Source organism: Phoxinus phoxinus, assembly GCF_949152265.1.
Source record: "Phoxinus phoxinus genome assembly, chromosome: 2".
In the NCBI taxonomy this organism is placed as follows: domain Eukaryota; kingdom Metazoa; phylum Chordata; class Actinopteri; order Cypriniformes; family Leuciscidae; genus Phoxinus; species Phoxinus phoxinus.
In genome coordinates, this window is record NC_136877.1 from 13,667,202 (window position 1) to 13,955,559 (window position 288,358).

General features: G+C 39.2%; 2 protein-coding genes and 1 long non-coding RNA gene across 12 annotated transcripts; 2 read left to right on the plus strand and 1 right to left on the minus strand.

Annotated features, from left to right (window-relative positions):
- Positions 1-4,213: 4,213 nt before the first annotated feature.
- On the minus strand, positions 4,214-163,125 carry LOC306991567 (receptor-type tyrosine-protein phosphatase delta). Of its 9 annotated transcripts, none has more exons than XM_079599540.1 (35): positions 162,810-163,125; positions 134,709-134,860; positions 104,630-104,775; positions 99,004-99,145; positions 74,175-74,363; positions 70,326-70,436; positions 64,722-64,991; positions 63,070-63,651; positions 62,106-62,251; positions 61,837-61,981; positions 60,159-60,464; positions 59,118-59,311; positions 55,863-55,889; positions 54,300-54,417; positions 48,703-49,290; positions 48,294-48,391; positions 47,772-48,028; positions 42,735-42,828; positions 41,264-41,473; positions 38,021-38,181; positions 36,643-36,657; positions 36,345-36,457; positions 33,076-33,117; positions 32,543-32,640; positions 26,889-27,012; positions 23,842-24,017; positions 21,883-22,002; positions 21,648-21,802; positions 18,116-18,401; positions 16,825-17,003; positions 16,609-16,735; positions 13,940-14,065; positions 12,905-13,059; positions 11,033-11,168; positions 4,214-6,976 (listed from the first exon to the last, which is right to left on the minus strand). In XM_079599540.1, the coding sequence occupies exons 2-35, from the start codon at positions 134,797-134,799 to the stop codon at positions 6,908-6,910; spliced, it is 5,796 nt and encodes a 1,931-aa protein (XP_079455666.1). In that variant the 5' UTR covers positions 134,800-134,860; positions 162,810-163,125; the 3' UTR covers positions 4,214-6,907. The 9 variants fall into 9 exon arrangements, with proteins under 9 accessions (XP_079455666.1, XP_079455665.1, XP_079455668.1 ...); XM_079599539.1 differs by having other exon boundaries at positions 48,294-48,394; XM_079599542.1 differs by lacking the exon at positions 36,643-36,657.
- LOC306991600 lies at positions 64,297-78,226 on the plus strand. Of its 2 annotated transcripts, XR_013796128.1 has the most exons (4): positions 64,297-64,366; positions 70,568-70,692; positions 70,793-70,893; positions 76,803-78,226. It is a non-coding gene; the product is annotated as an uncharacterized lncRNA (long non-coding RNA). The 2 variants fall into 2 exon arrangements; XR_013796129.1 differs by lacking the exon at positions 64,297-64,366 and having other exon boundaries at positions 70,448-70,692.
- A 21,376-nt stretch (positions 163,126-184,501) lies between the features above and the next one.
- Positions 184,502-188,636, plus strand: LOC306987757 (uncharacterized protein; the record flags this gene model as incomplete). Its single annotated transcript, XM_079592290.1, has 2 exons — positions 184,502-186,051; positions 186,184-188,636. Exons 1-2 carry the CDS (start codon positions 185,733-185,735, stop codon positions 188,634-188,636), a joined length of 2,772 nt encoding a protein of 923 aa, XP_079448416.1. The 5' UTR covers positions 184,502-185,732.
- Positions 188,637-288,358: the final 99,722 nt, after the last annotated feature.

Here is a 288,358-nt window from a genome sequence, read left to right on the forward strand (position 1 = left end):
ATTAAATGACTTTATCTGCAAATGTTTAAGTACTAGGCCTAAACAAAAAAATAGAGTTGGTAAAAAAAAAGTTATATTTTTATCTCAAAATCTGTTTTAAGTGATCATTTTCACAAAACTTGCATGGCCCCCAGAATATTTTGTTGTATGAATATCTGAACGTACAATATATCAAAGAAAGAACAGAGCCTCTGTTTAAAATAAAATAAATTGTATTCTAGCTTCATGCATTCTTTTTTTTTTTTTTTACCAACACTTGAATATGGGTACGTTTCATAAAAAAAGCAACATTTATAACAAAAAGCAGAGAAAATAATTTTTTTGTCAAAGACTACCTCCAGATCGGATTCAGATCAATGATCAAAATAAGCTACGTTTTCATGGACACTTTTTGTTTCAATTGGAAGGAAATCATTGCTATTGATAAATCTGAACATAGTGGTTACATGAACGCTAAATAAAGTGATCGGGTTGATCACAAACTTTGTTTTGATCTTTTGACATGCCCACACTGATATACAGAGTTTCCCTGCTGTTCGCGCATAACCATCATGCTGCCATCGCTTCTTTTCTTTGTTTTAAAAATAACAGATTTAATATTTATCTAATTCGGGTTCTGACTAGGAGACGATGACCATATGAAGCTTTGTGCCGTGGTGGTTATATACTGTATATCAAACAGTAAAAACACCCCATCCTGTGCCCAAAACAAGCATCTTTGGATGAGAGTCCGAAGCCAGGACTGCTGGGATGACATTGTAAGTTTCGTTTCTCAATCAGATAGTGTTTACATGTACTATCGAACAAACTAGAAAAGGTTTAAACCACCCCTCACAATCCTAATGGAATTTTAATCAGATTTGGCCAATTAAATCCGATCGACAATGTTACATGACTTTTTTTACTCCGACTGTGCAGCTAGTCAGATTACAAATGGATTATTAGGATCCATGTAAACTCAGATAATGATCGAGTAGATTCCATCAGCACAGTCCTATACCTCTTGAGGGTTCAACATTTCATTCTGTGACGTTACAGTTTTGATTTATATTGCTTGTTTCTGCTTCTTCTTCACTTTTTTTCTGGATCCGGATATGTTGTACTGTATAAGAAGATGTGTAATAACGCCACTACCATACAACAATGCAAACATGGATTGCTGGAAAATTCAGTAAATGGGGGAGAAGCGTTGTTTCATAAATGATGGGAAATTCCGTCGGTAGTGTGGAAAGAGTTAAATATAAATGAATATTACACATTTAAGTTCAAACAATTGCTTTTAAAATAAGAGTTCTTTTTTTGACCCACTTAAGTAGGCCTACATCTTTATCATTTCTTAATTGTTGGTTAGATTGAAATATGATTAAAGTGTAGAGAAAATGTACTGACAAGCATGGTAAACTAAAATCTAGCCTACTTTAATGTCAGAAATGATATTAAAAATATATTTAAATTCATGCTATACAAGTTTCAGTAGAAAAACTGAAACGTAGCATGAATTGAAATATATTTGTAATTAAACATTTATACAGACAATACTTTAAAACAAGACATAACTTCTGCAGGTTTGTTGAAGGTAAATTTAAAGAAATTGAATGTCAATAATGTTCTTTAAATGTAATTGTCCATGGAGAAACACAAGTTGAATTAGCAACACTTCAGAGTTTGAAAATACAACTTCTATCAAATAAAACAATTTTTTCAAGATACATATTTACTTGAAATGTAACATGACATAAAATATGAAGTCTTGTTTTCTGTGAAACTGATCAAAATGAAATATGATTCAAACAAGAACAAAGCCTAAATCAACTTATTGCTTTTAAAATCAACTCACTGACAGATATTTGTTCATGTTTAAGCATAAACTTATTTTGTTTAAAACTTTATCTTACATTTGCATCTAAAGTCAATGTATTTTGGATGTAAAGCAAGAAATTGGAAAGCTGAACAAAAATTCTGAAGAAGATATTGTATTTTTTTTTGCGGTGCATGCAACATTTAATGCCATAACTTTATGAATTGAAGACTTTCTGCTCTGATTTATGACTTTTTAAAGGCATTCATTTGTGTAAGGGCTAATTGAGACATTTTAAGACCCCCAGAAACCCTGTAACTAGAGAGATTAAATCACTTACCTCGTCTCTTTCAAGTTTACTGTATATCTGACTTTCAGCCGGTTGTCATGACAGCATAACTACAGAAAACCGGGTAACCTTCAAATGATACATATAAGGATTCCTGAAAGGAACATGACGTTCCTCTCTTCAAAGCTGTTTACATGCAGTGAACTTGCTGCAATCACGAATACATGACTAGTCTTTCATCCACCTCTTTACCGATTTAGACACTTCGCAGAGCAAATTATAAATGACGTTTAACTGAATAATACATACTCACAGAAATACAAACTTCACACATTAAACTTGGAGCGCTTCCACTACAGTAGATGTGACTGTGATTTTCTTTTCTGCTAGACAACCTGAAGGAGAGCAAGAGTTTTTTTAAACACAGAACAGAGGCATTGTGGGATTTGTGCACATGGCAGTGGGGAATCATTAACCTTCATTCCAGTTACTGCACTATACACTTATAGGGGGCAATTACACTCACTTCATGCATCTTGATCCATTGGATTTCTTTCAGACTGAATCCATTTACGCTCAGCTTCGTAAAAAACAAACGTAAATGTTTATTGTGCAACATTCCAAAAGGTGGTTAAAAATATGCTTCTTAAAACAAATATAAATGTGCACTAGGCTATTCTTGTGCAACATTCCAAGGTTAAAAATATGACAATGAATGAAATATGAAAAATCATAAGGCCCCGATACACTCCCGCAGTTCTGTTATTCACGTTGGGGTAAAACATGGTTTGAAATACGTGACCAGCAATACACTGTCAGCGTTTAGCGAACATACGACGCCGCCCACAGCTGAGAGCGGCGTTTAGATGAATGTGTAAATCTGTCCTTTCGTTCTTGTACGCTTTCCTCTCAAACTAAATTGAGAAATAACAAGCATTTTTTAAATTAAACATGAGAAAAAGTATCTAATCATTCGATCAACGTGGATTGCATTAGCGCTGCAATTCGGCATTCCAGTAAAGTAACATTTATTTACCTAGCACTTATAAAATAGGCTACATTTCTTAAAATCAATCAGCTTTACCATATTAAACAGGAAAAACAGTGTCAGTGTCTAATTTCATCAGAAGTACAACTTTATTTTTTATTATAAAGCAGCTTTCCCGTGTTTTCATGTTTTCACTCGCAGACGTCTGACCGTGACCGACTGAACAGGAGAAATTAAAGGGATAGTTCCCTTTGAAATTAAATTTTGGTATGTTTTAGCTTACCTGAAGTGCATCCAAGATGTAGGTGTCTTTGTCTCCGCAGTAGTTTCAAGCTTAGGCCATCAATGTGCACTTACGATGGGGAATTTTTTTTATTTGGACTTTTCTCTGCATGCTATTAGAGACATCTCTGCATGCTTTTGGAGACAGTACCTATATACCTGCATTATATGACTGACAGACAAGAACGGTTTGACCTAAAAATATCAATATTGAAAGCACTGCGGAGACAAAGACACCTACATCTTGGATGCACTTCAGGTAAGCTAAAACATACCAAAATTTAATTTCAAAGTGAACTATCCCTTTAACCCTTAAAGTTTTCCACGTGAAAGAAGGCGGAGCCTCCGTGCAAATCTGCCTCACCAAATCGCCACAAACCAATGGTAGTACAAGGGTGTTTAGCAGCCATAGAGAACTGTTCCGGAAAGTTTGCATTGGTAAGCAGTTTCAAACTCTCAAAACAAACTCCAAACGAACCTCATTTTTGTCTGATTTTGTTCAAAATGACGTCACATCATTGTTCTAAGTATTTCGGGGCCTTTAGGCATCCTTTTTTTTTTTGCCAAACGGCAGAATATGATTGCAAACAACAAATCAGCTTACAATAGACATGTTTAACTGTTTCCCCCACCCCATCTTGACATCAAAACATGCTTAACTGAATAACCCAACAGAATGCAAATGTAGATATGCACAGTAAAATCATGGTGTGTCAGTAGGATTTTCTGAAAACTGTGACCTAATACTAATAAAATAAAAAATCCCACTGTGTTTTTTTTACCCTATAACAGTGTTGAAGTATTGAGCAATTAAGTCCCATTGATCACCAATGCCCAGAGGAGAGAAGGAAGGAAACGCATATGCATAACACTTACATTTTTTAATAGAATTCATTTATAACAAATGGAACTTGTGTCAGCAAAGTACAGAAGGACGGCTTCTCGTACAGATGTGTCTTTTCACCAATGTCATCTAAGTATGAAAATAAAAAGCACTCCATTCATTCAGAGGAACAAAAAAAAATCAAATCAAAAAACATTTTACATTTACAACTAATTAGAGGTAATTTTATGATTCTTTTTTTAACAAGCCATTTTTTCTTTACAACTGAATTGAATTAATTTCAGTCTATGCATCCAGATGTGAGTAACAGGGAGCTTAGAAACACCACGTGCATGTTTGCGTTCGTGACGCTTCAGTCTTTCAACCGGCTGAACGGGGGAAGAAGTGACACTTCGAAATCACCTGCTAAAGATGCTCTTTTCGCCACCGATTAGCTTTTTCTTAATCTTTTTTTTTCTTTTTCTCTTTTTACTTGGGTAGTCTCTTTTCTGTGTTATTTACATACACACCCAGTGAAGTTTGAAGGAGATTCGTACAGTTGGGTTCAAGTAAAATCCGTAATGGGTGCGGAATCAGTAGGGCAGTGCATAGAGATAAAGAGATACAAAGTGCAATTCTTCCTACTCGCCCCCACTGCAGTTGAACTCATGCATATTCAAATAAGATCCAGAACAGTGAAAGAAAAGCCGATGTGTAACAGATTGCACATTGAAGCGCTGAACACTAGGTGGCGCTGACAGTTGCATTAGGCTATGCAACAGATGCTTGCTGCTCGACATAGTGACCCAAGTGAGACAATGAAAACATTTGAAATGAACAACAAAATAAGCAAAACTATTGATTTCGGACTGATAACAAAGCGCTTTATCTATTTGAAACAAGAATAAGGGGGAGGGGGGAATTGGGGGGAAAAGCATCTGGAATGCACATCCACAAAGCCAGTGAGGTTCAAGTGTAAAATAATAATATTCTTGTCTCAGAATTCGCACGTTAAAATACTTTGTACCTTATCGGCTAGAGCTCTGCAGTATTTTCAGAATAACTTGGTTCTTTGAACAAGAGGTTTTGAGGTTCATTTTCCACTGCCGAAAAATTGCAAAGATGACGGGACATTTGATGCTAAAGCTTGGCCTTTAAAAAGACAGAAAGTCATTAATTTTTCCCAGGATTCTGCTTGTGCCATTTGGGAACTCAAAAGTTTATAATGAGTAATACAAAAGAAATGATTTAACAGTATCGGGCCTGGCGGTTATCGAACGCTTTTCTTTCTTTTCGTACCCTTGTCGTTTTTTTTCGTCTTCTCTGAGCCTAATTAAGGCCACAGAAAATTAAACAGTAATGATGGAATTACGTATTTGCATATATAATTTCATACAATATAAATCCGTACGAGTGGGAAATCATTCGATAAATACTCATAGTCATACATGAACTAATGAAACTATACACGTCGTTAAATGAATATCGTAAAAAAGAACAGGCATAAATATAAGGCACTCTAAATGCAAAAGAATGAACACGTGGACGTCTTATGGCCTAACAGATGCACGACGATGACCTTTGACCTATGAGGTTGTGAATATGACGACAATCACCCCGTCCTCGTTAAACAAACGAGAATCGAACCCTCTGGCTGTAAAACACCGATTTATTGCACAAGAAAAGATGCGTTAAACGTAGTCTGTGTCCGTCTGTCCATCCGTCTGATGTGCATTCCAGCGGAAAACGTCCCTCCAACGGATGTACAGAAACCCACCATCACTTCCATATATTATTATATTTATATATCTATATCTCCTCGCATTTTAGTCATGTTTTGTGAATATACATTTCAACGTTATATAAATAAAGACATCATCTCTTTTAATATCTCTCTCTGGAAGAACTGAGATATCTTCTAACCTTTATACTCTGCCCACCCCATGATTCAATGTGTGTGTGTGTGTGTGTGTGTGTGTGTGTTCACAAAACAAAATGCCACAAACCACCGGCAAAACAATGAAATTAAGTAGGGCACAGAGGTGCGAACATCAGGACATCAGAAAAAAATAATAAAAAGAAACATTGTTTAAAAAAAAAAAAATACAGTTAGTTTGAACTGATTTCTGAAACACAGTCACAGAACTTAAAACAAAAGCTGTGTTATTTGTGTCATTTCTCCAGACATCTAACCTACCGATCAGTGTGTCGTAGTTATTACTTTCAGCTCTGTCCGTTTGTTTAGTTTTCTTTTATGATGATGATGTCACTCTTCATCAGTGACGCATCTCCTCGTATTGATTGTGGAACAAAACCAACTCTCTTTACAATGTGTGTCGAGCTCCCCGTCTCACAGCGTCTCTGCATTCGTTGACTCCACAATGTTCCTTTATGATTTGTGTTCATGAATCCTCGAAGCAACCATTATTTCTGCGCGATGCTTCAGCAGTCTAGATTCACCTGTCTGAAATTATTATTATTATTATTACTATTTATTTATTTATTCATTATTCACTTTTTGAAATCAGATCGGGGTGATTTTTCTTGGTCCACCTGGATATTTGTCTTTTATTGTCATTTAAGTATTTCTAGGTTTACGTTGCACATCCAACATGTAATCGAAGAGTTTAAGTTCTTTTCACAAGCAGGTATTTATGGCTCAGAAGAATTAAATGACCGCTGGATGTCTGATGGCCGATCCGTCTCCCTGACAGCGTGACGAAGATCTTATGTTGCATAGTGGTCGAAGCTCCCGAGATACTCCAACCCGGCTCTGTAACAAAACTGGTACTGATCCTGAGAGACAGAGAGAAACGGGTGAAATCTCTGCCACATCAAACACTCCAATAGATCCATTATGTGCATTTATTTACACTATTTTGAATAAAGATTTATTAAGAATCTTAATGTACTGTATATGTTGGACATAATTCAGAAAGATAACAGGGTTGAGGGTTGTTTTAACCGCGGAAGGGCGTCAGTACACTCCGTTTTTCAAGTTTAAATCCTCCCATGTTAATCTACTAACTCTCCTGACTGCTTTGTCGGACAAAATGGCGGATGGCGAAGTATGACTGGTCAGATCACCTGTCAATCAAGCTCCCTGCGAAGGGTCAATTGCATTGAATGTGCACTTCAAATCTTAAAAGGATTAAAAAAAGGAAAAAAGAAAAGCAAACTGTATTTGCAGATACTATTACCGGTAATGAAATAAAAGGCCACTTAAGTGTACATAAAGTGGATCAAAAAACACTCCAAATTTCAGCTGATTGCATTTAATATAAATTAATTGATTTGATTGCAATTAACATGCATTTTAGTGTCTGGAAACATTAATTCATTTAGCACATAACTATATTCAGTAACACTTTACTATAAGGTTCCATTTGTTAACATTAGTTAACCACAATAGTAGTACAAAAGGCACATCCAAGGTAGTATCCAAAAACCACTAGAACAATGTTCTATGAACTGTTATATTTTGTTGACTTGTGTACTTACCTTATCCCAAATGTTTCTAAATATGTTTAAATCCAGAGAAATCAGCGTTTTAACCAGGACACGGAACGTGAGTCAACTATCAATGACATCATACCCACGTCACCCTCGATTTCCGTTTTTATTTTGTAGAAACCATGGAAACACCAAAGACGCTTTAATATATTATCTGTTTTATTAGACAGGTGAGCAACTGTTTGGACACAAAACGAATCATTGTTATACAGCTCAACACAATTAGTCTTTTTGTTTAAATCTCATTTTCTTGATTTACCGCGAGTACCATTTTTACCTTGCCTAATATTGATCTAGTTCGCTGCAGTGTGCAACAAGTGTCTCATATAGTATCCGCCGAGCAAACGCACAGAGTAGCATTATAACAACTTTCATCACACTCAAATGCATCTAATATAATAAAAGAGCGCTGTTACCCCACATTCGCATGAACGGAAGAAGCGGAAGCGGTCTGTGGCATAATAAAAGCTCCACTGCTCTCGAGCTGAGTGTCGTGCTTTTCTCTCATTAGCAAATCACTCCAGCGGCCTCGTTCCGCTCCAACGGCTTTCGTAACGTTAATAAATCGTTAATACATTACCGGTCATCCATGAATATGATTTCTGCCCGAGTCCTGTAGTATTCTCCACCGGCTATAGAGTTGAAGACAACAACTTCCATGATTCCGCAAAATCAAGCTATGCGCCTTTGTAATGAAAAAACGACCTCTAGTGGCGAACAATTACATAGTGTGCCTTTAACAAGGACTAATAATGAAAATACTTCCAAAGCATTTATTAATCTTACTTCATGTTAATTTTAACATTTAACATACTAATACATTATGAAAATCAAAAGTTGTATCCGTTAATATCAATGCAACTAATGTGACAAAGTATTACCATATTCTTGTAATATTATTATTTTATATGTTATTTCCATAATGTAGCCGTTTAAAATTATTCTAAAGTGTATTTCTTTCTCAGAAGAAAAAAAAAAGATGTGCTGGTACTCTGAGAGTTTACATCTCAAAATAATAATGGTTAAATGTTTTGTTTGTTTTTCAATGTATGATTATCGTACCTATATTAATATACGTATGGTGTTAACAGGGCTGATGTGTAACCTGAGAATGCGACTTTAGGTCTTTTTAATAATGCATTGTTAACTACAGTTGTGGTCAGAATTATTGGCACCCCTGGTAAATATGATCAAAGATGGCTGTAAAAATAAATCTGCATTGTTTATCCTTTTTATCTTTCATTAAAATAATTAGCAAAAATCCAACCTTTCATTGAAGTAAAATAATTGAAAGTGGGGGTTAAATCACATTATGAAATATAGCCATAATTATTGGCACCCTTTTATGAAATATTTTTTTTTGCAACCTCCTTTTCCCAAGACAACAGCTCAGAGTTTTCTTCTTTAATGCCTGATGAGTTTGGAGAACACCATACAGAATCTCTCCAGATCCTTCAGATCCCCAGATCCATGTTGGTGCTTCTTTTCAGTTCACCCCCACTCACTTTCTATAGGGTTGAGGTCAGGGGACTGGGACGGTCATGGCAGAAGCTTCATTTTGTGTCCAGTGACACATTTTTGTGTTGATTTTGATATTTGTTTTGGATCATTGTCCTGATGGAAGATCCAACCAGGTTTTGATTTTATATCTGTTGGTATTTTCTAGAATCAATGATACCATGCTTTTTTATCCCTTTTTGCACCAAACTCATTTGGTGGGTTTTCTGCCAAAAAGCTATTTTCTTTTTTTTCATCTGACCATAGAATCCAGTCCCCTTTGAAGTTCCAGTCATGTCTGACAGCTGAATATGCTGGAGTTTGTTTTTGGATGAGCGAGGAGGATTTTTCTTGGGCTTTTTTTACCCCAAAAAACTCAACGCAAAACTCAGCTTCTCTGACCTCAAGACTCAACTAATCTCTGCAATTCTCCATCTATGATCCTTGGAGAGTTTTTGGCCACTCAAACTTTCCTCCTCGCTGTGCATTAAGACAATATAGACACAGTATGTATCATTGTATCATGACAATATAATTCTGACCACAACTGTATCTAATATTATTTATAGATAATTAATAAAGACAAAATACTAGATTATATGGTCATACATTTTGTTCTTAATAAATGTGCATTCACTGATATAACAGAAAGTTTGGAAACAGAAAACTCTATGTGGAAGTTCACTAGACTTCATAGGGGATTAACTGAGAAGTGTATATGATAGGCAGTTAAAAAAAAATACAATGACATTATTATTATTGCAAAATGAAAACCTAAGCAGGATTTAAACAGAAATAAACTGACTCGACGTTTGAATTGCAATCTTTTGGTAAAGCACATCAGTGATGTAATGTGACATCTTCTGAGCAGATTTTATGGATTTCTCGGTGAATTCACGGATGCGTGGCTCCTCTCATCTCCATAGCAACACATCAGCTCAGCGGTCTGCGACGTGAAGGCTTGCGCGCGCAGCTCTAATGTCGCCGCTTTTGTGTCGCGCATCTCGCTGGTGCTCTGAGGTGAAAAGGAGGGATTGTGTTGTGCCAAGCGTGATATTCGAGCCTCATCACTTCGCTGTCGCATTGAACGCGGAAAATAATTTTACCCCATTGACGCTGGAAAAGGCCATTGTGTGGGTTAGCTGTGAAATTGCTTATCTGAACCAATTTGCATGGCTAACCTGAAGGGTTTGTAGTTATAAATGAGAATGAGCGTTTGCGGGCCGAACAAAGTCACGTTCTTTTCCTCATCAGTGTCACAAACTCAATTCACACGTGTCTCTTCTTCTAACTAAAATTACAGAGGACATCTGAAAGATGAATCACTAAACTGAACTGCATGTTATTAGCCGTTTTAATTTAATACGATGCTGAATGCTTGAGGAAGAGAAAGTATTTTTTGATCCTGAGTTAACTGTCTTAAACTGAACTTAATTGTAATTTATGAATGCTTTGGAACAGATCTAATGATGGATTCTTTTTAAAGAGGATACTCATTATTTGCAAAAGTGAAATCATAAAAAGTAATGCAAGTTTAAGTTTATTGTGAAGCAAATGTTCTGAACTAAAAATGTACTTTATACAAAATATATATTTTACAAAATAATTCGAAATTATCGAAAGTGTTCGAAATTTGAAGTTGATATCACAAAAAATAAGTACATTTTTTTTTTTGAAAGTAGCCTAAAGTTTCCATAGTTCAATTTCAAAACGGTTTTCACATGATGAATTCAGAGAGCTTAATATTTTGAATGAAAGGCAATAAAAAGTGTGGCAACTGTACCGGGACACTGACAGTTAACAAGTTTGTACTTTAAGTCAAAGTGTGAATATGTTACGTACTTCGGTCTGGACCATCGCCGGCCGCTGTGTTCTTAACATCTTGACCGTCTGGAAGATGTCCACCACGCCTTCATAACGCATCCGCTCCAGAACAATACTAAGCGTGATGAAGACTCCTGTCCGGCCCACGCCAGCACTGCCGAGACATTCAACAAACCAATCAAAACACAGAGTAATCTGTTTCATAATCTGAACAGTTTTGTACCACATGACCTTCAGATTATGCCTCACAACATTTGTCCACTGGATTTTGGATATTTCAAACCGTTTTCTTGTAACATACAATTGAGTTCTGTTTTGCTTTATAACATGTCTTCTTTCAGACTAGTGGAAAGAAAACATCCAAAATAGACATTTAGATGTTTATTTTAGTACACTTATATATTTGTGTTAGTAGATTTCAATTCAAATTCATTTTTAAAAGGCGGTGAGTTCCCTTTCTCCGACTCTGCGTCATGGTGTTGCCGCTATGGAAAAGCCTTCAGCATGTTCTATTGGCCGACGGAGGTCATGTGAAGAAGCGTAGCATGCCATCAAGGCCATAAAGGGTCCCAAAATCACCAGCATCAGTTTGTCAAAATTGTATGTCGTGATCGTCTGATTTTATTTAGATAGGAGAACTATAGGAATGGCAAGCAAAGAAATTTAGGAGGTGTGTGCCGCGGTGCCCCACTTTCTAACAGGTGATGACTCACACGATCTCTGTGTTGTTTGTTTGGGAGCGCAGAACACTCAGACAGTTTTCGAGGGGGCTGACTGTGTAAATTGTGCATAGCATATATAGCATATTGAAGCATACCAATATGGAGTTCTTCCTTTCGGTCCTTACACCTTCACAAAGTGCATGGATGTGATTAAGCTTGCTGCACATGAGACCATTCCAGTGGTATTTGGTGAGCAGGGGTCTGTGCACTTTGAACCCCCTACGCGCAGAGGTCTTCTTACCATGTATATGTGGGAAGACCCGGGTTTCTAACTCAGGGTCCTGCACTGGGGCAAATTACCATCGCAAAATGTTTGCTTTGGTCACCTCTCTTACAGACTGGGGGAATGTCCTGGATGGTCATCCAGCTTGGGATCTATGAAAAGGCCTTCATCTTTACGGCACATGGAATGCCTGGAGATCAGGGCAGTGTTTCTAGGATTGAAGGACTTTCTTACAGACCTGAGGTGCTACCATGGGTGTGGATGGATAACACATTGGTAGTCTCGTGCATAAATCACCAGGGGAGGTTGAGTTTGCGTCCCCTGTTCAGGTTGGCGCAGCAGACCTTGATCTGGGCCAAGGTGTAGATATCCTGTAGAGGAACTATGTGGACAGACTCTAGCTTCAACCTTGAGTCCCACACTTGAGGCACGTTGTCGTTGGACGCTTTACTCATAGTGGCCCTAGATGACCATCTAGTGTCTTACCCTAAGGGACTATCCTTTTTGGGTCACAGGGTCATGCACAGTTACTTGTGGACAGACTTGGCTTCATGGCTTCATGGCTTCATCCTTTGGTTCCCATGCTTGGGGCATTTTGCTATCGCAAGGGTTACGTTGAAAAGGAACCTTTGGGGTTACGTACGTGTTCCCTACGTGAGAAGGGAGCGAGATGCTGTGTCTCTTTGCCATACTTCACGCATGCCTGGACGGTTTCTTCAGACAAAATTAATCTGGGTAATCAGTGACGTAGGTGCCCTTTCATGGTTTATTTATTTTATAAGAATTATATAAAATGTATAATATAAAATTTTAAATATAGAAAATTAGGTATTTGTTATTAGATAATTTTTTGTCATTAAATAGAACAAAAGACAAGAGTTTTGTGTACTGATGGAAAATTACAATCTGCTAGGCTTTTCTCACATAGACTCGTGTCTTTCTTACCTACAGTGGACCGATATGGGTCCATCCTGACCAAACTGCTCTTTTGTTTTATGCACTTGGCCGATGAAGTCGATGAAGCCTTCCCCTGACTTTGGCACGCCTTGTTCTGGCCAGTCTGTGAACTGGAACTGCCTGACGGTCCGTGACTGTCCGTCCTAAAAGAAGAGAGAGACACAAACCAACATAAAGGAGCTGCAGCTGCTCCCTGACGCATAACACCAATCCATTACATTCACATTTATGTGTGGCAAACGCTGCGCTTGTCAAACACTGATGAGAACATCACCCATGCTGCATGAGGGTTGAAAAGCCCAAGAAACATTAATAATTTAAAAATATATGCTGAAAACAAAAACAAGCATTCAAAATTTGGGGTCAGTACGATGTTACTTTTTTATTTTTATAAATTGATGCATTTAATCAGTAAGGACACATTAAAGTGCCCCTATTATGGTTTTTCGAATATTCCCTTTCATGCAAGCGTGTAATATAGCTGTTTGTGAATGTAAACATCCTGCAAAGTTGTAAAGTCGAAAGTGCTAGTCCTTCTAATGTTTTATCATCGCGTTCGGATTGATATGGTACAATCGACGTCATCGTTACTGTCTTTACAGTGCATTTACATGGTACACCAAAAACACCATGGTATTACCATAAAACGTTTCAAAATCATATCACCAGTTTTCAGTGTTTGTCTGTTAGCGGGATATGAGGCTTCAGCCACCCACAGCTCAGACGTGTGTGCTTCACCTGAGCGTGCGAATGAGTGATTTCCAGACACTAATTCCTCCGATGTGGGCGGCTGAAAAAGCTTCTCCTGATGAGAAGCTCAGAGAGTTCGCCTTTCTTTAGTGATTTTGTATATCCAAGATAAGCAACGCAAAAGACTGAGACATATATAAAATGGCAAGAAGGTACGAGTGAGGGCGTTTATCAAAATAAACGCATTGAAGGAATTAGACTCCTGAACACAGATGCTCTCAGACTGAACATGCACTATAACACACACATCACAGTAGGGTTTTGCCATCTTACCCTGGCGTCCGTCACTTTGAACTCTCTCAGGATGTACTGGGGCATGTTGTATTCAGCCATTGGATCCACAACAAAGTACTGATACCTGGCTGAACGCTCTGCTGGCCAGTACTGATGGCATTTTTCCTGATGGACAGACAGAATACAACAGTCTGTAAGCCTGGGTACAAATAACAGCATGGCAGGAGTAATCATTGAGTGAAAAAAGTGACCAAATTTATTTAAAAAAATAAAATAAAAATTGCGTTGCTGTTTTCTCAATGGTGTCACAATCACAAGGACCACGACATTTCTAAACAGAGAAAATTTAGATTTTTTTTTGGCAGACGGCTCTATAGGCATTCATATTGTTCTCGTGGTATTTTGATGTTTAAATAAATTTGAAGATGAAATCATGTGGCCATTTTGAATTGTGATTGTAGCCTGTAGAATTGGCGAGATAGAACAATTTACACATTTTTTTTGTACAATACAATTTACAAGTATTTTTGTCATTTTATGTCCTTAAAAAAGGGTACATTTACTTTTAGTCTTTAGAGTGGCTGAGATAGAAAACATATACTTCAAAGTTTGTTTTTCATCTCCATTTTTGCTTTTTGTCTTCAGAAAATGTATTTAATTTTTTTTACTTCAAAATATGTTACTTACCATCTCTTTGTAATTATTAGTTAAACTCACTAGCAATCATTGAGTGAACATTGTTTCTACACCAAATTTAGTTTCAGTGTACTTCACAAAAACTTTTTTTTTCTTTACAGAGTTCATATTTTCAATTTAGTTTATCTTCCCCCATTTGCTCAATGTCCAGTTGCAAGCACAAACCTTTAGCCAAGTTGCAAGGACAACATTTAGCCTGATTGTGATACAGATTTAGATGTTTAGATCAGTGTTTCCCAACCTTTTTTCAGTCATGGCACCCTTTGAAAATGTTCAAAAATGTGTGGCACCCTACACTAGTGTTGTCACGATACTCCTTTGTTATGATACCTTGAAATGTATAGATTTTCAATACCACAGGGGAGAACCACCTACTGTCATATAGATATTTTTAATAATATCTCATTTGTTTTGTCCATCCATTGAAAGTCTAGCCTGGCTCCGCCCTCCTACGTACTTCCGCTCAATTTTAATTTTCCTTCAGATCTACGTCTGGGATTGTGGTATATTCTTGGGTTTTCTCCTATACATTTTTTACCGGTCCAATCATCGAACAGAGGGAGTGGCTGAGAACGATGACGTTGAGGTCGTGCGCTAGTTTGAGTTGAAGTTTCGTCACGACCAAACGTTAGCGATTGGTTATGGCAGGTCCAGAGTGGCTCTGGGCAGATCCAATAGTTTTAAACTTCAACAGAGTACTTCTTCAAGGAAGTTAACGCTTGTCAATGGAGAGAGGCCAGACTCTATATACAAATGAAATGTACGAGAGTCTGGTAGGTCCAGGCTATTGAAAGTCTAGGAATCAGTCATTTCTTCTGAAGAGATCACTTTATATGATGACATATTTTATTATTAAGGCTTTTATCCAAATATAAACATTACTCAATTACCATTGCAAATATTACCTAAATGTTTGCTCACTCAGTGTATTTGTGTTTTTATATTGGCATAATTTTGTTGTAATTGCACAAGATAGCTTGTTTTTAATATATTTTATAATGTAATCATTTCACAGTTAATCTCCAAATTAACGAAGAAACAACATAAAGACAGTATATTTTAAATAATTGTTTAATGGCATCTTTTTATGAATGAAGGCCAGTATCACTGATACTTATCTCTTCAAAAAAAATTTTTCTTCAATTTTAAACATTACGGTAATTATCACCATTCAACATTACAGTATAATTGAAAGCTATCTATTTTATTAGGCTGCAAACAATATAACAACATTTAATTTGAGTGAACTTAAAAGCCCATGATAAATGTCATATTTACCTGTGCCTTTTTTGTCGCAACTCTTTACGTTCATTTAAGACTTTATTTAACTAATTTAAGACTGCTCATGAGGATACTCTTTTGGCATAATTGTGTGTTACTATTCGTTCAAGCGCGAAAGAGAAGCGCGCCTCTTTCTGTGTGTCCTGTGTCAGCACAGCAGGTCATTAACAGACAGCACGTTCTCTTTTGTCATGTCGCGCATTTGCATGAAGAGGAACGTGATCATATAGTGTAACGCTAGCCAAAGGATTACAGAAAAAAACGGATGCTGCGTTAATTGCGCTAAATAGTTTAAAGCGTTTTAACTGAAAAACATTAAATCGCATGCGTTACTGTTGACAGCACGGAGATAATCGATGTGTTTATGTGAATACGCGGCAAGACGGATGTTGTGACAATATTTTTGGGTGATTTGACCGTAAGCGCAACAAGCCATGAAAAAGTGGCAGCTTTATGTGGACGCACTGGGAATGAAGCACAGGGATGAAATCATGTGCAACCTCCGCAAGTCAATGCCGAAAACTTACGATTTGGATTTTTATTATAAATTCGTGTGCGTTATTTGTTGTTATTAGAGGCATCCGAGATTGATGGTAGCCTACATAATGTTTTTTACACATTTTAGCAATTTTATAAAGTTTAAAGGAGTTTTTACACGGCACCCCTGCTCTCGCCAGACGGCACCCCGGTTGGGAAACGCTGGTTTAGATGAGCAGTTGTCAAATACTCACTCTGCCCATCTCTCTGAGTTTGGTCAGCATCACTACGATGGTTGAGTTGTGTTCCCAAAGCATCCTCCAGAAGTCTTCTGTGGTTTCGGCTAAAGGACCCTGCGTTGCAATGTAAGCCTTCTGTTGCCTGACGATACAGCGAGAGAGGAAACACATTTACCATTACATTCACATGCACACACAGACAGACAGACAGATCTAGGCTTTTCTGCTCACCTGTATCCATCAATAAAGCTGGCGTTGATGTAATCGGAGCCCTCAACTCCTCTGATTGGCTGCAGACAGACGCGCGTGGACTCGTAGGGCATGATGTTAACCAGTCGGTTTTTGAATTTGTTGCAGGGCAGGTTGGCACTGATGAACCGTGAGGTGTGAGCTTTTGTGTTAGCTAACCGCTGCATGGAACAACATAAAAAACAACATAAAAAAAACTAAGTTTGTCTAGATAGTGATTTGATATGATGCTAAAGACATATGACGTTTATTAAGGCTTTGTGGATATGCGAGTGTTTAAAGAGTAATTTGAGATGCAGACTGAATGCTTTCAGATGTACTACTATTTACTAGACAGACACACTTTTCTAGGTTGTTGCTAGGGCTTTTTTAGATTTACAGACAGACAGATAGATAGATAGACAGAAAGATTTTGAGTATGTTGACATTAAACCAGTGCACGAACACAAAGACGATTTCAGCAGATGTTTAATGTCTTTAACGGTTTTGAACTTGGTCATGAAAACAAGAGAGTGAAAGCAAATGTGAGCGAAGTAATGTTTAGCACTAGTGTGAGAACGGCACAGGGATCTCTGGGCTCCTGAAGGAGAAACCACAGGCCCCGCATTGTCTCTGCGGATGGTGGAGAGAGAGCTGGAGAGCCGGCGTGTGGTGGCCTGAGACGGTCCAAACACCAGCAGCCAAGCCTCACCAGCGGGGTCAACTCCAGGGCCGGGGCTTTGCTCGCTGAGTGATCATGATGTGGCATGACATTCGATCACCTTCTTACTCTGGGTAAATAGATTTCTGTTTGACAAACTGCAGGCCGTGTAAAATGTGGCGGGGTTGAATAACAGAAGAGAGACAAGCAGCTTCCTGTGGCAAAGCTGGCGGTTCTACTGCAGTCTTTCCAGAAAGGAGGAGCCAGAGCTTGTGGTCGGATGTCTGTAAATATGTGACATGATCACACCGTTTCAAGGCCCCTTCTGTTCAGATGTGAGTTTGATCTAGAGTAATCAGATGAATCAGTGGATTGGACACTAGACGGATAAACTAACAAGATACTGCACTATTTTAACAACCGCTCTTTGCTTGTAGTGATGAGAAGGGCAACCCTTTTTTGTGAACCGATTCATCCAAACAGTTTGCTTCTATGACTAAGTATAAAGACAGACAGACAGACCGATAAAATGATAGACAGACAGATTTATAGATAGAACGATAGGACGGACGGACGGATGGATAGACAGACAGACAGAGCTTCCGAGATTGAGTTTGGTAACATCCATCTTACCTTAAACTCCAGCTCCATTCCGGTAACATTATCTCCGGACTCGATCTGCGTGAGCTTCTGGATGTAGGCGTACAAGTTTCGGGCGGGAACCTCAGTGGTCCCGCAAGTGACGGCCTCCTGGAGCGCGTCGTGAATGAAGACGTACTGGTCTTCCGTCTGGACCATGTAGTTCCTCTGTGCACGCATGAGCGTCACGTGACCGTAGATGTCCACCGTCTTCTCATGTTTAATTCGCTCCAGCATGGCGTCGATGACGATGAAGCAGCCAGTCCGACCCACGCCGGCACTGTCAGCCGCAACGGATGAGAAACAAGAGGACAGGATTTGTGTGTTGTGTAGTTTGTGTTAAGGTGCTTTGATTGGTTTAGTTGTCAAAGATCATGTTTAAATGGTTACATAATGCAATTATAAAGAGATTTAGGCAATATAATAGTAGAAAAACGTGGTGTATGATTAATTTAATCTCAATAAACAGGCATGTAAACACTTTAAATCACATCTATTTGACATGAATATAATGCAGTATTTTGTTGGTCCAAAACATAGAAATGGAGACTTTTTAAGCATTTAATAGAAAAAAATCCAATACATCCATAGAAATGTGTTCTGCATTTGTCACTAGTAGATTAAAACATAGGCCAGTAACACTCAGTGTGTGAATTGCAGTGCAGTGCATTGGTGTTATGTGAAAAATGGCGGTAAAAATAACCACAATTCTTAGTGAATCATCAGAAGAATGAAAATTGCTTATGTCATGCCAACATCTTACTGCTATTAAGTCCTTACGCTGATTATTGGACATAATCACATTGTTGGTGCACATGTAAACATAGTCAGTGAGTAATGTGCCAAAGTTGCACTGTATTTCTGTCATAAACGCAAAACATTTGCCGCAGTAAAACAGTATTTAATGGCAGAGATTCTGCCGAGTGGATGAAGCCGTTCTTGACTCGGTTTGATTGCCGTACACTTGTGCTCGCTATCACAGGAAAACAAGCCCTCCATTTAGCCTCTCACCCTCTCTAACCTCCATCCACAGACTCTAAAAGCCTCCATCTACTTTCCTCTTTCCATCACTTTGAAGAGGCCAAAGCTTTGCTAACTTCCTGAAGCGCCGCAGCTGACGTCAACCACCAACACCTGAGATCAGAGCCCTTCATTAAAGACTACATACGCTCATATTAGTGCTCTTCCTGCATGAAGACGTGAGCACAGTGAGACTGATAAAGCAACAACACACTTTAGCAGGAATAACACACACAGAACCTCATTAATGCATACATAAAGTTTCCAAAACCCATTTTGAGGAGCTCCCGACAGACCATTCACAAAGTCTTATTCCGGATTCTTATTATTATTTCAGCTCTTTTTGGCCAAATTCCAAAGCAGCATCACATGTATTATAACCAGATAAGGCAAATCCAGAATGAATTGCAACAAGCATAAACCCATCCACTCGTTCTTACAGACAATTTAGTGTCTCCAATAGACAACTGTATTTGGATTGTGGGGAAACCAGAGCTGATCTATCTATCTATCTATCTATCTATCTATCTATCTATCTATCTATCTATCTATCTATCTATCTATCTATCTATCTATCTATCTATCTATCTATCTATCTATCTATCTATCTATCTATCTATCTATCTATCTATCGCAACAAAACCATGCTGAATAATAAAGAGAATAACTCCCGTTGTGCTTTGTAACTTTACAGACCTTTTTCATGCTCAAACAGCAGCATTACACACTAAAGAAAGTTTAACGTAAAAGCATAGTAGCATATGACCACTTTAAATAAACTAAAGGAACTGACTTCAACTTAAACTGCCCTGAGATATCCACTGATTTTTGCAAGACTTTATTTTCTTTATGCAACATTAATTTCAGTGGTGAAATGTGATGAGGGTGTGTTCTTGACAGGTTTTCATGAGATTCATTCAAACATACTTTAGAAATCACTGCTGTGTCAGATTTACCCCTCACAAGCCCTTCGTCTGTGTCTCGGTCAGTGATCTCTGTGACATTCAATCATGCGATTGGATGGACTTTCTCCTTTGTTGCAATAACGGCTGACTGGCTGTGTGTCTGCGGCGACCCGTGGGTTACAGGTGACAGGGGTAAACACCCTCTTTACGGCTAACACTGCCCAGAGCGAGAGCACACGCGTGGCTATCAGCATCGATTCGCCAGATTTCACGAAAGCATTAAGCGTATGCACTATGAATGTTCATTCTGTGCTGGGCGAATCGTTTAACAGCGACAAATTCTTCCAGTGAGGTTAATTACCCACAAGTGCTTTTGTTTTGCCTGACAAACAGCACATATAATCTCCTGCCCACACGTTAGCACATCATATGCGAAGCTTAAAACTTTCTCTGCTCTTCCCGAAGGATGCGTCAACTTTCTGACACCAGCCACGAAATGAAAGAATGAGGTTTTTTAATGGTCAGGCAAGAGCTCGCGGAGGGGGACGGTGTTTTGGAAAGGATTAAAGTCTCGCTGTCGTGCCGTTATCTGATCTGAGCCGAAAGGAATTCAAAGTCTCCGTCCCAATGAATGATATTAATTCCCGTATTCAGCACGCAAGCCAGCTAGAGAAAAGAGGGGAAATAAGGATTTTTTCAATTTCAAGCGCTCGCTGGGAGCTCTAATTAACTGCCGTATGTGTTATTTTTAAGGGTTTACTAATCCTTGTTTTCTATCTGGCAGTTTTCCGATGGAAGCTCGTGGCTTGTCTTTTTTGCATGCCTCTTGCTGCCTGATGTTTTTTGTGCTGCTTTCGCTTTGAGGGGAATTTAACAGATGGTTTCATATCTGGGTTTTCCATAAATGCAAGAGTGCCTCATGTTCTGCCATGCACCAAAATCATGTTTCTTTGTACAGAGACACACAGACGAAGAGCGTGTTTAAAACTCGAGACCAAGAATGGGATTGACCGATACATTTTTTCCCTCAGTTTCCTACTTCAGATATCAGTACATTAATATGAGTTCTGCTGATCAATGAAAAGCACCCGACGCGTCTTCAACACCACCTGTGAGTCTTTTGTAAGATACTGCTTGCTTGAGTTATTAAATGTTTTACATAAAATTCATTAAGTGGTTAGCAGACAAACAGTGGCCTAAAAAAATAATAATATGAAATCTAGATTTGGAAACACAGCCATTTAAATTCTCTTCTGTTCAGCAAAGCTGCAATTATTTTATAAAAAATACAGTAAAAACAGTTAAATATTATAACAATTTAAAATATATATATTTTTTATGGGAAAGCATTTTAAAATGTAATTTATTCCTAACTTTTTTTTCTTGCTAAATATTTTTGTGGAAAAAAAAAATACAAGACCCCACATTTTTTAATGGTGTACTATACGTAACAATAAAATATTTACACATTACCAACAATATATAATGCATATTACAATCATTGTTGGAGTTTCATGATCATTTTCATTGTGTTACTAATAATATACTGTAAATATAAATAAAACAATAATGTAAAAACAATGAAAGAGATCTATTCAGACCTGCAATGCACCACCATTGGTCCAGCGTCTGGCGGGTTGCATGATTTGACCCTGCGCAGGAAGGCCAGGAATGGCGTGGGATGTTCCGGGACGCCGTGATCCGGCCACGCCGTGAACTGGAACTGCCGCACCTCCCGCTTCTCGCTGGAGCCGTTCTGAATTGAAGAGTAAAACGCTCACAGCACAGATGAAATATTTCAGTTTTGGGTGAACGATCCCTGAAACACCCACATACCTTGTAAAGTGCAAACGTTCGGACGCAGTACGTCGCCAACTCGACCGTGTCTAGCAGCGTGACCTGAATGAGTCCGTACGTCTCTGTCCCTCTGTTTGGCCAGTACTGGTCACACTTCACCTGCAAACACACACACACATCTCCATCAAACCAGCAGCAGCAAACATACATCAAGTCCATTTAAAGCAAGAGAATAACTGCAGCGAGCAACACAATTCCCATTTCCTGCTGACAAGCGGATTTCTCAACACACGAGCGGGTTTTCCATGAGCCTGACAGACGCTATAATTACTATCTCAAGCGCTCTGTCGCAATCACATTAAAGCTGGGGCCTTATTACCATTATAGATGTTGGTTGCATTGTGAGTCGCTATAAAATAGCGTCACATTACTGTACGGCAGCCGCCCTGTCAGGAGGAAAAGAATAAAAAAGACGGAACACACGGTTACAAGAAGGAAATCGACGTGCATTGCATATTCAATGCAGGTCTGTCTAAATGCAAACAAGAGCCGGATCTGAAAGATTATATTCTGCTGATAACATATTCGTAAAGACATTGTTTAGCTGAGAATTTCCTGACACTGTGCTCATTAAAATGCATCAAGACGTTCAAGCACTACATGACTGAAACCATGAGAGGCTGCATGTTACGGCCACACAAAGACCGCAGGAGAGCTGCTTTATGTGACCCCCCAGTCCATCTTTAAAGATTAGACCAGAGACAGAGCAGAAGCATCAGTCCATGGATTCATGCAAAGGACAATTCACATCACAAAGACTAAATGCAGGAAAGCCAAGAATTTAAATTCTGCAACTCATAATGGCAGCTGAAGACGACATGATGCTCTGTCTTGCCTTAGAGAAGAAATTAGAAGGAATCTGAAAAAACACACACACACACGCACACACACATCAATGGTGCAAATGAGGAAAAGATGAAATGAAATGTGGGTAAAATCTGCACAAATTGTGGATGACATGGATTGTAATATTAATTAGACCAGCAATCAGTTTGACAAAAATGACAAAAGCTTTTAAACCTCTGTTTGAAAACAGTTCAATTTGCCAATAATTTATGTAATTTGTTAAAAATAATGCTGTTATAGCTGTGCGCTTTTCACAAATACGGTATGGACAAGGGCCAGAACAAACAGTTAGTACAAAAATATGCTTTACCATCAGAAAAACATCAGGAAGAGAAAAACAAAATATTTGAGCTGTTCATTTTGTTTATATGACGTTTGCAATTTTTCCAACCCTGTTACCAAAGTTTAAGACATACAGTTTAACACCCCGGTTTGTGTGATTGTCAGTTATTTGCCAATAAATCTTAGTTTGTTCATTTATTTCCCATAGCATTTAGATTTATAAGATCTGTATTTCCATGATATATGTTTTTCATTAAAAACGTATATGCAAAATGTGTGACAGTTAACTTTACAGTTAATATGTCTTTACAACAATTATTTGAATATACATTTAACACGTCAAAAATCATGGCTTTGTTGTATAATTTTAGATTAGGTTTATTTTATGTGAGATAATAATTTGTTAAGTTATTAGTAAATATTCTAATAGTAAACAAATAAAAAATGGGACACCACTGTACAACATTCATTACAAGTTCCATTTCTAATATTAATAATAAAAAATAATAAAAAAATAAAAACGGTACTGCATATTGAAACTGAATCCGGTATTGATTAACTGACACATTCTAATAGCAACAAACACATGACAAAGATTCTAGTATGTGATAATGTATTTTAAATAATGTCAAAATGTTATTAATTTAAACACTTATCACTCATTGTGAGACAGCAGTACGCTCGCAGAGAGACTCCGTCCACACGCTCTCCTGACTGATTTGTGATAGATTTGTCACGTCGGGTGTGAACAGACAACAGTGTAAGCTAATCAAATCAACAGATGAGTAGTGAGGTCGCAGCAAATCGTACCCTGGATCTTTCCTCCAGTTTGGTCATCATGACAATATTTGCACTCCGCTGCTCCCAGATCATACGCCAAAAATCGCCGAAGGTCTCCGGCAGCGCGCCTTGTGTGGCAATGTAGGCGTTCTGTTTGCGGTAACCATCAATGTAGTTTGAGTTGATGTAATCGCTCCCTGGAATACCTGCGGAAACAACACAACATACAGAACACACTGAGAACAAGACGACTACGGAACACTGTGAGCTGTGTTTTTAGCACATGCTAAAGCATTCAATTCAATTTTGAGATGTTGCTCTATTTTGCTTCCATAACATGTCTTCTTTTTGGCTAGTGGGGAAAAAACATACAAAATACATATTTAAGTGTTCATCTATTTGCGTCTGTATATTTCAATTACAATGCATATCTTTAAAGTCTGTGCTCATTTACAGCACTTACATAGACCAAACTTTACAGTTTCATACCTATCTATATTTTGAAGGTTTTTACAGAGGTGTTTGTTCATATAACATTCACCTGATTTTATGAAAAATTGTAATCCTAAAAAAAAAAAAAAACATTGTGAAAATGTGTTTTTCTCTCTGTTGACAGTGTTTTGAGGTCGCCTCGAAACAGAGATGTCACATCTCAATGTGTTTTCCTCTTTATAATAAATGTAAAATTTGAAACATGTTTTCTGATTTATGGAGTGATAAAAAGAGATATGCAAAAGCCCTTCTGTAAAACAACTGTGCCTCTAATATGTTAACCAAATCAAACAAATCATTTTGAACCTGGCTTTCAGATTTCTGTTCTAGAAATGTATGCAACTTAGTGCATATTCAAGTAGATACTGTCTTGTCTTGTTTGCATATATTAGCATAACATTTTCAGAAAACTTGTAATACAAAACAACTGTTTTCATGTACTGGGATTAATCAACTGGGTAAGTATAATGATCTTTAGTTATAATTCATATATGTTCACCTGTAAAAAAAAACAAAACAAAAAACACGCTCTAGATTGACTTTCATTTACAGACTTTCAGCATGTTGACTTTTTGTTCAACAAATGTTTAGTTATCAAAAAAAAAAAAAAAAAAGTTTATAAACATAACAGTTTTTCAATATGATAATGTTGCCCATATTAGAATGACAGACCAGTGAGATTGTCAAACTTCAGATGGGAAGTTTCTGCATAATGGCCACAAATCTTCATCTAATATATGCTGTGTGATTTCTGATGAGCAGACCTTCATTCTCCATTAGAAAAAACAAAAACCAGTGGAATAAACTGAATCTAAGTGAAGAAGTGTGAGAAATCTGGAGAAAACAGAGCAAGGCTTGATTTCTGCTGTTAAAGGGCTGACAGCGTGTCAATGCTGCAGCTCCAGCTCAGCTCACACATGCAATAGAGAGATAAAACTCATCCCAGCGTTCTCTCGTCCGCCCGACGCCTCCTCTCACTCGCTGTCCCTCCCTCTCTCTGTCTGTCTGTCTCTCTTCCATGTGAATTATTTCACTAAGAATTAATAAATAAATTAAAACTCCATGTTTTTCATTTTCTCGTTCATTCTGTGACTGACAGGATAGAAAGACAATTAATCCTGCATTTCCTTCCCTCTTTTGGAGACAAAAGAGGCCAAAATGACACATAGATATAAAAAAATAGTAATGAACAGTGTGTGTGTGTGTGTGTTTGACCAGATGTGTACTTGACACGTTATGACTCTGTTCCAAAATCTAGTGAGCTGCCAACATTTTAAGGCTTCATAGAAAGGACAACATGAACCAATAATCTATATTTTGTCTTGTTGTTGAGTAAAAATAAATAAATAAATATCTGAACATAATTAAAACAAGAAGCAAACTGTTTTTCTTAACACATTCAGTGTTGTTTTCACTAATAAAACTTTTAAAAACTTTCAGAAATTGAAAGCATAAATAGAATAAAATTAAAATGTTACAATATATATATATATATATATATTAAATAATATTCAATATTACAATATATGTATAATTAAAACAATATATATATATATATATATATATATATATACACACACATGTGTGTGTGTGTGTGAAACGACAAAAGCACATACAATTACAAATAATACTAATTACTACACGTAAAATATTAATAAGTACTGAAATGTTAAGCAAATGATAGATATTAAAATCCAAATATTAATAAATATAATAATAGAATATAAAGAATACTAAAACAACTCGGAAAATAACAAAAAATATTGGTACCGAAAGTGATTTCTTGCAGATTATTGCGAATGTCAAACTCCATTGGAATCAACTGTGCATTGAGTCAATGATGTTCCATTAGCATTAGGATGCTTCCTTACACTATAGCTCCCTACACAGGCAGTAAACGTCAAGGGAATTCACTAGGTTTAAGAACACAGCCACTATTTCTCCACTGTGTGTCTCAGATTGTCTTGTTTCTTGTCTCAGACTGAATGTGAGCAGGCCGGTGGAGAAGCCGCTCCATCAGTGTTTGTGGTGTGTGAATGAAGCGGGTATAGGTTTGATGAGGATTTTCTGCAGCAGTTCATCACTCTATTTAATTTCTCATTGTGAAACACAAAGCAGGCGCGTTTATCAGGCCTGGACACGGCAGATGGGCATTTACTTGTTTCATTGTTCGCTGGTTGAATTTGTTATTTGACAGTTTGGAGGGAAATTAGATGTTTTATTTTTGTTGAGTTGAAAATGTTCAATATGAATGTGTAATGTTGCTATATCAGTATTTTTGCCTGTTTTTTAATGGTAGGAACATCCTAAACACAAGATTCATTTACATGAGAAACAACAGCATAACATATCAAGACTTGTGTTATACTGTATATATCTTGAATTAAGTTTATTTTTCTTCATTTCTTGTTTTAAGCATAAATCTGATTAAATTATGTGTGTTTAGACATATAATTTGTAAATTAATTAATTAATCGATTTGTAAATTTTTAGACATTTGTCATAACTATTATACTTTTATTAATTTAATGAATTGTTCTGAAATGACACTATGATCAAACACTAATGAGAAGAGAAGATCGTACCATCGATGGCGGAGAGCAGGACCCTGGAGTGATCGTAGGCGATGACGTTAGCGTATCTGTTCTTTGGTTTATTCACCTCCAGGTTTGAATGCTCCCATGTGAACTGCTGACCAGGATCAATTGACTAAGGAAAAGTGAGGAAAACAGATTCATTAATGAGCACACATTAACCACCAGAGCTAAACAAAGTCACACAGATGTGTTTCATTTGCACCCTGCATATGTTAGCCGTTGGCTCAGACACAACATACTCTAAGCACATCATGGCCAAAAATATCCATCTAAAATAGAGATGCGTCCTGACCCGTGCGGGTATGATCAGCATTCAGTGTCTGTAAAAATAGAGCGGTGACTGTAACGCGTCATATAACGAGAACGTTCAGAAATAAACGCTGGTGATGGGCGGGGAAACATGGGGAAAAGCTTTATCACAAACTTATATCCTAGTATATATATAAATGTGCAATGAATTACTGACACTGTCATTGCAGATGACATCAGTGCACATATGAATGAATGAATGAATGAATGAACGAATGAATGAATGAATGAAAGAATGAATGAACGAATGCATGCATGCATGAATGAATTAAACAAATGAACAATCCATTGAGTAGCAAATGGACAAAATTTGACAGAAATGAACATATTAATACACAAATGAATGCATGCATTAATCCATATATTTATTTGAATGAAATAATTATAAATAATTAACGAAAATGGTTATGACAAATGTCTAGGAAATTTACACATTAATAATTTAACAGATTAATGAATAAATGGACATATAAAGTTAAACAGATGAATGGAGTAACTTTGGAAAAAATGATGCACAAATGAATGAATGCATGAAAGCATATAATACACATATGAGTAAATCATTAAAGTGATGAATATATGAGTAAATAACTAATTTTTTATATTTATTTTATTTAATCATTTATTTTTAATACATTTATAGGCAAATCAATTAAATACAAATGATTGGATACAATTAACTGACACAATTTTTACAAAAAGAATGAATGAATGAATAAATGCATGAATTAATGCATGAATGAATGAATGAATGAATGAATGAATGAATGAATGAAAGAACATAAAATTGGACAAATGAATGAACACATTAATAAGGACAGGGAAATGAATTAATTGTCGAAAAACATAATGGATGAAATGAAATGACAAAAATATAGGAATGAACAAAGGACATAATGAATGAATGAATGAACACACAGTTTACACAATGCAGTCCATCTCCACATATGACTCTTCCTGCAGTGATGCTCCTCTATACATTTCGTCAGGAAGTCACACGATTGAAGGTTTCAGCACTAAGCATTAAAAACAGGTGTCGGCATGAAAGCGCTGGAGAACGCGGGATGAGCCTGCAAGTGAAAGAGCTTTTGTGCACAATATGACCTCAGCGTCAGTCTTATGTGCAGTTTGCAATTTTTTCCCATTTACTTTAATAATGAAATTATTCAGTCTCCGCAGTGTCTTTTGAAAATGAAAAGATGATACGCATCTGCCTGCGAGCCAGCTCTCCGCGTTGACAAATTTCAAATTACAGTTTTCAGAGGAGCGTTGAATGAATGAAAATTGGTCCCGTAAGCGTAGAGGGGAAAGTAATGTCTTCATGCCTTGAATAGATTTTAAAGGATCACACAGAGATGTGCTCCCTTTCAAACGGCGCTTTTGTCCACTGATGTGCCCTTTCAAACGAGAGCCGACGACTGCAAACAAATCGCAGCCCCACTTGGACAAATTACACTCCAAAATAGCAAAACGATAAACGCTCTGAGATTGTCAATAGCCAAGACAGATATTCCACATTTGCAGTCTGAGTTTGGCTGTTGAGAGAAGAGGAGAACGCTGCTGTTTTCGCAGTAAAGTGCTTGCGCTTGTTTGTGTAACAACCGGGGCCCAATATGAAGAAACGTAAATTGACAGTGGTGCTATTTTTCTACCATGGCGAGTCGCCGCGCTGCACCATAAAACGTCACTAAAGATGACAAATCTCCAGTTAAGCCGCGTCATTCTGCCCAAATCTTTTGAAACATTGCTTGTGAACTCGCCCGCTTCATTGTGCTGCTGAAATTACTTTCCGTGCCCATGCAAAACCACCCCAGAATGACAATCCCGTGTGTTTTAGCTCAGCTCTGGCAGTCGTCTTGGCGGAGCTCCACGTCTGACCTCATGCTCAGTAACCGCAGACTGAGGGGCCTGAAGAAAGTGACGAAACCTTGCTCTCACGGCCCCGCTCCACTCAAATAGCAACCCGTCGGAAAACAAAACAGAGCATAATGTTGCGATCTCAACGACACGTCTCTCCCAAACTACAGTAGATAACAAGATTACACCGTGAAACATCATGACCTTTTCCTACGCTGGCGTGTTAAATGACAGCTGATAAGTGGCGGGAGATACGGACAGGAAATGTTTCATTGTGGTTGGCGGGGAGCTGTGAGCGTGACCGATACAATCGATATCGACTGCGAGCGTCGAACGTTCATCGGGTCAAAACCAAATAGGGATGGTGTGCTTGCCAGGGAGTTTATTATCAAATCAGTGCGAGTAACATTGATAGCGATGCTTGGCCTTAAAACTACCAGCAATAATGTTGAAAAACATTCGATTTGTTGTTTTAAAGCCGTTTAACATTTCAAATAATCTTAAATAAATATGGAATTCAAAAGAAAAAAAGATTTGAAAACTGCAAAATCATGCCCAAGAACATGACCATCTGTTTTTGTTCATGTAGTTGCTTCTGTCATGTATGTATGAAGAGTCAAACAAGCCATTATTCATTCTGGCACTCTAACACACTTACATTCTCTTTTCACACACATATATTCTACTCTCACACACTTACATTCTCCTTTCACATATATTTTTGCTTTCACACACTTACATTCTCCTTTCATGGTACATATAATATTGCCCTAATAGTCACATACTTTAATGCACGCATTCATACATTTTGCTTTTATGCAAATGTATTCAAATACATTTCATATTATAAATAATAAATGTATGTAAGAAGAAAATGTATGTCTGAAGAAATATGTGTACGTAAGAAAAGAAAGTATGCATGTGTGAGAGAGAGAATAGTGGAAACGAAAGGCAGGTGAGGCGCGATCACGTTCAGCTTTGGTGCATTTTTGCGCGGCCAAATTGGTGCATTTTTTTCAATAAAATACAGGTTTGTGTATGTTTTATTTCATCTATAAAATCGTTGCTTTGCTGTAAATAATTTAATTGAATGCAAAGCAGACTACAGGGATGCGATGTCATTCAACTAAACGCATCTGTCCTTTTAGATGATGGAAACTTGCATAAAATGTATGATTTATTGCTAAAGATACTGAATATAATTACTTTGGATATTGAAATATGTTCTTAGAACTGTGCACTGATTGTTCATGGGCAGGTTATGGAAGCAGCCACAGCATCTTGTGGCTATGAGTGAACTGCAGGGTGGCGATCTGAAATTAGCAGTTCCGCCGCCGAACGCAAGCACATTTCCAGCACGTGCATAATTTTTACTTCTACAATATTTGTTAAATGAGTTTAAATGTAGGCAATATGGATTTTTTTTATAAAATAAGCTGTATTAAGAACGAAATAACAAAGAACGGAAATAAAGGAGGTTATGATAAATCAGTGGTTGTTTGGATTATTTTACAAAGCTTTAGATCAGTGATTCCCAACCGTGAGTACTTGTGTGGGTTCCAGGCGGTATGCGAAAATATTTAGATTTTGCTTGGGTTTGTGCAGGGCTGTGGCATAGGCGTAATAGGCTTGCTAGGTGCTGTCAGTCGCTCCAGCTTCACCCCCAACCTGGCGTGTTAATCGCTGCAATTGTGTCTTTTTACAATGTGATTTTGCAGCATTGAGTATTGTAGCCAATAACAGGCATTATTGTTGAAAATAATGGCCAATCAGAGGTGTTTAAGTTACCAGTTGGTTGTGAGGCTCAATATCCCTCAAAACACTGAATACGTTTCTGTTTAGAGCCAGATTAAGTCCTATGTGCTCACAAATCCTCTCATTATAACAAAGCGATTAGACACATTGTAATTTAAAGATTTATTGTGTACTTTAGTCAGATTCGTTGATTAAAATGGGAGTTTTTGCAAGTGTGCCAACCGTCAGCTTCAGTGATTGCTTGTTATTTGCTCGCTTTCTATGTAATTCATTCGTAATCTATGTAAAATCTATTATTTTTCACTAAACTTCGTTACTTTTCCTACTTCAGTACAAAAGTGCTGAACTTTGACAACAGATTTTTAAATCTAGTGATTTTATAATGTCTAATTATAAATTCAAAAGCAAAACAGGTTGTGGAGTGCAACTTACTAATTTGAGCCAATAAGTGATCCTCTGCTGCCATCTACTGGTTATAGTTATATTTTTTGTGTCTTTTTTATTTTTAAATAAAAGTGTTTTCCATCAAATGTTGGATTTCCTACATCTTAAAACTTTCAGTTTTACAAATGGGGACAATCTCTGAAGGATACATGAATAATGTGTTTTGTCATCATATTCAAAATAACATTTGAAGAGCTGGAATGTCCAATTACAAACACTATGTTTCTTATTCAAATGTTCCCATTATCTTCAAGTCTGAATTGCAATCAATAAAACTAGCAAATTAGATAAATTGTGATAACTGCATTAAACTATAGGTTTAAGTGCCGATGAAGGAGTACTTGAGTCTTATTGATGGAGTTGTGGGGGGTACTTGAAGCTAAAAAAAGGTTGGGAACCACTGGTTTAGACGATTTAATCTGTAAGGACTAAATAAGTTATACTGTATCATAGAAAATAAATAATTACATCAACCCTTTAAGCTGGGTTAAATAAACAACCCAATTTGCTTGGTAAAATTTGCCCAACCTGTGTTCTGTCCTATATTTACCCAGCCCTTGGGCTAAAAACAACCCAAATATGTATGTGAAAGGATAATTTGTGTGTGTAAGAGTAGAAATATATACACGTGAAAGGAAAAAGTGTGTGAGAGAGTAGAAATATATGTGAAAGGAGAATTTAAGTGTGTGTGAGTAGAGATACATGCATGTGAAAGGAGAATGTATGGTTGTGAGAGTGCCAGAATGAATTATGGCTTGTACGGCCCCCTATATATAAAATGACAAATGATGAGAAAGGTCATGTAAATTAGTTGAGAATAAAATAAGGAGAAGTTATTGAAACTTATGGAATTATTTAATTTTTTTATCATTTTAATATATTACCCCTCCTACACTCTTAAAAATAAAGTTTTTTGTTTATTTGGCATTTCATGAAGAACCTTTAACATCCATGTAACCTTTCAATTGCTCAAAAGGTTCTTAAAAATGGGAAAGGTGCTTTACTTATTAGAATTGTTCATTGAAAGGTTCTTCGGGGAACCAAAAATGGTTCTTCTATCTATATCAACACTGCAAAAAAAAAAAAAAAAAACTTTTATGAAACTTTATTTTTAATAGTGTAGCTTCTGTGAAAAAAATACGTTTGACAACTTTGCCAATACAGCAGAAAATACCGGAAATATTGCCTTTGACAACGGGGGGGCCTTGGAGTAAAAGGGGTTGAGAACAAAAAGGCTTTTTTCCCCTGCAGAAAGTAACAAAACAGCTGATGATTACCTCATATTCCTGTGAAAACTTCAGGTTGTCGTTTGCTTTCAGGCGCTCAATATGATCAGCCAGCTCCATGACCGGAATGGGAGGGTGACTGGCCATCCCTACGGACAGGAGACAAACAAAGAGTCCTGATGTAAGCGCTAGCGAATCTGAGCATACACTGAGAGATGAGCATTATAGGAGATGGAGAATGTGAGGTTTTTATTTGGCCTGTATGATTGGACGAAGCAGCCACATGCTTGAAGAAAATGGACACAAAAGCCGCACAGAGCATTCCTAATGAAGAGAAGAATGTTATTCGTCCGCAAGCTTTAACATGGTGGAAAGATGGAATAGAGGAGAACGTTAGGGGCTGGATATTAAAGTCTGAGCCGGCCATGAGTCTAAAGAATGCGACATATCAAACCCCGCCTCCTGCGCTGGAGTGAGGCAAAGCGGTGTGAGTCGATGAACGCATAAATAAATGAGACAATCAAGAGAGCAATCGGAGAAAATGAACAGACACAGTGGCATATGTAGAAACAAGAACGACTAACTTGACAAATGGAGGTTACTGGGGTAAACCGATGTGGCTGAACCTGCAAAGGAAAAGGGTACGGGGATAAATCATACTAGCTGACGTTAAAACAAGCAAATGTGATGATCGATCACTACCGGAACTAAAAAAAGGCAGTAGAAACACAGTCTGAAATGACAATAGACAGTTTGGAACAACGCTTCAACTTTATATTTAAGTTTGTTAGTAAAAACAAATTCACGCATGCCAACGGCTAACATAGGACAAGCATGCGGAAATGAGGATAACAAGTTTGGAAGGGAAACCAAGAAAAAGAAAAAAACAAAAACAAATGTCAAAACAAACAAACAAATGTAACAAGGAGAAAGAAGATGGCGTGCACGTTTATCATGCGCGTGTTTGCTTGTTCTCTTCAGTAACGAAGGCGCATGTCTGTGAGAGAAAGAGCTTGTGTTTGCACTGCAGAGGATGCTTTTGAATAGTCGAGGAGCAGAAGCTGCTCTCTGATAACCGGTTTGCATAACAACAGCCTGCGTGCCACAGAAAAAGAGTCCGTACGCTTGGACGTGGCACTGCGGTTCTTTCATCTCTGGGCTGATAGAAGAGGGCATTAGCTAATGGAAGCAGCAGGAGAGAGCTGCCATCCACCGCCTCTCAAGACCCATTACCAGCCTCGGTGACAATGAAACTGCCATTCGGAGAAACGCGTCGGAGCGACATCAAGCACCCTCAAGATGAAAATTGAGATGGGGGGAGGGTTGGGTGACCGCACGACGGCATCAAGGGTTTGAAGAGAGGAGGGCTAATGCAGAGGCCGTTCTCACTGAAGAGAGGGATCTTCAACTGTCGAGAGCCTACGTTCCCCTGCCTGAAGGGAAAATGGAGGATGCAAAGCTTCTCTAAGAGGCTGTTTGCGAAAGAGGGGCATGAGTCCACTAATAAAGAGCTGCGGAGAGGATTGAGTGCATGGAACATCGCTCTTGAAACCATGTTGCAATGCAAACCCGACACGTGAATACAGTACGAGTCCTGCCATGTTTGTGTTGTAGATGAATATCTAACCTAACACAGGCTGCGGAGCATGGATGGGAATCAAGTTAAAGATTTGGATCCTCAACAACTTTTTTTCTGCCACTTGATGAATGGTTCAAGAAGAAAACTGAGCTTGAACCAGCTTGAGGTGGCTGACTAGTCTCCCAGACTACCCTGATGATGAGCACAAAACCACTGAATCACAGAACCTGAAATCAGACCAGCTAAACACAGGCTTTTAAGCGGTTTTGCTTCTACCAGGTTTTTCATCAGGATCAACAGTCGTGTTGACCTCGCAACACTTCCCACATTCCTCATTCATGCTTGTGTGCTTCCAAACACAATGGGAAGCCTACATGTGTATGCATTGATTCCCCCAAAAACTGTATAATAACCAATGGCACTTTTAAGGGTTTTGGTTATCAACAAATGTCAATCCTCGGAATAAACTCACTAGCTATGTTTACATGCACCCACATAATCCATTTATAATTGGATTGAGGAAATCCAATTGAGGGAAATTAGTAAACATACCTTGTGAGCTGTTATGAATTGTGTGTTGTGGGGGAAGTGAGTTTTTGGGGTTGGCTGGTTGGCCTCCCAAACCTCTCTAAAACCATCAAAACAGACCAGTAGTGTGAAAAGTGTTGGAAGCAAGCTAACACCAGCAAATGCTGGTCTAAGCTGTTTTTTATTAGAAAGGTGAACTGTTTCCCTCCAGTCCATCTGTCTTGCACTTGCAGCCCAGGTGTTTCTGACAGACAGACAGATGGACTCCGGTTCAGTGTGTTTAGAGCTAGTCTCGCTGGCACCAGGTTCTCCTCTGAGAAACTAATGGAGCAACTGTTGTCACCGCCGTTCTGCCCCTCAGAAAATAAATCTATAGGTCTTCACGGCTGGCCGCTCTAGAACCGAGTGTACTTCACCTTGTTCAGCAAGGTCAGAAGGGAGCAGCGCTTCACCGCTCGACAATTTCCAGATTCCTCTACACCTCGTTCACACTCCGCTGACTTCAAGCACAATGGCCTGCCTACATGTGTGTGTGTGTGTGTGTGTGTGTGTTTGTGTGTGTGTGTGTGTGTGTGTGTGTGTATATGTGTGTCTTGATTCACCAATGGAATATACAATCACCAACAGAGGTTGTATTGAATATATATCGCCATGGTCTTCTTACGCTGGCTTCGGTTAGCGACAGGCTTTGCTCTTCAGGTAAACTCACTGAGCTGCTATGAATGTGTTGCTAGGAGTACTTGGGTCAGCGGGAAAAGCTGCAATTCCTGAGTCCAGAGGGATTTCCTGCCCTTTTGTCTGTCCTAAAGCCACCTGTCCTGTGTGTTTGTGAGCACTCCGGATGGTTCCTCAAGAGGTCTGCTCTCTATTTTCAGCTCCATATGGCTAACAGACCTTCGCATTACATCTTAAATATGCTAAGAAAAACAACCTTTCTACTCTGTTTGTGTCCAAGGACTCATTTAAGACTGTGTTTCTGAATGACACAGAGCCGCCTACAAGCTGACCGAGACGGTATCTCTGCTCCCAAAACCAATGAGCTGCCTTGTTGTCTACATAGGTAGAATCTATAATTGATCCACTTGAGTCACTGATTTGACATATTCCTCATAGGCAGCACCACACAATTTGATGTTATCTTGCTGAAAAGCTAGCAAAGATATATACAGAAATATCGGGTAAAACAGACCTTGTAATCTCCCTTATGGATGACATGTTTCTGAGCATGTCGCAATGGATTTTGTAAAGGCAAAATGCAATGCTGCCATACAATTTTAGTGAGGTGTTGCTCCAAGCATTTTGAGCAGCCTTCAAGTCTGGAGTGCACCAATGACATCATCCAAAAGTCTGTCTAAGTAGGCAGCTCACTGGGTTTTGGAACAGAGCTAGTGTGTTCTAGACCAGTGGTTCCCAAATTTGATCATGGAGTTCCCAAAAAATGCACATTTTGTTAGTCTCACTAATCAAACATATCTGATTCAACTCATCAGCTTGTTAGTTATTATAGACACCCAATCCTGAAATAAGATCAGATAACGGAGGCATCCGGAATTGAGGGTACCAGGGTTGGGATGCACTGCTCTAGACTATCACGCTCCTCATGATTCAAGATATTATACTTCACTTTTTATATTATACTTCACTTCATGGAAAAATAGCAGGAATCAAAACATTTTGTTGAAACTTCTTAGGGCAATATAGTTGAGGATTTGTGTTTAGTTTGTGTTTGTGTAAAGCAGCTCTTACCAGGAGTCTGAAAGTTCAGACGGCGTAGCTCTACGGGGTCGGTGGGGTGATGGGAAGGCATTTCTTTACCACTGGGCAGACTGCCTTTCCTGGCCTCTGACTCGGCCCGTTTCCTGAAAGAACAAAAAACAAAAACATAATATACTTAAAGACAAAATTTACTTTGCTTGGACTATCAGAGCATCACTGCAAGTGGTCAAGCAAACACGTTTGTGATCGAAATTGAAATGAGTGTTCAGTGCCCTCTGTGCCATAACCACTGCATGAGTCTCAGGTACAGTTCTTCTAATGCTCTCACCTGTCTGGTTGACTGCTCCAGTGAAAGCAGCAGAAAGGGAGAACAGAGGTTAGTATACAAGACAAACACAGATCTCCTCATCAGTTCTACTGATATTCAGAGGGGGTTTTGCATTGTTCATTTTCATCTGATACGTTGTGTTAAGACATAGATCCACTGTGCAACTGAACCTAACTAAGTGGTGTGAGAAAAAATGTCTTGATCTCACAAAGTCTTGTTTCTCAATTAATTGTGTGTTTTTGAAGTGTGCCAACAGAACTTTGGGTCACGAAGGAACCATTCGAAATACGTTGAGAAGCCCTGACCTATCTGATGAGCAAAACTAATGATAAAACTAATAATGAATACTGTTCAAAAGGTTGGGGTCTGTAAGATTTTTAATGTAGCATCATGACTCCAGTCTTCATTGTCAAATGATCCTTTAGAAATCATTCCAATGTGCTGATTTGCTGCTCAAGAAACATTTCTTCTTATTATCAATGTTGAAAACAGCTGTGCTGCTTTTTTTAAAACCGTGATACTTTTATAAATATTCATTAATACATGGAATGGATTAAAATAACAGCATTTATTTAAAATATAAATTTTTGTAATGTTTTCACTGTCTCTTTTAAACATATTAATGTTCTTTCTGAATAAAAGTATTAGTTTATTGGTAATATAATATAATATAACTAAAAAATGTTGTTCCTTTTCCAAGCCTGGCTGAAAAATCAGTTAATACCCTGATATTTACAGGTTTGTACTTCACTTTGTACATGTCTTGACAGCAGGAATTGCTCATGTGAAACTGTTTGTTCGGATTGAATTGGTGCATCATGGGCAGCGAGTGTGTTGTGTTGTTGACATTGTAATATTACACTATGAGATGTGTGCATGAGCCCGTGACATTGATTCTGTGATTAACAAATAAATCTGCCATCAGAAGACATCAAATAACCCTGGATATATGAAGGACCTCATCACAATAGATGTTCAACTCAATGCCTGACTGTAATTTTCAGCAGATGATCAGATCAGTCTATATTCAAATGAGGGCCACAGATTATTGAAGATACGTACTATGCATAACTGCATAAACACACATACACACACAATGGCTTAAAGTCAACAATCCAAATTACTTTCTTAACCCAAGTTTCAGCTCTTATTGAGAACAATTCATCAGTAAATGTTATTCCAACGATCAGCTTGTATTCATAATCTTTCACCCTAATAGCTCTACAATTGAGTCCTTTGGTTAATGTTAACCAACAGCCACCATACTTTCTTTTTTTTTTCACTGTTTCACTGAGAATACTGAAATACTGTACATCACATTTGAAGTCAGATAATGTGCAAAGGTTATTGAGAGTGTGCGTTTCTCCACGGTTTCTACCTCTTGTACAGCAAGATGGCGATGACAATACAGATGATGAAGATGACGGCCAGCACGGGCCCCACGACCCAGATCAGACCCTCCTCTTCATCGATTATGGGCTGTGGGTCGATATCTGCAAACACCACCGGATCAGAGTAGGGACTTGCCGCGTACAACATCTGAAAGAAAACCCAAAAAACGACAGTGTCATCTGAATCGCTTGATCAAGAAACCCTGAATTCACACTTTCACACCAAATACTCTGTTTAATGAAACCCATTGTTGTTGTTTTTTATGTCAAATACCACATAAAACAATCGTTTCGTGTCTCTTGGCTTGTAAAAAGAGTTGAAATATTATTTAAAGTAACGCATACAATGGGCATCTATAGTACGAGAGTAGCAGAGGGTTTCAAAGTAGGGCTGTAAACGATTAATTGCGATTAATCGAATCCAAAATAAAAGTTTGTTTACATAATATATGTGTGTGTATTGTGTATAATTATTTTGTATATATAAATACACACACATGCATGCATGTATATATTTGAGAAATATTTGCATGTATATACTGCATATATATTTTTATATGATTTATATTATATATAAATAGAACTATTTTATATATAAATAACACATTTGTCTTAGATATATACAATACATGCATGGGTTGTGTATATAATATATTGTAAAAATATATTGAACATTTAGAGAACATTCAGAAATAAAATTTTCATAACTTAAAGGGATAGTTTAAGTAGTTTAGTTAAGTAGAACATTTGCTGTTAATTTAATCGCCCTCAGGCCATCCAAGATGATGATGTATTTTTGAATCTCAAAGTGACGGCACCATTATGACTTCCATTATAAGAATCACCAAGGACCACTGTTTCAGCTAAAAAAACCTTCTTTACTGTTCTACTGAAGAAAAAAATGTCATCTACATCTTAGATGGCTGAGGACGAGTAAATGAACAGCACATTTTCATTTGTGTGTGAACTATCCCTTTAATGGGAATGTTAGCAAAACCTTCTTGGAACATTTTTGTTAGCTTGGAAAGTGCCATTATTCAACTGTGTAAAATTCAGAAGCAGAAATTTGAAGCTTGTAGTTTTGTTAAAGCACTTGAACATGAATTATTCAGTAGAACAAAAGAGTTTGTAATTTGATCTGTAAAGTGCCTAAATCATTCCTTTAAGGAGAAACTGCTTTTCTTTATGTGAATGAATGAATTATTCTCACATTAGTTTCACATAAACCATACATATAACAGTAAGTACGTATGGATGCGTTTCTGCTATGTTTCTTTAAAGCAGGTTCCTTGCAATCAATGGCAACATATTGTTATTCAAGTACACAGTCAAACAGCCTGGATGTGCTGGAAACAATTAACGGAAACAATTAAACGGAACTATATAAATACGATTATATAAAAACACTGTCAGAGGTCTCAAATCCTGTTATGACTCTGATTAATGCAAAATTCATCAGTGTGTGTTGCGATGTGTTCAGTGATGTGAGTTACGAACTACATTCAGTGATTAGCATCTAATTTACTCTCAAATCATCAGCACAAGCAGATAAACAGAGACATTAGACGCAACACACTCACGCACACACAAATGCTTCTCAGGCATTATATTCACAAATAGTATGAGACATATACTGCCAAACAGTTCATAAGTTTAAAATTATTAAAATGTTTTAATTATTTTGAAAGAATTCTCTTCTGCTCACCAAGGCTGAATTTATTTAATCAAATATACAGTAAAAACAGTAATATTGTGAAATATTAAGTAACTGTTTTCCATGTTAATACTGTATTTTGTAAAATGTAAATGTATTCCTGTGATGCAAAGTTGAATTTTTTGCATCATTACTCCAGTCTTCAGTGTCACAAGACCTTTCAGAAATCATTCTGATTTGCGGCTCAAGGGACATTTCTTATTATTATCAATGTTAATGACATTTGTGCTAGTTAATATTTTTGTGGAAACCGTGATACTTGTCAGGATTCTTTGATGAGTAGAAACAGGATTTTTTTTAAATAGAAACTTTAGTAAAAATACAAAATGTCTTTACTGTCACTTTTGATCAATTCAAAGCATCCTTGCTGAATAAAAGTGTTCATTTCTTTTCATTGTTACCAGCTGTGCATAACTGCTTCATCCAATTTATACATGAGATTGACAAAGAAACATGGAGGAAAGTGAAAACACAGAGCGGGACGTGTCGCATATGAGCGATATGAGGTTTGGTCACTGCATCTAGCTCTAATGTCTGAGTTTTTGTCTTCCCAGTGCACAGTGAATGCAGTCTCACTGCTTTCACAGAGCTAATCATTCCTCAGTCTGTCTGTCTGTCTGTATGTGTGTGTGTGTGTGTGTGTGTCTGTCTCTCTGCAGTGCAGTTGATAAGACTCTGCTGCTATTAAAGAGAAGGCGTTTATCTCACAGTCCCGCCGCTGACAGCTCTTCAGGGCTTTCCCAGTGAGATACAGACAGACAGCTCTTATTCCCAGCAGGCTGTGTGCTGATAGAGTTCAGCCTGGTGTTCTCGCTCTGACCGCATCATGTGACTCTGACACCAATGTCAGCGATCGTTTGGACAAAAGACAAAGGAGATTTGGCCCCAGGCATAAAACAATTTTATTCATCAGTATTTTTGATAAATATTTATATATCCTTAAAACAGGATATATTTAGTTGAGAATAAAAATGTGAACGATAATAAGCCTGGTGTTAATAAGCTTAAGCATAAATACAGTTGAGTTTAGTGTGGTTTATGCTTAGAAAAATTTGATGTATTCACAGTGTTATAACTGCATCTTGTTTTAAGGATATTATCATATTGATAACACTTTACAATAAGGTTCCAACAGTTACAATTAGTTAATGCATTAACTAACATTAATAAACAATACATATTTCACAGTATGCACCTCTGTTAACGTTAATAAAACACAACTTTTATTAGCTAAGATTAATAAATGCTTTAGAACAATTTTTATCGTAAGTTCACGTTAACCAATATAGTTATAATGTTAACAAATGAAACCTTGAAGAATATCATACAATGAAGAATATAACTGCATACTTATAAGTTTATTTTTATAATATATTCTCCTTTACAAAGTAATTTCCCCTAACTTGCAAAAATCATAAGGTGTGCAATCGCTTTAATGCTTTGTTAAAATAATAATAATAATTTATTTATTAATTTTTTACCATAAGAGCAATAGAAAGTGGAGGATGAGACTCACGTTGTCTGAGATCTCCAGCACAGCCAGCACGAAGAACACATACTCCTGTCCATTCAGCAGCTGTTTGTTCTCGAAGTCTCCGTACGTCTTGGCATCACCCAGCGTGAACTCCGTCGGCAACTCGTGGAAATATGCGGCGATGTACGGCTTTAGCTCCAGCTGCCTGCGGAACCGAAGAGCGAGACTCGTTCGGTTGATTTCTCGCAACAACTATAAAAGAAACAGAGACAAATGCTTGATCAGTTCAGCACACAATCACAAACATTTTAATCAGTGCTGAATTTAGTCTGATTGTGAACAGACCAGTGTTATTTTAGTAGTATTTATATTCAATATTGTATCATTTTCATTAGCTTTTATTTTCATATGTTCCATGTTGGTTTTAATTTTAGCTATTTTTTGATGTTCTTTTGTCAGTATTATTAGTTTTTGCAGTAACACTTTACATGAAAACTTTGTGTAACACATTATAAAGGTATAGGTTTAGGGTCAGGTTTATGGATAGAGTATACAGTTTAAACAGTATAAAAAAGCATTATGTCTATGCAATAGCCCCATAAAACATGAAAACCCAACATGTGTGTGCGTGCATGTACGTGTATTTATCCGCAGGCATTTGCTGTGAGATGGAGGGCCGCTTTGATAAAGCTTTCTATCAATCCTGTTCAAGCTGTCAAAACTGCTTCAGTTCTTCTGCCCTTGAGCCACTTTGAACAGGCTACTTCAAATATTGACAGTAAAATAAATTGAGTGTGTGTGTGTGTACACTAGAGAGAACTGGAGGGACTTTTTTTGTTAAATATACAAATATATATATATATATATATATATATATATATATATATATATATATATATACACACACACAACAACAAATCCATGTCATTCTTTTGTTTGATGATGCTGGTCGCAATGCTAACGGTGTGTTTTCTTTATTAACAGAACTATCAGCTTCATCGCAACCAGTTTTGCTGAACCGCCTCAGGCCAGCTGGTGGGGGGGGGGGGGGGGGGGGGGGGGTTCCAGCCGTCAGCAAATCAGAAAGGAGATCCCTGCATGGTGCCGTGCCTTCCCGAGCTGCAGCTTAGCGTACGTGCCGCGGTTGGCAGTTCGACTGGCACAATTCTGGGGAAAAAACTTGCCGTCTTTCGCCTCGCCACATAAAAGCCTTTTAAATATTTACTATGGCTAAAAATAATATTGTTCGGCTCTATCTCTCGCCCACTCGTCCTGCCCTTCAGAGGAGAATGTCTTTTGTTCCCATCTCCATTAGCGGGCAGAAACAGATTTGCATATGAAGGGAGCTGGTAGAACTGCGAGGTCTTGCTGCTTTCTTTTCAAATCAACTGCTTGTAGTTGTATTGGGACTGATGTCCTTACATGGGCCGCTGCCATGATCAATAATGTTTGTAAAGTGGGCCTAATTTATCGATGCAGTGACTCCAGTGTTGATGTGTAATGTGTCTGTTACCTCTTCCAGATTCATCTCATCCGGATTGTCCCAGAGTTTGATGAATTTTCCGGGCCGTTGTTTCTTCAGCGGCACCACCACGATGTAGTATCCCCTACAGAGAGAGCAAGAAAGAGTCTATGAGCGTCTCAGCGGTCGAGATTCGGCCGCCAGCAAAGGCGTTAGGACATCTATCAAGATTAGCGCCGATCAATCTGGACTTTCCAATCCACTTCGGATGACACTGGATTAACGACATGTTTGACGAAAGAGAGAAACCCTCGGTAAACACATCAATAATCTGCCAACTTCCTCTCACTTTAGTCTGGTTTCACTCCGAGGCTGGTGCTTCAGACACACTAATGAGGGTCTCTCTGGTAGAGATGATGGCTGCTTTACTGAAAAAAAACACATTTTACTCACTCTTATTTTGTTCCAAACCTGTATGACTTATTTCTCCCAAGAAACTCAAACAGAGATATTTTGAATAAAGCGATTTGGGGGAACTTTCACCCACATCTAAGGTGAACACCCAACCTAAAAATTGTGAAATACCATCTAAATCTTACCATGTCATGTCAACAAAGCCAGCTATTTATTATCATGTTAAATATTGTGCCTTTATCACCAACAGCCCCAGATACCATACTTTTGCATATTTTTCCGTTATTGAAAACTGAAAATCATTAAGATATTTGTCCCAAAATATGGTAAATGATTTTATCGATTCTCATTTGCTACATAAATCTAAGGGTGTATTCACACCTGCCTTGTTTGGTTCGATTGAATCGAACTCTAGTTCGTTTTCCCCCTTGGTGCGGACCTTTTGGGCAGGTGTGAATACAGCAATCGAACTCGGGTGCGGACCAAACAATCGAACCGAGACCCAGCTGAAGAGGTGGTCTCGGTACGGTTCCAAACGAACTCTGGTACGGTTCGTTTACGATGTGAACATGAACCGACCCAATATCGGCCCAATATCAATATCGACCCAATATTGTTCATTCAAGTGCGAAAGAGAATTCCATTCCGGCGCGCTGTCTGGCCACACGATACTGTTCGTTGCGCGTCATTCTGCCCGTCGTGTGTGCATCATTGGCAGTGTTGTGCATGAACGTGTTCACTGAACGCGTTCATATTTTCGCTGAACGAATCACTTTTAATACAATGAACGTGAACGAGAGATTTTTCGAGAGAACTCATCTGATTTTTTGTACATAGCATAGCCTATTTGTTAGGATTTTAGTATCATAATGATTAGGCTAATAAATGCATGCACAATTATCCGTGAACTTGATTTGAACAAATGCCTTTCAACTTGTGAGTGCAAAATTCAGAATTAAATTAATGTGCAGAAATTTGTACAAATAGAGAGTAGGATATGTAGGCCTACTATACTGTTGTAGCCATTTAAAAAAGCGCGTTTCATATTTGTTAAAATATTATAATGTTTTTTTTTTTTTTCATTTATGTTGATTTATGAAAAGTGAACAGCACGACCGAGATAGGACGCGCAATATGAGACATGAAGCGGGTCAGACATGATTTTGACCGTTGAAGTTGAAGTTGTTATAGAAAGCCTTTCTTTAAAGTGAATTTCGTTTTGTATAAATTGTATCTTAATTTTAATACATTTTTCATCAACCAATTGCCTGTATTTAATGAATAGGCCGACAAAACAAATATAACGGAGGGAGGCGCCCGCGCGCTCCCTTGCATTGCACGTGAACTAGAGCACATCCTAACTTAACGAATCTCAGTGTATGCCTCACACAGACATGACAAATACATCAAATACACAAAGCTTGAAATGTCTTTAAACGAAATAATTCAAAACGAAAAACGAAAAAGGCTACTCTCTGATTATGTAATCCATTATTAGGCTTAGCCTATTTATGTGCATTTCTCTCTAAGCGCGTTCTCACGGAGATGGCGATCGTCAACTTCATCTTTGCAGCCGAGTCGACACTTTTAGAGAAAACACTTGTTTATTAATAAAAATCAATACACGCGTCACCGGATTTACAGATGCACGCACACATATTATTTCGAAATAACGAGACAGTAAAAGAACAAATATTGCAGTAGCCTACGAAATATCTCCAAATTTATTTTTAATTTATTTTTATATTTTTTATATCTCCGAGCCTTTTTTTTGTTGCACTTCCTGATTTCCCTACTTGAGAATCCTTGTCCAATGAATGGACGACCTTAGCACACGTGTGGTTTTGTTTACACATTTTGGTTCACTTGCAAAAAGAGCAGTGTGAAAGCGAACCGTACCAAACAAAAAAACTAAAAAAATTATTTGGTCCGGACCAAAGCAAGTGAACTATCGGACTTTCCTGGTGTGAATACACCCTAAAACATTTTTAAAAACAATAAATATTAGATCAAATTAGCACAGACTCAACTTTGCATTTCTGTCTGCGATCGCATCAAGGTTCAGTCCTACGCTGGATCGCCAGTCTCTCGTAAACACGCGTATGACAGCTAGTGGAAGTTAGTTTCACAGTTATAGTTTTAAATATGGATATTTTTCTTACACAAACACAGGTGTAACACAAGCTTCAGAAGGCCTTTATTAACCCCACGGAGCCGTGTGGAGCACTTTTATGATGGATAGATACTAGGATTTATTATGGACTTCAAAACAGAAACAGCCATTCACTTCCATTATAAAGCTGGGAGGAGCCAGGATGTTTTTTAATATAACTCGGATTATATTCGTCTGAAAGAAGAATGTCCTACACCTAGAATGACTTGAGGGTGAGTAAATCATGGGCTAATTTTAATTTTTGGGTGAACTATCCATAAGACACTGAATGCGATCAGCCTAATAATAGAATTTGGTGGAAACAGGAGTCGAGGTGCGCATTTAATTCTGCAGGGGTTTTATGTTTTTTGGAAACAATCCAGGTAAGTACCTGGGCATCCCTTTCAGACAGCTTCCTCTTGTGTCGACAGTTACTCCTGGATGTGGTTCATCCTACGTAGAGGTATGCTGACATTACCTGGGATACCATAGCTCTAAATTTTGAACTCTGATACGTCTCCCGTTGTGTTGTGTGGATTGCAATATTTGATGTACCGCTGTACTTTTGCTCTGCTAATTCAACCTTCACACTCTGCTATTACTGATGGAATGTAAAATCAGTGATGGCCGGCAATCATATTTAGGCGTGAAACCTCAAACACTATATTGGACAGTGTTTCAGTTTTATTGTCCAACCCCAGAAAAACGTATCGGCTGATGCCAATAATAAAAAAAAAGCCAAATATCAGTTGATATTTATTGGCCTTGGCAAAATTTCAGTCAACCACAAGTTCAAGAAGAATGCAAAAGCACACTTAAGAAAAAAAAGGTTTTGTTACTTATAACTTCAGAAGACATGGATTACAAAGAATGAGAAGTATATACTAGTTAATGATTATCATATATCATATTATCATTTTCGTTTAAAGTACTAAAATAACTAAAACTATATAAACTAAAAAAAACTAAAAACTAAAACTTTAAAAAACGATATAGACATAAAAATACTACAAATTAAACAAAAATAAAATGAGAATCTACAAATAAAATATAATTCACTCTAGTGGTAAATTGTGTTTTTTGTGCTAACAAAGAACTGACATGGATTACTTTTATGATGTCTTTACTACATTTCTGTACCTTGAAAGTGGTAGTTGCATGGCCTGTCAATGGAAGGAAAGATTCATTCACAGCTCTCAGATTTCATTAAAATATCTTCATTTGTGTTCCGATTTGTGTAACGAACGTCTACAGGTTTGGAACGACATGAGGGTGAGTAATTAATTACATACTTTTCATTTTTGGGGGATATAACCACTTAAGCAGACAGTCTACAAATACTCTATTAAGAGTATTTGACATGTAGTTGCAAATATACTTCTAGTTAGAAGAATGTCTAAAGTGGACCATTAAAATAAAGTGTTATACATGTTAAAAATATATATACCGTGAGGCTAATAAAAATTACAAAAACAAACAAATAAAAATAACTACAACTTTAACTAAAATGATGAGAATTTCCAAATTCAATCTAATACAAAATATTAACAAAAACTATAATGGTATATCGATAGTACAAAAATAACACTGTAACACACATTACAAGCTACTACATGCACATATATAAATATTTTGCACATTGGAGTTCCTTAGATTTGGATTTTAAGACTTTATGTCCCCATTAGAAGTTTTCCAAGGTCTCCTAGTTGAGAACGACTGTTTTAGACCTCATAGATCATAATATAAACATAATTACTGTAAAATAATGTTCATTTTTATTATGCGTTATGCTTAAACACATCTGTTCATTTCTGAAAACATGAACAAAGTAGGTTTTTTTCCTGCGATTTCTACTAGCTCTAGCTCTGTAAGAGAGGAATCTCAAAATCATATTTTTTTTACAGCAGAATGCTGCCAGAGGAAATTTCAGGTTAATATCTGCTCCCAAACCAGAGATATTCCATCCCAAAGTCTTATAAAAAAAAAAAAAAGAAGGCAATATTCAATCTAAATTGTTCTGCATGCACACTATACTTATTTAGGTACCCACTAAAAACATTAGTCTAAAACTTGAACCCTTCCCATTATAAACTGACAGTTTAAACAGCAAAAATGTGCAAAATATTTGTATATGTACATGTACCTTGTAATATTAATTAGAGATCAGTTCTTGTTCAATGATCTCAGACCATCCTAGCTCGAGATATTGAGGTTTCCAAAAACTTCCCACAATCTATTGTGTGCCATGTCACAAAAACCTACACTTTGGTTAAACCAAGGGAAATAAATAAAATAAACACCAAAACATAGTTGATCATTTAAAAAAATGATGGAAACTAAAAATGGTTAAGCAACCAATTTTACAATTTATGGACCACTTGAGATCGATGACCTTACATAATTATTAGTAAATGTGATTTAATCTTAGAGGTGAGATGAAATGATTAACTACATAGATCACTCTGCAAAGCCCAGGGTGATTCTCTCAATGAAACCAAACGCAAAGAAGAACTCTTACTCACTTGATTTTCTCTGCTGTCTGCACCGTCGGCAGCTCAACCGTGACCGTGCCGTCCGAATTGGTCTTGCCAATCAGGTACGGTTTGGTGCGAAGTATGTCAGGTGCTGTCATGGTGGAGACGCGGTGCTGCAGACCTCCGGCGCTGTTCCCACGGTTGGTGAGCAGGAATGAATACTGAGTCTCCGGCTGAAGGTTGGTGATGAGCTTCTGCGTCAGCTTCCCATCCACCTCCACACTTTGACCGTTATCATACAAGATCTGGAAGGAACACATTACGCCAAAGCATTAATGTGATAGATAGAGCATTTTAATGGATGCAAAGGCTGCTCCCAACGGTAGGCAAAATACCATGTACATCATTCAGAAAACAAGCTTTGTACTACAGTGTCTTTAGCATACTTTATTATTTCCATAATAAGCACTCTTTTTTTATAGTATAAAAAATAAAGAAAACAATTTCAACCCGCTTTGTATTGTTATCCAGACTGCATTTGCAGGTTAAATGTTTCTCATAGTCTCTTACCGTAAACGGCTGCGCAGGGTTGTAGTTCTCGGGAATCTCCCACGTCAGCAGCACAGAGGTCTTCATGGCAGCTCTCACGTGGAAATTTTTTGCAAACACTGCTAAAAGAAATTTGGGGCAGATGAATTAGACACAGAGCTGGAGCGGTTCTCTTACCACCTTTTAGGAAGGCAGCTAGTCATCAGCAGTCTTACCTGCGAAGCATTTCACCTGCTACCTCATGAGGACTAGGCCAGAACTAGAACCTTACCTTGCGGCTTACCATTGACTCTCCATAGGGTGCTATTTGACATGAGCTAGTTATGCTAGGGGTATTTTTACATTCGATTTGGTCCTGAGAACCACACTCTTTCTCAAAGGTTGAAGAAGGAGGCAAACGTGGGCAGAGAGGGTGTTTTGAGCCCCCTACCTTGGTTGACGGGTTGCGTTCTGAACTGGACGCTAGGACTGTAAGGACCGGGGCCCTTACTGGTGAAGGCACACATTTTAATATCGTAAGTCGTGTCTGCTTTAAGGCCGTACAGCGTGGCAGTGGACTCAGGTGCTGTGATGAACAGTTCTGAGGGACTGCTAGGGCTGTTGATGTCTTTGTATTGAAGGGCATATTTGATAATGGCTCCGTTGCGCTCGGCTAACGCCACCAGCTGCCAGCTGACCTGCATGGTGGTCGTTGTGCTACTTTCGGCTATGATGCCTTGCGGGTAACCGGACGGCGTGTCCTCGGGTGTTGTGATCTCCTTCACCGTCTCCTCTCCGAATCCCACCTTATTGCGGGCCGAGAGGCGGAACGTGTAGGACGCCCCCTTGTGGATCTCTTTGGTGGTGTAGTGGTTCTCGCGCTCCGAGAACTCAATCACCGTCAGCGGCTCCACGTCCTTACGCCCGAATCGGAGGCGGTAGCCTAGCAGTGCGCCGTGGGTGTTAGGCGGCGGGTGCCACTGCAGGAGCGCTGTGCCCATGTTTGTCGGACTCACCATGAGACGAGGCTTTTCCGGAACTGAGGATGGACAGATGACAAACCAGGGTTATTATACTTTACTAAAACTATGGCTGAAACTATTAAGAAAAATTATGTTAATTCAAAAAAATCTCTATCTCTGAGCTGGTGCGGGGCTCATTTGCATATTCATAGAACCGCGTATATTAAATGAGGTTAGGGTGTAGAGTTACATTCAAGCTATTTTATGGCATGATTTTTTTTAAATGTTATGTTGGTGATCAAAGATGAGTTAAAGGTTAGTGTTAATGTTGCTAAATTATTGTCGTTATTCAGCACAATTTAGTTGATCTGATAATCTGATAAAGTCAGCGCAGTTAAAACAATAATATTACTGAAAATTAATTGTCAATACAGCAAAGATGCAAATGTAATTAAGTGTGCTTTATGCTCTTCAAGTAGGCCTACCTAATTATACATATGTAATCAAATGTAAAAAAATAAATAAATAACAATAATAAAAAAAAAAACTGCATAGCCTTCACTGAATTAATTTAATAGTGTTTCTTAATAGGCTACTGTCACTTTAAGAAGGATATTTTAATCTAATATACCGACACACATGCGGTTTCCTCCCAACCGTTTATGTTTATGTGAGACATAATATATTTTTACATCATTACTCACCAAGCCAGAAATTGTTGCGTGAGTTTCACCGTTTGTGCAAAAATAAGCAGTGAAAAAGAACTCAATGGCCCTGTCCCAAATAGCACCGTAAGCACTTGCAGTCTTTCCCTGAGGGCACACTTTCGTGACGTAACGCAGCTTTGACTGTCGGGAAGAAGTCTGCTGCGGACATAGACAGTATATAAGGGATGCGGAGTGCGCATCAGTGCGGGCTCGACAAAAGTGTGTATCGAGGCCGCAAATCGACCACAGAGGGGGGCGCTCGCGAGCACCCTTCTGAGAGGTAAAATGACAAATGGGACACCCTACGGTCTCACGGACACGCGCACGCCATTGTAAGTCCTCAAGACCGAAAGTGCATATGAAGTGTGCCATTTGGGACAGGGCCAATTTAGTAGTCACACACTGAGTAAATGCAGCTTTATTTACATGCGTTAGTACCGCAATTAGTTTCCTTCATGTCTTATTGAGATTGAACGGTTTCAAATCGCTTAGATGTAACTGGCAATGTCACATGCAATTAGTCCTGTCACGATTATTGATTAATCGCCTGGTTGTGGTTATTCGATCTAATCGCATTTGTTTGAGATAACCGCAATAATTTTGCACTTTAAATTTCAATCACATTTTGCCATCTAAAGGCGCTTAAAGAAATTACATAAAATGTGCAATATCTTCTTGTCTACTTTTCCAGTGAGGGAGAAGCAGGAGAGTCATAATCTAGCAGAGAGTAAAGAATAAATAATACATATAAAAACGTGTAAAAAAGTATATACAGATAGTCAAAGGTATTCCTTTATACAATACAATATTATATTAATTATATTATATCATATTATACTTAATTTTCACTCTAAAAATAAATATGCATTGTTTATCTTTTTAATCTTTCATTCAAAAAATTCGAAAAAATCTAACCTTTCATTGAAGTAAAATAATTGAAAGTGAAAAAAAAAAAAAAAAAATCACATTATGAAATAAATGTTTTTCTCCAAAACTCATTGGTCCAATAATTATCTCTGAAGTATATTCCCATTCATATTTACATTTTTTAGCACACCAGGGTGACTAGGAACATGAAATTGTCTAGCTATGACTTCTTGTTTCACAGGAGTATAAATATGAGGAAACACAAAGGCCAAATTCCCTTAATCATCCATTACAATGAGTAAAACCAAAGAATATACACACTACCAGTCAAAAGTTTTGGATCGGTAAAATGTTTAATGTTTTTAAAATAAGTATATTCTGCTTACCAAGGCTGCATTTATTTGATTAAAACAATCACATAAAACCAACAACAGTAATATTGTTCATTATTATAACAATTTAAAATAACTGTTTTGTATTTTAATATATTTAAAAATGTAATTTATTCATGTGTTCAAAGCTGAATTTTCAGAATCATTACTCCAGTCATCAGTGTCACATGATCCTTCAGGAATCATTCTAATGCGGATTTGATGCTCAAGCAACATTTAATTAAAATAAATTAACAATTAAAATAAATAATTCATTATTATTAATAATGTTGAAACCAGTTGTCTACAATTTTTTTCAGGGTTCTTTGATGAATAGAAAGTTCAAAAGAACAGCATTTATTTGAAATAGAATCTTTTGTAACATTATAAATGTCTTTACTGTAGCTTTTGGTGAATAAATGGATGAATCCTTGATGAATAAAAGTATTTAATTATTTTCATTTTTTTCCACCCCAAAATATAAAATACAAATTATTACTACTGACCCCAAACTTTTGAACGGTAGTGTTTAATATTACAAAAGCTTTCTATTTCAGATAAATGCTGTTTATATTCATCAAAGCATCCTGAAAAAAAAATGTAAATAACTGTTTTCAACATTGATAATAATGAGAAATGTTTCTTGAGCATCAAATCATCATATTAGAATGATTTCTGAAGAATAATTTGACACTGAAGACTGGAGTAATGATGCTGAAAATTCAGCTTTTATCACATGGATAAATAACACTTTACTATATATTAAATTAGAAAACAGCTGTTTTAAATAGTAATAATATTTTACAATATTACGTTTTTTTATTTTTATAAATGCAGCCTTGGTGAGCAGAAGAGACTTCTTTTAAAAAACATTAAAAATCTTACCAATCCAAAACTTTTGACTGGTAGTGTAGTTGTGATGTGAAGCAGAAGCATTGACAAGTTCCCATTTCCACCATCAGAGCAATAATTAACAAGTTCCAATCAACTAAAGATGTTACAAATCTGCCTGGAGGAGGACGTGTGTCTTATATAGTCTTATATATTGTATACACAGCGAGGAGGATAGTTTAAGTGGCCAAAGACTCTCCAAGGATCACAGATGGAGAATTGCAGAGATTAGTTGAGTCTTGGGGTCAGACAGCCAAAATAATAATACAAATTCAAACAACCCCTACATCACCGCATGTTGTTTGGGAGGGTTTCAAGAAAAAGCCTCCTCACTCTACCAAAAACAAACTCCAGCATATTCAGATGAGTTTGGTGCAAACAGGGATAAAAAAAACATGACCACGGTTGTATACTGCTGTATACACTTGCTGGATCTTTAATGTTGTGGGCCTTTTTTTTTCCTGGAGGTCCTGGACATCTTGTTCAGAAGATACATGGTATCATGTATTCTAGAAAATATAAAAAATGTAAAACCTGACTCCCTCTGCTAGAAATCGTATAATGGGCCATGGTTGGATCTTCCAATAGGACAACGATACAAAACAAATATAAAAAACAACACAAAAATGTGTCACCGAGCACAAAATTAAGCTTTAGACTTTCAACTTTCAAATATTTTACTTCAATGAAACGTTGGATTTTTGCTAATTTGTTGAATGAAAGATAAATATGATAAACAATGCAGATTTATTTTTACAGCCATCTTTGATCATATTTACCCAGGCACAACTGTATAATATATATGTGTGTGTGTGTGTGTGTGTGTGTGTGTGTGTGTGTGTGTGTGTGTGTGTGTGTGTGTGTGTGTGTGTGTGTGTGTGTGTCGTGCCGGGAAAATGAGTAGCAATGAGCATATTTTCACAATCAACCTCCAAAAATATTTATGATTTGTTGGAACTAGACAAAAAAATACTGAGCTACATCAAGTTAACGTTTTCTGAAGGTTCAAAAACAAAAACACCTCGCAATCATACCTTAAAATCCCTGGTAATTACATATAATTTGGTTCACACCAAGTCAAAACCAAATATCTATAGGAGTTGAATAATATCTAAATATATTCAACTTTATTTTCCATTATACCACAATTGTTTGATTAACACTAATGAAACACAGCCTATGTTCATTAGGTTACATTAGTTAATGTATTAACTAACATGAACAGTTCTAACAATGAGCAATACATTTGTTACAGTGTTTATTAATTTTTGTTCATGTTAGTTCACAGTCCATTAACTAATGTTAAAAAATACAACCTTTGATTTTAATAACGTATTAGTAAATGTTGAAATTAATATTGACTAAGATTAATAAATGCTGAAGAAGTCTTGTTCATTCTTAGTTCATGTTAACTAAGGTACTTAATTGATGTTAACTAATGAACCTTATTGTAAAGTGTTACCGACCTATTACAATTTTCATGGACAAGGCAAATGTACTCCTCTCAGAAAACGTACAAATAAAGATACTTTTAGATGTTTAACTGCTATTTGGAGCATTGGGATCGATAGACGAGGGCTTAATGAACACATTTTGTGAAAACCTCATATCAAAACGTCAAAATTAATTGTCAGCATAAAATTCCCGATCGTGACAGGCCTGTGTGCAATGTGAGCACGGTAAGGACAATAGTCCAAAATGTCTACCGACTGGTAATGTGTCGTCTCCGAAAACTACATTGAAATTCACTGATCTAACACACTTTAATGGATCCTCTTAATATTTTACCAGCACTGCAGTATCTATTCTCCAAATTATCCAGTCAAAAACGCAGCGAGTTTGACAATTTGTAATGATACAATATCAAATAGACATCAACAGTGATCGTATACCTTTACACAGTTGCACATGACAAAAGTGAAATAAAGAGCCTTTCAGGGAGCTGAACAACAGCACAATTAGAGGTACAACAGAAAGCGCCTGTACTTATAAGTGATTGTGCGTTTCAAGACTTTCAGTGATAATCCATACAGTACGCAGTATTCTTTTCTTTTGAAAAAGTCTATTTTCCTGACAGATTTTTCCATTATTTCCTTAACTCCTGCGAGCATTTCAAAGTGAGAGCTGTAGGTGAGTGGAATTACAATCGCCTTCATCACTGCGAGGGCAATTATAGGCATTCACTGGTAATGGCTGCAGGGAGAGACCTGCTGAATACTACAGAGTCCACAGGAACTGCTCTAAACCTACCGGCTCCGGTGGTGGTGACCAGCTTGGGTTTGCTGCGTGCTCCGTCACCCTTGGTGGTGTAAGCGGCAACGGTAACTGAGTATGTGGTCTCAGCGAGCAAATCAAAGAGGACTAATTCCTGGAAAAACACAAGAACATTTTTAACACTGACTGGAAAATAAAAACTTTTTTAAATCACACCGAAAAATAAGCTAAAGAATATGTTTCTTACAAAAGTTGTAGTATAAGGAACATCATTAATTTTTTTTAAGAAAATGGATCTGTACACATTAGGTCTCATTCAGTAATACAATAAAAAAAAATGTTTTACCCTTGTTCTAATGTTCATGAATCTGGATTGTTCTAAATAAACATATCTGTGTCTGTAGGTAGTAATTTGCATAATAAATGCAATACATAATCATGTAGGGCAGTGGTTCTCAACGTTTCTGACTCCAAGGCCCCCACATTGTCAAATATAATATTTGAAGGCCCCCAAGATTTTTCGGGTACTTCTTCTATGAAGAAATACCTGTTCATATTTTAAACTTTATTATTTACAGAAATGAGAGGCAATATACCTTAATATAATTAAATATTTATAATAACATTTACATTTACTTTAATTATGGAATTGAATTTAGTTTTAATTTTTATAATTGTATTTTTTTTTTTTACAACAGTTTTAATAACTAAATGTTTTTCAGGGTTTACATTTCATTTTTATATTTTACATTTGATTACTGTTTTTTTTTATGATTTTTCTCTCTCTCTCAAATAGCAACTTCTCAGCAATTTTTTTTTTACCAGATACAATATTTTAGAATTTGACAATAACTAGAAAAAAATATTTTTGTTATGGAAATATCTATGATTTTTTTATATTATATATATATATATATTGAAAATTCCTCACGTATCCACGTTTTCCAAGACTGTGGTAACACTGGTTCTTAAATAAAAATGACAGGGGTTGAGAGAATTAAGGGGTTAACCCCTTATTAACCCCTTATTAGGGGTTGTCAATAAGACAACATGACCGCAGGTTATATCTTGAGTTTTAGCCGTTTTAGTTTATTTTATAGTGCATTTGGTCTTAATTTAAATACATTTTAAGCTGTCCCCTATTGGGCCCCGTCCCCCTGGATGAAAACCACTGATATAAAGCCTTTCATCCATCCATGTAAAGGCCATTCATTACTCATAGATCCAACTATAATGCACATTATTTTGTTTAAATAAGAAAGTATTTCTGGGTATTCACTATTTCATTTCTTATGATAATATTATGCATAAACATTTTCAATTAACACACTGCATGTTTCAGTTTCTGTCCTTTTAATTAACTGCAAACTAATTGATAAATCATGATTTCTATGTAATAACAAATCCAGGTATACAAGTGTCATTATTCACACAATGCACACTTTTAATGAATGAGATCCAATCTTGTCTTCAGATGGTTATGGTTAAATAACATTAAACATCTAGCAAATGAGGTGTATGTATGCAAATCATGCATGGAATACAGTAATACAGTGAATGTGTAGAATTGAATGCAGCTGTTTTCTCAAATGTACTCACATGTTCAGCTGAATCATCATATTCCCACTGACGCCCAGACCAGAGACCAGGAGGAGGAAAACACAAACAGACAGACAAGAAAAGATGTTCAATTACACATGAAGACACGAGAGTCTTGATGAACATGAGGAGTGTCTCTTATGTTTCTGTGAGTGAGCAGATGTTGGAATGATGAATGATTCATAATTCTGGAGGATTCAAACAGAGTGTCCGTGTCTCTACATTGCACTTTGAGGTCAGGGTGTTACAGTATGTGTCGTGTGAAATCAGATCTCAATGTCATCTCATTGTCTAACATTAAATCACATATAATCAAACAGATAACAGGTATATGCTGTGTATGTAAATCGTGGCTGATTATGGCACATCATCATTCACCTCACATGGGGAAATTAATGTCTAGGGAAAGTCTTCATGTCAATCTTGAAGATATGAAAAGGCGGCTATATAAAATTGTGCATGTCGTAAGAATACATTTACTGCCTACGTTCTTACAGTTAATAGGGTCATTCAGTGAAAATATACCCCTCATCTACTAAAAGTATGTGCAAATAATGACTTTAATAATGAATAGCTGAATAGCACATTATCCAAATATCCATCAATTTTATTTTAGCTGTCTTCTTTCTCCATGGACATGTTTTTGTTTCTTCGGTTAGTCCCCAGCACTGTTATCTGGATACTCAATATTGATCGGGTGGATGCAGTTTTTGAACAGTTTATTTTACATTCTAAACTGATGTGCTGCTACATTGTAGCATACGCACGGACAGACAGACAGACAGCCAGCCAGCCAGCCAGACAGACAGACAGACAGACAGACAGCCAGACAGACAGACAGCCAGCCAGCCAGACAGACAGACAGAAACGCACGCACGCACACACACACGCAGTAGCTCGCACAAGTCGCGTGCACACATTCAGGAGCCCAGAACCTTACTGTCAATACTGTCCTTTGATGTACAGTTGTGGTCAGAATTATTGGCACCTCTGGTAAATATGATCAAAGATGGCTGTAAAAATAAATCTGCATTGTTTATCCTTTTGATCATTCATTCAACAAATGTGCAAAAATATATCATTTCCTTGAAGTAAAATAATTGAAAGTGGGGGGTAAATCACAAAATAAATGCTTTTCTACTAAACATTTTGGCCACAATTATATTTTGCAACCTCCTTTTGCCAAGACAACAGCTCAATAGTTTTCTTCTTTAATGCCTGATGAGTTTGGAGAACACCTGACCATTGGTCAGAGACCATTCCTCCATACAGAATCTCTCCTGATCCTTCAGATCCCCAGCTTCATGTTGGTGCTTCTTCTCTTCAGTAATCCACTCATTTTCTATAGGGTTGAGGTCAGGGGACTGTGGACAGGGGAAGCTTCGTGGCAGAAGCTTCATTTTGTGCTCAGTGACACATTTTTGTGTTGTTTTTTATATTTGTTTTGTATCATTGTCCCATTATACGATTTCTAGCAGATTCTGTCAGGTTTAGCTTTTTTATCTGTTGGTATTTGCTAGAATCCATAATACCATGCATCTGAACAAGATGTCCAGGACCTCCAGTTAAAACAAATAGGCCCACAACATTAAAGATCTAGTGGTATATGTAACCATGGCGTACTTTTTATCACTGTTTGCACCAAACTCATCTGGTGGGGTTTTTGCCAAAAAGCTATTTTTCTTTTGTTTCACCTGACCATAGAATTCAGTCCCATTTGAAGGTCCAGTCATGTCTGACATCTGAATATGCTGGAGTTTTTTTTTTTTTCTTGAAACCTTCCAAAATAACATGTGCTGAAGAAGGGGTTGTTTGATTTTTTTTTTCTTCTTTAGGCTTTCTGACCCCGAGACTCAACTAATCTCTGCAATTCTCCATATGTGATCCTTGGAGAGTCTTTGGCCACTCAAACTTTCCTCCTCGCTGTGCATTAAGACAATATAGACACACGTCCTCTTCCAGGCAGATTTGTAGCATCTCAAGTTGATTGGAACTTCTTAATTATTGCTCTGGTGGTGGAAGTGGGACATTTTAAATGCTTTAGCTATTTTCTTACAGCCACATTCTATTTTGTGATGCTCAACAATCTTTTGCTGCACATCAGAACTATATTTTTTGGTTTTACTCATTGTGATGGATGATTAAGGGAATTTGGCCTTTGTGTTTCCTCAAATTTATACTCCTGTGAAACAAGAAGCTAGGAACTAGGAACAATTGTATGTTCCTAGTCACCCTGGTGTGCTTAAAAAAATTATATATATATATATATATATATATATATATATATTAGTGGGAATATACTTCAGATATATTTTACTAAGTTCTAGGACTGGCAATCATTCTAGCCAACATGTTTAGGAGAAAAGAAAAACATTTACCCACACTTTCAATTATTTTACTTCAAGGAAAGGTTAGATTTTTGCTATTTTTTTAAATGAAAGAACAAAATGATAAACAATGCAGTTTTTTACAGCCATCTTTTATCATATTTACCAGGGGTGCCAATAAGTCTGACCACAACTGTATCAATACAATAGTTGACAAACTGAAAAGTTATAGCAAATGTTTCTTTTTTTTAAAGTAAATAATTTTTTTTGGTAATTTAACCTTATCCAGAGTTATTTATTATTTTGTTCAAAAATGAATTAAACAATAATTGTAATGTAGACTTGGGCTAATGTTAGTGTTTCAATATAAACTTTTCTCCTAGAATTGTGTAATTATTTTTCATTATACATTTGGACATGCAGCCAGTCTAGTATCACTCTGATGAGTGCTTATCTCAACATACTGTAAAAAAACATTATCGACCTAGAAACCATATAGGACCATGCAGAGCCCATTTCTGTGCACAGTAATAACATATGTCCTTACAAACTTTCACTCTTCTAAATCTAAAAATAATTTTACAAAGTTTGTTCACAATTTTTAGCCTTTAGTTTACACTTGGCATCACTGCAGTAAAAGCTGGTAGCTGGTTTCCACCTGCTCTGAGCTGGTCCAAAATGGTAGACCATCTTAGATTAGAAACAAACCAGCTATCAGCTGAAATTCTGTTTCCATCTAGAAACCACCTTCCATGTTCCAAACCAGCAGGGATCTCTTTTAATTTGCTGTTTTTTTCTTCTTCCAGTGAACATATTGAAATGCATTCTGGGATTGCCAAAACATGACATAGACCAAAATCAAAATAGTTGCCAAAAGCTTGTAAAGATTTACTTTAGAAACGGTGCAGCTGTGCAGGTGGGTGCCTACCTGAGCGTCATCGATCAAGATGTCCTTGATGACAGGGTGCCCAATGGGTTCCCCATTAACCATCCTCACATAGTGCACCTGGTACCCACGGATCTGCCCGTGCTGTCTGCTCGGCACCGGCGACCGCCACAGCACTTTAACAGATGTGGAGTTGACAGCCTCCACCTCGACTTTACGAGGAGGGCCACTGGGCACTGAGAGAATTATGGGATAAAAGACAAAAAGGTCAAGCTTAAAGAGGACACTTCCCGTCCGACTGGACCTCTCTCAAGAGAAAGTGGTGAAGCAGACAAAAATCTACAAAATGGGTGTATACCACTAACAAGTACTGGATAACACTAATATCTCAACAATGGGAAGTCAAAAACAAAAAAACAAAAAGAGAGGAAAAAAAACAAAAACAATCCCCAAAAACAGGTCACACAACTGACCAAATTTTTTTTTCTGAAAAATGGGGTTAGTGGAGTCAAAATATGGAATAAAAATAACAAGCAAAAAAGCCAAGAGGAGTGTTTCAGAGGTTTGAAGCACTCGAAAGGAGTTTGGCTATGATAGAGTGAAGACAAAAAGAAAAAACAAATGGGAAAAATTTAAGAAAAATGTCATTGGCGTGGGACATTTGAGAAAAAAGCCCCATTTTTTGAGGATTCACAGTTGATTTTAGGCGTCTTTTCTCATGTATGAAAATGAGTTTAACTCCATAAAATAAAACAAAAAACATTTCATTGATCTTAAGAAAATGGGGGAAAAACAGCAAAATATTTGGGATTGTTGAAAGTTTAAGGTTGTCAGAAGAACATTTCCAAGAAAGTCTCGTCACGAAAAAAGACTCAAAAATTATCTCGAACATTCTCCCAAAATAAATGTTGGCTCAGTGAAAGGTCACAAAAAATCCTGGTTAGTAGAGTTAGTGTAAATACAGGGGACTAGAGGGGCGAGTGGGTTTTAGGGTGCCTTGGGCAGAAGTCTGCCAGAAGTGGGTCATGTTTTAAGGGTAAAGACATTAGAATAGGGTCACAGTGGCGTGTGGGTAAGACATACCATCTTCCTCTGTACGGATTAGCTGAGGTAAACTCTCAGGGCCTTCCCCCGCTTCTGTGTGGGCGCTCACTGTCACACGGTATTCTGTCCATTTGTCCAAGTTTTCCAATAGATAATGGTACTTTTCAGGCGGTATGTCTGATATTTGTTGCAACGAGGTATCGTCGCCTTCAATCGCCGCATACTGGACGGTGAATTTGGTCATGATTCCATTTTGTAGCTCCACTGGTGGCGGTTTCCAACTTACCAGAATGCTGGTAGAACTGGGACTAGTACACTTGACTTCCTGGGGCGGAGCTGAGGGCTCTGATTGGAGGATCAGAGGATTGTGGGAGGAGTATAGTTATTAAAGTGATTTTGGAGTTTGGTTGGATCCAGGTGAGGTTCACGGGGTTGAGGTAAGAGGATTTTTTTGTTTTTGTGGTGGATGTGTAGATGATGTTGATGGACAAAACAAAAACAAAAAAAGGAACATAAAATGAGGATGGACCAAAAGGACTACATTTATTTAAAAAAAAATGATGACAAGAAAATAAATTTAAATGAAGCTTAAAAAGATGAACAGAAACGGGCAGACATGTCACAGATTTCTCATAAAGGAGGTATAAAACAATAAATAAATCACAAATAGTGTGGGTGGGACAGGTGCAGACACAAAGTAAAGAACCTACCTTCGTAATTCTACATATGTTATTTTTTCCTAAATATATTCTAAAATTCAGGGCACAAATTTCATTTTCTCTCATCATACTTCAAAAGCATTTTCCAAACATGTGAAATATCTAAATGAGTTGCAATTTACTGGGCCCTGTTTCCTCCAAGCAGTTACCATCAATCCAAAATTTCAAAGGTTGATGTGTCAGCTCTGTACAAACAGTAAATGCATTGCTCACCAACCTTTCCGAGGCCTGTTGGTTTGAGGTAAAAGCCTGGATGGTCCAAGAGTTCATGACTGACGTTTCTAGACTTGGACATGCAAACACTCTACCGGATAAACAGCCCTCCAAGATACTTACCTGGCATGTTCTCAGAGGACCTCATATTTATTCAGATTACCTCAAATTGTGAGTATGAAGTGAAGCAGAGTCAAGCTTGTCAACATCAATTATGCATCAAATTATGCAAGATTAATGAACGGGTTGATCTAAAGGTTTGGTTACAGTTCAACTTGAATGAATGGATAATAAATATGAGGTCTTCTGGGAATGCAATTCTCTTTTCTAGCTATGTATCATTGCATTTGAGCTTACAACAAGGCTCCAGGAAAAGGAACCTTTCCAAATTCGGTAAATCTTTCAAATGCAGTGTGGTATACTATAGCCAAAGTCAAAAAACAAGGCACCCTGAAGCTGAACGACTGCAGCCAAACAGATGAATAATACACTCTCATCTCCTTCTTGGCTTACTTATACGACACCAAATTTAACAAAGTGACCTTGTCATTTGACATTTCCCACAGGTCGGCTTTCATTAAAACAAGATGTGCGCTAACAAGTTGTTTGCAGAAATGCCTCCATCTCTCAAAAATCTCTCAGTGTAAACCACTGTTCAAACAAATCCAGGATTTACATTAGCAAACGCTGTTAAGAAATGGAGGATTTCTGCTTCAAGCAAGTGCTGCTCCTGTTCTTGGACTGCATGGGTTTAGGATAGACAGTAAAGACAGAAGAGGACCTACGTGTCTGAGGTGTTTCGGCTGAGATTTCGTTGGTGTATGCGCCAACGCCGTGTTTGCTGCGAGCAGCCAGCTGAAATGTGTATGTAGTAAATGGCTTCAGTTCTTTCAGCAAATAGGTGGTTGTAGGCTCAAAGCTTACACGTTTCTGAGGAAAGGAACAACAAAATGAAGGTTAACATCCTAGAAAATACAGTTCATACAATCACCCTGACCAATGACAATGATGGAAATTCTGGGAGGCGTTTTCCAATGACTGTTGACATTCAGACCTCCTCTTTGTCATCTCCTTTCTTATAGAGCAGCTCATATCCGATGATTTGATTGTCCTGGCCCGTCTGAGTGGGGGGATTCCATGACAACAGGATGCTCGTCTCAGATTTGGCTTCACCTTTGAAGTCCGTAGGTTGAGAGGGCACTATAAAATGTTAGAATAAATAACAGAAATTATTTAAAAAAAAACTGTCATTTTCAAAGTGTAATTACAGTAATGTTTATGTTTGTATTGTGGGAATACAATACATATGAGGGGATAAGCAGACATTTATCTCACTACAGGCTTAGTTCTCCTGGAATAATCTGAGGTTGTGTGGTAGTTCACAGTATGTAACTACAGTCCCATAACATATTCAATTGCAACTCAATTATGTACATTGGCTACATGTATGAATGAAGCTCATCCAATCAGAATGCAGGATCTGTTTTGAGTTTTAAATTTAAGTTTTAGTAACAGTTTATTTTAAGGTGATGTAGTTACACGTTACTACATGTACGCATTATAATAACAACCCTAGTAACTAAACCAAACCCAAACTGTAACTCTATAGTAAGTAAATGTAGTTAATTAATATTACTCAGTACTTATTTGAGTAAGTACAATGTAACTACAATAAAGTGTAACCACATTTTTTCATTAAGTGGTTTCACTTTGTGTCTATAAAAGTGTTACAATGTTACAAATAAAAACATAAAATAAATCAAAGCATTTGATTTACAAAAATTCACATTAACCTCTGATTATTAAAATATAAAACATCTTTATGTTACATTTCCAGCAAAATAACAAAAAAAATAGTTGATACAAAAAGTGTGATATAAAAGAAAATGTAAACAAATTATTCATTTTCATGGTTATTCATAAGTTTTTGTTTAAATTAAACTTATTTTTTTTAACACATGGTAAAAAGCAAACTGGACATTGTCCTCTTTGTAATTGATTTAATTCCCAGTACCCACCTCCAGTTTTAGCTATGATCTGCAAATCAGATGAGAGCGGTCCATCTCCTACAGAGGTGAAGGCCAGGACCTTGATGTAGTAAGTCTTATTGGGCGTCAGGCCCGGAATGGTGAGAAAGTTCGCAGTCCTTACAATCTGTTTTTCCCATTGGTTGACTTGCTGGCTGGGATCGGTGGTGTAGTAAACCCTGTAGCCCGTAATCTGCCCGTTAGCCTCCTCAGGTTCGTCCCAGTGGATTATAGCGGTCGTGGCACTTAGCATGCGCCCTCTGACTTGGCGCGGGGCGGTACTTGGTGCTTGCTCTGCCGTTTTGGCCTCAATGGCTTCACTGGGAGGCCCACGCCCAATGTTGTTTACGGCGACCACTCTAAATTGGTAGTCGGAGTAAGGGCTCAGCCCACCCACACTGTATCGAGTGGTGGCGACTCCATCAATCTCTTTATAAGAGTCCTCAGAGTTTTTGGGCTTGTGCTGGATAATGTAATAAGAAACAGGTTCGGGATTTCCAGAATCCCATGTGAGCGTGATGCTTGTTGCCGTGCGTTCCGTTACCTGGGGAACACCTGGCGGCTTCGGTAAAGCTGGAGCGTCAATAAAGAAACTTGAATCAGTGAATTTCAATTACTTGTAAAATGGAAAATCCACTGCAATTAGTTAATGATTATTGGAGACTGTGGGAGGAATTCCCTAAGATTGAATGGTGCCTGCTGATAGTTTATTTGCACATGTTGTCTACTATGTTTTAGTGCCTGATTCACTGAAGGAAATATGCAAATCAGGTAAACTACTTGTCCCGGACAAGTGTTAATGTCGAGCCCTGAGGTGCATTTTATAATGAGCCTAATTTACTTACAAAAGGTAGTATTTTAGCACTTTTAGTGCCTGGACTGCAAATGGTTTGTGACTGCAAGTTGTTGCACTGAAAATCCGCACCTTCGTTAATTTAGGACATAAACATGTATTGTCAATAAAGTAAATTCTAACTATTTGAAAACTAACATTCAAATGTGAAATGATTCTTCTCTTGGTTTAGAGAAAATGCATTAATTGTGTGTGCATTTGTACTGGTAAGCTAAGCAGTATCATCACGGCTTTGTCATCAGCATTCATGGACCATGTGCTTTTCCCCTGGGATACTAGCCGAAGGTTAAAGTGTCAGCTTGCTCTGCCAACACACGAACAGTAGGCGTGTGTTATAGCACCATTAACTGCTAATGTAATACAGCAAAAGAGCTGCCTAGTACAGTCTTGACAGTACCTCCGCGATAAGGAGGAAACCAAGTTCCCCCAGAGGAAGTGAGTCTTTGCAGTTTGTTTAGAACATGTCTTAAATATTTCAAATGCTGTAATTTATTGCTTTAATTCAGAGCGCATTAGGTGAGGTTGGCGATAGGACAGATACTGTTTAGTCTTTGCATGCTATCTCCTGGGGCATATTATGACTAATGTGGTTTTGTTGTGTCTGCAAGAGACAAAGGCTTTGTGTGTGTGGATATAAACAGCTGTAAGTGTGTCGGCATGTTTGAGCAAACAAGTGTGGCAGCAGTAGGAGCTCATGTATTCATCTGCAGAATGTGATAATACAGATCAAATAACAGCAGCTTGGTGCCGATTGGAATGTTACATTTCGAATCGTCTCTTGAATTCTCACCTTTGACCGTAATCTGTGCGACTGCCTCTATAACGCCCAGCGTTGACATAGCGACGCACGTATAGTTGGCCGACTGTCGGACGTCAGTAAGTTCCAGCACGTTTCGCCCAATGGGCATGTCATCTTCAGGGGTCAAATCCTCCGACCCCAGCATCCATTTGACATAGGGCATTGGTGACCCCACGGCCACGCAGGTGATGTTAACGCTGCCCCCGGGCATGATTTCATTGTCCGTTGGGGGAATGGAGAACCGGGGTGGAACCCGTCTCACTGCAAGAGAACACAAGTACTGGTAACTTACCGCACAAGCATAGGAAGACGGAACATTCGGGAACATTTAACAGATGAAGAACTGACAAAGAATTATCATCAGGTGGATTTCACCGATACACTGTTTCAACTGGCTGATATATGGCAGGATCCAACAGGAAACTAATGCACATGTAGAAGACACAAACATTCCGCCTCACTCCCTTTGGATTGGGACATTGAAACAGACACCATGCACAGGTGACCCACGCGTGACAGACGGACGGCAGCACAAGGGGGAACTGGAGGGCCACAGCATGCAGGAGTTGTGTGTGATTGTACAACTTCGATGCTGCGTTCTCTTCCAGTTGATGTGAAGGAATGTGCCGAATCACATTGCCACATCTCACACACACAGCGACAAGCCCCACGAGAGGGACCCTGCTAAACTAACAACAGGTAGAGACCAGCTGTGACTGTCCGTCTGTGACTGGCTGCCATTCAAAAAGTGGACGCACGTGTCAATGGCAATGGTTGTGAAACCATTGGTAAACAATGCAATAACAATGAAAGGGTGAATTTGAAAATGATTTAAAATTGAAATATGAACAGATGCAGTAAACAAATTCATATACGACCAAAATATATACCCAAATGGGGCATGGGGGGGGGGGCATTCCTGAATCTGTCATGCAAACAAGCACATTGCTCATTACACAGGAAAACAATTGTGAATTACAGAGAAAAGAACAGGAGAGAAGAGGAAAGGAGACGAGGATAAGAGGGGAGAAGTAGTAGAGTCAGATAACAGTAAATCAACAGGGCTATTAAAAGCAGGAGTCTCCAAGACAGAAAGGGAGAGAGAAAGAGACAGGATACTATCCACCAGCTTCTCAGAAGAGAGTTTATGGGACAGCAGAAGGGTGGGAGAAGATTCAAGAGTCCAAAATAACTGAACCGATGTCAGTGTTACTGCTTACATACTGTCAGTCTCAGATGGCATTGGCTGATGTATAATGCACACAACAGTGGCAGGGGCTTTCTCGAAGCGACAGGCTCCGTCTGCTTTAAGCAGCTTCTGGGAGTCAGTGTGCAGCGGTTTATATCAGTCCTGCTACAAAGCGTGCGTCTAAAGACAATGAATCACTGGATTTGAGAAAGGGTTCATCACAACAAATCTTTCAAGGTTTTCGTAGAGTTTTGATTGAAACCGTAAACTAGAGCAGTGTTTGCGAGGCATACATATTCAAACTTTTCTTAAAGAGATTGCATTCTCTTTTAAGACTCTAAGACCTAAAACGGATGGGTCAGATAAGGGAGATGTCTAAAAGGTGTATTGTTGGTGTGTAAACATGAACAGGATTGGGAAAAATATTAAATAGTAGGGGTGTGACGAGATCTCGTGCCACGAGATCTCGCGAGACTAAAATGTGACGAGATGTCTCGTCGACTGAAAAGCTGTCTCGCGATATCGCCATAATTAGAATAGAATATGCCACCGCAACATTCACATTACGGTGTACACCGGCCGCCTCCACTGTCGTTTTGCGATTGTAAACGTCTACTCTGCTCATCCAGCACGAGTTGCAGTCGCAGTTCACTGATCGCGTTACGATGGCGGAGGATTTGTTGCGCAACAGAGAGTCGATCTGAGATGTCTTAGGGCGGTTCACACAGAACCTTTTTTTCCATTCCAGTGCGGTACTTTTCCATTGTTTTTCTATGTAAACGCGCTAGACGGATGTGTAACCTTGCGCTCGCGTCTTGCATCTTTTGCAGCGTCTCGCGCATGACACAGCGTTCTAAAAACGCGGCGCTCAAGTTAAAATCAGTTCCCCCATTCTACGTAGTATCGCATTTTACAAAGCAAAAACGCACTCTGTGTGAATGGCCCCTTATCTTGTAGAACGCGCGTTCAGCACCGTCACTATCGAGTGAAAGTGAAAGTAAACACGATGCGCGCAAATTAGACTGCATACAATAATAACCCGTCTCCCAATAGACTGCATACAATAGCCCGTCTCCCAATATCAAACCTATCTCTGGACATTGTAGTTGTGGCTCTGGTCTCTGTTTTGGTCTCTGTTTGCTCTTTGAATACAGAGAGAGTTGGCCTACTTTGATTATGGTTGCACTTGCACTTAATTATCGTTTGCACTAATAAGACTAAGAAAAACTGTTGTTTTATACTGTTTTTATTTCTATTTTCAATTTGTGGAAAGTAGTTTCATTTGGAGGTCACACACAGCCTCAATCAGAAGTTCTGGAAGCTCATAATGTACAGTAAGGTCTGAAGAGACTCGTGTGAAATCATACTTGAGAGAAGCCAGTCAGTTGAGTTTGTGGTAAAACCTTTACAGTGCTTCTATATTGTTGTATTTCAATGTATTTGATAATTCATACTCATAAAGTAGAACTGAAATGACATTCATTACAAGATGATTTAGTTAAAACATTTCAAAATCCACCTGCAGACTATTTTTCCAGTCATGAATTTTGTCATTGAGGATTTCTATCAAATATTGTGTAAAAATCTCGTCTCGTCTCTTTCTTGTGAACCCAATCTCGTGTCTCGTCTTGTCTCGTGAGATAAGGGTCTCGTCACACCCCTATTAAATAGACATCTTAGTAGAATGTTACATTCCACTATAGCAAGGATCCTCAAATCCCTCACTGATTTGCATAGTTTAGTTCAAACCCTAATCAAAGACATTTGAGCAAGCTAATCAATGTCTTCAAAATTACAGGGAGGTGAGTTGATCAGGGTTTGGGCTAAACCATGTAAGGCCGATTTGAGGAACCCTGCACTATGGTCATTATCCATTAATCCCATTTACCTGCTCCTATTCGAGCTAGTCCAACCATGTCCTCCTGTTTAAGACCATAGGTGTTCCTTGGCTAGGATTTTTATTGTACCACTTACAATTAAAATGACAAAAGGATTAACCAAAACAAACGTTCCTTGAGGACTTGGCATCTATTTAAGTCTCTGCGATAAACCACCAGAAATGGAAGAAAAAGAAGGAAAGACACGAATTTCAGCGACTGGTTGTATGCATTCGACCGGAGATGTCGCGCTTCTCTGGAGATGAAATCTCTAATTATTGCGAACAGATTTTCAATCCTATCGCAATTAATTTCCAATTGAAACGCTGTTCCAGGAGACATGATGTTTTTCCTTTCATCTGAATACCGTTCCATTTGTCGAGTCTTGAGAACAACGCTCTACATGCATCAATTGTCCTTTATTAGCAGCTCATTAGGTGGAAAGGAAAGAAAATATCTGATCTCACAGACCTACGGAGCATGTCTCATTGCAGTTTGTACCGTGCAAGGTCAGAGCATGGAGTTTTTTCTAGGTGTTAGGAAGGCACAAGTCGGTCAAAGTAATGAAGCAGGACCACTGACATGTGGGTGAGGACAGACAACTTTAGCATGACCAATCCACCATGCAAACCCCCCAACAAACTGTGCACATTCTGACCAACATGCACCACTTTTTGGTCAAGCAGTACAGCGGAGAACAGGGAATTCATTCAGACCATAACAAAAAGAAATGAAGAAGAAACTGTCCAAAACTAAAAACATAAGGAACCAAAAGCAGAATTTGATCATAGACACGCAAATGCAGCTACAATAATAAAAAGAAAAATCGTTCTGTTGGGAGTTATAACTAGCGTTTGTATCGTGTTTTTTTTTTTTTTTTGAAGTTTGAAGATGGTTAGAAAGAAAAAACACACCAACCTTCTCGCAGCTCTGAGGGATGTAGGGAATTGATGCGGAAACAAAATAAAATGAGGAGAAAAACAAGGGAAAATACAGAGAGAGTAAAACAGGCCACATTCAACCCAGAGAATTGCTGCTAGAGACAGAATGTCTAGGAAAAGAAAAGTGTGCTGTATTTTACAGGCCTTTTAATGCGCTGCCCATTAAACAATATGACACAGGTCCAGTTATGAGCTTTACATGCCATCAGCAGTTACTGTGGTTTGGACTGACTTTCCTCTGGAGTTTTGTTCATAATTTACATATATATTTTTTGGTTCCTCATGTAAACCACATGACTGAGACCTGTGCATGAATTTAGCCACACTCCTTAAAGCAGTAGTTGACATCTGGCCTCTAAGATTTATAAGATGGAACATATTTTGGCAGCTGATTATGATACATTTGCGGTTAAAGTCAACATGAAATCAAAAGCACTCTGTTTGCTGACCAATATGAGATATTTAGTGGTGTACAGGGTGGCTGTTGACCTACAGTGACCAGTCACTCTTATTTTAATTTGTTATCTTAAATCAATTTCTTCTGGATAAGATCAAGACATTTTGAATAAAGCCCTAGGTTTCATTATGAATAAAGTAAATAAAGTAAAATGGGTTGGGAAAGCAGTTTCATGTTGACTTTACGGTGCCAGATTATATAGATGTAAACTTTGAACTAAATAATGCACATAAAGGCACATGCTCCATCATAAGTCAATATCAATAAACATTTTATATTTATACATTGGAGTGAATCTTCAGTTAGTGGACCTTCTCACTGCTTGAAAAAAAAAGAAAGAAAAAAAAATCCTTAAATTAAATTGGAAGTTATAATATATTATATATGTATATAAGTAAAAAAAAAAGGATTGTCAGCTCTCAAATACTGACAAATTAGGTATCATTTCTTGGATACCCACATATATACCCAAATGTACAAGGCTATTAGGTAATTATATTGTAACTTAATTACAACATTTAAGGCTGATAGTCTGTACATTAAAACACAATTTTTTGTTTGTATGTTTGTTTTTACTGAACATTTAATTTATTTATTTAATCATCCTAGGGCACAGAAGGGTTCACTTAATTGAAGAATCACCCATACACATTAAATTTAAGTATTTTAGACTACATTACAGATTAAAGATCGCACTGACATTTGTTACGTTTACACAAATAAACTGATAAAATAATAACATAAAACTCTTCTTTTGTTTCAAAATAAATGAAAATAGTTTTATTCCGTTTGCCAGTATAAAGAGGGATGAAAAACAGAGCTGTCAGACATTTGCTGTAGAGAGGAAAGAGGTTAGACTCAATCAATCATTCCTGTTATCTTAAGAGTCAGTCATATAACATACACAACAAGCAGTCGAGTCAATAAAGGTTAAATCGAAATTAAACACCAGACAGGCAGAAAATCAAGGCGGCAGCAAATGTCATACTTGCAAAAATTCTCAGGAAACCAGAGGGATCCAAACAACAAAACTGACCAGCTAACTGGGTCTATTTGATTCAAATGTGTGTGCGTCTAGAGTTATTATATGCTCTTTTGTTGGTTTTCTTTACCACCATGAGCTGTTCCTACCTCTGACATACAGGTTAGCAGGTGCAGAATAGCGTGTGCCGTCGTTGTTGGTTGCGACACATTCGTACTTCCCTTGGTCCGATTCCTCACTTTGTTCAATTTGCAGCGCTCCTACACAGTGGGAGAGAACACGAAGCAGAAAACAGATAATTACAATAATAATACAAGCCATTAAACAGCTTACACTGGATCACATGCTAGGCCTATTTCTCTCACTATGAATTGGAATTTGTTCTGTTTAGGTCTCCATAAGGGTGGACGCAACAGAATTACTTCAGCTAAAGGCAGTTCACTGCCATCTGACTGCTGCTATACTGATGTTTAACCCTGAGAGGCGACATCTGCAGGCATGCCTCGCATTGGAGAGGTTCGTATAGACTTAACCAGTTTATGCAAGCTAAGCTCCTGGAAGCTGGGGGTAGAAATGTTTCCACTTAAAATGTCTAATGCAGTATTTCATTCTCTAGGCCTGATGCATCATGGGAAAGCAATTTCAGCACTAAAGATGGATTTCACGCTGGATTCGCGATGCATATTATGATTTTGTCAGGAACGGAGTAATTTTGAGGTGCTTAAATCAAAGTGTGTTGTGAGCTAGTATCTCACCCTACAAACTAACTTTCAGCAGTTGCACTAGGAAACGGGTCTAGAGAATAGCATGGCAAACACTGCCGTAGACATTTGAGAGGGTACACAGAAAGAAAGCAAAAAGAGACTTTGCAGCATTAATTATCTTGGACATTTTACAATCACATCAATGGAGAGGAAAACATACAGTACAAGATACATGTTGCAGGGTTTCTAAAGGCACTTAATTGATAGGGTGTTTCAAAATAGTTTGAGCATTACTTTTTAGAAAAAAACAGTTGTGATAATAATCAATAATAATACTGATCGATTATTAATTGAAAGATCTACAAAAGGTGAGGGGGGGAGAGGGTAGCCCTGCAATATTATTACACATCTCACAGGACTGTTCATTATGGGAATGAGTGAAAACTGCAATACAGCAGCATATGACTCAAATAAAAAAGGTTTACAGTATACAAAAGCAGCATAAAAGGGGGTTAAAAAAAGAAATTTGACTAATAAAATTTGGTTAAATTCAATTCGAATTGATCCATCAATAAAATGGCCAAAGACTTCAGGGGCTGGAAGTCAGCAAAAAACTGCAGCATTCTCAGGAAAAAAAATACGCTGCTTGAATCGTAAAAAATAGAAGAAGAAAAAAAATCTGTTGGGAGAATTATCGTTACCAGTACATAAACCTCTAGCACATGCAAATCTTTCCAAAGAACAAGAAATGTGTGTCGGCACAACTTACAACCTTGTGACAACCCTTAGCTGAAAAATAAAATGCAATTGTATTAGAAAATTCAAAACGGCGTCCGCCGACAAGAAAGCAACCAATCACTGCCATAGCTTACGCAAAGCTACAAATGACACCCATAAAAATCCACCAATGGGATCAGCAGTGTGGTGTCACATGACCCAGGGAAAAACATTTTTTAAAGTGCACTGAACCGCAGCGGACACCGCCTCCTGAGTAGCTTGACAAAAAAAAAAAAAAAAAAGATGACACAAAATGGCCACCTCGGTATCGTCTGCCAGACCCACTGTTAGCTTTTCCCCAACCCTGAAGAATGGAAAAAATAAAAACGTCAAAAAGGAAAACAGCCTTCAACCCAAGAAATGCAAGAAGGAAAAATAGGTGGAAGAAGAAAAAAAGCACCGCAGAAACTTTATCAAAAAAGTAGTTGTTTGGGCTTTTTTAGCTTGTTTTGAGAAGGGTATAGGTAGAGGAAAGCAAATGGAGGACGAAGAGCAAAAAAAAAAAAAAGAAGTTTGTAAAGACAGAAAGATGCTTTTTTGGGAGAAAAATCGTGGCAGAGAGGTCTCCGGTGTGTCTCCGACATCTGGGCTCATGTGCGGCTGAACAAGAACAGCTAAGGGGGGAAAAATGTTTGGCTGTTTTAGTTGGACGAAAAAAAGGGACACATGATCTGCTATGGCCAAAAGAAAAAAAAAAAAAAAAGAATAATAATAATAAAATAATGAAATAGAACACATACAGGATATGCTTCTTTGGGCTGCAGTAAGCATATCGACTCGGAAGAGAGAAAAAAAAACACAAGAGGCTTTCTTAAACTGAAAGAAAACCAAACGAAAGAAAGAAAGAACGCTTACGCAAAAATGGTGATAGATGGGTGGCGTGAACAGAACGGGATGGTGGGGGAGTGGGACAATGGGGAAGATGCCGGGGCGTTTCATGGATGCAGACACATGTGGGACAGGAAGAATGAAGTCAGTTGTTCATTCTGTGAACTTGAGTTGAGCACTCTTACCTCTTATTGGCGTACCACCTGGGTGGATTATATGAATGCAAATAAGATTAAGAAAGAAGAGTCGTTAGTACGAGAAGAGAGTCTGGCCGCTTTGGAAGAAGAATCAAATTAGCTTTGCTTTGCTTTCTTACAGACTTTATTAGGCTACAACAGGAAAGAGAGACTCAGAAAAGACAGCCATTGGCTCTAGTGGAGAAAAGCACAGGATTGAGCATTGGTCACTTTAGGAGGTCAAAGAGCAACTGGTAGAGTGGATGAAGCACAAGGGGCCATTTTGAGACCTGCTGTGGCCGTGATCTAGCGGGAGGGGAACTAAGGATTGATTGGGAACAGTGGAGAGTCTTTGAGCTGTGATTTGAGACAAAGATGGAGTGACAGTGTCGGTGCGTGGCCCTGACCAGCTGCTCGTGTTGGTGTGTGCTTTACTGCTAGTCAACTAGTGTGTGTTCTGCTAGTTTATCGACACCGTTAGTAAAATGCATGCCATGCATTTTAACAGTAGTTTGAGAAACATGGAACATTAGTGGGAGGCATGTGTGCTCAGATCTACAAACTTACCAAATGACTCTGGAGATTTACAAAACAGAGAGAAGAAAGACAGCATAGAAAATATGATTATATTCCTTACGTTTGCTCTTGTTGACACACTTAAATCTGACACTCTATTGCACAGAGTTATAAACGGCTAGGAAAATCAAGAGAGAAATCAGACAACGAAAGAAAACAGGACAAGGGCAAAGCGGAGAACTCTGGGAAGACATATTGTACCATATTGAGTGCTGGAAAACACATCGTATTCAACTCAACAATTACATATTCACAATGTGCGTCAATTGCAAAACGAAATAGGGTTGTGGGGAGCGTTACGAGAGAGACCGCAGACGAAGAGAAGGAACGTCTACTGCGGCTCCCAATTCAACGGAAAAGAATCACCAACATTTTCAGCCCTGAATTTGGTCAATTGGATGCGCAAACACACAACAAAAGTCACACACACAGGGACGGACGTCTCTCACTTTTTTTCTTTTTTTCCGTTTTTGGATGTAAAAGAGGTTTTTTAGGCTGTTGGTACATGTGCATCATGACATGAAAGCAACAAACAAAACAACCTTGATGATTCTTTTGAGAGCAGTGAATGAAGCCAGATTGTACTATTTCCGCATTTAAGGAAGAGAAATAAGGACATGGAGAACGACAGTTATTTATTATGCATGGTTCGGCTGCTTTTTGCGACTAAGTGTTAAAATGGAAACAAAACAAAGCCCAATTTAAGCTGGCCAAAAATGCAGTCATAGCAGTGAATCATGGGTAATAAATTAAACAGACAAGAAAACAAGACACATCACACACAGAGGGGACGTAGACGACGATGCCGTTTCCTACAGAAAACCAAAAAATTTTCCATGAGAAAGAACAGAATGTCAAATGTAAAGAAGGACAACAGCGGCTCTTGTCGCTGCTTTTCTTCTGCCGTTATGGAGCCAAGCGTTCAGGGGAAAATTACCTGATCGAAGCTGTTTGATGCGTCCGTTGTTGTTACTCGTGTTGACCGGGAGGAAGTCTTTGAACCAAGAAATGTCTGGGTCGGGGTTCCCGCTAGCAGCACAGAGCATGGTGGCGGTACGGGTGCGCTCGACCACCTTGAGCTGAGGGCCCATGTCTATGGTGGGGAAACCTGCGGGCAGCTGATCCTCTGAAACACAGCAACACCAGCACGGTCACACACAAACACGCACATGCACTTTCATTGCTCTTCAAGCCTTTATCACATTTAGGAAGCTGCGGAAACCTGGAGAAAGTAGGAGTTTGGTCAAAGCTAACAGGGAAAGTTCTCAGAACTTCATATTTTGGCATGGTTCTCTCAAAATGATGAACAAATGTTTTTCAAGTAACATTAATAGATAATGTGTTGAAATGTATCTGTTCTTTAATGATGTACTCAAAACGTTAGCACAAAATAGGTGAGTACTGTTTCTTTACAAAGTGAAATCACCAACTACTGGCCTGACATGCATAATAGTCGTTTTCGTAGATCCATGTGAACAGGAATCGTTTTGACAACATTAAACACGAAAAAATGCAAAGGAAAAAACTTTCCGTTTTTTTATACAGCGTTGTCATGTAAACCCGTATATCAGTACCCTTGGTTAGTAAAATATGCCAGAATGGGTAACAGGTTTGCAAATATGTTCCACATTAAGCTGCCAATCAATAGGAGCTAACTGGTTCAGGACTAGTTCATTTCCCTTAGAATTGTTGAATTATCCTTACAACAACAATTTATGGAAAAAATAATGAAATTAATTATTTTTTGAAAGGGTTCAGGCGTCTATCAAACTAGGTTTTTTTTACTAGGTACAATGCCATTTTCTTCATCTCTCGAACATTTAAAGTAAACTTAACAGTGTAAAAGTGAGACAATACTTTCAGCAGACCATTAATAAAGCCGTATTCACACCTAGATGTATCAATGTATGCAACCACTCGACCCGAATGTGATGTATTCAAATAAAAAACTATAAGCCTGATGTTTATCAATATAGGTTTAACAATATGTTGCACTAAAACAATAATCTTCAAACAATATATCTCCAAAAAATGGATGCTTATGTATAATTATGTCCAAATGTATTACTTAATTATTTATATTGATTAGCCCGAGATAACCTGCAATGTTTTCATTTTGATCATATTGTCGTCATTTGTATTCTGTGGATATATTCATACAATCTTTGTTAACTTTTTTACCACGGTGAATACGCAGAGGGTAACGGCTGCTTTAAAAAAAAATACTAATAAATAAATTAATTCATTAAAAAAGCCCTTGCAGTTTGCGGTCTTTTTGGATGGGAGCCAAATGTCCCCACAGTGATAGTAAAACCTGAGATCACCTACATTGTGGGGAACAGTCAGCGGTCCCCACAAGGGGAAAAAAATGGATTAATAAACAGTAAATTATGCTTATTTGAAAATGTTAAAATGCATAAAGTTTTCTGTAACGGTCTGTTGTGTTTAAGGGCTAGGTATAGGGGATAGAATATGGTCAGGTCAGTATTAAAACAATAGAAGTATATGGCAAGTCCACACAAAGGGGAGGGGGAGTGGGGGTGCGAGTGTGTATCAACCTACAGCAAACACAAGCAATCTCAAACAAACAAGAACTCAACAAGCCTCCAGGGGACATTACCAACACACACGTACACAAACACACTGTGATTACCACTGAAATAGCTAAATATCTCCTGGGATTTGCTTTCCATGAACCGAAAACACCTCAGCTCAGGTATACAAAACCGCATATATTGTTTCACTATTGCAACTGACTCCACTGCAACATTTGACCATACTTTTGGATAATTTGTGTAAAATGTGATTGAAAATGCAATTATTTACTGTAGATTTACATTAGAATAGAGCAAATGAGCCACTGTGATGTAGCTGCTATATCACCGTTTAGTTCCAGCTTGTATGTTGACAGATCCTGGGACATGTTCTCTTGTTTCCAGAAAACAGTGAAGGATTTGAATGAATGTGTGATAGACAACGGAATAATATCCCTGTCTAAATAGTGACTAAAGACTGATTATGACATTTCAGCGCCTCAGAGGGAGGCATCTGCTGTAATGGAGGATTTCCTGCAGCTCATAAAGAGCTTGAAATGCTCCTCATTGTCTCTGAAATCATTACAACGCTCTTTCAGAGTGCTGTGATTCAGTGAAGATTTGAAGATGTCCTTAATTTACGCCAACCGAGTGCCAAGGTCTGGGTTGAGATGTCGAAATTCTTACATCTCAAGGTTTAATTCATAATTTAACATCTCAGTGAATGGAAATCATCTCGCTTCAAGAGTGTGCTTATTTGTCATGAAAATAATGTCATGATGCAAGAACATTTTTTGTATTCATTTTCATTATGCAAAATACAATTTGTTATTTCTTTCTTTTGATTTTAGGGGGGAGTATAACTTTGACATGTTCTTGGGAGGTTTCATGATTCGTCCATATGAAATGAAACACAAATGCAAAACAGCTTGTTTCCAGAAAAATTTCCAGTAATCGTCCTTTGTGCATTAACAAAATTTTCAAATCTTTCTGCAAATATTCTAATCCAAATCCTCTTGTGACCTTCACAGGCTATGAGCTTCACAACGCAGTGGATGGGCGTCTAATATTAGCTCGTCTGTGGTGTGTAGGCATCGTCTGAAATGAGCTACTTGGCAGCTAAAGTTACATGTCAGTCTGTTTTCCCAAACATGCAGATATACAATTACTACAAAAGCTACAGAAAACTGCTGAGAGATCATTCTGAAGTCTGCCAACCTATACTTGCATCTGTCCCCAACATGGTGTAATACTAGCTTATAGCAGGTTTAATCTGTTGTTGGTGAGTTTAGCTGCTTTCACAATTACGCTAAACTAGATTCTTCTTAACATAAGCATATATTTGGTTCTTAGATAAGTTTAGCAATTTGCCTCTCCTCTGTACTTCTGTACAATATTTCTGACACACACTAAACCCCATGTGCAATACCTACCTATTATCAGTGGTGGATGAAGTACACAAGTCAAGCAGATGAGTAAAAGCATTGAGTAAAAGTACAAAATAAATTGACTTTTTAAATATAATAAAAGTACTGATTAATAAGTCATGTTTATTATTTATTCTAGCTAGCATTAGTCAGACTAGTCATTAGTTAATTAAAAATAAATATTAGTGCACTTTTAATGTATTATCTGCAAACTTTTTTATTATAAAAAGTATGATATTATTAATATTATTTATTTTATTAAAATGTATTATACAATTACAAAAATGTACTAAAATAAAAATTTAAGTGAATGACAAGCGAGTTACCGAAAACAAGTGAAATCATATACCAAAAAATATGTGGCAAAAATAGGATATGGGGGAAAATGTGGGGAGGAACACTATGCAAACATGCAATATAATTTAAGATGCATGGGTATTCTTTTGTGTTATTTTACCAAAAATACTTTAGTTCTTGACTCAAAAACGTCAGCAATCGAATCAGTCTGATTCACAACTGAATCATTCAGTGTGATCTGTGAAAATTATACAGGATAACTGGAAAGAATCTGCTCGTTCATTAATCGGACCACGCTCTTGCTTCTCAGAGGGGCTGGTGATTTATTCAATTTGAAATAACCAATACAAATATGTTTTTTATGAAATGTAGTAATTTGAAAGCAAAATATTATACTTTGGGATGTAGTGATAAAAATAGTATTTCAAGTACAGTCACTTTGTTACTGTCCATTTATTATTATCCTAACTGGAATACCTCAGGGTTCAGGGCTAGGCCAATTTCTCTTCTCAATAATCACAACAGAGCCACTAATAAAGGCACATGGATTGTCTAATCTCAGCTTGTATCTACCTATCAGACGTTTTTATTTTTAGCTTACACATTTGAATTTTGACCTTTCAGAACTGCTAATAGTGTTGGCTCGTTTATGATAAACTGCTTATGCTTTTCCTCATTTGTGAAATGAATGAATCTGCTAAATGAATGAATGTAAATGACATATTATTATATTCTGATTCATCTGTCCTCTGTGTTAATGCAGATTGTGTCATTCAAGAAATTACCAGTTTCATGCTCACTCACAATAAACTCTGCTAATTTATTCACAAGGTTTATGGAAATGCCAACAAATAAAGTACAAGACACTATCCAAACCTCAGCTCAACGTTAATTGTGTACTGGCTCTGGATGTGTGTAAGTCTTTAAAGCAATGCCAAGGTCGATGTGTGAATCAAGCTCTTTAAAACGAGCCAAATTTCACCTGCCATAAAGCCAAGTGCCTGCAGTCAACCTTAGAGGAACAGAGGCAATGCTGCTAATAATTATTGAACATGACAATTCATGCTGCTTGAAAATCAATGGCTTTCAGGCTATATGTATTGTTGGAAATCAAAATATGCCTCTGAGACTATACGTTTTTTTTCTCCTGAGAGGAATCGATCTTGGGTATCCACTGTACAATAAAGAACCTCAAATTCCCCTTCAACCAAAACAGCAAGAACTCTCCAAGTTCAGCCAAATACATTTGTCCTTGATCCACTACAGGCATGAGGGAGGTTTTTCCCTGGGACATTTTCTATTCATATTTCTCAAGCTAACAGCAAAATACTTTTTGTAGCCCTGCTGCATAATTAAATATGGATTTCTGGAGTCTGACATTATTTTAGAAGCATTTTCTATGAATACAGTACACTTTGGTGTCCCTTTCTTTTAAAGCAGAGGCACATTGTGTTCTGATGTGTGACAAATTAGATTAATTAGATCAACTATGATCTAAAATAAAATTAATGTAGCATGAAAAATAGCTATCAAATGCTGATTTTGATCGCCTGTATCTAACAATTAAAATCATGAATACTCTCATCCTTTTCAGATAATATATGGGACTGATTTTCCATTCACAGTAGCTTTTGTGTTAACTCCTTCAGTAACATGACAGGGATTCGGTTTGGAACGTTTTATACAACAGAAACTTTCCCAAATAAATCTCAACCGTTTTACTATAAGAGTTTCCCCTCATTGCAAAGACCAGATAGATATAGATAGATAGATGGATAGATAGATAGATAGATAGATAGATAGATAGATAGATAGATAGATAGATAGATAGATAGATAGATAGATAGATAGATAGATAGATAGATAGATAGATAGATAGATAGATAGATAGATAGATAGAATCAAAATCATTTCACAAAGATCAGTGGTATATTTTTAACACAGTCCAGTAGTGATTGTTTGGTTTCCACACAAAAAATAAAAAATAACTACACGCGCACACACACAATTAATCAGCATTACATTTTTAAATCACCACACAAATTAAACGGTACTTCACTCTGCCAGTTCTCTGATTAACTGCTGAAAAAACACCGCAGCAGTGGCAGAGATGCGTCCTCAAGCTAACGGCGAGCAAATAACCGCTGTTAATTGTTATTTAATTTGTGCTCTCCACATGATTGTAAGTTTTTCGAGGAGAAAGGTTATTGACGAAAACATTTCAACGCATAAATTAATTGAGCTGCGTTCGCCATATGCTATGTTAGCACTTCTGCTCGCGGCCACGATGATGATTTTCAGCTGGAGGACGAATAAATCACGCCAGCAAGAGGAAAAACACCTCTGTAGGTCAATCGAGAAGGTGAGAGAAAAAGAAATCCGGGGTTCTGAAGTCAAAAAGCCATAATACAAGAGCAAAATTTGAAACATTAAATTAAAAGTGAGAAGCTCATGGGATCATTATGCCCAGTCACATGCATTTATCGTCTTTAGCATCAAGGGCATAAGGATCCCAAGCTCTCATCTTAACTCTCATTATACACTAGAGTACAGTATATCTCCCTTCCTCACGTCACTTGATGCAGTATAATAGCGCGGTCGCCCTGTGAAGAGAGTCGCTAGCAGCTGCAGGCCGAACGAAAACCCCCTGGTGATCATTTACACACATTAATGATGCTCAGGTCATCGAGCAACCGATGGATGTCCTGCCTAATACGCTGGTGACCGGGGGGAGGGGGTGGTGGGAAAGCAGCTATGACTAGCAGGAGCTTTTAGAAGCTGTTAAATAAGACTTCATTGGAAGCATTTTTACGCATTTAACTCTTTAAAATAAAAGCCTCTGGTGGGACATTGTGGTAATGCATTTTTAATTGAGTCTAAATCAATGTTATTTAATAATTATTTATATACTGCTACAATATTTATTAATATTTTGAATTGGTTTTAATATTTTTAGCTTTCACTTTACATTAAGGCTACATTTGTTAACATTATTTAACTGCATTAGTTATCATGAAGTGACAATGAAAAATGCTTCTTAAGCTCGTATAAACAAATTAATGTTATATATGTTAAAATAATGAGGGGCCGGTTGCACCATCTGTGCCTAAGTTACAACTTAGCCTAGTTTTGACATAAATACTAAGTTACAACTTAGCACCACTGAATATTTTTGTGTTGCACCATTATATTTAGTTGAAATGTAACTATGTGTAAACTAAATATTTACGGAGTAATGGTTGGAATAAAATAGAAAACTGACTTTTTATTTTACCCAACAGACTTCAATCCTTTAGACATGATAATGCAGACATTTACACTTGATTATATTTTAAGAGAGAACATTATGTGAATAAACGTACTTTGTTAGTGGCTCATCAACACAAACCCGTCCTAAACAACATGGATCTGTGAGGATCGGTCTGTATTATCCGTATAGTCAAATAAAATCAGTCATAATAAATAAATATAATTTCGGATCACTTACAGTTTCTGAATGTTTTTTACATATAAAAACACCTATAACATGTTAGTTATGATTAAGTAGTGCCATATTAAATGGAAACATATTTTTACTGCAAGTTACAGGCCTATTTCTATGTAAAGGTTTTTTGTGTGATTTTCAAGTACTTCAAAAACATAAAAGTTTTTTGTAACATTTCTATTTAGCTTTCATTTATCTTTATTTTCAATTTTACTAATTTACAACATCACTTATTTTATTTTCAGTTAGGGGCCAAGATTACATGTTTTAATTTACATAAACATTTATAGTTGCATTTTGTTTAATTTATAATTTTGTATCTTTATTTCAAATATCCAAAAATGATTTGCAAAAGAGTACGGTTTTTTTTAGGCCCACTGTATACATTTAGTGTAACCGTTGTTACTAAAATGGCAGCGTCACTCTCTCGTTCGATGCAAAACCCTCCCTGACGCGCTTGTCTAATCGCAGCAGACTACAGAGGACGACACACTAATTAAATACAGCTAATTGAGTCTCTGCGGACTGGCCAAAAGTGATTAGTTACTGTTTACCCGCTCAAGTTAGCAGGGTTTGTTTAACTGACAATGAGCGAAGCCAGAGGAGGCCGATGTGGCGCACACACGCAGCTGGAAATTAAAAGGCCGTGCGGCGTAATTGATTCTTTTGCTTATCTGCAAGAAATGCTGCGAGCAAGATACCAAGTATTCTTTCTGTTGGCTGTGCCGTTATTCACGGAGCTCAAAAACACACAAGAGCAGCAGACGGTTAATGGATTTGGGTTGGGAATCGATCAGCAACATTGGCCGACTGATGCACGCATTAGATTGAGCTTCCCTTTAGCGTAGTCGGCGCTGCCGGCAGATGTTTTTTCCCTGGATGAGGTTATTCGCTGTGGAAAATCCCCCACGGCCATAATAAGATATATTTGTTGGACGTTTTGAGCGAACGCAATCTCCTTAGAGCCGCTGTCACAGGTCAGCCGGTGTAAAGACGCATTGTGCTGCGGTCATCCCTCCCGCCGCAAAAGCACAGATTACCAACAAAGACAAATAGCAGGAAACCCTTCAAGTATGACTGCCATCCCAGCCGTATTTTCCGCTTCCTTTGGCGCTTTTGTGTTGAGCGGCGGGCCAAGGCGGGTTAGTCTGGGCTTGTGTTTGCTTCACTTCGCTCTAGATAAGTTTGCGCTGGGTTTTTTCTGCCTGCCACAAAAGGGCAGAGGAGCGTTTTCTCTCCTGGACTGTGACGGCAGTCAATGTTGGCGGATTCGTCCTGAATTCCAGCTGAACCCCAGAGACGTGGTGGCTACGGCATATTGATCCGGGATTTGCTCGCTGTAAAGGAAGCGGCGGTGGTGAGAGAAGCTCTACCGTCATTTTCTGTTTCTGAAGGCTGATGGCTTTGTGTGTGTGTGTGTGTGTGTGTGATTAGCTCCCTGTGCTAATTAATACAGTAATTGTACTCTGGAACCGTGAGTCACAACCATAACAAAGGGCCAAACGGAACACAGAAGGCAAGTGAGCTTGGGAATCAACAACTGCATTTTTCTGTTTGTTTTTTAGGAATCCAGGAAACATAATTGTTTGCCAATATAATTTTTATATCAATTTGGCGAAAGAATATCCGGAATATTCTTTTTTAGGAAGTCTATCTGTACTTCTTTGTGCTATTTAAGAGCAAAATACCTCTATTCACCCCTTCTTAGACAATTAAAAACATTGTACACCTCTTATGTTATCCTCTGTCACTACACGCAAAATGGTGTTTACTCCACTTTACATTTGGTTGCATATGCTGATGCATTTGAATCATAAAATAAGTTTAGGTATTACAATAACTAAAATAAACTGAAATAAAAATACATTAAAGCTAAATCGAAAATAACAAAAATGACAAAATCACATAGAATTACTCAAATGACAATGTGTAAAAATGTTTCTTTCTTAATCAAAATGTGGTAACATTTTATTTTAGTGTCCTTGTTACATGTTATAACATTAAATTATGCATAAGTACATGCAACTAACCCTCAAACAAACCCTAATCCTACCCTAACCCTATACCTACATGTAGTTAATTATTATTATTCAGTACTTAAATGTATAATTACACTGCAAAAATGAAGTGTAACCCAAAATGTTTGCACATTTGCTTGAAAAAAGTTATTTTATTTAGTTTGTTTTAACCCCCAAATAATGTCTGCCAATAGGGTTAGAAAAATAAACTTGTTTTCCTTTTGAATTAACTGTATTCTTACACCATTGGCAGATTATTTTTCTAATTTTAGGCATAAACAAACTATTTTGAAGATTTCTTTAGAAAACAAGACTTCATTTCTGAAGTCATTTTGCTTCTCAAGCAAATGTATCTTGATTAAAGAATGTTTAGATTTTTTTACTGGAAAAAAACGAACAAAAATAAGCACTGCAACAATTTTCTTTTTTTCTTTTGCAGAATTAATTATACTGATCTTCCTCAGAGGTGCTAAAAGAGCAGGGAAGGCGGTCCATTTTACAGTTTAGTGCATTATAGAGAAATATTTGTTCAAGTATTCCAGAGATCGGCAAGAATATCTCAGCGAGATGAGACATGGCACATCTGATAACAGAAATAAAGCTCTTAAAAAATCACGCCGGTCGATTGCGTGTGCGTTTGCATTTTCCACCCCCTCTCAGGCTCTCCTTTTTCCACTCCTCCGTCTCCGGCGCTCTCATTTACGCCCCCCTGATGTATTCTGTTGTTTTCTTTGGCATGGTTCAGCGTGGCCTGTTAATTACGCTTTTGTTCCGTCTCGTACAGAATCACTCCAGCGAATGTAAGAGCTCTCCATTAACGCCACAGACGCTTCCTCTGCAGCAGAACTTGCCTTCAGCTTCTCTCTGTTTGCTGTTATTTTCCTCTTCTTCATGTGACACTTGTTCTGTGATAATAAAGGTTATCTTTTACATTTGGCTGCGCCGTAAATGACAGGCGGCTAATCCGGCCACCGGTGCGTTTATCAGTGCATTCCAGCTGCCGTATAATCTTGCGAGCGCTTTCGCCGAGATGGAGAGAAAAAAAGCTGCAATGTTTCCATCAATCATGTCTCTCATAAGTCAGAAATTTGACCTGTTCAGGAACGCCGACCTCGGGGCGAACAGAGCGCCGCTCAAGGGAAGCGCAGATGTTCATGAGTGTCTCTGTCTGGACACGGAGAACGTCGCTGAACGTTTGCCTGCGAGTTCATGGGATACGTGCTTCTTTCTGGCTGGATGTTACAGAATCTCAACATGAAATGTCAGTTTCAATTCAGATTTATCTGAAAAATGTAAGGCCATTTGTAGATGATAGCCCTCGGTGATTCAAATGTGACATCCCGGTCATATTTAAGGCGCAGTTCACTCAAAAATTAAACTTGTGTCATCATTTGTCCTTCTAAACCTTTTTATATACTGATCTTAGAAATTTTCTCTCATTATTTTGTGTCCATCCACTGAAAGTCTGTAATGTAATCAGCATTTTCAACTTCAAGATCATGAATACATCGTAAACGTAATTCATATGAATCAAGCGGTTTAATCCAAGTCTTTAATTTAGGCTTTAATTAACATTTAAACTTTAATCATAATTCATAGCGTTTAACATTTTGATGATATTTACACTCAGAAAAAAATAATAATAATTTATGTATATTAATTGCATATCAAATTTGGATTAAACAGTTCTAACAATAAACTTAATGTGATGCATATTTCTCAGTCATACATTAATGAAACTGGTAAGAATTTTGCAATACTGCAAAAATTATTGAAGTAACACTTCACTATTTTTCATAGTTAACTAATCCAGTTAACTAATATAACCTTATTGTAAAGTGTTACCACCATGGCCTTGTTTACTAACTTTAGTAATAACTGCATTGTTTTATTTACTTTGCTATTGAAACATCTGTACGAACTACAAACGTTTAGGGATGTCTGATAGAAAGGGAAGTGCGCTTAACAGCAACTATACAGCTGTAAATATTGAATGTATGCTTAATATTATATTAGATACATTTACTACACAGACACCTTTAATCTTATCTCCATATGTTTGTGTGTTCTGTTGTTTGTTTGAGAACAAGCACACAAGCTCAGTATCTGTGCATCCCTAATTCATTTAAGGACATCAAGTGGAAACCCGACCGTCATATTCGCTCAGTTTCATTGAAAGCATGACCTCTGACACCAACAACACAATATTATGGGAGCACTTTGTCCTCCCTTTTAAAAGAAAAATACTTATTTTAACGTCATAACTGTTTTTCCAGAACACACCCGCCATCTTAAACCATCTCTCTACTGCGGTTATGATATAAAACCGGCTCACAACCATTTTTATCATCAAGAAGCATGTTCTTGCTCCTCCACAGCTGCACTTGAAACTGAACGCTGGCTGTCAATACAGTAGATCTGTCCACGGAAGTGCTCCACGTGGACTCGCTGATTGTGTGGAAGCCCTTGAGTGTAAACACTTATTGATCGTCTGGACCGCCGAACTGATAAAGTCTATCGAGCGCTGGCTCATCAGCTCTGAAGTGTGACTTCTGAAAGACCGGAGCACTCAGAGAACGATCACACGCACCAAACCATGCACACAAGAGATCACCACACGACTGTAGGGACGGAAGGTGGAGGAGAGGTCAGTTCCTGAGATCAACCACACAATCTGTCCTTAAAAGTGGCTCCATTAACTACTTTTATTCCACACTTAATATTCAACAGAATTATTGATCTGACTGCACTGACACTATTGGATGAGAACTGAACTGAGCTGGATGATGACATCACCGTTTTCTGCTGAACTGCTTATAAATGAAATTAACTAATTTAATAATTGATGATCTTTACAACAGAACTGAATCAACACTGAACTGACTGCAGCTGAACAATGACAATACTTTCAGAGCTGCTGTACAGCCGGAATGAATTCTGTTTGCATCATTGAATCATTTTCCTGTTATCACTGTAAATTGAAACAATCTGTATTATGCAAAACACATATTTTTGTTCAGTTTAGGCCTCTGAATAAAATGTTCCTGTTTTTTTTCTCTCAATATTCTCTATATAATACTATATGCACCATAAAAGCCTAATGTATCAAAAAATAAAACACATGTGAAAACCTTTTTAAGATATAATAATAAGACAAAATCTTAATATTAGTGGCAAATTGGGTTAATGTCTAAAGTTTAAATAGACTGTTCCAAAAAAAAAAACAAAAAAAAAAATTCAGATGTCAGGCTTTACAGGGTTAATGGACTTCAATTGCTTATGATTCCCATGAGAAAGAGAGAATTCCTGACGTCTCGGTCTTGGAATTCCAGGCCGTGTTACAGACATATGGAACGTTGCCTTCAAGTGCAGCATTCCAGAGATGAATGAGACGACCTTTGACCTTGAGCGGGATCAGAATCCACACTCGTCTGGGACTTTCGCAGCAGCTGTAGTCGATCTGCACTTAAAATACTGCGCATGTGCTTCCCCTCCGTCGCCACATAGACGGCTTATGTAGTTGCACATTATACTAAGAGATATGGAAATGTTTGAACATCCCAAAAATGACACGCTTCAGCTTCAAAGAAAGAAACCCACTCGCATTGATTCCATTTGTGCACGTGTGCCCTATGGCGTCACATTTAGAGGTATCATGGGTAATAACAGCATGAAGTACAGCAGCACAGCCCCACTCACTCAAGAATAATGTCTGGATGGTCCGCCCACTTCTGCTGGCTGAGTGGCTGACGGTGTGTGTGTCGGGAGCGTGACACGCCTGTAAGTGTGTGTGGGTGCGTGTGTAGGAGGAAGAGCAACACTTTCATTCTGTGCCAGGTAAAGATATACTGCTCTGTGTGTGTGTGTGTGTGTGTGTGTGTGTGTGTGTGTGTGTGTGTGTGTGTATATACATAATTATGGCGTAATATGGCGTATAACCCTACATTATGGCGACAAAATGTCCCCAAAAAGAGAGCAATATCCAAAATCCTTGTCCTTGTGTGGTCATTTTTGGTCCATATATATATATAATATATATTATTCATTTACCAACCACTGTGGCTAGTGGTTTTCTAAAGTTACTACCCACTGAAATGACTAAGTGTGTGTTACTCACTTTCGGAGAGATGGAAGAGCGAGAAAGCGCGGCTTATATAGTGTACCTATTCTGCGTAAAATGAGTATTAGAAGTGTTTTCAGCTATCTCAGTACACTCTAAAAAATCCTGGGTTGTTTCAACCCAATTTTGGGTAAAATATGGACAAACCCAAATGTTGGGTTAAAAATGTAATTGAAAAATTTAACCCAATGGCTGGGTTTGTCCATATTTTACCCAAAATTGGGTTGAAACAACCCAGCATTTTTTAGAGTGTATGTATCGAAAAATCTATATTTTTGAAGACACTACATTGCACTTAGTTTATTATTCAGATGCCTTTTTAAAAGACGACAATTTTAAAATGTATACTTTACTTACTTTACTTTATTGGTTTATAGTAATGTGGACAACCTCTTTTAATGAAAAGAGCAGCTTTAGCCTCTACGGCTAATTTCCAGCTGTAGTCCCCAGCCAGTTGTTAATTGGCATACATCAATAAATACATTACAATTAAAACAAGGCTTAAGCAAGAGCTTAGACAAACAGACAAGGTGGTACAAAATTGAGACAGACAAGCAAGCAAAAATTACAAATTTCTCTTTATATACATTAAATGTCTCTTTATATACATTATATATAAAATTCAACCCGCCAAAGTGGCTAGAAAGAGTGACTACGTTACACGCCACTGCTGAATCCCCCCGCATTTGGTGGTCTGGCAGATGTTAATTTCAAGCCCTTTTTTGTAGTTTTAGTTGAAATTTTAGTTGAAATTTTAGTAATTTAATTATGTGCTTGTGTCATTTTTATCTTTTTAAAAATTATTTCTACTTTAATTTATTTTATATTTGGTTTAATTTGAATCATTTTAGTACTTCAACTTATTTCAGTTAAGTTACCATTTATTTTTTTGGTTTAAGTGTTATTGCCAATATTTCTATTTTATTAAATGACTTAATACTTTTAGTTTTAGTGAAAGAATAATAACAACACTGTCTCAATATAATAGATTTTTAGCTAGTATTGTAGTGAAGTAGTGTTGTCAAATGTACGACTTCGGTACCAAGTCGATACTGACATTTAAAAAATGTGATGATACCAGCATTTCCCTCTAGCATTTTGAGTGCTGTTGAACGGATTCTTAAACACTTCTGATTGGCCATTGAGTTCACATGCTCAACATATAAGTCTCTGATTGGCCATTGAGTTCACATGCTCAACATATAAGTCTCTGATTGGCCATTGAGTTCACATGCTCAGCATACATGTCTGTGATTGGGTACAATGATCAACGTTTCAAAAACATGCTGTCTTCACTGAGCGCTTACACGCCGGAGTGTTTGAAAGAAGCCGTCTATCAGCGGATCCATCTATCAGTGGATATATTATGGATCTGCTGATAGACGCCTGCTTTCAAACGCTCATGTGTAAATCGGTGTAAGCCAAGCGTTCGGTGAAGACAACATGTTTTTGAAGCATTGACCATTGTAGCCAATCACAGTCATATTCAGTATGTTGAGCATGTGAACGCAATGGCCAATCAGAGGTGTTTATGAATCTGTTCAACAGCGCTCACAATGCTAGAGGGAAATTATAGAATCATCAATTATATTTTTTTTCAGTACCGACTTGTTACTGAAGTCGGTACTTTTGACAACACTAAGTCACAACAGTAAAAGTTTAGTTTTAGATTTCATTTCCAGGCTTCCTTGATAACAACACCCAATAACAGACCATTTATCAAATATTATAATCAAGGTGAAAATATATCAGATTGTCTGATGTATGTCAAGTGCACAAAGAGAGCGAACAATCAGCCTTTCTGCAGGACTAGGATAAATCCAAAAGTAATCTCCTCTCTGTGTCACACAATTCCTTTATTTCTCCAGAAGAGGCTTTCCCAGTAAGTCTCCATGAACACAAAGTTAATTTGTGGAAATTGGCGCGGACTGAAGCACTCGCAGCTGCCGCTGGAATGGGTTTGAAGCGCGGACGCGTCGAGGTCACCAGCGGCAGGAGTTATGAAATCACGTCCGGCTCCTCATTACCACCGACGGCGTGGGAGATTCCCGAGCGAAGCAGGAAGACAAAGGAAAACAAAAGCATGTCTTTCTCCGCGTCCTCTGGCTGCAGACAGACGTCGCTCGCACTTTCATTTCCTCAGAGCCTTTATAATTAATTTCATTTAGGGGCTGCAGTTCGTTGGATGTTCTGCTGACTAAACCCGTTTGTCATTTGTGGGTTTATTTTGCGAAACCTCCTTCACAGCCCAGCGGCTTCCCATCGCTCATTAAACCCCTGTGTGTGTGTGAGGCTGCATTACGCAACTCATTGTTAAACACAGGTAACAGGTGATGTGTTTTAGATTAAATGAGCTCACAGTTATTCGTCTAACTCGGGCTTTGGGCTCAAAGTATTTCTGGTTAGCATGATTCCATTAGTCCCCGCTGGTAGACACTGTAACTAGCATCTCACTGTCAAGAGCCCCTTTTTCCATTCCGAAGTGGTGGTGCATTCTGGGTACTTTGTACATTTTTAAAATGACAAATCGGTCCCTGTGACATATTCCATGTTTCTTCACCCGCTCTTCATCCAGCCACCCGACGCTGTATTTGGACGTAATTACCCAGCGGCATGTAGAGGTTCTCCTCTCAAGAGCATCATTAGTTGAATTAAGAGCGACCCGGAGGAGGTCGATTCATCTAGCAGAAAATGACTCCAATATGCAGAGCATCAAAGCCGTAAGATAAGAGCCCTTCACTCCCGCAAACTCCCCTGCTAAACCATTAGCACCTCCTCAGAAACAAGCACAAACACGGGCTCGTTCCACAACACAGCCAGCAATTTCAGTTCCAAACGTCATGGATAGAAGGAACAGACGTAATTGATAAAACACAAACAAAACAAATTTCCAAATGGAAATTAAAGTTTCCAAAACAAAAAATACACTCTGAAATCTGTTCTACAGTAGTATTTCCTCCAATGTTTCCCAACCCTGTTCCTAAAGGCTAGGACTGCACTATTAATCAAAATAAAACCAAAATCTGGATATGGTTCAGTATTATTACCAAATTGTAAAGGCTATGATTTAATTAAAAGAAGATATGAGTGAAGTGCAGTACTGTTCATTTCCCCAACATTGTATGCGAAGCACTTATGAACTGATAACAATAATAATAATTATAAATTGAATAAATGTAATTATTATTATTCTATTTTCCTTAGATTTATTTATTTTATTACAGTAAAATATTACATTAATTATTGATCTTATTTTAAGATTGTTTTATAATTATTATTATTATTATTAAATGCTCAATTTATTATATTTATTACAGTCAAAAATTGCAAAAGCATTTACTTGTATTCTTAAATATTTTTATTTTTATTTAATAAAATTTAATTATAATAATAACACTTTAGTTTAGGGTCCAATTCTCACTATTAACTAGTTGTTTATTAGCATGCATATTATATTGGCTGTTTATTAGTACTTATAAAGCACATATTAATGCCTTATTCCGCATGACAATATTCTACATCCCATCCTACCCAATACCTAAAGTAACTATTAATAAGCAGTAATTAGGAGTTTGAGGCAAAAGTAGTAGTTAATAGTTAGTTAATAGTGAGAATTGGACCCTAATCTAACGTGTGACAATAATAATAATAGTTATTATAATAATAATGTATGATTATTACTATGATTATTATTATGATTATTAGTATAATAATAATATATTTATATTTTAATATATTATATTTTTTTATTATTATTATTATTAGTAGTAGTAGTAATAGTAGTAGTATTAAATGGTCATCTTTATTTTTTACAGTGAAATATTACTTATAATAGTACTATTATTAATAATAATAATAACAAAAAACATGTCGGTGCAGTAACTACCCACGATGACAAGGTACTTGTTAATAAATTGTATCAAATAAACAGCACAACAGAAAATAATGATTCTATTACATATGGGATGCTCAGAATGTTTAAGAGCATAAAAGCTGAAAAAGAAAATCAGAATAAACACAAAACGATTCCAGGGCTCTACAAACAAATTCATCCATGAAAAGAAAAACAAACAAACAAACAAACATACAACAACGAGCAAGAGCAGAAAAGAAACTAATGGAGAAAATAGCACAGCCATCTGTAGGGATCGATATCCCCATCCACTTAGACCAACAAATGCACAGCCGGCACATGATCTATCAGTGTTTAAGGGTCTCTGCAGATTCAGAATATGGACTTCTACACCCATCTGTCTTGGCAGACATGCTGATGTTTGGCTCCAAACTCACACTGTACAATTACAGATCTCCTCCACTCCATTAATTACCAATGGGGGAATTTTCAGCAGGGCAGATCAATACGTCTAACGGCTTCGTCTTTAATTATGATAATAAATAACTCATCATTATCTGTTGTTCCATTTCTGTGATGAATGGCATTGGTGCTAATTTAAAAAGGGAAGGAGGGGGTCACACAGAAACGGCATTACCTCGGCAAACTCAAACAAAAGCGCGTTGACTTTATGTGCTGTCTCAGGTCCTCGTTCCCATCCTTTCTACATTTCTATTTTTCAGCTCAAAGAAAGGTTCACCTGGGTTGCGAGATAAGTCAGCATGTTTCCAAAGCACTCGGGCGTCAAAGGGTCTTCGGAAATGTCTGAAAGCCCTGGTGGGCCGTTTGTGTCTTGGCACCTACGAGACGGAGGGGTAAACGAAAGCACATTGTGCTCTGCTAGCTTTTCTTGCCGCCTTTCACCCTCGATGCAGCTGTCAGAACACCAAACAACAGGCACAGCAATTTCCCAGCGTCCTCCCTCTGCGGGTCCGCGAACACACACCTCGCTCAAAGACGGCGAGAGCGCTGAGGCAGCGATTCGTCTGGATGGCCGTTTGAGCGCTAAGTCAATGCCTTTGTTTTTCTGTCAGGATTTTAAATTATACCTCGAGATCCGGACTTCCTGCACGAATGCCCGACAACTGTTTGCTGAAGATTACGCCTCCGTTCAAAGCAAAAGTTGAGGGACAGTCAAATTCTGTAAATTTGATGCACGTTTAGAAAAAAAAAGGTGCCGCCGTTCCGGCTTTGGCACGGATATTTCCGGATTACCATAAAATAGGCTTTGTCTAGACGCAACTCAACTCAGCAGAGAATGGAGTGTTTCCCGCCGCTGTCATCTGTTATGATCGGGGCAGCTTTTCACTGGATTTGCCAGAGTTCCTCTAGTTCCGCTATGGGAATCAGTTTGCATTGGAAAGGCACAGAAACAGACATTTGAAAGGAAGAGCAGCTGTTGGACTTTCCCTCCATGACATCACGGTTTTTCCTGCTTCTATGGAGACATTCATCTATCCTCACTGTAAAAGATGGATCTATAAATGCCACCATCAACTAAACTGAGATACATGTATTGTTTTTAACAACCGAGCACTTTAACTTCAAATGGCAAGAATCCAAAAAGAAGCACTAATGATTCACGAATAAAATACAAAATTGGGAGAGTGTTGATCATCAACTTTAAAAGGCAAAATTAAATATTATATGAGAGGTTTTATTTGCTTTTCATTTTCTGCAACCCAATCACCACAATTTGTGGAATAAATACAGTTTTTAAACTCTTATTTGTATGATTTGTTTTTTTGTCACTAAATATATTTGCAGATAAAATCTTGGTAATAGAAGGGGCAATAACAGGGTTGCTTTAGACCAGAGGACTTCAACCCTGTTCCTGGGGACCCACTGACCTACAAAGATGATATGCTTCTGCACAAATGAATTCAAGTGACTCCAAAGAGCTTGATTAGCCAGGTCAGGTGTGTTTGATAAAACCCTCTGCTCACGACACCGTTTTCATCTAAAAATGTAAAAAAAAAATCTGCGTTTTGGCCATTAATTTACACTACAGCGGCAGTGGGTGCCTGAAGATGCAAACTTTTGAAAACGGGTTTAAAAGTGCAAGTTTTTGAATACGGTCGCATTGTAAACAACAAAAAACGCAAATCTCTGAAGACGATGACGTCATTCACATGCATATTACGTGTTCAATCTATAGTGTTTCATTGCCATCTAATGGCCTGGCAGAAGAATACAGCGTTTTTAGTTGTTTACGTGGATCTGTGTGAATGGGGATCGTTTTGACAATGGTGTCGTCTGTACGCGGAAAACTCAAAGGAAAAACTTCTCAGTTGTAAGCATATCGTTGTCGTGTAAATGTACCCCTAGACTATATAAAACGTCACTGAGTCTAGCTAGTTTGGGACCAACTGTTGGTTACTTATAAACTTGTATTTCCCACAATAATTTCCTCATTGTAAAGTGTTACCACCTGGGTTGGTGGAACCAACTTACTGGGTGTCAAAAGATGTAATTTGTGCAAAAAGCAATTGAGAAGGTTGCAAAATATGGGGCAGTACTGTATATTAGGTTTTTCATAACTAAAATTGCTTTATAATAAATAAAGTTCATAATATAATGACTGACTTTATTCCATAGACTATACAAAATTATTAACCGTTTTATGATTTAGAATAACTGTTGGACAAGTCGAGACCTCCTAGGTGAGATTGGCTAAAATCATATGTACAGTATATGTAAAAAAAAAAAAAAAAAAAAAAAATTACACACACACAGGGCCCTATTTTAACATCTGATACACAAGTATCAATAGTGAAACGCAAAAAAAAAAAAAAAAAAAAAACCTTTGTGGGCGGATATCGACGCAAATCTAAAAATGGGTTGGTCTGAAGTAGCTACATTGCTCATAGGTGTGGTTTGGGCGTAACGTACAAAAAAAAAACAATCAGAGCATCACCTCACATTCCCTTTAAGTGCAGGTGAGCTTGTTCTATGGCGGATTGCTATTATAACTGCAGATTTGCCAGGCGCACGCAACTTACATGATGGTAAAGGTGATTTCGCAGATTTCAGAATTTTGTTTTCTGGTTCTTGACAGATAACCCACTTTGTCAGATGTCCTTATATACCGATGTGTCTTGCCACTATTGATCAAACAGGTTTAATCCGTCATTACTACAATTAGCCTGAATAATTTGGGTAAATGTTTAAACTGGATTTATGCTTATTTTTTCACATCTTCATGGACACCACAATGATCTCCCTCGTGTGGTAATATTTTTCCTTGTAATTATGTATGGTTTGCAAAAAATGGTAACTGCTGTGTCTGTGTAGAGAGAAGCAAAGTGTTTGTGCACACGCAACATTATGGCCAAGCATGCGCCCTTAAAAAAGCATCTGAATAACGTGCCACTGACTATAGACTAGGTTTTTCCTTGTCTGTGGCGGAATTGTTTTCTGAAACCACAAAATAGCACCAGGGAACGTTTGCGCCAGAATACGCCTTCTCTTTTCGTTGAACAGCCCCCCCTCCAGAGAGCAAGTTCATTCCCTAATTTACCGACGTGCGTCTGTGGAGGGGAAAGTCCGCTGTGCGTCGGGTTCAAAATAGGAATGATACATGTGTCGGTGGTGTACAAAGTAATTTGCGCTGTGTGCAAGATAGGGCCCACAGTATACTATATTCATATACATATACATATTCATATACATATAAAATGATGGGGTCAGTGCCTCTGGGTCTTTAACATCAGATGACACCACAGGAAAGTGCTGATGATATTCACTGGCTGACTGTGTGAGTGGATGTCAAATGGACATCAGGTCACAGCACATTGAACTAAATGAATTCAGTTAATCTCTCTGATGTTTCTCCATCCCTGGAGCCAAATTGTGACGCTAATATTCCCCCTTAGGGTCATTTAAAACCATTTCAGTTTCTCCATGTCTAGTGGCACTTCACTTTTCCAGAACTCTCCTCTTTATCCCACACGTATACTCAACCAACAACCTGCATCCTGCAACCAAAATCTGTTTCCATCATTATTTGCTTTGGTGCTCAATTTCCTTTCTTCAACAAAGCTGTGCACATTTTTTTACAATGTAATATGTTTAAATGAAAATGATGTCATCTAATGTTCAAATGATTGTGTTATTTGTTCCAAAAAGGACAAAATGACTTATGGACTATGTCAAGTCTTCTGAAGTCATGATTTTATGTGTGAGAAATGTAAGTATTTTACTCATTATCTCCCCCTCTCCTGAAGCATATGTGCACCAGGTTTGTTGTCACTTATGTTTAAACATGTCTAAATATATATATATATATATATATATATATATATATATATATATATATATATATATACACACATATATGGTCACGTATGGAAAAGAGCAGATTGAACATTCTGCTAAACATCTCACATGTGTTTGAAACAACGTCATGTAGAGTAAATGATGATCATAAAGTGATCATTTTCGGGGGGTATTTTTGAGGCAAGATATTTTGCTAAATGTATTTCAAGAGTGTGTTGAAATGTATTGGTGCTACCAGCAACATGTGCGTTTTTTCCCAGCATGGAGATCTTTTGTTTACTGTGATGTATAATGCATTGTGCCTGTGACCTTGTTGGCAAATATCGGCCTGCAATTCCCACCCTGTGAAAGGACCGAACACATTGGTCCCAGTTCAGTGGGTGCATTCATGAATAAGACATGACCCATATTCCCACACAACACAGAACGGCCGATTGAACGGCATGTTTTTAGGAGAAGAAAAGTATGTCGGGGCTTAACTGAGGCAAAGGTGCTTTAATGCTAAGCTTGTTTTTGACGCTGGTGTAGTCTGCCGCAGCCTGATATCTTACGGCGGAATACGTATTAGTTGTGTGTCATTATTCATGCTCAAACGATGCTGCTTGCCCACTGGCTGAATGTGCAATAATTACTACAACTCTGCTTCCTTCATTTATATTAATGGATAAATATTTGTTTAGGGCTTTCTGTTCATAATTATAACATTTCCATCAAAACCGTCATTCCAGGTGAGGCTCGAAGAGAGAGCCTGTTTTAAATAGCATGCCACCATCTACTCATACTATGTTTGCAGTACATATTATCCAGTATGCAAGTTTGCTGTACGCACTAAACGTCAGATGAGTTACGGCAGACTATAGCAGCTCTCTGTGTGCAATACTGAATAACACTGCATTGTGCTCAACTTGACCTTCCATTCCAGTGTGACGAACGAGTCGGAAGTCATTTTTAATCTTCCTTGACTCATTATTGGATCAGACAGCCTGAGTTAAGACATTTTGCATACAATTTGCTTTATGTAAAATAATCATTTTTGTTTCCACGATGATAAATTCACACGTAATCTTAATATATAAATAATTTTGAAGAATACATTTATTTGGTTTTAACGCCTTGAATTGTAATTAATATCTGTTTTATCTCTAGTTTGCTGGGTAAAAGTTCAGATGCTGAATGGGAAATAAAAAATAAAAATTATTTGAAATATATAACAAACATTATTCAAATTTCAGAAACTTCCCTGGCCCAAATTTTTGATTATTGTTACTTTTTTTAATTAATCAAAGTTATATGCAAATTTATATAATAAACATAATAAAAGCGACGAAAGCACGTACAATTACTAAGACTTAAACTAAAATTAAAATCAAGACTGAAAAAATGCTAATTTAATAAAAAAAGTTTATATAATTTGATATAATGACACAATCTCGATTAAAATCAGTGTGTGTTTGTAACAGGGACAACTTCGACTATTTTCTTTCTTTTATAAAGTATCGAACTGAATATTGTGATAAATGTTGCATCGGCACCTGCTGGCGTGTGTTTCTCAGACCCACAGATGGCAGGGAGATCTGTGAGTTATGAAGGACATGTTATGTTGTGTGTCCTGTAACATTCCCCTCAGTCTCCCCTGCTGTTCACATCATATCTGCTCACAAACAGGCAGTATAGACTGCAGTGTGCACTGTGCCATATGCAGTGAGCACTAGGCCTGTATTCTGAACATATCCAGAGAGATTTGCAGACTATCCCCCTGATTGAGTTCTGCTGTGTTGCGGTGTGTGTGTGTGCGTGTTCTAAGCGACGCTCTACTATTGTGTTGCAGGTTTTATCAGGCCTGAGCTGCAAACAGAAATACTCTCCCTCCAACAACAGATGTGGCCACAAAGGAGCGAGAAGGAGGGAGAAAATAAGAGAAAGCAGAGGAAAAATGTTTTGCCAATAACCATGCAAATATTTGGAGGTGGAAAGCATTTTCTTCTCTCCGATTTCTTCCATTTTAGGTCGGTGGGTTCTTCCTCAGACGAAACTACCAGATTAGTAACTGCGTTTCATAATTCCATTAAAAGATAAGTCAGGTAAAAGCCTTTCAGAACACAGAGACTTTGGATTTGAATGGTGAAGCGTGCAGTTTCACTGTAAAAACAGAGCATTTTCACTCCGTTTTCTCCACACATCCTTACAGGGCAACTTTGTAAAAATGATGTAAATGTAGCATAAAATTAGAGTTATATTGATGATGCTGAAGCTAGCGAGCGGGAAATCCCGTTCGCTAATTAGAATATTAATCAACCCCTTTAAAAAGCTCCAAGGTCAGTGAGAGCTGAAGGAGCTTTTACATTTTGCAGGCTCCATCCATGGGAGGCTTTTCTAGAAATAAAATGCAAGTGCAGACAGTGCTGTTTGCTGCATTGGCCAAATACTCCAGCTAAAACCAAAACACACAGTACTGGACGTGTTTTATGTTTTTGAAATAAGTATTTTATCCTCATCAAGGCTGAATTTATTCAATACAAATGTAATAAAAACAATAATATTGTGAAATATTATTACAATTTAAAATAACTTTCATTTAAATTAAGATTTTAAAATGTGATGTATTATTCCTGTGATGCAAAGCTGTTTTTAGCAGCCAAAGCACCAGCCTTCAAAGTTTGTGAGCAGCAAATCAGCATATTAGAATGATAACTGAAGGATCATCTGACACTGAAAACTAGAGTAATGATGCTGAAAAACTCCTGCTCTGGACTCTTGTTTTAGGTTTAAGTTGTTTACTGTTTCCTGTTTAGATTATAGTCAGTTTGTAGTTTTCTTTGTTGATTAGTTTCATTTATTTGTTCCCATGTGTTTTTGTTATGCTTGCTTGCCCTTCATCCCTGTCTGTATGTAAGTTTTGGCTGTGTCCGAAATCGTATACTATCTTGAGTAGATAATTATTTTGAATAAGTAAGTGCTTTGCAACCGCTAAAAAATATGTTCTATATAGTATGAAGTGTTTGTAGTATGAATGTAATCCGGACAAACTACATTCATCATGTTGTTGCGGTCATGTGACCGATGGCATCAGTTGCATCACTTCACTGCCATTCACAAATACTGTATGTACACTTCAGAATCAGAATCAGTAGTAGGTTGTCCAGGTACTTTTTGTCTACCCTTTTATGAGTACTGTGAATTCGGAATACTTCTTTTGTCACGTACAGTTTTTTCTTTTCTTTTTTCGGCCTAATATACAGTAGCCAAGTATGTGATTTCAGATGCAGCCCTTGTGCTTTCCTTGTTCAGTGATTGGTGTTCGGTGTTGTGTTTTTGTGCATGGATCACGTGCCTTCTTTTCAGTACTGCCTTTCCCTGTGTTTGGATTTACTCTGTGTTGTGCCTTTTCCTGTTGCCTGTTATTTTTGTTAATAAATATGTTACACTGCATTAGGATTCAATTCTGAAAACACCAGAGTATTACACACACACATAAATCACATAATTTTATATTGTAATAATATTTTAAAAATATCACTGTTTGACTGTATTTTTCATCAAATAAATGCAGCCTTTGTAAGCATTAAAACAATTATTCTAAACTTTTTACCGGCAGTGTACTCACTGGAGAAAGATACAAACAGACAAAAAGAACAAATAGACTTTACACGTACCTGTGAGGGCTGGAAGGCAATGAGAGAGCAAAGGTTAGCGAGTGTTATTCGTCATAGACCTACCACGTAAAACAGTGAGTCGTGTCGTGGCGCTCGTCTCCCCAACACTGTTGGAGGCGACGCATTCGTAAATGGCTTCATCGCGCGGCGTCCGCAGCGGCTGGATTCTCAGCACAGAGCCCGATCCATCATCGAACTCTATAACCTACAGGTGCGAGAGACAAGATATGTTACGAGAGTTTTTTTTGTTCACGATTGACGACAGAGAATCATGCTCACACACACACTTCATCCTGACAAATAGCTATGGACAGACAACAGACCATCATTTACTCAACCTGACGCAACAGTATGAACACAGGACACAGAAACACAAAGTCTGGTTAAGGTTTTCGGCAAATCGATTTGTTCTCTGGGAAATATTTATAATTGCTGATATGTTGGTGTTTTCTCATTCTGAAGCCCAGTGCAAACTGTTAGATTTATTTATTTGTATTGTGTGTCCTAAATTATGTATTGTATGAGTTTATACGCTATGAGACTTATGAGATCAGACTAGACGACAGGAATAGTCTTTATGTCAGACTGTACGTCAGACAGATTAGCTGAGAGTCTGGCCAAGTCTGACTACACTTATAAAAGAGAAGTGTATTCAAGTGTGCTATTAGTATACTTCTTTTAAACTAAAAACAAGAGAGTGACTTTCAGTCTACCTTTGTATGTACTTATTAGAGATATACTTTTTTTCATTAAGTCACTTTACATAAATCATTAGCATAAATCCACTGGTTGTGTACATATAGGAGTTAACTTCAAGTTTACTCAAAAGCACAGTTAGAATATACTTGGGATACTAATAGAGACATGGTAGTATACTTGCATTATACATAATTTAAAGTAAAATGTACAAATATATACTACCTTTATTTACTATGTATATTTAGTATACTAAAAATATACTACCTCTTTACTCTTAATTCATTTTATAACTGTATCACATATCTCTTTTAATTTCATGTATAACTGTTAATTTTCCGAGCTTTTATTTTTTGATTACAGAATTTTTTTTAAATAAAGCACTTTGAATTGCCATAGTGTATGAAATGTGCTATATAAATAAACTTGCCTTAACTTGACTATGATGTTAAGTTCATTCAAAGAAAACTAATACGTCAAAGTGTACTTCAGTGTACTTTCATAAACTAAAAAGTGGGCTATAAGTATACAGCTAGTACATTTACTTAGATGTTCACTTGTAGTATAGTTGAAATATAAAAGTGAAAACTTAGATTTAAACTAGTTATGTACTGTTATTCTTTAAATACACTTAAAAGTATACTTTTATAAACTAAAAAGTGGGGCACTTCAGTCCCCAGCCGTTTTGAAATAGTTCCATTCCAAGTATACTACTAGTACACTGATATTGGTGTACTTAACTACATACAATATACTTGAACTTAAGTTTACTTAATACAATTTACTTTAAGTATATTTCATTTTTGTAAGGGTGGATTTCCTTGACACACAAACCCAAATATGCTTTTGTACTAAAGTCTGCAGTGTTTCCCTGGAAAAGAGGGAATTTGTGAACTGCTCAGTCTTTATCTCAAGGTCATTTTTTGTAGTGCTGTCATAACATAAGAAACGGTAAATAAGATATTTATGCTGCATTTCATAAAGACTGAATGGTTCTCTCACACACGCATCAATAGCAGCTGTGCTCCTATTGCTTCTTCATCTGAAGGTCACCACAACGGGACTGGCACACTAAACTATTGACACTGTCAGAAGAAATCATCAGCTGTCGGTGAGCATGTCACTCTAAAAGATTCAATACTGTCAATGTTGCCCTGCCACAAAATAAATATTTTACGATGACTGAAATCTGCCTCAGATGGTAAAACTGCTCAAAATTATATGGTGTCCACATAGCCAAGGGCATGTGCAAAATTACGTTTTCTTTTTCACTGCAAGTATACTATGAACTACACTACAACTGAACCTAAAGGTATACAGATAGTTTACTTGTAGCTCTACTTTTATTTATTAAAGTACACTTTGAAGTATACTTAAAGTGAACTTATAACATAGGTGATTCGGTTGATTTGTATACTTGAAATAAAGTTCAGTTTAAGTAATTATTTAGTAAGGCATTGGGAACATGTACTTTATTGAATACTTGTCAGTATAAGCCAAATACAATGAAGTGTAATTTTGTTAAGTACAGTATGTCTCTGAAAAGAACATAACCTCTCATAACACATAACACTCTTTGAATAGTTTAAAAAGATGTTTACTAACAGAACACTTAAATATATTTTTTGTAGGGGAAGACAGATTGTCTTGTGTGATTCATGCGTGCATGTATTCCAAATTTGTAATATTCAAAATGTAAGCACTTGCCTGCACTTTATACAACTAATTATGCACTAAATGCATAAATGACGAGACTGTAGATAGGTACGATCCTGTGACACAGTCACACAAACTCATGCACATCGCTTATTCTTGACATGTCCATAAACAACATGATTTGTAGAATAAACAAGAACAAGAGGCCATCAGCATCAGTAGCTACATTTACATTGACATATTTTGTTTCAATTGGAATAAAACCATTCTGACTGATGATAAACATAGTGTTTACATGAACGCTAAATAAAGTGATCGGATTGATGTGCTTCAAGCTTCAAATGTGCAAACTTCACAAATATATAGTTTCCGTAACGCTTTAGAATACTGTTCCATCATTAATGAATAATAACTACACAGGAACGAATAACTTACTATTAGCATTCTAGTAACTACTATTAACTAACAAGAAACTCTGATTAACACATTAATAAGAAATAGTGCTCAGTAGAATGTGGTAGTTCACTATTAGTTAATAATAACTAAAAATTATTATTATTATTTTTAAGCAGAACAATTAATTATCTATTTCAGATCATTAGCATCTGATTAGCAGACGACGAGCACATAAAGCTTTGTGTCATGATGATAAATATTTATCAAGCATAAAAAAAACCTCCCTGTGCAAAAATGAGGAATCTGGACGTTGTCCTGCAACACTTCACAGAATTTTGCACTTTTGAGAAGGACAACATGCTTGTAATGCACTGGGCAGAAATGTGTTACCACATGTTTGAAAAAAAAAATCCTTTGTGTAAAATGCTCAGTGAATGTATGAAGGCAATGCAAAATTCTTCAACCAGACGTTTCACGAGTAAACCCGGTGGCTTTAAGAATGGGATGGCCGTGCAACTTTCTGCTAGCGTGATCTGGCCCACTCTTAAAGTTGATCGTATGAAACATGAAACGAGAATGGAGATGTGACGTCACAGGCACAAAACGTCATTAAAGAACAACAGTAGACAGTCGATTAGCCTCGACGAGACCGACTGATGCCAGACGGACGGGACACAGGACGCTCACAGACAGTTTTAGTTGGTGGCAATTGGGGAGATGTATACTCACTTCTGACAGAACCAACCAGGACGGGTTCTCCGTTTTACAGACTTAAATACATCAGTGGTCATACTCTGTCTTTTCTTTCACTGTCACTTTTCACGCAAAGAAATGCGGGTATGACCACGCGCTCACGCATGCGGCTGTTGGCTAACGGAGCCAAGTAGAAACTGAGCATTAAACGAATGTTTAAAATAGTGCTGTCAAAGCGATTAATCGCATCTAACATAAAAGTCTGTGTGTATATATATATATATATATATATATTTAGTTTTAATATATATATATATATACAGTATATATATGTATGTTTGTGTGTGTATGCCTCCGTATGCGTGTATATATGTGTGTATATATATATATATATATATATATATATATATATATATATATTAGTGCTCGGCAAAGATTAATCGCATTCAAAATAAAAGTTTGTGTTTACATAATATATGTGTGTGTACTGTGTATAATTATTTTGTATATATAAATACACAGACAAAATGTGTTACATACATATATATATAATATGTATATTTATATATAATATAATATAATGTATGTATACATATATATATATATATATATATATAGAGTATATGAAAATATTTATTAAATATATACATGCATATGTGTGTATTTATATATACAAAATAATTATACACAGTACACACACATATATTATGTAAACACAAACTTTTATTTTGAATGCGATTAATCGTGATTAATCTTTGCCCAGCACTAAATATATACACACACACATATATTATATAAACACAAACTTTTATATTAGGAGATTAATGTTAGACGATTAATTGATGTGACAGCCCTAGTTTAAAGAGATAGTAGTAATGAGTAAGTTGCATAGGTGAGGGTGAAGACTTTGTTGCGAATCGAAGGTTAGCATATTAGTTGGCATGTTAGTATTGTATAGCATGTAATGAACGTTGATAAGATTTAGTTTCTGCAGGCGAAAAGGCGCCATATCAGCCGATAAGCGCCCATAGATTAGTGGCCGCATGTTAGCCGAACAGAAGAGGGAAGATGGTCGAGCTGCAAGATGACGCAGAAATTAATAAAAATCTTATCAGTGTTCAGCTGTGATGCGTTTATCATGCTGGGCTGAGGTGGCGATCCCAAAACAGATAAATAAACATACAGGATTCAGGCACGTGAGACGAGAGAACATGCACTGAGAAGCAAATGAGGCGCTCAACAGAAGAGAAACAAAAGCTACAAACTTTTGGACACAAAGTGCATTTCATAAATGCAAAGCATATGCTTGACGAGAGAGTCTGATCCATCATTTGTTCAAATGAAGGTCATTTTTATGATCTTTTGCTATTGAGATCAAGAGCCGGATTCACAAAACATAAACTTTTTTTGTTTTGTTTTTGTATTTCCTGTTTTCATTTTAGTTTTAAAATATATATATTTTTGTTCTTGTTATTTTATTAGGGTTTTTTAATGTCTATATAGTAGTTTATTAACTTTCATATTTGTGTTAGTTGTTGTTTTAGTACAAAAATAACTAAATTAAAAATTTTCTGATAACTAGTTGAAAAAAATGGTTTTAGTTTTAGTAAATTAAACTAAGTGAAATTAAGATTTTTTTTTCTCAAAAAAATACTTAGTTCAAATCTTTTTTCTTGACATAGCTCATACGACAAAACTTAAGAAATTAAACTCTTGAAAATAATGTTATAATAATAATAAAGTTTTTAAAGTAAGGATAAGCTCCAACTTACATTAATTTTTGCTACATAGGCTACATTAAAAACTTTACAAAGACATATCCAATTCGACATCTTTTTATTATTATTTTGTAATAGTGGTGTAATTTTCAGCAGCATTTCAAGCTAGTAGAGACAAAAATAAAATAAATTGTTTATGCTTTTACAGATAACACCAATGCCTGTCATTTTATTAAAAACTATATAAGAGGATCTTAAGAAAATATTCGAGAACTTCTTAAGACTGTTTTGAAGTTTTGCACTTCGGAACATTATTATAATCTTCTAAGGATTTATTTTAAGAACTTTCTCAAATTTTGATAAAGATTTTTGTGAATTCGGCCCTAGGCCATGAGCAATCATGCACGTTAGTGGAGTGAGAATATGAGATGGATGGGTGTGGCTGAAGTGGTGGGTGTGGTCAATGGGGGCGTGGTTATCGTTAGCATTCACTTGTCGAGCATTTTACATCAGAACAATAGACCTAATACCTCAAAGCGCTGGTTGCTCACTCTCTTCCCCTTCTTGTTCCACACGATTTTGGGCCGTGGGTCGCCTGTGGCCTGGCAGATGAAGGAGGCAACGCCGCCCTGAACACCCGTCTGATCGTTCGGGGTTCTTAAGAACTTTGGTGGCGCTGAAAGAGAGAAAGCGGGAAGAGACGTGGTTACACAACTGATTCAGGGGGATTATTGAACAGAGGTCGGAGTTTGTGTGCCTTGCGCTCTTGAGGCGAGACATGGTTATACAATACAACACAGCAGTAAATGAAAAAAAAAAAAAAGCAATCAAATGAACAGAGGAAAGATGTGAAGATAATCCCATGAACCCAGAAGGCTGCTGACGTCGCAGAAATCAGAGGATCATGCTGACTCATAAATATAAAATGCCTCTAATTATTGTTCCTAACTTTGAAGTACTGAAAAGATAAATTTGCCAATATTTCTATGTAGGCTATATTTTGTTTATCCCTGATTTGTTTTATTACTGAATTTTAAATTTTACTTTGTAGTTTTTTTTTTTTCTTGTTAATTTGGTATAAATGTTTGTTTTTTTGTTTACATAATTGCCAGTTTATGTCTTACAATACTGAGAAATAAAGTCAGATTTGGTAGTTACAAACTTGCAATTGCGGGGGAAAATTCAATAACATAAACATTTATATTATATTATTTATAAATATATTTATATTATTATATTTATATTATTATAAACATAGTTGCAATAAATAGTCAGAATTGTGAGTTTATATCACGCAATTCTAACTTTTTGGTTACACCCTATTTGGTAACACTTTATTTTACGGTGCCCATGATACAGAGTAATTACATAATTAAGTACTTAGTAGTAGATGTTGTAATAACATGTAACTACATGTACTTAACATGTAATTAAGTTATGGAACAGCCTGTACTTACACATTGTAATTACACACATGTAATAGGCAGCTACTGTTACACACATGTAACAAGCCGGGTCAGTTACATATGTGTTACCAACTTGGTACAATGTAATTATATAAGAAAGTACTTAGTACTACACAATGTAACAAAAAGTACTTAAATATGTTACTAAGGTGTGAAAAGCCTGCAGGGGTAACATGGGCTGTTACGCCTATGTAATGGTCAAAGTCTGTTACACAGCTGTTAGTGTAACCGGGAGATCCAGATCTGTACTTTAGTTTGGATTAACTCACTAGTTCACAGCATAAATACATGCAGTAGCTTCCTAATTACATTGCAATTACATAATATTACACAGGGATAAGCTACGTAAAATAAAGTCTATCAAGAATGTACTTAAGTGTACTTCATGTGTATCTACATACCTTATCTGTACTGTAGTTTGGATTAACTCACTAGTTCACAGCATAAATACATGCAGTAGCTTCCTAATTACATTGCAATTACATAATATTACACAGGGATAAGCTACGTAAAATAAAGTCTATCAAGACTGTACTTAAATGTACTTCATGTGTACAGATGGATAAGGTATGTAGATACACATGAAGTACACTTAAGTGCAGTCTTGATACACTATTTTACGTAGCTTATCCCTGTGTAATATTATGTAATTGCAATGTAATTAGGAAGCTACTACATGTAGCCTATTTATGCTGTGAACTGAGTTAATCCAAACTACAGTACAGATAAGGTATGTAGATACACATGAAGTACACTTAAGTACAGTCTTGATACACTTTATTTTACGTAGCTTATCCCTGTGTAATATTATGTAATTGCAATGTAATTAGGAAGCTACTACATGTAGCCTATTTATGCTGTGAACTGAGTTAATCCAAACTACAGTACAGATAAGGTATGTAGATACACATGAAGTACACTTAAGTACATTCTTGATAGACTTTATTTTACGTAGCTTATCCCTGTGTAATATTATGTAATTGCAATGTAATTAGGAAGCTACTGCATGTATTTATGCTGTGAACTAGTGAGTTAATCCAAACTAAAGTACAGATCTGGATCTCCCGGTTACACTAACAGCTGTGTAACAGACTTTGACCATTACATAGGCGTAACAGCCCATGTTACCCCTGCAGGCTTTTCACACCTTAGTAACATATTTAAGTACTTTTTGTTACATTGTGTAGTACTAAGTACTTTCTTATATAATTACATTGTACCAAGTTGGTAACACATATGTAACTGACCCGGCTTGTTACATGTGTGTAACAGTAGCTGCCTATTAGATGTGTGTAATTACAATGTGTAAGTACAGGCTGTTCCATAACTTAATTACATGTTAAGTACATGTAGTTACATGTTATTACAACATCTACTACTAAGTACTTAATTATGTAATTACTCTGTATCACGGGCACCGTAAAATAAAGTGTTACCCAAATAGGCTACATGTTGTTACAAAATGTAGTTACATAATTCCTGTTACACTGAAAAAAGTGTTGTTACCAATGTCCTGTTACACATTTGTACTTACACATACCATTACGTGGGTTGTTACATACGTGTAGTTACACTAATAATACAGTTGTAGATACTATGTACTAATGTGTACTTACACTGTAGTTACATACTATGTACACATGTAGTTACCATGTTAGTTCACAGGTATTAGGGCCACTTAATATAAAGTGGGACCGAAAAAAGTCTGAAATGTGAGATAAAAAAGTATTTTTATTTTTTTTATTCCATGGCGGAAACAAGCATCCATTAGAATATATATATATATATATATATATATATTTTTTTTTTTTTTTTTTTTTTAATTATTAATAACAAGGAATCACTGTTATGCTGTAATTACCAACATGCCAAGCATTTAAAACAATATAAAAAACATTTCCAGGGGAGTTTTTTTTTTGGTTGAGATGGAAATGAGCAGCAGCATGTCAGGAAATCAGAGCAATGAGATAAGAAATGCCATTTATTTTAAGAGATTTACATCGTGATCTGAGAGCAGCTTAGGTGTCATTAATAGAGCAGACGGTAAATGAATCCCAGAGTCCAAAATTAACACTCGCCAGGCTCCAAATGCAATAAAAACTGCAGAATGAACATTTGTCCTGTAACTTTATTAGCAACTTAATAGATAATCTAAAGCTATATAAAAACGGCATTCTGCCTCGCAGATGTGAGAGAAACAAGCAATTAAATTCAAATACATTCAGACAGCTGAAAAACACCAGTGACTGACATGACTGAAGCTGTGTCAAGGTAAAACTAGTGAAATATTTAGCATGCATTGCAGCAGATCATTAAAAAAATTAATCCGTAGGCGCGCATATATATATATATATACAGCCATTTTGTGCATATTAAGTAATCCTCTAATCAATAAAAACATGTAACTGTATTGTGATTCTGAGTATTTTAAACAAGAACTTTATTGGATTTTTTACAAAATTACATTATTGGAATCTGATTATGTATCCAGACTACATATAATCAGTTACTACATACCATTGTGTGTGAATAAATAAGTTAGTTAATAAATAAATAAACAAACAAATCTATATGTGTATGTGCTTTCACCATTTTTCTTAGTTCTTTTTATATATTTCTATATATGTTTAATTTAGTTTTATTTCAGTTTTAGTTATCTTAGAACGTAATTATTTCAAGGCAACATTTCAATGTTTTTCTATTTATGTTGGGTCATTTAACAAAAACAATGTTAAATAGTTTTAGTTAGCAATAACAACAACGGCACAGCCCTAGTATGATGGATTATCACTGTGTCCATCTCTCGTTAAGGATGAGGCAAACCGGTTAATGCAGGATGTGACATACGTATCCCATAGTCCCTGTCTATAATTGGATCTGTGAGCAGGGTGTCACCACGACGACCAGAGGGATTTTACTGAACGATCCAAAATATCTGCCGACGACTGCCAACACCCACCCTGTCTCTCTCTCTCGGTCTCTCTGTACTTCAAAGAGCAGTTTTCTCAGCATGTAAATACGTAAAATCGTATCTTCTGCGGCTGTCAGGACGGGTGTCATACAGTTATCTGTACACGCGCCGTGCCGCCGTGGAATACGACATCAAAGATGCGGCTGTCAGTGAATCTGCTCTAATGGCGTTTGGGGTCGACAGTAAATCCTGCTTAAGAGCTCACGCTGCACATCACCACAAGAACAGAGAAATTGCTTTTTTTTTTGCTTAAAACAGAGAAGCTGCTGCTGCTCAAATATGACGACACGTGTTCTGGCCGTAATCGCACTGTTTTAACGTGACACATGGCTGTGAAAAAGCAAAACCAAACAACACTGAACGGCAGGTGTGTGTTTAGTCTGATCCATAAAAACTCGACAGATTTATGCCACCGCAAACTTATAGTGTGAAAACGCACTAAAAAACATTTCTAATGTGAATTTTCTTCTCTTAGAGGGGATTATGGGTAATTCTGTACAGTAGGTACATGTACAGTAGGGCTGCACCATGATTTTTCTGATTATAATTGTAAAAATTGTAATAGTGTTTTAAATGTGATTCAAAACAAACTCCAAATGCACACAGTGGCTATGTTTACATGCACAACTTTTGTTTCAATCGGACTGAATTTATTCCGATTGATGAATCTGAATGTAGTGTTCACATGAACGCTAAACGTGATCGGGTAAATGTGCGCGTTTATATGTCACAACCTTCAAATCGGAATAGATTCTTTACATGCGCACACTGCACAGATATACAGTTTCCCGGTGTTTTACACATAACCAATTTCCTACATTGGTTTTTTATTTGTTTTAAACAGCAGACTTAATTGTTATCCTTTTATGGCCATAATTTGGAGACAATGAGCATATGAACCCGTTTTGCCGTGCTGCTCATATATATGTATATTTACATTTATGCATTTTGGCAGACACTTTTATCCAAAGCAACTTATATTGCATTTCAAGGTACACATTTACATTCTTATCATGCTTTCCCTGGGAATCAAACCCATGACCTTGGCGTTGCAAGCGCCTACACTCTATGTTTGAGCTACAGGAAAGCATGTCATATATATCACGCAGTAAAAATGCCCCTCCCCATCCCCGCGCCCAAAACCAGTCGTCTATGGATGAGAATCCGCAACAACGACTGGTGGGACGTTGTCCTGCTCCACTTCACAGACGGTGAGTGAAAGGAGAATTTTAGAATGAAGAGACACTCATTTATAAGACACTTTATTCAACAGGAAGTACAGCTCTTTCCTTACATGTCCTCTCGATCGGATTAGAAAAACTGCATTAGGATCAAGCTCGATCAGATCGATTGAGGTGTTTACATGAAGGCTTTTCAGTCCCATTGAGCCGTCAATCTGATTACTAACGGAATATTTGGTTGCATGTAAACGTAGACGTGTGTCGTGCTTTACTCTGAAAACCACAGCGCATCAGATTATATATACTCAATTAAATCAGAGCTTTGGTGAACTTCCATTTCCAGTGTGACACATACACAGATAGTGATATTAACTGTGCTTTTGTTCTTGGTTATTTGATCAGGCTGCCAGGCAAGATTATTGTACAAAATGAGGTCATGTGACACTGTAGTAAACGGTTTGAAATGTTTTCTGCCTCACTAGTTTTCCTCTCAGCACATGTAATGTGCATGATACTGCCGTCGTTACTTACGCTTCATTCATCACACTGGAAAAGGGCAGTTGCGTGCACTGCATTGTGGGATACAGTGAGCTCTGTGTGTGATGCAGTAGATCATTTGAGTATTTCAGAACTACAGAAACAGTCTCTGTCGATCAGAAAACATTTCTGTCTTTTCTCTTCTTCAAAAGCTAAGTGACACGTTCAATTTCTCTCGCATGAGCAGCCTGTATTTGCTGTCTGTCAGAAACGCTTTCATGATCAGTCTGTCAGACGTGCGTCTGCTCACAAACAACTCGGCTTTAAAGATGCTGTTAACCTATCAAAATCACAAATACTTCAGCATTAGACAAATAGTATTATTATACATCTAACATCATATCAACATAGCATGGATATGATCATAGCTACAGTTAAAACATAAAATGTGTAAAAAAAAAAACATCTCATGCCATTTTCTCAATTTTACACATATTGTAATGTTGACTTTATTCATCAAACTATTTCCTTATATTTACAATAAACTGCACAAAAAACAATTCTACAATTTATTTGTGTTTATTTTATTAGCATCTGTAGGCAATATATTCTTATTATTATATATATATTATTATATATTATTATAAACAAACAAACTGTATTTTTCCACATTTTAATAACATAATTGGAAATTAAAAAAGAGAAATTAAAATAAAATAAATAATATATACAATAAAACAAAGAACTTAAAAATAAATGTCTTAATAGTTCCAGACCCAAATTGTAGATACAACCGGCAGATGAGCATCATGGGAGTGTGTGTTAAACACATCAGATCTGAGCATTCAGTGTGTTTGAATGTCTGGGAACACTAAAAATCACCAGGATGAACAAATTAACAGAATATTTCACAACACCCTTCTGTGTGTGTGTGTGTGTCTGTCTGTCTGTCTGTATCTCAGAGAGAGGGATCGAGGGTCCTGGTCGAGGGTTCAGGTTGTGTGGGGCCGTTTGCTGCTGTGATTTCATTGGATGGTTATTTTTGGCCACCGCTTCAAACAGACACTTTAACCAGCAGAACAGCAGATTAAAACAGACAACAGCATTTTACTACACACACACACAACTGCTTTTATAAATAAAAGCAATAGAACAAATTAAAACAACACAACAATAACGTTATTATTGCTCACAAAACGTTCCCAAAAGTGAAAATCAGATGCTGAAAATAACGCTTTCACAGATGCCTTGGTACCGAAGTAACGGTACTTGTGACGTTTTGTATACGAGTGTATGACAACATCACAGCTGCTTGGAGATGTTTGACCTAAACACACTAAACATTGTTCAGTTACACAGGAGCATCAGGACCAGCGCAGGTGTCTCATACCTGTCTGTCTGTCTGTCTGTTAGAAAAAAACAGAGATGCCGAGTGCCAACCACCTCACTCTCAGGTGTGTCTGATGAACACACATGTCATTTATCACTACGATTACAGATGAATCACATAAAACACACTCTCGCGTCTGCTGTGGACTCACAGTGTCCATTCAAAATGCATGACAAATAAACGCAGGACATCAGAGGAACAGGACCGAAAACCATCCAAAACAGATTTGTTCACTCTCTTCACTTAAAAATGTGTGAATGTGAATGTGTCTGTCTGTATGTGGATCTTCTCTTTTCACTAACGCCACTTTTCTTCATTATGTCTCAATGTGTATTAATGCTGGAATCAGCTTGGTTGAATAAGCTAGTGCTGGTGTGATCTCAGGCTGGATTAAAATAAATAAGTAAATACATGTTTTTTTTTTCTTTCTTTTTTTAAGTACTTGACCTTTAGAAGACATTTATAATCAGGAGATCAAACTAAATATTATATGGCTTATCTTTTTTTCTATTAATTGAATAGCATTAACTGATGTTTAATGAGATTTTCAATATGTGGTGCCTAAAAACAATTTAAAGTAATTGATTTGTGATTTTGTACCTTCTAGCAATGAACAATAAATACAGCGTAATTAGATTGAAAATTTAACATAAAACAGAGTTTAACAATTAGTCAAAATTAAATTATGACTAGTAACTGTACTGTGAAATTATTCACTGTACAACTGATGTCTAACAATCAGTAGGAACTAGATATTATGACAGTTAGTTTCTAATTATTAAAAATATTTCTAAATATTAAAATATAATAATGGGAAATATATGCCACTTGGTTTTAATATTTGAGTCTCTCTAATGTAATGACATTCAGTAATTTTTCAGGTTGATTAACGGTTTTACAAAATTTCGGGTGCTGCTGTATATCCTAGTTGCTCTAAAAAAAAGACTGGAGGGTTGGCTCACACTCACACACACACACACACACACACACACACACACTTGTGTGAGAGCAGCGTGACCTTTCACACAGCATTAATTTAATGGTGGGGTATGAGAATGTTTCAAGCTATTTTCACAGCACAGCGACTTTATAACGGCCACAACAACATAAAATCTGCCCTGCCAGAGGTGACCGGCTCACACACACTTGAGAGAGACACACACATCTGTCTGTCTGTCAAATATCATGTGCAATACCAACACATACAACACTGTTTTCAAATGAAAGACACATCAAGATAAGTTTGGGTTGTGTGCCATTCAGCCAATCGGTTATTCCATTAGGTAAAGAGTTTGTTTCACAACTGATACATTTTGCAACATCGACACTGTTATTGAACTGAATTTAATCAACATTGAACTGTATTGAGTTGAATGATGGACACTATTGTCTTTTTAGAGCTGCTTTACAGTGGAATTTTAATTTATCTCAGTTTGTATCATTATTTTCCTGTGTATCATTGTGAAGCTGCTTTGAAACAATCTGTATTGTATACAGAGCTATATAAATAAAAGTAAGTTGATTTATCCGCATCAGCCGACTAAGATCAGTAGAGTAAGATGTAGACTAAAAGTGCCCTCTGACTCACACAGTTCTTGTGTGTTTGTTTAACATGAAAATGAGGCTGACCTCAACAGAAGCTCGGCTTGTGTGTGTGTGAGCTCCATATGGCTGACGCTCAGCTAATGAGAATCTCTGGAGAGCGACAGCTCGCGGGACCTGAGCGATGATCTTTCCTCTGAGAGCAGCGTTTTAACGGCCAGATGACGACCTTCGATAAGAACGACATCATCTACTCGTGCGATTTGATTCATGAGGCGACCACGTCAACATCCGTTATCGCTGGATTCTCGCCGACTACCATTCCTGTGCACCTGACCTTCATAATTTCCATTCGGCCATGAGTAGCAAGACAGGCAGAGAGAAAGAGACGAACATTTTAATCGCAATAAGAGTCTCATGATCTCATGTTCTGCATCATGCTCTTCACCTGATAAAACAGCTGATCCTCTTAAGCCGGGCTCAGACTACAGGAGTTTCAGGCCGATTTTTGCCCATTTTACCCCTCCCGACATTTGAAGAGAAAAAAATAAATAAACAATCTTGTCCAGGGCATTGGTCGGTTCCGATGTTCGGACCAAATTATCTGGTAATGTGAGGAGTTTACAGATCAAATCTTAAACCTCCCAATCTGCTCGTGGACACATCGGGGTGCCCTGCCAATAGCAAACATGTTTGATATTTAAGGTTTTAAATAAGGATTATTACGACTATGATTACGTCAGTACTTCCACAATAACCAATAAGAGATAAGTCTACAAGGAGACTTGTGACCGATCTTTTGAAACAACAAGCAACTGTACGGGTCCAGTGGACAACGGAGGTGGAGGAATGGCTGGTCGAAATGTGGTAACAACACGACTGCCTTTATAATGTTGAATCATATAATTTCCTACAGCAAGTTGCCACGACACAGTATCCATTTTGTTTACGTCCGCATCTCCGTGAGATCACGTGATGTGCTAAATCTGGCATGATAATCTTAAGAATGTCTTGTAGTGTGTGATAAGCCATGATTTAATTTTTTTGCAGGTTTGAGACTTGAAAGAAGAAAACAACCATATTTCACAATCGGTTAAGGTTTTAAAACTCCTGTAGTGTAAGCCTGGATTTACAGAAGGATTTTGGACTCGCAGCGGGGTCACGGACATCACCTGGTTCCCCAGGCAACAGCGACTGTCACTTCACAGCCCCTGCAGGCCTTGGCTCATGTTAAGGTATTGACATACGCCTCTGGCCACTTTTACATTCTGACATTTGTGTTCCTATCTTTACTTGATTATCACTTAAAAAGTCATTTTGAAAACATTCAAACAGACGGCACAGATATGGATCAGAACAGATTCCTGTGAGACTCCAAATGTGACCAACACCTCTAAAAATAACAGGACAACCTAATATGTAATTCTGTGTCAGTGTGTGTGTGTTTAGCTTGAGGATCTGGCCTTGAATGTGTGTTTGATAGTTCATGGTTATCCCACAAGAGTAAACTAACTTTCTCCTCACTAATATTTACCTCAACAGCTGACCATGGGATCAAGGACAAATTGTGTGTACGTATGTTGGCGAGAACAAAGTGCAATTTTCCAGTGTGAAATAATAATAATAACTAAATAAAAAGATAAATAAAAAATAACCCATCATTTCTCATTGTGTTGGAGTTGTTGATAAAGCTCAAGGCTGGTAAATGAAAGGTTTCTGGTTTAAGCCCAGGAAAGTTTTAATCATAAACTATCACCACGGGATAGTCCTGGAGAAAGTGAACTGAATACAAGCACCTGTTACATTAGCATGTACACCCTACAAATTGTTCTGACGCAACATTTAGCAGATATTTTTGGGTGTGTAAAGAGCCAGGTGAGTTACAAGTCAAGTCAGACTACTGTGAAGTGCATTTCTGGAAGCACAGCTGGACTCATCTATCAATAGTCAACAAATGCCTAAGATCAAGGGCAATGCAACAAACGCTGAAAGTTTCACAAACCCTTGGATTTTTCCTCTACGTTCATTTTTGAAAGCATAAACACTTAAGTGCAGGTGCCCTAACCCGATTTACCATGTAGGCCTTATGAAGACCTGGCTCCTTTTCTCTATACAGATCCACTAAAATCCATTTGAACTAGCTGGTAAACCCAGTGAGCAATTGAACATTGAAATATATTTGATACATATGTTGGTCAGAAGGGATAGCGAATGCAGAGGTTCTAGTGAACACCAGGTATCATTAACTTACTTACTGCGGAGAATGGTACATAGACATTTATGAAAGCTTTGCAGTAGGAGGGTGCTGGTCTAGTGGAAGTCCTCAATGACACTGTCGGATCCTTGAATTTGATGTTGGCTTCTACAGGTAACCAGTGGAGCAAGATCAAGAGAGGTGTAACATGGGCCCTCTTGGGTTTGAAGCCCAGATGCACCATCAGGGCAGGTCTGTAGAGGTTTAATTCTGCCAACAGAGCAATACAGTGGAATACATGACACAGCATGACGAGGTCGTCGTTGCGATGTGGCCAGTGAAGTTTGGTTTTTGAGCCTAGCCGTATGGTGACTGTAGATTCAGAATTATTTCTCTTTTCCCCGGTATTGATTCACGGGACGAGACACCAGTTATCTTGCCAAGAAAAATCTTTTATTCTTATATGTCAGGAGAGAAACTTTGAGAAGATGTTGTATTCACGCCAGGTCTATGCGTTTCCGTGTTTCTCTGAAGTGGTACAGTGAAATTCAGCTTATATACATCACAGACAGACTTACAGCTTCCATTTAAGGTAACAAACATGTTGCTTTGAGCTTCTTAAAATTGGAACGTAGCCTATATGTCATCTTCAACATGTCACACTCCACTTCCATATTAAGAACTATCCTTGTTGTTTACATTGGTGATATGCTTGCATCAGTGGAAACTGTTGTACACTGTTACACACCCTCAGCAAAATATAGCTTCCCTCTGTCTGACATGTGATCCTCAAATCATGCTATCTCTAGTCTCTTCATGCATTCAAACACATGCATTTAAACTCCATAAGATAATACAACTGATCATGAATACCAATAAAGAATAATAATACAGATACACACTATTAATACTGAAATTATATTAAAAGATGAAATTTTAGATCTTCATTTCCCTCCACTGGAACTACGGCCGTAAGTTCCACACCATCAATCCCAGGTGGCCAACCTATAGAAGTGATAGTGAGGAGAAGAAATAGCAGACCAAGAAAAAGATAGAAAGGACAGAAGAATAGAAACAGAAAAGAAAAAACAACAACAAACACAACAAAAACAACAAAGAACCCCTTCCCAGGTTATGTTCCCGCATACTATGTGTCATTTAACGTCTATGTGTACGCATTTAAAATGACCCCAAACAACTAAGAAAGGAAAAATTAATAAGTCTTCACCGATGCCTTGACTCGTTAAGTAAGTACTTAACTACTTCAAGTTCCCGGCTCCAAAATAATAAACTAAAATAAACGTTGATGTTAAAGGATCCTATCCCTCGGGGTTGAAAATCAGTAAGCGGGTGTTCATTGTTTGTGAGGTTGTGTTTTGTAAGTAATGTAGTATGTAAAATCTCCTATTTCACACTGTATGTCCCATTCTTGGTTCTATCCATTTGGTTAGAAATAATCAATTTGACAGGTTTGGTACTTTTCCTTCCAGTAACACATATCATGAATTGTATTGCTAACATGAACACAAGAACTCCTACCATAGTCAAAACTATCCAATCCGACCATGATAAATTCCCTAGGATTCGTGTTAGTTTCCTCTCAGACATTAATTTAGCTACTCCATTTGCTACGATAACATGACCCATTGCTTGAATTCCCTCCTCTTGAGCTGCTTTTACACTCTTTTTAACTATTCTAATCATCTCAAAGAGTTCATAATTCCGTTCTTCTACTAAATCATTATTCCACCATTGTGGCTCCAACTGCAACAGTTGCACATGTGGAACATGAATTCCACCCAAGTGAAGAGGATAGAGAATCTCAAGGCAAAATGGATCAGGAGGAATTGGACACAACTTCCCTCCGTATATCATATTTTCACTTATTCCATCATGTAATATACACCACTGTGCTTCTGACACCTGCCATGCACCTGTGGCTTGATCTAAAGGAACTACTTCCCAAACTGCAGACCCATTAAGAGATAGACTAAACATTGTAGAACATGAGCAAATTACCCACTCATGTTCCTCAACACAACAATCTGTGGTAGAAATCATTGGTGTGTCACCTTCAGCCCAATATCCATTCCTACCTAATCTAATTACGGAATTTCCTTGTCTAACCCCCATTGATTGGAATTGCCTGACTGTCATAATATTACGTTTCCCATATTGAGGCCATATCATAATCAAAGGTAACATCCCAGAACCTGACAACGAATTTTCATTAATAGCGATTTTAACTAATGGAATATGTTTAGCAGACGTTAAATTAAGTTGATTACCGAAAACCACTAACAAAGATTCTGTTATTCGCTCAGGAATTTGTCCCATTCGAATAACTTGAATATCCTCTACCATCTGATCCTTTAGATTCTGGGCTAAAAATAAACACGCCGCACGATGTGTCTCAAAATTAGATGATTTTGTTAATGCATCTGCCAATTCCTTCGCTGCGTTATTAAGATGCTGACCCGCTGCTATAATATGCAGAGAACCTTGAAGAGCCTCAGTGAGTCCTTTTCCAGTCATTGTTCCCACCCACTGAGTATACTCGCTTAGTTGATTAAGTTGAGCAGTATTACTAATTGAATTGACAGAACCAAATACCCCCGCTATGTCTCCCCATATACTTCTAGGTTTACGATATTTACTACTCAGAGGATTTTTAGAGGTATAATACTTAATTTCTTTTTCCAACCAACTCCTTATTTGTGTAAAATTACCACAATAAGACTGATCAAAAACAGTAAGAAGGGATTGCAAATTATAATTAATGCGTTGTCGCACCATATGGGCTTCATTTATCAAGGTTTTTGTTTCTTTTGCCAACAAAATACCATGAGCTGGTGCAATAGTTGTATTTGGGCATGTTGTAGCTTTGTTTGTCTTTTCCGCAGACAGATAAAAACACCTTCCAATTTCCCCAGTTTCTAGCTCAGTCTCACAATATTCATTCTCATCTTCTGAATGCCATACTCGTGCATAATTTCCCTTGAATCTTGTTGTTCTTGAGGAAGTATCCCACAGAAACCCTTCACATGGTACCACTATGGGATAAATACACCCTTGGGCCAATGAGTCCCATATTGTAAGCATGTGAGTACGATTCAAAACGAAATTAATTTCCACATTAGTAGACGTTATGAGGTCTAACCCCACAACTTCGCATTTTTCTTTTGAACAAATATCTCGTCTTTGAGCACTACCAATATACCCCCCGTCTTTTACCGGCCAAATTACTCTGCTTTTGTAACATTGATGGTAAAAGTTACATCCTCCAAAGATGTCCTTACGATATTTAGCAAGGTCTTTATCATTATGTGGCACCCAATCCCATAATCCCCATCTGGAAATAAAGGGTAGAGTAAAATGTTGACCAGATTTCAGAGTTGCATTCCGAGTGATTCCTTGAACTCGAGGAGTCCATAAAGCTTGGCTTCCTTGATAAATGCCAAGTAAAATTAAAAATAAGCATACCATTGTCGTTGGGTATCGAGAATAACTTGCAACCATCTCTAATCAATGTCAATGGAATTGATTCCTGAAATGGAAGCAGAGAAATAATTAACATCACTTCTTTATTCCCAGTCTTTAAAACTAATGGATGAACATTGTTCAATTTCAGGCCATAAGCTATCATTATCATTTTGTTCATTCACTAGGCAAGGTTTAACTTGTGACCAATGATACCATCTATCTGTTCCTACACCCTTTCCTTTAAGGCAAACACTTGTATCTGTAGTTAAGAGTATCTCATATGGTCCCTCCCATCGAGGCTCTAAACCTTTCCTAAAAATTCGTTTGATCATAACAAAACTGCCTAACTCGGGAATGTGTGGAATATCAGTAGTGGTGTGTTTTTCATCCCATTGCTGTTGAGCTTCTCGCACTTTCTTATTATTGTCTTTAGTAGCTTTATCCAGCATTGCGAGATAGCGTCGTAACTTTTCTTGGAACAAAGTAGAGTCCCCTCCTGTTCCCGCAGGTGGCGGAGCATCATGAGGTAGAACCATTGCTCTTCCGGTCATTAGTTCAAAAGGGGTTAGTCCTGTAACTCTGTTTGGAGTTGCTCTCAAGTTCCACAGAATAGCAGGTAATAACTTATGCCACCCTTGGCCAGTTTGCAGAATGGCTTTGGTAAGAGCGGTTTTCAACGATCGGTTCATTCTCTCGACCAGCCCCGAACTCTCCGGCCTGTAGGGGATGTGGAATTTCTGTTTAATCCCCATCAACTTCATTGCTTCCTTCATCAATTTCCCAGTGAAATGAGTTCCATTGTCAGAATCAAGTTCATATGGAAGACCCCAGCGAGGAAAAACTTCTTCCACCATTACTCGTGCTGTCGCTTCAGCAGTGCAAGTTTTTGTCGGGAATGCTTCCACCCACCTGGTAAATCTGTCCATGATTACAAGAATGTATTGATACCCTCCACTGGGTGATAAAGGTCCTGTGAAATCAATTTGGAGATGCGTCCATGGACCTGTTGGTCTGGGTGCATGTGACATTCGCACCTTTACAGATTTTCCCACATTTGCCTTCAGGCAGATCAAGCATCTCCTACAGTAATCATCAATGTCTCTCATCATTCGTGGCCACCACCAAGTCTCACTGATTTGAGCTTTCATTGCTTTTGCTCCAGCATGTACTTTACCATGATACAGCTGCATTAGTTCTCTTCTTGTTCCGATAGGCATCACCACTTGTCCTGTTGGAATTCTCCAGATACCTTGATCATCCTCTTTTGCTCCTGTTTTTATCCATTGTTCTTTTTCTTCATCTGTCTCCAGTTGATAGGACAGAAGATGGAGCTCAGGATTATCTTTGCTGTTTTCTTTTACCAAGGTAACAGGAGTAAGAGGAAGTAGAGCTGCTTCTCTAGCTGCTGCATCTGCTACCGTGTTCCCTTGACTTTCTTTGGACTTGTCAGATTGGTGTGATTTTACTTTGATCACGGCTGCTTCTCTAGGTAAGTGGCATGCTGCAATTAAGCGACGAATTATGGAAGCATGTTGTATTTCGCTCCCACTGCTAGTGATAAGTCCACGTCTTTTCCACAGGGCAAGGTAGTCATGGACCACGCCAAAAGCATAACGACTATCTGTATAGATGTTGACTCGATCTCCTTCCGATAGTTCAAAAGCTTCCGTAAGTGCTATAAGCTCAGCTACTTGTGCTGACAATTTCCCAGAAAGAGCTCCTTTCTTTACAACAGTTCCATCAACTTTCACTACAGCCCATCCAGTATGTCGTTTTCCATCGACATAGTAACTGGATCCATCGACCCATAACTCTTTGTCTGGGTTTTCAAGAGGGATTGGATTAACTGGACCAAGACTATCTTCTTCTACCTGTTTTTCACACTCATGTGGTATTCCCTCATGTGGTTCCAGCATCATTGTTGCAGGGTTAAGAGACGTGTCCCTGATGATTTCCACTCTTAAATCTTTGTTCAACAAGGTTGCTTCCCATTTTGCTCTTCTTGCGTCAGTTATGGTTTTGATGTTTGTGTTGTTCAACAGTGTCACTATACTGTGTGGAGTGTGCAATATGATAGTTTGTGCTCCTATCAGATTTTCAACAGCATCCACTGCCCATGTGGCACCGTCGAGGGCTTGTATACATCGTGGTTGCCCAATCATAGTGACAGGAATCTTTGTGGAAAAGTATCCAACTGGTCTGTATCGATCACCTGGTTTTTGACTCAGTACTGCTGAATACGTCTCCTCTCCTACCCTGGTCCACAAGTGAAACTGCAACCGTCCATCAGGAAGTCCCAAGGCTGGGGCTGAAGTCAGTTTCTCTTTCATAGATGTAAATGCTTCCTCAGCTTCCGGTGTCCAGTTTATCTGTTCCACTCCAGGCTTTCCCCCCTTGTACAAATCGATGAGAGGGCTAGTGATGCTAGCAAAATCAGGTATATACTGACGACAATAGTTGAAAAGTCCCATCACCTTCCTCATTCCTGTAACTGTTAGAGGTTTTGGAAGTTGACGTAATGCCTCTACACGCTCTGTTGTCATTCTCCTTCCCTCGATAGATATTTCCTGGCCCAAGTAGATCACCTTGGTTTTTGCCAGCTGTGCCTTGTCGGGGTTAACTTTGAATCCCCCTTTCCTAAGGGCTTGTAGGACAACATTCAGAGCAAATACATGGCTGTTTTCATCTGGGCTTGCAATTAATAAATCATCGACATATTGGAGACAAACACTTCCGGAACTCTCAATTTCAGCTTTGTGCTCCGTTAGGAACTGGTTCAAAGCTCTATGAAATACAACAGGAGAAAGATTAAGACCTTGTGGGAGTCTATTCCAAACATACTGTTTTGCGCCCACTGTAAAGGCCAATTTCTCTTGAGATCTTTCGTCAATAGGTATAGACCAGAAAGCCGACAGTACATCTAGTACCGTAAATATTTTAGCATTACCTGGAATATCATTCAAAATGGTGGCAGGATTGGCCACAATAGGATGCGGTTTTGGTGTTACACTGTTAAGTCTTGTGTAATCAATAGTTAGTCGCCATGAGTTATCGGATTTCCTGACAGGCCAGACAGGACTATTAGTGGTAGATGAAGTTTGTCTGATGATTCCTTCAGCTTCCAAGTCTGCCACTATCTCCTCCACGGCTTGTCTTGCTTCAGGTCGGATGGGGTATTGTTTATGAGGGGCATGTATCGGTCCTTCAATAACAATGGGATCAATGTTGGCTTTGCCACAATCCAATTTGTGTTTAGCCCAGACATCCGGATATACACTGCACAGAAGACCCCACACACCGTCTTTTCCCCAGTCTCTGATAATTGGTTTTGCTGTACCAACAGACCTTAGGTTACATGTGCGATCTTCGTGTGGTATTATCCCAGCTGTTGTAGCGATCTGACGACTGTCAGTGAATATGATCATGTTTAACAACGGAAGAATGTCCATGCCAATAAGGCTTCCTTGTGAATTTGGCCCCACCCAGAAAGATGTCCATAAGACTTCATCTTCATGTATTTGCAGAGGAACTTGAATACTTTTGTGAAATTTTGTGATACCTCCTCCAACTCCTTCAACTTCCATTGTTTCATCTGTTGTAGGTAAGTTCAAATCTGTTATTGAAATTGCTGCTCCTGTGTCAACCAAAATGTCACATGGGTGGCCCCCTATTAATGCATTGATGAAAAGGCGATTGTCTCTTTTCTTACCAAAACAGGGGGCCGCTGATTCCTATTGCGGACGCATAATCCCCTCAATGAGCTGACGGACTTGTGCTTCAGTCCACGTCTTCCCTTGAGAGGTTTCATCATGGTTTTTTACACTGGCCTGTTTAAATGATTGACCTTGACCTTCTGCTCCACCTCCTTTAGCCCAGCAATCTCTTCTGACGTGTCCAGGCTTTCCACAATGGAGGCAAACAATCATCTTTTTCCTTGTATCCATGTTGTATTGAGCTGTTGCCACTCCTCTTCGATATGGCTTGTTTCCTTCTTCTTTGTTTGATCTCATAGCCATTTCTAAGCGGCCAGCCCATTGCATAATTTGATCAAATGTCTCACCTGGATTGACTCCAAGTGATAAGGCTTGTTGGTATTTTGCGCTAAGTCCATCCACAAGTGTGTCAGTGAACTGTACATCATCTCTGTCAGGTTGTTTCTTGGCACAGAGAGCCCATCTCTCATAAGAATTCCACTTACGTAGAGCATATTCATCTGGAGATTCATCATCCTTTTGCTTAATCAATGTCACTAATGTGAAAGGAATTTTACCGCTGCCCAAGATCTCTTGGATTTCTTTTCGGAACTCATCTAATGCTTGCCAAAGACCCAGTGGTCGTCCCTGGCCATCAACCCACAAGTCTATCCATTGGGCTGTTGTGATCGATGCTGGCAAGCGTTCCCATCTGTCTCTTGGGATTTTTGCCTTTACAATGGTGTGTATGTCTTTTAATGTCATTTGATGAGCTTCGACTAATGAGTCTAATTCTCGCCAAAACTCTGTGTTTGGATCTTGTCTCTTCAGAGGAGGCAGGGCTGTGAGAATGGCTTGACGTTCTCCTGGTGTGAATGGTCTCTCTTCTGTCATCAGTTCAGATCCTTCCCTTTTAACAGCAGGTGAAGAAAATTCAGGTCCGATTTTGTCAACAGTGATCATGTCGTCATCTCTCGTCTCCTCACCCCAGTCCGATCCATAATTACGAGCTGGTGTACCTCGCAACATGTCTCTGTTTGGCTGAACTGATTTAGATCTCATTATTATTGGAGCGGCTTGTGCAGATGCAATATACATTTTGTCAACTGGACCTCCATTTGATCTCGAAGCTTGAGGCTGTATCAGAGGTTTAGATGAATCTATATATTGTTCAGGCAAAACTGGATAAATTGGGTTGTAAGGGGGCGGCGTTACAGTTGTTGCAGATTTCACTGGTGCTTGAGAATATTTCTTTTCAGCTTCAGTTATTATATTTGTCCAATCTGGATCAAATGAATCATTACTGGTTGTATTTTCTCCATCTGAACATTTAATGGACATAATTTTGTTCAATTTGTTATATGCTTCAATTTGAGGTTTCATGGCTTCGACAAGTGGAGTTGGGCACCCATCAATACCGCAACAAATTCCACCTTGTTTTAAAATCCAATGTGCGGCAAGGATTGGAAACACTTTTGACTTGATGGAGTCTTTCTGGGACTCAAACCAGCTTAACTGCACATCTATAGATGCGTTAATGTCCAATCCTTTCTTCAAAAACTTAGCTTGCTTTTTATTTTTCCTTTCCAGGTACCAAGCAGATATTGTTCTGCTATTATAGGCACTTGCCATTGCAGAGTATTTGTCACTCTGTGTCACTCTGTGTCTTGTATGCTCAAAACAGCAGGGCTATTTTTGTGTGCGTGGGTGTGTGTGTGTGTGTGTGTGTGTATGGATGTATGTGTGTGTGTGTGTGTGTGTGTGAATTCCAGGGGAGGCCCTCTGCTGCTCTCCCTCTGCTTTTCTCCCTCTGCTTTTCTCCCTTTCCACCTGGCGTCTTTTACTCAAGAACAAAAAAAGGGAAAAAGGAAACAAAAAACAGAAACAAAAAGGTTAACTCTAATAATTTATGTTTTCTTTGTTTGCTTGTCTCAGATCAATTGATTGATTTGTTTTTCCTACATATAATTTTATTTTATTTTTAAAAGTTGCTCTCAGATCAGTCAACCTCCTCAAACACTGAACAGCTTCATTGTCAAAAATTAGAATGCATGCGATTCTAGCTCCTTTTACATTGATTCCCTTCTTCTAAGGGTTCAATCCTCTGCGTATTTAAACGTTTTAGGGTTTCTTTGTATCTCTATATACTGCACTGAGCTAACCCGGAGCACAGACCCGCCACTTTAAACCGCTATAAATCACCGCTTGTCACACTATCCTCGTCCCCTTCTGAAACGATTCTTCGGTGTGTTGAAATATGTAGAGAAAAATCTGCCCTCGGTTTTTACAGTCTCATCATATTCAACCACCTCCCAGTCATAACAAGCTAATTGCTAAATCGCCTTACAGCTAATTCTACAAATTTGACAAATGGCCTTTTTCTAACAAAGGTCCATTTTCTAAAGTCTTTTCAAAAATTAAAAAGACTTCCCCAGCTTCATTCAATATTTCAGAGGTTCACTGACCAGAGCAACTCAAATAAGTCACATCAAATTCAAATTATTTAATTATTTTCCTTTTTTCTGACACATATATATTCATTGGCAACACAACTGGTACTTTGAATCACACAGTTCTTTTAAGCAGTTTCAGTCAATGTCTAATCACCAGGCAGACTTATAATTATTTAGAATAAAATAAAGTCTTACCTGAAATGATGAGACAAATGCCCGATCAGCCTGCTGTCCGTGACGCCAAAATGTAGATTCAGAATTATTTCTCTTTTCCCCGGTATTGATTCACGGGACGAGACACCAGTTATCTTGCCAAGAAAAATCTTTTATTCTTATATGTCAGGAGAGAAACTTTGAGAAGATGTTGTATTCACGCCAGGTCTATGCGTTTCCGTGTTTCTCTGAAGTGGTACAGTGAAATTCAGCTTATATACATCACAGACAGACTTACAGCTTCCATTTAAGGTAACAAACATGTTGCTTTGAGCTTCTTAAAATTGGAACGTAGCCTATATGTCATCTTCAACATGTCACACTCCACTTCCATATTAAGAACTATCCTTGTTGTTTACATTGGTGATATGCTTGCATCAGTGGAAACTGTTGTACACTGTTACACACCCTCAGCAAAATATAGCTTCCCTCTGTCTGACATGTGATCCTCAAATCATGCTATCTCTAGTCTCTTCATGCATTCAAACACATGCATTTAAACTCCATAAGATAATACAACTGATCATGAATACCAATAAAGAATAATAATACAGATACACACTATTAATACTGAAATTATATTAAAAGATGAAATTTTAGATCTTCAGTGACGTTGTGGTCGACTGGCTGAGAAAACATGTTCTGTCTTTGCAAGGTTGAGCAGAAGGTGGTGATACTTAATCCGACCAAGATGGAGACACACAATGTCAGATATATAAACTGGAATTGTAGTTTTTTTAAGGCTGGACTGACAGGAGTAGCTGCACAGCAGGAGTAGTCCAGCAGTAGCGCAGTGTAAGAAGTGTGTCTTGATGATTGGGTCCATTCAGGTTGTGAAAATGGAGAAGAGAAGGGGGCCGAGAACTGAACCCTGAGGTACCTTTTGGTTATTAGATGTGACTCTGTGACAGACGGTAGGGTCATCTTAAGAAGCAATGGCACCTTTTAAAACAAACAGCAATGAACTCCTTTTCAATGAAAATTGAAAATGTGCTTTGGTCAGGATGCAGATAGCTCTGAATAGATGCTATAGAAATAGGCATAATTAATTATTGATTTATCTTTTCTCCTTTCTATTCATTCTGCTCTCTGTGAGAAAAAGAAATGCTGATGATTCCACTCGTCTTTTGTTCCAGAGAGTTTATTGGAACTGACCATGTGACCTGCTAAAGGAGGCTGGGATAGTCTGTTGATAAGAGCTCGTCTGATGCGAAACGGTCTTCTCCTTGTTAAGAGCCCAGCGATGTGTGTTGAATGAAATAATTTGTCAGGAATTAACAAAAAAGGTGTGATGCTGAAGTAAGTGTGTTCCAAAAGGCAGAGATGATGTCTTCCCAGGGCACATTTCGAGGAAAGAACCATTCCAAGCAGAAGTGCTCAAAAATAACTACTTCAAAAGAACCTTTGAAATTAATGTTTTTGTGGGGTTCAACTGATGGGCACTTCACTCCCAAGAATCTTCACACTGCATCAGAAACTCTAAGCCTGCACAAGGTGCTACGCAAATTAAACCAGCTGCACTGTAATTGCTGGTATTATTATGCTTTTAATTATTTTGATCTATTATCTTAATAAAGGGAAGAAAAGTGTTTTAAACAAGGATAAATTCAAGTATAACTGAATATCATTAGCTTTGCCTTGGTGAGGTGGTAACAATGGTTGTTTTCACTTATGATCCGAATAGCAATCTTCTAAATGTAGAGGGAATAGGGCATAGGCATGATCACCTCTGATTAGAACACATCCGATTCCATACTTCCTCATAGTACATGATCTCCCTTCAGATCCAGAGCCGTTTGTCTCTCCCTTGTTGTGGATGGAAGAACAAAACACACACACACACACACAAAAAAGCGGCTGGACAAAAAGAGAGAAGATGAAGAATTGGCTTCCATTTCATTCTTACCCTCATTTTCTCTTCCTCTCTCGCTCTGTCGTTTTTTCTTAGCCTACAGTCTTCACAGTTAGATTTATGCCATTTATCATGCTGACACTCTCCCTGTCTCTCTTTCCCTCCCTGTCTCTCTCTCTCCCATCTCTCTAACAAATGAGTCTCATCCTGTCTGTTTAGACACACAAACCTCTTACAATGTATAACGTAAAGATGTAGGAAAACACTGGCTCCGCACACACACTGAAGGATGGTGTTGGTTTCGCTGAGAGGAGTTTCACAGATGGCGAGGGGAAGTGACTGTGTGAGGTGGCACAGTGGGACACATACACACAAATACTCGTCAGGACTGCCAGAAGGGAGTTTGTGTGTGTGTGTGTGTGTGTGTGTGTGTGTGTGTGTGTGTGTGTGTGTGTGTGTGTGTGTGTGTACGCGTGCGTGCAATTATAAGTAGGCTATGTACGGAAGTATTTTTGTGAAAATGGTCAAATTTTTTATTGATTTTTACAACATGGAGAAAAAGAATTGTCAGGTTCAGGTGTGTGTGTGTGTGTGTGTGTGTGTGTGTGTGTGTGTGTGTGTGTGTGTGTGTGTGTGTGTGTGTGTGTAAGATCTACCAAACATGTTGGAAAATCTACTTCATGATTCTAAAAATCAACTGTACTTAGTTCACAAGATCACAGTTTTGCAGTTTTGTGGCCTTCGCTGGTAAATGCTAGTGACCCTAGGGAGTCCCGTACATCATTTTATCATTCTGAAGGGTGCTCATGAGCGCCCCCTTTGTGCATTCTGAATTGAGCTCACAGTAAACTAGGCCTTCCATAGTCTTGCAGAGTCCGACAAATGTCACACATACTGATGAAATGTAACCTTGAACGCACTGGAAAAAAAGCGTCTGGCAAATGGATTAATGTAAATGGCATTCCTGTAGCCCAACCAGATCATGACACTAGCAATGCCAAGGTCATGGGTTTGATTCCCAGGGAATACATTTAGTGACAAAATGTATACATTGAATGCAATGTAAGTTGCTTAAGGTAAAAGTCGCATCTGCCAAATGCATTCATGTGATGTAATGCAATATAACATCATGTGGCTGAGGTCCAACAGGACACGGTTTCCTTCTGCAATTATCACAACTGAAAATGATGAGTAGTGGCAGACCTTATCTAGAACTAATCTGTGCAACCCTACAGCAGACTACCCAATTGTCCAGCAGCTGAGGGTGTAATTTGAGACAGAGCCTAAAGCACCAAACCCGAGGAACGCAAACATTGGGGCCATCAGAGTTTGGCTTCAAGGAAATCTAGATGCTGTTCTAGAGAGATCAGTGTTTAACAGGTCGTATTTTACCATCTTATCTGACATCAGGGATCCATGTCCCAATATGATTAACAAGCCTTTAAACTGAACTACTTAAAAAGCATTCAAACACTCAAGTCACATTTCTGAACATTTCTTATTGTGATTTCACAGATGAAGAATGTCTCGTGCAGTGATTATTGTGTTTCGTGAGCAGTATTGAGTTTGCCGTGTTGAAATGTCATGAGAGTATTTACACTGCGATTATAAATCTATATCAAACAGAGAGAGGGCAATTTAATTACTGTCTGATCAATACATCTTGGATCTGGTACAAATGGAGTATGAAGAAAGAGAGAGAGAGAGAGAGAGAGAGAGAGAGAGAGAGAGAGAGAGAGAGAGAGAGAGAGAGAGAGAGAGAGAGAGGAGAGGGTGTGTGTGTGTGTGTGTGTGTGTGTGTGTGTGTGTGTGTGTGTGTGTGTGTGTGTGTGTGTGTGTGTGTGTGTGTGTGTGTGTGTGTGTGTGCGTGAGCGATCGTCATGACGACCCCCTGATGGGACGTAATAGTGAAAATGCCTCCTGCTCCGCCCAAATGGTCACGGCTGACTGGGCGGAATAGTTCAGCCAATTAAATCCCATAATGAGCGGCAGCAGTTCAGGAAGTGTGAAATTGCCGTTGCTTTCATTCTGTGAAGAAGAAAGAGCCTCACTTGTTGGTTTATTGATCCCGTGTTTTATGTTATTATTTTATTTATTTTTTATTTTTATTTTTTCCCGAGAAGTTTGTTTGTTGAACGTATGAGTCCCTGAGAACAGCACTGCTGTTGTGGTCGTTGTTTATTAGCTAAACGAACGCCAGCTGGTAAAGGTTTAGTTCTGTCATCATTTACTCACCCTAATGTCAAGATGTTTTAAAGAATGCACCAGTCGCTCTTTTCCATGTAACCGCAGTGAAAGGGGACTGGGTCTTTCAAGCTACAGAAAGGAGTGTTGTTATTTTTTAAATGCATGTTATTTTTATGGTGCAAAATTACATAAATCTATCATAATAGTGGAAGTGGCTAACATTTAAGTTGTGTTCACTGAGAATCTGTACATCCAGTGTTTTCGGGAATTTATAAGAGAATGATAGCTGATGGAGTGATGGTTCTTTTGGGTCTTTTTTTGGAAGCCTTTTAGTACACATTATAATTAACTGGAAAAGAGTGAATGGTACATTATTTAAAATGTCTCCTTTTGTGTTCTATTTGAGTAAAAGTGAGGATGTCAGCACAATTGCATACAAAATACCTCACTTATATTCTTTATATGCAAATATTTAAAATACAGTTTTACACAAATGTGCAACGAGAGTGTGATGTGTGTGTGTGTGTGTGTGTGTGTGTGTGTGTGTGTGTTCTTACAAGTGTTGGTGATTTGCACTCTCTGTTCATCACTAATAAGCGGGACTCATATGCATCATGGATATTCATGAGCTGGCATGCAGAGTAGACAATTAATTTGCATGCAGGTGATTATTACTAGATTTGGGTGACGCCCCCATGAGAATTGTCCAATGCCATCTTTCTTCATATCTGACAGACCTGGTAAAAAGAGATGTGATAATGGGAAAAACTGCATTTGTTCTTCTCTCTCTCTCTCTCTCTCTCTCTCTCTCTCTCTCTCTCTGTGTGTGTGTGTGTGTGCGTGCGTGTGCGTGTGCGTGTGTGTGTGTGTGTGTGTGTGTGTGTGTGTGTGTGTGGCAGAGGCTAAACAGCTGCCACTGTGCAAAGCTTGTGGGCATGACAAACATGAGTGCATGTGTGAACGCTGGCCTCTGTCTGTCTCCCTTTTGCTCTTTATAATGTCAGTCGTCCATTTCCTGATGAACGCTTCCACTTTTTCATCAGAGTATTTTTAAATCTTACTATAATCAGACCACAGAAAGTCATTTGGCCAGAAGCTTTTAGAGATCATTAACATGAATGTGAAAAGAAAAACCAAACAAAAAAACAATTCAGATTGAAACTAAATCTAAAGTTTCTAAAGAGAGAGAAAAATATGTATAACGGTGTATAACTGTATAACTGTAATAATTAACACAATTTTAAGAATGTTAACTATATTTCAAAATATAATGTAAACAATCAAAGTTATTCAAAAAAGTAAGTTCTGACCAATGGCCAAATCACAAATTTAAATTAAATGTAAATTTGATTTATATTTAGTTGATTTGTTATCATTGCTCTTCTCTTTTGTTTGACAATAGATGTTTATTTTTGATCCTGAAGTGAACCATTATGTTTTTGATGGCACACTGGAGGTATTTCTGTTGACTAGATGTGATTACTGAAATGTGTATTAGTTTAGAAAATAGTTAATAAGTACTGCAAAAAAATATGCAAAAAGTTATGCTCATCCCCTGTGTGGTTGTGTTTTTCATAACCACAATAAACATAATAATAATAAAAACAATACTTGAACATTTATACTATCCTACAGTTTATGTGGAACTCATTGCAATTTTGACAACTTCCATGATTTTAAAATTGATTCACATACATTTGTTAATCATAAACAAGACATCCTCCGCTAAGGTGACCTGAACCTGACAATGTATTTTTTTTTGTTTCATGTTGTTAAAAAATTAAATTAGACCAACTTCATAAAAAGACTTGTTTACATGAACACACACACACACACACACACACAAACACACACACACACACACACACACACACACACACACACACACACACACACACACACACACACACACACACACACACACACACACTACTTCGAGTACTCCGAGTTCAGAAGTCTGTCCCCACTTTCACAAGCTACAAAATGAGCAAAAGTTTCACTAGACAAGATGTTCTGGAAATCCTGGAGAACAACAGTGGTGGAGAACGTGACATTGTAAACAGAGAACTACACTGAAACTGAAACTGCTATAGATCGTAGTGTTTGATGGTAACAATTTATTTCAAATGTATCTACTATAGTAAATTATGCATAATTGCAAGTAACTAACCCCAAACTTAACCCTATAGTAAGTATATGCAGTTAATATTAAATATAAAGTGTGTGTTTATTATAAATTATTTATCCGTGCACATCATTATTTCGTTAAATTATTGTGCCTCGTTATCTTTAATCAAAATAACTTCCTCCCTCGCGCAGCGACTTCTCTTCTCTGATGACGTGCCTGTCACTCACATGAGATCCACCAATAGCAAACCACAGCCATCAATTCCCCAAAATCAAGTCCTGCTCTACAATTGTTCTTGGTCTAAAAGACGTTTCACTCGCATATACATCACAATAGGGAAGAAAAGACAATCACAACTTCCATTTCATGCCGACTTTAAATGCAAGTGTAACCCTTTTAATAAAAAAAAATAGTTGTATATTTTTGGCATCTTTTTGGACTGTTTGACTTGCTGAACAAAAGTTGTGCTGTTTATGAATGTATCTATCTGAACAAAGAGTTTGCATGTTTTTATTAAACAAAGCGGTAATACTTTAGAATTATATTCCATCACTAATTAATAACTAGACGAGTAATGCAATGTTAACATTCTAACTACTAACTAACAAGAAACTCTGATTAAGGAATTAGTAAGTAATAGCCTAGCGCTTAGTCAAATGTGGTCGTTCACTATTAACGAATCAATAACTGCTATTTTTCATACCTCCCAGAGAAATACCAAGAACTACTATATAGGTTCATAATTAATGTGAATAATGCATAATGTAATTAATTCTAAAGTGAAGATCATGGTAACCCACTAGTAAAGACTGGAGTACTACTTTAAAATGACCACTTTTAAAATGAATCAGTTATTATAATGCTAATATTGCGTTACTCATGTCATTTGTTCCTGTGGAGATATTCATTAATGACAGAAAAAAAGTATTCCTAATTGTTACAGACAAAGTTCCCCATCTATTACCGCACCAGACTCAACTCAATATCCTCCACAGCCGCTTATAGACAATCCCTCACTGAACTGAAACCTCGAACCTCAGTTTTTTCACCGAGCTCACTGCATTGCATTGTGAGATTGCCTTCTCTATGAGGGATACATGCAATGCTGTTTTAGCAGTTTGCAGTCATTTGGAGAATCTTCAAAATGTATCGTCGTCGTCGTCTTTGTCTACGTAGGTCGATCACTTGGTTTGGGAAGCTCGAAACTTTCTCTCTCTCTCTCTCTGTGATGGTTCCTGATTATTCCTGTCATTTTCCCATCCGCTTCAGAACGGCGCAGCACTAATTAAAGCCTGAAGCTGCAAACGAGCTGACAAGATTTTACTACCACAGCAAAACTTACAGACACACTAAAATTAAACACCATCCCACATGTGACCACATACAGATCCTGAACACATATAGACTCCTGCTTATGATCACAGATCACACACTGAACACTTGATGGGCGGCTCTTCATTTAAATTAAATTACCATACAAGCAAATTAGACGCAAAGATGTCAATTTGATAGTGCCTGCACAAAATGCAAATTCCAACCTGCCTGGCAGTCATATGCAAATACTGATCTAACGATCATCTTTATAACACGAAACAAATTAAACATCAAAAATCACAACAGATGCACAATGACCAGATAAAAGAACACGCCACAGGACAAATAATGTGATAAATCACGGTGTGTGTGTAACGTCTTCTCTGCCCTTGTGAAAAAGACGTGCACTTAACTGTACTTCTTAGAAAATATGATATTAGTGAAATAAAAGGCCACGTAAGTGTACTTAAAGCACACTTTCAAGACAATGTTTCTTAATACACTTAAGTTCACTTTTAAAACATGCATTGTAATAATATGCATGTAACAAGAAAACTGTCAAATAAAGTTGGTAACACTTTTTTTTACAGTGTCCTTGTTACATTTAATTTAATTTAGTTACTGTAGTAATTACTATGAACTAACCCTCAATTAAACCAAACCCAATCCAATTACACTAACACAAACACCTTAAAATAAAGTATAACCATCACGTTTTCCTGGATTCCAGCTTCTTTTCTTTTTCTGGACTCTGTCTTAATGGTTAAATAAAAAATTGTATTAATACAAAAGCAAGTCTTATTATTTAAATAATGAAACTTATACAATTTAATAGTATTTTGTAACAAATTTAACAACAATTACATTTTTATATCTCTATGAAATACATTGTATGTTTTCTCAAATTCCATTTATTATTTTTTACCAAATTCTGTGTTTTCCCATTAAAAATGTTCTGGATTCCATTTTAATGGTTTAATTACATTTTAATAAATAAAAATCATGTCTAATTAATTGAATTCATGGAAACAACTTAATGTATCTTATGTATTCATTTATTTTATTTTTTTACAATAACTTAAGGCTATATCTTAAGTTATAAATGCCTCATTATATTCTATTATATATCTCTGCATCACTTCTAAACTGTTTGCCCAAAAATCATAAAACTGGTCTCTTATAATTCAGTGCAGCATACTTAGTCGAACAATACTACATTTTTCCATATTGGCCACTGTGGACGTCAATTCTGTCACAAAATTCTATATTTTATGAATGCATTAACATATCGTTACGAAACTCGGTATGGGTCATCAGGACCATGCCCTTATTTAAAAAGTTTATAATGAAAAAAAAAAGAGATCTAATAGCTTTTGATTAATTTTGCCTATTTTAATGAAACTGATCTTGATAGATTCCTTGAGTCAGAGATAACAAGTTATAACAATGATGCCATATTTGGTCGAACTTGCTGTCCACCGTTTTGAATTTCTTTGAAAACCTTCTTTTTCTTTTTCAAACTCCTCCTAGACCTTTGGTCCGATTTTCACCAAGTTCAGCTCAGATCAATTTCAGACCATTCCAGCAAAAAGCTATTAAAAGCTTTGTGTTTGGCCAAACAATTCTGTAATAACGCATAAAAATGTTTGATGACATGTTACCAAGCTGATTTTGAGGCTTTAACTCAACAATGATTTGTCATATTGACATCAAACTTTGTATAGTCTGTTGTCTCCACACATTGACCACACAACATCGATTTGGTAACAGCAATTGGTCAAATGCCATAAGCAATTCAATCATATTACATGTAATCGAGTTTATGATTTATGATCAAGACTTGGGTTTGACAACTGCCAGACATCAGGGCACATTCAGGAGGCCGAGCGCCTTGCGTCACAATCAGAAGTGTTAGATTCAAACACACAACACATCTCACTCGTATGTGATCTGATCTTTTATGGCGCCGCTGGTTTGAAGTTTTCTGTGATGTTTGAGTCAAACAGAAAAGAGAAAGAGAGCAAAGAAGATGATAGTATAAATAGGCAGTTAAAGGTGAGACTTACACTCGGCGTTGGTGAGCAGGACGGAGGCGGTGAGCAGCAGGAGACAGTGTCGGACGGAGGGTAACGCTACAAGGACGCTTGGCACAGGCATGATGTTACAACTCACCCGCTGAGTGTGCCAGCTCACAACGCTCCTGCAACGCTCTCACAACCTACAGACAGAGAAACGCACAAGAAATTAATAAAACAAAAGACATTTTCTATTTCATGACTCTGAAAAAAACCAAATGTAAACTATTTAATATATTAAAGCAAAACCATTGTTTTTGTGTTTGTTTTTTCATGCACTGGTCTGTCTTGAGTTCTAATTTGCTTCCATAACATGTTTTCTTTCAGACTAGAGGGAAAAAAACACATTCAAAATACATTAAGTTTCTATTAGACTATCTGTTTGCATCTGTAGATTTCAATTTCAATACAATTATTTAAAAAAATTCTCAAAATTATTTTTTATCTCCATTTCCAAGTAGCACTTACACCAAACTTATTTTTATTCCCATCTGTATTATAAAGGTTTTTTTTTACAGTGGGGTTAGTATTTAGTATGGGGCTACAGTATTTTCTTAGAGTGTGTTCAAACTTGTAGTTCGGTTTGCTTGGTTCGTTTGGTCTGAACCAAACAACAACAAACAAATCTACCCTGGTCTGCTTAGCATTCAGATTGGCATTTTAACACCGAACCTAAAGGCATAGGGATACCCTTACAACCTGATTGGTCGGCTTATATGACATATTGCCTATTTTGAGATCCAAAACAACGCTGTGTGCCGAGCTAAATGCGCTCGTTGTATGTGTGTAGCCTGCATATGGTATTTTGACCAGCTGAGAACTCGTGAAGAGCTTATCAAATGTGTAAAGGAATCCCTCCGTCACACACACAAACGAAGATCTGCTGCGGGGAGCTGTGGTTCTGATCCCTGTACCGAACTTTAATGAACAAGAAAAAACAGGTATGCTTGAGCATTCTGTCCTTTTTAGGGTCTCATCTTCCCATTTTTGGTTAGTTAACATGTCTTTGGTCCGTGTTGCTTTCATATAACATTCGAACCGCACCAGAGTTCGTTTGGAAGAGGAACGAGACCCATCTTTTCAGCGGTCTCGGTCTGCTTGTTTGATGCGCGCCAGTGTTCGGATGACATGTTCAATAGCACTTGTTCAAATGAAAAGCACTAACAGAGCCATCGCACCAGGGTTTGTTTTAATCGAACCAAACATGCCAAGTGTGAACACAGTCTTATTTATGGAGTGATAAAAATAGATATCCAAAATCCCCTCTGTAAAAACCTTTAACTCTAACATGTTAACAAAATGAAACAAGAATTTTTAACCTGGCTTTATCCAGTGTTCATATTTACTGTATGTTCAGCAAATAAGTGCATATTTAATTAGATGATGCTAGTTTTGCATTTCAGAAAACTTGTAAAACAAAACATTTGTCTTAAATTATGTACTGTGATTAATCAACTGGGTAAAGTATCTATTAGTTACAAATGGTACCCTATTCACCTATAGTGATTTGCTTTAACAAGCTTTTGCCTTGGAAATCAGAGTGCAAAGCTCAATGTTAAACACACACATGCACACACACTGTTGGTGACGCTCACCACAAACTCACCATTCAAATGAGTGAGTTTACAAGCTACAAACAACTAAAGTCTCTTTACACCTTTCAATATTAGATGGTGGCCTTAATTGTTTGTAATAATCACTGTTTGTCATTGAAGAGATGTAAATGCAAATGAAATCCAATCATTTATATAAATGATTTATACACCATTCAGCAGTAAAACCTCTTCATCTCTACGGTACAAACACAGACGACGTAGGCTGGACTTCTGTTCCCACCGCACGCGCTCACACGCGGAAGTCAGAGTTGGCACGCACTCGCCGCCTGCTGACCAATGTCACACGCACTGCCACGCTTGCTATTTCCGTTCACGATACCATCACTGGCTCTGGCTGTTACTTTATGAGCTCATTTCGACTCCGAGCGCAAGTATTCATGAATGCGAGATGACAGTCTGTGTAATATTTGTGTGATTAATTAATAGTTCAGATATCAGCTGCTCCCGTCTCGTGTATTGTGGCACTTTTATTCCAAGCTTTTGTTGGGAGAGTGAGACAGACAGTGAGACAGACACATCCATTATGTGTGTTTTGTATCTGTTCCTGATGAGCCGATTCTTTGTTGAATACGAATTTCCATCACGCTCTCACACAGAGCAAACACTCTCTCTAGAAATCTGACAGATAAGTAATACCGCACGTCGCCCACGTTGGCAGGCGATTTGTAAATAAACGAGAAAATGGCCGTGTTTTTTTTCCTCTTCTTGTTACTCATCTGTCTGACATTGATCCAGAGAGAGAGAGAGAGAGAGAGAGAGAGAGAGAGAGAGAGAGAGAGACGGACTCGATTGAAAATCACATCAATTCATTCACATGAGGGAACGTCTTTAGTGAATGGCTCTGGATCCCCTGATCGACAGAATGAAGTTCAGGGTTGTTCTTCACGCCATTCTGCCACGGATTTTGTTCCTTATTAATATATGCAATAGGGAGCAGACATTATACATTTACTTCTTTCTGCTCCTTTTCATTCATGTTAAATGCTGATGCTGTTGTTGCATTTGTTTTTAAATTAATTAAATAAATAAGAAAAAAAAGCCTTTAACAAATGTTACCAAGATAATACCAACAATATTACAGTTATGTGTTTCCAACATGTTGTAGCAAAAATCTTTATTATAGATTATGCATTTAGTACATTTAACCAAATCAGATATTCCTGTGAACTGCCCATAGTAAACAACGGAATAATCATGTTAAGCACATTGGGCTGACTCAACTGACTCTCCTGAATCTGTAGCATGTTCTGAACACTTTTGCATTCAGAATGAAACACTTATGAACATCTGTAATAACCGCCCAGAATAAACCTGATTAGACAATGCGGTGTATCAAAACAATCTGACACACTGTTTAACAGAAATGTGCCAGAATGACATGCTCAGCAGCAACGCTGAACACATGGAGGACATTAGAAACATGGCTGTGTCTCCCTCAGTGAGACTCCGTGACAATGTCTAAAACAGCACCCAGAGGTCAGCATATGGCCACCAAAGTCTGGCTCACCTGATAGTGTGTGTATGGGGTGTATGGAATGTGCGCTGTACTAGCGCACATTCAATACATGCAATTCTTACAAGGGAATACTCTTGTATGTGAATTATTATTTACAGGTGAAACTCGAAAAATTGGAATATCGTGCAAAAGTTCATTTATTTCAGTAATTCAACTTAAAAGGTGAAACTAATATATTATATAGACTCATTACATGCAAAGTGAGATATTTCACACCTTTATTTGTAATAATTGTGATGATTATGGCTTACAGCTATGAAAACCTTTTCACAATATTCTAATTTTGAATTTGGGGTTTTCATAAGCTGCAAGCCATAATCATCAAAATTATAACAAATAGAAAGCTTGAAATATCTCACTTTGCATGTAATGAGTCTAATATATTAGTTTCACCTTTTAAGTTGAATTACTGAAATAAACTAACTTTGCACGATATTAATATTTTTCGAGTTTCACCTGTAATAATAACATGCACAAAGTTATGAAAGCAACATTTGAACAATAACATTTTGCTGTAGCAGTGCGTATGTAAATTCTGTGACAGCAAAAATGAAATCGCACACACAGCGGCAATCTGACATCGGAGTAATTTCCTTTATGAAAACAAAGACACAATGCTAATGCTAAAACATTCAGCGCTGGATCATAAATCTAAACCTACGCAATCGCACACACATGACTGGCCGTACTGGACGTGTCATGATATTGTGTAATCCCGTTGCCACAGGCGCTACGTACCGTGACCTTTACTCAGTCTCAAGCCATGAGCGCTTCATAACGTATCTCCGTCCCTTCGGACACGTTCTGCTCTGGAAACACTTCTTCCCACACTGCTGTTGAGTTTCAAGTAAAGCTCACAGTGCTCATGCTACGCTCAAAGGCCACCCGTAATTAAAATGCCAAGTGTTTGCTATTATCTAAATGCTAATTATGTGTGATAAAGTCGTGGCTAAAGTCAAGTCAAGTCAAGTCATCTTTATTTATATAGCGCTTTTTACAATACAGATTGTATCAAAGCAGCTTCACAGTGATAACATGAAAATAATACAAAAAATAATTTCATCATCATCCACCTTTAAGGCAGATCTATAATATTGTTGAATATTAAATGTCCCCAACTAAGCAAGCCAGAAGGTAAGGCAACAGCGGCAAGGAACCAAAACTCCATCAGGTGACAGAAGGGAGAAAAAAACCTTGGGAGAACCCAGGCTCAGTCGGGGGCCAGTTCTCCTCTGGCCAATGAGTGAACAGTGTATGAAGTTCAGAATGAATCAGAGTATTTGTCCAGTTCCGGTTGGTTGAAGTCGGAGTGGAGAGGAGGAGAGACTGGTTGACACTTCAGGTCAGCGGCGTCGTCGTCGTGTCCTGGCGCTGGTCCTTCATCAGATCTGGATACGGCCTGGTTCCAGTGGACAGCGGTAAACCTCGGGATAGACAGAGAGACTAATATTAGCGTAGACGCCGTCCTTCTTATGATGTACCAAGTACATCAGGATTACGGGAAGTGTTCCCGGTCCCGGCTGTTCTAAACTATGCAGCCTAATTATATAAGTCTATAATGTGTTATGTGTATGCTAGGCTGAAGAGATGTGTTTTTAGTCTAGATTTGAACTGACAGAGTGTGTCTGCTTCCCGGACAATGGTAGGAAGACTGTTCCAAAGTTTTGGTGCTAAATAGGAAAAGGATCTACCGCCAGCAGTCGATTTTGATATTCTAGGTATTATTAACTGACCGGAATTTTGAGATCGCAGTAGACGTGAAGGACTATAATGCGTTAAGAGCTCGCTCAAGTACTGCGGAGCTAAACCATTTAGTGCTTTGTAAGTGATCAGCAATATTTTAAAATTTATCCGATGTTTAATAGGCAGCCAATGCAGTGTTGACAGAACAGGGCTAATATGGTCACAGGGCTAAATGACATTACAGAGAACAGCAGGCGTTTCTGCGGATGATGGGACCCGTCCGCGGGAACCACAGCACTTTAGCGCAGGAATAACCGCTGCTGTAAGGATGACAATGTCAGCGGTGCTAAACCTGTTATCTGCAGGAGAACAGGAGAACAATGGCTGCTGTGGATAAAGAGCTGGACTGGTAACTCAAAGGTCAATATCAAGCCTAGTCTCTGGTATAGTCCAGTTAAAGCAGCACTCAGTAGGTTTGGAAATGTCTTCGCTGTTTTCTCGCAGGTTTCGTTTTAGAGCTCCCCCTATAGTTTCGGAATAGATATTTGAGAAAACTGTCGTAAAACCATTGGCAACTTTCCCCCCTCCCATCTTCTCCCTCTGGTCACGTGCATTTGTTTTCAGAGAAGCTGCCGGCGAACGCACGGAGCCATGTCAACTGAGGTACGTATGATACTCAGAATGATATCATATAAACGGCCCGCCGGCCCAAAGTTGCAAGTGTGGTTTTTCCGCTCACAGGCGCTCGGGGGGTGCGAGACGACCACCATTCAACCCGAAAAAAGTCATATAACTATTCCAATGACTCCGAAGCTAAATGCGCTCGTTGTATGTGTGTAGCCTGCATATGGTATTTTGACCAGCTGAGAACTCGTGAAGAGCTTATCAAATGTGTAAAGGAATCCCTCCGTCACACACACAAACGAAGATCTGCTGCGGGGAGCTGTGGTTCTGATCCCTGTACCGAACTTTAATGAACAAGAAAAAACAGGTATGCTTGAGCATTCTGTCCTTTTTAGGGTCTCATCTTCCCATTTTTGGTTAGTTAACATGTCTTTGGTCCGTGTTGCTTTCATATAACATTCGAACCGCACCAGAGTTCGTTTGGAAGAGGAACGAGACCCAAAACCTGGAAACGAGACCTGAAAAAAGTTACTTAGAGCACCTTTAACTTAGAATTACACAAATCACATAATGATGCTACTTTGGTGCAATCCGATTGGAACAAAATGTGTCAACAAACAAAATAAATTGGAAAATTGGAGAAAAAAACCCTAAAATGTATCAATTAAAACATTAGCAACGAAAAAGTTGCTATTTAGTACATTTAAAATATGTGGGGAAAATTTGACAAAATGCACACAACAAGTGAAAAATTTGAGGTTATCACAAAAAATGTGTTCATTAAGCCCTCGTCTAGCAATCCCACTGCTCCAAATAGTAATTAAACATCTAAAATGATATTTGTTTTTATGTTTTCAGAGAGTTCCTCCTTCCTTAATATTTCCTTTGTTTAAATAATCCATGAAAAAATGCCTTTTTTCTCTGCTGGCTTCTCTGCGAATAGTGCTTCCCCTCAGCACAAGTATTGGTACTGTTGTTTGGTATTGTTGTCAAGTTTGGTAACCGCAGCATTCCAACTTTGTGAATATTCGTAGTGAATTCTCGGTGGCATGACAGGCAGTTTCCCTAGAATGCAAACTTTAACATATTCACAAGGTCGTAGCAGCCTCCCCTATAACCGTTATTAAGCAGGCGGCTCTCTGTAAGTGAATATTAAAATGACTTTAAATGAATATTTCTGTAATGCACCATGTTAGAAGGTTCACTGTATAATTTACAATATTAGCAGAGGGAGAAACTCAAAAATATTAAATAATGAATCATGATTGAATCCAAAAAGAGCTTGTGAATAGGAATTAGAATAAAACTGAATGGGGGATTCTGTATCAGTACACAGCTCTATAGATCATGATGTACAATTGATCAAATCTTGAAAAATACATAACTTTCTGATTTTCAGACTGAGGCAGAGACAAGCTCTCCTGTCACTTCTCATATCCATCACATTAAACGTTTTGACTCTGAGTGACATAGAGAGCCCAAAACACTAGAGAGCCTAAAAAGTTAAAAACTACTATAATATGCATCTTCATTTCTACTACAGTGATATGTTCAAGGACTTTGTAAAAAAAATAACATCCCAAATAGAAAAATCACATTTATCCTGCTGAAAAGATGTCTACTCACCAAGGCTTTTATTTGATCATAAATACACTAAAACAAGTTTTACAAAATTACAATTCATATATTTAGCCTATTAATGTTTGAACCATGCAGATAATTTATTGTTATGGAGTGTATTCTCTGAAGCGCTGTCAGGGACTTTTGTATTTATTTTAACTTTGTGTATTTTTGTTTTGTTTTGTTTTGAATGTATTTAATGTTTATGTTTATTCATTCATTTACTTTTCATTATCAAAATTGTAAGTAATGTTATGTAACAGGGTCATTCCATGTCAACTCATCCAGAGGTCGAGACTAACCAACATTTAGATTTTTGATCATTTTTGTCTGGTGAAAGAAATACATAAATGAAGAAAGCCAAAATATGTCATGGATGTATAATTATTGAGTAAACCACTATTTTGTAGAGGGGGGTCAAAATGACCATTTTCACAATTTTCATTTGGCGCCAAATTACAGGGGGGTTAAAATAGACTTCAGAAAGATGGCAGCATCATTATATTAATGAGTAGGTCTATTAGTCAAATCTGTTGACATTAACTATCTTTATTGCATTATGTGCCAACAGTGAAAGTTCACAAATGGGAAAAATCACTTCTTGTGTTTTTTGCCCCAAGTTTGCAAGCTTGTAAACTCAAAAAAGTATTGTATATTAATATTCTTTTTTATATTTTGTTTTTTAATTAACATTTCTTTAGCTATCTTCATTTTAAAGGCCCCATATGGTTAAATCCCAGAGATGTGGAGATCGTAATGCGGCTCCATGAGTAAATTGGTCAATACACATTTTCAGTAGTCAAAAAAAAGAAAAGAAGTGGGACACTTTGTATACAGTTAATATCAAACAAATAATGATGAAACTTTCATCATTTTCTAATAAAGATTATTAACATTTTCTAATAGATTCTAATAAAAAAACAATTGCATAACATACCTGTCTGAGTGTCATAATTATTTTATTTTTTCAGAAGTTTACATGTCTGTACCTCAAGAAGTGTTAAAGATAAAATATTTTAGATTATTGTTCCAATGAAACCTTTCGTTTGGAATGTTAATTTATAATATTTTACACACTTTGTACAGCAATATCTTATTGCATAATTTAACAAGTTATTGCATATCACATTTTTTCTTCACTATCATGCAGCCCTAATAGAATAATAGCCCAAAATAGTAGCTGTTATTTCAAATATAAATATTTTGTAACATTATAACTGTATTCACTACAACTTTTGATTAGTTTAGTAAAAATATAATAAATAAATAAATAAAAAGAATCAGTAAAACTTTAAAGTAATGTCCCATTAGTACTATGCATTAACTAACCTTAACAATGAGCAATACATTTGTTACAGTTTTATTAATCTTTGTCAACATTGGTTTTGCAAACATACAATTTCTACGATGTAAATGTTGTAAAAGATTAATAATTGCTTTTGAAGTATCTTCCATTACTTTAGTATTACTTTTACTGTTTATAGTTAGTTTATTGTTAACTAATGGAAGCTTATTATAAAGTGTAACCTAAAATTTGACTGACCATTGTAATGTATAAAGTTTGAATTACAGTTAGAATTTGAATTACAGTTAGTGTATTTGAATCAATCCATTTCTCTATTGAAATATGAGATGAAGAGATATCAAGGGGAAAAGAGTGAGCAGATGATCAGTGCAGGAGATTCTTACTGAATGAACCCTGAAAACAAACCACAGCTAACAAGAGATTGAAAAGATGCCGCCTGTGCATCCAGTAAAAAGAGACGGTCAAACATTTATCACACACACACACACAGCTTTGTAAATCTCTCTCGGTCTGATAAGGTGGCAGCGAGCGATGAAATGGAGTTTGCCAAAGCCGATTCTCTAGGGTAAGATTAGCCGAGCGTGTTTCCACTGGCCCGTCCGCCGCTGAGGGACAGAGATTTGTTCGGATTTCCTTTCATACGGGTCTGTAATGCAGCAGAGTTGTGAAGAGAACAACGTCTGTTTAATGTCGTGTGTCTGAGGTTGGAAATGAGCTGCAGAGACTCATCAATAAAACTGACTACAAACAGTCAACAACTAATGATCATTATGTCAATCTGTGGTCTGAATACCTCCACTTTACAAATGGAAAGTATGTGTAGTAAATCCTAAGCATACACAATAATATTAACTCAATTTAGCTTGGATAAAATAAAATAATGCTTTATCACATTAAATTGTGTGTGTGTGTGTGTGTGTGTGTGTGTGGGGGGGGGGGGTATAGTATGTCTTTAGCATAAATATTTATATTTGATTAATATCCTTCATTTATTTCTAAGGAAATAAATAAATAAAATGAAATATCAATAGTTGCAGAGCTATAAACCAGTAACTCAAGCATCATTGAGCAGCGCTCGGCTCGGCTCTGGTGACACGCATGTGGGCGATTTCACAGTCAAAGCAGAAACACATTTGTGTGCATACAACCCATATGCGCTTACAGGTGCACAAACACACACACGCACATGCACACACACACGCACACATGTGGGGTTTTCATGTTTTATGGGGACATTCTAGGGGTGTGCAATATAATCTACGATCATATTGTGATTATTGTTTTAACGTGCGATCTGACAATATCGAGTATGTCCCTTACTTTACAAAAACACTAGAGAGTGCGTGCATACAATACATGATGTTGCCTTAGTAGGTTAGACTAGTGTGCTTGCTCATTTAGAATGCACAATTTTTCTGTGTGATTACAAATGTGATATTGATTTTAAAACAGTTCAATAAACAAGAAGTTGATATGAAGTGACGTAAGCTTAATTTTAGACCGAGTATTGGCTGTTTAATACTCTGCTCAATAGTTCAAACATCTGAGCAACACACAGGTGTTTCATTACTGAATGAACAAATCGTTTGAATGAATGATTCAATGACTCACTGATAATGCTTCATTCCTGAATGAATCAGCCATTTGAATGAATCTGTTGAAACTCAATGACTCACTCAATAACAGTGACTTGCTGCCACCTACTGGCAGCTTAATTTCACATTTAAAGTATCTTCATTTTTTCTTTTTCTAAATCTCTATCAATATTCAACGTTTTGTGCTTAAAACATCAAAACATTATGTATGCATTTGTAACTGCAGGTTAAATGCATTAATTTGCCTCTGATCTGCATTAAACAGTATGTGCAATGCATCTAAATGACAATTCAGAGGCAGCTTCTGTGTTTCCTCTGCATTGCAAACATGAGTTTTGTTCATTCTGATTTCATTTGATTGGTAACAGCCCTATTGTGTCTTATTCTAATTGAATGTATTGATTAAATGTAAGAATTTGACACAAAAGATGATGTATACATTTAATTAGGTAAAAAAAAAGCCATTATAAAAGGTAAAAATCAATTTAAACTTATTGGAAAAGATGATTTCTGTCACTGCTGCGAACTGACCACAGAATATGAAGAATATCAAAAGCTTTGGGAGTCAGCTGTCCAGTCCTAAACCTGCCAAGGTACCAACACAATAAACACACGCAGCAAAATAACGTCTAATTATCGATATCGATAAAGTCCCAGAAAAAACGTTGATATATAATTTGTCAATATCGCACACACTAGGACATTTCATAGACATAATAATTTTTTTATTGTACAAACTGTATTCTATCTGCTAACCATAAACCTAAACACAACTCTCACAGAAAACTTTCTGCATTTTTACATTACCAAAAAACATAATTCTGTATGATTTATAAGCAGTTTTCCTCATAGGGCCCAAAGATGTCCCCATGCACAAGGACAAAGATTTCAGATTTTGCCATCTTTCTAGGGGCATTTTGTCCTAATAAAGTAGGGTGTACGTGAACCACAAACACACACACAAGTTTGGTCTGCTCTACTTGTGAGGACATTCCATAGGCGTAATGGTTTTTATACTGTACAAACTGTATATTTGATCCCCTTACACTGCCCCTATCCCTAAACCTACCCATCACAGGAAACATTCTGCATTTGTACATTTGTAATAAAACATAGGTTTTTATGTATTTTAAGCTATTTGAATTATGAGGACTCATGAAATGTCCTCATAAACCACGTTTAAGTTGTAATACACGTCATTATACAAATTTGTATCCTCATAAATCACATAAACGAGCACACACACACACACACACACACACACACACACACACACACACAGAGAGAGAGTGAACGATTACACAGATGATGCAGTGAGATTGCTTTTGTTCCCCTTTAGAAATGCTAAGTTTTTTTTTATTATTATTATATTGCGTCTTATTAGTAGTCGCACGGGAAGTCATCCATTCAAAATTATATGAATTACAAAATGATCGTGACAAGCATAAAATGCAGAGCTTTTGGGTTTGGTAAATATCTTTCAAATGTATTTCTCATCTTGTCTTTCAGTATCAGGATGATTTGAAAGAGGAAAGGAACGTTGAGCTAGTCGAGCTGAAACTTTTGATTCACTAGCAGCACAGCAGCACTACGTCTCTCCTGTCAGCAAGAGTGAACACGCTAAATTAATGAACTGCGTTTTGTTTGGAAATGCTCTGTACGCCGTATGATATATTGCCTTTCAGGTTCTCTTTTGTCTCTCGCAGAAGAGCCATTGTTGCCGCTTCTGTTCGGCTTTACATTTCCTGAGCAAATGAGTCAGAAACGCAGGCTTGCTGTATTGACGCCATGCAAATCTTGCCCCAATTCTGTAAACAAAAGCCAAACGGCTCGTTTGGCTTCAAGCGCCTGACCCTCGTCACGCTTGTGCGGATCTCATTCGGACCTTATTCTTTTGTTAAAGCCCTTCAGAGACTCTCAGAGATACTTTGTCACGTTTACCTGAAACGCTCGGCCTCGTATGTTTGTGTTTAGCTGCATATTTGGGCCGTTTTCTCCAAGCACAGACTGACGTCAGAAAGACAAGCAGCCCGTTTGAAACTGGAAACATTTACTGAGGAGAAATAGCAGCTAATTCTGGATGTGTTATTCTCTCGTCTGCTTCACATTGTTTTTGGAGAGAGGACGTCAACAGACCGCAGACTGGTGAAGAAACTGACCTCATTTACCACACACACACACACACACACACACACACACACACACACACACACACACACACACACACACACACACACACACACAGTATGTACTTTGCACACTACATGAGTTATTGTCTGTGCACTGATGCTCAGATGACTATACTGCATTTGTCAGAAAGTGCCAGACATCAGAGCGCGACGTACTGTATCCCACAATGCAATGTGCTCAATCTTCTATTCCCAGTGTGGTGATGAATATAGTGGATATATCTCCTTTTTGACTCATTAAATCTTTCTGACAACAGTTCAGACATTTATACAAGGAATTTAACTGAAAATGCAAACAACCATTTGTATCTTAGTATTTATATTTCATACTGTAGCCTAAATGTGACTCTCACAACGCTGCCAAGAACATGACGTATTTTCTTTCAAAAAGAAAATGGTTCCCAACTCTAGTTCTGGGGTCTTTACTACTGAGCTTATGAGTTAAATCAAGAGTGTTTGATTAGGGAGACATCTCAAATGTTCAGTAAGAATAATTCAGTCTCTGAAAAAAGCAAGAAAAAAAAAACATCTCAAATCATCGTTTGCAGCAAAAGCATCAAACAGCCCTTCGGCACTTAGCAGTGGTCAAACAAAAAATGCAAATGTCGAATGGAAAGGGAATTAAATGCCACATGAGTCTGATGAATGTCAAACAACAGCAGGTGAATCCAGCGGCATGATGGGAGATAATCGAATGTCTGATATGTGAACAGCCTGTAAATCACTGGATCTTCACTGAACACAGTAGTTCATCTACTGGATGCATAAGTCTGACCTCAGAGCGGTCTATGTTCTCTCTCTAACACACACACAGACAGAGAGAGAGAGTAAAGTACCAGCAAATGTGCCAGACGGAGAGAGTTTGATCTGTTGTTGTTGTCTGATTTGACATCAGTTCACTGTGGCCTTGAGTTAATTAGTGAACAATAATAAACAAACACATTTAACAAGAGCTGCAGAACCTACAGACAGCACAGCGCTGACCTATGAGACTGTGTGTGTGTGTGTGTGTGTGTGTAAGTGTGTGTGTGTGTGTGTGTGTGTGTGTGTGTGTGTGTGTGTGTGTGTGTGTGTGTGTGTGTGTGTGTGTGTGTGTGTGTGTGTGTGTGTGTGTGTGTGTGTGTGTGTAAGTGTGTGTGTGTATGTGTGTGTGTGTGTGCGTGTGTGTGTGTAACTGTGTGCACTGTATGATGTTTATCAATGCTATTTTAACAGCATATTTTTAATTAAAAATAAATAAATAAATGTATATATATATTTTTTTTTTCAGTTTTTTTCTTTACTAGATAAAATTCTTAATAGCCAGAAATGAAAAAGCTGTAATGTTGATAAAAAGAAGAATTTCGGCCCGGGAATGAGGGTATTGCGCATACTTTTACACATTACCGCAGGTTTCGTGATTATAAAGCGGGATATTCCCACAAAAATGTATGCACTAGCACGCAGGCTAAATGAGTAAATAAATGAGTAAATAAATTAATTCATAAATTAGTAAAAATTAATCAAGAGTGCTTTTGCTCTCATTTCGGGGCTCATTGGGGCTAGAGTTGCATCATCTCTTCATTATTTGCATGCCGTTTTAAGTCTTGCGAATTTAAACATTCGAGCAATTTTACTTAACTCTTTCCCCGCCAGCATTTATTTAAAAAAAAGTATTTGGTCATTTTTTACAAAAATGTCATGGCCCCCAGAATATTTTGTTTTATTTTGAATATCTGAACATGCAATATATCAAAAGAAAGAACAGATCATCTGCTTAAAAAAAAAATCTGTTTATTTCTAGCTTCATGCATTTTTTTATCAACACTAAGTAATGTGTAATGCGTGGCGCATCGCATCGCAAGTGCAAGATGAACATTTGTCGTTAAAAAGGGTTAAATGTAAAACATTTTAAGAAAATGTCCGATCGTTTCGCTAGATAAAAACCTTATTTCTCGGCTGGGATCGTGTCGAGCCTTTGAAGCTGCATTGAGAAAGACATTTGAACCGTTATATGGTTGGTTGCCATTGAAGTCCATTATATGGAGAAAAACCCTGGAATGTTTTCCTCAAAAAAATTTATTTTCGACTGAAGAAAGAAAGACGACATGGGGGTGAGTAAATTATCAGGAAATGTTCATTCTGTACTAATCCTTTAATACTTAACAGATTACATCCTTAAGTATATTATTTTAAAGTAGAGTATATTCTGACCATAAGTACCTATTTTAAAAGTGTGCTAAAGTGTAGGCCTACTTCTATTCCCCCAGGGACGGACAACAGCTATAAATCATTCACACTTTTACTGGAAATGGATGATATTCATTCATCATTGTAACGGATGTGCAAAAGACTATCACACATCATTCACACACTTCACACTAAATATCATCTGTGTAAACCAGCTGGAAAATATGAACTTCACATATGAAATCAGCAGAATACACAATAATCACGTTCAAGTATTTCTGTCAACAAAAACTAGACAACAGCTGGTATTACTTTAACTAGAATATTCACTGAGTGTGTGTGAGACAGTTAATGTGCCACTTGAGCCACTCATCTATTTCTGTAGTCCTGCCGATAACACACACACACACACACACACCTCATCTATTTAGGGGTCTTCCCACAGGTTTCTATAATTACTCAATTGAACTTTACAATGGTAGCTTTTGCAGTATGAAAAAATATAAAAGGCTTTTTCCAAAACTTTTTGCATAACAAAATAAAACATGGAACCACAAGAAAGATTGTGAGAAAACATAAAATGTGCACACTATTGTCGTGCAAATGAGTCGTGAGTTTGCAGTCTCAACTATGAAATAACAATCATCACATCTATAAACATACAGTGCCACCAGTACAGAATCAAGAGTAAGACCTAAGAGAAATTACTCTTGAGCTGCTCCATGTAATACATTAAAGAATCACACGTTTTCATAAGGACTGAATCAGTCTGATGAATCTTTCTGATGTCTGGAGTCAACATCTGGCTCACTCACTGAACCACGAGTCAGGGACATTTAACTGCACATTATGTTCTGGGAGCTTTAAGTCAATAAAACTAATATCAGCATCATCATTGATTCTTCTCAAGTGTGTCATTTATGTGTCAACAGAGTCACAGAACGGCACAAATAATCACTGTTTTCAAACAGATTTCCCTACTGTTGTCTACCTTTGACCATGAAAGACAAGCTATGGACTGATAAAATAATATCAAAATTAAACTTTAACACCACATAGAAAGAAAAGTAAAACAAATGTAAAGTGGAAAAATGTCATTCAAATTGAACTGTACTCAATCTATAGATCAGTGAACGGATTCACTTCAAGCTTTCAGTAAACACACACACACACACACTGAACTAAAAAAACACATCATAGTCTGCAGTATATATGGTTTAAATACGGCCTGCATAATACAGCCATCCTAAAGACAATAAAAAATACTGTACACAAATAGTTTATTTTATTTATCAAACTATGTTCTAAACATATAGTGTTGTCACACTTCTGGATGCTTCTAAAGTTAAACACAAACACACACACATTTTCCTTACAAATATGATCATTTAGAAAGTGACCTTGTGCATTTCAGCGTGTGTGTGTGTGTGTGTGTGTGTGTGTGTGTGTGTTTCTATTTGTGGCTTGAGTTCAAGTATCAGTGTCACAAAAACATCTGAAACATTTACAATGGCTTAATACACACACACACACACACAAGCTTTTGCCCAGCGGCAGCTAATTTTGCGTATCCACAGCGGGCGACCTGTAGGACATGTTGAACTGAATTATTCTGTGCGCTGTATTTGCTTCAAGTGTTTTCAAAAATAAGCAGGACAAGAAACCTCATCAGACGACACCATTCGCCTAACAGTGAAAACAGTGAACTGAACGAAAACAGATCCATGGTAAAAGACTGTGAAAGCAGAGAGAGAGAAAGAACTGGGTTGAGTTGTGGTCCCTGATGGAGATCTGTATGAGTTCCTACAAATAAACGCAACAAGTATATGTATACAAAACAGTGTTTTTTTTTTTTTTTGCGTGCTTTTTAATAAATTAATATTTGTATTCACCAAGGATGCATTAAACTTATCACAAGTAACATAAACCAAAACATTATAATGTTTCAAACATTGTTCTTTGAACTTTCTATTTATAAAAGTATCATGAAAATCATGTTTTCCACATTAATAAGATGTTTATTGTGCAGCAAATCAGCATATCAGAATGATTTCTGAAGCATCATGTGACGCTGAAGACTGGAGAAAAACTAACTTTAGCTGGAATATAACATTATTCAAGAACCGCTATAAAGCCAAAACAATCTGTAACCTTAAATTATATGTTTATCTCTGTAAAGCTGCTTCAACAATCTACATTGTTAAAAGCGCTATATAAATGAAGAAAGAGAGAAATTATTGTATGCTGAAAAGTCAACTGCATCACAGGAATAAATTACATTTTACAATTGATTTATATAGAAAACAACCATTTAAAATTGTAATAATATTTCACAATATTACTGTATTTGTATTATATAAATGCGGCATTGGTGAGCAGAAGAGACTTCTAACCAGCCCTTAACTTTTGAACAGTAGTTTAAGTCAGTAAAAGCGCTTCATCAGTGTCAGTGAGATTTTCAAAATTGAACTTCATAAAAAAAAAAAAAAAATACATTTAAAAAAAAAGGCTGAAACGATCTACAAAAAAAAGTGTTGCTGAGGTCTGTTGAAGGTTCCAGCTGAATTTGCATAAACCATGAATGACAGTCCGAGATCATGTGATCACTGGCACACCGCCCAGCAGCCAATCAGATGCCAGGGTCTTTCCCACCCTGATTTCCGCTGGCAACAGTGATGTGCAGAATGAGGGAAATATTGAGTAGCCATGAAAACACACACACACACACACAAAATTACAGACTGTCAAAGGAAAGTCTTGCAGAGTTTCACAGCATGTGACGATGCCAAGAACATTATAGATCTCAAGCACATCCCTCGTCCGTTTGCTCATTCATTCTCGCATTGATCCGGTTGTGATGCGGTCTGGGTCGTGAGCTCATGTCCACTGCAGAAAAGAGTCCTGCGGTTCTGTGGACTCGAGCCCAGAGAGTGAAAGCCTGACAGGAACTCAAATGAAAGTTTCTCGCCCTGCATCTACATCTCCAAAAAACTCAAAACTGCTTGTTTCTCTCACATTTCTCCCAGTCATAGGTCAAGGCAGGTCACCATATCGCTTAATGTGGATGTGATGAGAAATACTCGAGTTCACCTGAAACTCTAGAGGAGAAACATCAGGAGACTCAAGTAAATGGGAGAATCGATTGAGATCACAGGATTTCCTTTTGTTTCATTAGACTGGACGGACGCTTAGAGATGAACAAGGGAAACTCCCGGGGTAGTCTGGGATATAATGCCTCAGGGGATTGTGGGAAATGCTTTCTTGTTACTCACCACAAAGTGTGTGTGTGTGTGTGTGTGTGTGTGTGTGTGTGTGTGTGTGTGTGTGTGTGTGTGTGTGTGTGTGTGTGTGTGTGTGTTATGGCACTCTGCTGTTGTGTTGCTCTAGTGCTGGTGTCAGTGTGTCAGTCCAGATTGTCGAGAAATAGACTTTCTGAGCAGTAAGACTAGAAATTAGACAGTATGAAAATGTTATATTATGATTACAGTGACCAAAACAAAACAGTATTGTTAAAATGTGCTGGAAATTTTCAAAAAGTACTGATACACACACAAACCATTTCACCAAGTTTTATGATGGAAACCAAAAGAACAAGAAATACAATTAGCGACACTGTTTTTTTCATAAACATTAAAATAATAACATTGACAACAACATTGGACATTTAAGATGATTTTCTATGGGAATCGACGTCACGGAATCTGTCATTAAAGTTATAAAAGTTACAGTATTAAGTCATAATATTCCTTTAATGTGTTTATTAGCATTCTGCAGTTGTACTTTATGCTATACTCTTAAAATCATTCTGCATTTAAAAACATAGACAAATAAAGGTTAGCCTAAAAGAATATTTATTGTCATAACTATTAGGATTTTCATGCCTTTGTGAAAAAAGTGCACTAAACTGTACTGCATGTGCATTTGTGAAGTATATAACAATATAACATTAATGAAATAGAATAAAGAGAGCACACTTTCATGACTGAATATTTCGACATGCTTTAAAGAAGTACACTTATTTTGATGTGTAAACATCAAACATTTGAACATAATTTGAACTTATTTGATATAATGTTTGAAGTTAATATATTTTAAATGTACTAAATTGCAAAGTGATAATTGCAAATATATTTAAATACATGACATCAAGTTTTAACAGTATATTTTAGTTGACCATAACTGCTTGTCAGCAGAATGCTTTCACCATATTTAAGTAGAAATAGAAGGAATTATGAAATCAAATTTAAACAGTTAATTTAGTCCTACTTAAGTGGGTACTTACTTAACAAAAAAAACACTATATACAATCACACTAAATTGAACTATTTTATTTTAGATTACAATCAACATGCAATTAAGGATCTGAAATCATTACATTCAGTTCACACGCAAGAATATTAGTTTAAAGTATATTATTTCTGTTTTAAGCACTCTTTTTAAAAGGATGGATTTTAGCTCATACTGAGAGAGACGGCACTGAACATTTACCAGTAGAAGCGTCAAAAAATCCCCTTATTCATATACATTTTAAGCTAAATTCACGATGATATAAAGTCTGTCATCTCTCTCGATCCGATCACTAAACTGCCCTATAAACACTGCGAGCAGGTGAATGAAGTGAAGTCAGTGTGTGTGTGTGTCGTGATGAATCGAGGTCTAAATGACGCTTTCTGGAATGTTGGAGATTTCTGGAATATTCCCGCAGGCTATTCCATCTGTTGGGAGAATGACTCCGCTGGGACGCGTTCCGGCTGCTGATTACAGCCCAGATATTTCACTCTCATCCCTGTCTGAATATGAACGTTCAGTGGCTCTGATTCCATGCAGTTACGATCACTCAACACACTGCTAATGAAAAACACAGACAAACTCATCCAGCTCTGAGCATGCTGAATCACCTGAGGTCAAAGACACTTACAGAACCACAAAACACCACGGGTATTAATCAGTTCCATACATGACAAACATGTGCACAAGAACTGGTTAACTAACATCAGCCCTCTCATGTCTGATGATTTTTACAGGTTTCTTGTCAACTGAATCTGATTTGCAAAAATTATTTTATTTTTTATCTATAATTTGCAGTAGTTAATCGGATTGTAGTCCATTAACTCACAGAATAAAGTTCACAAATATAAATAATCACTGAATCGTAAATAATCTTATACAACGGTTAGTTCCAATCCTTGATTCTGATTGGTCAATAGCTGTGTTTTATTCACGATAAAACACGGCTATGACCGCTTCACCCAACTGTTCTATGTGTCACTACACAACACCCTTAGCAACCACTCTTAGCAACTTAAACACAAGATTGATCTCATTGATATTGTTCATTGAAGCTATAGTAGAGTATTGTGAGAGATCGAGTAAGCGAGTGTACCTCCATTTACAGTAGATATAGCATTTTCCTTCAGGTCAGTCCTATATATTCATAATAAAAAAAAATCTGTTTGAATGTACGCTGCGATATCTTGTCCTTTTAACAGTTAAGGGGTTTTCCCGTGCCCATAGTCATCTGTCAGTTGCGTCTTCCTTCTCCGTGATCACAAGTTTGAGTCCTTTCAAAGTAAAAGTCTTCTCTACTGACTGACTCACTCATAAAGACAGTATTTGCCGCCATCTATTGGTGAAATAATGTATGTAACTTCTGTTGCCGTTCACGGTCAGGGACTATTTTTTCCAGCGGAAGGAAGGCTTTTAGTGATTTTACTTCAAGATAGTTGCATAGATACATATTTTTCGGCTTTAATAGTTGTATTGTGTGGTCGTGGTGACCGTTTTATAAAAGCAATAAGGTACTCGAAGCAAGTGCTGTATCGTGAATAACACTCCGCTTCGCGTCGTGCCTAACAACGCCCTTCAGCCGTGACTTATTCATGATACAGCACACACAGCCTCTCGTACATTATTGCTTACGTAAATAATCACTTGCTGTATATAAGCCAATAGATACAGTTACCGATATAAAAAGTCATACACCCTAAAAATGTCACAGATGAGAAGCAAACTAATGAATGTCACACTGCACACACACACACAATGCACGCTGTCTTTCTGTCTTCTCCGCTCGCCGGAGTTTGATGCTTTTGACGTTTCGTCTGGATTACAGTTCCTGTATCCTCATTCCCTCCATAATCCCACAATAATCCATCAAATAAACTGCTGCAGAGCTTACAAGAAAAAACGGTATGTGTGTGTGTGTGTGTTACAATCTCTCGAGAGACTCCAATCACTGTTGCTATTAAACCTTCATGTTACACATGATTATACATAAGAGTTATATTAAAACACATATGACCACAAAACATCATTCTGTGTGATTAAGCGGTTTTCCTCATGCGGACTTCTGGTATTACCATCCTTGATGGGACATTTTGTCCCCACACCATAGGGTTTACCAGGACCACATGCACACAAACACCTTTCTTTGTGAGGACATAGATATACACAATGCAATCTCTGGCTCCTTACCCTGACCTTACCCACCACAACTGACTACCCGAACCCTTACCCTAAACCTACCGGACAAAATGTCCACACTTATATAGGCTATAATAGATTGTGTGTATTAATCAACAGACTAGTTCTGAATCTGATTGTGAACAAACTAGTATTTAACATGACCTTTGCAAACTAAGTCCAAATAAACTAAAGTGATAAAGTGACATTCATTTTTAATTAATTGTATATTGCCAGCAGAAACATTGCAAGTCATATAATATTCACAATCACAAAAGCATGTGAGATGTCATATGTTGCAATGGATGTGTATTACAAGGCATTATGAATGTTTATGAAGCATTAAGGGGATAGTTCACCCAAAAATGATATTTCTGTCATTTACTCATCTTCATATCGTTCCAAACGTTGCAAAATAAATCCCACTGAATTCAACTTCAGTTCAGTTGCTGCCTTATTTTATTTATTTGTTTTAATCGATTTGGCTGTACAAGTCATTTCAACCATTTGTATCTAATCTTCATAATCATTTATAACTTATAAAAGTGGAAATTGGTTCAAATATTTTTAGGAGTACAAATAATTTCATATTGATGAATGACACTATTGTCTTTTTAGAGCTGCATTGCATCAGAAGTTGTCTCATATTTGATTGCATTCAATGTTTAAAGCTTGAATCAATAATTATGTAATTTACTGAGAATGTTACAGTGAACCTGTATGACTTTTTCACAAAAGAAAATGTTGAACAATGTTGGGAATTAAAGAACATTGGACCCCATTAGCTTTCACTGTATGAAGAAAAAAAAGGGGGGGAAACGTTTCGCAGGTTAACTTCTTTTGTGTTGCATGGAATAAATAAAGTCATACACGTTTGGAATGACATACGTGCGAGTAAATAGACTTAGACTTCCTTTATTAATGGTGATAAATGATGACAAATGATCATTGTTTTGGGTGAACTATCCCTTTAAGATGACCTACACATACAGGTCTGCAGTAAAGATTTCGTGAGGGATCAATTGACTGTCCACACTCAGTAAAACTACACATTTCTTTATGAGCGCCATAAAACTCCCCCTTTACTAACTGCTGTCTTTTTTCTGTGTTTTTCTGCCCGTCTCTCTCTGCACAACTATAATCTTCTTACAGCAGCTCAGCATCCATCGCTCATGATAAAGAGAGACAGAAACATGCAAATGCTCAAACTGTGTGTGTGATGCGCATTGAATATTGCATGGATATCTGGTCATATCTGATGCATGCATTTGTGTGCGGTTTCTGCACATGTGCAGCGTTCATGCATGCATCTGTGTGCAAGTGTTCATGCGTGCGAGTCGGCATGGTGTTGGTGTGTAAGGTGTTCATGCGTTTGCTAATGGAACTCATTCCTCATTTCACAGTGAGATGTGATTCCCATGAGAAACATAAATCACAGTCAAGCGCTCTGACTTCAGCTGTGTGTGCTCTGCAGTATTTCCTCTGATATCAGAGGCCGCTCTTGTGGACTTTGACAGCTCTGAGGTTCTGCTTCCTCTGGACACTTTCACTAGTTTACAGCTCACCAAATCTAAACCAGCGTCTCAGTCTCTCCCCGTTCATGAACAGTGATACAGTATTCAGCACTGTACGACCTAAGCTGTTCACTGGGATAGTCTCCCGTCTCATTCCCATGTATTTTTCATGCATCTCAGTTAAATAACTACTCATGTATAATGCATCCACATATAACTCAAGTCATTTAAGTCCAGCAGTATAACCCTAACCCTTATAAATACACTGATATATCTGTCATATATATATATATATATATATATATATATATATATATATATATATATATATATACACTGTCATTACTGGATGTTTCTTCAACTACACACTATTGAAGCTAAAACATATTTCCACCAAGTTAAGACTGGGAATTATTTTGAGTGTGTCGTCATATTTTTTATTAAAAATACAGTGTCTATTTACATCAAGCACAAAATAGCCCACCTTGTTGGCAGAGGCTATTTACACTAACTCCGCCCACTGACATCCGGTTGGGCCAGACAAAATTACGCACGGCGCTGTATTGTTAACAGTGGCAACGTGTACGTGGCAGAAAGTTGACACAAATCGACCCGAGTTCAAATCCGCCGTTTTCCGAACTTGCTCAACTCCCTTCTCCCATCACATATCAGATTGTAAAGGCATGTATTTTCAATAAAAATAAAGAAATATTTGAAACGTGTGTTTAATACTAAAAGTGTTTATCGGTTAGGAGTAGGGAGAGCTTTATTGTCAAAATTAGGCGGCATCCATTTAATAATTTTAATAAATATAACCATTTACACTACGTTATTATTGCATACCGTTTAACACTTAAATGCAAATATAGTGCATCTGAAAAATAGCTGAGGACACACTGCGCAGAAAATGCATAATCAAATTGTTCCCAAAATTGAGACATGCTTTATATATTAGGGCTTCAAAAGAACTCGCAAGAAGATAGGCTATAGATAAAGCATATAATGCAGCTTTCCCCATTTACAGGTATATTCTCCATCTGTAAATGTTAGAAGGTCATGCAAATATGAATGCAATAAGACTAAAATATAGGCTACATTTTGTTAAAATATTTGTTGTTGGGCATAAAATTTGCCATTTATGTAGAATTAAAAAATTTTACAAGTGTATTTTTAGAAAGATATGAAGAACATTACATTAGTCTTGACAAAATTTTGCTTTGCTACTTTTAAAAAGCTTTTTGTCAAGACTTTCCTAAAATATAAATTTCATCATAAAATATGAATCATGTTTAAAACTATTTATAGATTCTTGTCTGATTTATGTCAGATTTTTGTGATTTGTGATGTCATTTGATGTGACATGAATGACATTGGCTTGGAAATATTGTGAAATATTATTAAAATTTCAAATGACTTTGAATATATTTTAAAATATAATTTATTCCTGTGATGTCAAAGCTGAATATTCACCACCATCACTCCAGTCTTCAGCATCACATGAATAATGATAATTTTAATACTGATTTGCTGCTCTAGAAACATTTCTTATTACTATCACTGCTGAAAATGTTTTTGCTACCTCATTTTTGAGGATTCTTTGATGAATATGTTTTAAAAAAAACAGCATTTATTTGAAATAGAAATCTTTTGGAATATTATAAATGCTTTTACTGCTTTGATCAATTTAATGTTGTCCTTGGCTTGCTGAATATAATTATTATATGCTTTAAAAAAATGTTGTTTCTTTAATAATAGCCATTGGAATGTAACACTGACGATGATAACAGCTGCTCTCATCTTCACCCAACCAACCATTCAACACCAGTAAGAGAGATGACTGATCAATAGAGGAAGACTATCTGTCCATCCTGACCTGACCAGGAAGAATAAGGGAGGAATATTTAGCAGTAAATGAAAAACCAAGATAAACCAAAGAGAGCAAGAGTCACAAGTGAAGAGAAATGGAGAAATGGATTTTTTACAATAATATTTAAACCTCCCCAGATACTGTTCACTGATCATATACAGCTTAAGAACTACACTACCTATAATCCTCAAGAAAGACCCACCAATCAGAGAAGTCTTTGCAACCATGGAAATTGAAACTGCAGCAAATGAGCTCAGGACCCCCCACCCACTTCATAACACGTCATCATGAACGACATAATTGAGTCGAACAGTCACAAAAACACGTAGTGTCAATGACTAGAAGTCAATAGTTTCATACTGCACTTAAATAAGGCTGTGCCACATTTCTTTTTGGTCTTTTTCTCTGCCTGGATGTCTAAGCCGAAGCGATATGAGATGTTAAATGTTTATTGTCAAAGTCGCAATCACAATTTTTAACAGAAAAATCCCAATTAGTTTTTTCCTCAAATCACTGAGCATTAAAATAATGGTTTTGCACTCCAAAAAATTAAAAATGTCAGTTTAAAAAAATAAAATGAGGCCTATATATAATAGCCTATCCTATGCAAGTTATTTATTTTAAAATATTATGCAGCCCTGACCCCATTTTGTATTTTTTTTTTTTTTGTTTATTACATCATTCACTATGCTCAATGGGACTGTATAGTTTATATATATATATTTTTTTTTTTTTCAGATTTTTTTTTTTTAAAATGTTGTGACTTTTGCTGAAATGTTGTGTGATATCTATGGAGAGACTGCTGTAAAAGTGACGTTCACAGTTGTTGTGCTCTTTGTAGTGAGAGTGGTCCTCCGCTATCTCCTACGTCACACTGTGTCTCTTTCATCGGCTCTCTTCCCAATAAACAGGATTTATAGGAGCCATAATAAGCGTCCATACACCCTTCTCTCCTGATGCCTTTATCTGGAGTTTCACTGAGAATGAGCAATTATAAACTGGCCGACTTGATGTCATTAGTAATCATGGTATTCGTATGTGGAATAAACGCCTCGTTTTTTATACCGACAGACACTGAAAAGAAGTGCAAAACGGTGAGAGCTGGAATTGCAAAAGCCTTTGTGAGGGAACCGTTGCGATAATTCACACACAGAAACTTGCATTTTTCTTCTACACAAGGAATAGAAGAAAACAGCTGTTTGTATGACTGAAAGTCTGAAATGTGTAAAACTGTTCCTGTGCTTCTCTCATTTACTGAATTGTGTTTGTCACTGTGCAGTTCTTAGAAATCCCACAGAACAAAAACCTTGCATTAAACTTGCGTGAATGAGTTAACTGAGATAAATAATTCTGATTGTGTCAAACAATTTGATTCTCTCTCAATGAACACAATTTATGAATACAATTTGAAAACAATAAAATTAACTCATGAGTCTTCAGTTTGCCTCTAATATTGTTCATAGTCAAACAAATTATTATAAACGCAGTGTTTTAATTGTTTTGTATTTAAATGAATCCCATTATTGTTAGATTTGCTTGATAAACTTCTCCAAAATAACAAAATAACCATGAAGTGTAGCTAGTTTTAAACACATCTGTATCCCCGGCCCCTCTGCTTTACGAAGTCAACATCTGCTCTCAAATTAACTAACCCGTGCTGAGTGATGGATTCATTTCAAATAAACCGCAGCCCTGTGTCTTGCAACATTGTCCCCCATTATGCATTGTATTTCATGTTTACTGCATTTTCCACAAAACTGTATTTATTTCCCACATTTTGGTAACAAGGTCACAAAAAATGCAAACCTTCGAAGAAAATAAAAAGTCTCATATGTTGTGTGCTGAAGGTTAAATGCCTCCCGTCACTGAGATTTTGACGACGGAAAAAAACAGCATTTCTTGCTCTGTTATGATTATTATTAAACGTCACTGTACACCCCATAGAAAGTGCTGAATTCTAATTCGATCACCTTGGATCTTTCTCAGGGTCGTGCGGATCTGAAGTCGGATGTGAGCGGTCGGGTTTTGGCTGTGATCGTTTGGCAGATTACAGGCCCGATCATTCCCAGAAGTTCTGGCACTCTGTTCATTTTCTCAAACAAGTCGGCGCCCCATAATTGTAGACTTGTTTTGTTTTTTTATAGTTTTCGTTCTCTCAGTCTCTCTCATGTGGATTTGTTTTTTTTTTTCAGAAACCTTGACATTCCAGAAGATCTAGTCATGGACTTCTGAAAACATTCCTCTTTCCCCCCACTTCATTCTTTCATTGCCTTTCTGTTTTTCCATCATGTTTGGAATGTCATCGAGGGACTCGCAGCAATCAGGAACCTGAGGAAAATTTCCTTCTCAGCCAAATTCAGTCTTCCCGCAGAGGTCACGGAGAGTCTGTGGGAAAAATAACCTGGACGAGAGACTGACGGACTGGGGGGAAAAAAACGAGCACGATCTGCCATATCTGTGTTCTGGAAGAAATTAGTCTTCAACTCGAGATGTTCCTTATCATTTCCGATGGCAAACGTTTCCTCGTTTCAATGCCACAAGCGACACACACACACCAGCCGTCTAACCACATGTGTGTGTGTGTGTGTGTGTGTGTGATGGGGGCTCGACTGTATCGCATTTCAGCCAAATATGCAGTGCTCGGGCGTCATATCTGCTCCGGAGCTTCACCCCAGCGCACACAAGCGCAAACTCTGCCCCAACCAGCAAATTATTGTGTCTTCAGTCGCAAACGTTTTTTTGCCTGGTAGCTGCAGCGGGATTGGAAATCGAAGGCGTTTCCACAGCGTTAATTGTGGGATGTCGGACTGCAGTGGCAAGCACTGATTGTTTGGGCATGTGTGTATGAAACACACACACACACACACGAGATATCTAGAGCCAATGGACTGTAAGTGCTGATCGACTGCAGAACACACACACACACACAGGGCACTTTGGGCTCATTTTCATCACCTCACTGACTCGCCCCTTTATCGGCCCCTTTTAACCCTTTTACAGACGGGCGGCACTCGCTCCTGATGACATTAACGCTCAATTCATTTCCTCAGTTCAGGGGCCCCTAGCGGCCACACACGAGCGCAGTGAGAAAACACACAGAGACAGACAGTTAGGCGCTTATTATAACCATGTCAAACGTTATCTCAGAGTTCAGATGTTTTATCTACTTCCTTTGTCGATTTTTGGTAGAAAGTTCATGTAAAGTTTGGACGTTTTGAGGCAAAACCAAAATAGAAAAAGAAAGAAAGATAATATATGGGTGGGGGGGGGATGAAATATGATTAAGACTGATAAAGCAGAGCTTAGACTGAATATAAAATAACATTCTAAAACTATTAAGGAAAAGCCTCACAACCATCAGCGACAACATGATGATGAAGAAAAACCTCAATCTGACAAATAACCAAAGTCGCTTCGGTCTGTATTCTGGTCAAAGTGCTCAAACCTTTGTGATTTGTGTAATCTGACATGAGAAACATGATGAGCATTTAATCCAGCAGCAACAGGAGGCTTTACAAAACGTGTAGTAGCCTGTGTGTGTGTGTGTGTGTGTGTGTGTGTGTGTGTGTGTGTGTGTGTGTGTGTGTGTGTGTGTGTGTGTGTGTGTGTGTGTGTGTGTGTGTGTGTGTGTGTGTATATATATATGGCAAAAAAAATCATACTCACAGGCATGCTTAATATAATGATATAATGCCATATGTAACGTTACTGTCCAATAGTATTTAAAAACAGAGAAAATAATCTCATTCACTACTTATATTTGAAATCAACCTCTTAAATGCCTCATATATACTCTCACACTGTCATTAACACTTTATGTACTGTTATAACGTTATACTGTTACACACATGTAGTCACACACACACTTCTGTTGTGATTTGTAATGTTGCAAAAAGCCCAAAATCAGTTGAGAACGCGTTAAATGTCTTACCTGCTCACCATCATCTTCCTCATCATGGTGTTGTGGGAGTTCAGTTGAAAAGAGTTTATTCACATCCAGTGATAATCCAAACGCCGCTGCGCATTTGAACGGAGCGCGAGCGTTTCTCTTTTCGGTCTTTTCTGTCAGTTCTTCCGCGCGCCACGGAGTTTATCACACATACAAGTATATGGTTCTCCTATACGAGTTCCTCACAGCGCTTGTGACGCGCGTCGGCTGTGATCGGAGCAGTGCGAGCGGATCATCGCGGAGCGCGCGGGGAGAAGGGGAGAGCGCGTGCCGTCCGAAAGGCGCGTGCGGCGAGACTGCGCGCTCGAGCCCGAGCAGCACTGGAGAGGGACGGAGTAGGGAGTGACGTCACCCGCCCGCACCGAGTCCGGGCGCACGAGCGAAAGCTTTAAAGTCACCATGAAATAATATTAGAAGACAATACTTGATTTAAAAAATAATAATAATAATAATAATAATAATGTATGGGATACTGCAGTGTTTATTATAAATAATGTATCCGTGTAGGGTGCATAATTATTTCACAAATAAATAAATAAAATAAAATAAATAATATAGTTTATGGCTGTAATATTTGTTCAACGAAATGCACTTTTTAAGTCCATCAAGCAAATTTTTTTTTTAACAATTAGCCAAAGTTCAAGTATGTGCAGTTACTGTAGCTATAATGTATTTTGCCAAAACGAATCGTTACTGAAAATTCTGGAACAGTCTGCTATTGCTACGGCTACCTCCTCTTCACGTGTTTATTTGGTTCTGGATAATAATTTTTTTAAAAGTTGTGTTACTAAGCATATGATAATTAGACTGTATGGCATAATTTTAAGACACTTTTTTTACTTCGTCTGCATTATCTGATTGACTGATTTATTGAAATATTTTTTTTTAAGAAAAATTGCTTTAATTTAAATAAAGGACTTTATTAAATAAATACTGCTTATTTATTCATTCATTCATTCCTTCATTCATTTAACAAAGTTAAGTAAAGACATTTATAAAAGAAACACTGCTAATCAATTTAGTTAGTTAATATGTTAAAGAAGGTTAAATAAAGGATTGCAAATGGTCTTTCCTCACCCCATGCAACAACAACAAAAACTGTCACCTTCATCTGCAATCCTTCTTAAAGACTTATTTATGTGATATGTAAATCCATTAAAAGAGAAAGAGAGAGATAATGATAGTTCTATGTTGTGTCAATACGCTCAATACAGATCGTAATTGAAAGCATTGGAGCCTTCTACTGTTGCTATGGATACTGTACCTGCTCAGGTGGACACAATAGGGGCCATTTATTGGGGTCAGACCCTCTCAAACACCCATAAACTCAAATTGAGTTACGATAAGACACCTGCTGTTTATAAAACTGTAAAAATCAGTCATAAGGGCAAAATACCCAAATCATTCATCATATTTCAGATCATGTTTACTGTGATTGTAAAAAAAAAAAAAACAGATTGTCATTAACTAATGAAGCTCTAAATTAACTGACTCACAAAGCTCCACACAATAATCATCATTATAATGAATTTGTAACAGTTGGCCGGGTGTAACAGGACAAGGGTGATTCCAAACACATTATTAGCTGGGGCTTAAAGTGCAAAGAGTTGAAAACTTAAAATTCCAAAGCTTCAAATATGAATGAATGCCAGATGCAGTGTTAGAATGTCAGTACCACTGGTGGCCTGTTGGGCGCAGCAGAGTTAATTTGTGGCTTTATTGAACAAGACTTTTATATGTTCTGATAGCTGACAAGTGGTAGTCCTGACCCAGTTAATACGAAGATTCTAATCTAAGAAAAATACTGCCATCAAATCACACATTCAAGAGCTCGACAGGCAGCGGTGTGTGTGTGTGTGTGTGTTTCCAATGCATCATTAAACAGATTGAAGGACTTCTCATTCCAACAGCTGAAGCTCTGCCCCGCAGGCACCAGCACACAGCGAAGGTGTTCTGCAAAAACTCGCCCGCCTGGCAGCGTCCAAAAACAATCTGTGCAGCCCACCGCTTCGGGACACGAGAACTCGCAGTGAAAACAACAGACTGTCTGTGGGTGCAGCTCGGTGGGAAGATGTGCTTTCAGCCTCACCTGTCCTACTGCCAGATCACGGACGCATCTCATTCATATCAGCTGCATCAGGTTACTGCCATTAACAACTACCGACAATATGATATGCGTCGCTTATTAAACCACTAAGGTAGAAAATGTTGGTTTAATTACTGCTTCAAAATTTGGTGGCAAAGTCACAACATGCAGAAATACATCCATTGCACTTTTTCCACTTGTAAAAATATAATGAAATGGTACCCCTAAAGAACACTACAAACTTTATTTTGTATAATCAGTATCTTACTCAAGAAGTAAACGTGTGTATAATAAGAAAAGGAGTATTTTCTGAATTATTGTTATGGAAGAATTCAGGATCCAAATGAATAGTATCACAGTATCTCCAAATATTTTAGTTTGGACACGTGTTTTCATGGAAACCTTGTTTTGAGAAAAAATCTCAAGAGACGTACATTTTTATTGGGAGTCCAAGAGCAAATCCTATCCTTTCATAAGTGCTATTTGGACTAGTTTTCCCTGGGGTGGTCAGGGAAATGCAAGAATCCAAAATGAATACTCACCATAGCCTGTAAACTGTAGGTAGCGGGACACTTGGCAGGCTTTTTTATTGTCTTTTTCCCCTATCACATATTCATTAGCACATCATGTAAACGCTCAAAATTCATCCAGTAAAACCTTTTTGAAAATGGACATTGTATGACCATGAAAATCTAAAAAAGTCCAAACTATTTTGTAAAAAAAAAAAATGTTTAGTTAAAGGCACACCTTGGTCTTTGTGACCTAAATAGTTGAAGCATATGAGTTATTTTAAATGATTCCTCAAGCCAATATACAGCGCTTGACACTATCAATGCTCCGAGCGGGGCTGCCCTCTTGAAATACCTATGTAAGTTTGGAGAAGACGCACCGTCTTTGGCCAGGTCATGTGACCTGGAGAATGCCTGGAGAACGAATCACTTTACGACCGTCACGTGACCACAAGCTCTGATATACTCAAGGAGCTAACGCTTTTGCGACTATTTTTCCGCCTGCTCGACTCCTGGCCATGGCTGAGGCAAGGAAAAAGTTTAAAACTGCTTCCAAGGAGGCAAAAAAGAGAAAAAGCGAGAGGGATCGTGCTCGACGAAAAACAAGAGTCAATCTTGGAAAGATTTCCATTTTCATTTCCAAGTTTGCTCGTTGGCGCAGGTTGAGAGAAGAAGCTGGATGTAAAACCGATTCTCTTCTCTCAACTTTATTATTAGACTGGTAAGTTAACTCTTTGCTCCTAGTATACAGTCATATGTCTTAGTAATTTTTTTCGCTTTTTAGTAGAAGCTAAATATGGGCAGATGAAGCTAACAGGCTACAAACCAAAGCTAAATGGAACCCCATGACTTTTGCGACAGTGCTGTGGCGCTTGTGGCCTCTAGGAGCGCTAGACGTGAAAGTTACAGGTCTAGCGCCCCTAGTGGCCAAAAGTTCAGTGGTGTGCCTTTAAGTATATTTGCTTTACATGTAACTTCTATAACACTTTTACACTTTTATTTAGAGACCAACCTTAGGTTTTTAGTCCAACAGATTCATGAATTACAGCTTTTTACGTTCAGATCTATGATCAAAAAGCAGGTGACGGTATACACACATAAGACTTATTTCAAAGTGACTTCTGTAGTGCCCTTATCCACTTATAACTATACAGAGATCCTGATCCCAACTCAAACACCAATTGAAATGGCATTTGCTTAAAAAATTCCATCTGAAAACAGCAACTCTCGGACACACAGAGAGCAACACATAAACCTCACGAATCACTTTGTGACTGAAGGAGATCAAGCTGGATTTGGTCTTTAGGCGTCTGCCGGCGGACCCTCCATCTGAGAGCGACTGCGCACGAGTGGGGTTTCTCTGCCGTCCTCTCCTCTGACTGTAATCGAATGTGGGACGTGACTGGATTTACAGTGGGAATCTGGGACTAACCGCATGTCTGGCTTGGTGAAGCGCTCGACTAATACAGCAGGGCCTTTCTGATGAATGAGAGCTGGCTGGAATCTATCAGCCAGTGATATTATCTATCAGGAACGGACTCTGTCATTCAGTGGCTCTCTGAGGTCAATAAAGGAGCCGTCTGTTAGGGTGATGGATGGAGGTGAGGCATCAATACGAAAACTTGGCTTTGAGTCCAAGGAGAGAAGCTCCGGTGTGGCACAGTTTGTTTTTATTTACTGCGATGTTTACCGAAGGTTGAGGTTGTGCTGTAAAACTGCCGGCTGCTCAATCAACAGCTGACCCGGAGAATTTGAATCTGTGGGAATTAATTTTATCCTGAAAGAAATAGATGGATGGTTGCACAAATACCTGCAAATTCGCCAGTACGACGGTGTGGACGAAACAGTCGGTATGGTGCTGGGTCAGCGTGGGCGTACAGCCGTATTTCTGACTCTGCCCATTGGATCCCAAGAGCTCCAAGGTTGATGTGTGGCCATGAAGTATCGGCTCCTCCGGGAGACTAATAGCTCCAGTAATGAAGCGTCGTTTGACTGCGTGATTCATTCAAACACCCAAATCTTTATTGCCGTGTTTGTAAAGGCAGGCCGTATATCAGCGCGGTCCTCGGGTACGGTTGGTCAGCGTGACCTTGTTCTGTTGTGCTGTTCGCAACTGGTGCTGGGGTGAACTTAGGCACAAGAGAACCCACAAAATCATAGATGTTTTTTTTTTTTTTACAAAATAATGTATAACGTTCTCAGAACTTTGGATAACGTTCTGGCCAAGTTCTCTAAAAGTTAAGAACAAAAAAAAATCCATTAACATTATTCTCAATGTTCTCAAAACGTTAGCACAGGAACATTATTTACACATTGTGCATGGATTGTTTTTCCTGAAACTTTTTAGTTGGACAGTATTTCATAGTTTTTCTGAAACATTCATATAATGTTTGCAACATTATAAAATGTTATGTTCCCTTAACTTTTGAAACCATGAAAAAATAAGAAATAAACATAATAAACATGCTAATAAACATTAGCAAAACAATGTTATTTTTGTTAGTGGGGATAGTTAAATAATATCACAAGAGCAGGTATGCCGTTTTCAAATTGCAAATGTGATACTAATTTAATAGTTCAATAAAAAAGAAGTTACTATTGTGAGTAACATTTTAGACACAATTTTGTCAATGGTGTCCAAGTGAGACAGTGCTGTTTCGTTCCTGTTTTTTCTCGGACAATGATTCAATGATCTATTCATTAATTTTTTTTCATATTTCAATATTCAAAATATTATTTTAAAACATTAATCAATTGCATTATTTATGCAATTGTAACTTCAGTGTAAATACATCTAAACGCTGATTTTGTCCTGCGTCTGCATTGCAAAAATGAATTTTGGTGACACTGATTTAATTTGATTAATTTGATTAACAGAGTGACTATTAGTGTCCTAATTGAATGTATTGAATAACTGGAAGAAATTGACAAAGGTGATGCATACATCTATTAAGGTGAGAGAGAGAGAAAAAAGTCCTAATAAAGGTAAACATAATTTGAAAGTGGCAAATATCTGTCACTGCTATGAACTGACCACCACACAGAATATAAAGGATATGAAAAGCTTTAGGAGTCAGCTGTCTACGGCAGGCCGAAACCAGTCAAGATACCAGCAACAAAACAAAAACAAAAAATCACAGATTTCCCCAGAAATTATAGAGATTTAATGCTTTTGTCAATATCGCACACCCCTACTTTAAGCCACGATTCAACGGCTGATTGTGGATCAGTTAAAACAGGTATTATGACCCAGACACACTGGCACCAAGACGAGTCTCTGATTACTCACCATCAGCGCAGAGGAACGCATCGCATTACGGTGTTTCTTCGAAAAAGGGAACTAATTATTGGTATTTGCTAAGACAAGAATCACTACTATTATTGCTCTTAGCTGAATTCATGTCTCGTTGAGGAGAGGCGTGCTGTACTTAAAGTGATGTGCACCATTTTCACCTGCTGGATGATAAAACTCCCACAGATTTATGTTGTGGGAGGGACCCACGTTATATCTAGAGAGCTCAAGATCACAGAGATTCAAAGGTGCAGGACTCTTTTTACCCAGAATCCACATACAAAGCCCAAATAACTTACGAGAACATGTCTAAAATATAAAACAATAAAGAGTGCAACAGTCGGTTCTGGAAGTAAAAACTCCATTTATGTTTTCCATAGGGAAATTGACTTGTAATGCTAACTTTTAAAACATTAAAGACCTGCTTTGAGCTATGAGGTTGTTAATCGATGCCAGAGGCATTCAAGAGGTCCGGTCTCTTTGTTTCCTTCCGAGGGGAGGTCTGGGGAGGTCTGGTCAATACTTTTTTGGAACAGTTATACACTTCCATCGGGGAAGCTGTAGTACTTTGTAAAAGAAAAAAATCCTAAATGCACAACATAGTCATCAAAGATGAGGATATCGGGCTCCTAGAGCCAAAGCAGTGACGTCTAAGGCCCCGTTTACACGATGGGAAAACGCAGATATTTCTCTGCGTTTTGGCCTGTCATTTACACGAAAACGCCGTTTTTATCCCAGAAAACGATCATTTCTAAAAACTCCGGCCAAAGTGGAGATTTCTGAAAACGCCGGTTATATGTTGTCGTGTCAACTGGGAGAAACAGGGTTTTAGGTTCTCTCTTGTCGATTCTGAGGATTCTGATTGGCTTGCATGGCTTTATCCTTCTCCCTACACTGCCGCCCATAGGTTTAGCATAGTTATAAAGGCGCTCGACGGCGTATTTATGCGGGTTGTGTGCACGATGTTATTATTGAAAACGGAGGGGGAGAAATATTAGTTTCTCTAAATACCCGGCTATGTGTAAATGTGGCCTAAGAATTTTTATCAATATTTACCAAAATAAGTAAATATTTTTCCCAACTGGATATGAATATAAAAAGGTTAGATCAGATGTTTTAGCCGGCTATTATAATTGATTTGGCTCTAGATACAAATATAATAATAATACACACTTTTTGGCACTTTAATCAGCAGAAATGGTAAAATGGTGATATTATTTCCCGTGGCCATTTGAATATCACTGGTATATGCTTTTGTTGGAACCATCTGGAGCACTATTTCAATTTATTTGTAAACACAAACAAACAAATTTGTGATTAAAAACTACATTATCCATGCATGATTCTGTTTAGAAAATTATATATATATATATATATATATATATATATATATATATATATATATATATATATTCAATTGTGGGGTACTTTCGGCAACAAATTTGTTTTTAAATATGCTATGCAAACCCCTTAAGCGGCACCCCCCCTCTTTTTAATAGACATGAAAATGCACATTCCGAACTTAAATGGTTGTAATTCAAGAATGCTTATAAATGCTTATAGAATATAGATGTAAGATTGGTCTTGTTTTAAAGAGGACATTTGGCAGATTTTTGTAAAAGTGAAATAAATTAAGAAAGTTAAACAGAAAGAAAGTTATAGAAGTTTGAGTCATCTTATTCATAGACATCTTATTCAGAAGTAGTATTGGAAGTTTGGCAGATTTTTTAATTAATTCAACCTCTAAGAAACACAAAAAGATCCCGTATGTGCATTATAGCTCGCTGCCACATCACAAATGGTGAATCATTTTTTTCTTTATATTTAAAACATTTGCAGACCTTGCTATCTTTTTAACTCTTGGCATGAAAACAAACTGAGGTTTCTACCATTTTCATGATTTTTCATGTTCATCACTATTTCAAAATAAAGGTCTGAACACGCCTTAGGAGTATGAAAATATTCTTGTTGCAAATTGATAAATTACATACTATGTAAACTAGAGATTGTAAGCTTTTAAATGATATATAGTTTGTCAAGATTAGTTTAGGTTTAGTATAGGTATTACTGTTTTAAATATGTAATGTCACTATAAGGTTGTTAATTTCACAGTCTTACTGTATCTTACTGTATTTTTGTCCGATTTTCATTATTTTTTGCATGAAATCAAAGTTAGAAATGTTGTGATTCACTTTGTAGCTGGTTGTCTTGGTTCATTGCTTATAACACTTAACACATTTTTTTTTTTAAATATAATTCCTATCAGTAAAATTAATAGGCTCCCAGAAACGCTTCTGAAAAAGAGGGCGGCACTAATGCACTCTATTCTCAATAAGGCACGTTTTTAAGGCTTAAAGGAATGACCCATCTAGCATCACTTGCAGCACCTTTAATACTGATTTTCCATTTCTTCAAGTGCACCGCTTCAAGGGTGTCATGAAGCCTCACGGATGTGCTCATGAAGGGTCATTAATTTCTCTGGTTGTGCATGATTCATAAACGCCTTCGTCCACAGGCTGTAGTGTGCAAGCTTATAGAAAATCTGACCTGAGATCAGAAAGCTGGCACGATCTAAACTTAATTTTCAAAATGTGACTTCATATGAAATTAGATATCAATATGATGGCAGACATCACTGTCAGATTAAGCCCCACCTGGATCCATGTCTCAGGATGAGTGGCGTGTTGGTGCTGGTGACGGTTGGCTTGTTGCCTCAGTCGGGGAAAAGCCTTCGGCGACAAGCGTGAGCTCCACCATTGGATTTTTCAAGAAACTGACACCTTAATAGACAGAAGTCTCACGCTTGATCCTGCATCGTGATATCAAATGTCCTTTCCCATGATGCAGCATGCCGTTTTACATGATACACTGGCATTCACGAGCCAAGACATGAAGTTTTATGTAATTAATAAAACATGAATTAATATATCTTTAACTATTTCCCCGTCAGCACTTTTAAAAAAATATATAGATGGAGTAGATCGAGTCAATCAACTTTTGCTAAGGTTGCAAAGTCCTATACCTCATCCTGGATCGACATTTCATTCGGTAACAGAAGAGAGTTTTGATTTATGCTGTTTAATATTGATGATCTCATTATTTTACATATGCATCTGCTTACATATGAGATCGCTTGTTTCTGCTTCTTTTTCTCCTGTGTTTTGATAAGGAGATTATGTAGGATACTCTTTCAGAAGATGTGTCATAGCGCTCCCATATAACAGTGAAAACACGGAAAGCCAGAAATTCCCATCAATGGCGGAGAAACGTTGTCTCATAAATGGAGGAAATGTCCATCAATGTTGTTTTTGTCAACGATGACGATAACGCAATTATTTCGTTGACGCACCTTTTTTTATGATGATAACGTTACGATGACTAGCTAAAAATGGCTCTAAGGTGACTAAAACATGACGAGACGTTTTCGAGTTTTCATTGACGAGATGAGATGGAACGAAAATGATTATAAGTCTGACGTTCACAATGCATGTCACTTCTGCCTATTTTGCGTGAAATCGGTCTGTTTTGAGCTAAAAAAAAGTATCAGCAATGCCGCATTCTAATCGTTGTTTTGGGTACGCCCACCACCCGGCTGCCGCGCACCAGATTCCACACAACAACAACCAGTGTTGCCAGACGTACGATATTTATCGTATTTGTACGATAATTTTGACCTCTGTACGATGTACGATCAATAATGAAAAAAATCCCATAATGTACAATAATTTCAGAATTGCCCGCAAATTAGTTAAAATCTCCCCGAATCTAGATCGAGCGAGCAAGAGCGCGCATGCGTAGCGCGCGCACAGCAGAGAAAGGTAGCGAGAGACCTTGCGTGTGTGTGCTAGTGTGCCTCACAAAGCGCATGTAAGGACCCAACCAATCGAATTGCAACCTGTCAAACCTAAGCCCATTTCCAATACTTTTTAACCTAAATTAATTTGTTAAAGACTACTTTTTTTTTTTTTTTGTAAAATTGACTAAAACCTTTTTGTGTTTTCTTTGACTAAAACCTTTTTGCGTTTTCATCGACTAAAACTTGACTAAAACTATCAAGTTTATAAGTGACTAAAACTAAAAAGCATTTTCATCAAAAAGACTAAGACTAAGACTAAAACTAAAAGGGCTGCCAAAAACAGCACTGGCGGGGAAAGAGTTAAAATGTATATGTGGGTGTTTCTTTATCTATGAGCATTTCTGGCTTTGTGGTAAATGTCTAACTGCGGACATACATGATACACACAACACTCCTATATTTCAAGTCAAGTTCTTTATTGACACGTTTTTTTTTTTGCCACTGTCGCCTTTTTCCCCCTTTGTTGCCATTGGCTTTTGGCTTGCTTAGTTGTGGACATTAAATTTAACATTTAATTTAATTTTCAACAATAATATTGATCTGCCTGTATTGACACCATTATATGAGAACTGAACTGAGCTGGATGATGACATCACAGTTTTCTCCAGAGTGGCTATACTGTATATATATAGCCTATAAATGAACTAAATTAATAACTTTTTTACAACAAAAATGAAACATCACAGAACTTACTTAAGATGGACTGTGACGCTATTTTCTTCTGGAAACAAACTTTGTTGCATTATTTTCCTGTTATCTCTGTAAAGCTGCTTTGAAACAATCTGTATTGTAAAAAGCACTATATAAATAAATGTGACTTGACTTGACTGTTGTCTTCCTGGTAAACAAGTACTAATAATATGTTGACTTTTTGACTTCTACCATGAAAGCTGATGGCAATTATTTATTAACATAGTGAAATCATGATTAATCCTGAAAGAATACTTAACTTTTGTTTTCCTTTTTATGGAAAAGTCTCATTTGTCAGTTCTTATAATGTTCCAAGAACTCTCAAACCACTGAGAAGAATAAAATAAAGATCTGACCTTGAAAGTGTTACCAACGGAGGAGGACACACAGAGGTAACTTCCAACACATAGCAGTTAATTTTTTGCAGAAAGAGTGGTGCACAGGCGCTATTAACATGTGTGACACAGTTCAGAGAATAGTAGAAACCGTATCTTGAATAATAATTGCCCTTTCCTTTAACAAGAGCTGGCTGGTGCAACTGAGAAAGATGAAGACAAAAGATGACTGGATAATCAACAGGTAGTATCACAGAGGAGTCAGGTAAATTTACGCAGGTAGTGGTCAACGAGATCAGACAATGATATGTGAAAGAGTGAGTGCTAATATAGGGTGCTGTGATTAGCGTTGCGGGTTCAGATGATTAGAATTCGTGTGATTGGGAACGAGTGGGTGGAGCTGGAAGATCTGGTGCTGAGGTGACGGACTCCACGAGAGAAAGGAAACTGTATTTTCCAATTGCTAACTCTTTTCTTTAAATAATTCATATAACAGCTTTGGGCCAATCATACTTTGTGTATAAAATAATTAGGTATTACATCATTTTCAACATTCTGAAGGTCTGATTTAGGGTCATTTATTACACCTATACACAGTAAGTAAGTAGCAAAGTTTACTTAAAGTTGAAATAAAAGTTTACAGGACAGATTCAATGTGACCACCATTTAACGATTTAAAAGTCTATTTTGGTAGTTTAAATAAAAGTAAGTGCCCAATGTGGAAGAAACACCAAGTTATTTAGCATTTTGTCAGTACAGATGTACGATAAAAATGTTATAGAAACAAAGAGTCAACAATACTGCAAAATCTGATATAAATCAGCTTAAGCCATGTCTCATTTAAAGACTGTCACTGATGGATTCAGAAAACAATTGCTATTTTTTACGGACAATAAATGTTTGACGATAACAAATATGTTGACAATAAATCTCGACAGTGACTTGTATTCATGCAGCTTTACAATTAAGTCTTCTGAGAAGCAGTTTGGTCTAAATCATGAAGATTAATCAACTGAACCAAACGCAAATCATTCTGAAGATTTAATCTAATGAAAGAGAATATTAATAGACACGTGCGACAGCATAGCTAAGAAATAAACTGTCTCTGCCACACTAATGCTAATTAGCCATTTCCGGATTAAGCTAATGCTAATGACATTTACAAAATATTAGTGATGTGACTAACTGAAGAAAAAAGGTGTTCTTTGGTTGTAATTAGTTTTGCTTCCATTTTACATTGGACAAGTGGTAACCCAACACTAACAAAACTGCTTATCATACAAAAGTAACAAATGTCCAAAAATCAATAATTGCTAAACAATTATAGAATTTCTAAAACAATTTAGGCAGCATATGAATTAATAACATTTTATCTTGTGAAAATTCTAAAGATGGCTGTGCTCTTGTTTCTCTGGTGCATAAGGTCTATACAACTAGACTTTTAGAAAACATTATCAATGGGGTCTAAATCAGCGGTAGGCAACGTCAGCCCTGGACTGTCCTGCAGAGTTCATCTAAAATCAAAAAATGATCCCATGATGGGGAAATCCCCCTAAAATGTTCTACATACATGTGAAGCGTCTGACAGAAATCCAAGGTTTTATACAAAACCTTTTCTTCTAAAGCTCTATTCGCACTGGATTAGTGTTATCTGGGAACCTCGTGTGATTTAGAAATGACCCACCCACATCTGAATTTCATGTGGCGCACTCGCACGGGATAAACGAAGCCTGTGATTTTACTCGAATTTACTGACTTATCTCCCGGATATGATGTCAATAGGCTATTGCTTGAAAATATAATCTTATGATATAACATAAACAGAAGAACGTTCCTTACCACATGCTGCAATACACACTGTCAGAAAAAAAGGTACTGTGCGGTACAATTTTGTTCCTAGGGGTACAAAATATATAACTGCACCTTTAAAGGTCCACAATAGGTCCCTAGGGTACAATTATGTACCCAAAACGGCTTATAAAGGTACAACATTTTAGGTTTTGATGTGAAAGGTCCATTTTTGTACCTTTTGAAACTTTTATTTTTTACACCTCCATATTAAGTTTTTTTTTATGTTAAAAATATAACTTGTAGGCCTATAGGCTACATACGATTATATGTATTTATTTATTTATCACCATCACTTGTTTACATGGAAACGATCTGAAGAGAAAACGCAAAAGTGTCGTTGCGTTATCACTTTTTATTCTGCGTTTAGACGAGCGTTTTGAGGGGGAAATCTGCGTGCATATGGTGACGGAAAAATGTGTGAAATGTTTTGTTATTTTCCTATACTGGCGCATGCCTGTGACGTAAACGCGTACTGTTCGTCTTCACTGTCTAGCAGACTTTTGCGTTTTTACCGTTTTTGCCCTTTAGACGGGAACGCGATGGAGCGTTTTTAAGATTTCCACTCAGGAGGGTGGTTTCACTTTTTTGCGTTTTTAAGCCCCAAAAACGCCGTCGCCGTGTAAACGAAAGGCACATCCGATAAAATATTTTTTCACGTTTTCACCCGTGAGCGTTCTCGTGTAAACAGGGCAGGGATGGAAATTAAAAATGTTGTCCACCGGCCACTGTGGCTGGTGGATTTCAAAATCTACCAGCCACTCAATGTTTTTACCAGCCACTTTTTTGTTTTTAAATCGACAATGTGTAAATGCATGTGAAAATTGCTACTAGAAGATCTACAATACTTAAGCAGTTTATTTAATCACAAGTTTCAATGAAACACTGACACTTTTTCTTTCTATCTTATACACAAACCAATATAGATTTCATTAAATGAGTAGGGCAGATTAAACAAAAAACTAACATTCCTCCACCCATCCTCCCCACTCCCAGTACAATTTCCTTGAGCTTTCTTTATTACATGGATGTGGCATTTTGACGATTCTTGGTCTTTTATTGCTTCAAGTTTGAGATTGTTTGTCCCAACAATGAAACTATTAGTTTTGGCCTCTTCTGAAGCGTGACGACGACATAACGAGCAGTGCATTGTTAGATTGGTCTCGTCATAAACTAACCAATCGCGGGACTCTCCGTTGTCTGCTTTCCTCCATCGTTCTTTAAGAAAACGTTTTTTTTTATTTTTGCCTCTTTGTCCACGGGCTCCTCCTGAGATGTTTTCTCTGCGGACCTCTTAACACCTGCGATGTAACGCCACATTATTTTTGAAGGTGCGCCGCCTCTAAAGTGTCCGGGTGACACAGTATGCTATTTTTATCTACCCGCCACGGTGGCCGGTAGGTGAAGCGAGTTTACCCGCCACAACACAAAATCACCCGCATTTGGCTGGTGGCGGGTGCTAATTTCCATCCCTGAAACAGGGCCTTAATGTCTGTAAAATACGACACATGTTATTTCCAAACCTGTTAATGAATTTATTACATGAATTCTTTTTAATAATTGTTAATGTTTGTTGTAATGTAGGCCTAGTATTCATTTTTTGTTAAAAAAATTTTAATCAAATTAATGAACTTTTGAATGTTGCATCAAAAAGTGATTGATGCTGAATTCAATTAGGAATACAGACAATGATGAACGGCAAAAAATAATTATTTTCAAGTAATTATTCAAAACATATATATGGCGTATGCAGACGTTATGGTTGTTGTCGCTTTAAGAAAGTTTCCTACTTGGCTTGAGTCGTTCGGTTCTTCTGACTGAGAACAGTGAGTGTGAATCAGCGGCTAGCATATTTTGGAGAACACATTTTTCAGGTAAATGCAGGATAATGTTATAATATATTCTTATTTCTTCACGTATGATGGCATGTTCTGTTGATTTTGTCTAATTGTATGTTCTTTTGCTTTAAGCCCGCGAAAAGTACTTGAGTTAGACTGGCTGGTGTACGTTACTGACTAATTTGGGAATAGCCTTCAAAATGGATTTTGGGAAAAATATCTACCATTCAATTAAGGCCCCGTTTACACGATGGGAAAACGCAGATATTTCTCTGCGTTTTGGCCTGTCATTTACACGAAAACGCCGTTTTTATCCCAGAAAACGATTATTTCTAAAAACTCCGGCCAAAGTGGAGATTTCTGAAAACGCCGGTTATATGTTGTCGTGTCAACTGGGAGAAACGGGGTTTTAGGTTCTCTCTTGTCGATTCTGAGGATTCTGATTGGCTTGCATGGCTTTATCCTTCTCCCTACACTGCCGCCCATATGTTTGGCATAGTTACGATGGCGCTCGACGGCGTATTTATGCGGGTTGTGTGCACGATGTTATTATTGAAAACGGAGGGGGGGAAATATTTGTTTCTCTAAATACCCGGCTATGTGTAAATGTGGCCTAATAAAGGAGCTAACGCAGTTTGGTAAAGTGTACCTTGGGGTACAAAATTGCCCCTTAAATGGTACAAAGTTATAAGGTACAATTTTGTACCTCTCATTAAAGGTACCCTTCAGGGTACCACCCCAGTGATGGTCACTTGTACCCTAAAAGGTACCGTTTTGTACTTTTTTTTCTGACAGTGCATGTCATCCATCTCCATCTAATATTTTGTTTTGTTTTTGCCCTTCTGATGGTTTTCAGCTTTCTCTTTCTTCAAATTGTATAGTTGTATGGTGTATATTATATTACCCAGCACCTAAAATACTATCAAAACTCTCCAACGCAGCCTTCATTCTTAGCGAAAGATGGACAAAAAAGCGCACAGGAAACAAAAACCTTGAAAAAATTATATACGACCCCGCCAAAGACTAATATTACCACAGGACCTTGGTGTTCGGCGAAATATGGTAGGTCATTTGTGGGGGGATTTTTACTTTACAAATTACAGACATGGCCATTCGCGCGGGATTAAGATCACAGACAACTGCAATTATTACAAATGACTAGAGGTCCCCAGGTAATACTTATCCCGTGCGAATAGGGCTTACGAGTGTACCAAGTTTCATGTGAAAAAACTAATTAAACTAGTAAAACACTTATCTGAGCTCAAATATCTAGAGCAACAACTGCAGAAAATATCTTTGGGTTTTAGTCATTATTGTATCTTGCTTTTTCCAGCTGTAGAAGCGATTGACTGACAGTTGCTACAGTGACAGCAGCAGTGGTTGAGGAGACAGGATCACCATGCATAACGAGAGACAGTCACTTTTCGTTGTGAAGAAAGAAATGGGAAAAAGAGACAGTCTCCCAGCACTAGACAGCCCGCCACTGACAGCTTTCAGACCCACAATGACACATGATCGAAACCCAAAGATGACAGAAAGATAGAGAAATGTATTCTAATGCTGGGGAAGGAGCTGGTTGTGTGAGTGCCGGATAGACTCTGGACATCAGTATAACAGAGACATTCAACAATGAAGCTACGGTACAACAAACAGACAGATGCTTAACAATAAACTCAGCTTTCACGCCATGTCTACCTTTGACTCATCAATTCAACTGTACTTCAGAAATAGCCTTGTGAAAAATAAGTGCACTTATTTGCATTGAATGTGCTCTTGTAGTGTACTTCAAATCTTAAAAGCAAATAAAAAACTGTACTTGCAGATAATATACTAGTATTGAAATATAAGGTGTAGGAACTGAGCAGATCGAACAGAGATGTTTCGTTCAAACAGAATTCCACAGAAACCCCAAATCCACATGCAGCACCAAGATAAAGGCAGAGGTTGTTTGATCCCACGACATAGATTCAAAACAGAGCTTCATCTTCTCAAAGACCTCAGTTTGACCTGAGCTCTGAAACAAAGGGCTGAAATCTCTTAAGCCACAGAGACTGAGACTTTACATATCAAAATACACAAGATCATCCCAAAACAATGCCGGACTAATAATCAAACATCGTTCAACTACATAATTATATATCATGTCTGCAACCTATACAGTAAATCCCAATTAAGTCCAAAAGGCACCCTAAAGTTCAGCTAATTAAATGTAAATAAGTGTCCAAAAAACATTACATTCAGTTTGCACTTAAGTATATTTAAATATATATATTTTTTCATAATAAGTACTGTTATTAAAGGTATTCTAAAGTGTATTTTGAAGCTCTCACACAGATTTTTGAACGATATCATTGAGATCAGCGGCACTTCAAAATCAAAATCAGTCCTGGCATAACTTTACATTGCAGTCTGTTCTGTTTTTACCCGGACAGATCGATAGAGGTCCGTGACTCTGGGTAAGCTGAATAAGGGATTTTTTCCGGTAGGTTTGAACCTGCTGGTGGTCGAGGAAGGAAATAAACATTAATTTGTGGGTTGAAAAACTATTAAATCTACAGGTATTTTAGTTTACACAGTTAGCAACAGATGCGGTTAGCTAGCTCTGACTACCAGTAATAATAGTACACGCTCTGACCATCCAATCAAAGGGCGTGAAAATGCTTACGTTATTGTATGCCTGCTAGATGGCCCCGGTGCAATCAACTCGATATCTGATTGGCTGATTAAATCTGACCGATTATCTGATTGGTTAAAGCAACAGTTTCATTGCCATTCATTTAAGCTACAGGCGCCCGCACTATCGATTCTGAAGGCCTCGAGGCAGATATATTTGACCCTGGCAACACATGATGACTGAAATATGATTGGATAAAAGCACTAAAATAAATATACACTACTGGAAGCAGCGCAACCAACAGAAAAGCTATGAAATTATGAGAACGGACTATTGGGACTAATTTAATACTCATTCATAAAAAAATATATTAAAGTGCAAGTTAGTGATTCTCATAGTGTTTAGGCCAGCAGAGAAGGCCTTGCTGGCCCTGACGGCCCACCACTGTATATATATATATATATATATATATATATATATATAGTATATATAGTAATGATTGCAATGTAAGTTGCATCTACCAAATTCCTAAATTGTAAATGTAAAAGAATACACCATGCAGCAAAATAGAAAGCAAGTGCACACACACACACACACACACACACACACACACACACACACACACACACACATACACACACTGTTAATTGCACTGAGAGTTATGGGCTGTATTGATGAGGTCTAATCACGGCTGTCAATGATATTTATGAGCTCAGCATCACAAACGTGCTGGTCAGATTAAAGCCTCATTAATAAAGTCCGTCTGGCAGGTATTAAACAGCTCATCTCACTCCAACAGGAAGAATGCTTAGACCACATTATAATTCATTAATACAGCAATAACCAGTGTGTGTGTGTGTGTGTGTGTGTGTGTGTGTGTGTGTGTGTGTGTGTGTGTGTGTGTGTGTGTGTGTGTGTGTGTGTGTGTGTGTGTGTGTGTGTGTGTGTGTGTGTGTGTGTGTGTGTGTGTGTGTGTGTGTGAACTCCGGCTGGGTGAATCCCAGTAATTAAAACATAAATTGAGCCTATTGAGGGAGAAGCTGAACTCACAGACCCAAACACACAACACCCCAAACAATCACTCGATTTCTGCTCTGCAAACACAGACGAAATCAAAATCAGTGAGCGTCCAAAAGGCAAATGACCTGATCTGAATCATAATGACATGAATGTAGCGCTGTCTCTGAGACACACATGAAACGCATTTAACTGATCTTCAGAGACACTCAACGGTCAAAGGTCAGAGAGGAAAGTAAAGGATCGGGTATACTTCATTTTCTACTTTCTGCTCCATCTAGTGCACATCTGGGTATGCAAGCCTTTCTAAGTGTTTTCCTTTGACTGGGAGGGTGGAAAGACACATTCAGCACATTAGCATCTAGTGGACTTTGTTTTCAAGCGCTCAAGTCACTTGTGCATGCGCTGTTGTATGTGACTGTAAACACGGACACAAACATTGGGCTGTACACGTACGGTGTGTGTGGACATCCATGGTCCCTCCTGGTGATGAAAATGTGGAGTGGTCACGTGGAGTGCGCAGACTGTCGTGGAACGTGGGTGGCAGAAGTATACTTTGGGCTTAAACAGATACTGTAGTTCACCCAAAATTTTTAATTATACCATGATTAACTCACCCTCAAGCCATCCAAGGCGTATATGACAATTTTCTTGCGGACGAACACAATTGGAGTTATATTTTAAAATATCCAGGCTCTTCCAAGCCTTAATATGGTAGTGAATGGGGTCGAGATTTTGAACCCCAAAAAAATGCATCCATCAATCATGAAAAAAATGAATTCAATTTAATTAACGCCTTCTGAAGCGAAGCGATGGATTTTTGTGAGAAAAATATCCATATTAATTTTTTTTTATCAAATATATTATATTATATATATATATTATATATTATCAATATATATTATATATATATTATAATATTTAACTAGCTTCCGGCAGACGGCCATACACAGCAATTTGCGTCAGGAGTAACCCGTGACTCGACGCATGACAAACGCATGACAAGAGCAAAACAAAACACCGGTCACGAAACTAAACTAAACTAAACTTCATGTCTAAAACTAAAATGTTTAAAGGAAATGTCGGAGGAGGATGAGTCTGTTGCACAGCGCTATTTGTTTAAACCGCGAGAGATGTTTAAGCCGACGATCCTCCTACATCCTACGTCATACATTGCATCAGGGGTTACTTTTGTGGCACAAGTTGACTTAAGCAGTGTGCGCACGGTCATCTGCCGGAAGCTAGTTATTATAGTTTTAAATATGGATTTTTTTTCTTACACAAATGCATCGCTTCGCTTCAGAAGGCCTTTATTAACACCCTGGAGATGTATGGATTACTTTTATGATGGATGGGTGCATTTTTTGGGGCTTCAAAATCTCGCCCACATTCACTCTCCGATTATGTTAGTCGAAAAGAAGATATTAATTTACACATAGGATGGCTTGAGGGTGAGTAAATCATGGGATTATTTTCATTTTTTGGGTGAACTATCCCTTAAAGAGGTCAATGCAGTGGATGCTGTAACTACACCAGTTGTTTTGATAAAACAATTACACGCTGTGACCTCTGTTCGTAGGCCAGATTTCTGAGCAGCTTGTGATGGTGTCTCGTCATGAGCGTGACTGAAACATGAAGCGCACTGTGATCTTATATGGAGTACAGCCCATGTGTGTCTCTAACATGAGCTGATGTACTAGCAAATCTACTAATTATGCCTGGAGTCCCCAAACCCCCCACACACACGCACGCACACACATACACACACGCACGCATGCATGCACGCACACACATTCTGTTTTCCATGTTTTATGGGGACTTCCCATAGACGTAATGATTTTTATACTGTACAAACTGTATATTATATCCCCTCCACAAATCCTACCTCTAAACCGACCCATCACAGAAACCTTTCTGCATTTTTTTTATTTTAAAAACACTTTGATATATACGCCGCTTTCCTCATGGGGAACACAAAATGTCCCCAATAGGTCAAAATTTACTGGTACTACTATCCTTGCGGGCACATTTGCTCCCCATAACGTAGGGAATACCAAGTACACGCACACACATCCACGGTAAGCTGTGTGAAGAATGAGCTGATCTTTCTCTGAGTTAATGGATCGTGCTTTAGGTGTATAAAACAGTTCAGTTTGTCTTTGTTTGTTTCCTCAGAGTTTGTATTAATGAAGTGCCGGCGTATTTGTCGAGATGCTCCCAGCATGCTCTGCTCGTGCTAACAGAGCTGATGGGAGTGGGCGGGCATTCATCACTGTCAGTCACAGCTCAGTGACGGTTCTGATTGGATGGTCAAGATTTAGAGAGAACAAAAGCTCAGCACAATGATTTCACAATCGGCGAACTAGACAACGTGTGTGTGTGTGTGTGTGTGTGTGTGTGTGTGTGTGTGTGTGTGTGTGTGTGTGTGTGTGTGTGTGTGTGTAAGAAGGTTTTGCTGCTGAAGTGCTACACCTGCACACTGTCAGCAGATCAGCCCATAGTAGAACACGCTTACACATGTACACATGCATAGAAGAGACTGCTTTACCTCTGAAAGTCCTGGTGAAGATCCTGAGGACTCAGGAGCTGCAAAACAAAAGCACACAAATGTAAGGCTTGTGAAATCGGTTTCCCCTTCGCTCATCCTATCAGTTTAATCTCAGGAATCAGTCAGAGGAGGGAATGAGGAAATACGCCACCGTAAAGTTCATCATGCCATCAACGTGCAAACCATTCGTTTGGCGAGTAATTGAACTGCTGGCGTCTGAAAGGTCAGAGATTATTGGACAGCTGACAATCTGGGAAAATACGTATATTCATTTAGAGAGAGAATGAAGGATATTTCTTAGAGTCTATATAAGACTGTGATCGTTCGCTGATGCATAACGTGTGTGTGATCTGCAGATTTTTCGTCTGCCACTTTAAATGCTCACAATTGGCTTTCAATGTTTTTGTGGTACATCAGCTGGAAAAGAAGATCGTTATGAAAGTGATTCCAATGATATTCCTCTGTGACACTATTTTTATAGTTGCGGTGTGGACTCTGCTATTCTTTTACATTTAGAATGATGAAAAAATAAAGTCATTGTTACAAAAGATTCATTATTTATATTTCAAATAAATACTGTTCTTTTGAACTTTCTATTCCTCAAAGAATCCTGAAAATGATCACGGTTTCCACAAAAATATTAATTAGCACAACTGTTTTCAACATTGATAATAAAAAAAAAAAATTCTTGAGCAGCAAATCAGCATATTGTAATGATTTCTGAAGGATCACGTGACAATGGCTGGAGTAATAATGCAGAAAATTCAGCTTTGATCACAGGAATAAATTACATTTTACTATAATATTGATATAGAAAACAGTTATTTTAAATTGTAATAATATTTCATAATATTATTGTTTTTACTGTATTTTAAACTAATAAATGCAGTCTTGGTGAGAATTCATTCATAAACATCTTTAAAAACACTTTTTTTTTCAAAGTTGTACATTTACACATTTGTACATTTACAAGAAAACACAATGTCAATCTGTGACTGAGGACGAGCGTCAGTCTGCGTGTAGAACGAACGAGAGCGCAAGTGGTTTTTTCTTAATATTCAGTTCTCTTGTTGTTTAGTGTATTATTTTCCAGAAAGTAGGGCTATTTTCGATTCTGTGGTTATTGTACATTTTTTCCTTCACACAAATCTGTATTTTAATTAGACGCGTGACTACTTTATATCACAGCCGCGTCTGAGAAGTGGGCTATTGCAGTTTAAATTTTATAGCACTTAAGTGTAGCTGTTCATAGAGACAGTTTCGATTTTCTCCCATTTTCGGATTATTTGATTTGCCTGTGCTAATTGGCTGGCCTAGCAGCAACTGTAGAACAGATATAAGGCTAGGAGAATCAGAACAGTGCAGGACGAGCGTCAGTCTGCGTGTAGAACGAACGAGAGCGCAAGTGGTTTTTTCTTAATATTCAGTTCTCTTGTTGTTTAGTGTATTATTTTCCAGAAAGTAGGGCTATTTTCGATTCTGTGGTTATTGTACATTTTTTCCTTCACACAAATCTGTATTTTAATTAGACGCGTGACTACTTTATATCACAGCCGCGTCTGAGAAGTGGGCTATTGCAGTTTAAATTTTATAGCACTTAAGTGTAGCTGTTCATAGAGACAGTTTCGATTTTCTCCCATTTTCGGATTATTTGATTTGCCTGTGCTAATTGGCTGGCCTAGCAGCAACTGTAGAACAGATATAAGGCTAGGAGAATCAGAACAGTGCAGGACGAGCGTCAGTCTGCGTGTAGAACGAACGAGAGCGCAAGTGGTTTTTTCTTAATATTCAGTTCTCTTGTTGTTTAGTGTATTATTTTCCAGAAAGTAGGGCTATTTTCGATTCTGTGGTTATTGTACATTTTTTCCTTCACACAAATCTGTATTTTAATTAGACGCGTGACTACTTTATATCACAGCCGCGTCTGAGAAGTGGGCTATTGCAGTTTAAATTTTATAGCACTTAAGTGTAGCTGTTCATAGAGACAGTTTCGATTTTCTCCCATTTTCGGATTATTTGATTTGCCTGTGCTAATTGGCTGGCCTAGCAGCTGTCCTCACTCAGGCGTTTGAAAGCACTATATTTCTGTAGTGTGCGCGCTGTCGCGGAAGCGTCAGCGGAAGCGTTTCAGCTCTCCTCGTGTGAAGACCGACTCGGGTAAAGACCATCGACTCTACCTGCGCGACTCCACCGAGCAAGGACACCTGCAAGGCACTTAAGTATCCTATTCCCCCTCTTCCTTTCACACTGGTATAGTATTTCCCTACTAAATATGTGCTTTCAATACATTCCTGTTGTCTCTCGACGACGCTCTCTCATCACGCACAGAAGGCAGCGCAATACTGCTAATCTGCGTCCTATTCTCCCATCCTCTCACACACCTCTCTCCATTTCTATGGGTCTATGGAATTGTCAGTCAGCAGTCAACAAAGCTGACTTCATTCCAGCCTTTGCATCTCACTCTACTCTTAATATTTTAGGCTTAACTGAGACCTGGATTCGTCCAGAAGACTCAGCAACCCCGACTGCTCTCTCGAACAACTTCTCCTTCTCTCACACTCCTCGCCAGTCTGGGAGGGGTGGGGGCACAGGTCTTCTCATTTCTAACAATTGGAATTACTCAACTCTCTCTTCTCTCTGCAATAACTACTCGTTTGAATATCATGCTATTACTCTTACAACTCCCATTAAGATCCATATTGTAGTCATATATCGCCCCCCAGGTCAACTGGGAAGCTTTGTAGAGGAGCTGGATGTGCTGCTGTCTTCTTTCCCTGAGGATGGAACCCCACTTGTAGTCTTCGGTGATTTCAACATTCATCTAGAGAAGCCGCATGCAACAGACTTCATCTCTCTCCTAGCCTCATTCGATCTCAAACGGCTCATCACCTCAGGTACTCACAAATCAGGCAACCAACTGGACCTGGTCTACACACGCAACTGCATCACAGACAACATTGTGGTGAAACCTCTCCATGTTTCTGATCATTTCCTCATTACATTCAATCTACAACTCACTACCCATGCTCCACCAACCCCCCTACCAGCTACTTTCAGACGAAACCTGCGCTCACTCTCTCCCTCCCATCTCTCCACTGCTGTGTCATCTTCTCTTCCCTCACACTCACAATTCTCATCTCTGGATGTTAATACCGCAACAGATACTTTATGCTCCACTCTAACTTCTTCTTTAGACAATATCTGCCCTATCTCCTCCAGGCCAGCACGTACTACTCCCTCTAACCCCTGGTTATCTGAGGTTCTTCGTGAACACCGGACTAAACTCAGGGCAACAGAGAGGAAATGGCGCAAATCAAAAGACAAAACTGACCTTAGTATGTATCAATCTCTGCTCTCTTCCTTTTCTGCTGATGTTCATGCTGCAAAATCCTCTTATTTTCACAACAAGATCAACAGCACCGCTAACACACGAACTCTTTTCAAGACATTCAACTCTCTCCTCTGTCCACCTCCACCACCACCCACCTCCTCTTTAACTGCTGATGATTTTGCCAACTTCTTCACCAACAAAACAACAACCATCAGCAGTCAATTCTCAACTCCACACACACAGGAACCCAGTCCAACCCCTCCCAATCCGAAACACCTTCTCTCCTCATTCTCTCCACTGACCGAGGAAGAAGTATCTAAACTTCTCCTCTCCAGTCACCCCACCACCTGTCCTCTAGATCCCATCCCCTCACACCTTCTACAAGCCATTTCTCCCACACTTCTACCAGCACTCACACACATCATCAACTCATCCCTCCACACTGGCACTTTTCCTACAGCATTCAAGCAGGCTCGGGTAACTCCACTGCTTAAGAAACCCACATTAAACACATCACTCTTAGAGAATTACAGACCTGTCTCTCTCCTACCGTTCATTGCGAAAACACTTGAACGAGTTGCCTTCAACCAAGTAACATCCTTCCTCTCTCTGACCAACCAACTAGACGTAAACCAATCTGGCTTCAAGAAAGGGCATTCAACCGAGACTGCATTGCTGTCAGTCACAGAAGCCCTACGGATCGCAAAAGCTGCCTCCAAATCATCAGTTCTCATTCTCCTGGATCTGTCTGCTGCCTTCGACACTGTGAATCATCAGATCCTCCTGTCCACCCTCTCATCACTGGGCATCACTGGAACTCCTCTCCACTGGTTTGAGTCCTATCTCACAGGTAGGTCCTTCAGGGTCGCATGGAGTGGCAAGGTATCCAAAGAACATCAACTGACTACAGGGGTTCCTCAGGGTTCAGTTCTTGGACCGCTCCTCTTCTCCATTTACACCACATCACTGGGACCCATCATACAGGCACATGGCTTCTCTTACCATTGCTATGCTGATGACACCCAGCTCTACCTCTCATTTCCACCTGATGATCCCACAGTAGCTACACGTATCTCAAGCTGTCTGGCGGACATCTCGGCGTGGATGAAGGAACATCACCTGCAGCTCAACCTGGCAAAGACTGAGCTTCTCGTCCTCCCTGCCAACCCGTCCCTGCAGCACGACTTCACTATCCAGCTAGATTCAACTTTAATCACCCCATCAAGGTCGGTCAGAAACCTTGGAGTAACATTTGATGAGCATCTGACCTTCACAGACCACATCACAAAGACAGCTCGATCATGCAGGTTTGCACTGCACAACATCAGGAAGATCAGGCCCTTCCTAACTGAGCATGCAACACAACTTCTCGCCCAGGCCTTGGTTATCTCTAGGCTTGATTACTGCAATGCTCTTCTGGCTGGTCTTCCATCATGTGCAATTAAACCTCTACAAATGATCCAGAATGCTGCAGCCCGTCTTGTCTTCAACGAGCCCAAAAGGGCCCACGTCACTCCTCTGTTCATCTCTCTGCACTGGCTACCACTCGCTGCTCGCATCAAGTTCAAGGCATTGACGCTTGCTTACAGATCGACCACAGGCTCAGCTCCCTCCTACTTTCACTCGCTCCTACGAGTCTACATCCCTACCAGAAGCCTGCGATCGGTCAATGAGCGACGACTCGTGGTACCATCACAGAGAGCCACAAAATCACTCTCCAGAACATTCTCATTCACGGTTCCTTGCTGGTGGAATGATCTCCCTACCCTCATCCGGAATGCAGAATCCCTGACCACATTCAAAAGACAACTGAAAACTCATCTCTTCCGTGAGCACTTGACCTAAAAAAAAAAAAAAAAAAAAAAAAAAAAAAAAAAACCTCTCCTTTACCCTCCTTTGTTTTGGCTTATGCTACTCTGAGCAATTCCAGAACTTTGTATTTTGAGCACTTCTTGCGTTATTTTTGCTTCTTCACAATGACTCGCTTGTTGTAGTCCTCAGTTGTAAGTCGCTTTGGATAAAGGCGTCTGCTAAATGACTAAATGTAAATGTAATGTAAATGTTACTTCTTCTTGAGTCTTTCCATCTTTGTCTGACTCCGTTTTAGCATTAAAGACAGAACAGTTTCTGCCATTTTAGTGTGTCTGCATGAGGTAATCGCAGCTGCTAACACACATGAGCTCTTGAAACCCCGCCCTCTGCAGCAGCTCATTTGCATTTAAAGGGCTAGGCACAAAAGGGTGCGTTTTTGCAAACCCTCAAAAAGTGACAACTTTAACATGTTATATAAAAATATCTGTGGGGTATTTTGTGCTAAAACTTCACACACACACTCTGGGGACATCAGAGATTTATTTTACATCTTGTAAAAATGGCATTGTCCCACCCCTTTAAAATAAGTACTACTATTTATATATGTATGTGTACCTGGGCATTTTTCATGATTTAAAAGATTGATTCAGTTTAGTGTGATTATTATCTATCATAAAACAATATCATGAAAAATAAAACACAGGTTATCACAGCAACTCAATTCAATCGAATACAATTCAGCTTTGAATATAATTGTCTATCAAATACATAAACTACTATTCACCCCAACATACCAAAAGTCAATAACTTTCTGTTCATATCAAACCAACACTTAACTCAATTCAACTCAATTCAACTCAACCTGACATAGCTAAATTCAATTGAAATGAACTCAAATCAAGATCTCAACCCAGCTTCACCTAACTGAATTCAATATAGCTCAACTCAACCTAACCAACATAACTCATCTGAATTCAATCCAATTAATCCCAACCCAACTTGATATGATTCAGTTCAGTCTGTACACAGTAAAACACTTTTTTTTTCAAAGTTGTACATTTACACATTTGTACATTTACAAGAAAACACAATGTCAATCTTTCTACTTCAACATCTCACATTTAATGTGTTACTTTACATGTAAATATTTGTGAAATTTACTAGTAATTTGTGAGTTATTATTGTTAAATCCTTTAAAAGTAAATCCTTCACCATTGTTTAGCGTGTGTGTGTGTGTGTGTGTGTGTGTGTGTGTGTGTGTGTGTGTGGGGTCGACCTTTTTTTTTTTTCTACATGTAAATGTAACATCATCTGCCTGTCTGTCCAATCCGACACTGATGACTGGTAAACCCATTAGCCAATCAAAACACAGAATGTAAGGACTGGTTTTGGCTTAACTGAGTTACACGCCAGATCAAGGCCTGCTCACACTCATCATACAGTGTAATATTTTTCCTAGCATGCATCTCATATGAGAAGCAGCAGTGAGTGTCATTGTAATGATTAGTTTTCATCACCGTAGCAGCAGGTGAGGTTTACAGCTTCTGATTGGCTGCAGTGCCACTGTCATCGTCCCCTGGGTCCTCATTAAACTCTAAAGACGGTTCGTTCGCTGGATTTCTCAACACACTCTCAATTGGTTCTGGTGTCCCATGAGGCTTTGGAACCAGTTAAAGTCCATTATGGTCACAAGCAGGCAAACGTCAAGAAGCAGCTTCACCAGCAGAAGCGCTGAGAGCAGAAGATATACTGCAGGAAGAAGGCTTAGGCGACCTTAAGGAAAATCTGCTTTTCGCTACTACGATTGTGTATAATTGCAATAAATATATATATATATATATATATATATATATATATATAGCCTACAGAGGCTGGACAAATTAAAATGAACTTGATGATAGATATCAAATATGTACAAATAAATAATGTTAAATCAGAACTAATGAAAGTCACTTGTGGTGTTCCACAAGGTTTAGTGCAAGGCCCCAAATTGTTTGACCTATATATAAATTATATTTGTAAAGTGCTTAACGTATTCAAATGTGCCCTGTTTGCAGATGGCACAAATTTATACAGTATTGTTGATGGCACAAATGTATATTGTTCGGGGGTAATTTGGAACAACTTCTGAATACAGTGAAAATGTAACTTACAAAAGTTGATTGATGATATTAGACTTTCATTGAATTTAAGACAAACAAAGGTAATAATAGTTAGTAATCAGCTAAGTAATAACTGCCACAGTTTCACTCAGTTTGGACTGTTTTCCTGTTTGCACTATTTCCCGCCACTAGTTTGTTGTCATGGCTATAGATTTGATTTTGTCATTCAGTTCAGGTGTGTGTGTAGTTAATCATCATTGTTTTCAATTGTATACAAGTTCATGTGTGTTCTGCTTGTCTTTGTTGGGTATCATCTATGGTATGTTGTGTTGCTTTGTTCTCTGTTGGATTTATCAGTTTATAAAACACTGTTTCGAACGTAAATCTTCTTCGAGCGCTTACTAGTGGTGGGCAGATTGAGTCTTTGTGGAACACTGAAACAGTTGAAGCAAATGCGCCGTATTTGTGTCGAGGCTTCGATACAATCTGACACCCATCTCCTCGGTGACCCCTAGTGGTCAGAACAGAGGAAATGCAACTGAAACTCAGGCCAAACATCCATAAAAACAACTTTTACAATATTTTATCTATAAAAAATGTTTTTGATTGAAATGAAAATCTTTTTAATGCAATTACCTAATCATCTAATCAGTTTAGCACGTGTCTATATGTAATTTTATCAATTGTAAGGGTTTGTTTGGTTTGTTCTATGAATGGCTAATCTAAACAGGCCAATAAGAGACTATTAACTACCATTATTCATTTTAATGATACTAATGTCTAATTAAAACATCTACAAATGTATAACACTAATCAGATATTAGGTAAAACCCACAGACGCTTATTCAATGGTTCTCAGTGAATCCTCAAGATTCATGGGTTGACAGACACCATCGCCCCAGTGGTGAACCATTGACAATTTGAAGGGTTTCGAAACAGTTATGATGTCATGAAGCCTTGTTTACTGAAATCACGTGACTCTGGCAGCTTGATACATGCTCTGAATCATAGATTCGGAACAAAAGATTCGTAAAGGTTTCAAACCTTCATGAAGCAGTGTTTTGAAATTGCCATCACTAGTGCTTACTAGCGATGGGGAAACCGATGCTTTCTGAAGCATTTGAGGCTTTCATAAAATTGTGCAAAAAAAACAACGGTTCATTACTCGAAGCTTTTAACACAATGTGCATTAGCGACATTTGGTGGTCCGACTTGTTTTCTCTACCATATCTAACAAATCACAGCAGAGCAGCAAAAGCATGTGACCAAACAAAGCATTGGAAGTCCGTGACATACAAGAGTGGAATCTGGAATCAATACAGTTCTATCTAATCTCCTCTAAATTAGTTTGTGCCAATGAGACCACAACTTGTCTCATGTGTAGCCTGGTCAACGGATTCACATATTGAACAATAATATAAAATATATTAATAATAAAACTTTAAAATATTTTTTTTATTGGGGGGGAAGAATAGTGTTAAAATAATTTAAATAAATAATACCTCCCGGATAATCATTTCCATTTTTATGCATCAGATGAGGTTGTGAAGCGCCAATTTTTTCCAAACCAACTTTCCCGACCTTCCGATACTGCACAACGTTCAAAGCTTCAAATGTCATCAATCACGTGGTATTGCCATTTGAAAACTCTGTCGGAGCATCGGAGCCCTGGTGTCAACCGTCCCATCACTAGTGTTTACTACCACACAACCAACATAAGACCAATAATATATGTGCCAAACGGCAAAGGTATTTTCGTGTAGGTTTTTTGACCCTTTCTTTCTTTTTTGGACTTGTTTTTCATCACCATGGACATTCCTGCTGTTCAACTGCTGTGCCTTGAACAGGGAAATCGCTCCCTCGAGGAACATTTCGCCCATCTAACCACCTTCTCGGACAACTGCCTGTGCTCGTTCCTGCTCACCAGCCTTAAAACCGCCACATGAGCGCAGTTGTCCCGGGAGGTGCTTCGAGGGAGCTTTGCTGTTTGTGGAGTGGGTGCTGGTTTCCTGCGGATTAGCATTCACTGTCGAGGACACCACCAGCCCCACTCCCAACCCAGTACCCAGACCAGTACCAGCCCACTGCAAGGAACGAGAGTATGTGCCCAACGCAGACAGAGAGAATATCTCGGCTGCGATGTCGGAGCCCGCGCCAGAAGGAGCGATCGAGACTGACATCACACCCGAGCCTGAGGGGACCTCGTCTGACCAGGTGTGTGAGCCGGCTGACTCTTCCATCGCTGTGGGAGTCATCGTGGAGTACGAGGAAATAGAATCGAGCCCAGCCCACCCTCCCGCCATTGAGAGTGAGTCTGCCTAGATTAAATGGACAGTTTGCATGTGTGTGGAGAGTCAAATTCCCTGTGCCCCTTGATCTCGTCAGAAACTGATTCTTCTTCTTCAGTCTTGTTAACCCCACCCAGCCTCCCTCGCCCATCACCTCTCCAAACTGCCGTCATGGACAAAATTTTTTTCATCAGTCTCTGTGTCGTTCGTCAGTATCCTCTTCAGCCCTCAGCCACTCCCTACCACCCAGTCTTTGCTACCTCCCATCAGTCCCCCAGCTTCCTCTCTAACCCTCGGACCCACTCCGCCTCCAGCCTCTGAGGGCTCCGCTCCTGGCTCCTGCGCCTCCACTTCCTTATAATACCTATTATAGCACCTATTGTATCTGTTCTGGTTCTGATTCTGCTTCTTTTTCTTTTTCTTTTTCTTCCGACTGGGCGTCTATGGCAGCCTATAGAACCGTTTGCGGGAAACTTATGAAAATTGGCACAGTGATAGAGGACAACCTCAACTATCACCATAGCAAATTTGGAGTCTCCAACTCATTCACTCTAGCGCCACCAGCTGTCCAAAGTTTCACTCATGTTTATGCTAATAACTTTTGATCCACAAGGGCTAGAAACAAAATTATTTTTCCTCTGATTCTTGAGCTCACGACGATTCGACTGCACCCTATGACGTCATTTTCCGTCATAATAGTTTTCCCGCCATTTTGAATTGTCCGAAAAACCTACTTTTTCGAACTCCTCCTAGGCCGTGGCTCCGAATTTCACGAAAATTGAACCAGATCATCTCCAGACCATGACGACAAAAATTTATGGAAATTAAGTTGATTCGAATTACCGTTCTCGAATACCGCGCAAATAAATTTTACGTAGCGCTTGCAACAGACGTAAGGCTGTATCTCCACAACGCTTTATCGGATTCAGACCAAATTTGGTACATATCATCACAAGCATGACCTGAGGCTACAAGCTGCGTTTCGGCGCAGCGCCACCTACTGGTCCGGAGATATGAAGAATTGATGTTTTTGCTTATAACTTCTGAACGGTTTGTCCAAAAATCACAAAAGTGGTCTCGTTAGATTCAGGGCGTCATGCTGAGTTGACTGATATCCAATTTTCCCATATCGGCCATTTTGGCTGTCGGCCATTTTGAATTATGTGCTAAAATGCTGTATTTTATGAACGCATGAACGTATCGTTACGAAACTCAGTATGGGTCATCAGTACAAGGCCCTAAAGGTACTCAAAAGATTATGAGACAGCGCCACCTTTTGGTCAAAAGTTATAATGAAATTTCCAAAAATGCTAATAACTTTTGAATAAATTTGCCTATAGTAATGACACTGATCTCAATAGATTCCTTGGGTTATGCTGAAAACATAGATACTAATTTTGCTATAGTCGGTCAAACTTCCTGTCCGCCATCTTTATTTTCTTTTAAAACCTACTTTTTCGAACTCCTCCTAGACCGACTGTCCGATTTTCACCAAAATCGGATCGTGTCATCTCCAGACCGTGCCGAGTAAAAGTTATGGATTTCGTGTCAATAGACAAAACCATGGTCGTATACCGCAGATGCAAAGTTGAGGCATGATGCCAAAATGACTATTCAGGCTTTATATCTGCAATGCCTTGACATATTGACACCAAACTTTGTATGTGTCATTGTCACTTCACTCTGACCACATCACATCAGTTTCGTAATTGCGCCACCTATTGGTCGAAAGTGATAATCATATTTTTAGTTAATGTATGTGATTTTTCAACCATTTTGCCAAAATTCATCTTTAAATGTCTTTAATTGCTCCTTGCTGCAGTTTGTCTCACACTTTCAGCCATGTAGGCATATCTCGTCGTCTGCTTTTGCGCTTGGCCCCGTAATGGCTGCTTGCAGCTATATTTCTTCTTTTTCTTTTTCTTCCGACTGGGCGTCTATGGCAGCCTATAGAACCGTTTGCGGGAAACTTATGAAAATTGGCACAGTGATAGAGGACAGCCTGAACTATCACCATAGCAAATTTGGAGTCTCCAACTCATTCCCTCTAGCGCCACCAGCTGTCCAAAGTTTCACTCATGTTTATGCTAATAACTTTTGAACCACAAGGGCTAGAAACAAAATTCTTCTTTTCCTCTGATTCCTGAGCTCACGACGATTCGACTGCACCATATGACGTTATTTTCCGTCATAATAGTTTTCCCGCCATTTTGAATTTTCCGAAAAACCTACTTTTTCGAACTCCTCCTAGGCCGTTGCTCCGAATTTCACGAAAATTGAACCAGATCATCTCCAGACCATGACAACAAAAAGTTATGGAAATCAAGTTGATTCGAATAACCGTTCTCGAATACCGTGCAAATAAATTTTACGTAGCGCTTGCAAAAAGAGACGTAAGGCTGTATCTCCACAACGCTTTATCGGATTCAGACCAAATTTGGTACATGTCATCACAAGCATAACTTGAGGCTACATGCTGCGTTTCGGCGCAGCGCCACTTACTGGTCCAGAGATATGAAGAATTTATGTTTTTTCTTATAACTTCAGAACGGTTTGTCCAAAAATCACAAAAGTGGTCTCGTTAGATTCAAGGCGTCATACTGAGTTGACTGATATCCAATTTTCCCATATCGGCCATTTTGGCTGTCGGCCATTTTGAATTATGTGCTATAATGCTGTATTTTACGAACGCATGAACGTACCGTTACGAAACTCAGTATGGGTCATCAGTACAAGGCCCTAAAGGTACTCAAAAGATTATGAGACAGTGCCACCTTTTGGTCAAAAGTTATAATTAAATTTCCAAAAATGCTAATAACTTTTGAATAAATTTGCCTTTAGTAATGACACTGATCTCAATAGATTCCTTGGGTTATGCTGAAAACATAGATACCAATTTTGCTTACCAATACCAAAACTTCAATTCCACCATCTTTATTTTCTTTTAAAACCTACTCTTTCGAACTCCTCCTAGACCGAACGTCCGATTTTCACCAAAATCGGATCGTGTCATCTCCAGACCGTGCCGAGTAAAAGTTATGGATTTCGTGTCGATAGACAAAACCGTTTTCGTATACCGCAGATGCAAAGTTTAGGCATGATGCCAAAATGACTATTCAGGCTTTATATCTGCAATGCCTTGACATATTGACACCAAACTTTGTATGTGTCATTGTCACTTCACTCTGACCACATCACATCAGTTTCGTAATTGCGCCACCTATTGGTCGAAAGTGATAATCATATTTTTAGTTAATGTATGTGATTTTTCAACCATTTTGCCAAAATTCATCTTTAAATGTCTTCAATTGCTCCTTGCTGCAGTTGGTCTAACACTCCCATCCACTTTGGCACGTCTTGTCGTCTTGCTTGCGCTTGGCCCCGGTGATTGCTGCTTGCAGCTATATTTTTCCTGTATTCTGTTTCAACTCTCTTTCCCTTGGTAAACTGTATTCATGTAAGTATGTGTATGTTAGAGTAGTTTAAGTGTTTAGTCTAGTTAATACAATCTTATTCATGTCAAACGTAAAGTTGTCCGTGTCTCAAGCTCATACTGGAGTCCCTAATCAAAGATTTTTGACTACAGGCTCTGAATAGTACTGTACTGTACAGTAAGAAAGACATTTCCCATGCCCCGGAAATGTAAATTTCTTAGAATTAATAAACAATTAACACTGAGGGCCCTATTTTAACGATCTGAAACGCAAGTGTCAAAGCGCAAGTAACTTTGTGGGTGGGTCTTGGGTGCTGTTGCTATTTTCCCGGCGGGATAAATGCCTCTTGCGCCCAGCGCAAATCTAAAAGAGGTTGGTCTGAAGTAGCTTCATTATTCATAGGTGTGGTTTGGGCGTAACGTGAAATAAACCAATCAGAGCGTCCTCTCACATTCCCTTTAAGAGCAGGCGCGCTTGTTCCATGGTGGATTGCTATTATAGCGGCGGATTTGCAAGCGCACGCCAGGAGCGATTCACAGCCCAGGAGACCGACGTTCTCGTCAGGGCCGTAAAACACAGAGAAGTGACATTGGGGATGATGGGAGACACCCACCCAAATTAGCTTCGGTTAAACAGGCGTATAATTTGGGTAAATGTGCAGCCTAATCTAGAATTTATTTTATTTTAATTTAGATAGATTTGTTTCACATCTTCACGGACACAACAATGATTTCCCTCGTGTGTTAATATTTTTCCTTGTAATAATGTATGATTTGCAAAAATGAAAACTGCTGCGTCTGTTTATATTAGAGAATCAAAGTGTATGCGCGTTAACACGCTACATTATGGCCAAGCACGCGCCCTTAAAATACCATATGACTAACGCGCAATGCGCCACTGTCTTTAGACTGGGTTTTTCCTGGTCAGTGGCGGAATTGCTTTCTAAAATTGGAAAATAGCACCAGGGAATTTTGCGCCGGAACACGCCTCCTCTTTTCGCCGAACCGCCCCCGCGAGCGCAAGTTCATTCCCTAATTTACCGACGTGCGTCTGTGGAGGGAAAAGTCTGCTGTGCGTGGGTGCAAAATAGGAATGATACATGCGTCGGTGTACAAAGTCAATTGCGCTGGGTGCAAGATAGGGCCCTGGGTGTTCACGGCACAAACAGGTTAATTTATTGTAATATTAATTGTATTACATTAACTGATCCAAATATTCATATTTAATTATAACAAGTTATTATTGATTATTAATATTTCTTAGAGCTAATTTGCTACAATAATTACAGATTACTAATGTGAGATTATAATTGAGCCTTATAATTCAACTGATTTGAGTTGAGGTCAGTTAGGTTTAACACTCTGCTAGTTTATCCACACACACACACACACACACACACACACACACACACACACACACACACACACACACACACAAACACAAACAAGAGCAGTTCTAGCATGGCATGATAAAATAACATCTTCTCTGGCTTGTTCTGGGATGCTGCTCCAGTCGTGTGGAAATTACACATAGTGAAAGCGAAGGTTTAGAAATTCAGATAAGCTGGATGTGAACATATGCATGTGCCGGAGAGAAACTGCTCTTTCTCAGAATAACTGGCTCTGCGGCAGGGGGTCGTGCCATGAAAACCTTCACACTATCGCTATTGCTTTCCAGAAAACAGTTATGTCTTTCCCCAAAATATTAGCTTTTGATCTGAGCAGATTTCAAGATTGCATTATGCATTAATGATTTTTTTTAAACATATCAAAATCTTTAATAGGTAGCTCATAATAGAGGCTGGAAAAAAAAAAATCCCCCTCCAGAGGTCAATTTATTATATTAGTCAATGTTTTTTTGCACCCCAAAATTAATAAATTTATTTGTTCATACATTCTATTTGACAACTCAGGAAAACTAGGTCATAAGAGGAACACAACGAAAATAACATAACTCTGACAAGAGCTAAAGAGTTCAGAGGAGGGAGGGGACTCTGGAGGAAGACGAGGAACTGGAGAGGGGCGAAACAAAAAGTCCAACGCAAAAGTCCAAGGGGGAGTGGAGGATGGGAGGAGCCAAGGGGGAGCCTGGAGCAGGAGGAGACAGATGTTGGTCCAGAGACCAGCCATGACGAGGCCCCAGGGTGGAGCTGAAGCCAGGAGGAGCCATGCTGTGGACATGAAAGGCATGTCCCCTAGGGACAGCCGATGGAGACGGAGACCCAGGTGGAGTACACGATCCGAAGAGCTCACGTGACAATGCTCCATGTGACGATCCTGGCATTGGAGACCGAGGTGGAGCTGCCACGACAAGTATCTGAAGTGGGACAAGGGAACCTGAAAACTGCGGTGGAGCCGGTGAGACTGAGGACGGAGTCAGGGAGAAGGCAGAGCAAGATGGAACTGAAGATGCAGGTAGAACGACATCTAGCCAAGGCAGAGACTGTGGGACAAGGGAGCCCATTGGAGTTGTAGGGCTGAGGGTTTTCGCCAAGCCTCGGGTGAGTGTTGGTGGAGCCAGGGAATCCTCTGGACTAGGCGGAGCTGAGGGGTTGTGGGCGGGGCTTTCCTCACAAGTTCCTCTGTGCCCATAGGAGAAGACGGTTTGCCAGTCTGGGCAGAGAGCGAGACCTGACACCTTCTTGGTGGTTTATAAAGGCAAATACAGTCCTGTTGTCCAAATGGACCAGGACATGATGACCCCTGATTTCATGCTGGAACTCTTGAAGGCCAGAATCACAGCCATTATCTCCAGGTGGTTTATGTGCCAGCTCGACAGCTCGCCCATGAGCCAAAGGCTATTCTGCCATTGCACAGGGCACCCCTGCCCATCTTGGAGGTGTCTGTCACGACCACTTTCCTCCTGGAAACTGTGCTGGTAAAACCAGGGTGATTTTATTTGGTTCGCTATAACAGCGAGAAGAAGTTTTGGGTGCGCAAACTAGTGGGGTGGGCCCAGAACCGGCCACAAACACATCGTCTCTAGCGCCCCGAAGAGGGTCTGGAAGACGGGCAAGTTTTGAGGGTGATCCGGCCTCAGCGGGACTTAACACTTTCCACCTTAAAGGGGTCATGAACTGGATTGATTTATTATTTTATAATGTTGCCTGGGGTGCCTTTGTAATGTTAGTATGATTTTTACATCAAAAATGGTAAATATTTAGAAATAAAAGGCATTTTTCCAAGCCTGATTTTAGCCTCTGATTTGAACACCTGTTTTAAGGGGCGTGTCTGTTGTGAGACTTCACAAGTAACTCCAGGGTCCAGCACCCACTGCTGTGATTGGCTTACATACTTGCATATGAAATAGCTAGTACCGGTATTACATGTGGAGCTCTCTCTTAAACTTTTACTACGTTTTTATTATTACAGCTATTAAGATTAATGAATCGTAAAAAGTATTGTTTAAAGCATTATATTTAAATCTATCCCATCACATGAAAGGTTGCAGTGATGAGTATTGAGCAGATGACAGACAGTCTATTGATCGAGTGAATGAAAAGATCTTATAATTGCAATGCAATTTCTGCACTCTCACAAATGCTTTCACCAAATAACAATGCAAACACGATGTAAATACAGAAAGAGCTTCGTTGTGCAGTGTGACAGCGTCATTGATTTCATAACGAGTTTTGGCAGTGTCCAGATAAACTCGCGCTGTATGATTGACAGCTTGGCCGATTTGGAAAAGGAGCGTTCTTTGATCGCTTTCTGTATATAATTTAATCATTATTTTCATCCTAGAGAAACGATGTGAAGTTGATCGTTTAGTCACTGATGCATAAACAGTATTGAATTATTTTGAGACAGATAATCTACCTGAACTTGAATAATTATACATCAGAAATCACTGATCACAGATCAGGCATTAGAATAAACATGGTTACTTACATGTTTGTGGCGTTGCTGGCAGATCCATGTCGTAAAAGTCTGTTTGCAAAGCCTGTGTCGAAATTGTGATTGATTTAATAAGGTTTAACCACGCATTCCTAATATTGGAATCCGAAGGAAGCTTATGTTGCGACTGTCGTCTTCCACGACCAGGCACTGCACAATATTTTATAAACGGCATGTTTATTGCTTGGTAGCTCAATTTGCTTTAGCAATTTTCAGCTCGTAGGATGACCTCTTATATGTTAAAAGCTCAAGGAAAATTGTATTTCTCCAAGAACTTCCAAGACTGTTGTTATTTGTACCTTCTATTTGTACCTTGTTATTTGTACCATGACAAATACTAAAATAACACTGTTCGTTACACTCACTCACAGAATGTACAAATAGTGTCAGCCATCTTTTATTTGGAACAGGTTCTTATTCTGTGGAGAAAGCTGAGTAGTAGGGGTTACCATCCTCTTTTTACCGGACACCTCTTTTTTCCGTCGCAGTTCTGCAGTCGCCATTCATTGTTTCCATGCACACCTTTTGTTTCAATCTAACTGAATTCATTCTGATTGGTGAATCTGAATGTAGTGTTTACATGAACGCTAAACAAGTGATGGGTTAATGTGCGTTTTAGCATTGCTAAGAAAATTCCCGCTCCTCCATGAGAGATACGAGACCGGTGCGTCTCACAGGTGTCACTCATCAGTAATCACGCCACCGGCCTCGCGTCGTTCTCCCGCGGCCCTCATTCTCGTCCTGCTCGCCACAGTAAACATAATGAATGGCGACTGTAGAATGCAAAAGCAGAATCCCGGACATTTTTGGCGATCTCGAAATCCCGGGAAGACTTGTCACGGAGACTCATTAGTAGCCTAGCCTTGTTGTTTAACTGCGCTCTTAACGGTAGGCGTGGCTTGGGAGTGGCCTCGTAGGGCAGCAAAGTAAGTGCATTCTGGGAGTTCTTGTCTTTCATCCACATGAGCCACAAATACATTTTCTGGCTTTTCTCAGTCTAGAAGGCTCCAAATTAAAAAATCATTTCACATTTCTTCTACATAAATTACCCATTTTAAATACACATTCATCTTTCCAGAGGTAAAGTATCCCTTTAATTGTAGAAAAAGGGTTATGGCACTTAACACCATTTTAATGTTCAACTGCATAAATACTTACTAAAAAATAAAAAACACTTGAATTGAAATATATATATATATATATATATATATATATATATATATATATGATAGTTCTGCATTATAAATGTAAGCAATAGAGTGTTTATAAATCACCAAAGACCTACAGAGGTCACTGGGTTATTATGGGATGTTTGTGCTGTTATGGGGAAACCTAATGAGCCAGATTGAGACACACACACAGACACACACAGACACACACACACACACACACACACACACACACACACACACACACACACACACACACACACACACACACACACACAGAGAGAGTGAGAGATTTACTCTGCTATAAAACTTTACGGTGGATCATTGTGAGGGAGTTTGGGCTGCCTGAAGCTCTTCCAGGCCTGAAGAAGATGTTTCAGCTCTTGTTACGAGAGAAAACTGTCATTGAGAGCAAATAAAACCAAACGTCCACAATCACTGAGCTGCCGTGGGCCGTTACATCAGTTCAGTGACCCGCGGGAGACTAGCGCGACCTTCAAGGTCAACAGGTGAGCGTGTGTCCGTTTCACCTCATTATTACCATATTGCTTTGTACATGATGACAAACTAGTCAAGGAATTAAACGACATGAATAAATAAACAGATGCTAATAAGACCAAATGCACAGACGCTTATATCCACAGGGAAACATGCGCGCATGAACAAATGAGCAAAGATATTCAGAATACTAATAACTCCACAATATACTGAAAAACACACACAAAACAAATACAAAAAACCCCACCTGCTCTGAACACACACACACACACACACCAACATGACATCATCTTCAAACATTCATATACAGTAATAGTGTGTGTGTGTGTGTGTGTGTGTGTATGTGTATGTGTATGTGTATGTGTATGTGTATGTGTATGTGTGTGACCCTAATTACACAGACAATATGAAATAAGCAACATGAATCATAACTGCGGTTTTGGAGCAAGGTCACAGTTTGAGGCCGTGCATTACTTTGATTCTACCAGGTTGTTTTCAGAAAGCCCATTAACTGTAGTAAAACGCCAAACTGCAGCTTATTGGTTTTATAAAACACTGACCACAGTAACAGACAAAAGACAACAGTGTTCGATAAATCAATGAATAATAATCACAATACCAATTCTATATATACCAAGTAATGTAGTTTATTAGTGCAATTGTAGACTTTAACAAATAACAATTGTAGTGTTATTTAAAGGGACAGTGTGTAGGAATTTCTCCCATCTAGCGGTGAAATTGTATTTTGCATTCAAACGAATAGTGCTCTCTAGCTCCTCGCTTTTTCAAACGCGTGTTGCAACTATGGTAGCCGTTATGTACCAAGAAGCTATGACAACAATAGCCGAGTTTAACTATACGTTACATGTTCTTCTGTTATGCTGCCTATATAATGAATTACACAACCAAGGAATGAAAAAAAGCTTGTAATTTAGACCGTAACATTGACTTACCCATCGAGAAGAAAGCAGGCAACTTCAGCGTCCCTTTCAAAGTCTTTCTCCTTCATTAGCTCTTTCCAACTGTGTAAAGCTATCCCGTTATTTACCCTCGGTTTTTGAATTCGCCGGTCACGTTTCCTTTTAAATTCAATTTTGGCATTTCTCCTGTGGCTCGGCATAAGTATGATCCTGAATTATGAAGTACCATGCAGTGCAACCTTTCAAATTTACCGGGGCAGTGACACACATTACACCTCTCTCATTGTCCGCTTCAGCTGGTGTCAGTCACGTTACGCTGGCTCTGGATGAAAACGTTGTGGAAACGCGTTGAGGTAGCCTGGTGCTTTTTGTCCCTCTCTGCTATTATAGTTTTTCAAGATGGAGGAATGACATTGAAGCCTCTGTGCAGTTGCCATGTAAATAAAGATAAGAAATTCTTCGCGTACAAGGATAAGTCAGGATCATTGGGAGAGGTAATTGTACACCATTGAGGACATATTTATGAATAAAGACATTGATTTTAGTTAAGAAAATACTTAAAAAACTACACAGTGTCCATTTAAGTTACAGTGCATATATTTACAGTAAATTTGGCACATTGATATAAATTCAACTAATTAACTTTTCCCTCAAGGGGTGAAATTTACCCCCTTGAATTGATTTCAAGGGGCATTTTTTACCTTTTTTAAGAGCAACTTTTTTTCTAACCTTATTAAATGTATACTGTTCGTGTCATGTTTTATATCATATTCTTAAAAAAATATTAAGTTATTGTTTATTGAAATGTTGTATAAAATCAATTGCATTTGCGATTTTCCTGATATTCTGGAAAACCAGCATGCTTGCTGACGGGTAATTTCTTCACTATATCATATAATAAATATCATACACAGGAATTTTTGCCCCCAAATACAGAGGCATTTTTATTAATGTTAGTGGTATCATTGCCCAAGACCCCATAATTATTATTATTTATTTTGCAGTGGCTTCATGTACTGTATGTATCATCCAATCCAGAGTGATCTGTTTTATAATCAGTCATTTGGCTCAAGATTTGTAATATAGGAAACCCAATTATTGAATGTGTTTCTGGGTGATTATCAAACCATCACTGCATACATGTTTAACCTTTGACATGTGCGTCATGTGACTATAAACATATGTATCGTCTTGATAGTGATGTTGATATATGGATTGTTAATGTACATTTTCATGGTGCATTTATTAGCGTGGATGTCTGCGTTTGACACCTGTGCCGTTACAGTCTGATGTGACAGCACAGATGCTGTATAACGCTTGCGTGATCTCCTGCGCATAATTCCAGAACATCTAACAGTGTTGAGAAATCAATGTGTCACACAGCTGTTTGATCTGCCCGCTTCTGTTACGATTAGAACGAGAGAGAGAAGTGGAAGAGCAGACGAAATTGTGCAGGAGGGAATTAGAGCACGAGACACAAAAAAAGACGAGTAACTCCAGGGTCCATCATGTTCTGATCCACCCGTGTGGAAGTTTCCCATACACATTGAGCACAATGAAGCTCTGAAGACGCTCAAAATGCAGGGAAATCAAGTGTTAAGAAACAGCTGAGATCTGAGGAGCATCTGTGGTTATTTATAGCCCGCCGACCAGCTTTACATTCGTTTAGACTTAATAAAGTACAGCTACAGCTTCTGGCTTGATCAAAAGAGCTTCTGGGGGGGGGGGGGTTATATTACGAGCGACTGTGTTAAAACATGACGTGAATGTGAGCAATTACACGCATCCGCTTGAAACGTGGAGCAACCGTTTAATTACGTTTACGAGAGTTTGATCGAGTGGAGTGGCTGATAGTGAATTAAAATGCGAAGTAAATTTCGCATGGACGCCTGCTTTCTATCAGTCTGTATCTCGCATGTGATGTGCGCATCGATGTGGATTCACTGTAACAGCAGAAGACCAGCGTTTACATGAGAACAAGAGGAGCCGCATCACACAAACAAGACTGTGGCATCAGCAGCAGTTTTTTGGGCATTAACAAAGGCCTTCTGTGAGGAACCTCAGAGTATCACGGGAGTATCAGGGTGTTTTCTCCTAGGCATCATGTGAGGAAGCTCCGGTGGCCCAGTAGTGCACAACAAAATGTAAAAATTAAAAAGCAAACATAAGTTCACAACACAACAAAATTAATCCACAACACAATGGAAATGAGCCACAAAAAAAAGGAAATGAGCCACAACACAGCGGAAAATTTACAACACAGTGAAAATGAGCCACAACACAACGGAATATGTAAAACAGTGAAAATGAGCCACAACACAACGGAAGATGTACAATACGACGGAAATAAGCCACAACACAATGGAAAATGTACAACACAACGAAATAAACAACGGAAATGCTCCTGACCACTAGAGGGCTCTTGGAGCGCGGTAAAGCTAGTTTGAGTCGGCAGTCTTAATATATCAATACCACAATGTCACAAAGTGACAATTTTAACATGCTATATAAAATAGCAGTGGGGTATTTTGAGCTAAAACTTCGCAGACACAGTCTGGGGACATCAGAGACTTATTTTACATCTTGTGAAAAGGGCATACCGCCCCTTTCATATTTATTCAAAATGTTTTAACTAAGCTCTACGTTTTTTTTTTTTTTTTTTTTACTTATTTTAAAAGAGTAATTCATAATATGGATAATATGTAATTAATTCAATTTGGTGGAATTTTACTGAAATTGTACCTGGAATTCTTTAAAAAATAGTTTTTTATTAAGTGTAGCATGGTGCAAGCAACGGCATTGTCATGGGATCGATTCCCAGGAAACGCATGAGCCAACAAACCTTAACTTGAAGAGAGTTATCTTCGATAAAAGCGTCTGCCTGTGTAAACGTCAAAAGCATCAATGCCGCAATTGTGTTTCTCTAGCACATTTATTGGTAACACTTTACAAGTTAACTACATTAGTTAACATGAACTAATAATGAATTGCACGTATACAGCGTTCATTAATCTTTGTTAATGTTAATTTCAACATTTACTAATACTTTATTAAAATCTTGTTAACGTTAGTGAACTAACATGAACTAACAATGAACAGCTGTATTTCTATTAACTAACATTAACAAATTAACAAATACAGTAACAAATGTATTGCTCATGGTTAGTTCATGTTAGTTAATACATTAATGAACCTCATTGTAAAGTGTTACCCATTTATTATACAAACATTACTATTTTAACAACTGATTCCAGGTAAAATAGGGGGCTATTTTTTGCCCCTTATCTGAAGAAGCGGTCAATTGCTCTGCTTCGGTCGTGGGCTGATCCATGTGCTGATAGAAATGCCACACGGTTCTCCAACCGAACAACCTCCCACTCACACGCTCTACTCCGGTGGGGGGCCGGCCGACGCGTGCTTAAAAATGTGATATTTATTCATGAAATTAAAGAGGGCGCAATTAACCGAGCTTGACGAGGGAGGTGATTGCCTTCATTTGCATAGAGTGCAGGACCTGTTAAGATTATTCACATTATTATTATTGTTTTTATTTCTTCTCTTCATCAGATTTGAGATATTTTGTTCCTCATTGTTCTCACGGCAAAGACAGACAAACGGCTCCGCATATGTAAATTACACAGGCGAAACATGTTTAAACTGGTTTGAGGAACACGGCTGCAGTTTTTATTTTTTTAAAAGATACTGTATTGAGTTCTGTAGTTTGGAGCAAATCTTGTGTGTTAGACAGTCAGCGTGGAGACAGACGGGTGTTTGTGAGCATATCAAGTATGTGTGTTTGCATCTCTCACACAGCTGTCAGAAGCAGATGCAATTTTTCCTCTTAAGTGAACACAACGCACACACACACACACACACACACACACACACACACACACACACACACACACACGCACACACACACACACACACACTACAGTTCTGTATGGTTAATGATAATAATGTGGCAAGACAATGGCACAAGTTAGTAGGTAGCTTTACTTTTATCACCTATAACTAACACACCAAGACACACAGTTTTCAAAATATTGTAGCTTTTCCAATAACAAGCTACAACAAATGCATTTATGTTATAAAATATATATATATTTGTGTTGCTTTAATGCTTTCAGAATTGTGAAAGGTTAGCAAATGTTAACATGATTGATAATAATGTCAATGTTGCAAACATCTTTGTAAGGACGTACACACTGGCATGTAATTATTATTATTTTATTTTATAAAGGGGTAGGAATGGTCAAAAAGCAGGGCAGGAACAGAGTTTTTTTTTAATTAATTTATAAGTAACTTAAATAAAGTGTAAGTTCTGTCATATTTTTCAATTTCTTTTACTGTTTTGGTTTTTTTCCCATGGTATCGATTCAGTATCGGTATCGAGGTATTTTAGTCTGGTATTGTACCGAAGTCATAATTTTGGTGTCGTGTATTTAAATCAGGGAGCAGACATCCTGTCGAGGCAGAGGCCGAGGCCCGGAAAATGGAGACTCCACCCCGAGGTGATGGAGCTCCTATGTGAGAACTTCGAGCCGAGGTCGACCGGTTCGCAACCAAAGAGACGACACGTTGTCTCATGTGGTTCTCACTCAGCCATCCAGACCCTCTGGGGTTGGACGCTATGGTACAGACGTGGCCGAGGTCAAGTCTGTACGCTTTTCCCCTGATTGCTCTGCTCCCAGGAGTTCTGGAGAGAGTTCACCGGCACGAGGCCCATCTTCTGCTGGTAGCCCCGTTCTGGCCGGCCCGAGTATGGTTCTCGGACCTAGTGTCTCTCCTTGACGGCTCTCCTCTGGAGATTCCGATCAGGAGGGACCTACTCTCACAGGCAAGTGGGTTGATCCTTCAACCCTGCCCAGAATTGTGGAAACTGTGGGCTTGGCCTCCGAGGCGGCCCAATTCATAAGTTCAAGTAGGTCTCCCAACTGAGGTTGTTGAGACAATCCTCCACTCCAGAGCTCAGTCCACAAGGAGTAAAAGGAAACTATATGCCTTGAAGTGGAGATTGTTGACCTCCTGGTGTGGAGAGCACCAGCTGAACCCGGTGGGTAACTGCCCAGTGGGTTCAGTGCTGGAGTTTCTGCAGGAACACTTCTCTGCAGGGTTATCCCCCTCCACACTGAAGGTGTACATGACGGCCTTAGCTGCTTACCACGTCCCTTTGAGTGGAGTATATTTTTGGGAAGACACCCACTAATAACTTGTTTCCTTCGTGGCACTTTTAGGATGAGGCCAGCAGTCCGCACGAGGGTGCCAACCTGGGAAATGGCTATTGTACTAAAAGGCCTCTCCCTAGCTCCGTTCGAGCCCATTGAGGAAGTTTCTTATCTCTCTCTAAAGACTGTCTTTCTCCTTGCTATTTCGTCTCTCAAATAGAATTGGAGACATTCAAGCACTTTAGGTATCTCCATCGTGTCTGGAATTTTCCATTGTGCTATGGTAAAGTTTTTTCTTCCCCCAAAGACCAGGTTTCGTTCCTAAGGTTCAAACTAATACTGTAAGACCTATATTACTGCAGTCCTTCTGTCCTCCTCCGGGCATCAGACCAAGAGAAACGTTACCTTAGATGCTTACATCCACAGAACTGTGGAGAACGTCTGAACAACTGTTCGTTTGCTTTGTGCCCCCAGAAGGTATGGAGTTTCCCTCCAAGATGTTTGTGATGCAGCAGGCTAGTTCTCACTGCATACATTTGTGATCCTTTACTACCTTGAGCTCGGCTCCACTCCAGGGGCGCAGGTGCTTTCACCTGGATCTGCACATTGATTTCACACAGACGGACACTTGCTCTTATGGCGGCATGGGTATTAGCGTTCCCACAGAGTTTCGATATGAAACTCGTTATACTCTGAGTTTCGGAATACTCCCGGTATGCCCTTAATCGACTTGCTTAAGCCTTTCAGAAGCTGACGCTGTTTGGTTAAGGTTTGCTTTATAGTTTCCTGGTCGATGACGTCACATGACGTTCCGTCATGCCATTAGACTGATTTCATACGTGCTTAATGACGCAATCACGCAGAGGCGTTCCCACAGCATTTCAAAGCAGCGTCTCATTCCCCTTTCAGGGAACTAGGGTTACATACGTAAGCGAGACATTCTCTATTCCATTTTCAAGAGCACAGCTAAAACTACTAGCCATATTAATACAAATTTAAAACATTATTAAAAACAAGTAAACAGTCAGTAATAAAATAAAAAGAAATAATCAAATTATCAAAAACACAAATAAATACAATATAACAAAGGTACAAATAAAATAAGCAGTGGTTTTCAGTTTTTTCAGGAAGGTCTAACTAGTTTTCAAGAACAGAAATTTAATAAAGTAAGCAAATGTAAAATAAAACTGCATAGTCTTTACTGTAAATTAAACATCCTTGTTAATTAATCCTTATTAAAGTTACAAAAGTTATTCAGTCAAGAACGGTGAGAGATTTTTCTTTGTTTTTTTTATTTTGTCCTTTGTTGTTTGAATAAAATTAAAAACAGACAGCAGCAGCAGGGTTTTAGGCTGCTGTAATTTTAAGAGCGAATACACAGAACCGATATACTGATAATGAACACATGCGTTTACTTTCTCAACTGTTTACGATCATATGAATATATATATATATATTTTTTTTTTTCAATAAGACTAGGAACATTTATTATTAAGTAAATAGTTTTATTGGCCGACGACAGTCTATGACGCCATGAGCAAAGCCCCTGCGGTATTAGAGGATGCCTGCAAAATACATCATCAGCTTTTTTGTCTTCAGGAGCAGTTGGTTTTGAATGCATGGAAATCATAATTGCAAGCGGATCTAAGAGTTTTCGTCAGTTTGTTTGTTCCTCCATGTTGGCGCTTCATGTAGGCGCTTCCTTACACCAGAGGACTCACACAAACTCTGCGTTATCTGTCTCGGCTTGGAGCATAAACCTGCAGCTCTCGAGGGAGTGTCCACTGTGACAAGTTCACGCTAAGAAAGCTCTGATCGCGTTTGTCTCTCTTCTCGAGCATTTAAAGGGGCAGACGACAAAATTCAGAGTGCACTTATAATAAACAACGTTATCGTCATCTAGTGTGCACTAGGGCTGCACGATTTGGGGAAAATGTCAGATTGCGATTATTGAGGTCAATATTGCGATTGCAATATAATAAACAAATGGTTTCATGAGTCAACTTGCTTGTCATCAAGGAAAATGCACACACAGATTAGTGATAATGCTGAAACGTGTATTTCTCAACTCAAACTAGCAACAACAACTAAATGATTATTAACACCTATAATGATCAATAAGCCAATGATGTCTGGATAAAAATGAGACACACACACACACACACACACACACACACACACATAATATTAACTAAAACGGCAATTTCTTTGCAAAATGAACAAATAAGTCGTCGTAACAACAAATTATTTAGATCAGTGGACAGGGCGCATAGAACAAGCAGAGAGAGAGCCCCGGCCGCGCACGCAATCTCACCATCTTCAAACAACACGAGCGGTGGATGCTCTCTCTCTCTCTCACTCGCACATATCAATATAAGATAGTAAAAGGTCGGAAGACCGATCGTGTTTTATAGATCAGTAGTTTGTTCAAATAAAGTGTTTGATTAGTTAGCAAATACATGTTCAGGAAAGGCATAATACAAATTGTATGGGTTAATGTAAATAACTTAACGGTAAATGGACTTTACACAAAGCTCTTTTGAAGCTGTCAAATGGTGTCGCTATTGGACACTTCATTGTGATTGTTGCTGCTCTGAGGTTTCTTATAGGCTACTGTTAACTGTTTTATCGTTGTTGTTTTTTTGAAGAAGCATTTATCTTGCCTCGGAGAAAACAACACGGCAATAGCAACAATTGTGCATATAAATTACTACTTATATGGGCTTGTATTACAACCTGTCTGCAATTTTCTACATCCTTTTGTGAACGTCGTTTTACACATATGCTCCACAGAGGGTCATCTTAAAAGTGCCGTCGGAGCTACCAATCTCTGTATAACGGCCGTTGGAGCCATAGACAGTATATAAGAGGTTGGAGCCCTCTGCTGGTAGGGAATCGTAAGATGGCCGCTCAAACACTTCCGCTGGCTTCACTGCCTGTTGGCAGTTTAGAACGTCATGAGCTATCCAGACATTATATAGATCAGTGGCAGGGATGGACTGACAATCTGTGCGTTCGGGAAAAGTCCAGAACGGCCGTCCAACCGAGGGCGTCGGCACAAAAAAAAAAGTCTAAAGGCTGCTCATTTTCATTGTCATGATTGATGACAGGGTGCCATCAACTGACAGTCTGTTCCTGGTGTTAGTCTTGTTTAGGCCAATAACTGAAAAGGTTCGCTCAGCATCCGGGGTTGCCACCTCCCACCAAACTTTCAAACGCGCATCAGTGGTCTCCGATTCCGAACCTATGCTCTGAACTCTTTCTGAACTTTTTACACGCAACTGACGTATCAGGTGCAAGGTTTTCAGCGAATCAGCGATCAGAGAATACTGCAGTGAGAACGTTGTAGGCAGATGTTACAGCTGTGGGCCTTAAACTCCTCTCCAGTCATAAATACACTGTGGTCTAGTCTAGTCATCAACAGAAAATTAACGTATTGAGAGGGGAGAAAAATGGATTTTGCCGTGACATTCCTTGCGTATGCGGGAGAGCGTGATATTGATGCTCAAAGCGTGAGTGTCACGCCAGATGCGTGAGAGTTGGCAACCCTGATATCATTGTAGTTACTGTTTCGTTTACCTCCTTCTCCAATAGTTGAAATGAATGAAATAAAAATTCACTCTATGTTTTTTTTGAAAATGCAATCTTGTTATAAACAAAACAAAATGTTTTCTACTTTGTAGACCTTATAATTTTTTTATCAAAATGTCATACCCAGTTAACAGGGAGCCCTAACAATCGAACAATATTCTCTCAAAGTTATGAGCAAACTTTATTCCACTAACATTAATAGAACATTTGTTTAAAGTTATCTGGTCTTTAGTAACGTTATCAAACATTATCACAAAAATGTTGAAACATTGATGGGATGTTTTTTTTTCTGAAACATTTTAATTTTACATTAATCTAATGCTTTTAAAGAAAAACAGGACTACTTACTACTTTTCAGATGGTTCAGACAACATTCAAAAGTAACGTTATAGGTAAGTAATACATTCCCTTAATGTTTTTAATAACATTTTTAAAACATTTATAATAAACACAGATGTTTTGAATGGTCTGATGAACATACGGACATACCGTTTTCCCAAATTAATGGTAACATTAGCATACGGTTTTGGGTGATGTACAGTATGCACATTATGTGTACAGTATGCTTGTATGCGTCATTTAGTCCACTTGAACCCCATCTCTTTCTTACAATCGACTACAGGCCCACATTCAGATGTGCCTCCATCCGATCAACAACCGACACCAAGTGACAAACAAATTTTTCTTATTGATAATCTGTTTCATTCAGATGTACTTCCCAATACAGAAGAAAACATCTGTCGCTACTTCCATTTTATCACAACTTCAACAATGAATAAACAGTTGACAAGCTGCAGTTTCAAAGTAACTTCAGCACCAATCTTCTCCTGAATTACTCAAACGGTTCCTTCTGAAAATCTCAATTTAAATACATTTTTTCTCAAACATCACACAACTGACGTTTCATAATTTTAATAGTATCTGTCATTATTCATAATCAACCTCCTGTGTAAAGCCCTTCATGCTGACCTCATTTAGCCCTGATACAGGTACCTCATTATGATGGTGACCTGAAATGTTTCATAAATCAGATTTGGAGATGAGAGAGTCTGACTGGTAGCCTGCTCCTGTCAGAAACAATAGAACAGAAAACATTAACAGAGAGAACGTAAAGGAGTTTGTGACAGAAACTCATCTTACATCATTTTTCACCATTTCCTGTTACTCTTTATCTTTTTCTGTCTTCAGAAGCTTCAGATATTTATCATTATGCCTTAATTAACACTAGAACTGACCTGAGCCAGACGATAGACTGGAGACAGAGTGAGAGAGAAAGATGCCAAACAGAGGGGAAAAAAGGTAAGGTAAGACAGGAAGATGAGAGAGCAAAAAGTAAACAGGAGAAACTGAGTAAGATAGTGAGACAGTAAACTAGGTAAAAGAGGAAATGGAGAGATATGAAACTGAGGTATACAGATACTGATATATATTTTTTAAGACGTGAAAGCCAACTATGGTAACCCGTACTCAGAATGTGTCCTCTGCATTTAGGTGTCCTCTACACACATTAGGAGCAGTGAGTAATGAACACACACAGAGCAAACCGTGGACACACACACTGAGCAGTGGGCAGCGATTTGCTGTGGGACCCAGGGAGCAATTAGGGGTTAGGTGCCTTGCTCAAGGGCACCACAGTCGTGAGTATTGAGGGTGGAAGAAAGCGCTGTTTATTGCCGGTATTGAAAGTCCGACTCTCTAACCATCAGGCCATGCCTGCCCTCCTAAGAAACGGATATATACAGAAAACAAAAACGCAGGAAGTTGAGAGAGACAGCAAACTGATAGAAACAGGTAACAAAGTGAGACAGGAGGCTAAGAAAAGTAAGACATTGATATATGCTGGAAACTGAAAGAAATGTGAAGTTGAGACAGACAGGAAAATAATGGCGAGTTCACACTGCACGATTTTCAAAGTAGTCGGGTCACTGTTCTTTTCACACTGCATGACTATCTGGGGTATCATTCAGTTGCTGCTGTGTTCACACCGAATGATGGATCGGCGACAGGAGGTTTCACACTGCATGACTTTACAAAAGAAAGAATCGCCGACAACTTCTGTCTGGTCCGTAAAACTACGTTTCACCACCAAACACACGCGAGAAGTAATAAGGAAATAACGCAAGATCACACGTGCGTGAGACCGGAGTTCTCGCGCAAGACTCAAATTGTTATTACAAATTATAGCCTGCCAGAAGCTCGCGATCCCAATTGTCTGTGCGCTGATTTGCAGTGAAAAGGAGAAAAAGAAAAACAGATTATGCAGGAGGAAATGGTTGGGCAGACACGAGCAAGGATTGTGTTCTGCAAAGAGCGTTGGGGGTAAATAAATAATTTTACAATGTGCTGCTGATGCTGCTGGTTAAGCAAATGTATAGGCTACTTTGTTTCTGTTTGATATAATTGTACATCTATCTATTAAAACACTAATATTCTGGTCTATAAATCCTCCCCGAGCTCTCTCATTGGCTGCAGGTCATCGCCGATGTAGTTTTCAGTCAGAACACAGGGATGGGGATGGCAAGGGATGTACCGCTCAAACACCGTTGACTTAACCCTCACCTCCCTGAACTTTTGGACCACCGTTTCAACGGCAGACCCGAAAAGCCCAGCAGTCGGAACCGGGGCATCAAGGAGGAAGGATCTCTTCTTCTTTTAAGCCACGAGAGGTTAAGCCACAAGTGCCTTTCCGTGGTGACCAGCACAGCAAGGGAGAGGCTGATGGCACTGGTCGCCTGATCGGCTGTTTGGCGGAGCTCCTCGATCTCAACAGGAACCACACCCCAGCGTCCTTTAGCAGGTTCGCTTGGTACGCTTTCAGTACAGTGATGGTATGCAAGGCACCGCCAGCCTGCCCAGATTATGATCCACCAGGAACAACAGGAGACCAAGGATTGAGAAAGGGAAAAACCCGTCTCAAGCTTGTTGGCCAGATCCATCTGCAAAGCACACGCGTGAAGACAACGTGCCGCCTCGGCAGCTGCGGGTCCAGTACCGCGAGGTGCAGATCACACATAGCTTCTGAGGATCATTGGTTGTGATGAACCTCTCGAATGGTGGAGCACACTTTCTGAACTTGCGCTCACTCGTGCTTAACTTTTTTTTTTCCACACGCACTCAAAGACAGATTTCCTTAAGGCAATGAAAACTGAGGACGTGCTTTCTAGGCACGTCTTGGACATCACTGTCCTACTATTTCTAATCGAGACTGGCATTTTGCACACGTACTTCAGGCACCGGTCATGCTGGAGGCGTTTCTTAAAGCGTCATTCACCATGACACAGTGCGAGTTGAGAGACAGGAAATTGGGTGATACAGGAAGCTAAGAAATATAAATTGTGGCAAACAGGAAGCTGAGAGAGACAGGCAAGAGAAGTAGCTAAATACAAAATTGAGATACACAGAAAAACATAAACAGGAAGCTTAGTGTGACAGGAAGCTTGGGGAAAGAATGGAGTTACTCAAAAACCGGAAATGGGAATTTGAGAATTTGAGAGAGACTGGAAACTGAGTGAGAAGAAACAGACAACTAAGTGAGACAGGAAGTGGATGCAATGTGTGAGATGAAAGAGAAGGGATGTGCGCTCTTTCTCTGTGAATGTGTTTCTAGCATCACACACACTGAACTCTAGCCATAAAACCTGCTGCTTAATGACCTGCATTTTCTCATAATACTAATATGTAATATGTCACAGAGAATGGAATAGCTATTACACACACACACACACACACACACACACACAGTCCTAATGGTACTCGTAGTGCCGCATAATGTATAATTTAGACTCTTAGCACAAACTTCCACATTTCACATTTTAGTAACAGAGCTATTTAACATAGAAATATGTATTGTACAGGATAGTTCATAACAACTCAAGTTTTATCATGAATTTCATGACGGAATTGTTTAGTGGAATAGACCTTCCCTGCAGCACTTTTCCATTTCTAAACACACACACACACACACACACACACACACACACACACACACACACACACACACACACACACACACACACACACACACACACACACACACACACACACACACACACACACACACACACACATCCATCCTTGACACTGATTATCACTACATTGATCTACAATACACCATCATACTCCTTTTAAATTTTTTTCGCTCAACTAAATCCATATCCAGGACACCATTTCTCTAGCTGTGCCATTACCAGCGATTTCATGAAAGCCTGTTAACAGACAATGTGCAAATCAATTTCCTTTGACTTTGTCACGGGGGCCTTTTTGAATGGGTCCCTGAGGGGCTCTCCAGTCAAAAGTGGTGTCCCGTTCTGCAGCTCATGGTGTTCTCTGATCCTTAGAAAATTTGAAGGAAATCTGTAGTCATTAAACTGAAGAGGGAATAAAACAAATCAGACCTGCTCTGACTTGAAACAATGAGAATATTTGCAGATGAACCAATGAAATATGTATAATTTACCACTCTGATATGAGAAGATTTAAAAATTTTAGTTTGAGGATATAGTGTCCATGTTGGGCCCGCCTGGAACAGCCTTACCTCAGCTAGTCCTCCTGACGTTTGCCGCTGGTAAACGAGACATTTTTAAATTCACAATCTATAGCTTCGGTTCTATTATATGAAACATATAAGTTAAAATACATTAATGACTCGTTATAACATAGGTCAAAGCATTTAGTCATTACAAAATAATTTATTGAGGCCAAACATATAATAAGTTGACGCCAAACATTTAAAATGACATTATAATCTGAAAAGCTGGCCTGCCAGCCTGAAGCACGTCACTTCACCACGTGACAGCAGCAAGGAGGCTTCGATTGGTTAACGCGGCGCGAATTGACACAGAAGATCAGATTTTTCAACTCGGGCGGCAGACGCGAATTCGCGTCAAATGCGTGAATGCACAAAAAGCACTACATAAAATAATTTGCGCTTAACGCACCATTCGCATCTACCGCGCCGCACTCTACGCCTCATTCGCGGCGCAGGAATTTTTTACGAGCGTAACGCGACTTTGCATTGACTTAACATTGAAATCACTCGCGCCTGGCGCACTATTCGCGTCCGGTGTGAACGCACCATAAGACTATCAGAGTTCAATTTGCTTGTTTGGTATGAAAATATTTTTCTGTACAGGTCTGCCTGAAAACAGTGGTCTGGGATATGGTTATAATCATAGTAATCCTGATGATAATAATTAGATGTGCTGCAAAGGTTTGGTAGTACTGCACAATTGTCTCTCTTGTTATTGTTGTAAGTTGATCTTAATGTAAACACTCAGTATTTCTCCTGGAGATAGAAGTACAGTACGTGTCAAGGCAGTGAGTACCCTGACTGTCTGAGGAATAAAACTGTTGCTGAGTCCTTTGGTGTTGGCAGGAAAAATAGTCACAAAATGTGACCATTTAGTCGCAAAATGCGACCATTTATTTGCAATCTGGAGCCCTGGCTGGCGGACAGAGTTAGGCTCCAATAATTATGTCTGTTGTTTTTACAATGTGCTGCAGTGACTTGAGGTCTAAAGCATTGCAATTTTAAAAGACAGTGATATCCAAACCTCATCAGAGCCCTCTTCCTCTTTTTCAACCTGTGTAATCTTTACAGCTCAATGATATTGTTTCTAATATGAAGCCCTCATTCTGTCCTTCTAATGTTCTGCCTCCTCATATTTTTAAAGAGGTTTTTACAGCTTTAAGTCCAGTCGTTACGGCTATTACTAATAGCTCCCTAGCAAATGGAGTTGTGCCAGCCACTTTTAAACATGCTATAGTCCAACCGTTCTTGCTGTATTTTAATCCTACTTGATTTAAGTGCAGCATTTGACACAGTAGATCATGACATCCTTTTACAAAGACTTAATCATGTAGCTGGCTTTCAGGGACCTGTGCTGAAGTGGTTTGCTTTTACCTTAAGCAGAGACATTTTTCTGTTAATGTAGGGAAATGTTTCTCATCTCATTCAATATATATATATAATGGAATAACACTGAATAATTAATCAACAAAAGGAAACCACAATTGATCAGTTAAAAGTAATCCAGAAATAAAAAGTTTTATTATGAGATTTAAAAATACCTAATAAATGTATGTCCCTAAGGTCAACCGGGAGAAAATTCCACACTTCTAGGGCCCTGTCAACCCTAGAACGAAGTCGTCTTTTAGGAACGACTTAAAAACCACTCCGAGAAGATTGAAAGTTGCAACTAGGTGTATAACGTACTCGGTTACTAACGTAACCTCGGTTCTCTCTAGAAGAGGGAACGAGTACTGCGTCGAAGAACGCTACGGGAAAGATATTTCTTTGTCGAGATTGAAGCCTAAAATTAATCCTTAATTTTGTAATAATGTAAAACGCTTTTCTGAAGCATACAACCTAGGCGGAGCAATACAGCTCACCCATTGGCTGCTCTGCCAGAAAAGCACAGCCTATGCGAGGCCAGGACGCTGACCAATGAGGACGCTTCGCGCCCTTCTGCGTCACCTCCCGCCCAAACAGGCGTGGCCTAGGCCTATAAATACGAGCATAGCTGTCTAACACGCCGATTTTCGTCAATGAAGCGACGCAGCGCGGACACGCACGGCCATGAGACGCAGTACTCGTTCCCTCTTCTAGAGAGAACCGAGGTTACGTTAGTAACCGAGTACGTTCTCTTACGTAGAGTTCTCTCGTACTGCGTCGAAGAACGCTACGGGAACCCCATGTAAAACGCCGTGCGTGCTCTTGGACCGACACAGACACCTAAGGGCGCGCGCGCCCTGGTATACAAGTGCCTACCCCAAGAAGTATAGGGAGAGCGGGTAAATTAGCATCATCCCTTTATAGTAGTGCCTCTTAAGGCATAATAGCATATATATGTAAATATAGATATATATGAGGGGTAATAGCATGCTCATGGGACACATTGTCAGTGAGTGATGCTTAAACATTGAAGTGACCTGGGCCGCACAGCGGGGCAGGAACACTTATACATATTAACACTGAAGTGACCTGGGCCGCAGCGCGGGGCAGGACACTAATACATAGTCTTCTAGACCGAGAGCAGTTTAGCCTGCAACGCAGGAACCTCTAGGTTATAGAACCTAATAAATGTAGACGGGGAGGCCCAGCCTGCCGCCATACAGATATCTTGTAACGAGATTCCGCTATACCAAGCCCATGAAGAGGCCATGCCTCTCGTGGAGTGTGCTCTGATGCCCAAAGGGCATTCCAAACCTCTAGATGCGTAGGCTAGCGCAATGGCGTCCACTACCCATCAAGACAGACTCTGTTTCGTCGCGGCTCGCCCCTTGGAGCGTCCGCTGAACGAAACAAAGAGCTGCTCCGTCTGTCGAAAAACAGCGGAGCGGGACACATAAGCTCTTAATGCCCTGACCGGGCAAAGGGAGCTATTTCCGTCCTCTGAAGCCGGCAGGGCCGACAGGGAGATGACCTGAGCCCTGAACGGTGTGTTGAGGGACTTAGGCACGTACCCATGCTTCGGTTTCAATACGACTACAGAGTCGTTTGGCCCGAACTCCATACAAGAAGCTCTTACTGAGAGCGCTTGCAAGTCTCCCACACGCTTCACTGAAGCGAGAGCCAAAAGAAACACGGTCTTGAAAGACAGGTGTTTCATGTCAACTGAGTGAATAGGCTCGAAAGGGGCCCCTTTCATAGCGTTCAACACTGTAGAAAGGTCCCAAACGGGGACTGAAGGAGGCCTTGGAGGGTTTAACCTCCTGGCGCCTCTCAGGAAGCGGACCACCAGGTCGTTCCTGCCTAGTGAACGGCCAAGCGTTGGATTAACGAATGCTGATATGGCAGCCACATAGACTTTGAGCGTGGATGGGGTTCTTCCCTTATCCAATAGCTCTTGCAAGAAGGAGAGAATCTCCGGTTCTCCACACTGAAGTGGTGACAGACCTTGATCTGAACACCATCCAGAGAACACCGACCATTTGGAAGCGTAGAGCCGTCTAGTAGACGGAGCCCTAGCTTGCTCGATCGTGTCTAACACTCCTCTTGGGAGGTTAGCGGGTACCCGTTTATGGCCCATACGTGTAGGGACCAAAGCTCGGGGTGAGGATGCAGAATCGCGCCCTTGGCCTGTGAGAGGAGGTCTCTCCTCACTGGAATCGGCCACGGGGCAGTACTTTTCAGTCGCATCAAAGCTGGGAACCAGGTCTGATTCGTCCAGTATGGAGCAACCAGTAGTACCGAGCATCCGCTCTCCTTGATACGCTCCAGCACTTGAGGCAGGAGTGAGACAGGAAGAAAGGCATAGAGCGGACGGCGGGGCCAGACTCTGGCCAGCGCGTTCGCGCTCTTCGAAAAGAATTCTGGGCAGTGAGCGTTCTCCTGGTTTGCAAACAGGTCTATTTCCGCTCTGCCGAACCTTTTCCACAGCAGACGCACTGTCTGTGTGTGTAGGGACCACTCTCCCGTAGGAACATTGTTCCGTGAGAGTCTGTCCGGGCCTACGTTCAAGTGGCCTGGCACGTGTATTGCTCTTAACGAGCGCAGGTTGTGCTGGGCCCACACCAGTATGCGTTCCGCTAACCTGAATAGGTTTCGGGACCTCAGGCCACCCTGGTGGTTTATGTAGGCTACTACCGACACGTTGTCCGAGCGGACCAGGACGTGGTGTCCTTTTATCCGGGGACAGAAACGCCTCAGCGCAAAGTCCACCGCCATCATTTCCAGGCAGTTTATGTGCGGTAGTTTGGCTCGCTCTGCCCATTGGCCAAAGAGCGGTCTGCCGTCGAGCAGTGCTCCCCAGCCTGAGGTGGACGCGTCCGTGGACACCACCTTCAGGCTCGAGGAAGTCCCCAGGCTTACACCTGACCGGTTCCAGTCTGACGCTCTCCATGGTGTCAGGGCTGAAATGCATTCCTGAGTGACCTTGAGGCGATAACGACCGTGTAACCATGCTCGGCGCGGTACGCGCGTTCTCAACCAGAACTGTAGTGGGCGCATGCGCAGCAGGCCCAACTGCAGCACTGTAGAGGCTGAGGCCATGAGGCCCAGCATTTTCTGAAATCTCCTGAGCGGCACTATGTGGCCGCTGCGGAAGGATTTCGCCATTTGCAGGGTATTTCGCCTGCGCTGTGATGACAGACGTGCTGTCATAGACAGTGAGTTCAGATCCAGTCCTAAAAAGGAGATCCTTTGACTGGGAAACAGTGAACTTTTCTCCCAATTGACTCTCAGACCTAAGCACTCGAGGTGATCGAGTATTAGCGTCTTGTGGTGAGCGAGTTCTGACGGCGATTGAGCTAGAATCAGCCAATCGTCCAAATAGTTCAGAATTCGAACGCCTCGGAGTCTCAGGGGTGCCAGCGCCGCGTCCATGCACACTGTAAATGTACGAGGTGCTAGGGATAGGCCGAATGGCAGGACTGTGTACTGATATGCCCGGCCCTCGAAGGCGAATCTCAAAAATCGCCTGTGACGTGACGCAATTTGTATGTGAAAATACGCGTCTTTCAGATCTATCGCCATAAACCAGTCTCCTCGGCGAATTTGCGCGAGGATTTTTCTGGTCGTGAGCATTCTGAACTTCCGCTTTGTTAGCGTTTTGTTCAGACGCCTTAGATCTAAAATGGGTCTGAGACCCCCGTCTTTCTTCGGTACCAGGAAATATCTGCTGTACAGACCCCCTTCGCTCTGAGCTTGAGATAAAGGCTCTATGGCCCCTTTGCTCAATAGCTTCGCTATTTCGGCTCGAAGTAGATGTGCTACTTCTGTTTTTACCGTGGTTTCGACTTTTCCCGTGAAACGGGGAGGGCGTCGATGAAACTGTAGCGAATAGCCTCTTTTTATAGTCTCTAGCACCCATTCTGAGACCCCGGGAAGTCTTTCCCATGCATGTGCACGTGTGACTAGGGGTTGAATGTAATCTGGGCCCTGGTCGCGAAATGGCGGCGACACGAGAGCAACCGTGTGCTGTAACATGGACGCCGTGGCGTCTGAGGCGGGGGACATGTTTAACACAGTATGCGTCCCGCGCGCGCTCGACTCTCTGAGTTGAGAGAGAGCACGCGGGGCGAGCCCTACGGGGCTCGTTATGTTTGTGAATAAACGTGGGCGCTTGGTGGCGGGCACATTTCTTCAAAGCTTTTTTCTTCTCAAATCAATATGTGTTCAAAAGAGTGATATATTTAAAGCACAAAACCGCTGTCTATGGAGAGGTCAGACCTCGTAATGGCTTAGAACTATTTTCTTCCCCGTCATGTCACTGCGCGCTGCCGCTACCCTACAGCCAGCTGCGAGCTGCGCAGGCGCACACCACTTTTTCAGTTGTTCGGCAGTGTTTACAGCAGTGTTTACGTGCTCAGAACAGCTACACGAACGAGCTAACATAGCTACTCACCAAGAGCGATCAGTTTGTACAAGCTTTGTACAAAATGGTGCGGACTTGTGACTATCCGGACTGTACAAACAAAGATGTGGCGCTTTCTCCTCACACATATCACTAACTCCATATTCTAACTCCATCTGGCGTAACTTGTCATCTGTGTATTCAGGTTCGTAAAGATAACCTTTTGGCTGTGTGTCGAAGTCAATGTTGTCATCGTCGCTGCTGTAGTCTGACATTTTATCTTTCTCGTTACGAGTTGTAAACAAAGTTACACGTGCGCGGCTCGCAGCTGGCTGTAGGTAGCGGCAGCGCGCAGTGATATGACGGGGAAGAAAATAGTGCTAAGCCATTACGAGGTCTGACCTCTCCATAGACAGCGGTTTTGTGCTTTAAATATATCACTCTTTTGAACACATATTGATTTGAGAAGAAAAAAGCTTTATTGCCGTGACCCCAGCAAACTTGCCGGACTAATTTCATCTTGACCAAAACTGGACCGGAGCTCGGCTCACAGGACGCTGTCGGGGGTAAGTCATGGTCAATGCACCACACTGCTTATGGGGAAGCTATAGAGATTCATGTCTAAAATCTTGATCTAACCCTTTAACACAAGGATTTTAAAATCAACAAGGTCTCAAACTGGGAGCCAATGCAACGATGTCAAAACAAGGGTTATATGGTCAACAACCCTAGCCTCAGACAGAATTCTAGCTGCCAAATTTAGCAGATATCGAAGTTTGTTATTACAAGATGTAGAAACTCCAACAAGAAGAGCATTACAATAGTCTATACATGAGAAAACAAAAGAGTTAATGAACCTTTCAGCAACAGAGAATGACAACATTTTTAGACATGCAATATTTCTGAGATGAAAGAAAGAGGTCTTAACAATGTTCTGCACAAAAGGCTCAAATGACAGGTTGGCATAACAAATAAAGAATAATGATTGTTTAGTTTACTTTGTAACTCCAAGGCAACACCATCAACAGACAAAGCTAGAGAACCAGCATTACACAGTTGATGGGGAGAGCCAAGAACCATGACTTCAGTTTTGGAACTATTCAAGCACAGGAAATTGTTAGACATCCATATCTCAATCTCCAAAATTAAATTGGAAAGATGAGACATATCCACATATTGACCAGGTTTTGAGTGTAAATAAATATCCAACCTCTAATCAGTAACTGTTATGAAGAAGTTCAGAAATGACAGAGGACGATCCAAATGCAGTGACTATTTTATTAAAACAAAACAACAAATGTAAATCTAGGCAACAAACAGAAGATTCCAAACAAGAGACAACCACAACTTTACAGAGCACACACAACATCCACATAGGACAACACCAGCTAAAGAACATGAGAAACATGAGTCCATAAACACAAAACCAAGACAAGGAAACACAGATCGGGCTTATGACAGTAACCATCCAAAAAACAAATTGACTGCGATCAGCCAAGTAGGACCTGAAACAGTCCAGAACAGTCTCCATTACAACGAAGACAGATTCAGGTTGACAAGTAATAGCATGTGATTGACAGTATCAAAAGCTGAACTGAAAAAGAGCCAGAGTCGGATGCGAATAACAAATCATTGGTGACTTTAACCAAGGCCATCTCAGTACTATGCAATTTCCGAAAACCAGACTGATGGGGCTCAAACTTGTTAATTACCATTAAAGGTGCCATGTGTAAAAATTGAGGTAAAAATATCCAAAAAATGAGCTACACGCATCAAAAGAATGAGAAGAAATAAGGGCAATGATGTCATTAAAAAATGCCAAGTTATAGTGCTGCAGAGATATCAACCTTAATTAGCATTAGCATTACTAGCCACGGCCCGACAGGTGTCGTAATACCAGTTTCGGCCATGGGAGGCGGTATGCGGGCAACATAACCACCAGCCAACCTGCAATACACGAATAACTCGCACGGCTTGTGGGCGTACTTGAACCTGATGTCAATCGTGTGGAAAGTACAGCCCACTACTTCATTTCAATTCAGGGAAAAGAGCGGAAGGATGGCTGAAGGATGAAAGCGCGGGGGACGGCGAGCGAACTGCAGCGCATAGCCCTGTTTTACAACGTTCAGCACCCATTCTGACACGCCCGGGATCGCTTCCCATGCTTTCGCACGCATAGCTAGGGGCAGAATGGTCTCGTGTTCTGACCGCCGCACTGCGCGGGTTCGAGAAACTGAAACGGAGGTATCAACACGGCGCGCGCGCCCTCATTGTCTGAATATTGCTGCTCGCTGACAACAGAAGCCGGCTGTTTCACATTCAATGACTCGGTCGCTAAGGACGGAGAACAACTTGTGGCGCGAACAGGTCATTTGTAGCCTACTGTATATTTCAACAGTGTTCGTGTTTTATTACTATAGTAGAGATGATCGGTTCACGTGCGCTGTCTGATGTTTACTGCATCACTCGACATGGAGAGGTTAGGTAAAGTAATAATTACAAGAGCTTCACGGTTATCAGATACAAGCATTCAACGGCCCTGTAGTATACATATATAAATATAGGTTATTTGTGTTTGCGCACGTGATATCAGGAAGCAATGTAATAACGTTACCTGTAATACACACATGACGGCGATGCACAAATCGAGTGTGTGTGTGTGTCACAAATCATTATTGTTTCTTCAACTTATTAAAATATCTTACTTTACTGCAACTAGGCTATCTGTTTCTGCTTCTTTATCATATTTATAGTGTGTGATTTATAAAATACCTTATATCCTACATCACATATTTTGATTTTGGACGTCTGGTCACTTTATATCTTATATCAGAATATTATATTACTGTTAAGCCTACTATGAATATTAAAATATGCCGAACCATGTGTCCAGTATCATAGCTACATGAATGACATTTGCAGAAAAAAACCCCGCGTGAAAATCAGTTCGGTATTCAGTGAGGTATGATTAATTAAATGCGCTGACAGCTCATTGCACCTGCCATACAGATTACACTGAGTGGAGTGGGTGACCGGTTTAAGATGGCGGCCCCACAGCTCGACCGCGCTAGTAGGCAGTAGCGGTCAATAGGGCGTCTATCTATATGATGTCTATGGTTGTGAAGGTAGGGGCGGAGCATAGAGACTATGCCGTTTCTCGTCTGTTACTCTAGAGTAGACCAATTCACTTTATGGAGGTATACTGCCCCCATCTGGTATGGAATGTGGAGTATGACTTGATTTTTTTGCCAGACAATTACACATGGCACCTTTAAATGATTGTCCAATTGGAAGACAACAACACCCTCTAAAATTTTAGCCAAAATTTTTATTTTTCAGCTAAATAGCAATAAAACTGAGATAATCATCTTTGGCCCATCAGTTAGCCTATGGTGTTGTCAGTAAGCTTGGTCTCCTCTCTTCTCTGGTCTTATTTTCGATCCCCACAATGTGTTTTGATAAGCAGATCAGTGTTGTTGTGAAAAGCAATTTCTTTCAGTTAAAGTATATTGCTAGAATCAAAAAGATGCTTTCTAAAAAGGACCTTGAAACTGTTATTCGTGCATTTATAACATTAAGGTTAGACTACTGTAATTCACTCTATCTGGGTTTGCCTAAATCAGCTTTAGATTGCTTGAAATTGGTGCACAATGCGGCAGCCAGATTATTGACTGGAACTAGAAAACATGAGCACATTACACGTACTTGCCTCTCTACACTGCCTACCGGTCAAGTTCAGTGTTGATTTTAACACATTCTGCTTTTTGTTTTTAAATATTTTGCATGAATTTGCTACCTATTATATTTGTGATCTCCTCATCCTTATACTTCTTCAAGATATCTTCGGTCATCTAGTCAATAACTCATCTCAGTCTCTTGTTCAAGTTTTAAAACTAAAGGCGACCAGGCTTTCTGGAACAGTCTTCCCCTTCCAATTATCTTTAAATTGTCTTTGAAAACACATTTTTATTCTTTATATTTTAATTCTTTTGAGCGTGTAACATTTTCATGCTTTCAGCATTTACCATTTGGTTTTTACATCATTTCATGGTCTTTAACCCTCTGAGCCAGAAGAAGACGCCGGATTTTGTAGCCAGATTTTTTCCTCATGACAGCATAAATAACTTAAAATACTCCATTTTTGGCCATGCATATTTATAAAATGTAAAAGGTCTGTAAAAATATAAAAATCACATTGTATTTGTGTTCACTCACAATAACAACAAATCATTGTGTTTTTGTACAACAAAATAAAAAATAAACAGGTTGCGCTTTCAGCTATCGCAGTCTCCACGAGAAACTTTATGAAATACATCTGAACAATGTATTTATCACTTATCACACAAACATAAAACGTAGCCTAGGCCCACGTCTAAAAAAAGCTTGAAACATCTACCGGTACTTTTAAATAAAACAATTCACATTTTAAAAAATATTCTCCTGCAATGTAATCTGTATGAAACTAAAAAGATATTCAGATTCTCCTGGCTCAGCTAAATAATTATCATTAACGTGACCACACGCGCAAAGCACGCTATGCATATAATGTGTTGAGGCGATCTAAACAAAATAGTAAACATCCGCAACAATGCCTTAAAATCATTAAGTTTCATTATACGTTTCATTCACTTTCCTGCACGTTTGGAAGATGGCACGCTACACAGGTGAGGAAGCTCTTCAGCTTTTTTCTAAAAGAATTGAATGGATGCTATCTTTTGAACTCTTGGCATTAAAACAAACTGAGGTTTCTACCATTCTTTCATGATTTTTCATGTTCATCACTATTTCAAAATAAAAGTCTGAACACGCCTTAGGAGTATGACAATATTATTGTTGCAAATTGATAAATTATGGCTCCTTTGTAATTTATTTTGAAAATCAGTCACCAAATATGTAAACTAGAGATTGTAAGCTTTCAAATTATATATAGTTTGTCAATATTAGTTTAGGTTTAGTATAGGAAATTACTGTTTTAAATATGTAATGGCTGTGGTGCCAATATAAGGGGTATAATACATTTATTCAACGAGGATGCCTATATTTATCAGAGGTAACAGTAAAGACATTTATAATGTTAATTTCTTTCTATTTCAGATAAATGTTCTTTTGACCTTTCAGTTCATCAAAGAATATTTTACACAACTGTTTTCGACATTGAAAATAATCAGAAATGTTTCTTGAGCAGCAAATCATAGAATGATTTGTGAAGGATCATGTGACACTGTAGACTGGAGTAATGATGCTGACAATTTTCATCACAGGAATACATTGCATTTTAAAATATATTATATAAAATATATACAAACAGTTGCTTTATTTTGGATAAAATAAATGCAGGCCTATTTTTAAAAAAAACTACAGATCTAAAAAAAGTGAAAAGCCTTGTGAACAAATGTTTACTATGTGTTATATGGCCTTATTTCAGTGACTTTTATTCAATTCACTTTCACAAAATGTTTAGTAAAAAAAAAAACATGCATAAACTTAATTTTCTCAAAACTACAAACATGTTGCTCACCTATTGCTGTAGCCCTGTTTGTGCTGAATACAGTGTAATCAGACTTTAGCCATTAATCTTTTTTTGAGCAACTGAAAAAATAAATAAAAAATGTCAGGGCATGTCAAAACTTCTGAGTTAACAGCGTTGCCAAAGAGGCCAGAAGGTGACAAGGGTGCATCCATAAGGACATTTTTTTTATCTTTCTCTTTTATATTGGTTGAGCCAGGTTGAGCCATAGATGCCTTTCAGTGGCGAGCCAGGTTGAGCCGTAGATGCCTTTCAGTGGCGAGCCAGGTTGAGCCGTAGATGCCTTTCAGTGGCCACCAAGGCTGCCATAGAGCGGCCGATGAATATAGCTTTCTCCTTGGTGGCCCTGAGAGATAGATCTGTGGCCCGACGCAGTTCACAAACCACATCAGGGCCAATACCCCCACCCTCTTCCATAATACTGGGTAATACTGGGGCCTTTAGGGAAGATGCTGATTCAGGGGAGAGATAGCTCGCAAGCATCTCTTCCACCTTTGGCATCTCCCCATAATGTGCTCTTTATAGTTTGAAATAGAGGAATAGTTAGATGTTTGTGCACTATAAACTCTATATGAAACTGGTTTCTCCCACGATCTCGACACCTTGGTGTGAAGAAAAAACGGAAGGCCTCGTTTTGGTTGGAAGGCCACAATGAGGTTGTTCTGTTCTTAACAAAATTATAGCAAACCGTAAATAAGTATAAGTTTCGTTTCAGAAGATAAAAGTGCTTTACTTTTAGTCAGCATTTTAGTATTCTGTGTTCCAGTGATATGCATTATTTCTTATGTGTTTCTGTTTGGGTCATGGTCACTTTAAGATCGCGCTGCTCTAAATGTCCTTTGGCATTTTCCGTAGTTGGGGAGTAAACACTCACGCGTTTCAGCAGTTCAAGTGTGCAAATTCACGGAGCTTCTTTCATTTCTGTCTTCTCATGTCTGACGTAGCATCGTCGGTATGTATACTTTGTTTTGTGAGATTATTTGGGAAGTATTATTAGTTATTTTGACTATTTTAAGTTTGTTAGTGTGATTTGAGGATGGTTTGAATGCACGTCGGCTATGTATATGCAAGCGCTCACGTGTTCGCTCACGTGTACTACGAGCTGCACAGTAAAGGTGCTATAAGGTTCTATATGTAGTTCACATGTATTTCTTATTAGTTTTAAAAATGAGTACAAACGAAATGCAATAGGAATTGTGCAAATTTTCCTTTATTTATGTGTAATTTGTCATTGCTCTTTTGTGTATTTCAGTTTCACTATTTTCCTTGCAACTCCATTAAACCTGTGGAATTGAGAATTAGTCTTCAGAGTCTTGGTGTTGGGAAAAAGTTTAGCTGGCTGTCAGGATATTAAGCAGACATATCGAGGACGGCACAGAGGTTGTGAGCGAGATGGCAGGAAGCGTTCATCTAATTTACTTTTTGTACGAACGTCCTGCTTATCTGCTGGCCAGACTTAATCTTTCCAAAGCTCTAGTCACAATCTCGACTAGCTCCTCAAAAGCATGAGACTGAGGTGGCGAATCCTCAGTATATCCTGCTTCAACACTGACAACATCTAGATCCTCAGAACTAGATAGCTGCAGTGTTGGTAATGCGGGCAGGGGTGCACACACAGTCTAAATTGTTGCTTGCAATCTATATATATATATATATATATATATATATATATATATATATATATATATATATATATATTACAAACAGGTCTTTCCCTTCACATATATACCGGTATATATATATTATAACAACACTTAATTTCAACATTTATTCTCCTTATCCAGTCCTACGCAAAGTATGCTGGAAACTAGAAATCCACTGCCCAATTTCTAAAGTTATCGAGACAATTTCCATTAAGTTACTACAAATTCTTAACAAAAATCAATTAACACAGAAATTTGCATTTCAATTACACGCTTATTAGGTTAATGATCAGCATTATTCTGTCAACAGAACTCAACAAAATCATGTTTGCAACTTAAAATATATAAATCAATTAATAAATTAGAATTTTTAACTTACAAACATTAATTTATTTGTTGTGGTAACAAGTCACCTGAATTACCTTTTTAGAGGATTGTGTTGTCCCCCTGCAGACTCAACCATTGGTACATTTTTATACAAGTCCATTCTCTGTTTGCTTCCACCTACTTCCACACCTTATCAATCAGAAAGATAGAGTGTTTTATGGTCTTATGGACATTCTTTTTAATTGTCCCTAAAGTTCATATGGATCTGGGTAAAAGGGAGCTCAGATATGCTGCTGTTTTTGCCTGGAATCGGTGACCAGATAACTTACATCTAAGCGAGTTTGTACCGCTAAATACATTTGTGATAGTGTATCTGGAATCTGGTTTATTGTAAATGTTAGGATTAATTATATCTGCCATTTGAGATGACTGAGATGATAAATATTGTTGTTTTCATGTACTGTGCCCTATTTTGTGTAATTAACAGTGTTGCCACCTGTGTTGGCCAGGACACTTTTGTAAAAGAGATTTTAAATCTCATGAGTTTTTAATTTTTCTGGTTAAGTAAAGATTGAAAGATAGGAAGGACACATTTGACTTCTTTAGAACTGGTATGATGGTGGTGATTAAGAAGCGGACAGGAATGACAGCCTGGCTCAGCGAGTTGTCTGAGGATCAGCTAACTGGTCAGCACACTTGCAGGTGTGCTGTCAAATCCAGCAGCCTTACATAGATTCACTTCAGTTAGTAACCATTTCTTGTCTTAGTTTCAGTTGGACAAACTTAGTACCTTCCCTCTGAGAAGAGGTATAGGTGTTCTACGTCATGAGTTTGGAGATATTCTCCATAATTACTTTGAATTAACATAATCTTTGCCATTGTTAATGCAGATGATGCATACTCCTTTAAACCCATGGTACACTTCATTGCATCCGCCTCTTTTTACATGTTCCAGTCAGTACGTTCCAAGCAGTCCTGTAGTGCTGACATAGCACCTTCTGGCCATACTCTTATCCGTTTCGGCTCATTTCAGTGGCGGTCTGAATGCCCGTATTAGCGCAAGAAAGATGTGGACGGAGGAGCCTAGGGGAGCATGCTGCCCTGTATTCGTCATATGTAAATCTGGGATGTTGTTATTCAGCCATGTTTCAATTAAAATAAAGAAACAGCATGTCTTCCTCTCCCTCTGAGCTGACTGCTGCAGCATTTGGTGACCCAGTTTATTTACAAAGAACGGACGCTGCTTAAGAGAATCAATATTAGAGCTGGTCTGTTGGGAATAGTGTTTAGCCTAGCATGGATTCTGGCCCCTTCTCCTTGTTTCCGCTTAATCTAGCGCTACTTGTGGCACCTCCTTTGCCGAGTTGTTGTAGCAAGTGCTGTTATCACTTCAGGTCATCATAGATATAAACATCATTTAACATTGTAACATTTGTGACATTTCGTTTTGTTTTTCTAGAATCAAGTGAACCGCTGAGTACATGACCTTGAGCTCTATAGCATGCAAAACAGAATGGGTCACAAATACTACTATTTGTGACCCATGCTGGCAAATGAGTCAAAATGAGAAATTTTACAAAATTAGTTATTTTTATTTTCATTCAAACCTTCAAAATTATAAATGATTGTTGGAATGGGACAAAACATGAATAAGGTACACATTTTTGAAGTTGATGAAGTCAGCAAAGTCAATTTTGAACAAAATCTAGTTAAAGTTTTCTGATTGTTCCAAAACAAAACCACTTAGCAACACCAAATATATACGTAATTGAAAATATTTATATAAAGAATATTTAACATGGTTACCTAACTTTTTTTTTCTGCTTAGCTGTCAGTTTGAGAAGAGTGTCACTGGTTAAGGGCAACCCATGTAACAAAATTGTGCAACAAAATATCACTAACAACAATAAACAACAAATTGCCCATTTCATGTGAAGTTTATATAAAAAAAAACATTTTGTGCAAGAATTTTCATGATTTTTCCTGCATGGATGTGTGGCCAGATTAATAGTGATCAACACAGCAACAGTAGTAAAGTTGATTTTAATACAGTCATGACAGTTTCATATTGGGTCCGTGCCCTACCATTGTTCAAGATTTGCTACATTAATGTCCACAATCATCTTGTTTTGGTGGTGGCTCATTATGACTGAAGTACTCATTAATAATAAGTTGAGCAAAATGTTGTCAATTGCTCTGACAAAATTCACCGACTGCAGTGCTTTTAAGCATAAGCCACGACTGAGCACTGGCCTGCACTCTCCACACCGCCTCTTGTGTGCATGCAAAGCGCCTGAGAACAGGAGCAGCCACGATATCACAAACAACGCTTGTTGCCTAACGCACAAAATGCCTTTGATGCAGTTGAATGTGTGTCAGAAAAAGAAACACTTTAAGTTCTTCAAAAAAAAAAAAAGTGTTAGGAAATGAGCTAAATGAAAGTTTGTGCAGTGTGTTTGGATAATTGAATCAGAGCCCAGATGAGGAGGAGGAGTCACCGGCGAGCAGAACGGCCCGACGCGACTCACTGCTCTGGGTAATGGTGTTTTCTTTTGCAGGGAAATGAAATATAAGGCCATTAAAGAAACACACACAGAAGGATGTGTCAACAGATCCGCAGCGGATGTCAGTGCAGAGTGAACGTGGAGTAGTTTTTACTGATCGAGCAACGGAAATCAGACAAGCATCTGTCAAACGCTTGCAGAGGAACACACACACACACGTACACATACACTGCCGCAGGCTATAGATGGGCAGAATCATTTTAGAGCGATATTGCAAAGCAGGACTGCCTTTCAATAGACCATTCATGACCCATTTATGACCTGCATTAGCAAAACCATACAGACAGGCATAGAGACAGATGTTGTATTGAAAGTGTGTGTTTTGTGTTCACTGCATCACTACTGGACGCAAGTTCTGTTCGGTTTGGACCAGAGAATTACAACCTCTACCAATCTTTTTATCTTTCTGACACACACACACTGCAGAAGGTCCACCTAATTAATTTACTGATTGCTGGCCAGCCTGTGTGGACACACACACACACACACACACACACACACACACACACACACACACACACACACACACACACACACACACACACACACACACAAGCACTGAAAGCTTCTATTTATTGACGGCATGGCACACCAGTCATTTAAAAGCACTTTAGCTATAGTGTGTGTGTTGAGAGGACAGCCCTTGCCATAGGCATCTTGCTCTCATGACATGACACACTTTTCTCTGTGTTCATTTTGTCTTTATTACTGGTGTTGTTAGATCAAGCATCATATTAATGTTGTTCATATTTAGTGATGTGCTGGAATCTCTAATACTTTACTCAGCCGAGTTAAGGTGGCTCTGTGCCTGCACAAAATTTAATTATTTGTGCTCTGAACGACCTAAGTAATAAAGGCAGATTATTTATGTAATCGCAATTTCTGCAAATGCATTTAGGCCACCTCTTCAAGCACACTGGCCTGTCAGACAATGCGTGAGTACTGAACTATGTTCTCTTTTGGGTCTTGTGCTTAAACTGTGTCAAATATGCACAAGGATTACATAAACACAGCTATTTACATCTTAAGTGCATGTAAACAGTTCAGGTGTATGTCAGTATATTATATCCATGCATTAGGTCTTAAAGTGACAACAGTCTGAAACATTGGCTGCTGTCTGTGTCAAAAATGTTCATCAAACAACAAAATGCAAAGAGAAAACCATTAACTGCCCTTGACTGAATAACTTTAGTAGCTTTAATAAGAATCAGTGTATATTTAATTCATACAAATGTCTATGTAGAGTTTTATTTTTTACATTTGTCCATCTTAATTGTAGGTGTCCTATTATTTGTAATTTGCATATATGTGGTATGATTGTTTCATAATTTTTTATTTAATATATTTGAAAAATGTAAAAAAATAAAATAATATAATAATATTTTTAGGTCTGTCATTTTGTCATTCTGTCAAGTTGGTACGGTGGCCGAGAGAGTTCAACCCGCTGCAACTGAAGAAAACACATATAAATAGAAAAACACCCGCAAATTAAGAAAACATCTTCATCAGTTTTACAACTTGTGTGCTCCAAATACTCACAACACAACCAAATACAGAAACGTGCCGCAAAAGTTCACAACACAACCATTGAATAGAACACAACGGAAATGTTTCCAGGGACCCCAATATGTGACGAATCCAAAGTGACATCAATTGTTGATATGAAAAATCACACACAAACCATACTATCATAATCGTGTGTTTATTAGCTTCTGGTTTCACATGTACAAATGTTTTTTTGGGGGGGTTGTTTTTCATGGAGCTCAGAACGAGGAAGTATACAGGACAGTTTATTTAATAATTTAATAGAAAGTATATTCTGTATGGAGAAATATTTTGCAAACATCAAGCGTAGCATCAGTTCTGGCAGGTCACGTTAGTCAAGCTCGCGCATCAGCTGACTCAGCTGACCGACGTCTAGATAGGAATACGACGCCTATCACTGTATACATATAAGCTTCAGGATTATCAGCAGCTATTGCGTTTCTCAGGAGCCAATTACCCTCCTCTATCCCCAGCTCCTCCTCTCGCCCAGTCAGGATTTGGCATTCTGATTCTCCTTGAATAAATTCTCGAAGAATGTTGTACTTTAAAATCTTAAATTAATTATATCTGCACACATTCATGTTGGTTCTGTTCTGTTTACCCTAAGGGGGGTTATTGCTGCTCTCCCTGCTCTTATCCATGCTAGGCTGCAATGTTTGCGCAGGGAGTTCTCGCCCAGAACGGAACCATACCACCAATCCAAACTGTATGCTAATTGTCAATCGTATTGACGATAGTGGTCCTGACAGAAATGTGAGAATAAATCAATATTTTCAAAATTTGCGTACTTAAGCCCTAACGGACGCTTTCTAGTGCATCTGTGTGAATACAAATAAACTGGAGCAGGAGTAACATAATACAAAAGAGTGTTTTCATTATATTTAAATGATCAAAAATTACAGATTGATTATTTTGTACTTCTGACATAAATTAAGAAATTAATGTCACTGCAACCTAGTTTGGAGCCAACGTCACAGAATAGAAATGCGTGTTGTTGTCCTTTTCAAAATATCAAGGAATGTAACTGCAACCTAGTTCTATAAACAGTGGTCAAGTATCAAAGCTGGACTCTTAAATCTTTCTAATGGTACTCAGTTTGGCCAGATTAAGCAAGAGTGTTATGATTTAAAGTGCAGTGAACGTTGAACAACAATAATCTGGGGCCAGTACAATACAATGGTTGTACAATACAATGGTTGTATCTAGCCTTAGTTGTTAGCTCCCATTGGTCATTTAGGACGAGCTTTGAGTAGAACCTTCCCTGTTATGGGAAAGGTCCTCCGCTCCCTGAAATGAGCTCGTTCTGACTTCAGTATAATTCCGCTATAGACCGAAGCCACGTTTCCAATATTCTAAACATTTGCAATCATTTCTAAATGTCGCTAAAAAACAATTGCGAAATAAATGTTTCATTAACCGATGTTACGAGTTCCTCTCTATTTAGAGAGCCGTCATACTGAGACCTCTGCTTCCCAGAGCTCTGCATAAGATAACATGATCAAGTCGTACGGCTCTCTGTGAAACCTCCTTGCTAACTTACGTAAAGTCCGCGTGAACCGGAAGTTGCAAATGACTTTTCTCCAGTGTTGTGATGCATTTCCGAGTGAAACGGAATATTGAACAGAGGGCAGGGTTTTACTTGAGCGCTCCTCCTCTCCATCTCTCGCCCATAGCAGAGTAACGGTTTGAGGGGAGTGGTTAAGCGTTTAACCAACCCAAGTTGTCAAGCCTATGTCATCAGAAAAAGACTCATTCCAGACCCGGAAGTAACTTTTCAGACTTTGATTAAAGATAACTTCGGCAAACACATTTTTTCCGTGTATTAACTTGCACGGATTAATTGTTCACCACAAGACTAGTAATATCCACTAACAAAGTAAATAGGGTCAATTTTGATTTCATGCCGACTTTAAGCTTGACTGTGACGCTATTTTCTTCTGGAAACAAAATTTTTGCATTATTTTCCTGTTATCTCTGTAAAGGTGCTTTGAAACAATTTGTATTGTAAAAAGTGCTATATAAATAAATGTGACTTGACTTGACTTGGGTTGACTGTAGTAGTGTAGTTAGGCTTCCTCTCGCTATAGAGCCTAATCATGGAAACACCTTGTCTACACTGGATCCAAGCGGTGTGACGCGATGCAGCTAAAAACAATACAATTTATAATAAACAGTGTCTACACTGGATGCGGCGCAACGCGAGCTGCAAATCTCCAACATAAACTGATGCCTCGTTCTATTTATGACGTACTGACATGAAGAAAAATTGCTTTGCAACGGGCGTTTTGACGAGCGACAACTGTCGTGTCCGGTGAAGACACGGTGTTAGGGTTCCTCTCGCTATAGGGTCATGCTGAAGCCTCCGCTGTCAGAGCTCCGTTTAGACAGTGGACTAGGTTGTAGGTTATTTTTTTTTGCCTCCTTGATTAACTGTCTTCAAGGTGGGTGTTGCTATGCTTCCTCTCTTTCAAAAGAGTCATCCTGCTGAGGCCTCCACTCCCCAGAGCTCTGCTTGGATAGCAGTATCGATTTGTCAGGCTCTTTTGTGAGCCTCCTTGGTAAGCAGTCCTTAGCAAAGAATGTAGTTTGCCCTCCTCTCATTTTAGAGAGTCATCTTGCTGAGGCCTCCGTTCTTAGAGCTTGGATCGGATACTCTTTCAGGTCATAGGCACTCTGCGAGCTTCCTTGATTATTTTTACTATCTGCTACGTCTCCTCTCATTTTGAGAGTGGTTTTCCTGAGACCTCCACTTCTCAGAGGTATAGTGTCCCCTGAAGTGACAGGCAGGATATTCCTTATCCTTGGTCATATTCCCTTGAAGGTATTCAGAAGAATACTAGGCCCTGAGCTCTGCCCATGGCGTATGTAGCTGTGTTTTTGTGCCCTAGGGAATCACGACAGTCGCTGGTGCATACCTTCTAGGATGGGCAGTTGTGACTCTGGACCTAGCTCTGTGGAGTCATTGACTTTAAGTTAGTTGTCACGACATTCATTCCTTCAGCAAGGCGGAGTGGTTTTTTGTTCCCCATAGCATCCTCCATTTGATGTGTACTACAAGTTCCCTTTTATACTCTGGTCACACCGGTAGTAGTAACGTCATAGGCTGTTATCGGCCAATGTTTTTGTTGTGTTTAGACATGCTTAAGACACCGGTCAGTATGGAGGCGTTCCCCATAGCATCCTAGGACACAGCTCCTCATTCCTCTTCTCAGGGAACCATGGTTACATTCGTAACCCGAGATGTTTTTTTTTATTTCAAAACACTTAATCACATGCAATAGTGAGTGGCCTTTGATACTGTTTCTTATGCATTGATGACATTAGCCAATCATAACAGTATATATATGTGTGTGTGTGTGTGTGTGTGTGTGTGTGTGTGTGTGTGTGTGTGTGTGTGTGTGTGTGTGTGTGTGTGTGTGTGTGTGTGTGTGTGTGTGTGTGTGTGTGTGTGTGTGTGTGTGTGTGTGAAATGTAGTTCATCATGAGTGACGCTCTAGAAGCACTGGTCTATCAGTAAGATCAGATTTAGAATTCTCCTCTACATCTGAGCTGTTGCGTGTGCCAGACATCCACCTGGCCGCTGTGCTGACGCACCTGAGTATGTGCGTGTGTGTGTGTGTGTAAGAGAGAGTATGTGTGAGTGTTGGCACAGCACACATTATGGGAAATCACCAATCTGAGTCAGTGTGGTGATATCACAGATGTTTGACTCTGGCAAAATATTGAAATTAATAAAGAAACAACATTTTTTTCTGTCCGTCCACACAACGGACATCTGCAGCACAGACGGGGAACACGTAATATTAACGAGATATCAGAGAAGGTAACAAACCTGGTGCAAAGAGCAGTGTGTGTGTGAGTTTGGCATGGCTGGCAAAGCAATCTGGGGACACAAGCAACAAAGTCTGTTCATGGGGAGGCTCATGAGTGTGTCTATTCAGTGCGCAATATTCTGAATCTGTATTCCAGACAGGATGCAAAAATTTGATTTTGGCATATTAGACTGATTTTCTTTAAGTCTGAACAGCGAAAACACATTAAGTATCGTTTTTACTATACTTGAAAAGCAGATTAAGAACACATTTTTGGAAATGCATCTCAGTTTGAACATCTCAGTAGTGTCTACAATCTAATTTTTGCTCACTGTTTCTCATTTATTTAGGGTCTTCTGTATGCTGAACACTGAATGATTGACTCTCACAAACACACTTTTCAAAATCACTAGTTAATTTAGTTTTCTACCAACAACCATGGATAAAACTACATAACAGGAGACTTATGTCCTTTGTAATCTTCAAATGTGGTTGCTGATTTAGGGTCTATGGAACTAATCATATTCACGTTGATGTCAAAACTTAAGTGTACTTTATGCTTTAAAGACTGAAAAATGTTACGGAGGGGGCTTTCACACTGGCTCGTTTGCTGCGGTCCGAGCCCGAGCGCGATTGTTCCCGGTGTGCAGACTCACTCTCGCTCGCAACCAAGGTAATTCATCAACACTATCATCCCTTACATGTGTTTTATTTAACTGAATACATCATAATAAGCTAAAACTCATGTGCAGGTCACTTTACTTCCTGAACAAGTGCGCACCCGAGTCTGTGTTGCTTTCACATTCACGCGAACCGCAGCACGGTTCGGGAGCAACCGAACTCAGACCACCTCCTAGGTAGTCTCGGGTTCGGTACCCCAGTGCGCACCCGGGTCCACATGACACCGTTCACATTAGCGATTTTTCATGCGAACCGTGCCCCGTTACGAACTGAACTGCCAGTGTGAAAATTCTTCTAAACCCTGGGTTATAGTTAAGGATTTCATTGTGATATTTGCATTCAAAAACATCACATTCCCAGTGCAGTCTCAGACCATTTTATCCCTGTTTTACACAACCAAACGAATTACCAGAGATATTTGTTTTTGATAAGGAGGACCTACCGTTAATAGTTAAACAAGATTTGTCAAATATAACATAGTTCTTCGCACATAGACTTAAATTTTACTTCTTGCGAGAAGATTGAACAAAACCAACCATAAATATGCTGTTACTTGCGGTGTGAGATTTGGGGGCTCGTACGGAATCAGACACGGACCATCTGCATACAACGGCTTTAAGTTAACAATGATTGTGGCAGGAATGTAGCTCTCTTTCTTGGAGTCTGGATATTTTTGTATTTTACATTTTTTTATGAAATGTTGGTACACTAAAGGTCATAATCTTGAAACTGACCTGATTTTCTCTGATGAAATCATTCCGTTTGGTCGTATGTTGTTCATTTAAATGAGTTCTGATTGCAGTCAGATGTAATTACACCTAACAGCATCTTTAACGATCGATTTACGGCTACAGAGCCGGACCCCCGCTGCTCCACCGACCCTCACCCATAAGGAGAAACTCAGTGTAAATGTGTGTTTGGCTGTGTCTGTGCAGTGTGGAGGAATAATTTTTTCCAATCACAAACAACTTGATCATTGAGAAATAAAGCAATATAAGTTGGGCAAGAAAACAAACAGACTAACAAAAATAGTTATAGATACATGTAAAAAGGCTGAGATACTGAGGTCAGTGCAGGGACACAATATTAGACACTTTCCATAAATACAGAATATTTTGGTGTCCTGCATTTGAAGAATTAGGAGACACAAATCCCATGTTGCTAAAACTAGCTTGACTTAGATTAACTGTCATAAATATAACTGATCTAGCATGAAGAGTAGCTAAATTTAAACAGATCTAATATCTGTATCCCACTTACCCTTAAAATGGCAATTTTGTTTTCTGCTTGTCCCACCCCTGAGATTTCAACCTTCTGAAATGTATCAAAAAATAATAATAAAACCGTACAAATTCATGAATGTCATATAATCAGTTGAACTGAATTAAATGTATTTATGACAGTAACAGAGACAGGGGTGTGCCAACTGCCACAAAGAGGGCCCAAAAGAAATAGCAGCACTGCTGCTCTGAATATACCGGCAGATGGAGGCGTAAAAATGAAGTGACATGATGATGACGTCAATTTACAGTGAAAAACCAAAAAAGACAAAATAAACAAAAATAAACTGTTCAAAGTTATTCACAAAGAAACGTTTGGCTATGCCAATAAATTGACCCAAAACAGAGCAACAACTATAAACCAACTCACTCTACCAGCTCCATAACAACTTTGAGAGGCCCTCTTAAAAAAAGGTTAAGCCCCTCCTACTTGGACTAAACCATTTTAGAAATTAAAGGTAATAAAGAAATTATTACAAAAAAATAAATAGATTTAACAGTAACAAAGAGATAAACTTTTATAATAATACAAATATATAAACATTAGGGAACAAAACAAACTCAATTCATTATTAATGTTTAACAATGTTTAACTAAGAATGGCGGGAAAGGCATCTTCAAAAATAGTGGCAGTTATTGTGACCGGGTTTTGTCTGTTTGGGATGTGAAAATGTTCCAGTACCCAAGTATGACTATGTATAATATAATATGTAAGTGGTTATATGGAAACAATAAACATTTAACATGATTACCGGTCTTGTTTGACTTCTTAACACAACACATAAATCAACCTAATGACATTTATCATAGGACTCGCTAAATGTTAAACTAAATAAAAAAAAGAGCCTAATCAGGACACATATATCTGTTTTTAAAATGTTGCGCAAAACAGCTAATCTGTTAAGGTGTTAGTATGAAAAGTGTATCATGCATGTTTTCAGTCCAGTGTCATAATAAGAGTTATTTTACAAAATAAGAGTCTCTAGTCACAGAGCCTCACTGTGACAATGACCAAATCCTTTATATTAATATGTGCCACACACATTTTGAGCACAATCAAGTTGCCATATGATTTCCCCCATTTCAAATAAACAAACAAACAAACAAATAACACTAACATCTTTGAAATAGTGAAGAACTAAGAACTGACATCAACTAGACCCTTTTTACATTATGGCAGGAATACAGATAAATCTTATTTATTTTAGACATTAATTTATTTTGAAAAAAAAAAATATATATATATATCTTTTAACACAAATTGTAGTGTTAACAGCATTATATTGTTGACTACCTCAGCTAATCAAACATGTTACACTACTTTTCAAAAGTTTGGGGTTGGTAGGATTTTTTATGTTTTTGAAAGAAGTCTCTTTTGCTCACCAAGTCTGCACTTATTTGATCAAAAATACAGAAAAAAGTAATATTGTGAAATACTTTTACAATTTAAAATGGCTGTTTTCTGATATTTTAAAATGTTATTTATTCCTGTGATGCAAATTAGAAATTTTCAGCATCATCACTCCAGTATTCATTGCCCCAAGTTTTTAACATGCCTCAAATTTTTGTAACATGAATATAACAATTACAAACCTCAAATAACAAGGAATACAAAACAACTGAGAAAATATTTAGTTTGACCTCCTGAGATAAAAAGTTTCTGCAGCAGCTCCTTTCACTAACCTTGTTTTGATAAAGACTTAATTTTACAGAAGAAGGGCTTCAGCTGTCTGGACCATCTAAAATTAAAGCTCAAACCGCTCAAAGAAACACTCAATGGTCCTGAGGTCAGAGCAACCTATAGCAGTCCGGCGTTCTCGCGGGTCAGCGGAGGTCTGCTCTCCATTCCTGCTCTTAGATAAAGCGCTGCTTTACACTGTGGCTTATTTCTGTGTTTTTCTGAATTCTATTCATCTTGTGTCTTATCTCTCGCTCCAGGCCCATGAGAGAGACGCAAACACTGCCTCCGTGGCCAAAAGAGCCTGATAAAGTTGACAGATCAACTCTCCCGATAGTCCGTCAATCTTATAAACCAGCCGGATTAATCTGATAATCCTGGTTTGAGAGATTAGCTGGCGTTGAATTTTATACCGGTGTCACTCTGGATTAAAAGGCCATGGCACCTGTGTCAGGTTTAGAAGTCTCACAGTCCAATCGAAAAAAGGTGGGAATCCAGAAAGGACCTGAATGAAATCTGAAGACATCTGACGAAAACAAAGTCTAAACAATACTGTCCACTACATGAGTTAGTACAACCAAGTCTGAGACTGCCTATTCAACTCCTCAATTTTATAATCATTCTTGTTTATCGTTGGTTTTATTCATTTATTTATAATATTTTTCATTTGTTCTTTTTTGTCCATAGCTAAACTGCAGCTGCTTTGGCAATATGAACTGAGTTATTTGTCATGCAAATAAAGTATGTTAAAACGGAGAAATAATCTGCTAGACCTGACAAAACTAGAGTTCCACAGAGTTTTAAAATTGCCACGTTGCTGAACAATTGCTGTAGACAGCCATAATTATACTCATAAAACAACACAATGGGATCGTATTTATGAATATTTTAATAAGCAGCACTTCTAAATAAAACTGGACCACTGTTTTGTCCTATGAAACGGAACCAGCCCACACAACATGCAAGACACACCGATGATTCACAATGTAGTTAGTTAGTAATTTCGAAGTTGTTGTACATAATGGATCAGTAGATGTTTGTTTGTAATCAGTTGGTAATTTTTATTATTTATTTAATGTTCAATGGATGGACATGCAGTAGTTTAACCTAATGTATGTCCTCATTTGCCCAAACTAATTAAAGGCTATTTCAACATCTGTGAATGTTTAAAAACATAGGATATACAGCAAAACATGAATGAAACCATTCAAGATATTCCGAGTCAGTTGGAGATTGTCTTTTTAAAGATACCTTTCCACTTGTGTGTTTCTGGATACAGTAGATATTAGGGGTATGACGAGACCCTTTTCTCACGAGACAAGACGAGACACGAGATTGGGTTCACAAGAACGAGACGAGACGAGATTTTTGCACAATATTTGATAGAAATCCTCAATAACAAAATTCATGACTGGAAAAATAGTCAGCAGGTGGATTTTGAAATGTTTTAACTAAATCATCTTGTAATGAATGTCATTTCAGTTCTACTTTATGAGTATGAATTATCAAATACATTGAAATACAACAATATAGAAGCACTGTAAAGGTTTTACCACAAACTCAACTGACTGGCTTCTCTCAAGTATGATTTCACACAGGTCTCTTCAGACCTTACTGTACATTATGAGCTTCCAGAACTTCTGATTGAGGCAGTGTGACCTCCAAATGAAACTACTTTCCACAAATTGAAAATAGAAATAAAAACAGTATAAAACAACAGTTTTTCTTATTAGTGCAAACGATAATTAAGTGCAAGGGCAACCATAATCAAAGTAGGCCAACTCTCTCTGTATTCAAAGTGCAAACAGAGACCAAAACAGAGACCAGAGTCACGACTACACCGTCCAGAGATAGGTTTGATATTGGGAGACGGCTATTGTATGCAGTCTAATTTGTGCGCATCGTGTTTACTTTCACTTTCACTCCATAGTGGCGGTTCTGAACGCGCGTTCTACAAGATAAGGGGCCATTCACACAGAGTGCGTTTTTGCTTTGTAAAATGCGATACTATGTAGAATGGGGGAACTGATTTTAACTTGAGCGCCGCGTTTTTAGAATGCTGTGTCATGCGCGAGACGCTGCAAAAGATGCAAGACGCGAGCGCAAGGTTACACATCCGTCTAGCGCGTTTACATAGAAAAACAATGGAAAAGTACCACACTGGAATGGAAAAAAAGGTTCTGTGTGAACCGCCCTAAGACATCTCAGATCGACTCTCTGTTGCGCAACAAATCCTCCGCCATCGTAACGCGATCAGTGAACTGATTCCTGCTGCACTGTCACAGTCTGTGTGCGACTGCAACTCGTGCTGGATGAGCAGAGTAGACGTTTACCATAGCAAAACGACAGTGGAGGCGGCCGGTGCCGCGGTGTACACCGTAATGTGAATGTAGCGGTGGCATATTCTATTCTAATTATGGCGATATCGCGAGACAGCTTTTCAGTCGACGAGACATCTCGTCACGTTTTAGTCTCGCGAGATCTCGTGGCACGAGATCTCGTCACACCCCTAGTAGATATCTTTCAAGCTCAGATGGTCACGATCGCTGTCTTAAGTGTTTGGATCCCAGCCACGCTGAGAAAACGTTTGTGGACGTCTTATGCAAGAAGATGACGATGGCAGCGTTGTGATCTCAACCCTCTTTTCTGCTAAGGCAGAGAGTCACCTCAGTTGCACGTACTGGTCCTTCTGCGATGCACAAGGCCGCAGCGGCAAAGGGAGTGTTTCTGCCGGGTCATTTCTCACGGCCCTACTGTTCATTGTCTTGCACGTTGCGCACAGGTGAGCTCCCAGATGACTCTGACGATGTGTCACATGGCGCACCTGTTTTCTGATACCGCAATAAGGGGCACCGGAACAATAAAGTCCATCATGTCCATCAGGCCAAAGGCAACCCTGAGGTAAGAGGACCTGTACTTTCCCAGGATGCGGTAAATGCACCATTTCTTCCCTTGGTGGAGGGCCGGGTGGAGAATTCAATTAACAGCTGTACCCACATTTTTAAAAGAAAGAGCAACTTCCTCATTCTCTGTCACAAAGTTCGGGCATGACCGACACGGACTTACCGCCTCCTTAAGATTGGACGTGACTCACACAAAGCCACGCACAGGTCAGTGTGGCACGATTAGAGGATGCACAGCTTCCTCAACCGACACAGGCCAGTTCTAGTTGGGGGCTTACAGAGCAAGGTAGGTGTTCCAGTATACCCACAGCCACAGGATCGGGACAAGTGGCTACCTACCACTGCAGGTATATCAAAAATGATTGTTCCTCTCGTGCTGCTTGTGCAGAGTTTGGACGCCTGGTAGGCCTAAGTACTCAGGTGGTAGGCTCAACCTGTTACACTGGCTCATCAGGACAGTCAGACTCGGCTACGTGATTCAGGCAAAGAGGCCCCTGGTCTGAGTGTGGAAATTGCAGTCCTATTGACAAAGGATGCAATAGAGCCTTTCCCTCCAGCCGAGATGAAGAAGGGTTTCTACAACCCTTGCCAATGAAATCGTGCCAAAGAAAGGCAGTGGGTTGTGACCAATCTTATCCTGTGACTGGCTCCTGCACAAGCTCCCGTTCAAGATTTTAACACAGAAACGCATTTGTCAGGCATACCAGTACAAAGTCCTCCCTTCCGAGCCGTCACCTGGCAGCCGCAGAGGCTGGTCTTGCCCCGTTAAGGGAAGTGGGCGTTCGTAAGGGTGCACCGATTGATAGGGTGGCGATCGTAATCGGATTATTGTGGTCCGGACGGACAGCACTACTGTTTTTTTCCATTTCGAAAAGTTTTTTATGCAAGGTTTCCTCCTGACAGCGACAATATATAAAATTATTTCTAGAAAACAAGCTAAAATATATATGATATAACATTTTTCACGGTAGGTGCCTTCACATTTTGTCCAATCTAAACCTCTCTAGAATGTGAAGATCCCCCTAATATCATCTGCCACGGTCTAGCAATAGCAAGTATCAAAATATAGCTGCAAGCAGCGATTACGGGCCCAAGCCGGTGGCACCGCCACCCTGGTGCCTTTAGTTAGTGCCCCCGGCTTGGGCCCGTAATCGCTGCTTGCAGCTATATTTATTTATTTATATATATATATATATATATATATATATAAAGCCGCCACCCCCTTGCCTTTCGGGTTCCTGTGCACGACGGGCAATAACGTAACCCGCTTTGACTGTCGAGAGGGCAACATAGCCCTATGTATCACTCGATTTTATTTAACCAAATGTTTTTTTTAATAAAATATGTTATTTATCTGATTCATCAACCCTATACTGCACTCTTTTACTAATACTATATTATATTTCATCGTTTTCATGTCTTGCCCTCAAACATATCTGTTTAATCAGCTTATTTTTAAGTTACACATAATACATTGATTGAAAAAGAAACTCAAACTTTTTGTTTATGGTAATATTATTTGATACAGAAAGAAATAAGTGAGACTGTGGGAGTGAGGGGAGGGTAATGACAGCCAAAGGGAGACAGAGACAGAACTTTTGAAACTAAAAAAATGACATCCTAACTTTGATAATGTTTAAATATACATAAAAATGCAGCATATAATTAATTGAAATTAGTGTACTTTAAAACACTTGTTTAAAATAAAAAACACATTTATACATAGTATAAAACACTAGATGGCACAATTGTTCATAGTCTTTCTGCTCCCCTCCCCACACACACAGACAGGGGGGGCTGTCTATGTGTGAGAATGGCAGGGGGAACTCTGTCAGAGAGAGGCAGAGAGAGACAAAACCACATTCAAACCAAAATATCTGACTTCCTGTTGGTCGGAGCTAATGACTGTAAATTAGAAAGTTGTCCGGCTCGATGTGCACAATATACATACCAAGTTTTGTGACTGTAGGTAAAACTAACCCCCCCACTTTTGTCAAAAGTAACACACTTCCTGCTGCCAGTAGGGCTGGGCGATATGGCCAAAAAAAATATCACAATATTTTTTTTTATATCAGTCGATATCGATAAATGTCAAATCTTTGTTTATTTCAAGTTTAAAGACAGATTTGTACTCCTAAGTGAAAGCTGTAGAAACCAGAGTGTTGTGTTTAAACTACTCTTTATTGTCAGAACATATCATGACAAACACTTGCCAAACAGGTGAACATTCACAAATCCGAGGTAGAACATTCAAACATTTGTCATTTTTCCTTAACAAAATAAATATCTTTATTTCAGTAGTATTAGCTTGAGTTAGGATGCAGATTTAACTATATACAATTTATGTTCATTAACAAACACAGTAAGATCTGTTAAAAAAAAGTAACAACATTATTTTATTCTTTAGTTTTATTTAAATTAACCATTGGCCATCCAGCATCATGCATTTAGATCATGATAACCACAGATAAAATGTAACTTTATGGTTTCTATGGTATTTATGAAAACCAGTAGCCTAAATTCATTATTAAAAACTGTAATTATATTCAATTAGTCCTTTAATACATTGTCTACATTAATAATATTATACAATTCAATATATATATATATCCCACGCACATTTCATGGTGCAGTTATTACTAGGCTAACGTTACAGTAACGTTAAATCCGTGGTGAATGATGGGAATGTGTAGACGGAAAAGCCTTCTCTGTATCATTGCGCACAGTGCTTCTCCTGTTCGTCAGCGCTGTTTCATCTGCCTTTAAACTGGGTTAAATCACTGAGACATTTGTGTTCTTCGCTGAATTCAAGCGCTTCTCACTGGATCTAGTGACCGAGACCGATCAGAGTAAACGCGTCTGCTCTAGTGAACTCGCGCTGCGCTGCCGTTTGGACTTTGACCCGAGCGGATAAGCAGTCCGTGTGGCGCGCGCGGTTCAAATGAGATTCGTTCCGCTTTTGGCGCAAAAACATTATCGAACATTTATCGAACTCTTGATATCGTTTTATCGAGAAAAATGATATCGCGATAATTATCGTTATCGTTTTATCGCCCAGCCCTAGCTGCCAGTTGGTGGCGCTATAACTTTGACTCACATTAGTTACATCCATGTGATCGCTCTCTTACAACAAACACGCTACTGAAGTTTCATCAAGATCAATTAATGTATGAAGACGTTATAACACATCGTGTTTCTCTTTTCTCGCCATAATTTCGTTTCCTCGCCACGGCCAAACCGTTCGAGATATCAAAAATCCGTGCGCAATTTAGAATCCTCAATGTCTTGACTTCATGTTGACCGAGTTTGGTTGCGATTGGATGAATTTTCTAGAAAGAGTGTTTCAAATTCCAGGGGCATGCGTTTTCATACCACCCACAATAGCCGACTTCCTGTTGGACTGGCGTAAAACTTAGAGCACGAAAGTTGTTCGGCCCGATGAGATGTAAATGTGTACAGAGTTTCATATTATTACATGCAAGCGTGTTTGATATGCGGACAAGTGTTCGAATCCCATTCCAGGGGGCGCTGTCGAGCCCCCCTGCCACGCCCGGGTACCAGCTTCAGCGCGGCCATTAGACATTTGTGCAAAGTTTCAAGAGTTTTTGAGCACGTTAAGGCCCCCAAAAGTGCCCAAAAGGTAGTAAAATAATAATAATAATAATAATAATAAAGAAGAAGAAGAAGAAGAATCCTAAGAAAAACAATAGGGCCTTCGCCTTTTCAAGGCTTGGGCCCTAATTACAGCTCATGGTGGTGACATAAACAAAGAGCTATGAGGTACTTTCAGTAAGAACAAAACAAAGATTTGACCAACATCAGTCAGTGTAAGTCATTTGATTTTCCAAAATGTAAATGATTATTTGATCGACATGAGTTCTCTCGATGGATGGATATTAGCTTTTCTGAGGCTATTATTTGATCGGCACAAAACTTCAACCTTTATATGGCCATTGAATTCGGTCCGAACACTCGATATAGTGTCCTCCCTGCATGTCAACATATGTATTTCCTAGTGTGTTATTTATGGAAGCTTGTTTCCCCCACATAATAAAACATTTTAAAAGATAATTGCGACTTTTTATCTCACAACTGCGAATTTACATCTTCCAATTCTGACTTTATAACACACAATTGCAACTTTTCTATCACGCAATTCTGCCTCAGACTTTTTATTCTGTGGCGGAAACAAGCCTCCATAGTTATTTAGTATCACATTTAAAGGAGAACTCCGGTGCAAAATGAACCTTTGGTCAAATTACACATTGTTACCTAGTCAACCCCTATCTGAGATTTGTTTTCATGATTATCGAATGTAAATAGTTTTATCTCTAAAAACAGTTAAGCCTATAACGCTAGTATAACGCTAGTATATTGGGCATAGAGTAATGACAAATAAAAATCGCTTGTTAATACCACAAACAAGGCTCAAAATAGCCCCACACTAACACGGTAGCATAATGAGGGTCCCTACATGCAAACCGAAGCATTGAGAACTGTGTAAGTGTCCAGACAGTTTAATAAGAAGATATTTTATACATACAGTCAACTTCACGTATACAAGCAGAATCCATCTTTGAAAAACAGACTCTATCAATCGATCTACGAACCACCGATCCAAATGCGCTGGACCATATGAGATTCTACACAGTTCAGCGCATTTGGATCGGCGGTTCGTAGATCGACTGATAGAGTCTGTTTTTCAAAGATGGATTCTGCTTGTATACGTGAAGTTGACTGTATGAAATATCTTCTTATTAAACTGTCTGGACACTTACACAGTTCTCAATGCTTCGGTTTGCATGTAGGGACCCTCATTATGCTACCGTGTTAGTGTGGGGCTATTTTGAGCCTTGTTAGTGGTATTAACAAGCGATTTTTATTTGTCATTACTCAATGCCCCATATACTAGCGTTATACTAGCGTTACAGGCTAAACTGTTTTTAGAGATAAAACTATTTACATTCGATAATCATGAAAACAAATCTCAGATAACGGTTGACTAGGTAACAATGTGTAATTAGACCAAAGGTTCATTTTGCACCGGAGTTCTCCTTTAAAGTTAATATATTTAAATATACTAAACTACAACTTCATCACAAATGTATTTAAATTCTTGCCATAAAGATTCAATAGAACTTATATTAAAGTATATTTTAGTTAACCATTTATGCTTGTCGGTATATTCAGCAGTACTTTAACCATATTTAAAAGACAATATACTTATGAAATGACATATAAAGATGTCCTTCTTAAGTCCTACTTTAGCACACTAAAGTTTAGCTAATTGCAATTAAAATAAATGTAAAATATAATCCACATTCATAATTGTAATGAACATGAAGTAAAGTGTCTGAAAAGAACACATTCACTTCAGACGCAAATATTTTTTTAAAGGATATTTTTTTCATAACACATACTCTTTTAAATGTATTGTAACATATACTTCATTTTCACAAGGGGAGAGAAGAAAACAAGAGATCTCAGAGTCATAAAGACTCTAATAGATCAATAGCAACACAAGTGGTTGTCTGCAGGCATGAAGACGGTTGTCAAAGATTAGAATAACACACACACACACACACACACACACACACACACACACACACACACACACACACACACACACACACACACACACACACACACACACACACACACACACACACACACACACACACACACACACACACACACACACACACACACACACACACACACACACACACACACAGGGATGAATGGGTCTCCTCAGGACCCGGGGACTCCCTGAGTGCTGGACTGCATTGATTAAGCATTAAGGTGATCAACCCATTGGAGCGGCCATCGATCTGATCCTTAAATGGACAGATACGGACATCACGAGACCCGGAGGACCAACTGCTCGTCCCAACAAATGAATACATGAACCCACAGATGGTGAAAATGTGATTAACATGCATGTGATGGTCAGGTTTAGATAAATAATGTCTAAATGTAAAAATGGTTTTCTGTAAGATGTAATATCAGGGTTGAGCAAATATAAGTAGCTTAGTAACAGCAATCAATAGGCAAAGAAAAGCCTCAAGCATGACATAAAATCAAAGTTAGTTTGGCCATTTATCTTCTGATGACTCTATTTAACCGTTGTGTATACTGGCAGTGTTCAAAATGACAATATATGCAGCTTTCCTGATTAAATTTGCATGTGAAATATGGGGGAGGTTTTATACAATATGTCAAACATTTCACTTAAAAATGTTCAAATATAAAAAGCCACAGACGGAAAGCAGAGCCCGTCACAACAAAAATACACTCTTTTCATGAAGAAAGACAGACGATCGTAGCACACAGAGTACATGTGTCAGTTCCAGCTTTAACTTAATTCTCTTCAGCAGCACTGCAGTGTTTACGCATCCACTAACGGGCGCAACCGCTATAACACGGCCCTGTGCACACGGGTAATTGCGAAGGTCTTTCAGATCAATCAGCATTGATCTTACACTTTCCTGCTATTACTTGAGCTGAATGAGTGAAATGAGCTTTAGAGAAATTGAAAACAAAGCTCTGCTCGTGTAACCTCTGACCCTGCAGCGCCCTGTTCTGCTGATGCACGCATGGTTTCTGCTTTATTCATTACACAATTCCTCATTAAAACACTTGATTCTGGTCGTGACATTCTTCTGTTGAATATATTTGTATAATTGGTGCTAAACTTTATATTGATCATTGTCTCAGTGATCGCTTCATGTCTCTCGTATTACTCCACACTCACATAAAAAAAATCACTTCCACACAATATCTCATGTCCATTATGTGTTGTAAACATGTATTTATGATGATATTACAAATTAAAAGCTACATTTAGTAGATTTGTTTTGTGTGACAGTGACTATCTAACTGTACACAATACTTTTCATATGGTCTTTAATAAAGAAAATTATTAATGATTAAACGATAATTTATTTTGCAAGCCACTTTGATATAATATTTTATCAGTTGATTTTTTCAGACCAGTAATTGATCCATCCAAATCTCAAGCAAACCCGTTTATTTATCATCTCTTCCAGCAGTTCACACTTAATGTTTCATCTGTCTGTCTTTTTAATGCCACAAGCAAGAGATCCAGAATGTAAAAAATTAAAATAGTAAAATGTCCTTATTTCTTAAACGCACAGTGTCTTAATCTGCCCACCATGAAGCTAGATTTTTTTAATAATTTCCAGACTGCACATTTTTGAAGAAGATCCCATGGCTGAGTTTGATTGTGCTACATAAAGTCTCCAAAGACATTCAGAGTTTTGTCATTGAGACACAACAATTTTTTTCACTTCTCAGAGCTATTTTTATTTTCAAAACTAAAATAAAAGGTCCCCTCACGTCAGTCCTCTCTAAGTGGGCAGTTCTGAAGCAGAATTATTAGGCTGTATGCTAATAGTCAAAATCTAAAGTCTCTCTATCAAAATCTATACTTTGTTTCATATGCATATGCTAGGGTATGCATAAAGCATATATACGTATCAACAGCAATGTCTGCATGTACCAACCGTTTTTGTAACCACGAGTATTATATACTCAGCTCGCACATGCGCCTTGAAATTTTCGCACTAGGTAGTTTGTCCACAAGGAGGCGCCACAGGTTTGTGCTGTTGTTTTATAGTAAAAAAAAGAAACCGACGAGACAGAACAACAACAAACTAACTACTGGACACAACAACAACAACAACAACAACACATACCCGCGTTTACAAGCGCTTGTGTGAGGATGTTCAGTCAACTCTAGTTCAAAAGTGTGCAAATACTTTTTTTACACTCTTAAAAGTAAAGGTTAAATTTTGGCATTGATGGTTCCATGAAGAACATTTAACATCAACGGAACAAAAGATTCTTCTAGTGGAATAAACGTTATTTAGACTATCAAAATATTCTTAAAGGCCAAAATATATTTTTTACGCATACGTGGGGGGTCCGCATACAGAGCTTGTGACGCAAATTTCTCCACCAGAATAGTACATGTGGGCAACACTGGCCTGGGCCGTTGTTTTACAGTAGAAAACGAAACAAAAGAGATGGAAAAACAACAAAAAATACAGGAGACTGCAACAACAACAGACATTAACAAGCGTTTGTAAGAGGGGGTTATAAGAATTAGTCTCACAACTTTAGTTTAAAAGAATACAAAGACATTTGTATTGGTCATAACTTCTAGAGAAAAATAGCATGAAAGGTATAATTTGCAAAAATTTAACTTTCTAGAGCGCATGTGTCGACTATCAAGTGGAGTATACTTTGAAAGACTATGCTTTTGACTGTAAACATAGACTAGCGTACACATAAAAAAATTATGTCTACTTTGGACTTTACACTCAGAAAAAAAATGGTTCTTTTAAGAACTATCACTGAAAGGTTCTTTGGGGAACCAAAATTTTTTATTTTAATGGCATCGCTGTGAAAACATCCTTTTGAAGCCTTTATTTTTTAAAAAATTAATCACTCGTAATTTATGGAGAGAAATAGTGCAGACACTAAGAAACGTTCTAGTTTGCATGTGTTCACAGACTATAAAATGAAGTGTACTTTAAAAGGCTATGCATTACGCTGTACGCATTATGGTAAGCGTTTGGATCAAATCGAAAGTATGCTTCAATATAGTTCTCTCTAGTTCACTTTTCCACATTGAGAAACTCTCCCAAAAAATAAAATCTCACAATATCTTAGAGCTCTACCCTCAACAATGAGGTCATATTAGTTTGCTCACACTGATCCGAACGTCTGCGTTTGATTAATCTTGATGCGCGTTTGAGGAATTACAATGCCAGAAAATGAAGGAAAGCTCATTTTTCGGGATCCAATTTGGTCCGTTCGAGAGGCATTGTTTGGAGCTGATTTGAGGGAGGGCGAGGGTTGTGGATTTGATGAGGACATGTTAATATCTACTATTGAGAAGAGATAAGATCTTCATTAGACTTAGCGCTAGCGCGAGGGAGGTCTTATCGCTGTCTGAGGGGAGCGCAGGAGGAGTGACAGCGAGATTAGAGGAGAGGGCTGGCTTACACTTCACCGTCAGTCCCGAGGCTTTGTGGCGGGGTCAACTTAATTTTGTTTCTCTGATATTAAAAACCTGTATGAGATAAAGAGTTACTCTTTATTAGCTGCCGAGGGAAGCAAGCAGGTGGAAGGAGGGTGACTCACCATTCTCAAGGAATTCTGCGATGACTTCCGAAAGGCATAACGGACATTAGCAGATTGCAGACTCAGAAATATCATATTTTTCCATCATATTAGACCCTTTCTTTCATGGGATTTACTGAATGTCCCAAAGCCCTTTTAAAGGCCTGTTCACCAACGATGATAACTATAAAGATAAATAGGCTTGTCATGGTACCAACATTTCAGTAGTCACTACCAATACCAGTCAAATTTCACAGTTCTTGGTACCAATTTCGGAACCACAGCAAAAAACTGTTGTAACTAGGGCTGGGCGATATATCGCATGACATTGTTAGCCGCATCTCATCAGTAAAGCCGGTTCCTTGATTAGTAGTAAATCGCCATCACCTGCTTTCAGATGTAGTGGCATTTACTACACAGAGCCGTAGTTAACTGACAAGCTGAGCCATATCGCATTAATTATCATATCGCAATAATACATACAATAATTCAGAGAGTGTAGTGTTGGAAGATCGCGAGCGCAAAAAGACCGTTTTAAAAATGCAAACAGTCAAAGAAAAGCTTATAGTGTATTAAGTTATAATGTCAGAAATACGAGTTCCCTTTCGAAAACGGTTCACTCGTATTGTGTCGCTAGACGCTATGGAAAAACTAATTTTCTCGAGAATATCGAAGCCTTTATTTTAAAACGCAGTCCAGCTGCACAGCCAGCATAGTGCAGAGCTATAACTGCATGAACCTATGGTGTGGCGGCGCGAACCTATCTGGGCGCATCCCACCACCAGCGAGCTGAGGTGTTGTTTCAAATGCCGCGCCCCGACTGTGTCACATGCAGAGCCCCTCTGCATCTCACAGGCGAGCACCGTGAGTGCGCTTACTGCTTGGGCAAAAACCATGCAGAAACAGCACTCACACAGGGCGGCTGTTCTCATTGCGAGAACATGCTGCTCTCCTCTCTGCGCTCGGGGCTAGCTTTCTTTTTGAGAGAGATCCCACCACTCACGCCCTCCCGTTTCCCGCCTCTCAGGAACCTCGGAGGAAGAAACGGCAGGGTCAGAGGACACATGAGCGCAGAGGACACATGAGACGAGTGAGCTCACGCCGGCTCAGACCCCCGCGTGCATTCCGCCGGAACTCTTCACCAAAGCAGACCAGATTGGAATTGGCCCTCCGACTGAGCCTGGTTTCTCCCAAGTTTTTTTTTTTTTCATTCTGTAACCTGCTGGAGTTTTGGTTCCTTGCTACTGTTGCTTTGGCTTTGGCTTGCTTGGTTGGAGACATTTAATATTCAACAATATTATTGATCTGCCTTAGTTAAGGTGGACGATGGCGCAATTTTCTTCTAGAAACAAACTTTGTTGTATTATTTTCACGTTATCACTGTGAAGCTGCTTTGATACAATCTGTATTGTAAAAAACACTATATAAATAAAGGTGACTTGACTTGACTGACCTGGCCCTGCATGCCACGAAGACCACCAACCAGGCCATTGGAAGAAGCGTGGCCAGCCTGGTAGTATTAGAGCACCACCTGTGGCTTAACCTCACAGAGATAAAGGATGCAGACAAGACTGCTTTCCTGGACTCCCCCGTATCTAACAACGGTCTCTTCGGTCCCGCAGTGAAGAGCTTTGCTGAGCGTTTCACTGAAGCACAGAAGTCGTCGCAGGCCATGGAACACTTCCTGTCTAAATGCTCCAGTTCAGCTTCAGGTCGCCAAAAGAACGCGCCGACCCAACATCCAGCCAAACCAGCGCCACAGGTCTCTCAGACCCGCCCAGCGGCTGAAACCAAACAGCGCCCGCATCCAGCTAAACTCTTCCCGTTCCCAAAATGCCAGGGCCCCCGGCCTAGAATTACGCTGGACCCTGAACCTTGAAAGTCTTCCTAATCTAGGGACAGAAAGGAAGAGGAGGGGGTTAAGTCTCGCTGTGGCCGGACCACCCCTGAAAAGAGCCCCCTTTTCAGTTCAGGCGGCTGGAAATGTTCTGATTGCAACCAAAGGGCCGTTCAGACTCACGCACCCTTGCAAACAAACGCGGTTTCAACAGCAACAAAAATAAAGCACAGAAATTCTCAGAAAAAGAGCACTTTTCCTCTTCAATACACCTGGGTGGCTAGGTCCCCGACACACGGCGGCACGCCCCCAAACTTTATTCAGCCCCTAGTCACTCAGGCCAAGGCTTGGAAAGCCATCCCCCATGTGTGAAAATGGGTGCTGAACATAATAAATCAAGGTTACTCGCTTCAATTCGCTCGCAGACCTCCGTGCTTTCATGCCATGGTCAACACAACGTCCTCCACACCAAAGTATTAAACCTGCTAGAAAAAGGGACTGTCGAGACAGTCAGACACAGAGCAAGTCAGGCATCTACAGATGTTACTTCCTCTTCCCGAAAAAGGATGCTGGCCTCAGGCCTATTTTGCATCTCAGACACCTGAACAAGACCTTCATGAGACGGTCATTCAGGATGTTAAAAACCAAACAAATCCTCTCGCAGATTTGCCCAGGGGATTGGTATTTTGTCAGTGGATCTGAAAGATGCTTACTTTCACATCCAGATAGCCCCCTATCACAGGGCGTTCTTGAGATTTGCATGCGAGGGGCTGGCTTATCAGTACACAGTCATGCCATTCGGGCTGTCACTGGCACCTCGTACATTTACGAAATGCATAGATACAGCTCTCTCCCCCCTGAGACAGTGTGGAATGCGCATTCTGAACTACCTCGCTGACTGGCTCATTCTGGCCCAGTCGGAGGCCGAGTTACAAACTCACAAATCCTGGCTCCTCAGCCATCTAGAATGCCTTGGGCTCAGGATCAACTTATCCAAGAGTGTACTGTCCCCCAGCCAGCGAATAACCTTCCTGAGAACAGTTCTAGACTCTATTCAGATGGGAGTTGGGCTCACGCCAGATTGCACTCTCTCCATTCAACAGCTAGCTGCTTCGTTCAAAGCGGGCTCTTAACCTCAGAACGTTTTAAAGGGCACTGGGCCTTATGGCCTCCGCATTGTCAGTACTCCAATTAGGCCTACTGCATGTGAGCACCCTGCAGCGCTGGCTGAAGCCCTGAGTCCCGGCTCATGCTTGGCGGTCCAGCCGCATACGCATCAGGGTAAACCACAGCTGTACCAAAGCCCTGGGCCCTTAGAAAAACAGTACCAGTCTGGCATAAGCATGGGTCTAGTCTCAAGGAGGAAAGTTGTTTCGACAGATGCCTCCAACCTAGGTTGGGGGGCTCTGTGCGAAGGCAGGCCAACCTCCGGTCTCATGTCGAGCTCAGAGAAACGCCTATATATCAACTGCCTCGAAATGAGAGCAGTCACTCTAGCCCTAGAAACCTTCCTCCCGAGCCTGGCGGGACACCACGTCTTGGTCCGGACGGACAACATGGCAGTGGTGTCATATATAAATCGCCAGGGTGGGCTTAGGTCGAGCAACCTGTACACCATGGCCAAACAGCTCCTGATATGGGCACACGCCAACCTGCGCTCGCTAAGAGCAGTGCATGTATCAAGGCAAGGCAAGGCAAGGCAAGTTTATTTATAAAGCACATTTCATACACAGTGGTAATTCAAAGTGCTTTACATAGAAGAAATTAAAATAATTACATAAATAATAAAAGTAATAAGAATAATTAAAAAAGTTTAGAAAATAAAATACAGTGCAAACAGTCGGACGAACAGTGGCACCGTGCTCATTCAGTAAATGCAAAGCTAAACAGTGGTAATTCAAAGTGCTTTACATAGAAGAAATTAAAATAATCAAAAGAAATAAGAATTATTAAAACCCTATCTGAGATGGAAGTGATTGAGCAGGTTTGCGGTGCCACTGGACCTACAATCCAGGGACGTCCTCTATCAGGTATACTGAACCGGGGAGCAGACATGAATGAATGAATGAGGCATTTATATAGCGCTTTTCATATACTACTGTACACCCAAAGCACTTTACAGTCATGTCGGGGTCATAGGCATCAGGACTCATTCCACAAGGGGCATGGCCTCTTCATGGGCATGGTCCAGTGGTGTACCAATTGAAGACATTTGTACGGTGGCCGACTGGTCTTCGCCATCCATATTTGTGAGGCTTTACAACTTGGAGGTGCCGGCTCTGCCTTTGAGTCCTGCCGGCATGAGTCCTTTCTATCTAAGTGGGTGTTGGCCAATGAAGAGCCCAAACTTCTGTGGGCCCCAACATCTGTCCCCAACATCAGTTCTACTCTAAGCCTCAGGCCTTTGCAAGCCTCAGGATGTTAAGCTTAACATCCAGGTATTGTCGCTTCAGTCAAATTAACCTGATGTCTATGGCAAAATGGCCCGCTTATATAGTCAGTAGCTCCACCCATTTTGGCGAGCTCAGCTCACTGGTGGCGGGACGCGTCCTGATAGATTCACGCAGCCACGCCACCTCGCCATAGGTTCGTGCAGTTCCCACAGCCCAGCCAATCAGCACGCTTATACTGCTGTGCAAAGGCAAAAGACCGTAACTCAAAAATAAGTTATTAATATTTTTGGCACATTCAAGACCTCCTTTATCATGTGGATAATTATCTTGAGTTAATTCCGTTGTTTTTTTCGAGAAAATAATGGGTTGTCTTAACAGTGACTTCCAAAAGCCCATGAGAAACCAAGGCAGAACACCGTTCACCAATCGCTCTTTGGCTTTGTTTTGGAACGCTCAAGTTGAGTTACAGTACTCTGCCTTTGTTTAGCCACGTGTCAATCTGAAGTTACTGTGCCGGTGTTCTATCAAATAATGCTGCCTATCAGATTGTACGGTGTTCTGCCTTTGTTTTACTGTCCATTAACATTTAAATCACTGTGTAGCCTTTTACATCGACAAACGATAAAAGGATATGCAGAGTTAACAGAAAAATTTTATACATGCCATTGCACGTGAATACAACAAAAAAACTAAAGCCCTGCCTCACCCAGTTCGGGTATCGTACCTGGTTGAAACACTCATGCATCTAGCTGGCAGAGTGCCAAAATTTAGTGCCTTCAGCATCACCTTAAATACAGTTGAGCCAAAGTAATATATCACAGGGAGTGTTGAAGCAACACTGGTATATTGGTGCATACAACATAATGAAGCTACAAGTGTACTGGTGCATGCAACATCAGACAAGCTGTTACAAGCGGGTTATACAATCCAAATAAATCCACGGGACGAGCGAAGTGCACAAGCACAATAATAGGGCAGACAGCTAAAACCACTGCATACTGAAAAGACGCAGAACACAGAAGGTTGTGCAATAAATGCATTAGTCGTCTAGGTAGTCCAGAACTCGCTCCCCACTGAGTCTCAAAGGGGAAAGCACTGCGTTTTTCGTGAATGTACAAGGAGCGCTACACCTTCGAACACGAATCTCTGGAAGCGCCTGTGATGAGGGCTATCTGAATGTGAAAGTATATCAGATCAACCGCTATAAACCAGTCCCCTTGTCTAATGTGCGCGAGGATCTGTTTTATCGTCATCATTTTGAATGCGCGCTTAGCAAGTCTTATGCCACTCAGCACCAATTGAGATACTCTTTATCGCTATATGGAGGTATTTTGTCAGGTCTAGTGTATTAATGCCATCAGAATGCAATTAAAGCACATGATAGCAATAAGTAGATTGCTATAAGTAATTGTAAATCATACAAAATAAATGCTATGATCACTAGATTTTATACAGGTGTTTACTAAAATGATTTTGTTAAAGGTGATCAGCAACCAAATATTGATAATGTGGAAGTTACTGCCTATTGCCTTGGCATGACTTTTCACTTTTTGCTGACAATACAAAGGCAGAGTACAGTAATTTTAAAACAGTGGTCAAAAGTCAAGTTTGAGCTCAAGATTTTTTTATGTAGATAATTTTTATTACTTTAACATCTAATTGCCAGATTTCCAGTGTCCTACCAATAATTAATTTGTCACTTTTCTCAGTTCCACACTAGTGATTTAATGTCTTTTGCCTTTGTAGGGCAGTAATAGCTCTGCACTATGCTGGTTTTGCAGCTGCAATGCATTTTAAAATAAAGGCTTCAATATTCTCGAGAAAAGAAGGTTTCCCATAGCGTCTAGCGACACAATACGAGTTAACCGTTTTCGAAAGGAAACCGAGGTTACGCGAGTAACCGAGTAGCTATGTTATAAAGTCAGATTCGCGAGATATAAACTTGTAATTATGACATTTTTTCTCGCAATTGCTAGTTAATATCTTGCAATTCTGATTTATTTTTCTTACAATTTGGAGCCAAAATCATAAAGTCCAAATCTGAAGGAAAAATACTTTTTTTTCTCAGAAATCCACATTTATAGCTCACAATTCTGACTTTATAACTTGCAATACCGACTTTAAATCATGTAATTGATTAAGAGAAAAGTCGCAATTATAATTTTTTTCTTTTTTATGGCGGAAACAAGCTTCCATACGAATCTGGGATTGGCTCGCCTTGATTCTTGGTGCATGTTTCAAGTATTCACTCTAATGAGAACCAGAACAGATGGAGCTGAAAGGCACTTTCTCTGTTGTGATATTATTTTAAATGACAGACAACAGCACAGATAGAAAAAAAATCTATTGAAAAATGCTGCTCCACAAGAAAATACATCTCTGCATGTGCTCTGATTTTGAGTCATGTACAACCTGCATTTGGGAACGCAAAATGCTCAACCCATTTCATCAGATTTGGAATGAAAAGCATTTATAAATCTGTTGCCAACAACCTTAAAGTTGAAACGGCAAGGGCTTAGAAATGCTTGAAGGTTTAATGTTTGAAAATGAAGAAGACATACAAAATAGTATTGTAACTTTACAGTCGTACTACAAAATAAAAACATTATTTTTCTTTTTAATCAATTCATTAATTGTATTTTACCGTTCAATAGTTATATTATAACAATCAATTATTATTGAATTATTAATAATGTAATAATAATTATACCTTTTTTATTATTTAAAGACTTAATAGCAAATTTAGTGGGAGACATAGTTTTTGAAACTCAAGAGTTGTTGTTTTTTTAAACTCTATGTTCAATTTAAGGTTACTTAAAGAGGTTGGTTCTTGTAAAATGTTATCCCATGTGTGAATACATAAAAAAAATTGACACACTGTACTCATTAGAGAGTGAAAAGGAAATGAACAAGACATCCATTAAAGCTTCAAATCAGTTAATTTAGAATAACACACACTCCGTGTCTTTCATATCAAGCTGAGTAAATTGGTCTTGAGTGACGTTCAGAATGAGATTTTTAAAACATTTGATATTTTCAACAATGTAAAATAATTTAGGCCCGTTCCTATCTATACAGAAGTTTCCCAGAACTTTGACATTTTCCACAACTACTTTACCCACTTGAGATTTCCTCTCAATAAACAGGCAGCTCATTGCAGACTTAAGCCCTATTCGGACGGGATTAGATTAACATGGAGAGGTGGGGTAAAGTAATTATTACCAGAGCTTCTCAGTAATTTTAGTTCCCTCCGAATGTGCCATCTCAGTAATAATTACAGACAATGTCAGGCAAGATTACGGTGACTTTTACCTTCTGTAAAAAGGTCCGAAATAATTACCTAAGGGACTAATATCGTGTGAATAGACTCGCTGTAAATATGTATGTAAATATTTTGTAATTTCCTGTTTAAAAGTAGTTTTCCATGGTTTTCAAGTTTGGAGGTGCTTGAAAAAGCGTTCATTTGAGTTCTAGGCGGTGGGACAAGTCTGTGGCAAAACACAAGTGTTTTCTGCATACCATTCAGATCAAAAAGAAGGTCGAAAGCACTTGTCAGAGGCTCTAAACTTCTTTTAGCCTTGGGTAAATGCATATTACCAACATAATCCAATCAGAATTGAATTAATTTAATTACAGGGGTGGTAAAGTATGATTTCACTTTTCTAACTTTAGTTAGTGTGTAATGTTGCTGTTTGAGCATAAACAACATCTGCAAAGTTACAACGCTCAAAGTTCAAAGCAAAGGAAGATATTTGCTTTTAAAGAAAATGACAATGGCTGGTATAGGGACTACACGACATTCCTCCGGGTTTAGTGACATCAGCAAGTCTAAAATGTACATAAACCATGTTGAGAGGAGGAAAAGTTGTTGTATAAGCGTACATTTGTGAGTCAGCTCAAACTTTAGCATCCATCTTTTCACATGCAATCGAAAGTCACTCTGTGTGCCTCTCACAACAGTTCCTAAAACTAGCAATTTATAGATCACCATGACAGAATATCCTAATTGAAGATAGTTAACTCCACATCAGCAACATAAATTCATCAACTAACCTTTCAGATACGTCCTGTTGCATTCTACATGTTGTCACTTCTTCTTGAGTCTCTCCATCTTTGTCTGACTCCGTTTTAACATTAAAGACAGAACAGTTTCTGCCATTTTAGTGTCTGCTTGAGGTAATCGCAGCTGCTAACACACATGAGCTCTTGTAACCCCGCCCTCTGCAGCAGCTCATTTGCATTTAAAGGGCCAGGCACAAAACGGTGCGTTTTTGCAAACCCTAAAAAAGTAACAACTTTAACATGCTTTATAAAAATATCTGTGGGCTATTTTGTGCTAAAACACACACACACACACACACACACACACACACACACACACACACACACACACACACACACACACACACACACACACACACACACACACACACACACACTCTGGGGACATCACAGATTTATTTTACATCTTGTGAAAATGGCATTTTACCACCCCTTTAATAAATCATTCGGTAACACTATGGGCCCTATTTTAACGATCTGAAACGCAAGTGTCAAAGCACAAAGCGCAAGTAACTTTGTGGGCGGTTCCCGGCACTGTTGCTATTTTCCCGGCGGGAAAAACGACTCTTGCGCCCGACGCAAATCTAAAAGGGGTTGGTCTGAAGTAGCTTCATTATTCATAGGTGTGGTTTGGGCGTAACGTGAAATAAACCAATCAGAGCGTCCTCTCACATTCCCTTTAAGAGCCGGCGCGCTTGTTCCATGGCGGATTGCTATTATAACGGCGGATTTGCCAGCGCACGCCAGGAGCAGTTCACAGCCGAGGAAACCGACGTTCTCGTCAGGGCTGTAAAACACAGAGAAGTGACATTGGGGATGATGGGAGAAACCCACCCAAATTAGCTTCGGTTAAACAGGCGTATAATTTGGGTAGTAAATGTGTAGCCTAATCTAGATTTTTATTTTTATTTTATCTATAGATAGATCTTTTTCACATCTTCACGGACACAACAATGATTTCCCTCGTGTGTTAATATTTTTCCTTGTAATAATGTATGATTTGCAAAAATGAAAACTGCTGCATCTGTTTATATTAGAGAATCAAAGTGGATGCGCGTTAACATTATGGCCAAGCACGCGCCCTTAAAATACCATATCACTAACGCGCAACGCGCCACTGTCTTTAGACTGTTTTTTTCCTGGTCAATGGCGCAATTGCTTTCTAAAACTGGAAAATAGCACCATGGAGTTTTGCGCCGGAACACGCCTCCTCTTTGCGCTGAACCGCCCCCGCGAGCGCAAGTTCATTTCCTAATTTACCGACGTGCGTCTGTGGAGGGAGAAGTCCGCTGTGCGCGGGTGCAAAATAAGAATGATACATGCGTCGGTGTTCAAAGTCAATTGCGCTGGGTGCAAGATAGGGCCCTTTATTTCAATAGTCCACTTTAGACATTATATTGACTATAAGTACCTTTGCAACTAAACTACCAATCATTAGAGTATTAGTTAACATTCTGCTTAATGTCTGCAAACACTTTATTTTGATGGTCCTCCAACAGACATTCTACTGACTATAAGTTACTTTGCAAGTACATGTCAACTTATTCTACTAACCCTAAACTAACAGTCTACTTATATTCTAAAGAAAGTTGTTGATGTAGTTGCAAATTAATGAGAGTTAGTTGACATATACATTAGTTACTTATTGTTAGTGGAATGTTAGTGTTAGTGTACTATCGAAATAAAGTGTAACCAATCGTTCGACCGGAATTAACTGTTATACTGTATGTACAGTAGGTTATATATAGATTCTATATGTTTGCGTACATGGTATCAAGAAGCAATGTAATACGCTCATGACGACAGGAAGGTGACGGCTGTGTATATATTGAGTTATCCCTCCCACTTCTGCCATTTTTACTAAGATTTCTTAGTGCGAATTTGCCATTAATATTACAGACTATCTGTTGTAAAATTACATTTCTCCATCAACCCTTAAAACTAAAATAGGGCTTTATATGGTTAAAGATCACCATCGCATGCCTCATTATGGATCAGCTCTCCAATGAAAAAGTTAAGATTACAAATTATAATGTTCATACACAATCTACTGAACAGATTTGGGTTCAAGGACCCCACATATTTGGTGCAAATATTTAATTGTAATAAATTGCTGTTAATGTGGTGGTCACTTGTTTTTAATTTCCACGTCAGGGAATCATGTCAGGGAATCCTGTTTTATCAAAGTGCCACTCCCCATGTATATTGATATAAATTATATTGTGGAAGTTTAGTTTTACAATTTACAGTATATGACAAGTTCCACAAGGAGAATTGTAACACAAACAGTTGTGTGGATGCCAGACTTTTTCGTTTATGAAAATCAATCATTTATTCATTCTTTGTTCCAAAAATCCTTTTTGGGGGGAACTCAAAGAGGCGTGTGTCTAGAAACAATTATTATTAAAGGGAAAAGAGGAGCGTGAACATTCTGCTAGACATTATTTTGTGTTCCACAGAAGAAAGAAATCATACAGATTTGTAACAACATTAGGGCAAGTAATTGATGCCTGAAACAAAATTATAATTTCTGGCTGAACTGTCCATTTCAAGTCGGTTTCTTAAACACAGATTAAATGTTATTCTCAGACGAAAAACTTCTCAATAAAAACAACACCAGTAAAGATGGTACATCCAGAAGTAGGTCTCAGTTTAGTGAACTCTGAGTAGAGGAAGATTGTTTTCTTAATTAAAGATGTATTGTGAATCCCGCAGGACACAGTCAGGTGCGTAAGCTTGACCTGTTTTCATCTGAAGTCGCTGCAAGATTATTTTAATGTGTGCACATCTGTTTGCAGTGCATCTGCTGTTGAGTGTTCATTCTGTCATTTTTAATTTTGTCACTCATCTGTAACAGTTTTTTAAACCATTGTGCTGTTTTATTTAGATTGTGTCTCATGCAGAAATTCTTTTAAATGGATATTCACCAAAAAAAGTTTAATTCTGCCTTTATTTACTCATACCCTAACCCCTTATAACGTTATTAACCTATGCTAAAACATTTTTTTCATGTTGTGTCTGTAAAACATCAATTCATGAAGACCACGACTGTCAAGTTACAATAAGGTAACACGACAAACCGGTAAGTTCCAAAATAATACAGTCTTTATTAAACACAAAATGAGCAACAAGTCGGGCAGCTGAGTGAAGACGGTGAAAGCAGGAATGGTGAGTAGCCACACACACCCTCTAAACAGAAAGATCACATGGAGACTGGAGGAGAACAAGGACCTGGAGACTAGGACCAGGAACGAGGAGAAGAACAAGAAGGTAGGTATACCTCAGGAATGAGATAATCCAAATGGATACAGTCGGAGTATTAGGGTACGTTTACATGACAACGGTGTGTGCTTAAAACAGAAGTTTTTCCTTTGAGTTTTCCGCGTATAGACGACAACGTTTTCGAAACGATCCCCAGTCACACGGATCCATGAAAACGACGAAAAACGCTGTATTCTGCTGCCAGATCATTGGATGGAGATGAAACAATATAGACTAAACACGTAATACGCGTGTGCATGATGTCATCATTTTCAGAGATTTGCGCTTTTGTTGTTTACACGGGCACCATTTTCAACTAGAAATGTAACACTTTTTATGCGTTTTGGCTGTTTATTTACATGACAACGGAGTTTTGGGTGGCTGAAAACGCAAATTTTTGAAAACGGGTTTCAAATGGCAAGGTTTAAAAAATTTAATAAAAAAACGTGAATCTCTGAAGAAGATGACGTCATACACATGCGTATTACATGTTCAGTCTATAGTGTTTCATCGCCATCTAATGGCCTGGCAGAAGAATGCAGTTTTTAGTCATTTCCACGGATCCGTGTGAATGGGGAGCGTTCTGACAATGGTGTCTATACGCAGAAAACTCAAAGGAAAAACTTCTCAGTTTTAAGCACATCGTTGTCGTGTAAACATACCCTAATACGAGACTAGACAGGTGCAGAGGTGATGGGTGACAGCTGGTGGTGATTGATATTCAGGTGGTCGCCATCAGTGTGACTGAGTGAGGGTGGAGCCTGGTGATTACGTGCAGGTGACCAGAAGGATATTATAAATATTCATTTTTAAACAACACAATACTAATATTTTAACTTAGGAAGGGTTCAGAAATCAATATTATATATATACACACACACACACACACACACACACACACACACACACACACACACACACACACACACACACACACACACACTTCCATTGCAGGAAGATCAATATTATTGTTGTCTATTAAACAAAATGTTAAATTTAATGTCCCCAACTAAGCAAGTCAAGCCAATGGCAACGAATGTGGAAAAGGTGACAGTGGCAAGGAACCAAAACTCCATTAGGTGGCAGAATGGAGAAAAAAACATTGGGAGAACCCAGGCTCAGTCGGGGGCCAGTTCTCCTCTGGCCAATGAACGAACAGTGTATGATTATGATTTAGGCTTGTATAGCAGTATACTATCCTCTGAAAATAACTCAACATACAGCCATTATTGTCAAAATAGCTGGCAACAAAAGTGAGTACACCCTAAGTGATAATAGCTGTATGTCGTTTAACCATGCAAAGCATGTCCAATTCATAATTTTCATGTTTTTGTCTGCTTGACAGGACCAAACAAAATTGTGTATCTTGTATTGGAGCAGCTAAGATTTGTGCTTTGAGTACAATTCTTTATTCACAATTCATACTGACCACTGGATGTTCAACATGGCACCTCATGGCAAAGAACTCTCTAAGGATTTGAGAATTAGAATTGTTGCTCTCCACAAAGTTGACCTAGGCTCTAAGAAGATTGGTAACACCCTGAAACTGAGTTATAGTACAGTGGCCAGGGTCATACCAAAGTTTTCCAAGACGGGTTCTACTTGGAACAGGTCTCGCAAGGGTCAATCAAAGAAGTTGAGTCCTCGTGCTGTGCGTCAGGTGCAGAAGCTGGCTTCAAAAAACAGACGCAGGAGTGCTGCCAGCATTGCTTAGCTTGTCAGTGCTCAGACCATACGCTGTACACTCCAACAAGTCGGTTTGCATGGCCGTTGTCCCAGAAGGAAGCCTCTTCTGGAGCTGGCTCACAAGAAAGCCCGTAAACAGTTTGCAGAAAGCAACCTGTCCAATAGCATGAATTACTGGAACCATGTCCTGTGGTCTGATGAGACTTAGATAAACTTGTTTGGCTCAGATGGTGCCCAGCATGTGTGGTGAAGCCCTGGTAAGGAGTACTAAGAAACATTGACATTGCCTACAGTCAAGCATGGTGGTGGTAGCATCATGGACTGGGGCTGCATGAGTGCTGCTGGTACTGGGGAGCTGCGCTTTATTGAGGAAAACATGGATTCCAACATGTACTGTGACATTCTGAAGCAGAACATGATACCCTCCCTTCAGAAACTGGGCCAAACGGCATGATAACGACCCCAAACACACCACCAAGATGAAAACGTACTCGGTTACTAACGTAACCTCGGTTCTCTCTAGGAGAGGGAACGAGTACTGCGTCGATTAGCGACGCTACGGGAAAGATATTTCTTTTTCGAGATTGAAGCCTAAAAATTAATCCTTAATTTTGTAAATATGTAAAACGCTTTTCTGTAGCATACAACCTTAGGCGGAGCAAATAACGCGCGACCATTGGCTGCTCCGCCAGAAAAGCACAGCCTATGCGAGGCCAGTGACGCTGACCAATGAGGGCGCATCGCGCCCTTCTGCGTCATCTCCCGCCGAAACGGGCGTGGCCTAGGTCTATAAATACCAAGCATAGCTGTTACCACTCTGATTTTCGTCACAGAAGCGACACAGCGTGGGCACGCACGGCATATATATATAGGGAGAGCGGCTAGAATTAGCATCATCCCTTTATAATAGTGCCCCCAAGGGCATAATAACATATATATGTAAATATTAGATATATATGAGGGGTCATAGCATGCTCATTGGACACATTGTCAGTGAGTGATGCTTAAAACATTGGGGTGACCTGGGCCGCAGCGCGGGGCAGGAACACCATACATAGTCTTCTAGACCGAGAGCAGTTTAGCCTGCAACGCAGGAACCTCTAGGTTATAGAACCTTATAAATGTAGACGGGGAGGCCCAGCCTGCCGCCATACAAATATCTTGTAACGAGATTCCGCTATACCAAGCCCACGAAGAGGCCATGCCTCTCGTAGAATGTGCTCTGATGCCCAGGGGGCATTCCAAACCTCTAGATGCGTAGGCTAGCGCAATGGCATCCACTACCCGTCGAGATAGACTCTGTTTCGTCGCGGCTCGCCCTTTAGAGCGCCCACTAAACGAAACAAAGAGCTGCTCTGTCTGTCGAAAAACAGCAGAGCGGGACACATAAGCTCTTAATGCCCTGACCGGGCAAAGGGAGCTATTTCCGTCCTCCGAGGCCGGCAGGGCCGACAGGGAGATGACCTGAGCCCTGAACGGTGTGTTGAGGGACTTAGGTACGTACCCGTGCTTCGGTTCCAACACGACTACAGAGTCGTTCGGCCCGAACTCCATACAAGAAGCTCTAACTGAGAGCGCTTGCAAATCCCCCACACGCTTCACTGAAGCGAGAGCCAAAAGAAACACGGTCTTGAAAGACAGGTGTTTCAGGTCAACTGAGTGAATAGGCTCGAAAGGGGCCCCTTTCATAGCGTTCAACACTGTAGAAAGGTCCCAAACGGGGACTGAAGGAGGCCTTGGAGGGTTTAACCTCCTGGCTCCTCTAAGGAAACGGACCACCAGGTCATTTCTGCCCAGTGAATGGCCAAACGTTGGATTAACGAACGCTGATATGGCAGCCACATAGACTTTGAGCGTGGATGGGGTTCTTCCCTTATCCAATAGTTCTTGGAGGAAGGAGAGAATCTCCGTTTCCCCGCACTGAAGTGGTGACAGACCTTGGTCTGAGCACCAACCAGAGAACACCGACCATTTGGAAGCGTAGAGCCGTCTAGACGGGGCCCTAGCCTGTTCGATCGTGTCTAACACTCCCTTTGGGAGGTTAGCGGGTACCCATTTTTGGCCCATACGTGTAGGGACCAGAGCTCCGGGCGAGGATGCAAAATCGAGCCCTTGGCCTGCGAGAGGAGGTCTCTCCTCACTGGAATCGGCCACGGGGCAGTACTCTTCAGTCGCATCAAAACTGGGAACCAGGGTTGATTCGTCCAGTATGGAGCGACTAGTAGCACCGAGCATCCGCTTTCCTCGATACGCTCCAGCACTTGAGGCAGGAGTGAGACAGGAGGAAAAGCATAGAGCGGACGGCGGGGCCAGACACTGGCCAGCGCGTTCGCGCTCTTCGAAAAGAATTCTGGGCAGTGAGCGTTTTCCTTGTTTGCAAACAGGTCTATTTCCGCTCTGCCGAACGTTCTCCAGAGCAGACGCACTGTCTGCGTGTGTAGGGACCACTCTCCTGTAGGAATGTTGTTCCGTGAGAGTCTGTCTGGGCCTACATTCAGGTGGCCTGGCACATGCATTGCTCTCAACGAGCGCAGGTTGTGCTGGGCCCATACCAGTATGCGTTCCGCTAACCTGTATAGGTTTCGGGATTTCACGCCACCCTGGCGGTTTATGTAGGCTACTACCGACATGTTGTCCGAACGGACCAGGACGTGGTGCCCTTTTATCCGGGGACAAAAACGCCTCAGCGCAAAGTCCACCGCCATCATTTCCAGGCAGTTTATGTGCGGTAGTTTGGCTCCTTCTGACCACTGGCCAAAGAACGGTCTGCCGTCGAGCAGTGCTCCCCAGCCTGAGGTGGACGCGTCCGTGGACACCACCTTCAGGCTCGAGGAAGTCCCCAGGCTTACACCTGACCGGTACCAGTCTGACGCTCTCCATGGTGTCAGGGCTGAAATGCATTCCTGATTGACCTTGAGGCGATAGCGACCGTGCAACCATGCTCGGCGCGGTACGCGCGCTTTCAACCAGAACTGCAGTGGGCGCATGCGCAGCAGGCCCAACTGCAGTACTGTTGAGGCTGAGGCCATGAGGCCTAGCATTTTTCTGAAATCTCTTGAGCGGCATTATATGGCCGCTGCGGAAGGATTTCGCCATTCGCAGGGTGTTTTGCCTGCGCTGTGATGACAGCTGTGCTGTCATAGATAGCGAGTTCAGATCCAGTCCTAAAAAGGAGATACTTTGACTGGGAAACAGTGAACTTTTCTCCCAATTGACTCTCAGACCTAAGCACTCGAGGTGATCGAGTATTAGTGTCTTGTGGTGGGCGAGTTCTGAAGGCGATTGAGCCAGAATCAGCCAATCGTCCAAATAGTTCAGAATTCGAACGCCTCGGAGTCTCAGGGGTGCCAGCGCCGCGTCCATGCACACTGTAAACGTACGAGGTGCTAGAGACAGGCCGAATGGCAGGACTGTGTACTGATATGCCTGGCCCTCAAAAATCTCAAAAATTGCCTGTGACGTGACGCAATTTGTATGTGAAAATACGCGTCTTTCAGATCTATCGCCATAAACCAGTCTCCTCGGCGAATCTGCGCGAGGATTTTTCTGGTCGTGAGCATTCTGAACTTTCGCTATGTTAGCGCTTCGTTCAGATGCCTCAGATCTAAAATGGGTCTGAGACCCCCGTCTTTCTTCGGTACCAGGAAATATCTGCTGTACAAACCCCCTTCGCTCTGAGCTTGAGATAAAGGCTCTATGGCCCCTTTGCTCAATAGCTTCGCTATTTCGGCTCGAAGTAGATGTGCTACTTCTGTTTTTACCGTGGTTTCGACTCTCTCCGTGTAACGGGGAGGGCGTCGATAAAACTGTAGCGAATAGCCTCCTTTTATAGTCTCTAGCACCCATTCTGAGACCCCAGGAAGTCTTTCCCATGCATCTGCACGCGTGACTAGGGGTTGAATGTAATCTGGGCCCTGGTCGCGAAATGGCGGCGACACGAGAGCAACCGTGTGCTGTAACATGGACGCCGTGGCGTCTGAGGCGGGGGGCATGCTTAACACAGTGTGCATCCCGCGCGCGCTCGACTCTCTGAGTTGAGAGAGAGAGAGCGCGCGGGGCGAGCCCCGTAGGGCTCGTTATATTTGTGAATAAATGTGGGCGCGTGGTAGCGGGCACATTTATAACACCGGGAATACTGTGTTTGTGAACTGACTGACCGTTCGTTGGTTTCGTTTTTACAGAGACCGCGGAACGTGCAGTGTGTAGTGGTTGTGGGCACTGGACAGTGGGCACGCTCACTACATGTAAAGCACAATCGACATGAGTCGATTTTATGTGTGCAGACCCTGTGTTGTACGGGGCTGTGCTTGCACGGGTTGAAAAACCGGGCTCTGGTCGCGAAATGGCGGCGACACGAGAGCAGTCGTGTGCTGTAACATGGGCGCCATTGCAGCGTATGATGCGGGGGGCGCGCTTAATCGAGCGGGCAGCCCGCGCGCGCTCAGCTCTCTCAGCTGAGAGAGAGAGCGCGCGGTGCGAGCCCTGTACGGTTCGGCATGTTTGAGAATAAATGTGGGTGCGTGAACGCGGGTACATTTATAGCACTGGGGAGTACTGTCTATTAGAACTGACTGACCGTGCATCGGTTTCCTTTCATAGAAAACGTGTGACATGTAGCTTGTAGTGATTGTGGGCACTTGAAAGCGGGCACGCTCACTACATATGATGCACAATCGAAAGAGTCGATTTTATGTGTGCAAGCCCTGTATTGTGTGTACGAATGGGCACTGGGTCGTGGGCATACAGTTACACACATTACATCATCGGCTGTGGCCGGGACACCGTGTAGCACAGAGAGTACTGTCTATCAGAACCGACTGTACTGAACGTAATTTTCGTCATGTCATATCTACACAGCGGCCCTTGTCTGTCGGTCAGAGAGTCCAGCGAAGCGGGCGGAGAAGCTGGCGGCAGCAGCGGCGAGCACCTCGTGGTGGAGGGAGGTTCCGGGCTCCGCTGAGCACGGCACTTTTCACGGCGCGGCACTACAGCGGGCGGAAAGATGCAGCTTCAGTAAATGAACCCCAGGCGAGTCCGCAGAGTCACCGTAGGCATCAAATCACAGTGATGGCAGCCGCCATCGACGAGAGCTGAAGCTGCGTGATCCTTACAGGCAGGAAACACAAGCACGTGGTCCCCGTCGCTGAGCGGGGCTCTACACGAGCCACAGGAGGTGCGAGGCATCTTGAAAAAGACGCTCGGCTCTTTTAGTGGTGGAAAAACTGTGTGTCGCGACGGCGAACACACACACAAAACACACACACATAATGTAAAGGATATTCCACGCCGGAGAAGCGCAGCAGGGAACGGCGGCTGAAGGCGGCGAAGACCAGCGGCTTCAGGTAAGGGCTCGTCCTGCTGAGGTGCTGTATCAGACGGCTGTGGTGGCTCGAATCCGGTCCTACGATGCGTGTAGCTTCGTGAAGAATAGAAAATCAGAGTGGTAACAGCTATGCTTGGTATCTATAGACCTAGGCCACGCCCGTTTCGGCGGGAGATGACGCAGAAGGGCGCGATGCGCCCTCATTGGTCAGCGTCACTGGCCTCGCATAGGCTGTGCTTTTCTGGCGGAGCAGCCAATGGGCGCGCGTTATTTGCTCCGCCTAAGGTTGTATGCTACAGAAAAGCGTTTTACATATTTACAAAATTAAGGATTAATTTTTAGGCTTCAATCTCGAAAAAGAAATATCTTTCCCGTAGCGTCGCTAATCGACGCAGTAGGAGAGAACTCTACGTAAGAGAACTGCCTTGCTGAGGAAGGTGAAGGTGATGGAGTGGCCAAGTATGTCTCCAGACCTGAACCCTATTGACCACCTGTGGGGAATCCTCAAGCGGAAGGTGGAGAAGCGCCATGTGTCAAACATCCAGCAGCTCTGTGATGTCATTATGGATGAGTGGAAGAGGATACCAGAAACAACCTGTGCAGCTCTGGTGAATTCCATGCCTAGGAGGATTAAGGCATGGATTAAGGCAGTGCTAGATTACAATGGTGCTCACACAAAATATTGACACTTTGGACACAGCTTTGGACACAGACTTCACTTAGGATGCACTCACTTTTGTTGCCAGCTATTTGAACAATAATGGCTGTATGTCAAGTAAATATAATACAGTAAAATACTAGCCTAGAAATCTAGACGCAACCTAGCGGCAGCAAAATGTATTGCAGCCAGGGCAGTCTAGCAACTCTCCATAGACCTTCTAGCTGCAAAAACCTAAATTGGGTCAGGCCAATCACGTCGTGTATAGAGTAGGCGGGGGCGGGCTTAACATATGACGACAGTTGCGACGGCTGCCACTTGAAAACAAAGAATGGCGGCTGCGGATGGAGAACAGCGGTCTTTCAAATCGGCTTTGGCCACGACTCTGGAGGGCGTTAAGTTTTTGTTTAAGAAAAGAACAAAGAACGGCACTTAAGTAATTCAGTTTTGCTGGACCGGATCTTTGCCGCTCTGACTAAGTCACCTTCTTCGTTGCTCTGGTTGGTTGTAGCGCTATCCTATTGCGTGAAGAGGGATTTTGAGAGACAGCCGTTTATCCCGCCCCTATAATTAAGCCACGTCTATGGAGAGTTGCCAGACTAAACATTTTGATGTAAGTCTGGCTTGCCAGGCTACTAAAATACAGTAAATATATACTGCAATACAAGCAGCACGTTGACTACTCTAAAATCTATCTGAGTTTAATTTCTATAGTATTGTCCATTAAGAAGATATACTAAAGTGTTTGATGAAATGTGAGGGGTGTACTCACTTTTGTGAGATACTGTATATTTATATACTTTTTTTTTTTTTGGTAACACTTTATTTTAAGGTGACGTAGTTACACATTACTACACATACTTACTATAGTAATAACAGTAAATTATGCATAATTGCAAGTAGCTGGCAAACCATTAAATATATAGGCTACCAGACAAACACAACTTAAAAGACATAGCAACAATAGTAAGATTCAATTTTAAAACATGTAGGCTAGGCAATTATAGGCTATTATCGTTTGGATTCTTTTTATAACATCCCATAAATGCCTAATAAAGCCAGTCCTAATAAATGCAATTTCAACTGTTTCTGAAGTGCTTATTTTATATAGAACACCGCTTTCTCACATAACGCAGAGAAGCAGCCCCTGCACGAGTGAATAATTGATTCTCGAGCCGTCGATATCAGCAGATTCAGCAGCATCGCCACGGACAACACCTGGTAACGCTGCACATAAGAAGGTATATCTTTAGCAGCTTTCTAATGGTTCGGGGAAAATGCCTAGAAATGGAATACCTTAGTTAAGTTATACCTTAAGAGTCTTTTGCGTGCTAAGAGACAACGTTATCGGTAAACGCAGCCCTGGTCCTTTAAGTTTAAGTAATGTTTCATCTATACATTTAATGTTCTTTAAAAAGTCCTCAGACTGTGTGTGATTTAATTTGTTGTGAATCTGTTTTTTCTTTTTCTTTTCTTTTTTTTTACTCTATTGAAACATCTTACAAACCATTCCAGCTGTCAACAGCATCACTCTGTAATTCCAAATGGCTTTTGTTTTGTGCTGATCAGTAAATCCATCTTGGCAAGAATGAAAGTGCCACAATCTTAGTACAAGCCCATCTGAAAGACTTAATTTAGTCCAGCTTTATTTTGAGGATTTTGTTTGTCTGTGTGTGTGTGTGTGTGTGTGTGTGTGTGTGTGTGTGTGTGTGTGTGTGTGTGTGTGTGTGTGTGTGTGTGTGTGTGTGTGTAGTTTACGGATAAATTAGCTTTATAATTCCTTAAAACTAAAAAACAAATCTGTTTTTAACCACTGCAAGAATGGGGCAGTTTATGAAATGGTATAAATGTTTATGTCTGGATTGCCTAGTAAATTGTAGAAGTTCATAATGTTGCATAATGAGTTACTCAATATTGTGCTGAAAAGTTTGCGTATGGAAGAAAGGATGATTCCATAATGAAGATAATTAACTTCAGAGAGCTGCGTCTGGACCGCTGGCTCTGGTTTTTTAGGGAAATGAAGAGGAGAATTAAATTATCGGAGTTTTCTGAATCGTGACTCTGCAGAAATAATTATCTCATGTTTTTGTGCGTATGTTAATTAGACCTTTGGAGTCAAAAGGAGAACAATGTTTAGACATAGATCCGGTAAAGGAAAAAGGGTAATGGCTAAACTAATACAATTAACTTAAACATGGCTACATAGCAGGATCTCATGAAATCTTGTTTGGTCTACCGTTAAACTGGGTCAAATTCTCTCTTTTGACCTCGAGGTCTGATATAGTGGGAGAGATATTTCATCATCATCATGTGACTTATGACTGAGCATTACACTCCTGCAGAAAATAATCATCCACTAAAACATCTAAACATAGCGATAGCTAAATGTAGTGATATGTACTTTTCTGTTAAAAAGTTTAATGTCAGTAAGAATTTTTACATTTTATTTTAGAAAAAAATATATACTTTTATTTAGCAAGAATGCTGATAATTTATTAATAAAGACATTTATAATGTTGTAAAATATTTCTATTTTAAATAAATGCTGTTTCTAATCATCAAAGAATCTTTTTGTGGAAATCGTGAAAATTACATTTTCCAATCTTAACTTTTACAATATATATATTTTTTAAATCTTATGAACAGTGCACAACATTTTTTTTTCTTGTAAGAAAACATATATATTTTTAACAGTTGTCAATGTAAAAAGAGTCCAGGTGATGTAGTCATGTCATCTACCCTTAGTCTGCAATAATATGATTTTGGCAAACGTTAGAGTGTGTATTTTTGTTTGTGCTGTGGAGAACATCAAATGTTTCTATTTACAACATGCTTTTGCAGCATTGAGCAATGTAACCAATCACAGACATTATCTGTTGATCACAATGGCCAATCAAAAAAGTTTTTGTTCAGTGCTGAGTAATCCAAGCTGGTGAATCCTCTCACTTTAACAAACAAAGTGTAGACACGATGTAGAGATTTATTGTGCAATGTAAACAGCTTCATTTATTAACGGCCATGTATACGCTGCAAATGCGGAATTCACTCTCGAAATCGCAATGATTGACATAGTGACTGTCTATAGCAATGGTCTATCAGACAAAAGTCTGATATATTAGATAACAAATACACACAGACACACACACACACAGACACACACACACACACACACACACACACACACACACACACACACACACACACACACACACACACACACACATTTGTGTCCTCATAAATCACATGAACAAGAACACACACACAATAAAACTGAAATGTTAACTCTAGTCTTATTCAGATGGTACTAATTTTCAGTGAGGAGGTTTAGTATATTTGCTTACTTTGCAAAAAAATGTGGAGCATATCTGCTATTGTTCAGCAAAATCAGATGTTCTATTATTTAGTATTATTAATAATATCAATAATGATGCTGATAAGGCCTGATTGCTGTACAGCTGAAATAAGCAAAAGTGTGTGTGTGTGTGTGTTTCAGCAGAGAGACAGATTTATTGGACAGAGAGACAGAAAATATATTTCAGACGACCCTTCAGTCTTGGCTGTTTGAACTTGAGTAAATTGGGGGATGTAAATTGTGTCTGAAGGCCGTTCAGAGCTGAATCACACTAATTCACCTCCTCTATAAACTCACTCCAAAGTAAAATCAGACCATTTCCTTAACAACAAAAATGACAGTGGTTATAGAAATGGTAATGGCCTGTTTTTTATGCTGACTCCTAACTTTGCATGTCCAGGCACACTATCATAGTGAAATCTGAATACAAATCTTTCTCTTACAGAAACCAAACATTAATATTCCATGTTTTCCACATGTGATCACAAGCATTTCACATGGGAACTGAACCAAAACCACATTTTCCCTTTCAAAAGCTACACTTAATGCTGTGCTGAGTCAGCGCTAATGGGGACAACTTTGTGTGTGACCGGCTGTGAATTTTGTGTGTGAACATGCCAAGGAACTTGGCCTTGAAACTTGACAGCATCTGACGGTGACGTCATTGAAATGTGTGCTCAGTAGAGGCAATAATTCGATGTACTACAGGTGTATCTTCAGGTCTTTGTCGTCAGAGAAAGCCACACTGTGTGTGTACACACTCTCTCTGTCTGTCACTCTTTGTTAGGAGTTAGATTCCAACTGTCAGTGTGCAATGAAATTATTTGTGTCTTTGCGAAAAGGAAAATGCTTGGAAATAAGCTTGTCTCAGACCCCGGTTCCTTGCCTTGGGTCCCACTCTAGGTACGTCTTGCCGTGTGAGGATATTTACTTTCGAGACAAAGTGTGGCGAACGGGGAGTGAAAATTCCACCCTGAGGTACTAAAAAACAAATCTGGGAAAGACTCTACGAAGCAGAGGTGGACCTCTTTGCCTCTCAAGAGACAGCACAATGTCCCCTTTCCTTCTGGAAAGCCCCCCTGGGTCTGGACGCAATGGTGCGTACATTCAGAATGTGAATGTTCCTGTATGCCCGTATGCGTTTCCCTCTATCTCTCTGCTCCCGAGAGTCCTGGCCAGACTTCGGCAACAAGGGTTGCCTCTTACTGATAGCGTCGCGTTGACTGAAAAGGGTTTGGTTCTCTGAAATAGTATCTCTCCTTGATGGCTCGCCCTGGGCAATGACGAACAGGAGGGACCTTCTGTCTCAAGCGCAGGGGACAATATTGTGGAACCTTCATGTTTGGCCCCTAATGGGTACCAACTGAGGGACACTGGGCTTTCAGCTTTCATCAGAGACAATCTCACTGCTAGGGCTCCATGAGAATAATTTAATTGTTTCAGTTCTGGAGTTTCTGCAGGATAAACTGTCAGCAGGCACTTGCCCCGCCACTCTCAGGGTTTATGTGGCTGCTATATCGGCTTGCCACGCCTTGACTGACGGGATGTCAGTCGGGAAGCATCTTCTGCTCACCCATTTCATTCATGGGGCCAGGCGACTGATGCCTCCCGTTAGAACCAAGATTTCCTTGTGGGACTTAGCCATAGTCCTCGAGGGGCTGGTTGAGACCCCAGTCGAACCTCTAAAGTCAGCACCTGTTAAGCTACTGACAATTTTTTTTTCAAGGCTATAGCTTCACTGAAATTGGGTATTTGCTTATTATTCTCAGATTATTGATAATAATCAAAGCATTCAAAGCAATCCCAGGCACCTCTTTCAAAGAGACTTCTCAAAGTTAATTTTGGCACCTCTTTGCCTGTTTCAAATCAGTTGTGTAATAATTTCCTTAACCTGTTAACCTTCACCAGAGCGAGGACGCTCTGAAGCGTTTTTTTTTTTAAATAGTTCAAAGTTACTATCAGATTTAATGTTATTACCTTGACAAACTATACATCATTAAAAATATATAAGTCTCACGTTTCAGTATTTGACCACTATTGTATTCTGAGAAACTTATAGTGACAGTTATGTCTTAATTTGTGTCAGGATTTATGTAATGAAAAAATGAGTCGATACCTTTAATATGAATTATGAGCGTCAGCTGCTCCATTCAGAAAAAAACGTCTCAGGTTACAACTGTAACCTTTGTTCCCTGAGAACAGGGAACGAGACAATACGTCATCGACGCTTTGGGGAACGCCTCAGGCGTGACAGGTGTCTGAAATCACAATCAAATCACGGCAATCACATTGACCGGCGACAGCCCGTGAATCATTACGTGAATGATTAACATGCGACCTGGAAGTATATAAGGGCGCCTTGCAAACATGACAAATCATCCTTCGTCTGAAGGGACTGTTTGGTAGGCAGGCCCCGAGGCATGGCAGGGAGACGTATTGTCTCGTTCCCTGTTCTCAGGGAACAAAGGTTACAGTTGTAACCTGAGACGTTCCCTTTCGAAGGGAACTCGACAATACGTCATCGACGCTTTGGGGAACGAAATACCCACTCCGCCATGCTGAGGGGAGTGCATGCCAGGAGGCAGTGACAACTGTCAGAACCAGCAAATTCAAATGAAATGCAAGAACCACTCACCCTCAGGTCACACTGGGCTGTCAGTGACAGCATTCCCTACGGTCATAGCCCAAGCTATAAGCCTAACAGGAGGAACTCCAAATATGTAATCCGAAGGCCTACCTGGGCCTGCTCAAAGGCCTAGGACCACAACTTCAATTTAGAAGGGGTCCCTTCTAGGGAATGTGGCTAGGGAACCCGAGGGAACCCCAGCCAGTCACTATTCGGGGGAATATACCACCCGAAATGCCACCAGGACGGCCTGACCTGGTGTCACTACGTCGGACACTTCAGTCTGGCCAAATTCCTGTCTGTCTGGAGACAGAGCCTCTGGATATTTGCCTTAGGTAAGGCATCCAACCCGAGGGACTGCGAAGCTGGCAGTGAACCCTCAGCCCGGATCTCAGAGACGGGATATCCCGGAGAGTATGACTCAGCATAGTGCTTTACAACCCTTGCTAGAGAGGGGAGTTTCTCTACTCGATCCATGGATCTACCCAGTGTTTGTGTTTGAAACACTGAGGAGGCCTGTGAAGGCCTAGGGGCTGATCTAACTGGGAGGCCTCACGAGAGGCCTACGACCGTCTGACCAGACTCAGGAGTCCAAACACTCATAGAGACCCTTAGTGAGGGGAGCAATGGACCGACTGGTAGGAACCAGGCTGTAGGCAGAGTAAGAAGTTCCCGGAGGGAACCAGAAGCAGAGGATGAACACTTTAGTTGAGCCAGGGCACGAGCTCGCTTTTAGCAACGGCCTAATAAGGCCAGCTGAACTGATAGCAGGCGGCCACTAGCTTCCAGAACCCAGCATGGTTGGGGAACCACTCACAGGGAGGCCTGGAGGCCTACTACCTGATAACCACAGTATGTGGGAGCTCATAACCAGGAAGGCCTGGTGAGGCCTGTAACCTGATAACCACAGTATGTGGGAGCTCATAACCAGGAAGGCCTGGTGAGGCCTGTAACCTGATAACCCCAGTATGTGGGAGCTCATAACCAGGAAGGCCTGGTGAGGCCTGTAACCTGATAACTCCAGTATGTGGGAGCTCTCATGACCAGGAAGGCCTAGTGAGGCCTGTAACCTGATAACCACAGTATGTGGGAGCTCATAACCAGGAAGGCCTGGTGAGGCCTGTAACCTGATAACCACAGTATGTGGGAGCTCATAACCAGGAAGGCCTGGTGAGGCCTGTAACCTGATAACCACAGTATGAGGGAACTCACCTTCAGGGAGGCCTGGTGAGGCCTACTACCTGATAACCCCAGCATGTGGGAGCTCATGACCAGGAAGGCCTGGTGAGGCCTGTAACCTGATAACCACAGTATGTGGGAACTACCTTCAGGGAGGCCTGGTGAGGCCTACTACCTGACAGCCACAATACTTGGGAGCTCACATTCAGGGAGGCCCGGTTAGCAGCCTACCACCTGATAATCACATTACGTGAGAACATGCCCTTCAGGGAGGCCCGGTGAGGCCTACTACCTGATAGTAGGTCAGGCTAGCTGTCCAGTTGCCTGTCCTTTGGGCTTGCCTACAGGGAGGCCTGGTAAGGCCTACTACCTGATAGCCACCGTAAGTGGGAATTCACCTTCAGGGAGGCCTGAGGAGGCCTACTACCTGAAAGTAATCTTAAACAACTGGTAGCTATGAGCCCTGAATCTGGGTGACGGTTCGAAGGCGGCCTGCTAAGGCCAGCCCACTGGGGACTCGCCTATCAGGGAGGCCTGGTTGGGCCTACTAGCTGACAGCAAGTCAATCTGCTCCAAAGGTACACTGTTGGGAATCATACCACACCAACAAGTAAGTCCCACAATGTTGGGACTCACTTCCGAGGAGGCCTGTTTAGGGCCTACTACCCATCAGTGAGTCAACTGCCCGAACCACCAAGGCCAGCAACACTTTTTTGAAGTGAGCTGGCCTACAGCGCCCACTTGGGGGCTGCCCATACAGGAGGCCTGCTGAGGCCTACTACCTAATGGCGCAGCCTTCGTTGGCAGATAAGCTGTTTACACAGCGCCTACAGCATTCTGGTACCTAATCACATTGCCCATAGCAGTGTACTCAGCAAAAGCGCTAGCACCCTTTGAGCAAGGGGAGTACAACATACGCCACTCTGCCTCAATGGAGGCCCCAGAGCCAGGGGCCTACCATCTGTAAGCATGGGCGTCAGCTCATGGCAATGCTCTGGCTTCAGGGGAGCGTACTTCGACCAAAAAAGAAGTGAAGGCTAGAACTTTCCGCTCAACCCGAGCCATAGTGGTGCGAGGTAGGATAATACAGAACTGAAAGTGAAGGACTCAGACCTGCCCTGTATCACAGGGGAATACTCTCCACCTCACCCTGAGGTTTACCAGGGTGCGGGCCCGCCAGTGGCTCTAGGGGTGACAGAAAAAGTATCTGTGCCCAACCTAGGGGAGTGGGGCTTGTTTGTGAGCCAACCACCTACAACCCGACGCTTGAGCAGTAGCTCAGCGAGGTGAGTAAAGCCTATACTGGCAGCCCATATCCGTATGCTAGTTCTGCACGGCAGGGTCGGGCAGACAGACCCAGCCTCTTCGTGAGGCGAAAGGCGGCCTAACCCTGCTCAATAAAGACACATTGTACCGGGGAGGCCTATTTGAGGCCTAACCCAGGATCTTTATAAACCATGCCTCTGCACCACGCTGCATTACACTTGTCGCCCCAGAATGCAGAGAAGGGGGCGGGCCTTGGCCTAACGACTCCCATTGGAGGAGGCTGTCATACAGGGATGCTAGGAACCTATATTCACACAGTGAAGGCTCAGAGGCAGAAATGCTTAAGCAGAGCGCCTCCACTATCCCTGGCACAGCCTAGGCCAGCTACAGAGGCGGCCCTGGTGAGGGCCAGCCTGCAAGCATAGATCTACCTGAGGGCTCGGAGGAGCCACAGCCTTACTAGAAAAATAGTTATTATTTCATACACCTGGCTGCAGAATCGCTCAGCCCACTGAAAACCCAAACAGAGCTCAAGGGGGCGATGTACTCAGGAAGGAAGTCAGACGGTCCCATGGACCGGACATAAGATCTATCTGAAGCACTAGCGTCAGTCTATACTCCAAGATGAAAATCCTATGGGAGGGAGACCAACTACTCTACCCTGAGGTGGCTAACAGCCCGAGGGCTAAGATAGTCGTTCTAGCCACCTAAAGGGGGACTTCAGGGCCCTAATAATCCAAAAATGTACCTTACATGACCCCATAGCTCTATACAGGGAACGAGGTCTGTAGAGAGATAAATTTTAGTGTTAGTTGCACACAAATTACTCTTAAAGAAGACCACTCAGCTCACCTGCGGCGTGCGAAGTGAAGACTTACCAGACAGTTCTTTATGAACATGGGGTCTACCACCTATACATGCCTGAAAGAGGCACTCTCCTAACCAAGCAGAGGCAGGCCAACAGAACATTGTTCTAACCATGAGCCCAGCCTCAGGCCTGATGTAGAAAGTGTCTGGGGAGTCGGGGAAGAGAGGAGAGGGCTAAGATATAATCACGCCCTCAGGGGGAGGTGATCCATGCCAATGCTGTGTGCAATCGTGCTGGATCACCTCCCTCAGATCCCTCTTCTTGCGGGAGTTGCACCTCTACAGCGATCTACTCCTCCACGGAGGAGGCGCACGAGAGGCGACACTGGCTCTCTGGCCCTGTCTAAGGTCCCCGGACCATGATGGGCCAGGCCCTCCCGTCTGTCTGGGTGTGGATACGGATCTCAGCGGTATGTATTTGTCCTAATACAGCTGAGCGCGCCCTCGCCTCTCTGAACTTTCCAGCCACCGCCTACACGGAGGTGCCAAAAAGCTCAGAGGGCGAGGGCGAATCGAGGAGAAAGACTTTCTCTCTTCTCCCCGATGTCGGCCAGGTTCACTCCGTGGCGCAGCTCAGTAACCGCCTCAGGGGCCCCACCCCCTGGACGAGATCCCCCAGCAGATTGGCCTGGTGTACCTGCAACACCACCATGATGTGCAGGGTAGCACCGGCCTGACCCGCTGGCGTGTATGCTCTGCCATTCAACTGGCAGGGTTTGAGCTCTCAGTGTAGACGCCTGTCCGGACACGAGATAGTTGCAAACGTCTCGTCAATGGGCGGCATCGACACATACCCATGCTCTCCTATCACCTCAACATCAGTGAGACTAGCCCGCTGATGTCGGTGGACACGGGCAGAGCATGGGTTCTTCCATGTCCTCTCGATCTCAGTATGAGATCGGGAAGAAATGAAAGGCTCACCTGAGCTAGTGGTTTTATGACTGAGGGAAAAACGCTCTCATAGTGAGCGATTTTCCCCCAACGTTACCATAAAACCACCAGTTCAGCATACACGGGGCAGGGTGGCTGAGAAGATTGATTATCACCACCCTCATCAGCCATCTCCTGTTTGTCCGGAAAAGCACTCACTGCTTAATCTCGTCAGCCGCCGCATCGCTTGAGAGGATTATACCCCTCTCAAGGCGATCGGCGGGCTTCATCTGGGATCCCTTTTTTTTTTTTTTTTTTTACACCCAGATGCTGAGCCCTCTTCTCTCAAGGAGAGGGTCAGACGAGATCGGAGCGTTCTCAAAGAAAAACGCTCGCAATTGTACAGGCAGTTCCCTCAAGAACTGCCTGTGCGCGCTCTTCCTCCAGACAGAAAAAGCACAGTTGAAAACACTCAGCCTTCTCAGTGCATTTCATAAATACCTGATTTTCAAAAGCGGTTACAGACAAAACAGTCCCTGAAGACGAAAAGATGATTTGTCATGTTTGCAAGGCGCCCTTATATACTTCCAGGTCGCATGTTAATCATTCACGTAATGATTCACGGGCTGTCGCCGGTCAATGTGATTGCCGTGATTTGATTGTGATTTCAGACACCTGTCACGCCTGAGGCGTTCCCCAAAGCGTCGATGACGTATTGTCGAGTTCCCTTCGAAAGGGAACTCCGGTGCTGTTGTCTTGAGAACGCGTGACAAAACAACGTTCCTCAGGGCTTTTGGCTCAAAAATGTGCAGATTTGGAGAAATATTGATATATTATCATAGGTTTACATCATATTTCTATAGACAGGAATAATATTTATTGAATTTATATCCAAATGCGTCGATGTATACATAAAGAGCGCTGGATACTCTGATGTACTTTGTTTTCAATCCATACAGCAGGCTGAGGGCGCCATTTGCACAGTTTTTTCCAAATATGAAAGCTCACGAAGAAGAAATAACCTGTGACCTTCCAGGACGTCACTGACATAAACACAGCTAACGTTAGCTTTCAGAGATCGCTATAACATGCAGATAAAGATGTTTTGAAGACAATAAACATGATTGCAATGATATTTGATTTACCTGTGTTCTTCGAGCCATGTCAGGTATTTTTATAATAATAGATTATATGTATAATGTAATGCTAATCGGTATAGACTTTACAATAGTGCAGAATAATATCAAATCATATATTTTCTGTCTGATTTTCTTTTCTGAAGCCAAATAAGCTCATAGAAGATTATTTAAAACACTCGACTTGCACTATAAAGTAAGTTTGGAGCACAAAAAGGGTTTTAATCTCATAAATTGTCGTGTATTGATGGTGTGCTAAGCTAACATGCTAGCTAGCTCTCTAGTTGCACCTGCCATCTAGCTGTTATTTTTTATGATTTTTTTTCTAAATCGGAATGCTTACTGAAATATTTCTTTATTTAAGAAAGGCATTTGATACAGTTTCAAATGTGAAGTGAAGATTATGAAAGAAATTAGGGGGTGAAACACCGTGATTAGCCAGTCGTTAGCGATTATAATGGAGACAAAGGAAAATAATATTTATGGCCATAAGCAGGCTGGAAAGGTGTAAATGTGTGCAGGAGAGACTGACACTGAATGGGGCTCGTTTGCACCACAAAACAATAGAGACAATAGACTGAATAGATGCTAATAGATGACAATAAACACAAGTTTGCATTTTAGAGTCAATTCAAAATAAAGTCATTTGAGATGATCTTGAAAAACATTTAACAAAATACAGAGTTTTAGACTTATCACCTTCAAATTTTAAATATAACATGGTCAGACATGTGTCTTTAGCTGGAGTGCATTTCTAGAGTGCTGACGGGCCAACTTCAATTTAATTTTCATGAAGATGTTTCATAAAAATAAATTTCTAATAACTTACACAACTTTGAAGCTATTCATAAATTTTTTTTCATTATGACAATAATTCATTCTACATTTCCAATAAAGTGCCAGGTGTCAGCTTTCAAATGAGACCGTACTTGAGCTTTTAGGACAAAGGGTCAATTAATTGAATCTTTTTTAGGTTGGGTATGCTATTTCTGGGGATTTTTCAAAAGTGGCGCTGAAGGCTAACAGGTTAAAGTGATTGAATTGGTGATGAATTGAGAAATCAAATTTTCCTTGAGCTTTTGACATACTATAAGAGGTCATCATACAATAAGAGTATCCTATAAGTTTCAGAAGTGAAAACTTCCTAGTTAGTCCAATAAAAGCTTTTATTGACACCAGGCACAGCGAACGACAGGTTTTTCAAAGTGGGGATCTATGACGTCAAAGGGTATCAAACCCCGCCTCCGCAGAAAAAGATCAACGCCTACTTCAACACTGCCTGTTTAGCCCCGCCCATCTTCTCAGTGCTCATCACTGCAACATTTCATGTGATGGAATAGATTTAAATATAATGCTTTAAACAATACTTTACCATTTGTTTTTATCTCGATAGCTGTAATAGTAAAAACGTAGTATAAGTTTTCGAGATAGGTCCACGTGTAATGCTAGCTATTTCATATGCAAACATGTAAGCCAATCACGGGCGTTTACACTGAAGTCTCACAGCAGACACTCCCCTTAAAACAGAGCGTTCAAATCAGAGGCTAAAATCAGGCTAGGAAAAAGGCTTTTTTTCCTAAATTATTATTTTTTTTAATGTAAAAATCATACTAATATTATAAGGGCACCCCAGGCAACATTATAAAATAATAAAACAATTTTTAGTTCATGAAACACAGTTCATGACCCCTTTAATTTTTTTCAGTTCTAAAATTGACAATGTCCATAACCTAAATCATATAACACCTGTCTTCTTCAACACTCAGCTTGCCTAGTTTGAGTTGCTTACTAGGGAGGTATCACATATGAAAGCCACCACTTGCAAGCTTGATCCCCTCCCTACAAGCTTATTTAAATCTTGTTTTAACTCTTTGAGTCCGGCTGTTCTCAGGATTATTAACGACCCTCAGCTCACTGGTGTTGTACCAGCAGCATTGAAAACTTTCAAAAAAGCATAATGTTGATTTGGAAAACTGTAATAATTATTGCCCCATATCAAGCCTTCCCTTTCAAGCAAAAACTTTTGCAGCTACACAATCACATTACTGTTAATAATCTGTTCGAGCCCCTTCAGTCTGGTTTATGTAAACTCCATAGCACATCTTTCATCTTTGGATCATCATCATCTCATATTTTATTAAACACATTTCTTATCAATTAAACTTCATATGAAATGTATGCCAAAGATGTGTGTAATATATCACAAACAAAACAACTTGAATTATTCTGTTTATATGTTCACTTGAACTCTACCAACATCTAGCTTTAAAATGTTTTTAAAAGTGATCATCATGTGTAACCTTCACTAACAGACTTGTGGAAGGGCTCTTCATGAAAGGATTCATTTGTTCGCTACAAATGGCGTCCCCTTCCCGGAGTGCCCTTTAAGGGAGCGAAAATGCTGTACGAAATTTGGGGGAAGTTGAATAAAGATCAAACAGTTAAACTTAAAAAACAGGTTAAATTGAATGTCAAGAGCAGCAGTGAGGAGAGGACCTGATAGAAGTCACTGATAGTAACCGCGTTCAGGGAAAGAGTGAAGGTTAAGGCTAATTTAAATTTCTGCGTCGGAACTACGCCGCTTTAGGCTATGCGTTGGTTTTCATTTATACTTCTGCGTCGTTGTCCGCGTTGATGTGCAATTACACATGCAGAGGGAGCATGTGAAACCCGAGGGAGGGGTTCTAGCAGACCAATCACAGCGATTGCGGTCCGTGTAGAATCAACGCGTTGTTATAGTTTTGGAGAGGTGCATGTCAGTGTATGCCGTAGGCTACATTGTGCTACACAAAGCCTATGACGTAGCTACGGTGTGAGTTGGACGCAGAAGTATAAATTGGGCTTTAGACTCGATTAAAGATGAGTAAGAGTGGATGCAGATCTGTACAATTGACACGTCCTGAAGAACCGGATCTATTGTTCATCTCAGACATGGTGGCAAATGAATGTATTTGATCGTTCATCAGTGAGATCTCTGTAACATCTGCAAGAAATCAAGACCGAACATAAAAAAACAACAGCACATTATAGAGACAAATTCAGCAGTCAAGTGTGTGCCAAATCAGCGCTTATGATCGTCTCTGTGCAAAAAAACAATGCAAACCAATGATCACAAACACAGTTCACACTCGCCCATCAGATGAGCATTAAGAGATCCATATTCACAGCTCCATCAAAGCCTGACAGCGCAGGCAGCCTTCAGCAGAGACAAACAGACATATTCATCATCATCTGTCTCATATGTTATCACAACCAAACTATCACTTATTAATTGATCAAAGATTAGCCTCAGACAGTTGTTCATACATGTGTACAGGTTTATCAGAGCTGTTCATGCATTTTGTTTGTGTGTGTGTGTGTGTGTGTGTGTGTGTGTGTGTGTGTGTGTGTGTGTGTGTGTGTGTGTGTGTGTGTGTGTGTGTGTGTGTGTGAGAGAGAGAGAGAGAGAGAGAGAGAGAGTGTGTTGGTTGATCTTACTTTGAGGTTGCAGAACTGAAAGTCAGTGGAACATTTTCCCTCCGGAGACCTGCGCAAAAAACACAAACATTTTATATGAGAAACTATATTAAAATATACAAACAGTTATCATGATTTAACTTGTGTGATTCTCTAAAATGTGTGAAAGAGAGATTAAACAAGAGTTTTTATTATTTATTTATTACAATTTAAAATAACTATGTATATGTGAATGTATTTTAAAATGTAATTTATCCAGTGTCCACTTTCACATGATCCTTCAGAAATAATTCTAATATGCTAATTTGATGCTCAAGGGAAATATTATTATTATTATTATTGTAATATTATTATTCATTATATATGAAGAAGCAGTCGAGCAACAGGAGATAACATCAGTCTGTGATTGTTTACTTTTCTCATTAGATTTTAGCGCGGTTATTTGTTGCTAGAAAACTTTGTTTTGTTTACTGTATTTACCCTGGTAAACACAATTATCATCACTAGTCCTATTAAAATCGATTTTTTTTTAGTTGTCTGTCGTCCCCCAGGTCAGCTTGGCAGTTTCTTGGAGGAGATTGATGTGCTACTCTCATCCTTCCCTGAGGATGGAACTCCTCTCATAGTTCTTGGAGACTTCAACATACACCTAGAAAAACCTCAGGCTGCTGATTTAGACACTCTGCTTGCCTCATTCGACCTCAAACGAGTATCTACTGCGGCTACTCACAAATCAGGTAACCAATTGGACCTTATTTACACGCGCTACTGCTCCACTGACCATACACTGGTCACTCCAGTCCACTTCACACCTCAGATCACTTCCTCCTCAGCCTCAACCAGAACACAACACGCACTTCTCCACAGGTCACCTTTTGGCGAAACCTACTCTCACTATCACCCTCTCGTCTATCCTCTTTGGTCTCATCCACACTTCCTCCACCCTCAACACTAGATACTAACAGTGCAACTGATACTCTTTTCTCCACTTTAACATTCTCCTTGGACAACTTCTGCCCCCTTTCCTCCAGGCCAGCCCGCGCCACACCCTCTGCCCCCTGGTTATCTGATGATCTCCGTGAACATCAATCTAAACTCAGGGGTGCAGAGAGGAAGTGGCGCAAATCGAAAGATCCTACTGACCTTGGTCTTTATCAATCCCTCCTCTCTTCCTTCTCTGCTAACATATCTACTGCTAAAATGACTTACTATCACAACAAAATTAACAATTCTTCTGACTCTCACGTGCTTTTCAAAACCTTCTCCTTTCTTCTCAACCCTCCTCCTCCTCCTTCAACCCTAGCAGCTGACG

Excerpts from the sequence above, each read along its gene's own strand:
- LOC306991567 (XM_079599539.1), bottom strand. The coding sequence starts at position 134,799 with ATGCCTGTGCCAAGCGTCCTTGTAGCGTTACCCTCCGTCCGACACTGT. Across the intron at positions 42,829-47,771 it reads CAGACAGCAGAGAAAATCAA|GGGATACTACATCGTGGTGG; the intron begins GTGAGTAAGAGT and ends CTCTCTCTGTAG. Across the intron at positions 11,169-12,904 it reads CCCATATCGGTCCACTGTAG|TGCTGGCGTGGGCCGGACAG; the intron begins GTAAGAAAGACA and ends ATGTCTCGGCAG.